Source organism: Phyllobates terribilis, unplaced genomic scaffold, assembly GCF_046119375.1.
Source record: "Phyllobates terribilis strain yellow unplaced genomic scaffold, ASM4611937v1 Scaffold_5__5_contigs__length_657084704, whole genome shotgun sequence".
Taxonomy (NCBI): domain Eukaryota; kingdom Metazoa; phylum Chordata; class Amphibia; order Anura; family Dendrobatidae; genus Phyllobates; species Phyllobates terribilis.
Window position 1 is genome coordinate 138,489,084 of NW_027362765.1, and position 288,358 is coordinate 138,777,441.

At 46.7% G+C, this 288,358-nt stretch overlaps 3 protein-coding genes across 4 annotated transcripts; 2 read left to right on the forward strand and 1 right to left on the reverse strand.

Moving 5' to 3' along the window:
- The first annotated feature begins 57,829 nt into the window (after positions 1-57,829).
- On the forward strand, positions 57,830-64,209 carry FITM2 (fat storage inducing transmembrane protein 2). Its single transcript, XM_073683068.1, has 2 exons — positions 57,830-58,065; positions 59,311-64,209. Exons 1-2 carry the CDS (start codon positions 57,893-57,895, stop codon positions 59,918-59,920), a joined length of 783 nt encoding a protein of 260 aa, XP_073539169.1. The 5' UTR covers positions 57,830-57,892; the 3' UTR covers positions 59,921-64,209.
- A 6,979-nt stretch (positions 64,210-71,188) lies between these two features.
- GDAP1L1 (ganglioside induced differentiation associated protein 1 like 1) lies at positions 71,189-181,458 on the reverse strand. Of its 2 annotated transcripts, none has more exons than XM_073683071.1 (6): positions 181,377-181,458; positions 108,315-108,507; positions 96,721-96,894; positions 92,680-92,774; positions 90,878-90,992; positions 71,189-75,909 (listed from the first exon to the last, which is right to left on the reverse strand). In XM_073683071.1, the coding sequence occupies exons 2-6, from the start codon at positions 108,418-108,420 to the stop codon at positions 75,566-75,568; spliced, it is 834 nt and encodes a 277-aa protein (XP_073539172.1). In that variant the 5' UTR covers positions 108,421-108,507; positions 181,377-181,458; the 3' UTR covers positions 71,189-75,565. The 2 variants fall into 2 exon arrangements, with proteins under 2 accessions (XP_073539172.1, XP_073539171.1); XM_073683070.1 differs by lacking the exon at positions 181,377-181,458 and adding an exon at positions 160,608-161,166.
- A 69,465-nt stretch (positions 181,459-250,923) lies between these two features.
- OSER1 (oxidative stress responsive serine rich 1) lies at positions 250,924-268,433 on the forward strand. The gene is made up of 4 exons (XM_073683072.1): positions 250,924-251,084; positions 263,274-263,397; positions 263,757-263,870; positions 266,918-268,433. The coding sequence occupies exons 2-4, from the start codon at positions 263,321-263,323 to the stop codon at positions 267,594-267,596; spliced, it is 870 nt and encodes a 289-aa protein (XP_073539173.1). The 5' UTR covers positions 250,924-251,084; positions 263,274-263,320; the 3' UTR covers positions 267,597-268,433.
- The last annotated feature ends 19,925 nt before the right edge of the window (positions 268,434-288,358 follow it).

Genomic DNA, 288,358 nt, shown 5'->3' on the forward strand with positions numbered 1-288,358 from the left:
TGTGCCCAAAAAATGTGACATTTGGTAAAAATCGCATTTTATGAATCTAAAACATCTGGTTATTCAAAGTTGTCAAGGGAAAATTAAAAAAAAAGACTTAAAGAACAAAGAAAACTTAAAAGTGGCACAAAACGTATAGAAATTAAAGCGCAAATACTAAAGCCACTAAAAATAGAGCAAATGAATCCAGAAAAGTGGAGAAGCAATGATGAATCACACCTAACATGGGAGAATTTATTGCTGGGTTTAATATAGAAGTTACCAACATGTGATGTGACTTGTAGATTACCATTAATGTCTATGACCTTACTGCTGACTCAATGCCCAGTTTTACTTGTGTTTTATTTGAGTTGGATGTACGATAATTTTAGTAACTATTCTTATCTGCTGTGATAAGAACAGATGATTTGTCTTGGATTACTATGACTATACTATGTATAGAGCATGATTTCATTGTAAAAAATCAGTGATTGTGTCATGTAGCCTTTGTTTAGCGTATGATAGAATAGTATTATGATCGTTTCTGGTGGGAGGTGTAGTATTATATGTATAGAGTACAATAGAATAATACTATGGTCACATCTAGTGATTGGGTCATGTTGGGGGTAGTGTTTAATGTAGGATCGGACACAGACAGAAGAGGGCCCCTGTCCAAGAACAATATATGAGCCCTTTGCAGTCCAGAATAGCTCCACATACTGCACAATTCTTCCTGCTTTGGAGGCTGTGGTTGTCCCCTTACCTCTGGGGCCCCTGTGCACCCATGTTGCACCAATGGTATGTCCGCCCTTGGTTTTATGTATAGATTCTAATAACATTTTATTATGATCATGTTCTTTTTCAGACTTATTAGTGGATCTAGCTCCACCCAACACAATGACAACAAAGTACTTTCAGCATGACGTCATTGCTTTTCCACATTATCCATACATGGTGCTGCAGTTTTATTATATTATTATTATTTATTTATATAGCACCCTTGATTCCATGGTGCTGTACATGAGAAGGGGTTACATACAAAATACATATATAAAATACGGTGAACAAACTAACCATGACAGACTGGTACAGAAGGGAGAGGACCCTGCCCTTGGAGGCTTACATTCTACAGGATGATGGGGGAGTAGACAGCTGGTTGGGGGGTTGCAGCAGCTCCGATGGTGTTGAAGTGGCAGTGTGGTCTTTGCAGGCTGTAAGCTTTCAGGTGGGCTTTCAGGTTCCGTCTGAAGGATCCGAATGTGGTGGATAATCGGACGTGTTGGGGCACAGAATTCCGGAGGATGGGGGGATATTTGGGAGAAGTCTTGGAGGCGATTGGGTGAGGAATGAATAAGTGTGGAGAAGAGAAGGAGGTCTTGGGAGAAATGGGGATTACGTGATGGAAGATATCAGGAGATTAGTTCGGAGATGTACGGAGGAGAAAGGTTATGGATGGATTTGTAGGTCAGTGTTAGTAGTCTGAACTAGATATGCTGGGGAATTGGGAGGCAATGAAGGGATTTGCAAAGGGGAGAATGTTATGCACACTCAAGGACTGATTGGCGTGAGCGTGGTTAGTGATCCCACTGGACCATGAACCGAGGAGTGCCTGGAGGGGCGTGACTAAGTATCAACTCAGTCCGACCAAGGTCGCACGGCGGCTCAGTCGACTCCATGAACCAGGGAGGAACCGGGCAGAGGGACTAGGTGCTACTCCAGGTCAGACCCCAGTCACAACTGTTGACCCACACCGGGGAATGCAGGAACAGGCAGGTTAGGCAGGCATACCGACAGGTGGGTACCGGCAGGAACGGCTGGTATACCGACAGGTGGGTACTAGCAGGCACGGCTGGTATGCAAACAGGTGGGTACTGGCAGGCACGGCTGGTATACAGACAGGTGGGTACTGGCAGGTAGGAACGCAGGCAGGATAGGGACCAGTACAGACTGGGATACAGGAACAGAGCCGCAGGTGCGGCAGACAAGCAAAGCAGAGCAAACCCGCAGATGCTGTAGACAAGCAGAGCAGAGCAAAACCCGCAGGTGCGGTAGACGAGCAGAGCAGAGCAAAACCCGCAGGTGCGGTAGACGAGCAGAGCAGAGCAAAACCCGCAGGTGCAGTAGACGAGCAGAGCAAAACCCGCAGGTGCGGTAGACGAGCAGAGCAGAGCAAAACCCGCAGGTGCGGTAGACGAGCAGAGCAAAACCCGCAGGTGTGGGAGACGAGCAGAGCAGAGCAAAACCCGCAGGTGCGGTAGACGAGCGGAGCAGAGCAAAACAGCAGGTGCGGTAGACAAGCAGAGCAGATACACACAAGGTACTTACAATGAAGTAGCGAGTGGACACTAAGCTCACAAACAGAAGTACAGAGACAACGAGTTGGAGTTAGGTGCAGGTTCAGACACTGCAGGAAAAGGGAAGATACGAACATAGAGACAAACAAGTAATGGGCTAGGACACTGTTCAGACAGGAACTGAACCAGGAACAAGATACAGGAACGAGCCTGGGAACTCAGCCCCCAGGGTGGCGGAAACAGACTAGAAGTCACAGATACAGGTAACAAGCCTGGGTATACAGCCCCCAGGGTGGCGGAACAGACTAGAAGTCACAGATACAGGTAACAAGCCAGGGTATACAGCCCCCAGGGTGGCGGAAACAGACAAGATACAGGACAGGACCTGGCAACTCAGTTAAACAGAACACACTGAAAGAAAGTGTTGCTCAGGCACCTCCTACTGGGTGGAGGGGGTTTAAGTATCCAGTGACTCACAGCAATAGGCTGGGGAGGCATTAGGACTGCGCCCACTGTAACTATAAGAATCAGGCAGTAACCGCGCCGCCGCCCTAAGCAATCAGACAAGAGACATGCACACAGCAGGTACTGGAGCAAAGTGTGCAGCCAGGACTGATAGGTAAGATGGTGGTCTTGCATGGTGGGAGGTGGTAAGCCATGCCAGCACGCCGCCAGGGATGTTACAGAGAAGCGGCGAGTAGTGATGAGAGAGATGGATTAGTCGGGCAGCAGAGTTAAGGACGGACTAGAAAGGTGCGAGAGTGTTAGGAGGGAGGCCACAGAGGAGGATGTTGCAGTAGTTGAGGCGGGAGATGATGAGGGCATGCACAAGCATTTTAGTAGATTGAGGGTTGAGGAAAGGACAGATTCTGGAAATATTTTTAAGCTGGAGGCGACAGGAGGTGGGGAAAGCTTGGATGTGCGGTTTGAAGGGCAGGGCTAAGTCAAGGGTTACTCCGAGGCAGCGAATTTCCGGTACAAGGGAAAGCGGAATGTCATTTATTGTGAAAGATAGATCAGGTAGGGGAGATATGTGGGATGGAGGAAAGATAATGAGTTCAGATTTGTCCACATTGAGCTTGAGGAAGCGAGAGGAGAAGGAGGATATGGCTTAGAGACACTCCAGGATTCTGGATATGTAAGACGATCTGTTGTCTTTCAGAAACCTGGTGGATTTCCACTATGTCTACACCAATACCTTTCTTAAAGACTTTGGAGCATTTTTTGAACTACACAACAAAACTCCCTTCCTAAAAGATACAAATCAGAGAATTTTGTGAGATGCAAATGTGAAATTGAGAGTAGGAAGAAATGCTATAGACATCCATCTGTCAGCAAAGTCTGCAAGACACTAATTGTGCATCACAAATGACAAAACATCTGAGAAAGAGGAGGACTTCACCCAGCTGGAGCAGAGCAAACACCTGACATCTGCAGCCGCAGCTCCGCTCGGGTACAGTACCTCTTTACAGCGCCAGCCTTCCCTTCATGGTGTAATGGAACATTTTTCAAGTCAATGTGATTGCTTTGTTTTTCCAGAAGCGGGGAATTCAGTCATCTTATTTTCTATCTTCAAACAAGCAGTCCGTTTAGTCTGAATAAAACAGCCTTGTCATGGAAAAGATGTGCACAGAAGCATTACACTGTCATAAAACGGTCAGAACATGCTATCATAGCAAATCTTACATACCGGCCCCATACACATAAACCGTCTTAAAGGGAAGCTGCACCAAATTACTAAATCTTTACAGAACCACTGATGTTAAAGGGAACCTGTCAGCAGGAACATACATGTTTAACTAAAGGTATGGGCAAAATAGCGTTGACATACTGATTTAATACACACCTTTAGTGTAAAAATCTGCACCTTGATTTTTGTTAAATCATCATGATTAACTTCGGTTTCCTCAGTGCATTGGGAATCACAGAAAAAAACAATTCCTCAGTACCAACTGTAGACAAGGAGCTCACAGATTTAGTACTTTATTTTTATATTTAAAAATTAACTTTTAATATATGCATCTTAAAATTCTACACCATTAAAACAACAAACCACATTATCAGTGCAAACAAATGAAAGAAGGGGAGTGCCTTTCCTTCATACGGCACTACCTTACCCAACCTTGCCGCGGAGGTTGGCACCCTATATCCTGCGCAATGGTGCCCCCGACAAAAAATAAAGTGCAAGGTGCAGAAAGTTGAAGTAGAAATGTATATGAACCATTAGCAAATGGTAGGGAAAAATATATAACAGCTGCTCTGATCATTCAATTTAGCAGCAGATACAAAAAAGGAGATAGGAAAAATCTATGCTGGAAATCCTTCACATCCCTGGATTGTATATATTGACAATACTTTCATCAGAATGTAAAGTATAGATCATTCTGTGGCGCCCCTGAGGGTTCTACCTCCACAGGGATGCTGCACTTCTCTAATGGAGTGTAGTGTTCCTCCTCTGAGGTAAGAACATTGTGATGGTCAGGACCCTTCCTTCACATTCAACACCACACTACTCCCACTAGAGGGAGCTAGAATTCACTAGGTGCTGCCCCTCCTGGTACTCGGGAGACTGGGGAACCAAGAGATAGGGGGAACCATTTAGTGGGTGAGGGTGGAGGACTCACATTTTAGTGACACTTGATAATTCTTATTTATTTACACAGCCATCTTGGTTCATGGTCCTTTTCGATGGTTCTTTGACTGTTCTTCTATCGTGATCTCCCTCCCTGAGAGTGGATCCTGTGTGGGCCTGCAGAGGATGAAGACACGGCCCTCGTACCCCGGCCTTGGGTCGAGGGGCCGGTTGCAGATAATGGATGTCTCAACCCAGTCAAGTACCATGACCAAGAAGGCCCGGAGCTTAAGAGTGTAGTTCCACCGCAAATGGATCCCAGGGAGGATGCAGACGGTGCGGTATACGCCACCTGTCCTCGCCAACCTGATCTATTCAGAGGGATTCCGGCAGCAAGAGGGGTACCGGCCCCCGACACCCGACCTTGCTACTCCACGTCCTGGTCGGGAAAGCCCGTTGGCCCAGAGGATCCCACCGGGTAACGGAAAGAGCAGAGCTGCCACCCGTACCCTTTTTCTGAGTGAAGTTCAGAGGGAGACCCGGCCTATCTACACACACACAGACAGGAAAGGACCCGGTCTGAAGTCTAGGAACACTCTGGTTCGGGGTCCTGATTGAACACTGGACTTACTCGGAGGTTGTCGGACCCTCGTCTCTGGTGACCGCAGAACTCCGTGAGGAGCAGGGAGAAGCCTTGCAGCTGTACTCTTCAACATGAGTAAAAACCCTGAAAGTTAACCCCTATGGCCTCCAGACTCTTTATTCTGCATTACACCGCACTACGCAGCACTGGACCTCCTAGACTACTACCCCCTCCATCCTGTCCTTCTGCCCCGAGGCCCTACTCCGCCTGTGGGGAGTAGTAACAACGTGGGCTGCCATAACACCATGCCTCGGCGGACTGCAGCAGCGCTGGTGGTCCTCACCAGGTGCCACAGGTGGCGTAGTCGAGATCATCCACTCAACCCGTATAAGCCCGTACCATCTCTTTTTTTAGTGTGACAACTCTGGGCATGGAACGGGTCCGGGCCACGGCTGCAACCCATTTCTACATCACAGGACCCGACTCCGAGTCCCCCATTTCCCAGGGTAGGGCTTCGAGGCGTCACAATTCAATCATGATTTATTCAGCAGATATAATCATTTTTAGATTGATACTGGGCAAATGCATGCTGGCAATTTGAATGCCAATATATAAGGAATTCTAACAATTAATCCCACAGATATAATCAGCTGGACTCAGGTTTTGGTCCATTCAGCCTTATCAGTCTATCTACAAATCAAAATAGATCTCAAGTTGATAGTAACCCATACAATGTGATATCAGATGCAGTTAAGTAAACCCAAGCATGATCTATGTAGCCTAATCAATACAAATATCAACTCGAAGCGTTTCTCCTTTTACAAGGTTCATCAGGAGTAATCAATTAGGCAGACTTCATAATCAAAAACTACTTATCTCACTCCTTTAGTTTCTCACACCTTTAGTTTCTCACACATGGTTCAGTAAGTGTAACGGGTCTGGGAGGCGGAACCTCTGAGCTACAATACAAGGGGGCGGTCCTTGTAAGGGAGCGGGTGGCGACCAGGCAGGCAGTCACAGCAGGTGACCGGGACAGTCTCTGGGTGTACGGGCAGGAGGTCACGGCAAGTGACCGGGACAGTCTCTGGAAGAACGGGCTGGAGGTCACGGCAAGTGACCGGGGCAGTCTCTGGGTGAACGGGCTGGAGGTCACGGCAAGTGACCGGGGCAGTCTCTGGGTGAACGGGCTGGAGATCACGGCAAGTGACCGGGGCAGTCTCTGGGTGAACGGGCTGGAGGTCACGGCAAGTGACCGGGGCAGTCTCTCGGTGAACGGGCTGGAGGTCACGGCAAGTGACCGGGGCAGTCTCTAGGTAAAGGGTAGGTACGACCTGTGATGGCTGAACCTCCAGGTAGGCTAGCAAGGCAGATGGAGGATGTGTGCTCCCAGGTGAGCAAGCGAGAGTCTCTGGAATAGCAGGTGGTCACAGCACGTGATGGCGAAGCCTCCAGGTAGGCAAGCAGGCAGGTAGCGGAGAAGCGCTCCCAGGTGAGCGGGCAAGAGTCTCTGGAATAGCTGGTGGTCACAGCACGTGACGGCGGAGCCTCCGGGCAGGCAAGCAGGCAGGTAGCGGAGAAGCGCTCCCAGGTGAGCGGGCAAGAGTCTCTGGAATAGCTGGTGGTCACAGCACGTGACGGCGGAGCCTCCGGGCAGGCAAGCAAGCAGGTAGCGGAGGAGCGCTCCCAGGTGAGCGGGCAAGCTGGTCCATAGACAGACTGACAGGAGTAGAAAGGCAGACCGTCGGACCTCAGGCTAGCAAGCAGGCAGGTAGCTGATGTGCCCTCCCAGGTGAGCGGGCAAGCTGGTCCTTAGACAGACTGACAGGCGTTGTAAGGCAGACCGTCGGACCTCAGGCTAGCAAGCAGGTAGCAGGAATAACTGGCAGGAAACAGACAGCAAACTGGCAGGACTCTGGCAGGAATCAGGCAGGTAACTGGCAACGGGACCTGAGGGCTGAAGCAGAGTAGAACAGTGCAACAACATTGCTCGGGCACCTCCATTTTGGAGGAGGTGCCTTATATATGGTGAAGTCCTCCGGCCATTGGCCGGGGACTCCTTAGGACGGCGCGCGCGGCCCCTTTAAGAGGGAGGGAGAGCGCGCGCGCGCGCCCTAAGCACAGTGGCCGGGAAGGAGCGCGCGCTGCCAGCAGAGCGGGAGGAGGACGCCGGGCACGGAGCAGGGAGGTGAGGGGAACAGCGTCCCTGCCTAGCAGAGGGCAGGGACGCCGGCGCTACATTAAGGACCCAGCCTCATGATAGGGCGTTTTCTTGTGATCCAAGGAGAATCCCCCTTAGCTCCCATACCCTGATAATGGGGCACTCAGTGCATTGGGCTGGGACTGTGGGTAGGGTCTTCGGTTCAGAGGGCTCAGCCACAGCCCCTCTGCTGCCTCTGTTACATTCATCATCTTGGTCATTTAAATATGGGGCTGGCGCCGTCATAGCTGTAGGCGGCGCTCTTGTAGACTCAGCTGGTGGCGGACTTCTTGAAAACGGCAACGGCGCATGCGCAGATCGACCTCAGCGGTCTTCAGGAGAATGGCGGTGGAGGTGGCGCATGTGTGACACCCCAGGGGTCTGGTTGCCACCGTGATAGAGATATTATGTCTGAGAGCAGGTGGGAGGTCTCTTGGTCAGGGATCCTATGCATGCCACACCTCCTGCCCAGTCCTGGGAGGGGAAGAACTTCCCCTATATAAACCTAGGGCTGAGGCAGGGTTAGGGTGTAGAGAAGAAGAAGAGACAGAGAAGAGAAGCAGATATAGGAAAAGAACATCAGGAGCTCTGTGGGAGCAGTGCTATAAGGAGTCAGGGGCTGGCAGCTGCAGAGCTCGCCCTGACTGAGAAGCTATCACCGGACCCGGAGTCCGAGGCTGTGGGGACTAATCTTTACCCAGCAGCAGAAACCGCCCGGCAGGGGATTTCAGGTCCTCTGGCCAAGAAACCCGAAGGCACGGTCACACGCGTGGGACCAGCACCGCCGTCGTGGAGCGGACGCCACTAGAAGGCCCCGAGTCACCGGCCATACGGGTGAGCACCACACGGTAGACTCAGGGACGTGGGCTACTTATACCCGCCTCTAGCAAGGTAGCCAGAAGAGTACAGTCAGTTTGGGAGGCCTACAACTCCGCCTGGCCAGGGGAGATCCCATCTGCTCAAGGACTGACCAGGCCCCGATCGCTAGCCAGTACTCCGGGAGGGTCTATCTTTATCACCAGTAAAGACCCTGAACTACACCGCATCGTCTCTGAGTGATTCCTGCTACCCCCTTCATCCACGTCGGCTGCCCTGAGGCCATACCCCTCCCGTTGGGGGTGATACTATCACGCTGCACAATCCTACCACCGGCCTCAGCGCTCTGCCCTGCAGCGGCAGCTCCTTCGCTGCATTCAACGGGTGGCGTAGTCGTCCAACATCTACCGCTAATACAACGCCACTTATTCTGACTCCCTGGGCACGGACCGGGTCACCGCCACGAGACTACAACCCTCAACAGATCCGGCTCCGGGTAAGCTCCTGCATGCGCAACGCTGTGCGACACAGGCCCAGGGGTGCGTCAACTTTTGGCGTAGTCGGCAGGATTTCGTGCCCGCAACCACCGGGTACTGCGTGCCTGAAAAAGACTGTTCAAACTTACCAGTGGTGAAGATTCCCGCCATCCGTGGAGGTTTCCCGCCATCCGGCGCCATCTTCTACCTTCTTCCCGCCATCCGCAAAGTTTTCCCGCCATCCGGCGCCATCTTCTGCCTTCTTCCCGCCATCCGTGGAGTTTTCCCGCCGTTGGACACCATCTTGAAGACGCCGCGCGGGAAGAAGAGGGGCGTGGACTCCGAAAGCGCGCGAGAACTGAAGCCCCGCCTCACGTCCGGACGTTGCGTAAGGTCCTGGAAGGAGCCCAACAGACGCCGACGTCACAGGAGCGCGACGGAAGGTCCTCAACCCTGACGATCCACTGCGGAGCCGCGGCCTATGGAAGAGGATCATCGCAAGGTAGGCCACGGTCCACTAGGGGGGAGGAAGATGTCGGATACGGAGGAGAGCTTCACTGCCTCAACCCCCGCCAGCGCCACCGCTGCTGCAGTCATGCCTTTCACCATGCCCTATATCCCGGGAGCGGCCTGGCTACCCCAGTACTCAGGGGAGTCACATACCCTGCATGACTTTAGAGAAAAGCTGGATAGCCTCTTCCAGGTGTATCCCCTCACAGAAGAGCAAAAAGTGAGCATCCTGGTGGCCCAATTAACCGGGGCAGCCCAAAGGGAGGTAAAGTCCTGGCCACCTGGGGGGAGGACTGTTGCAGGGATACTAACCCGGCTGAGGGACACCTTTGATACCCGCACCTCAGCCGAGATCAAGCTTAGATTCTACGGGTGCAAGCAGCGAGCACACGAGAGTATAAGGGACTATGCCCTGAACCTACAAGAGGCCCTGAGAGCCATTAAGCAGACCGACCCTGACGGCGTGGGAGACGAGGACAGGCTGTTGACTGAACAATTTATAGAGGGTTTATATTGCAATGCCCACCGAACCCAGTTGCGGGCAATGGCCTTACAGGACCCTCATCTGGGATTTGCACAGTTCAAGGACAGAGCCATCCGGGTGCTCCGAGAACCGGCACCAGGTGGCGTTGTGACCCACAGACGCCCCACTACCACTTACCACCAGGAGGCGGCGCCCTTGTCGGCAGGGCCTGTGGGAGCTGATGCGCAGGCTTTGAACAATGACCCGGCTCCAGACCTGCACCATCAGGTCCAAGAGCTAGCTAAAAGCGTTGCCGCGCTAACCCGAACTGTGCAGTCTTTACAGGTTTCCACTCCAGGGAAGATCCAGCTGGCATCCGGACCGGAGGACATCCCGTGGCGTCGACCAAGGAGGACCCCACCGGCCAGAGGAAGACCCAGCGACCGATACAACGAGGACGGACAACCCATCTGCCGCCGCTGCAATCAACCCGGACATATGGCAAGGTACTGTCCTTTAAACTGGCACAACCTGGGGTAGAGGGCCAAACCCCAGGAAAAAGATCATCAGGCCCATCGAACTGGCGCGACAAATATGTGGGAGGACGTCCAGTCTTGCCTGTGGTACTGGATGGCATCCCTATGAGTGCCCTACTGGACACCGGGTCACAGGTTACCACTATCCCGTACGTGCTCTTCAAGCAGTACTGGAATGACTCGGATATCACCCGCTACCCTGACGACGATTTGAGTATCATCGCCAGCAATGGTCAGCCCGTGCCACAGATTGGATTTAAAGAGGTGACCATTAAAATCGGTAGAGTTGAACTAGCGGCACAGGGACTGATCATTGTAGACATTGACAAGCACGAGAGTCACCCAAAGATAACTCTAGGAACTAATGTAATTGAAAATTGTCTTGCAGAGGTGATTTTCCTTTTACAGCAGGTTGCCAAGAACGCCAGCTCCGGCCAGCAGCGAGTGCTCCAGAAAGAGATCCGGGCACTGATGCGACGGCAACAGATAGAACTCTCCGGTGGTGAGATTGGTAGCGTAAGAATGTGTGACCCTTTTCCTATTGCCATGCCCCCAAAAAGTGAAATGATGATTTGGTGCCGGGCAGCTATTGGTCTGAGAGGTAGAGATTACCAGGCAATGGTAGAACCAGTTTACTCAGACAGTAGGCCCACCATTTTGACAGCACGGGGGGTGGTCAATGTACGCCATGGGAGGGTGCCCGTTCGCATAATAAATATCGGGAAGAGGGAAGTGTACCTGCCCCGGTATGCCACGCTAGCCAAATTGTATACCATCAATCAAAATTCCATACAGTCCGTAGAACCCTTGCCTCCATCTTCCCCGGAGGAAGGTAACGGCTCTAAGGAAACAATGGAGGACTGGTGTCAGCAACTACATTTGGGTACTGACTCCACTCCCTCACACTAGAGACAGGGAGTCTATCGGGTGGTTCAAGAGTACGAGAGAGTGTTTAGTAAACACCCGTTAGACTTCGGGCGAGTCAAGGGGGTAGAACACCACATCCCCACGGGAGACCATCTTCCCATAAAAGAGAGGTATCGACCCGTACCCCCTGCACACTACCAACACGCCAAGGGGATGCTTAGGGACATGAAGGAGGCTGGGGTGATCAGGGATAGCTGTAGCCCCTGGGCAGCTCCACTAGTCTTAGTCAAAAAGAAAGACAACACCATGAGGATGTGTGTAGATTACCGGAAAATCAACCGTATCACACACAAGGATGCGTACCCCTTACCAAGGATAGAGGAGTCTTTGGCTGCTTTAAGATCTGCTAACTTCTTCTCTACCTTGGATCTCACTAGCGGGTACTGGCAGGTTCCTGTAGCAGAGGCGGACCGGGAGAAGACCGCATTCACCACCCCGATGGGACTTAGCGAGTTTACCTGCATGCCGTTCGGACTCTGTAACGCACCAGGAACCTTTCAACGATTAATGGAGTGCTGTCTGGGCCACAGAAACTTCGAGACGGTCCTGTTGTACCTGGACGATGTCATCGTATATTCCAAGACTTATGAGGACCACCTGAAACACCTGGCGGAAGTGTTCGAAGCTCTGGCAAACTACGGCCTAAAGGTAAAACCCTCCAAGTGTCACCTCCTAAAACCAAAGGTGCAGTACCTGGGACACGTGGTGAGCGCTGACGGAGTGGCTCCCGACCCTGATAAGATCACCGCAATTAAGGAATGGCCAAGTCCCTCCAGTGTAAAGGAAGTGCGGCAGTTCCTCGGGTTGGTAGGCTATTACCGCAGATTCATCCCCGGTTTCACCAAAAAGGCAGCTCCTATGCAGGACCTCCTGATAGGCCAGTCCCGGAAGGCCAGGAACCAGAAGCCACCCTTCAGATGGGAGAAGTTAGAAGAAGAGTCCTTCCGCCAGCTGAAGATGGCCCTCACGGGGGATGAAATCCTGGCGTACCCTGATTACAGCCAGCCCTTTATCCTCTACACCGACGCAAGTAACATCGGGCTAGGAGCCGTACTGTCCCAGATCCAGCAGGGGAAAGAACGAGTAATCGCTTACGCCAGTCGAAAACTGCGACCCACCGAAAGAAACCCTGAGAATTACAGCTCATTTAAGCTAGAGTTCCTGGCAGTGGTGTGGGCAGTCACCGAACGCTTTAAGCACTACCTCGCTTCTTCCCGGTTCACCGTGTACACGGATAACAACCCGTTGACACACCTGGACACGGCAAGACTCGGTGCCCTAGAGCAGAGATGGATGGCCAGTCTGTCCAACTACGAGTTCACAATCAAATACCGGGCAGGACGCTCCAATACCAACGCGGACGCCCTGTCCAGGATGCCAAACCTACCGGACGTAGGAGAAGATCCAGAGGGACTGGAAGAAGTCGAACTCCCCGCGTTCCACCGTCATGGGACTATCCAGTATTCCCATCGGGTAAGGAGTAAGCAAGCCGCTACGGTTAACCCCTTGCCTCACTACAACTGGGAGGAAACGCAAGAGAGTGACCCTGCCGTCCGACTGGTGAAGGAGATGCTGACTCGGCCAGAGGCTCGCCTTGACCCAGACGCTCCGGAGGAAGCCAAACAACTGTGGGCTGAGAAGAGTCGACTGTTCCTTTACAAGGGGAAGTTGTGCCGCAGAATGGTTAACTCCCGGACGCATGAACTAATCTGGCAAGTAGTGGTGCCACGAAGAGACGCAGCCATGGTGATGGAGGCATACCACGACGGGGCTGGACACTTCGGATGGAAGAAGCTGGAGTTCCTGCTGCGCGGGCGGTTCCACTGGGTAGGCATGAGGGGAACCATCGAGAGGTGGTGCAGAGACTGTGGCCCGTGCAACCTAAGAAGGAAGGACCGTGCCAGCCAGAAGACCCCCCTTCAGTCCATCGTCACCAAGCAGCCGTTGGAACTGGTAGCCTTGGATCATGTAAAACTGACCCCAAGCAGAAGTGGCTACGTCTACGCGTTAACCATTGTGGATCATTACTCCCGGTTCTTGGTTGTCGTCCCCGTTAAGGACTTAACAGCTCAAACAGCAGCTAGAGCCTTCCAGCAGCACTTCTGCCGTCCACACGGGTACCCGGACCAAGTGCTGACGGACCATGGACCTGCCTTTGAAGCGGAGGTCTTCCAGGAATTCTGCAATCTGTATGGCTGCCGGAAGATAAGGACGACACCCTATCATCCGCAAACTAATGGACTCTGTGAGAAAATGAACCAGGTGGTAATGGATCTTCTGAAAACGTTGCCCCTGGAAGAACGCAGTCTGTGGCCTGAGAAGCTGCCCGACCTGGTGGACCTGTACAACTACATCCCTGTAGGTTCCACCAACTGTACCCCGGCTTACCTAATGAGGGCAAGGCCTGGTAAGCTACCTGTTGACCTGGAGATGGGAGTCCTGACACCCGAGGACACTTCACCGGAAGCAGACTGGGACACAGAGAGGCAGCAGCAGTACCGGAAAGTACAGGAGAGCGTGGAGCGAAGTCTCTGTCTCGCTAGGGAAAGACAAGAGAAAACTTACAACCAGTATGCTCCCGCTGTTCCCCTGGTACCCGGAGAGCAGGTCTTGAAGAGGAAGAGACGGCTCCACAAGTTGGACGACCAGTGGGAGAAGGACCCGTACACCGTACTGCCCTCAAGCCACGACAACCCAAAGGTCTGTACCATCAGTAAAGACGGAGGGGAAACCACAGCCATTGTATCCCGGGATCACCTGAAGAAGTGTCCCGAACAGCTACGGAACCCAGAAGGAGAGCAAGAAGACCCTCGACCCGTAGAGGAAAGGGAAGATATGGTTAGTACTGTGCTCGGAGACTTCCCTCGGTCCTGGACTCAAGTCAATGGTGCAGTTGTGGTACCCGTCCTCACATTCCTCCAACCAGCATCCCAAGTGCCTACGGAGCAACAGGTAGAGCTGGAAGAGCAGCCGGTCCAGGAGGCAGCAGACTCCACACAAGCAGAACAGGAGGATCAACCCTCTGCTCATAGTGAGCCTGCCGTACCCCTAGTGAGCCAAAGAGCCCGTAGATAGCTGCCCAGTTTACCCTTGACAGCTCCTACACCCTGTAGTTCAGGGCCAGACAGTCAGCTCCGTAGGTCCACTAGGGTCACTAGAGGCCAGTTACCCGCACGTTGGAGGATTTGAAGTGTTTAAATTGTTTTATTTGTGGTCACCTGTCTGTTACTTGTAAATAATTATGTGTTTCTAGTTATTTTTAGGAGTCCTTGGTGGATTTACCGGGAATCCTTGTACAATTGGTTGGAGTGTAACCTAGGAATGGACTAAAGACTGTTAAGGACTCGGGGCAGGACAGACCCCTACCTGGTTACGTCTCCCTGTTTTGGTGAAATGGACACCTTGCTTTTCTTCAAAACTGCACCCGGTTGCGGACACGCCATAACCATCTTTATGTGTTTTTCTTATTGTATTATTATTGTTTATACCTTGTTATGTTTTTCTAAAAAATATGTTTAGTCCCGGAGTACTAAATTTCACTAGGGGGGAATGTGACACCCCAGGGGTCTGGTTGCCACAATGATAGAGATATTACGTCTGAGAGCAGGTGGGAGGTCTCTTGGTCAGGGATCCTATGCATGCCACACCTCCTGCCCAGTCCTGGGAGGGGAAGAACTTCCCCTATATAAACCTAGGGCTGAGGCAGGGTTAGGGTGTAGAGAAGAAGAAGAGACAGAGAAGAGAAGCAGATATAGGAAAAGAACATCAGGAGCTCTGTGGGAGCAGTGCTATAAGGAGTCAGGGGCTGGCAGCTGCAGAGCTCGCCCTGACTGAGAAGCTATCACCGGACCCGGAGTCCGAGGCTGTGGGGACTAATCTTTACCCAGCAGCAGAAACCGCCCGGCAGGGGATTTCAGGTCCTCTGGCCAAGAAACCCGAAGGCACGGTCACACGCGTGGGACCAGCACCGCCGTCGTGGAGCGGACGCCACTAGAAGGCCCCGAGTCACCGGCCATACGGGTGAGCACCACACGGTAGACTCAGGGACGTGGGCTACTTATACCCGCCTCTAGCAAGGTAGCCAGAAGAGTACAGTCAGTTTGGGAGGCCTACAACTCCGCCTGGCCAGGGGAGATCCCATCTGCTCAAGGACTGACCAGGCCCCGATCGCTAGCCAGTACTCCGGGAGGGTCTATCTTTATCACCAGTAAAGACCCTGAACTACACCGCATCGTCTCTGAGTGATTCCTGCTACCCCCTTCATCCACGTCGGCTGCCCTGAGGCCATACCCCTCCCGTTGGGGGTGATACTATCACGCTGCACAATCCTACCACCGGCCTCAGCGCTCTGCCCTGCAGCGGCAGCTCCTTCGCTGCATTCAACGGGTGGCGTAGTCGTCCAACATCTACCGCTAATACAACGCAACTTAGTCTGACTCCCTGGGCACGGACCGGGTCACCGCCACGAGACTACAACCCTCAACAGATCCGGCTCCGGGTAAGCTCCTGCATGCGCAACGCTGTGCCCAGGGGTGCGTCACATGTGCAGAATGAGAGCTCGGCTCCATTTTCATGAAGACCGCCACTAGCTGAATCTGCGAGAGTGCCGCCCTCAGCTAGGACGGTACCAGCCCAAATTTAATCGCCCAAGATGATGAAAGTAACAGAGGCAGTGGATGGGCCGTGGCTGAGTCCTCTGAGCCGAAGACCCTACCCACAGTCCCGCCCGTAAGTCCCACCCTGAAGCATCGAGGAAACCGAAATTTATCATGATAATTTAATGAAAACCAGGCTGCAGATTTTTACACTAAAGGTATGTATTAAATCTGTATGACAGTGCCGTACTGCCCATACCTTTAGTTTAACATGGACATTCCTGTTGACAGGTTCTCTTTAAGGGGATCATCTGGTTTAGAAAACCACTTTTCCAAAAAACTATTAGCTAATTGACCTTCATCACTTAGGTGAAATATAGAACAAGCTACAAAGACCATCTAACACTCTTAAGGACCCAACACGTCCATGACAGTCCGATATAGCACCTTGATTTAATTCGGCAGCATGTAATGCTGCCTTTCTCCTCTAGCGGCACCGCAGGATATTAGTACACTTGATGCCAAATTCCCCATACAATACAGCTGATCGCTAAGGAGCCGAAAAAAGAAAGTTCAGTTCAGACATCACCTTGAAACAAATATTTCAGTCACCATGAATAACTGTAGAGATTCACTCTCTCAGGTAGGCAGTAGATAGCATTCACACAGGCAATGCGGGTTGGTCCAAACGTGCTGTTTTATTGCTTTCATAAAACTCCAAGGGATTTAAAACCTAAAATAGCCTCTTGTGGACACAAAGGTATAACAGCAAATAATCAGTTCATTCAGCAGGCACATATATGTCAGTGCAGGCTCACCCGAACAGATTACAGTTCTTTCTCCCAAAGCAGACTTCATACACAGACAAGGCACGATCCCACCAGTCTTGGTATCACCTTCAGCCTGATCTCCAGCAGCTTCCAGCACCAAATAGTTCATTCCGGGCACAGTTCACACTGAACAGGCTGCAGCTTCCACATGGTTCTCTGCTTTCCTAGCTGACCTATGCAGTCTCCATTTAGAAAGAAATCCCTGCATGTTTCTTTCTCAGCTACAGCTCACATTTTGACTGGTCACTCACCAGCTTCAGCAAACTCGACTCTGCTCCATCCAGCAGACTAACACACCTAGTGAACACAGGCCCTGCCTGGTTCTAGTAAAAAGCTAGGCAGGTGCATCTAATCAAATCATGTAGAGCTAGGACTTAACCCTGTCCTACCTGGCTCTGCTACATAACAAAGAATGAAGAAATATTCCTAAATTATATGAGGAAGGCATTAAAAAAACAATAAAAATACTGCTTTCAGCTGTATTTCCAACATATCAAACCAGCATAATGCTTTAAAGAGGTCTAAATTGGCTTTTTTTTTCTCTTATTTTATTTCAGTTGCTCCCGAGTTTCATTTATTTATTTTTAAATCTGCCATAATGTTCCAGAGATATGGGCCTTTTCATTTAGTGATAATTGTGATGGTCTTTATCAGGGTGTTGTTAACAGGATTCTCTGGGGGTTTGTTTTTTGGCTGATCTGCATAATTACCCTGTGAGCCATGCCACCTTGTTGAAGACCATAAAAATAGCACTAAATGAAACCATATGGTGGATTAAAAAAATTGAAACAAAAAAGCAGAATGCTCAAGAGAGCAGCAGGAATAATATCAGAGAAAAAATTGTCCACTTTTGATCTGGTGACAGGTCTTCTTTTAGATATGGTTTAGACCATTGTTCCCCAACTCCAGTCCTCAAGGCCCACCAACAGATCATGTTTTTAGGATTTCTTACTATTACACAAGTGATAATTACATCACCTGCACAAGCAATAATTACATCCCCTGTGTAATAGTAAGGAAATCCTGAAAACATGATCTGTTGGTGGGCCTTGAGGACTGGAGTTGGGGAACCCTGGTTTAGACCAAAGGTCCCCAACGTGTGGTTCGGGAACCACATGTAGCTCACAGACACTTGATGTGTGGCTCATAGTACATTAGCACCAAGTCTGGCAAACACCTATGAAGAGCAAGTTTCCTGATGGGGACTTTTGTGAGTAGCCCAACACAGAAGAGCAGATCTGGATGCATAAATATTGGCTTTGCGAGAAATGAGAAAAAAATTAAGTAAGTACTAAACTGGACATAGGATGATACTGGCAGTCAGAGAGGAGAGCAGGAGTTGGAAGTCACTACTCAACTCGGTATCTTCTAGACGTGGCTCGCAAACATCTATCAGAGCTGAATATGGCTCTCAAGGTAAGAAAGGTTGGGGACCGCTGGTTTAGACACAATTATCTCATTTAGCATGACCAATGTAACTCAAGTACTAGCTTTAAAAGCACTTGTTAATAAGGTAAAGCCGGTGTTGGGGTAGCCTGTCAATATAACTTGATGTCCCAATAATTTTCTACACAACTCATTGCAATCATATCATTGACAGGTCAGAGGAAAGTTACCTATGGACAGCAATGTACACACTGAATTCCTTAAAGAAGCTTTAATTAGTAAATGTTACATTTCAAACTTTGGGATATTGCCCCTGTTGTAATGGGGGATAGCAATAATTTTATGTTGTAACAGACAAGGAGATCCTTCTTGTTAATATTGTCTTTCACTCAAGGCAGAACAGAGGCTGAAAACTTCCCAGTTGTCCACTTTGGGAAAGGCTTGAATGCCTAAATGGATAACATTACCCTGCTGGTATAGGAGTTCAAATAATCCAAAACCTAGACAAACCACATTGTGAAAATGAACAGTCAGCATTTGGATGAAGGCCAGGAGTATTAATATTTGGAGAATGTACATACTTCTACAAATATGTTTATCTCTCTTACTGACCTAGCATCAATTTTCAGCATGAACTGCTTTCAATTTCCCATGACTGGAGCAATGTGTATTTGCATGTGGATTATTAATTTGTGTGTTTTGGCACTAACCTGGTGATCAAGATTTGGACTGTCTTATTGTAGAAATTTGTCTAGAAATTCAAGAAGAACAAAAGAAGAACCTATATAGACACACGGGCTGCCTCTTGTTCATTAACTATGTATGGTATCTTCTACAATCAAAACCTCTGATTTGTCTCCAATTCTTTGAGTATAAGGCCTTTAGCTTACCCTCTCCAGTTCCACCCATATATCTCAGCCAACGCATACATGCTATACCACACCAGACACTTCAAAAGCCTGCTTGCTGCAGTGTTGTGCCAAGTCCTCTCTTATAATTGCATTTGTTTTAAGTGACAATTTACAGTATGTATGGTGCAAGATTCAGCACTTCTGACCAACTCATGTCCAGCATATTGGTTTTGAAGCACGATGCCCCCTTTGGTTCTGATTCAACTCTCTAGATCTGTCAGCTGGATCACTTGGTATTCTTGTTTTAAAATCTGAATTCATGCCATGGCTTGGTTTCTGTCCTACCAGTCTTAATCTGGATTTCTGGTAGATCTCCAGTCTTGGTTATGAGTTTAACTTTACCTTAAATGGTTATTTCTAACATTAAAAGTTATCACCCATCCATTGGATGGGTGATAAATACAGATGAACAGGTGAGCCCTGCAAATTCGCTCACCCCTAGAGATAACCTGTGGATCAATTAGGGTCCATTTGCTGGGACCTCAACTGATCTTAAGAACAAGGCATTGAAAAGCCATGTTAGACTGGAGTGGTGGCCAAACATGCACCACACCACTCCATTCATTCTCAGTGGGAATGCTGGTAAAAGCAGATCGAAGTGCATGGCTATCTATGGCAGTGCCATTTAAAATGAATGAAACGGTGTATACTCATGGTACCGCTCACCTTTTTTTCTCTGGGCAATCATTCTTCCAGATGTCTGAAGGGGGTTTCATCAGAGAAAATAACCTTGCCCCAGTCCTATATAGTTCAATTTCTGTACTTCCCGCAAAGTTATATTATTTTCTCAAACGAAGCCCCTGAAGACTGTTTGGGACATCAGGAAGGATGACTGTCTGAAGAAGAAAAGGTGATCACTATCGTGAGTCCTGTGTCATGCCAACAGTAAAGTATCCTTGCATAATGCATGAGGGGAGTTGCTTTTCATACAGTGGAGTAGGCGCCCTCACAATTTTGCCTTGGAACACTGCCATAAATTAATAATGGTATCTATACATCTTCCAAGAGCAACAGCAACCACATCACAATGACTTTGGGGGGCCTATATGACAGAAAATACCCGAATGTGACACCATTCTAAAAACTGCACCACTCAAGGTGCTCAAAACCACATTCAAGAAGTCTATTAACCCTTAAGGTGCTTCATGGATTAATGGAATGTGGAAGGAAAAAATAAACATTTTTTTTTCACAAAAATGTTACTTTAGACCCAATTTTTTTACTTTCACAAGGGTAACAGGAGAAAATGGACCCCAAAATGTGTTGTGCAATTTCTACTGAGCACGCTGATACCCCACATGTGGGGGAAAACCATTATTTGGGTGTACAGCAGGGCTCGGGAGGGAAGGAGTGCCATTTGACTTTTTGAATGTAAAATTTGCAGGAATAATTAGCGGACACCATGTTGCATTTGAAGAGCCCCTGATGTGAAATCCCCCACAAGTGACACTATTTTGGAAAGTAGACCCCACAAGGAACTTATCTAAATGTGTGGTGAGCACCTTGAACCCCTGGGTGCTTCACAGAAGTTTATAATGTTGATCCGTGAAAATAAAAAAATCACATTTTTCCCACTAAAAAGGTCTTTTAGTCCCAAATTTTGAAATTTCACAAGGGTAACAGGAGAAATTGCACCGTAAAATGTGTTGTGCAATTTCTCCTGAGTACGCTGATACCCAATATGGGGAGGAAAACTACTGTTTAGGTGCACAGCAGGGCTCGGAAGGGAAGGAGTGCCATTTGACTTTTTGAATGTAAAATTTGCTGGAATAATTAGCAGACGCCATGTCGCATTTGAAGAGCACTTGATGTGCCTAAACAGTGGAAACCCCCCACAAGTGACACCATTCTGGAAACTAGACCCCTCAAGGAATTTATCTAGATGTATTGTGAGCACCTTAAACCCACAGGTGCTTCACAGAATTTTACAATGTTGATCTGTGAAAATAAAAAAAATTATTTTCCCCACAAAAATGTTTTAGCCCACACATTTTTTCATTTCACAAGGATAGCAGGAGAAAATGGACCCCAAAATTTGTTGTGCAAATTCTCCTGAGAACGTCGATATACCCCATATGAGGTCGAAAACTTCTTTTGAGGCACAGTGCAAGGCTCAGAAGGGAAGAAGCGCCATATTGGAGTTCAGATTTTGCTGGACTGGTTTGAGGGTGCCATGTCACATTGGTAGAGCCCCTGAGGTGCCAGAATAGCAGAACCCCTCATAAGAGACCCCATTTTACAGACTACACCTCTCAATGAATTCATCTAGGGGGCAGTGATCATATTGACACTACAGGTTGTAACATACCTGGCGGCGTGCTTGCATAGTGCACCATCTCCCACTATGCAAGATCGCAATCTTAACCTTCAGTCCAGTCTGCTAGTCTTGCTCCTGTTCTTACTGTGTGCTTGCCTCTGGTCTGACTGCTTAGGGCGGTGGCCCGGTAACGTCCTGTTTCTTATAGCTGCTGTGGGCTCACTCCTAATGCGTCCCCAGCCTATTGCTGTGAGTCACTGGATATTTAAACCCACTCCACCCTGTAGGAGATGCCTGAGCAACTCTAACATTCAGTGTGCTCCTTGACTCTGAATGTGCCAGGTCCGTTCCTCCTTGGTCCACGGAGTCGACTAAGCCGCCGTGCGACCTTGGTCTGATCGGGTTGCTACTTAGTTACGCCCCTCCAGGCACTCCACGGTTCATGGTACAGTGGGATCACTAATCACGCACAACCCAACCAGTCCGGGCGTGTGCATAACACAGGTGTCAACAGAATTTTATACCATTGGGCAGTGAAGAAAAAATAATTACATTTTACCACCAAAATTTTGTTTTAGCCCCAGATTTTACATTTTCACACTGGGAAATGAGAAAAAAAAGGCACCAAATTTTGTCCCACAATTTCTGCTGAATGTAGACATACCCCATATGTGGCTGTACAGTACTGCTTAGCAGAGAGAATATTTGCGCAGATTTTTCTAGAATAGTGTGAGGACACCATATACAGAGCCGCTAAGTGCTAGAACAGCAGAATCCACCTCAAGTGAACCACATTTTGAAATTATACTCCTTTGGGAATTTATCTACAGGTGTAGTTACAATTTTGACTCTGTGGGTGTTTTCCAGAAACAAGCAGCAAAAAATTGCAAACTGCTATTGTAGTGACCACTACATTGTAGTGACCAGTACGTTGTATTGTTCAGTACGTTGTGCCCAGCTCATGCTTCTGGAGACATGCACCCATAAATTAGGCGGACTCTCATGGCTACAGAAATGCCAAACATGTGGATGCTAAATGTAGTTTAGGCACACTGGGATTCAGAAGGGTAGGGGACATTTGGATTTGGGAGCACAGAATTCGCTGGATTTTTTTGGGGAGGCAAGGAGCCATTTTGCTTTTCCAGAGCCTTTGTGCTACCAGTAACGTGGAAGCCCCCTATATTTCCAATAACAGATGACGGACCTGAGTGAGGGCTTTTTTTGTGGATTGAGCTGAAGCTTTTATTGGGAACATTTTACATAACATTTTTGATCACATTTATCGTGCGCTCTACGCTGAGCACTTATATTGGGGTTTCCATCTAAATCTCCGAGTGACGTGATTCAGATGAAACACCCGATGGATCCATTCACTATAATGAGGCAGCAGAGTTACTCTGGACTCTATCTGGCCTCTGTTCAGCGGTGTCCTTTTTGTTCAGAGGTTCACAAAACTGTGGCCAACGGTACTTTTATGCACGCCTAAAAAGACAGACACCGCCGGATCACAGGTCAGAAAGCGTCCACGGTGCCTCCAGCTGCTTCATTACAGGGAATCTTCCGCTTGGGGTTCCGTCTGAATCAAGTATTTCGGAGATTTACACGGAAACCCCGGTGTAAGCGCTCAGGGCAGACTACAGGATGAATGTGAGCCGAGCCTTACTGTAATCTTTGTGAGGCAGAATGAACAAATCAACACTAGGTGAAGACTTGATTTTATTTATTTTTTATGCCATTTCTCGTGCGGTATACGTAAGTAATTAAGCATCTTTATTCTTTGGGTCAGTGCGATTACAGCGATATCAGATTCATATCGGGTTTTTATGTTTGGCAGCTGTCACACATTAAAAGACGCTTTTTTTGCAAAAACTAGTTTATGCATAGCCACGTTTTGAGAGCTATAATTTTTCCATAGTTTGGCTGACAGAGTCATGCGAGGGCTTGTTTTTTGTGGGACAAGTTGACATTTTTATTGGTACCATTTTCGGGCACATGACATTTTTTGATCGCTTTCTAGTCTAGGCAGAATGAACAAAAAATAGCAATTCAGGAATTTTTTTTGCTTTTTTATGTTGTTCCGCATGTGGTAAAATTGATAAAACAGCTTTGTTCTTTGCGTCAGTACGAGTACCAGATTTATATATTTTTTTATGTTTTGGTGCTTTTATGCAATAAAAATTATTTTATAGGAAAAATAATTATTTTTGCATCGCTTTATTCTGAGAGCTGTAACTTTTTTATTTTTCCGCTGATTGAGCTGTATGGTGGCTTGTTTTTTGCAGAACAAGATGAAGTTTTCAGCAGTACCATTTTTATTTACATTTGTTTTTTTGATGGCATTTTATTCCACTTTTTGTTCGGCAGTATGATGATAAAGCATTGTTTTTTATTTTATTCTTTTACAGGTTCACTAAAGTGGTTAACTAGTGGGACGGTTTTATAGGTCGGGTCGTTCTGGACTGAGCGATACCAAATATGTGTACTTTTTTGTTTATATTTTTTTTCATAAAAATATTCATTTATGGGTAAAAAATTTTATTATTTTTTGATTTGGATTTTATATTTTTACTTTTTTTCTTTTTCCCACTATGGGACTTTCACTTTTTGCAGGCTGATCGCTTGTATAGCATAGAAATGCAGGGGCATACCTATGCAATACAAACTGTCAGTGCTGCACTGACAGACAAACTTGCTAGATCATGCAATGAGCATGATCTAGTAACTTTGCTAGCACTGGTGACCCGGATGTCGTCATGACGACATGAGGGTCACCATAGCATTGATCAGGCCCCCGCGATGAGGCCGATCCAAGGGCAGAGGGGGCTTCCTCCCTCAGCCTACTCGCTAAATGCTGCGTTCGCAGCATTTAGGGGGTTAAAGTGCCGGAAGTGGTGCGACACTGCTCTTACCACTGACTGCCGGGTGTCAGCTGTCAGAATCAGCTGACACCCAGCAGCGATCGCACGCACAGCCCGTGTGCACAGGCGATCGCCATGACGTATCCATACATCCAAGATTGGTACCAGGCAACCTGGACGTATGAATACTTCAAAGGTTGTGAAGGGGTTAAACAATGAAGCAGCAAACTGTCATGCATCTGGGTTCGAACCTTTGAGCCTGTGCTTTGTGGTCGGCTTCTCTGTCCGCCAAGCCACAGCAGATAAACCTTTTCTCCAGGTGTTTTAGTTTCTGTTATCCTTGTTTCAGTCTTTTTAGGGTAACAGGTGTTTTCATGTCTTCCCTATCACCTTTTGGGTTTGGCTTTATATACTTTACCTCTGCTGGTATTTCCTGCTGGTGATAGTCTCATTTGCATGTCCAGCCATACTGCTGTAGTTTAAGCCACTCAGTATAAGACCAGCTAGGGTTTACCGCTCTGCTGTTTATGTACCCTGTACCTATCTTTTGTTTATTTTTAGGAAGTCGGTGGCATATTCTTTAACAGTACATACTTAATCTTTAATTTTGTATTTTGTTGTTTGTTTTACTCACTCTGAGATCTCTTTCAGCACACTTTCCCTTCTGTGGGTAATTTGCACTCTGCTTTGCCCTCCGGTTCTTTAAGAGGAACGTGAAGCACTCTACAGCCTTTCCGGCAGCATAGGTTAGAGTTGTCTCAGCTCACGCAGGAACCACTAGGGACTGTGGGGTCAGAATCTCTACTCTGTGCAGGAACTGGCATGGTCAGTTGCATTTTTTTTAGTGTGTTTCCTATTTTCCTGAATGAGTTGCCACACTATCATAACACGAACATTCTGAAAACCAAAATTTGTGTCAGTCTTAACTTTTAACCACTGCTATAAATGTATGCAGAGTAGCGCCTTAAGGTACAATAGAATAGCAATATGGGTTGCAGATGACACAATCTGACACCACTTGCTTGTGATGGTCAGTTACCAATAGATGTCGGTCAGTTACTAGTAGTAGATGATTGCTTAGTTACGACTCATAGATGGGAATCAGTTACCACTTCTTCATGATGGTCATTCATCACTAGTATATGGTGGTTAGTCACCAGTATTACATTATGTTCAGTTATCACTAGTAGATAATCGTCAGTCACCACTAGAACATGGTGGTCAATTATCACTAGTAGATGATGGTCAGTCACCACTAGTAAATGATGGTCAGTCACCACTAGTAAATGATGGTCAGTCACAAGTATATGGTGGTCAGTCATCAGTAAGTGATGGTCACTCACCAATTTTACCCTTTTTTGAAGCCAAGGCACTGTCAGTCATCTACACTCATCAGATTTTTAATTTGCTTAGCATCTACCTGCCTGTTAGTTTTTAGGCTCTTAGTAAAAATAAAAAAATGAGTCCTGGAAAACCCTTTAAACTTCCAGCTCTAGAATTTATTGCTAAATCCTAGACACTGATTTTTCACTAACAACTAGGGCAGAATTATGCATTTACCTCATACTACCAGCACCAGTTCCAGCATGCTAAATATACCACTTACCATCAAACTACTAGACAATAACTGCACCACTAATATGACCATTAAATGTTCCTTTTACCAACCTCACTGACAGAATCACTAAATACCAGATCATGGATGCTGAATAGACCACTTACCACCAACTACCAGACATCCTAGATAAGTGGTCCCCAGCCTTTCTTACCTTTAGTGCTGCATTGAGAGAGAGGGTCGTGTATCACATCCAGAGCCCCCTGAATGGTGACATCCATGTGAAGACCCGGGGTCTTCCATGGGTGTAACGCTACTCAAGACAACATTGGGTGAGGGTAAAACATTGTGGCAATACTTTAATGAACCACAAAGCGGACAATAAACACACAGAACAGTCCCAGCAAATACCCAAGGTGGTACAACATTACACAGTCTCACCCTTCCTTCTCCGCCCACCTGGGATAGAACAACTGAGACTTTGGAGACTTCCAGGGCCGACTACCTCAATCAGTGGCCCCCCCGCTTCTGGCAGGCTCCCACAGAGAGGAGGTAGTGGCAAGCTTAGAAAGCTAGCAGTCCATTGAGGTACAAGGCCAGGAGACCCGAGAGTCCCACCCTGGCCTCTCCGAGAGTTTCCATGGGTTGCAGGCGACCAGTGGGTCCCTCCTGGCTACCCCAAACAACATATCCATGGGACCATGTGACTTTGTCCTCTCCTGGTCTCCCCAAAATGTATCCCTGGTCTCTCTGATGGTCAAATGGAGCAGATCCGAATCTTTCCAGTCGGGGCCGGTACCGTTGGGCTAGAATGATATAGAATTCAAATCTGTGTCTCTTTGGGTAATGCCACACAATCCATCTACTTTCCTGAAGGATGTCTCTCATTCTCATTGTCTTTCTCCAATCTCTGTTTCAAGTCTGACTGCTACAAAAACACATGTCCCTTCTGCTGCTCTGGGCTCAGCCCCCTGAACAGCAGAACTGCTCTCACCCTCCTTCCCCAAAACTAAGTGTGCATTAGTGGAGGTATCTTTCTCAGGTGACCTCATCACTTGGGTCTACATGTGAGACTCCCTGTAGTGAAGGCTCCGCCGGACCTTCTTTGAACACTTACACAATGGGTCTAGATGATTTTTGAACAATGATTAGAGGCTCCTGAGATACTAATGAGATTAGTGGAATGCTGGACACTTTACAAGTTAAAGTAGTGTACATAAACTGACGAGCAAGCACAACATTAATAAAACACAGCCAGCAATCTCTAATAAAACACAAGGTATTTCTCTTGGATTAACAAATGTAAATGTCTGGCTTATTCAAATTTTAGGCTGTATCATCACAATCCAGCTCTCACCCTCACAGTAGAGACACCAAGAGCCCTCATTACCGGTATAATGAAAGCCAAAGCTTTCCCAGAAAACTCACAGTGAGGTAATATACTTATATCCAGGGGTTTTCACCTTACCCCCATTTGGTATTCTTACAGCCCTCACATCACATTATTACATCCAGCTTCAAGCACCTCCTCTGACAGATAGGACGATACTATCTCCAGTTTACCATACTAAATTTCTAACCCCCCCAGGGCTAGTCACAAAAAGACAAAAGTCACCATCTGGAGACCTGCTCCTCATAGCTGTTTGCTACACCTGGTGCCAATGCACCAAGCTAGCGTTCACGAGCCACACATCATAGTCCCACAAGTCAGAGGTTGTGGACCACTGCTCTAGATTTATCATTTGTAATAGCACCTCAGAGCTTGAAACTACGTCATCTCTTGGATGGTAAGAAAAAGCAATCCAATACATTCAATTTACCTATGACATGATGAATGCAAAATTTTGTACTCACATAAAAGCAATTTTGAACATTGTGCTTCTTAGAAATTTCTAAATTACATGTCCACCCAAGATCTGAAATTCACTTAGGTAAATGACCCATATAGTCTACATTGCCTAGTAACATCCCGCCTTCAGCTGAATATACGTAGGACTGTACGTCTGTGGTACTATCAGTGTGCATGTTCTATGATCTCTTAATCCTGATTTATATATAACCTTCTTTGTGAGTCATTGACTCACACCTGCTGCAACGAACCATACAACGTTTGTATTTGCACAAGTCAATATGAGCGACATGTGATGATGCTACAAAAGCTACACCTTGGCTTATATTCCATGCTCTATGCTGCTTTCAGCTGGGACTTTGAAAAGGAAGTTCTGTTCTGGCTTTGATAACGATCTTCCATTGCAAATCCAGTGATTGGCAGAAAAAATAAAGTTCTAGAGGAAGAAAGACAGAGTTTGGGGGCTGGGTTGAATTAAATTGGCAGGAGTATTTAAAAGTATTTTCCAAAAGTTTGTACAGTATTTAACTTGATAAGTCCACAAACACGATCACACAAAGCGGATCTGATATGTCCTCACATCAAAAACAGTGTTCAGCTTAATGCTAATATCGGGCCGAGCACCATAATGTTTCCATTTCTTCAGCCTAATCATGGAAAGCCGCTCCAGACAAGGAAGATTTGGGCAGTGTGACATTTGTGTAGGGTTACTTTTAGAACCTGTAAAAACATTTGTGTTAAAGAGACTAGAGGATGTACTGTATTCTGTTACAGTGCTTCTATACAGCTGATTTTTCAAGAAAGCTTAGAGACCTCCAATATGGCCAAGTATATATAACTTTATAGACAGTAGCATGTCAACCACTTCAACCCTCATCTTGGCCAACATCCCACTTTCATCATTATGCTTATGACTGAGAATTTGCTTTTAAAGGCTCATTTGGGATCTACTCTTAAGTCCTTTCGGTGCCAGTACTTTGCATCACAACGTGGTAGAAGTCCAAGCTCAACGGTATAACATCTTCAACTTGATTTGTATATCATTAAATCGTCTACACTTGCATCATTAGTTTACAGAGAGGTATATCTACACATTTCTGGTGCAGTCAGAACCCTTAAAACGTACATTTTAATGAAATACAAATAAAGTTGAAGATTTTATACCATTGAGCTAGACTCCTTCTACCATATTCTGATCTTCGTTAGTGGCAGCGATGTTCATTCCGTGCTCTGGAGGGACTTGGCAATTGCAGTGAGCTGGCTTTTTTCCTTTTTCCAATTTGATATTTTTGTATCACATCTTCCTGGTTTGACTTGACTGTCAGCCCAGACTCTGATAACTTCCCTTCCATTCTAAGAGGTTAAGGGTGAAGAACAAATAATTCAGAAGAGTCTACTGTCTGGTCTAACCTACCGCCAAAGACTTTGGTAACCTACCTGTTAGCTGTGACAAATTTGTCATTCAGTATTCTGCAAAAATCTAAGCAGTGGATGACAAAATGACTTATATTTACTGCCAATGTTTTCATTTTAGAAGAAATGTTCTTTAAAGAGTAAATTCTACCAAAAAGAAGAACTTGACTGTGCTTCTGAGGCCAATTTCACTGTCATAGTCACCCATAGGGTCATAGCCTACCTCTCTAAGCTTCGCCTGGCAATCAATCACAGAGTCAAAATCATTTAGGGAAGAAAGAAGTAGCTAACTTCTCCTCCTGCCTGGGTTTAACAGAAAATATATTTTGTGGTCAGGTCTATAGCTCACCATAAGAAAGCTAAGACATGGAATTTGTAATCAAGAAATGATTGATGAGTTATATGAGGAAAGTTAATTCTTATAAACTGGGGAGACACTAGATCCAGAAAACTATCCTCACATTGTTCTTCTGCTGGGTTAACTCTTTGTAGGTTTTGCTCAGATTTGGCTGAACCATAACTCACCTTCATTATACAAGCATTCTTTCCTCGAAGTGTTTTATATTTTACAGCGACCCTGTTTCTAGACGTCCTGAGCTCAGTGCTTTATTTTGCTGATGCAAGGATATTTTGTGAGGGGTAGACAGCCCCATGACTGCAGCTGAGTAAATGTATTCAGCTGGATGTGCGCTCCTCTGGCAGAGTAGGTCAGAGAGGATTGTCTTAGGTTTATTATAAACATAGTAAGACCATATACATATATACACACCAATGTTCCGGGAAACAATAAGATACCGGGACTCTGGAGGGTTTTATTCTTTTTACAGTCCATTTGTTGAGACTTCACTAAGCTTAAACATCTGTGTCTGGTTCGCGGATTTGGCTGTAGTTTATTCTTCATTACAGATATTTTGCTTAGGTGCCTTAAAGGGTAACTTACTAACTTCATATCAAACAAACATCTCTTGGGGTGTCGTATTATAAACCGGCATCTGCCAAGTCCAAACTGAGTAGGACACATTCATGTTGGGCTTGACAGGCCTACACCAACCCCATTTGCAGGCCCTTCTTCCTGGTACAACCTGTCCTCATACAGTCTTCAGATTATCCCTCCATTAATAGGCTCAATTAGATGGGTGAAATGTGTGTCTCTACACCTTCCCCATCAATAACCACCATAATTGGGGAATGAATAGTCCCATGTAAATTGTGTGTAATTATTTTGTTGCTTAATCAGTGTAGCCCTTAATCAAGAGATGAATTTATCCCAAAAATATATGAATCATTATCACCCAGCTCACACTTCTTCATCTGTCATATCTGTCTTCCACCATGAATGGCACAATCTATTGGAAATTATCTATATACCAAAGAATCTATTGGAAATTATCTATATACCATAGATTCTAAGTGCCAGATATTTCCCACATCATTGCCAGTTTTCTCCACACGGTTATAATGCAGTCTTCTTCAAACACAGTGGTGGTCCACCATGACCATTGTTATGTCTCACATGGTGAAGTGGATCCTTGAAGCCACTGATCTGGATGAGCACTTGTTATGCAACATGGACAGATGATGGTGCAGTGGGGTGGTCCAGATAGAACAACAGAGGCTGTTGGGGCAGAACAGTACAGCAGGGTTACCCAGCAATATAGAAGAGCTGGGTATGCCAAAGTCCAAGTGAGAGCTAATACCGCAATAAGGCAGGGGTTCACAGCGATATTGTAGAGCTGGGTTACTGAAAACAAGGCCGATCTGAATAGTGGTATAGCAGAGTTGCCCAGCACTGTAGCAGATCTAGGTTTGAAAAGGAGTCCAAAGCAGTGCTGGCCGTCAATATAGCAGAGCTGGGTTTGTCACAGAATCCAAGGCACACCTGGCTATTGATATAGTAGTAGTAGTACACACTGATATAGCAGAGCTGGGTTTGTCAAGTGTTTATAGGGCTAAAGAGCTCCATGATAGTGGACACCGATTGCCCTAATACTCAGGTAGTGTGCCGTTGGTTAAGCTGGGCTATATGGTCCAAGAGTGACGTCACAGAAATGCATTGTCATGTAATGACAACCCCAACCGACGTGCAGAGGGACTCAATGGCAGCAGGCGGAGGATGAAAAGCCCAGTGCTAGATTCATGAGAGGTAACAACTAGTGTTGAGCGAACTTGTTCGGCATTTCAAATTCGTGTTCGGGGTTCCGGCTTGTTCGCGCCAAAAAATTGGATCCACCCACGAACATCCCTGATTTGCCACACTGTCATGCAGATAACATCTGCGAGAGAGCGTGGCAAATCAGGGATGTTCATGGGCGGAGCCGACTTTTTGGCGCGAACAAGCTGGAACCCCAAACACGAATTTAAAATGCCGAACAAATTCGCTCAACACTAGTAACAACCATGATGATAATGACCATTGCAGGGACAAGTGTTCAACTTCCCTGGAGTGCTGCCACAGCGAAAAAGTCTCTTTGGAGCTGCTATCTGCTTTGGCTAATATTTTAAGCGTCCCAAACAAGGGATCTTCCTATATTAACACACAGTTGCTTAACTGAGTTTTCTGAAACAAGTCACCGTTTTAATGGCTCATATGCTACATTGGATAAATATTATTTAGTTGTTTTTTTCAGTATGTCACGCTAACATTTTAGCAGGAAAGGACGATAGAGCTGGGGTATCCACCATCAAACCTCACAAGGTTCCACATGTCACTGATATTCAGGAACTTCTGTTAGCTTCCTTTCAAGAAATGTTGATGTAGAACCAGCACAATATTTTGCCCTGGGGTATCCACTTTGATCCAGCTTACCACCACCAGCAACTTTGGCATCTTCTGAAACTGACATGGAGGACAAAGAATATCACGATAGCCAATGGAGAAAGAAGAGAAGAGATGGAGAAAAATTGGATGACTTATGTTACATTCTTACCTTGAGTAGACGTGTCTATTTATGCGCTGTATATTTTAGGCATGCTTTCACAGGAACAATACCTGTGCCAAGAACTGTTTTAACAGCTGCCTTCAACAATGCTCGAGACTATTTTCTCACAGACAGACCCCGGTTTTGGCTTATTTTCTTATTATGGTAGACTGAATATATAATAATGGAGCTATCATGCTCTATAGACATCCTCCTCGAACCCCAACTTTGTGTGCAAGATACTACAGTTACAGTCACTGATATGCTGTGGGTAGATTAAGCCATTGTAGGAACTGTTAAATGTGACATCAAAGTTTTACTTACGGTACTTTATTATTGTGCTTTTCATCAATATAATAATCTTCCTCAAATGTAATGCTTATTTTTCCTTGTGGAGGCGCAGCAGGAAAACTGTAGTTACTCATTTATTAAGGTGTTTACTAGAATTTTCTGGAATAAAAAACCTTAATAAGTTGCAATATTTTTGTGCGAGTATAAAGTTGCCTAAAAAGATTATAATATTTGGCATCTACACGCAAGTCTCAGCAAGCTACTTCAATATGGGCATGACATACGCCTGCCTGTCAAATCCATGAAAAGTTACACCACTAAGGTGGCATAACTTACTCCAGAAGTATATGTTAGTCCCTGAATGAAGTATATTTCCGACGGCTGCACACCTTAGTTAACAGATAAGCCAAATTCATTAAGTGGTGTGGTTTTTTAATAGTTTAGGCACATCATACTCCAGCAAGCCCCTTCATTAGGACTGCATGCCAGTCTTAATGAATCTGTTCCTTATTGCCAGACTCCCCCAGATTATAGCTGATCGCTGAGGTTTCCAATAGGGAAACAATTTGTGATGAGTTTGTGGTCAACTAACAAGGAGAGATTGTTTGAAGTGGAGAACAACTTTAGAGGGAGTCTCTTTATGAAAAAAGGTAATAAAGGCTGAGTCTCTGTAATTAATTTACAACCATATGAATCCCTATAGATCACCACTGTTGATCAAAAGCTTCAGGTAATCCATATACAGCCCCTTGATCCTGGAATCAGTGGAGGTAAGATCACACCTTCGATGAATCGCCACATTTGAAATGTGGTGCTGGAGAAGAATGTTATCAATACCATGGATGGCAAAAAGAACAAATAAATACATTTTGGAACAAATCAAGCCAGACATGTCACTCGAAGGAAGGATCACCAAGCTGCGACTTACCTACTTTGGACACATCATGCAAAGAAAGCCATCACTGAAGAAGGACATCATGGACGGAAATAAATAAGGAACAAGGTAAAGAGGAAGACCAGCAACCCGATGGCTTGATACTATCAAGATAACAGTGGAGAAGACCCTGGTGGACCTATCTACGCTTGCACAAGAACCACCTTCCTACAGATCGTTCATCCATCAAGTCGCCACGGCTCGAGATCAAGCCGAAAACCGTAAAAAAAAAACACCAAATCCACGAATTTAATGGAATGTTTGACTAAATCTTCTTTCTAAAGGAAATCTGAAAAACATCTATATTGGAAGAATTCTAAAAAAAGGGGCCAACTCCTTCTAAGAAATATTAAGGTCTTTTGCCACCTGCATTCCTGCATCACCACTACTGATACAGGGTGAGGATTGCCACCACAAAGGGAATCATAGAGGCAGAGTGAAGAGAGCATCTACAGACAGTGCAAAAATTAGATGTAAAAAATGGTGGACATACCAAAAAAGGGGATATAGACTTATTCATGACATAGTAAAGTGGGTTGAATAAAGACCAAGTCCATCAAGTTCAACTTTCCTCTCCCAATTGTACATTTTGTCTAATTTAGCCGTAACCCACAATGTTATGTGTATCGAGGAAATCGTCCAGCCCTTTTTTGAAAGCTGTTATAGTGTCTGCCATTACTACCTCTTATGGTAGGGCATTCCACAGTCTGACTGCTCTGACTGTAAAGAACCCTTTCCTGTTTAGGTGCCGGAATCGCCTTTCTTCCACCTGTAATGAATGCCCCCTGGTCCTAAGTATGGCCTTTGGAAGGAATAAGTCATGTGCCAGTCCTTTGTACTGACCACACATATATTTATACATGTAAATGAGATCCCTTCTGAGACGTTGTTTTTCTAAGCTACACAAGCTCAACTTTTCCAACCTCTCATCATATGAGAGGCCTTCCATCCCTTGTAATAATCTAGTTGCCCGCCTTTGAACTAACTCTAACTTCTGAATATCCTTTTTAAAATGTGGAGCCTAAAACTGGATCCCATATTCTAGATGTGGCCTCACCAGTGATTTATAAATGGGTAACAGTACATTGGGATCGCGGGATTTTATTTCATAGAATCATAGAATGGTAGAGTTGGAAGGGACCTCCTGGGTCATCTGGTCCAACCCCCTGCTCAAAGCAGGATTCACTAAATCATCTCAGACAGATGTCTGTCCAGCCTCTGTTTGAAGACGCCCATTGAAGGGGAACTCACCACCTCTCGTGGCAGCCTGTTCCACTCATTAATCACCCTAACTGTCAAAAAGTTTTTTCTAATATCTAATCTGTGTCTCCTCCCATTTAGTTTCATCCCATTGCTTCTAGTCTTTCCTTGTGCAAATGAGAATAAAGATGATCCTTCTACAATGTGACAGCCCTTGACATATTTGTAGACAGCTATTAAGTCTCCTCTCAGTCTTCTTTTTTGCAAGCTAAACATTCCCAAATCCTGTAACCGTTCCTCATAGGACATGGTTTGCAGACCAGTCACCATTCTGGTCGCTCTTCTCTGAACTTGCTCCAGTTTGTCTATGTCTTTTTTAAAATGTGGTGCCCAAAACTGTACACAGTATTCCAGATGAGGTCTGACCAAAGGGGAGTAAAGACCGATAATGACTTCACGTGATCTAGACTGTATGCTTCTGTTAATACATCCCAGAATTGTATTTGCCTTTTTTGCTGCTGCATCACACTGTTGACTCATGTTCAGTCTATGATCTATTAGTATACCTAAGTCTTTTTCACATGTACTGTTGCTTAGCTCTATTCCTCCCATTCTGTATATGCTTTTTTCATTTTTATTGCCCAGATGTAGTACTTTGCATTTTTCCCTGTTAAAAACCATTCTGTTGGTTGCTGCCCACTGCTCCAGTTTATTTAGGTCTTTTTGAATCCTCTCTCTCTCTTCTCTAGTATTAGCTATCCCTCCTAGCTTTGTGTCATCAGCAAATTTAATCAGTTTACCCTCAATTCCTTCATCTAAATCATTGATAAAGATGTTGAACAATACAGGTCCCAGGATGGAGCCCTGTGGTACCCCACTTGAGACATTCATCCAGCTGGATGTGAAGCCATTTACAACCACCCTTTGAGTCCGATCACTAAGCCAGTTATGAATCCACCTAACAGTTGCCTGGTCCATTGCATACTTGGTCATTTTTTCAATAAGGATGGTGTGAGATACTTTGTCAAATGCTTTGCTGAAGTCAAGATATACTATATCTACAGCATTTCCCTGATCCACCCAGTCAGTGATTCTGTCATAGAAGGAAATTAAGTTAGTCTGACATGACTTGTTAGTTACAAACCCATGCTGACTCTGGTTAATCACTTCATTCTTATCCATGTACTTACATACATGTTGTTTAATAATTTGTTCAAAGATCTTTCCTGGTATAGAAGTCAGACTCACCGGCCTATAGTTCCCTGGGTCCACCTTCTTCCCCTTTTTGAAGATAGGAACAACATTTGCTCTTCTCCAGTCTTCTGGGACTTCTCCTGTTCTCCAAGAATTTTCAAAGATTATGGAGAGTGGTTCTAAAATTTCTTCTACGATCTCCTTCAGTACTCTGGGGTGTAATTCATCTGGACCTGGAGACTTGAACTCATTTATGCTAGCTAAATATTCCCTCACAATCTTTGTTTACAGATAACTTGGATTCCTCTATTCCTTTAAAAGGACAGTGAAGATCAGTTGATGTTACATTTTCTTTCTGAGAGAAAACAGATGCAAAATAGGAGTTAAAAAGTTCGGCCTTCTCAACATCCTCTCTTACCATTTCTCCATTTTCATCCTGTAAAAATCCTATAGCATCTTTGACTTTTCTTTTACTTTTGACATACCCCCAAAATCCTTTTTTATTGCTTTTGACATCTCTTGCAAGCCTTAATTCATTGTCAGCTTTAGCTAACCTGATACGTGCCCTGCAGGATCTGCAGACTGCATTATAATCTTCTTTAGATATGCCTCCCTCTTTCCATTTAATAAACATTTCTTTCTTTCTTTTTAGCATGTGTTTAAGTTCTGTGTTCATCCATCCTGGTTTCCTTAAATGCTTCCCATTCTTCCTACTTTTCGGGATTGTTAACGATTGTGCTTTGAGAATCTCATTTTTAAAAATTTCCCATCCTTCCTGGACATTTTTGTCCTTAAGGACATCCAGCCATTGGATCCCTCCTATTCTCTTTCTGAGAATCTTAAAATCTGCCTTTCTAAAATCTAACCTTGAAGTTTGAGTCTTCACATGTCTTCCTCCTCTAGTTATCCAAAATTCTATAATAGCATGATCGCTGCCTCCTAGGGTCCCAGCCACCTTTACCTCCTCAACCATTTCCTCCCTGTTTATAAGGATTAGATCCAAAGTAGCAGATCCCCTTGTTTTCTCCCCTACCTTTTGGAAGATAAAGTTGTCAGCAAGAGAGGATAAGAATTTGCTTGACCTGTTAGTTTTACTTGAGAGAGATTCCCAACAAATGTCTGGATAGTTGAAAGCTCCCATGACCACTTCGTCATATTTTTTGGAGAACTTGGTCATTTGATACATAAAGAGTTCATCCATATCTTCAGCTTGCCCAGGTGGCCTGTAGTAAATGCCTACAATGGTGTCCTTTCCGTTGTTCTCTCCTTGTATTCTTACCCAGTTTCCACAGAACTCCCAGTCTCTGAAGCTTCAATCTCTGTGCAGATATACGCTTTTCTAACATACAATGCGACACCTCCTCCTCGTTTATCAAGTCTGTTTCTTGCAAATAAGTTGTATCCTTCTAGCCTTTTATTCCAATCATGTGTATCGTCCCACCAAGTTTCAGTGATTCCAATGACATCATATTCCTTTTCCTGCGTTAGTAGTTCCAATTCTCCTTGTTTGTTCCCCATGCTTTGTGCATTTGTATAAAAACATTTTAGTTTGTGATTGGTTTCTCTTCCTCCCATATTTTTATTATTTAAATTGTTTTGTCTTTGTTCTTCCTTTCCACTTCCAGTAGCAGAGATCTCAATAGTATTTGTCAGCTGTATGGCTTTTTCTGGCCTTTTGCTTCCCTTCCCACATTGTTCTAGTTTAAAGCTCTCCTGATGAGTGCAGCAAGGCGACTTCCAAATACATGTTTTCCAGTCTTCGTAAGGTGCACCCCATCTCTAGCAAGTAGTCCATCGTATAGGTAATTCATTCCGTGATCCAGAAATCCAAATCCTTGTTGACGGCACCATCGACGTAGCCAGTTGTTCACCTGTAGAATCTTATTCCACCTCATTGTTCCATGGCCATCCACTGGGAGGATGGATGAGAAGACCACCTGCGCTCCCAATTCTTTCACTTTCTTGCCTAAGTCTTCAAAGTCACTGCAGATGGTTTCCAGGTCCTTTCTTGCGGTGTCATTTGTCCCCACATGTATTAGCAGGAATGGGTAGTGATCTGTAGGTCTGAAGAGTCTTGATATCCTGTCAGACACATCTTTAAGTTTTGCTCCTGGAAGACAGCACATTTCTCTTTTTATACATCCTAAAATCTTGTTTCCTTTTGTGGCTGCAGCATGACATTGAACGCTGCTCAGCTTACTTGAAACCAGAATACTCAAGTCCTTCTCCTGTTCTGTTGTACCGTGTATACTCCCATTTAATGTGTATGCAGCAATAGGATTACTCCTTCCTAGGTGCATTATTCTAGATTTATCTACAGGGTGGGCCATTTATATGGATACACCTAAATTAAATGGGAATGGTTGGTGATATCAACTTCCTGTTTGTGGCACATTAGTATATGGGAGGGGGGAAACTTTTCCAGATGGGTGGTGACCAACTTTATTTTTTTCTGAAACAAAGGATACTGGAAGCCTGTGTTAGCATTTCTTCTGCAGTGTTGCTATCAGTGTGTCAAGAGTGAGAGAAGAGGGTTGCATTGACAATCCAACACAATGGGCAGCACTTTGAACACATTTTATAAGTGGTCATAAACTTGTAAAAAAACTCATGAAAGAATACAGTTACATTAAAACCAAGCACACCATTGTTTTTCTTATGAAATTCTCAATATGTTTGATGTGTCACATGACCCTCTTCCTATCCAAAATGGCCGACTTTAAAATGGCCGCCATGGTCACCACCCACCTGGCAAAGTTTTCCCCCTTCCATACACTAATGTGCCACAAACAGGAAGTTGATATCACCAACCATTGCCATTTAATTTAGGTGTATCCATATAAATGGCCCATCCTGTACATTAAACTTCATTTGCCAAGTGTTTGCCCATTCAGTCATCTTATCCAGATCGTTCTGCAATATTATGTCAAGATCATATTTTAATATCCTACATAGTTTGGTGTCATCAACAAAGACTGACACTTTACTCTCAATCTCATCCCCAAGGTCATTAATAAAGAGGTTAAAAAGAATCAGTCCAAGCATAGATCCCTGCGGTCCCCACTGCTGACAATATCCCATTTAGAGAACGTATGTAACGGGTCTGGGAGGCGGAACCTCTGAGCTACTATACAAGGGGGCGGTCCTTGTAAGGGAGCGGGTGGCGACCAGGGAAGACGGGCAGGCAGTCACAGCAGGTGACCGGGACAGTCTCTGGGTGAACGGACAGGAGGTCACGGCAAGTGACCGGGGCAGTCTCTGGATGAACGGGCAGGAGGTCACGGCAAGTGACCGGGGCAGTCTCTGGATGAACGGGCAGGAGGTCACGGCAAGTGACCGGGGCAGTCTCTGGGTAAAGGGTTGGTACGACCTGTGACGGCTGAGCCTCCAGGTAGGCTAGCAGGCAGATGGTAGACGTGAGCTCCCAGGTGAGCAGGCGAGAGTCTCTGGACAGGCGGGTGGTCACAGCACGTGACGGCGGAGCCTCCAGGTAGACTAGCAGACAGGCAGCAGATGAGCGCTCCCAGGTGAGCGGGCAGGAGTCTCTGGACAGGCGGGTGGTCACAGCACGTGACGGCGGAGCCTCCAGGTAGGCTAGCAGGCAGGTAGCAGATGTGCGCTCCCAGGTGAGCGGGCAAGCTGGTCCTTTAGACAGACTGACAGGAGTTGGAGGGCAGACCGTCGGACCTCAGGCTAGCAGGCAGGTAGCAGAAGTGCGCTCCCAGGTGAGCGGGCAAGCTGGTCCTTTAGACAGACTGACAGGAGTCGATAGGCAGACCGTCGGACCTCAGGCTAGCAGGCAGGTAAGCGGAATATCAGGCAGGAATTAGACAGCAAACTGGCAGGAATCTGGCAGGTAACTGGCAACGGGACCTGAGGGCTGAAGCAGAGTAGAGAACAGTGCAACAACATTGCTCGGGCACCTCCATTTTGGAGGAGGTGCCTTATATATGGTGAAGTCCTCCGGCCATTGGCCGGGGACTCCTTAGGACGGCGCGCGCGGCCCCTTTAAGAGGGAGGGAGCGCGCGCGCGCGCGCCCTAAGCACAGTGGCCGGGAAGGAGCGCGCGCTGCCAGCAGAGCGGGAGGAGGACGCCGGGCTCGGAGCAGAGGGGTGAGGGGAACAGCGTCCCTGCCTAGCAGAGGGCAGGGACGCCGGCGCTACAGTAACCCCCCCTTTAGGCCCCCCCTTTTTTAGACAAGAGAGAAATTTAGCTAGGATGAGAGGGGCATGGATATTCTCCCGGGGCTCCCACGTTCTCTCTTCAGGACCAAACCCCTTCCAATCTACTAGAAAAAAGGTCTTCCCTCTTACCCTTTTGGTGGTCAGAATGTTCTCTACCTCAAATTCGTTTTCAGCGGAAACCGGAGCAGGAGGCGTACCTGTAGACTTGGAAAAAGAGTTAAGTACCACAGGTTTGAGGAGAGATACATGGAAGGAGTTAGGGATCCGCAAGTTGGCCGGGAGTTTCAATTTATAGGCCACCGGGTTGATCTGACTGATGACCTCCAGAGGACCGATGAACCGAGGCCCTAACTTATAGGAAGGAATCTTGAGCCGGACATACTTGGACGAGAGCCAGACTTTATCCCCTGGACGGAACTTAGGAGGATCCAGACGTTTTTTGTCAGCATGTCTTTTCATACGCTCAGATGACAGAAGGAGTGCGGACCGGGTGCTCTCCCATATGGAGGAAAATTTGTTAACAAGAGATTCCGCAGCCGGATTGTCCACCGAGGTGGAGACGGGAAATGGGATCCGAGGATGCTGACCGAAGACAACAAAAAACGGGGATTTGGAGGAAGATTCGCTCTCGTGATTGTTGTAAGAAAATTCGGCCCATGGCAGGAGATCCACCCAGTCTGAATGGTGGGCATTAATGAAGTGCCGGAGGTAACTGGTCAGGTTCTGATTGATCCGCTCCACTTGACCATTAGACTGTGGGTGGTAAGCGGAGGAGAAGTCCAGGGTGACGTCTAGCAGTTTACAAGTGGCTCTCCAGAAGCGTGAGGTGAACTGTACCCCACGATCCGACACTATGTGGAGGGGAAGTCCATGAAGACGGAAGATGTGGCGGATAAAGTCTTTAGCCAGCTCGGGTGCAGACGGGAGGCCTGGCAGGGGAACGAAATGAGCCATCTTGGAAAAGCGGTCAGCGACCACCCAAATGACCGTACAACCGGCAGAGACGGGGAGATCAGTTATAAAGTCCATTGCTATATGCTGCCAGGGGGCAGCAGGTACTGGGAGCGGAAGGAGGCGACCAGCTGGCAGATGTCTCGGAACCTTGTTGCGGGCGCAGGACACACAGGCAGAAACAAAGTCTATTACGTCCTTGTGCAGGGTAGGCCACCAGTAGTGCCGGGTAATAAGCTGGAGGGTCTTTTTCTGACCGGCGTGGCCAGCTAGTTTAGACGAGTGACCCCAGTGTAGGATCTTCTCCCGATCAGGTACTGACAAGAATGTCTTACCGGGAGGGAGACGATTTAGACTCACGGGAGCCACCTGCATTACTCTGGCGGGATCGATGATGTGTTTCGGTTCCTCCTCGAGATCAGACACCAGAAAGGATCGGGACAAGGCGTCCGCCTTGATGTTTTTGTCAGCCGGGCGAAAATGAAGAATAAAATCAAAGCGAGCAAAAAACAAGGACCACTGAGCTTGGCGCGGGTTAAGTCTCTGGGCATGCTGGAGGTAAGCCAAGTTCTTGTGGTCAGTGTAAATTATTACCGGATGAAGAGCCCCTTCGAGCAGGTAACGCCACTCCTCCAATGCCAGCTTGATGGCCAATAACTCTCGATCTCCTATGGAATAGTTGCGCTCGGAAGAGGAGAAGAGTTTGGAGAAGAAGCCACAAGTTACCATTCTCCCGGAAGATGATTTTTGGGTAAGTACCGCTCCGGCTCCAGAGGAGGAGGCGTCAACCTCCAGGAAGAACTGCTTGTTGCCATCTGGGCGATGCAGCACCGGGGCGGAAGAGAAGGCCTGTTTTAAGGAAAGAAAGGCTTCCTCTGCTGCGGGCGGCCATTCTCTGGGATTAGTGCCCTTACGGGTGAGCGCGGAAATTGGGGCAGTCCGGGAAGAGAAGTGCGGTATGAAGAGGCGGTAGTAGTTGGCGAAGCCCAGGAACCGCTGAATGGCCTTCAACCCCTCCGGTCGGGGCCACTTCTCGATGGCAGACAGTTTCTCTGGATCCATTCGTAGGCCGGTCTGAGAAATAATGTAGCCCAAAAACGGAAGCGAGGTCTGCTCAAAGAGGCACTTCTCATATTTAGCGAAGAGGTGATTCTGCCTGAGCCTGAGCAGGACCTGACGAACATCCCTCCGGTGAGTCTGGAGATCCGGAGAGAAGACCAAGATGTCGTCCAGGTACACCACTACGCAGGAGTAGAGAAGGTCCCGGAAGATGTCATTGACCAACTCTTGAAAGACGGCAGGAGCGTTACAGAGACCAAAGGGCATTACCAGATATTCATAGTGGCCGTCCCGGGTGTTGAATGCAGTCTTCCATTCATCCCCTTGACGGATACGGATCAGGTTGTACGCCCCACGGAGGTCCAGTTTGGTGAAGATTCTAGCCCCCCTCAGACGATCAAATAATTCTGGAATGAGCGGAAGGGGGTACTTATTCTTCACCGTGATCTGGTTAAGGCCTCTATAGTCTATACAGGGACGGAGAGAGCCGTCCTTCTTTTTTACGAAAAAGAAGCCTGCTCCCGCCGGGGAGGTAGATTTCCGGATGAATCCCCTGGCCAAATTCTCCTCAATATATTCGGACATCGACCGGGTCTCAGCAGCGGACAATGGGTAAATACGCCCACGGGGAGGCGTAGTACCGGGTAACAGGTCGATAGGACAGTCGTATGGTCTATGAGGGGGTAATGTCTCTGCCTCCTTTTTATTAAAGACATCAGCAAATGACCAATAGGGAATCGGAAGTCCAGGTAGATTAGTTGGGGTAGGAGAAGGACGGGCGGGATGAACAGGAACCAAACAAGTCTTATGACAGTCCTGTCCCCAGCGAAGGACTTCTCCGGTCTGCCAGTCAAGCACGGGTGCATGTCTCTGGAGCCAAGGTAGACCTAGTAAGAGGGCGTGAGAGAGTCCAGGCAGAACATGAAAAGAGATGCTCTCAGAATGCAGCATTCCCACCTGCAGAGTTATGGATTCGGTGATGAGTTGGATGGGACGTGGTAAGAGGCCCCCATCCACAGCAGCGACAGATAATGGTATAGCCAGAGGTTTGGTGGGAATGCGGTATTTTTCTACCAGGGCCTGTGAAATAAGATTCCCGGCCGCTCCAGAGTCAAGTTGGGCTAGTTCGAAATAACGATTCTCCCGCAGATAATTGAGACTGACAGTAGCAGAGATGGAGAGGATTTATTCTTGTCTAGGTCGACCTCTCTGAGCGAACCTAGACACAGGCGTTTCCCGACCTCTCCGGGCAGGTACGGATCCGATGCTCCTTACTGCCACAGTAGAAGCAGCTCCCCTCGGCACGGCGTAAGTCCTGACGGGTTTTGACCATCTTGGTCTGGTCGACCTGCATAGGCTCAGGAGAGTGTACCTGGGGAGAAACGGAGGGAGTGAGGGGTTTCTGAAAAGTAGGAGCTAGACGTGGAAACCTCCTCTCACGGGTGACTTCTTTGGCACGCTCCTGGAACCGTAGGTCAATCCGGGTGGCAAGAGTTATTAGGTCATCGAGAGTGGTAGGAATGTCTCGACCGGCGAGTTCATCTTTAATACGGCGGGACAGACACTCCCAGAAGACAGATACCAGAGCGTCGTTATCCCAGGCCAGCTCCAAGGCAAGGGTACGGAACCGTATGGCATATTGGCCCACGGTGAGACTTCCCTGACGGAGGCGTAGCAGAGATGATGCGGATGAGGTCTTCCGTCCGGGTTCGTCGAAGACTTTCCGGAAAGCCGTGAGAAAGGCAGGCAAGTCGGACACCAGGGGGTCTCCTCTCTCCCATAGAGGATTTAGCCAGGCCAGGGCCTCCCGGGTGAGATGGGACATGATGAAGGCAATTTTGGCCCGGTCGGAGTTAAACTGGTGGGACAGGAGTTCAAAGTGCAGGGTGCACTGATTTATAAAGCCCCGAGCCTGAGCGGAGTCGCCTCCGAAGCGAGGAGGTGCAGAAAGCCGGGGTCCGGGGTAGGATACCATAGTATTGGTGGGCAGCGGAGCTGCCGGATTGCGAGTCATGGCACGGGCGGTGGTTGCTGGTGGAGCAGTCAGAGTGTCCAGGCGAGAATTGACATTCCGCAGGTGACCCAGGATGGACTCCTGTTGGGACCTCTGACGGGACAGTTCATGACACAGGTCCGAGAGTGAGGGAGCTTGGGTGCCACCGGGTTCCATGGCCCGAGCAAACTGTAACGGGTCTGGGAGGCGGAACCTCTGAGCTACTATACAAGGGGGCGGTCCTTGTAAGGGAGCGCGTGGCGACCAGGGAAGACGGGCAGGCAGTCACAGCAGGTGACCGGGACAGTCTCTGGGTGAACGGACAGGAGGTCACGGCAAGTGACCGGGGCAGTCTCTGGATGAACGGGCAGGAGGTCACGGCAAGTGACCGGGGCAGTCTCTGGATGAACGGGCAGTAGGTCACGGCAAGTGACCGGGGCAGTCTCTGGATGAACGGGCAGGAGGTCACGGCAAGTGACCGGGGCAGTCTCTGGGTAAAGGGTTGGTACGACCTGTGACGGCTGAGCCTCCAGGTAGGCTAGCAGGCAGATGGTAGACGTGAGCTCCCAGGTGAGCAGGCGAGAGTCTCTGGACAGGCGGGTGGTCACAGCACGTGACGGCGGAGCCTCCAGGTAGACTAGCAGACAGGCAGCAGATGAGCGCTCCCAGGTGAGCGGGCAGGAGTCTCTGGACAGGCGGGTGGTCACAGCACGTGACGGCGGAGCCTCCAGGTAGGCTAGCAGGCAGGTAGCAGATGTGCGCTCCCAGGTGAGCGGGCAAGCTGGTCCATAGACAGACTGACAGGAGTTGGAGGGCAGACCGTCGGACCTCAGGCTAGCAGGCAGGTAGCAGAAGTGCGCTCCCAGGTGAGCGGGCAAGCTGGTCCTTTAGACAGACTGACAGGAGTCGATAGGCAGACCGTCGGACCTCAGGCTAGCAGGCAGGTAAGCGGAATATCAGGCAGGAATCAGACAGCAAACTGGCAGGAATCTGGCAGGTAACTGGCAACGGGACCTGAGGGCTGAAGCAGAGTAGAGAACAGTGCAACAACATTGCTCGGGCACCTCCATTTTGGAGGAGGTGCCTTATATATGGTGAAGTTCTCCGGCCATTGGCCGGGGACTCCTTAGGACGGCGCGCGCGGCCCCTTTAAGAGGGAGGGAGCGCGCGCGCGCGCCCTAAGCACAGTGGCCGGGAAGGAGCGCGCGCTGCCAGCAGAGCGAGAGGAGGACGCCGGGCTCGGAGCAGAGGGGTGAGGGGAACAGCGTCCCTGCCTAGCAGAGGGCAGGGACGCTGGCGCTACAACGTACCATTTATGACGACTTAGTTTCCTATCATTTAGCCAATTCCTTACCCATCTGCATATAGTTCTCCCAAGTCCTTGCTTCTGTAGCTTCAGTTTAAGGCTGCTATGTGGTACAGTATCAAAAGCCTTTGCAAAGTCCAGATAAATAACATCAGCCGCATTATCAACATCCAAATTTGCACTTACCTCTTCATAGAAACCCAGCATGTTGGTTACACACGACCTATTTTTCATGAATACATACTGATTATCATTTATTATATTATTCTCTGTGATATAACTCTGCAGGTCATCTCTTATGATGCCCTCAAAAACTTTGCACACTACCGAGGTCACACTTACTGGACGGTAGTTACCTCGATCCATCTTCTTACCTTTCTTAAATATCGGTTCCACGTCGGCCATCCTCCAATCCTGTGGCACTGCCCCTGTTGCCAGAGAGTCTAAGAATATGAGATACAGTCTAAGAATGTAACTGTACAGGTGCATCTCACTAAATTAGAATATCATCAAAAAGTTAATTTACTTCAGTTCTTCAATACTAAAAGTGAAACTCATATGTTATGTAGAGTCATTACAAACAGAGTGATCTATTTCAAGTGTTTATTTCTGTTAATGTTGGTGATTGTTACGGATCCGGGTGGTGGAACCTCTGTGCCGCGGTGCAAGGAGGGACCCAGAGGGGCGTGACTAAGTATCAACTCAGACCGACCCTGGTCGTACGGCGGCTAACGACTCCGTGACTAGGGAGGGACCGAGCAGAGGGACCAGGTGCTACTCTGGGGACGACCTTGTAAGAGAGCAGGTGGCTCCCACGGGTCAGCAGACTGGGACTGACCGGTATAGCTGATGGACACAACAGGCAGGCAGAAGTCTCTGGATAGTTGACGGGTGGTCACTGCACGTGACGGCAGAGCAGGTTGAAGTCTCTAGGTAACAGACAGGTGGTCACGGCAAGTGACAGCAGGAGCCTCCAGGTAGGCTACGGCAAGTGACGGCCAAGCAGGCGGAAGTCTCTAGGTTAGCAGGCGGATGGTCACGGCAAGTGACCGCAGGAGCCTCCAGGTAGGCTATCAGGTAACAGGCAGGTAACAGGCGAGTGCTCCCAGGTGAGCGGGCTAGCAGGCATGGTAGGTAGCAGGCAGGTAATGGGCAGGAACAGGCAGGTAACAGGCGAGTGCTCCCAGGTGAGCGGACTAGCAGGCACGGCAGGTAGCTGGCAGGTAACTGGCAGGTGCTTCCTGGTAAGCAGGTGGACTTGCCCATAGACAGACTGGCGGGTAGAACGGAAGGCAGACTGTCGGGCTGGAGAGTAGTCAGACTGGCGGAACTGGAACAGCAGTCAGGCTGGCAACTGGACCTGAGGGCTGAAGCAGAGGTAAGTATACTGAGCAACAACTTTGCTCGGGCACCTCCATTTTGGAGGAGGTGCCTTATATATGGGAGGACCCTCAGCTATTGGCCAGGGACTCCTTAGGACGGCGCGCGCGGCCCCTTTAAGAGAGAGGTGGCCAGAATATTCTCTACCTCAAACACGTCCTCAGCAGAAACTGGAGCAGGGGAAGAACCTGGATTGTTGGAAAAACAGTTAAAGACAACTGGTTTGAGGAGAGATACGTGGAAGGAGTTGGGAATCCGTAAGGTGGCCGGGAGTTTTAACTTGTAAGCCACTGGATTGATTTGCTTAAGGACTTCAAATGGACCGATGAACTGAGGACCCAACTTATAGGAGGGTATTTTGAGCCGAACATGTTTGGAGGAGAGCCAAACCTTGTCTCCCGGACGGAATTGAGGCGGATCCAGACGTCTCTTGTCAGCATGTCTCTTCATCCACTCGGAGTACTGAAGACATGCGGACCTAGTACTCTCCCAAATGGTGGAAAATTCGCTGACCAGAGACTCCGCGGCAGGGTTGTCCACGGAAGCGGAGACGGGAAACGGAATCCGGGGATGTTGACCATAGACTATAAAGAACGGAGACTTGGAAGATGATTCGCTCTCATGGTTGTAGTAGGAGAATTCGGCCCAAGGCAGGAGATCCACCCAATCAGTATGGTGAGCGCTAACAAAGTGCCGGAGGTAGCTGGTAAGGATCTGGTTGATCCGCTCCACTTGACCATTGGACTGTGGATGATAAGCGGAGGAGAAATCCAGGGTGACATCCAGCAGCTTACACGTAGCTCGCCAGAAACGAGAGGTGAACTGAACCCCTCGATCCAACACGATGTGGAGGGGTAGGCCATAGAGACGGAAGATGTGGAGAAAGAAGTCCTTAGCTAGCACTGATGCAGACGGGAGATCAGGCAGGGGGATGAAGTGAGCCATTTTAGAAAACCGGTCGGCGACCACCCAAATGACTGTACAACCGGCAGAGACGGGGAGATCTGTGATAAAGTCCATAGCAATGTGTTGCCATGGAGCATCAGGTACGGGAAGAGGCAGGAGATGACCGGCTGGTAGATGTCTGGGAACTTTGTTGCGAGCACAGGACGAACAGGCTGAGACGAAGTCTACCACATCCTTGCGCAGGATAGGCCACCAGTAATGCCGGGCGATGAGCAGGAAGGTCTTCTTTTGGCCAGCATGGCCAGCTAGTTTAGATGAATGACCCCAGCGAAGAACCTTCACACGATCTGGTACTGCTAGAAACGTCTTACCGGGTGGAAGACGAGTCAGATCCAAGGGGGCCACATTCATCACTTTGGAGGGGTCGATGATGTGCATAGGCTTCTCCTCTTGATCGGAGGACAGGAAGGATCGGGACAAGGCGTCGGCTTTGACATTCTTGTCCGCCGGGCGGAAGTGTAGGACGAAGTCGAAGCGGGCGAAGAACAAAGACCACCAGGCCTGGCACGGGTTGAGTCTTTGGGCATTCTGGAGATATGCCAGGTTTTTGTGATCCGTATAGATGATCACCGGGTATAGAGCCCCTTCAAGCAGGTAACGCCACTCCTCCAGTGCCAATTTAACGGCTAACAGTTCTCGGTCTCCTATGGAGTAGTTGCGCTCCGAGGAAGAGAAGAGTTTGGAGAAGAAGCCGCAGGTGAAGACTTTTGGGTGAGCACCACTCCGGCTCCGGAGGAGGAAGCATCAACCTCCAGGTAGAACTGTTTGTTGCAATCCGGACGGTGAAGCACTGGGGCCGAGGAGAAGGCTTGCTTTAAGGAAAGGAAGGCCTCCTCAGCTTCGGGTGACCATTCCTTGGGATTTACTCCCTTACGGGTGAGCGCAGATATGGGAGCAGTCCGAGAAGAGAAGTGCGGGATGAAGAGACGATAGTAGTTGGCGAGGCCCAGGAATCGCTGAATCGCCTTCAACCCCTCCGGACGGGGCCACTTTAGGACAGCAGAGAGCTTCTCAGGATTCATTCGTAGGCCTGTCTGGGAGATAACATAGCCCAGGAATGGGTCTGCTCGAAGAGGCATTTCTCGTATTTTGCATAGAGGTGGTTCTACCTGAGCCTAAGCAGGACCTGACGAACATCCCTCCGGTGTGTGGGAAGATCCGGAGAGAAGACCAAGATATCGTCCAGGTATACCACCACGCAGGAGTAAAGAAGATCACGGAAGATGTCGTTGACCAATTCTTGGAAGACAGCGGGAGCATTGCAGAGACCGAAGGGCATCACACGGTACTCATAGTGACCGTCCCGGGTATTGAATGCCGTCTTCCATTCATCTCCTTGACGGATTCGGACCAGGTTATACGCTCCACGTAGATCCAGCTTGGAAAAGATCCTGTAGCCCTTAAGGTGATCAAACAACTTGGAGATGAGCGGCAGGGGATATTTGTTTTTTACCGTGATCTGATTGAGTCCTCTATAATCAATATAGGGGCGTAGCGAACCATCCTTCTTTTTGACAAAGAAGAATCTGGCTCCAGCCGGGGAGGCAGATTTCCGGATGAATCCCCTAGCCAGATTCTCCTCAATGTACTCAGACATGGCCCGGGTTTTGGCCGCCGACAACGGGTAAATACGCCCACGGGGTGGAGTGGCGCCAGGTACCAGGTCGATCGGGCAATCATATGGCCTATGAGGTGGCAGTGTCTCTGCTTCCTTTTTATCGAAGACATCCGCGTAGGGCCAGTAAGGAGCCGGTAGACCGGGTAAATTAGCTGGCCCGGGAAGCTGTGCGCCGCCGGCAGCAGCAAGAAGAGGAGCGCAGGAGGACGCCGCGCGGGGAGCAGGGAGGTGAGAAGGAAGGCGTCTCTGCCTGGTAGTGGGCAGAGACGCTGATGCTACAGTGATTATGGCTTACAGTCAATGAAAACACAAAAGTCATTATCTCAGCAAATGAAAATAATTAACAAAAAACACCTGCAAAGGCTTCCCAAGTGTTTAAAAAGGTCACTTAGTCTGTTTCAGTAGGCTCCACAATCATGGGGAAGACTGCTGACTTGACAGATGTCCAGAAGGCAGTCGTTGACACACTCCACAAGGTCCAAGAGTTCCAATTTGCATTTGGAAATCAAGGTCCCAGAAACTGGAGGAAGAGTGGAGAGGCACACAATCCAAGCTGCTTGAGGTCTAGTGTGAAGTTTCCACAATCAGTGATGGTTTGGGGAGCCATGTCATCTGCTGGTATAGGTCCACTGTGTTTTATCAAGACCAAAGTTAGCGCAGCCGTCTACCCGGAAATTTTCGAGCACTTCTTGCTTCCCTCTGCCGGCAAGCTTTTTGGAGATGGAAATTTTATTCTCCAGCAGGACTTGGCACCTGTCCACACTGCCAAAAGCACCAATACCTGGTTTATAAACAACAGTATCACTGTGCTTGATTGGCCAGCAAACTCGTCTGACCTTAAAGGGGTTATCCACTACTATTCAAAATAGCCCAATGTGTTTTTATGATGAAAAGAAGTTTCTTTCTAATTACCTCCCTCTGCTGTTTCTGCCTGCGAGCGGCGCTATCGCAAGCCGCTTACAGGCATCATGTGACCCCCTGGCTGCAGCCGGCTCTGACATCATGATTCCGGATGCAGCCGGGGGTCTCCTCTTCTGCGTTCCACAGTGGCCGCTGGGTTGTGGGCGGGGTTACCCACCGCGTTAAATTCAGCATCCACCGCGCGCTCTCCCTCTCCCCATTCATCGGGAAAGCGCGACATCAGGGATAACGTGACGTCAGCGGGGGGGGGGGGGGGGGGGGGGGATCACGTGGTGCCTGTGAGCGAAGCGCGATAGCGCCGCTCACAGGCAGAAACAGCAGCGGGAGATATGATGAAAAGAAGCTTCTTTCTAATTAAGAATATATTGGGCTATTTTGAATAGTAGTGGACAACCCTTTTAACTCCATAGAGAATCTATGGAGTAGTGTCAAGAGAACGATGAGAGGCACCAGACCCAACAATGCAGACAAGCTGAAGGCTGCTATCAAAGCAACCTGGGCTTCCATAACCCCTCAGCAGTGCCACAGGCTGATCGCCTCCATGCTACGCCGCATTGATGCAGTAATTGATGCAAAAGGAGCCCTGACCAAGTATTAAGTGCATTATTTACTGAACATACATTTTAGTAGGCCAACATTTCGGATTTTCAAAACATTTCTCAAGCTGTTGTTATAAAGTATTCTAATTTACTGAGATAATGACTTTTGTGTTTTCATTGGTTGTAAGCCATAAACATCAACATTAACAGAAATAAATACTTGAAATAGATCACTCTGTTTGTAATGACTCTATATAATATAGGAGTTTCACTTTTTAGTATTGAAGAACTGAAATAAATTAACTTTTTGATATTCTAATTTAGTGAGATGCACCTGTATCTCATATCATTGAGAAGGCTGCAACGATAAGCAAATTGACAGACAAAGCTACTGCAGATCACTGCTGCCAAGAGAGGTGACCAAAAGGAAGGTCAAACACTGTAACATAGAGACTGTGCGAGAATGAAAGCGGTGCAGAGGAGACTGCCTGCAGCACAAGCACTAGTACAGAGTCACAAGAGTCCATTAAGTCTTGTAAGATTCTGGAACCACAAAGTAGTTGCCTTGTAAAAAGCTCAACAACCATCAAGCTTGTGGCCTCCATGTGAATGAAGTTAACTCTCACCTGTGCATGTCTGCTTTCTTTCTATCATTCCAGAGTGGGGAACCACACTGTTGCCAATGGCCAGTGTATCCACACTTCCAAACTGAAACATGACCAAATTGTCTTTAAAATTATTTTTTTTAACCTCTTCACGACCAAGGGATTTTTTTTGCACTTTCGTTTTTTGCTCCCCTTCTTCTCAGAGCCAAAGCTTTTTTATTTTTCCGTCAATATGGAAGTGTGAAGACTTGTTTCTTGTGGGATGAGTTGTACTTTTGAACGACACCATTGATTTTATCATATTGTGTACTGGATAACGGGAAAAAAATTCCAAGCGCAAAAAAAGTGCAACTCCACAATTTTTTTTTTACCACATTCACTATATGGTAAAACTGACCTGCCAGTATGATTCTCCAGGTCATTACGAGTTTGTATATACCAACCGTGTATAAGTTATTTTTTATTTAAGTGGTGAAAAAAAATTCTAAAAGTTTGTAAAAGAAAAAATGGTGACATTTTCTGAGACCCGTAGCGTCTCTATTTTTCGGGATCTGGGGCTGGATGAGAGCTTATTTATTGATACCATTTTGGGGTAGATACAATGTTTTGATTGCCTATTATTGCATTTTATTGCAATGTTGCAGTGACCAAAAAAACGTAATTCAGGCGTTTTGATTTTTTTTCTCGTTACACTGTTTACCGATCGGCTTATTTTTTAATAGATTGGGTGTTTCTGAACGCGGTGATACCAAATGTATTTTTTTATTGTTTTATTTTGAATGGGGCAAAATGGTGTGATTTGAACTTTTATATATTTTTTAAAAAACATTTTTTTTACACTTTTTACTTGCCTCATTAGGAGACTTGAAGCTGCGATCTTCTGATCGCTTCTGCTACACATAGCAGAGCTTCAACCCTGCTATGCATAGCAAAAATGATCATCTGCTATGAACGCCGGCCACGGGGCGGCACTCATAGCAGATCGGCTATGACAAGTATGGGGTTCTTTTGCAGACACCTGGTTGTCAGGTCAACCCATTGATCTCCCCCGTCACATGATCGCTGAGCGGAGTTAGTGATTCGCATTCCGGCATGATCATATTAAATGCCGCTGTCAGAGATTGAAGCGTCGTTTAACATGTTAACGGCTGTTAGGGGCACATGACAGCTGATCAGATCAGCTGTCATGTGCCTGAAAAGATGCAGGCTCAGCACCGGAGTCCGCAACAAAAGGAGAGTAATGACCTATGACGTACCCATAGGTCATGAAGGGGTTAATGCACCACTTCAGCATTTTTTTTTTATTTTACCACTGGCGTGGTGTCACTAATCTAAGTTTCCTGCCACTAATATTATACTCACCAGCCACCATCTTCAGCTGTTATCGGCGCTGCTATAGTCGGTTTCCAGCAGTTTGTGACCTGCCGGATCACTCCAGTGTTTGCTGGGTGATCAAGAAGTCACTACTCAATGTCAGTCAGAGCCAGAACAAGGCTCCCATAGACTTCCATTTCGAGCTTGTGACCGCTACCTCTGACTTCCAGACAGTCAGAAGTTGCAGTCACAAGATGGTGAAGCGGGAAAGGAGCGGCGCCGGGAAAAACTGAAGATAGTGGCCTAGTATAAGACTAAGGTTAGGGAATTTACATTAGTGGCACCACTCTAGCGCTGAAATAAAAAAAAATGCTGGCCAATCTGATAAAATGTTATGCCCAGTGCAGGGCCTAAGGAGTCTTCTTAAAGAGAATGTGCCATCAGAAAATGACCATTAGTTTAAAACTTGCTTTTATGTTAAACATATATATTTTTTTACTTTCTACTGCCATTCAACTAGAAAAGCACACCATTAAAGAAGCATCCAATCAAGTGCTCTTCTAGCCACCTGACCACTGCAGCCAATCACAAGTTTCAGTGATCTTTTTGATTACCGAATGGACCAGACATCACTTCAAGAGCTGGCACAGACCTCCGGAGCTGCCTGTGCTGGATTCACAGGGATGCTGGAAGGTGACAATAAAAAAATAGGATAAAAAAGTATATGATTCACCATATGGGGGCTGACTGTTTCGAATATTTGATACTCCAGAACCAGTACAGTCTCAAGGATGCAGGATTAGAAACATGTTACTGCTATTCTAGGTTCGGTATTTTGGAAGCAGGGAACCAGTGCCCCACTGACGTGCGTTTAGTATTTATTTCGTTTACAGTACATGGCCCATGTAGTTTGGCTTGGAAAACTCTCATACACATATTCTATATGTTGTAAAGGCAGAAACACGTTTTTCTAGAAACATGATAATTTGGTTTTATGGCTTCTTGGAAAAATGTCAATGTATCCTTCTTTATTATAAGCAGCTTTTATTGTTACTTTCTATTCCCCAGTTAGAGACGTTCCAGAATCTTTGGTTAGAGAGGTCAGACTGATCCTGGCAGTCAGTCCTACCAATTGGTTAATGAGGCTGAGAACAAATTCTTGAAAATTTTGCTGCAGCAACGTATACCGCCAAACACAGAATTATTATTACCATTTCTTGCCAATAATAATAATTTGCACAATACGTAACGGCTGCTGAGCCCAAAAGACTCTCCGCCATAGATGAGGAATGGTTTGATTGGCTCTGTCCAACCACAATTCAACCCTTTATATTTTCCTTATTTTTACGTGTGGCATACTTTCTATTGTAACGGCAATGTGGCCCCTCACATTCCACAATTCTAAAATTCATATCATCTAGTACTTTTCTGAGTATTGCTAGATTTCGCCAAAGGTATAGCGACATCTAGTGGTCATGTAGAAAACTACATCTTCTCAATGGCACATCGGCCCTCGCCAATAGACTAATAGAGAAGCAATGACGCTCTTCTGCCAAATGTAAATTGGCGCAAAAAAAAAATCCCAAGTCGGAATAATAAATTTACTAAAAAGATTGTGACTTTACTTGTTTTACAAAAAATATGAGTGTACTCTCCAAGGAAACGTAAACTATACGGACAAAAGTATTCGTACACCCCTCTTAACCCCTGACCACTTTGGGGCCTTCAGGACAAAACTTTTTTTTTTCTTTATTTTTTTCCATTCAAAGAGCTGTCACGTTTTTTCCTTATTTTTGCGGGATGAGTTGTATTTATCACCCTTTTGGGGGACATATAACTTATTAGCCATCTTTTATTAACTCTTTATAGAAAGGCAAAGAAAAAACAGCAATTCTACTATTGTTTTTTTTTTTCCCATGTACATTTAAAGTTTTACGTCGTTCACCGTGCTGCACATACAAGGTGTAATCTTCATTTTGTGAGACACTACAATTATGGCAGTATCAAATTTATATTGTTTTATTACTTTTATACACTAAATACAATGTTTGAAAATAATTAGTTTTTATGCCTCTTTATTTTGAGAGCCATACATTTAAACGGAATCTGTCAGTAGGATCAACCCTCCAAAGCGGTCTATATGGGCATGTAGGTCATAGGAAGCTGAAAAAAATTATACCTTGATATCTATAATCGAATGTCTTATTTCAGAGAAATCCACGTTCTTCTTATATGAAAATGAGCTGTTAAGATCTATGGGCCGGACATAGATCTCCCTGAGAATCTGCCTCCAGAGCTTATTTTAAATGAAAGGGGGCATTACCAGTGTGAGACATGTAGATCAGGAGAGCAGGCTGTCAGTCACTACATGTCTCACGTTGGTAACACCATAGCGCGCATAGTGCCTACTTCCCTCTATCTCCTCCACACGCTGGGCACAGCGATAAACACCTGGGACGGGTCCAAACGTCTCCCTTTTCTGGTCACCTATGTCAGCACACTATATTTCACTTGTTTAGTGCTTGATATACAAATAAAGACATTTCTATATGAAGCATCGGGCTGAGTGCACCCCAATATTTACTGCCATCTCTCCAGGTCGGGCTGAGTGCACACTAACATTTACTGCCATCTCTCCAGGTCGGGCTGAGTGCACACTAACATTTACTGCCATCTCTCCAGGTCGGGCTGAGTGCACACCAACATTCACTGCCATCTCTCCAGGTCGGGCTGAGTGCACCCCAATATTTACCGCCATCTCTCCAGGTCGGGCTGAGTGCACACTAACATTCACTGTCATCCCTCCAGGTCAGGCTGAGTGCACCCCAATATTCACTGCCATCTCTCCAGGTCGGGCTGAGTGCACCCCAATATTCACCATCTTCTCTCTAGGCCGGGCTGAGTGCACCCCAATATTCACTGCCATCTCTCTAGGTCGGGCTGAGTGCACCCCAATATTCACTGCCATCTCTCTAGGTCAGGTGGAGTGCACCCCAATATTCACTGCCATCTCTTTAGGTCGGGCTGAGTGCACACTAATATTCACTGCCATCTCTCCAGGTCAGGCTGAGAGAACCCCAATATTCACCGCCGTCTCTTCAAGTTGGGCTGAGCGCACACCAACATTCACCGCCTTCTCTCTAGGCCGGGCTGAGTGCACCCCAATATTCACTGCCATCTCTCCAGGTCAGGTGGAGTGCACCCCAATATTCACTGCCATCTCTCCAGGTCGGGCTGAGTGCACCCCAATATTCACTGCCATCTCCCCAGGTCGGGAGGTGTGCCCTCCAATATTCACTGCCATCTCTCCAGGTCGGGTGGAGTGCACCCCAATATTCACTACCATCAATCCAGGTCGGGCTGAGTGCACACCAATATTCACCGCCATCTCTCTAGGTCGGGCTGAGTGCACCCCAATATTCACTGCCATCTCTCCAGGTCGGGTTGAGTGCACACCAACATTCACCACCTTCTCTCTAGGCCGAACTGAGTGCACCCCAATATTCACTGACATCTCTCTAGGTCGGGCTGAGTGCACCCCAATGTTCACTGCCATCTTTCCAGGTCAGATGGAGTGCACCCCAATATTCACTGCCATCTCTGCAGGTCGGGCTGAGTGCACACCAATATTCACTGCCATCCCACTAGGCCGGGCGGAGTGGACCCCAAAAGTCACTGCCATCTCTCCAAGCCGGGCGGTGTGTCCTCCAATATTCACTGCCATCTCTCCAGGTCGGGCTGAGTGCACCCCAATATTCATTGCCATCTCTCCAGGTCGGGCCGATTGCACCCCAATATTCACTGCCTTCTCTCCAGGTACGGTGGAGACTATCAGTGTGGCAGCAGAGGATAAGTTTCAGGGGCATGTAAGCCTTCTTTATTTCTTTTATATCATTAGTAGATTGCAGCACATACCTTTAGTTTCAGTCATAGGGGTGGCACTTTTTACTGGTTCAGTCGCGGTCAGTCATGGTCCTGTTCAAAATTATTCACACCCACCTCATGTGAGTGATTGCAGTGACTGGCCTGACATCACGGCAACGGCCTCATAGATCCCGCCATTGTGCACTGCCAATCCGCTCCTGGGTATGTGCACTGAATCTGGGTGTACGTTCCCAGCTTTTTTTCACATGTGCGAAGCTGGGGACGTACACCCAGAGTCAGTGCGCATGCCCGGGAGCGGATTGGCAGTGCACAATGGTGGGATCTCCGAGGCCGTTGGCATGCAGTCAGGCCAGTCACCGCAATCAATCACATGCGGTGGGTGTGAATAATTTTGAACAGGACCGTGACTAATCACGACTGAAACTGTAAAAAAGCGCCACCCCTATGACTGAAACTAAAGGTATGTGCTACAATCTACTAATGATATAAAGTGTTTTTTACACATATCTACTGGGAGCTTTTCTTTGAGAAAACAATGTTAGGCTGCGTGCCCACGATCCGTAATAGCAGCGTTTTGGATGTAGCTCACCTTCGCTGTGTCCAAAACGTTGCGTTCTACATTAGACGCACAGAGGATGGGATTTATAGAAATCCCACGCCCACTGTGCTTCTATTTGACACCGCGTAAACTCATCCACGGTGCGGGTTTACGAGGTGCAGCGTGTCAATTTCTGTTGCAGTGACACTACAGAAATTTCCACAATAGACTGTATTAGATGTGGTAAATCCGCATGGTTCACTGAACATATGCAGATTTAACTGCGGGATTGAACGCAGTGTTTTGGACGCAGCGAAAATACGCTGCGTCCAAAGCACTGCTATTTCCTGATCGTGGGGACATAGCATCAGGGATGCACATTGAACCACTAACAACAGTTTAAAACACAAAACGGACGTGACAGGTTCCCTTTAAGTTTTAAACAAGAGGAGCAGAAAATCCCTTTAAGATAGGGAAGTCATTAGCTTTGTGGCACAGCACTCACAACTGCTGATGGTATGGTGACCATGGAAAAAATCCCAGTAGCAAATAACCAGAAGATAAGGTACAAGCTGTGCAGCACGAATGTCGGTCAAATGATAGGGTGGCTGCTTCGAGAAATCGGCCACAGCAGTAAAGCGGGCACGGTGAGGGTGAGAGGCCAAGGAAAGGGAGGACCCACGGGCAGGCAGCGGCCCATCACGCTCCATTGGTAATGGATGGCATTTCTGTTGCATCTTATATGTTTATTTAAAAAAAAACGCAACAAAATAAAAAAAATTAAAAATGCTGAAGTTTGGAGGCCGCCTTAGGACAATATTGCTGATCGAGCATACAAGAAAATGTCTTTAGAACACACACCCAAGAAGGAACATTCATGGATTTCGTGCCCGATTAACAGTAACAAGCTCAGTTATACAGTACCACAATGTGAACATAGCAATAAAGTTTAGTGACAGTGGGGAAAAAAAACAGGAGATGACTCAGGAGCCGCCATGTTTGAATATACCAAGCTGCCCGGAGTCAGCTGGATCGTGATTGGTAGAATATGTCACGTGTCTTCTGACAAACGGCGGCCTCGGCCCAGCATGGAGCAGATGGAGGCTTTGTCTTCGTGGTTACGGAGGAGATATTTCACTGAGAATCTCCGCAGACACGCGGCGTGGGGACTGGCGCTCATCTCACTGGTCGGCTCGCTGGTGAAGGAGCAATGGCCGCTGGCGGACTCTTACCTCAGTAACAAGAAGAACGTCCTGAATGTGTGAGTGACGGGGGCGGGGCCTTGGCAGGTCACAGATTTGTCATTGTACTGTGTAATGTGCGGGGCTCCTCCTAGCGTCTGTGGGCAGTTACTACAGGAACTGAGCATGAACCCTGCAGTCCTCTAATTGAAGTCGGTACCCCACAAAGTTTTTAGCCGCAGTCTGTGCCCCCACAAATCCACTAGCCACAGTCTGTGCCTTCATAAATCCTCTAGCCGCAGTCGGTGCCCCCCCATAAATCCTCTAGCCGCAGTCTGTGCCCCTATAAATCCTCTAGCCGCAGTCTGTGCCCCCATAAATCCTCTAGCTGCAGTCTGTGCCCCCATAACGTTTTTAGCCGCAGTCTGTGCCCCCATAAATCCTCTAGCTGCAGTCGGTGCCCCACATAAATCCTCTAGCTGCAGTCGGTGCCCCCCTATAAATCCTCTAGCTGCAGTCTGTGCCCCCATAAATCCTCTAGCCGCAGTCGGTGCCCCACATAAATCCTCTAGCTGCAGTCGGTGCCCCCCATAAATCCTCTAGCTGCAGTTGGTGCCTCCATAACGTTTCTAACCGCAGTTGGTGTCCCTATAAATCCTCTAGCTAAAGTCAGTGCCCCCATCACATTTCCAGCCACAGTCAGTGCTACTGTAATGTTGCCAAACACAGTCGGCTCCCCCATAAAATTTCAAGCTCCATGACATTGCTAGCCACAGCTGGTGACCTCCATGACACATTACTGTTCTGGTGCGGACCAGGGCTGTGGAGTCAGTAAGCCAAACCTCTGACTCCTCAATTTCCATGACTCCGACTCCCTCATACATGGCTCATGTTTAAGTGATAAATTTACTGTAGCACAGATTCATCTCAGCTAAAAGTCTAGACCCTTAGATCAGGAATAGGACAGACATTTATAGGACATTTCACAACTTTCCCAAATTCTTATGAAAAAATATTCCCCACAAACTGCATTGAGCTACTGTACCCAATTTATTATATATTTTAAGAGTTGGAGTCGGTCCATTTTATACCAACTCCACCTAAATGGACTCCGACTCCACAGCCCTGGTGCGGACCGCAGCCAGCGCGGCGCCCCCTGTAGATTGCCGTCCGCAGCCAGCGCGGCGCCCCCTGTAGATTGCCGTCCGCAGCCAGCGCGGCGCCCCCTGTAGATTGCCGTCCGCAGCCACTGCTTCCGTTTTGATCTCCTCCATGCCTGTGACAGTACGCTGTAATGTGCTATTATCCCCCTTTCTTTTCCGCAGGTATTTTGTGAAGGTCTCCTGGGGATGGACGTTCCTCTGCCTTTTGCCGTTCATCGCCTTAACCAGTTATGTGGCTACGAGGAGCCTGAGCGCAGTTTTCCGCAGGCTGAGTGCCCTCCTGGTGGGGACCATGATCTGGTTTACCTGCACCAATATTTTCATGGTGATTGAGAACGCCACGGGCACATGTTATAACTCCTCCGTGGTGCTGGAGGTCAGAGCGGACTACACTGATAAACGCTCGTGTGTCGCCAGCGGAGGCTTCTGGGATGGATTCGACATATCCGGCCACTCGTTCCTGTTGCCGTACTGCGCCCTGATGATTCTGGAAGAAGCCGCTGTCCTCCACTTTGTTCGCTTTGACAAGTCCTGGCAGAAGCATCTTATTAATGTCCTGATTTTATCACTGGCCTTTCTGGTTTCCGTGTGGATTTTTATGTTTGGTTGCACAGCTCTTTATTTTCACAACTTTTTTCAAAAATTCCTTGGAACAAGTTTTGGAATTTTGGCCTGGTACGTGACGTACAGGCGGTGGTACCTGGTGCCATATTCCCCTGGACTCCCGCTGAGGTTTACTACCAAAGAGGGGAAACGAGGCTACAGTAAATAATGCCATCTGTCGGTACATGTGCCCCAGAGTACATGAAGCATTTCCCAAACCAAAAATCACCCGTCAATTAATTAAAGCAACTATCTCTTAATTATATGTATTTCTGGGAAAGCTGGGTGGCTGTCAGTATTACACCTAGTACAGCAGCCCATCGTTGCAGGTCTCTAGGAAAGCTGGGTGGGAGCTGTAATGGTGGAGATATTAGTTGTCACCCAACTTTCCCAGGAAGAGATCTAATGGGCATTTATTTTTTTATATTTGGGTACGACCAGCAATTGGCTGGTGAATTCTTAAAGGAGTGGTCCACTACTAGGACAACCCCTTCTCATTCCCATGTTTGGCCCCTTTAAAATAAAAACTCACCTTCCATGCCGGCGCCATCCCAGCGGTGTTGGCACAGCGCCGGCACGGGAGGTGAGTATAAAAGTTATTTGTTTTTTAAGGGGGTCAAACACTTGACTCTGACATCCCCTTTAAAGGAATTCAGACTATTCCATTAAATGGCAAAACGCACAATAAATAGGAAGTTTTGCCATTCAGGGCTCTAGGAAAGATGGGTGATGACTTCTGTGTACAGAAGAAACAGCAGATACAAGAGGGTGACTGGTGATTTTTTTTTTTGGAGGGGGCCATGCTTGTATGGTTTACAGAGACCAGACTAGAATATTTAATGCTCGTTCTTAACTGGTGCGCACAATGGCCTATGGGGGCGCTCTGCCTCCAGAGCAGTGTTATAATCGTACGTTCCCTTAATCCTATGTCCATTCAATTTATACTTGTCCCAGAGGGGAGGAGGGCAACATTTTAGACCTTTTGAATATTTTTTAATTTAAAATCGCAGAACATGAAAATTTCTAATTTTTCACTTTTAAAATTAGGTGCGATTCCCAGAGTCTCCTGCTGCTGGCTGCCACAGTCATGTGACAGGAAATCTCTGGCTGCAGCGGTGACGTCATCCATTGTGATGTCACAGCAGTGACACGTTTTTATGCAGCGATGACATCAGAGCTGTCGAGATCTTTTTTTTTTTTTTTTTTTTTTGCTGAAGACTTTACAGAAGTGACAGCAAAAAAAAAGAAAAAAAAAGGCAGAAAAGTGACTTGTGACTACATCATAGCAAAAGGAGATTTTTCCATGATAATGTAATAACACTAGACAAAAATCTTACTGCGAGGAGGAATTATTCACTTTTAGGCTGGGGCTATATGATAACACAGGCCGTGCTATGCCACTACTACATGGCAGGTCATATAGAAAGACATAAGGTGCCGCGACGGGCAAGTGCCAAAAAATCCCAACTGGTTCTGACTTATTGCAATATGCTTGTCGTGGTACCATACAGGTCAGAATATGACCCCATTCTTCTACAGTGGGCTGCAATGTAGTGAGAGTGGTCTTTGTCACGGCAAAAGTGGCTTTGTAGCCCCAGCCTTATATTATGTGTGTGTAGTAAAATTCCCTTAATCCGGCATCTGGTAATCCAGCAAATCTGATAATCCTGCACTTCAGTATAGCAGGTTTTATATAGAACTTTATCTTTGTTACTGAAGCCTTTCCTTTAGCCTTTTTAGAAGGTCTTAACAAAAAATGTTTTATTTTAGCATATCTTGTATTCTGGGGCCTACCATGCCGTATTAAAGGAATTTCACTGTACGCAGTGTATAGACGCTACACAGTGGTAATTATTACACATAGGGGTAAAAATGTGGAGCTTCAGGCTAGACATAAAGTATTCAGCTTGTGACTACAGAGTTCCCCCTGAGCCACCGCATATAACCAGGTCTGCAGCTTGTGACTTTCCAGCATGCTGGGAGTTGTAATTCCACATTAGGCACTGGTCTAGAGCAAACGCCTTTTTAATTTATAGAGCCATTACCTTGTACGCCTTTGCATCCAGGAGCAGAGACCTTTGGGAAATCTCAAGGCCACCCTTTAATTCATGACTTTATAGCCTCTCAAAGTCCAGAGCGTGCCACAAGTCAATAATAATGTTATAAATACCTGGTGGTTAAAGCAAGCGGGAGCCATGTCTATAGCACCCCGGGGCCTGTTAAATCTGATAGACGAGCAGCTTTATTAATATAGATTGTTCTCAAAAGGTGTAGTCACTGACTAATCAGCTCCTGTGGATATGTCTTAGCTTCAAGCGTCCAATCAAGCCACCAGGTGAAATGTATATTACCCAGAAATCCCATTTTGTGGTAAGATGGGTCATATTGGTGTGACTGAATCAATGCCACATTCCGAGAACAAAAAAGAAAACTTAAAGGGGTTGTTCAGGATTAGGAAAGTGAGTCCAGAAACAGCGCCTCTCCAGTCCATGGGTTGTATTGCAGCTGATCCACACATTGAAGTTAGTGGGGCTGAACTGCAATACTAAAGAAAAGAGTGGCTCTTTCTTTTTGGGTGCTTCTTTCTGACGTCCATATGCCCTAACCTCAAAAAAATAAGAACAAAACTATTAACATTTTTGGACTAGCAGTTTCAGTTCCTAGATTAAAGGAGCTGTCCACTATTAGATTGGCCCTTATTCTGAGTGGAAGAAACACTGGTATTTGGCTTGGACAAAAATATGAAGACTGCAGCCGATTAGTGGCTGCCGATTGACTGCGGCGGTCATGTGTGTACTTGATTTATGTCAGCAGACAGGGCTGAGAGCGGAGGAGCGGCACCAGTCCAGGAGAAATGAGATATATATCTTAATTTTATTTTTTTTTACTTTATGCAGCACCCTGGGGCTATTAATAAGGAGTTTTTCAATAGTAGACAACCCCTTTAAGGATTTTTAGCTTATATTTTATTTTATAACACTAATATTTTCCAAGAGAAGCTGTCTGGGGTCTTCGGATCCTAACAAAGTAATTGACCCTTACTGACGTTGCTGCTTTTGTAGAGATCTGCCCTATTTTTGACCCTTGTTGCGGATCTAACTTGCCAATGCAAGTCAACAGGCCGTAAAAACAAAAACGTATTTTTCTGTTTAATGTGTAGAAGAAGCTACGTTTTATTTTTGTTTTTTTTCATATATGAGAAACGGATGCAAAAAGGATTATAAAAACTGACAGACCAAAAATGGATCCAGTGCACGGAAAAAAAAAAAGTGAGGATGTGTGAAACCGGCCTAAGGGTTAAACTGGCTTTGTTGTCCACAGCAACCAATCACAGCTGAGCTTTCATTTCAATTACTACTCTGGAAAAATGAAAGCTGTACTCTGATTGGCTACTATGGGCAATGAAGCCAGTTTTACTCTTGACAGTTTTGATCAGATTGAGCCGTTTTCAACTTTGTCATACAGCAGATTTTCCCTTCAAGCGTCTGGAAAAGCTGGGTGATGTTATGGTTGGACTATGAATTTAATTATAAGGAAAATGATGAATATGTATCTATTGTTTAGATGCGGCACCCATTTTGTGAGCGGCAGTATGACTGCGGTTTTGCTCAGCTCCAATGAAATACTGATTCCACTCACAAAATGGCTGCCTTCCATGATTTAATGGATGCAGTGCCTCATGAATGCCACTTAATAAGTGACTTAATAAGGTAAAATGTAATATCCTTGGTACCGTTGCTTAGGCCTATGCTACGTGGGAGACTAGTCTCACAATTGTGCTGCTATCAATGTCCACATATGCTGCTTCGCTGGTTCAATGGAGTAGTTGCCAATAGCAACCAATTAGATTGCTGCTCTCATTTTTAAAAGTGCCTCTGAAAGATAACAACTGAAATCTGATTGGTTGCTACTGACATCTGGTCCACTTTTCTTCTGTATTAGTTTGTGTGAAAATTTGGCCCATAGCAGCCAATCCGATTCCAGCTTTCATTTTGCCCGCCAGGATTTAATAATGGAAGCAGTGATCTGATTGGTCGTCTGTGTCGCATTGCTTTATAATACTCATAACTGGCACAAAAAAAGGGCTAAATATAGCCCAAAGTGGGCATTTTTGTGACATTTTATGGGTATTTCTGAGGCTTGTGGGGGCGTTCTAAATGGTGGGAGATATGCAGATGAGGTGTCCCTTTAATGTTGGAATGGTTTTGTCTATGGGCCATGTGTTATTGCTCCATATGGGATTGTGCTGCTTTATCTTATTTAGTTCATTTAACACAATATTTATGTCAACAACAACACACAGTATTAACCCCTGTGGATCTGGATTGCGCCATGTGACTCACATCAGTTATGGGGTTTCCTGACTCTGCGGGGTCAATGGTTGCAGTTGTGGCTATATGTATACACTATACCTTGTGTACCCAAAGCGTGGAACAAATAAATTCTTCATACGAAAAATCTATCTTTTCATTTAGACACAACATTGTCTACATGTACATCCTGCCGTTTGCATAAGACGAGGGTCACAAGACTTAAAAAAAAATTGGTCTGATTATACTAATCCAGGGTTTCCCATGCTCCGTTCTCAGGGCCCCCAACATGGCATGTTCTCGGGATTTTCTTAGTATTGCACCGGTGACAGATACAGAGGCAATTTCTGATGCCTTAATAATAGTGATGAGCGCAAGTGCTCGTTACTGGAGTTTGCTGGGGTATGCAGCGAGTATCGCGGGCACTCGAGTGACATGTTTGAGTCCCCGTGGCCGCATGTTTCGCAGCTGTTAAACAACCACAAAACATGCGGAGATTGCCTGACAAACATGGGCAACCTCCGCATGTTTTGTGGAGAATAAAAAAACAATTTCTCCATTCTGTCAGTATGTGAAAATCAGTCTACACTCAGTCCGATTTTCTTCACGGACCTGTAGACTTAAAATGGATGAGTGCGACCGGGTAATCGGAGGGAAATTGTGCATGCTGCGATTTTTTTTTTTTTTTTTTTTTTTTTTCCCTCAGACCACTAGGTTCAAGGAAAAAAAATCAGCAGTGCACGCCCTCATTGAATAACATTGGTCAGAGTGTGATCCAATGTTTTGAAAAATGGCATTCGGACCAAAACTATGCACGAGCCCATACAGTGAGTTTTAGGCCACATTCGCACGTTCAGTATTTGGTCAGTATCTTACATCAGTATTTGTAACCCAAAACCAGGAGTGGAACAATCAGAGGAAAAGTATAATAGAAACACGTCACCACTTCTATATTTATCACCCACTCCTGTTTTTGGCTTCCAAATACTGAACGTGTGAACGTGGCCTTACCCTGTGGATTGGAGAACATGTTTCATTATGGAAACTATCAACAAGCAGGTTGTTTTAACTAAGATTTGTATAAATTCCAGAGAAAACGCAAAAATCTCAATAGATCAGGCCTGGGGAACGTGCAGCCCGTGAGCCACATCCAGCCCTGTGGCTTTCCCGGTCCGGCCCGCGGACCGAGACATCTGTGGGCTGAAACCAGTGGCCGCATTGCGCCCTCCCCCGCCTGTCCATCGCCGCCCACTGTCACCGCTATCTGGATCCTCAGGATGCAGACAGCGGTGATTGCATTGGTGGAAGATGGCGTCGCTGGCCCCTTCCACCTATCAGCGAGTAAGACAGCTGACGCAATAACATCAGCTGAGCTGTTCACCGGAGACAGGAGCAGAGGCACAGCTGGGGGAATGGGAGCGAGGTGAGTGGTGTTTTTTTTTGCATGGCTATGGGGGTCAGTTGCAGGACATGGGAAGGCTATGGGAGTCTGTTGCTGGACATGGGGAGGCTCTTATGGTATATAGGGGGCTGTGTGTGCTCAAACAGTATGTAGGGAGATGTCTGCATACTTAATGCTCAATATTAAGTGGTACAATTAATATAAAGTAATTATAATTAATATGTTAATATTAATATTGAGCAGAGTTAATTTCAGCCTATTGGTTCGGCCTCCACAACAGTCACGGTCTCTCATGTGGCCCCTCTAGAAAATTATTTGCCCACACCTGCAATAGATGCTTGTCATATGAACAATTGATCCGTCAACAGCAGCTTGTCTGTGGTTTCTATAGAGTAAAATATTTTTTTTCCCCCAACTACAAAAAAAAAAGACAATGAATATTTATTAGGGCTCGTGCACATGGCCGTAAAAATTCGAACGAATGCTAGCCATCGTTTTGATGGATAACACTCGTCTCTGTTATTCAATGAGGCCGTGCATAGTCTCTGTTATTCATTGAGGCCGTGCACATATTCAAGTTTTTCCTTGGAAAGAACAGTCAGAGGAAAGAAAAATTGCAGCATGCATTATTTGCCTCCGATAATCTGAACGCACTCAGCCATTGAAGTCTAGGGGTCCATTGAAAAAAATGTTCACATACAGACTGAATGGAGAAGATGTAGAAGTCTTTTATTATCCACCATCCGAGGAAAATTGGATCACACTCTGACCGTACTTTGATAAAACTGCGATCACCATCTGATTAGCACAGTGTTTCCCAAACTCCAGTGCTCACGGCCTCCAACACGTCTTGTTTTTGGGATTTTCTTAGTATTGCACAGGTGATGGAATTGTTAAGTAGTTATGAGTGCAAGTGCTCATTACTCGAGTTTGCATCAGGTATGCAGGGTATCGCGGGCGCTCGAGTGACATGTTCAAGTCCTTGTGGCCGCATGTTTCGCTGCTGTTAGCCACAAAACATACGGGGATTGCCTGACAAATATGGCTTCAAATGGGTTTATTTTCTGCTGAGCCTTTGGGGCCCAGTATTGTGTCAACCAGAGGATTTCCTGACATTGCGGTGGTCCGCGCCATTTTTTTTTTTTGCCTTTACTCTACAATACCTTTTAAATCAGTGATGTCCAGCTGTTGCAACACTACAACTCCAAGCATGCCCTGATAACCCCAGGCAGTGGCTTTATATAATGCCAATAAAGTAAGGCAGCTGCTCACAGGATCCCTGTAATAAAAGAAATGAAAAAGCTTTGGAAATAAACTTCTACCATTTTCCCGCCAAAATTTTATTGAAATTCCTCTGCACTTTCTTCTCGCAGAACCTAAGTTTGCTTTCTGATATACAAAAGGCACAAGAAACATTTGAACCCTGTAACATGATGATGATGATGATGATGATGGTGGTGGTTGGACACACAGGTGGAGACCACAGACCTTCACATGAGACGGGTTCATACGTTCTCCAACACAGAATATGACAATGGTGGAAACGTAAAGGACGCTGCTTTTGAAAGGCATCGGAAGGATGAAGGCGAAACCTGGTACATACTATAAAATGGCAGATAAAAAAAATCTGAACAAAACCAACTGACAAAATTCCTAATAACGTAAGAAATACAGAGACAATTTCATTCCTCTGTCTCAAGCTTTTTTTTTTTTTTTTTACGTGAAGGACTTTTTATTTTGTGCTCATCACCTTAAAAAAAGTAGGAAAGAATGAGGTGTTTACAAAGTTAATGGCTTCTTTTTAAAACATTTGATCATAATATTATTTAGTTGGTCGCTTTCAGGACGATTTTTCACTTAAAGTGAACCTGTCGCGCACACACACACTGGAGGCAGCCATTTTGTGGGCTTAGCATGTATGTTGACCTCATAAATCAAAACTGGCTTAGTTATCCATAGAAACCAATCACAGTTTATAGTCTAGGGCAGTATATGAAATAAAAGTTGAGCTTTGATTGATCACTAGAGGTAAAAAGGCCATTTTTGATGCCTATTTTGTCGACTAACAGCGTCATAAGTGACATTACAAAAGTCGGTTCATGCTACTTCAGAGGGAGAAGGTTTTTTTTTCTTATGAAGCGTTCAAAAACAACAAGTTCATTAAGCGGAAACTATTTTAGGAAACACAAAATTTTTAGGTTATGTCTACACGTCTTTTTCAGGTGAGTACACTCCATAGCCCTCCTGAAAAAGCAATAAAGAAACGCTAAAAAGTATGAACATATGCACCACAAAGTAAAAACTACTTGCTATTCATATGTTCAGGCTTGAGCTCCTGTTAACCGCTTCAAGTCTCCAAAGCCGCAAAGTGGTTAAAAGACATGACAGGTCCATTCTTTAGGGCTCATATTAGCGTATAAAAAATACCTCCGATGTTGCTCCGGAAAAGTTGAACCAGTGAAATTCGTATGTTTCAACATGTCATGCAAGTGATATGCGAATGTGCGTTTTGTTTTCCTCGCCTAGCATCTGTATGACATCCATATGCAATCTGTATGCAATGTGTTTTTAACATCTTTTACATACAGTAATCTCTATGGAATCTAAAGCTAGTTTTCTAAGTAATAAAACCATCTTATATACAGACTTACAGGTGCATCTCACTAAATTAGAATATCATCAAAAAGTTTATTTCAGTTCTTCAATACAAAAAGTGAAACTCATATATAGAGTCATTACAGAGTGATCTATTGCAAGTGTTTATTTCTGTTAAGGTTGATGATTATGGCTTACAGCCAATGAAAACACAAAAGTTATTATTTCGGTAAATTAAAATAATTAAAAATCAACTGCAAAGGTTTCCTAAGCATTTAAAAAGGTCCCTTAGTCTGTTTTAGTAGGCTCCACAATCATGGGGAAGACTGCTGACTTGACAGATGTCCAGAAGGCAGTCATTGACACACTCCACAAAGTCCCAGAGCCCCAACTTCATTTGGAAATCAAGGTCCCAGAGTCTGGAAGAAGAGTGGAGAGGCCACAATCCAAGCTGCTTGAGGTGTAGTGTGAAGGCTCCCCAAACCATCACTGATTGTGGAAACATGTCATCTGCTGGTGTAGGTCCACTGTGTTTTATCAAGACCAAAATCAGCGCAGCCGTCTACCAGGAAATTTTAGAGCACTTCATGGTTCCCTCTGCCGACAAGCTTTTTGGAGATGGAAATATCATTCTCCAGCAGGACTTGGCACCTGTCCACACTGCCAAAAGTACCAATACCTGGTTTAAAAACAACAGTATCACAGTGCTTGATTGGCCAGCAAACTCGCCTGACCTTAACCCCATAGAGAACCTATGGGGTATTGTCAAGAGGAAGATGAGAGACACCAGACCCAACAATGCAGACGAGCTGAAGGCTGCTTTCAAAGCAACCTGGGCTTCCATAACACCTGAGCAGTGCCACAGGCTGATCGCCTCCATGCCACGCCGCATTGATGCAAAAGGAACCTCGACCAAGTATTGAGAGCATTTACTGAACATACATTTCAGTAGGCCAACATTTCGGATTTTAAAAACATTTTTCAAGCTGTTATTATATAGTATTCTAATTTACTGAGATAATGACTTTTGTGTTTTCATTGGCAGTAAGCCATAATCATCAACATTAACAGAAATAAACACTTGATATAGATCACTCTGTTTGTAATGACTCTATATAATATGAGTTTCACTTTTTGTATTGAAGAACTGAAATAAATTAACTTTTTGATGATATTCTAATTTAGTGAGATGCACCTGTAGCTAGAGACAGAGATAGATAGCTGTCAGATATTTAATAAGCTCTGTGGAGCTTATCTGGCAGCTTTTTATTAATGAATTTAAAAAAAATGGCGTGGGGTCCCCCTTATTTTTAATAACCCAGCAAAGGCTAAGCAGACAACTACTGGCTGATATTAATAGGCTAGGAAGGTCCATGGATATTAGTCTCTTCCCAGCCTAATAAGACCGCCCTCAGCCACCCCCAGAAATGGCGCTTCCATTAGATGGCCCTTAGCCTCGGCTCTTCCTGATTGCCCTGGTGCTGTAGCAATTGGGGTAATGGTTTTGAGATTGATGTCAGCTGTGTAATGTCCGCTGACATCAAGCCCAGGGGCTTGTAATGGAGAGGTGTCTATCAGACACCCACATTACTAACCTCGTTGACAAAAGAAAGAAACACACACAGAAAAGTCCTTTATTTGTACAAAGCACTCCCCGACAATTACCCTCTTTTACTCATTTATTACCATAAAAAAATAATCCACAGCGTCCGCCATAATCCAAGTGGAGGTCCCATGATGATCCCTGTGTTCTTCGTCCAGTCTATGGAGCCCCCTTCAGAGAACGCAGCTCCATAGACTGGAGCTTCAGCCACTGCCAGTTCTCACGCTGCGTAGCGCGAGAACCCAGCTGCTGTGATGAGCGGTGACATCAGTAAAGGTTACTTCAGTTCACAGCCGCTGAACTGCGGTAACCTTACTTGCATCACAGCTCGCAGTGTGAGAACTTACTGCTGGTTCTCACGCTGCACACTAAGTTCTCACATTGCTAGTGGTGATGTCAGTAAAGTTACCACAGTCCAGCAGCTGTGAACTGCGATAACCTTACTGACATCTACTCGTCACAGCAGCTGGGTTCTCACGCTACGCAGTGTGAGAACTGGCAATGGCTGCAGCTCCAGTCTATGGAGCGGCATTCTCAGAACGGTGCTCCATAGACTGGACAAAGAACACGGGGATCATAGTGGGACCTCCATTTGGATTACGGAGAACCCTGTGGATTATTTTTTATGGTAATAAATGGGTAAAAGAGGGTTCTTGTCAGGGAGTGCTTTGTAAAATTAAAGGACTTTTCTGTGTGTGTTTCTTTTCTTTTGACTATGGGGTGTCTGATAGACACCTCTTTATTACTAACCCCTGGGCTTTATGTCAGCGGACATTCCACAGCTGACATCAACCCCAAAACCATTACTGCGATTGCCAATACATCAGGGCAATTGGGAAGAGTCAAGGCTAAACACCAGAATTGGTGCATCTAATGCATGTGCCATTTCTTGGGAAGCTGAGGGCTGGTCTTATTAGGCTGGGAAGGGGCAAATATCCATGGACCTTCCCAGCCTATTAAAATCAGCCTGTAGCTGTCTGCTTAGCCTTTGCTGGTAATTAAATATAGGAAGGATCCCACGTCATTTTTTTTAGGGTCCCCCCTTTTTAATAACCAGTAAAGGCTGAGCAAACAGCTGTGAGCTGATATTAATAGGCTGGGAAGCTCCATGGTTATTGTCCCCTTCCCAGACTATTAAGACCAGCTCAAAGTTGTCTGCTTCCCTTAGCTGGTTATTAAAAATAAGGGGGACCCCCACACCATTATTTTCATTTATTTAGTTATTCGCTAAATATATGTACAGTAAACTACACACGCAATGCACTAATTATATATCTCACTGACATATTTCTATCTATTCTATTCTGACTGTTCAGGCTGTTAATTTACTGTACTTGGCTGATGAAATTTCCTTGTTCCATTGAGTTGTGTGCGTAAAAATTGGACGGCACACGCATGGTCCATGTGCGGTGCAATTTTTTTCTTGTACTCATTGACTTGCATAGGCGAGTGAGATCCTATTCTCGCAGAAAATCGCAGCATACTGTGATTTTTTTTCTCAGTCCTATTCCAGCTGAGAAAAAACTCTTTTACTAATATTGGTCTGAGTGCAATACATGTAAAAAACAAAACGCAAATACACCAAAAAATACTTTTTGCCTTTTTTTAAAGGGTCTTCTTGGGAATGTATGCCTGCATTTAAAAGGCATCATGTGCGCATAACCTTAGCGAGTATTTCTTTTTTTGAAGTGTTTTTTAAAGAGATTTCAGAGCGTTTTTTCCCCTGAATAATTTTTGCCATTTTTTTTTACTTGAAGTGTCAAATTTTGAGTGGCTCCAGTAGGGATCTGTCTGAAAGATGTAACATGTACTTTTTTTTTTTCAACTAGGGTTTTTTCAAATCTGAAGAGGAAAAAAAATGTTCACAAAAACTGAACATGAAAGTGGATTAACATTAAAACTATTAGGAAGAGTCTTTTAAGCATCCACTAATCTTCAAACTTCTCTGTATTGGCGTAGCCTGAGGATAAACACTTCAGAAAAATAAAAACCTCAAAAAAACTCACCCAAGAAGGAGCGATTTCTAAAGTAGTTTCTGCTTGAAAAACTTATTTTGAACACAGAAAAAAGCTCTCAGTCTGAACATAGCCTAAGAAGTCCTTGTTTGAAAAAAAGAACATGGCCTTGCTGCCACAGCAAGCAAACCAGAATCCATTTTTTATTTTTGCTTATAAATGAAAGCTGATTGGTTGCTAAGAGAAACAAGGTCACTTGTTCTATTAAACAGCTTTAATACTTGACTTAGGAAAACTGGTCTGGACCTAAAAATGTCTGACCCCAGTATGGTGTGTACATGATGAGTGCACTTAAAATGAAATTAAGAGGACCATAGACACAATGATGATTCAGACCAAGGAACATAAAGGATGATCCAAGTGTCTCTGATGTCTAAATAAAATCTGACCTATCTGTCAAAAGGATGTCAGACATCCTAACTGCAAGAAGTCATTGCTCTTTTAAAGGATACGTGCACCTTTTTAATGGGTTGTATAGGATTAGGAAAACATGGCAGCTTTGTAGAAAAATCAGTGCCACACCTTCCCATAGGTTGTGAGAAGTGGTGGTGAACTGGTGACGTGTTTCTATTCGGCCACGGCCCCACTATCAGTATTTGGTCAGTATTCAGTCAGTATTCTTTTTTCAGGAGTGGGAGCCAAAACCAGGAGTGGGCGATAAATGATAGATTGGTGACTTGTTTCTATTATACCTTTTCTCTGATTGTTCCTCACCTGGTTTTGGCTCCCACTCCTGAGAAAAAATACTGACCGAATACTGATAGTGGGGCCATGGCCTTATACTTTTCCTCTGATTGTTCCACTCCTGATTTTGTCTTACAAATACTGAGGTAAAATATTAACCAAAAACTGAACATGTGCACATGGCCTATTAGGCTACGTTCCCACGATGAGATTTTGGTGCGTTTTTGATGTTGCAGAATGTCTGCACCATTTCTGCACCTATTATTTAAATTTGGTTACTTGCAATTGTTCATTGCGTTTTTTTCTACTTTTTTTTTATTTGTTTTTATCATGTTTTTGATGCTGTGTTTATGCCTTAAAGGGGTAATCCCATCTCCAAGATCTTATGCTAATATGTAGTAGGTGTAGTAATAATAATAATAATATTAGAAAATACCTCCAATTAGAAATGTAGTAAAGTTTTTCTCATTCGCTATGTCGCTTACCTCCATGGTTACGACCACCAGCAACTAGCTATCACTATATGAGTGTTCGTAACCATGGATACCTAAGGTCCTGCAATGCCTGCACTTGAGGAATAGAGACATAGCAAATCAAAAAAACTATACTACATTTCTAATTGAAGGTATTTAGTGATGAGCGAGTATGTTCTGTTAACCCTTTCGATGAGCATGCTCGGGCGAACACCAAGTATCAAAGTATCACCAATGCCAAAGAAACAGGCATTCCTCACATGTATTAAAGCTGTCAAACAGTCACAAATCATGCACATGGAGTGATTCAAACATAACACCGAGCACGCTGAAGATACTGGTGTTCGCCCGAGCATGCTCGTAAATCTCGAGTAACGAGCATACTCGATCATCACTAAAGGTATTTGCTAATATTATTATTATTATTACACCTACTACATATACAGTAGGATTGGAATAGGATATTGGAGATGGGAATATACCTTTAAGTAAAGCTGCTTTGTTTTTGATACTTCCTGGTATTTGGCTTTAAAAAAACTTTATTGACATACGTAGGTGCAGATTACATGCGTTTTTAGTGCGTTTCTGCCACAAAAACGCACTAAAAACGTATGTGCATTTTTTACTTGCGGATTTTCCGAATCTAATACAAGTCTATAAGGATAATCCGCACAGAAAACTCAGTGTACCCATGAGAGAAATTGACATGTTGCGGATTTGGAACACGCACTGCAGGTCAGTTTACACTGAGCAAAAAAGAACAGTGGGCAGGAGATGTCTATAAACCCCATCCACTTTGCTGGAACTGTAAGACGCTGAGTTTTTGACGTAAAAATATGCAGCGTCAAAAACGCACCAAAAGCTCATCGTGGGAACATAGCCTTAGAGCTGAGCAGTAATACCAGGCACAATCTGTAAACAGGTGTGGCGCCGTTTTCAGTAGAAAGCAGCCATGTTTTGCTAACCTTGGACAGCACATTTTAGGGTGTGCTCACAAAGCGTTTTTTTTTTTTTTCTGGAGCAGAAACTCTCCAAAAACCATGAGGAGTTTAACCCCTTCCCGACTGGGACATTTTCTGTTTTTGCTCTTTATTTTTTTCCCTCCTCTTCCAATAGCTATAACGTTTTTATTTTTCCATCGACATATGTGAGAGCTTGTTTTTTTGCGGGACAAGTAGTACTTTTGAATAACACCATCCATTTTATCATGTGATGTACTGGAAAGTGGAAAAAAAATCTCAATTGTAGTGAAATAGCAAAAAAAAAGAGCAATTCCGGTGGTCTCACTAATCTAAGTCACTACTGGTGTCTACTAACCAGCCATCTTCATCTGTTATCAGCGACGCTCCGGTCGTCTTCTGCAGTGTTTGCTGGGTGATACGGAAGTTACTACTCAATGTAAGTCTATGAGAGCCAGAATGAGGTCAGAACGAGACTCCCATAGACTTACACTGAGAGCTTGTGACCGTTACCTCTGACTTCTGGTGAATCAGAAGCTGTAGCCGCAATATGGCGGAATAGAGCGGCAACGGAGAGGCATCGGGAAGAGCTGAAGACCCCAGCTGGTGAGTATATTACTAGGGGCAGGAAACTTAAATTAGTGGCATCACTCAAGAGCTGGAATAAAATTAAACGCTGGATTGGTGCTTTAAGTGGTTAAAAAAAAAATCTGAAATCTGTAAGAAAATTTTTTTTATGATTGTGTCGCCATTTTCCGAGAGCCGTAAAGTTTTCAATTTTTGGGTAATGTTTTGATCTCCCCTTTTGAGCACTCAAAAAACTCATATGAACAGTGGATTTCCCATAGAAATAAATAGGAAGAGGGTTACAGATGTTTTTTAAGGTAGATTATGGAGCGGATCTACTCAAAAAAACTCAGTTTGAACATAGCTTTATGGGATTGGGGGGGGTCTCAGGAGATGGTGGTGGATTGATTTAGTATATTGAGGCCACCACATAATGGCAATAATATTAGCTGAAAGTTCAGCCAAAAAGAGCAAGAGAAATTGGGGTTCTCGACTCAGGAATAACATCTTGTATCAAACAAAGAAAATTGTAGGAGTTACCAGAATAAGAAAGACAGTAGCTTTCTTCCAAAAACAGTGCCCCACATTAACACAGACTATGTGTGGTATTGCAGCTCAGACCAGTTTAATTAAAAGGAGCTGAACTGCACAGTTATGGTGTGAATAAAGAAGCCATGTTTTTCTAATTCTGCACACCCTCTTTATAGGTATACGTACCCTATAATAAAAGCGTTCTTAAGCCTGGGCAACCCACCATAAGCTGATTGTGGTGAGATTACTCAATGCAATGAGCCCCCTCATCTCAGCTGTAGGAAATGATTAAGGAAAATTATCATACCTCAGCAGTCCGCCAAGGTCCAGAGCAATTTATTACAATAATAGATCAATATAGGAATGTTGACTGGAGGTTGGGGGACCAGTAATCTTTATGTCTATGGCCGTCTGTAGAGAAAACGTAAATTTAGGAAATTTTAGATTGCATCCTTGATCTATTAATACTGCAACAGTCTATTTTTTTTTTTGTTCTCTACAAAAGTCATTTGCAAATATAGTAGTTGTGTTGCGATATAAGGTCTACGTGTTCTCTTTTATGGAATGTTTACATTAGCGTTAAGGATATTTCATGGCGACGATTGTTCCGGTTCCTGGTACTTGGCTGAATTATAACACATAGCACAGAGACATCAAACTAAGACACGCTAGTCATTAGATGTATTTCTTCTTTAAATACCAGTAGGCAAAATATCCCATCCCCCCTAGTGATCCCATAAGGAAAGATGCCCCGAAGAAAGATGGCGGTTTCCGTTTGACGAGGCGGAATGCGTTGGGTAAAACAGCTGAGAGGAGAGTGGTGTGGATGTCTCCCAGTACTCTCCGGAATGCATAGCGCTTCTGTATTCGCTCAAAGTAGGACTGTAAGTTTGGTCTGCTCCCATCTTCCAAGTGTTTTTTGGAAAGTCCTAGGAACTTGAGTCGATGTAACGTGGCTCCCAGAAGGATGTCGGCTAAGGTGAACGTGTTCCCACAAAGCCACAGCTCACATTTGCGGCCTAGGTAAGAAAGAGAATCATTATTTGTGTTTATAGCTACGAGTTACAGATGTTTTCTTCTCCATTCACATTGAAAGCTAAATTCTGAATTTTGCCAGTTCCCTATTCGCGGTGGGTGGCGATGCGGGATCTCGGATGACACACACAGTTGACCTATTAACTGAGTCTTAGATTCCCATTAGCAACCAGCAGAATTTCTACTTTTGATTTAAAAGGAAAATAATTTTCTCAACATCAGTATAGTGTAAGTATATCTGGCCATACACATTAGATACCTGTCGAATCTGATCATTCATGCAGCAAATAGGTAATTCTCCCAACTTCCCTATACACGAGTGTTCAGCCATGCTTTTTCAAATGGGAGAGAGGAGAAAGCGCCCTTATCTATCATGAAAACACATTGATTGTCCATTGAAACTCCAACGACCTGATCCTTCTATCCCGAGACCACATCTGTCGGGAGGCCCTCAAACATCAGATGGCTGACCAGCACCTACACCGATATTGATGGGTTCAGGTGACTTTCACTTAACATGTATGGGGGTATTAAAAAGTTTTTAAGAAAAGTCTGCTTAAAGAAGCACTCCCATCAACGTTTTTATCTTCTTAATATATTGCAGTAATTGTAGTTCTAATGAGTCATCATTAGAACTACAATTCTACATCACTGCAAAGGGACTTGTAGTTCTAATGCTGACTCATACGGGGAAAAGAGGCTTCCTGTTTCTACATAGAGCGTAGAAGGATTCAGCTAGTCTGCTTTTAAAAACGTGATGTCATTGACCTAAGGAAAAAAAGAAGAATTAATTGGGTAGAAGGGCAATATGAGCAATTGTAAGTACACAGTGCTAAATAATATGATGACTGCAATATAAAACGAGGATAAAAACTGATGGGAGGAGTGCTTCTTTAATGAATGATTTTTTTGAGAATGGATTCACATATATCTGTGGAAATCGGGATGTGTCTCACTCTATAGTAATAGTAAAGCATTTGTTCCACATACAGTGGTGGCCAAAAGTATTGGCACCCCTGCAATTCTGTCAGATAATTCTCAGTTTCTTCCTGAAAATGATTGCAATCACAAATTCTTTGGTATTATTATCTTCATTTAATTTATCTTCAATGAAAAAACACAAAAAGAATTGTCCTAAAGCCAAATTGGATATAATTCCACACCAAACCTAAAAAAGGGGGAGGACAAAAGTATTGGCACTGTTTGAAAAATCATGTGATGCTTCTCTAATTCGTGTAATTAACAGCACCTGTAACTTACCTGTGGCACCTAACAGGTGTTGGCAATAACTAAATCACACTTTAATCCATGTTAACTGGCTGCAAGTTGACTCAACCTCTGTCCTGTGTCCTTGTGTGTACCACATTGAGCATGGAGAAAAGAAAGAAGACCAAAGAACTGTCTGAGGACTTGAGAAACCAAACTGTGAGGAAGCATGAGCAATCTCAAGGCTACAAGTCCATCTCCAAAGACCTGAATGTTCCTGTGTCTTCCGTGCACAGTGTCATCAAGAAGTTTAAAGCCCAAAAGCCCATGGCACTGTGGCTAACCTCCCTATATGTGGACGGAAAAGAAAAATTGACGAGAGATTTCAACGCAAGATTGTGCGGATGGTGGATAAAGAACATCGACTAACATCCAAACAAGTTCAAGCTGCCCTGCAGTCCGAGGGTACAACAGTGTCAACCCGTACTATCCGTCGGCGTCGAATGAAAAGGGACTGTATGGTAGGATACCCAGGAAGACCCCACTTCTTACCCCGAGACATAAAAAAGCCAGGCTGGAGTTTGCCAAAACTTACCTGAGAAAGCCTAAAACATTTTGGAAGAATGTTCTCTGGTCAGATGAGACAAAAGTAGAGCTTTTTGGGAAAAAGCATCAACATAGATTGTACAGGGAAAAAAAGAGGCATTCAAAGAAAAGAACACGGTCCCTACAGTCAAACATGGCGGAGGTTCCCTGATGTTTTGGGGTTGCTTTGCTGCCTCTGGCACTGGACTGCTTGACCGTGTGCATGGCATTATGAAATCTGAAGACTACCAACAAATTTTGCAGCATAATGTAGGGCCCAGTGTGAGAAAGCTGGGTCTCCCTCAGAGGTCATGGGTCTTCCAGCAGGACAATGACCCAAGACACACTTCCAAAAGCACTATAAAATGGTTTGAGAGAAAGCACTGGAGACTTCTAAGGTGGCCAGCAATGAGTCCAGACCTGAATCCCATAGAACACCTGTGGAGAGATCTCAAAATGGCAGTTTGGAGAAGGCACCCTTCGAATATCAGGGACCTGGAGCAGTTTGCCAAAGAAGAATGGTCTACAATTCCAGCAGAGCATTGTAAGAAACTCATTGATGGTTACCGGAAGCGGTTGTTCGCAGTTATTTTGGCTAAAGGTTGTGCAACCAAGTATTAGGCTGAGGGTGCCAATACTTTTGTCTGGCCCATTTTTGGAGTTTTGTGTGAAATGATCAATGATTTGATTTTTGCTTCATTCTCTTTTGTGTTTTTTCCTTTCAAGCAAATTAAATGAAGAGAATAATACCAAAGAATTTGTGATAATACTCAGTTTCTTCCTGAAAATGATTGCAATCTGACAGAATTGCAGGGGTGCCAATACTTTTGGCCACCACTGTAGCTACCAGCATCTATAAAGGAAGGTGGCACATGCCCTCGACACAAGACCATTGCTCAGCTCTTTTAAATAGCAAATGCTGTGTCTCTGTTGAGCTCAATGACAAAAGCTGCCAAATTGGGGTCAGGGGATCCCCTTTCTCCTGCCTTTCCTACTTCTAAGATATTTATAGCATTATTGTGCCAAATGGAAATACTCCTTTTAATAGCATTACATCAGTGGCATAGCATTGAAGGGCACAGGTGCGTTCGCCCTAGTAGCACAATTCTTACATGTGTAAAATTTTAAAAAGAGAAAAAATAAAAAGTCTAACTTTTTAATTTTTCTTTTTAAAATTTATTCACCCAAAAAGTGGCATAGCTAGTGCCCAATATCTGGAGCAGTGCACATGCCCCAGACCTCTGGAAGGGTGCCGCAGAACACCAGGCGAGTACCATTTTGAGCTGTATTCATGTCAACATGACACTGTTAGGTTATGTTCACACATCATGTTTTTTGAGGCTTTTTTTTATGCTAATTTTCAGCTGCGTTTTGCAGTACCAGCTAAGTGTATGAGATTCCAGAATTCTTAGTTCACACATGATGGTTTTTTTTAGTTCAGGATTTTGTGCCTTGCTTGGTTTTTTGGAAAATAGAGTATGTCACTTCTGTCAGCGTTTTTTCACCCATAGGAAGTAATGGGTGATGAAAAAAATGCTGAAAAAACGCATCAAAAACGCAGGTAACTTTTTTCAGCGTTTTTTTGTGCATTAACCAGAATGAGGTTTTTTTTTCACTGAATTTTATATACATGTTTAACAGAGACAAAAGGACAGTAAAAAAAAAAACACTGAAAAAATGCACCAATAACGCACCTACAAAAAAGCAAGAAAACTGCAACAAAAATCCTGAACAATCTCCTGGTAAGAGATCAGGTTTTGCTGCAGAAAATGAGCGCAACAAAAACCATTATGTGTGAACATAGCCTAACAGTTTGATTCCGTGGTACAGCAGGGAGCCATAAACTCCCTACCCCTCCACTCTCCGATCTATAGGCCGCAGTACTACAACTACAAGATGTCACTGTCTCAGCGTTGTCATTGAAATTATATCACTGCCCTCTCTTTATGCAGTGGAGAAGAGGACTCTATCGCTCAAATTAGGTGAGGTTGGGTGGCACAAAGGTGGCGTTATTTCTTATGAAAGAGGCACCCACTACTCCATAAGGGGCACTAAAGGGTCATGAATACTTTCTAAATGATCACTTTAAATGGGGGAGAATTATTTGTTTTAAGGGGCATTAATCAATACTGGGTTGTGGGGGTGCAATACTTGCCTTGCCTTGGGCACTGGCAACCCACTTCATTGCATAAATATGTATCCTGCAGTGTGCGGCATGACAGATTGTACAAATGGGAATGTACATTAATTATACAGGAAGACGATAAAAAAAGAACAGAGTAACAGATATGACCGGCAAGGTCAAAATCTGAGAGGTGAAATACTGTATGCCATTGTGCTTATTTGAGTAGATGTAATGCGGTAAATGTACCAGAAGAGGGAGCCAGAGAGTGCAGTACAAAAACTACATAGCACATTATAATCTAGTGGCCCATGGAGGTGGATTTCAGGTTTTATTGCAGATTGATGCAGTTTTATGATATAATTTTGGTCATAAAGTTGCACGGCTGAAAATTACATTGCAAAGTGATAACAGTTTTTGTAATACTATATGAGGGAAAACTTCAGGGGAGAAGAATTTCTCACGAGTCAATTGTTTTTAAAGGGAATCTGTCAGTAGGATCAACCCTCATAAGCTGTTTATAAGGGCACGTTGGTAATTGGAAGCTGAGTAAAATGACAGCTTTATATATGCAATACGATGTCTTATTCCAGAGAATAAGACATCGTATATGTAAATGAGCTGTTGAGGACTATGGGCAGGACTCTGATCTGCATGAGAATCTGCCTCCAGAGATTATTTTTAATAAAAGGAGGAGTTACCAGTGTGAGACAAGTAACTAACACCAAACAGGAGAACTGAGATTTGTCCCCTTACAAACATGTTAGCAGCTGCAGCTCTCACAGCTCTGCTGTATTGCAACAATATTACAACACTGGCTGCCTGTGAGATGGAAGCTGAAGCAGTGACACCTTCAGATGTGTCAGGTATAATCACACACAGCTCTGCAGTGAGATCAGGAGACCTGAGAACGGCCATTACACATCACACTGGCAACTGCCCCTTTTTTTTAAAACAAGCTCTGGAGGCAGATTCGCATGCAGATCTGTGTCCCGCCCATAGATCATAATCATAACAGCTCATTTACATATAACAAAAACGTAGATTTCTCTGGAATAAGACATCGGATCGTAGATATCAAGGTATTATTTTATTCAACTTTCTATGACTTGCATGCCCATACAGACAGCTTAGTAGGGATGATCCTACTGACAGATTCCCTTTAACTCCAAGGATCTACAAGATCGCCTAAAAACGTTAAGCTAATAGGTGCAGCCACATCCACAAACAGTTCCCAAAAAGTCTACTTACACGGTCTGTAACCCAGTCCAACAAGCAATCTTTCTCATCTACACATGACCCACCAGGGGCGGACATACTAATGGTGCAGCCTGTGCAGTCGCAAAGGGCTCAAGAAGGTAAAGGGGCCCACCTCCAAGAAGCTGGAATTGTGCATTATGACATGCTATTGGACAGCAAAGGGCCCATATATTGTCCCTGTGCAGGGGCCCTCATCTGTATGTGTAAGCCCTTGGAACACACAATGTAAAATGTTTATATACTTTTGAAATCGCTTTTTTTTTATTCACAAAATGAAATCACTTTGTAATAGAATGATCTTTTTCTGTATACAAATCATGAACAGACCAACACTACATGGACAATAGAATTGGAAACGTCTTAATCATTGATTTCAGGTTTGTAATTCAGTCCCATTTACGTAGGTGAACAACACCCAGTCCATCGCCATACCATCTTCTTTAATTAACATTTGGCTCATTTTAAAGAGCTCCTGATGCCAGCATGGTTCTGTAATAGGAGTCACCAGTGTAACAAGGCAGGTCATGACATTTCTTACCTCCTAAATATTCCACCATCACCTGTGAGTGATATTATTGGAAAGTGGAAGTAATTGCAGCAACTCAGCCACGAAGTGGAGACCACGTAAAGTTACAGAGCGGAGTCACAGAGTGCTGAGGAGAAGCGGACAGAAAAGTCACCAACGCTCTGCTGACTCCATAACTGCGGAGTCCAAACTTCCTCTGACATTAAAATTAGCAGTGCTCCGGGAGCCTTATGACTTTGGTTTCATTGCCCAGCAGCTCTATGCAAGCCTTATATCACCAAACACAAGGCCAAGTGTCAGATGGAGTGGTGTAAAGGCACCACCACTGGACTCTGGAGCAGTAGAAATGTGTTCTGTAGAGTGATAACCACACTTCTGTATCTGGCATCTGATGGACAAGTCTGGGTTGGTGAATGCCAGGAAACATTACCTGCCTGACCGCATTGTGCCAAATGTATGGTTTGGTGGATCAGGGATAATGCTATGGGGCTGTTTTTCAGGAGTCGGCCCTGGCCACTGCCGCTTGCTCACGTCTTGATTTCTGTCAGGAAACGGATGCTTTTCCTTGAGTGAGTGATGGTGAGCAGCAGAGCTGTAATATTAGTGGATGTATAAATCTCAGAACAAGGTCTGCTACAGCATATTCCGCCATCAGTGGAGTCTACACTGTTATCAATACATTGTGGTAATGCAACTCACTCAGCTACTCACAGAGGTAGCCACAGGAACGTTTCATCTGCTGGTTGATTTAAATCATGGCATAAACCAGTGCATGGTTCAACAAAATAAACATGGCCTTTCTGGCAAAACTGGGAAACAAAAAAGGTAACATATAGCACAGTCCATATGTCAGCGGGAATCCGCTCAGGGTACAATCAACAGAGTCCAGAACAGTTGCACATAAACACTTCTCTGGAGCTCTCCTGCCTCCAGACACACAGACAGAGAAAAAACTCAGTGGCCGAATGTTTCACTTGCTGAACCACACCCTTGGGGGGGAGATAAGGTGAGTGGCCGTCCCGCCCATCTCTAACACCTACTCACAAAAAAGCACAATTCCGTCATGGCCTATTAACCCCTCTCAGCACATAACATGCTGGAGAGAAACTTTTGGGTTTTCAGATCACGAAAGATGGCAATGTTCGTAATACAAATCTCTCCTCATATACATTGCCAGCGACCCTGTCACAATAATTACACGTAGAAATAACACGGCATTTAAACAAGCGCACAGCATCAGACAGTGAGAGATAAGAGCTGTGATTAGGAGAACTGCTCTGGGAAAAGCCAATGCTGCAGGCTGGTGATTTTCCAAGATTTTTAACAGCAGCTTGTCAGGAGCTGAGAGTGAACGGGTGGGAGGTGATCAGCTAACTGGTGTATAGGAATCAATGGGCTGGAAAAAGGTGGCTGGGAGATTAGGAGTTAACCCACCTCCTGGAATATATCTACTACGCACTCTCAGCCAGGGTCAAGTCAGCCACTAGTGGTCGAGCTCCATGGAAACCAGCTGTACACTATGAAAGATAAAAGCTCTCATTGCAGGAAGATGACAGTAGAAAGAAAAAGCAAGTCAATTGCAAATTTTTCATGCGGTCTAACTAATTAAAGCAATTTAATAACATGAAAACACCCCTTCAATGCTTCAGCACACGAAGAAATTGTGGACAATTGTATGCATCCAACTTTGTGGGAACAGATTGGGGAATGCTCTGTTCCATTTCTTGCCCAACATCAATGTCTGACAAATGTCAGACAAGTGTCTCAAATGCTCTTCTGAATGAATGGGCAAAACTTCCCACAGACACACTGAATAAATCTTAGAGAAATCTGTCCCAGAAGAGTGAAAGGTATTTTATCTGCAAAGTCGGGACCAACTCCTAATAAATAGCTATTGGATTTGAATGAAATGTCATAAATGCTCCTCTTGGTTTCCCAATACTTTTGTGGATCAATACACACAGAGTAGTATGATCCTGCAGTCACGTGTTACTTCCCTCTGTCTGCCCCATCTAACCTACAGACAGGGGGTATAACACAATATCACCTGAAGTCCCACAATCCACTGCTCTCTGGTATCAGGAAATGTGTGGAATTTGGCAAAAAATTATTTTAGATGCGAATAGTGAAGAAAACAAAAATAAAGTACATACAAAATGACGAAATTTGCAGTAATAAAGCAGAAACTTCCAAATTTCTATTCTGGATCAAATATCAAGGAAACTGATTTGGATGATACCACTATAGATTAGAAGTTTGTTTTATTTTATATCTTTCCCAGCTATGTGCTACACCTTTTGTTTTGCTCACACATGCTCAGCCACTATCCCTACAGCCAGTTTTCTGCTTAGTAATACTATGTTCACTTGAGTGCAGCAACTAGAAATTGATCTCTGTCCTTCTTGTTGGGGAAGGAGCAAAACTTGTGCACTTACAGTTATAAGTAGCTGAGAAGATTTTTTTTCTGCATGGGTAACAAGGTACTATATTGTCAGCTGCCAGAGGGGGAAGGAGACTGATTCTGCTCACAGCTTACTCCAACAGCACATATGACCAGCAGTACAATTAGACTCATAGAAGGAGAAATGTTGAAAAGTTATTTTTATTCTAGAAACAAACAGCCATGAACAGCATTTTAGGACTTTTGGTATAAAAATTATTCATAGCCTAACCTTTTTAAGAAGATACATCCCTGTGTATGATTACTAAGCAATACCCAGCAATTATTACACATCCTGATATACAGAATATGTCTGATCATAGTTTGTTTCTCAAGTCATGTATCAATAAAAGGACTCCTTATGTGAAATATCACACATATTCGGCTATTGGGGTAGTGGCAGGATGGGAGGATGAGGGTTGCTTCCACCAAAATAACACCGAGATATGCAGCAGAGTGGGGAGAATGGATCCTAATGAGACTTAGAAAAGGTCACATCAATTATTCATTTTATTTCTAAGCATTAATGTGGGGGAAGGTAAGAGCAAATCAGGTATAAAGAATGAGTCTGGGATGTCTGCCTGCTAGATTACTGATATTTCCCTTAACCTATGTTTTTGCTTACTCCTTTCTCTAAAAGATCTTTATAAAATGTCTTGTTTGCTTGCTCATTTAAAAGGGCATTTTCCTCTTAGACATTTATGGCATATCCGCAGTACCTACTACCAAAGCAATATGCCCGACCTTCCATCCTGCCTGGTTCTGTAGGGGCGGGAAGCAGAGTTTCTGACATTATTTAGAACTTCCATACTGGTCAAATAAGAGAGCACCTTACTGTTCATAGCGGCCTCAGAACCAGACAGAATGGGGGTTAGGGGCACAGATCCTTCAGACATTTATGCCATATTCTGTGAATATGCCATAAATGTCAAAGATGAGAAAATCCCTTTAAGTAAAATCATGACCTGCAGTATCTCTTGATCTAACCACTAAATTTCCATCCTGTCCCCAAACTCCTTCTAGCCATAAGGTGTCACGGGTGTGTCAGAAGTGACAGTCGCCCTGCAGTGGGTTGCAGGAGATCTCTACATTTGGCATTGCAGACACCTTCTTAGAGGCTGTCTCTAGGACTACCTGCTGTGTTCCAGAGGGAGATGCCGGCGCTATTCATTACTCCTTGTGAAGGCTTTAGCAAGAGCAGTACTTCTTCCTCTCTGGTGCCTGAGGATGCGCATTAGTCTAGAGTCATCTAAAGCTAAGCTTGTTCCCTCTGTTTGTCCTCCCTTGTTGTCTTTAGTGTTTAGTGGGGATCACTAGTGCTCATCTCCTCCCTTCCCTAGCCTTAGCAAACACCAGGGAAAGACAGGGCGAGGAACGTGTGCGACGATTGGTGAAGAGCCAATATAGGGACGTTAGGGGAGACAGGGCGATATTCTATCAGCCAGGAGGTCTCCACTCCCCCCTTTTCCTAGAGTCTGGGCTTCCTTTCCCTCTTCCCTTTGTGTTGCACTAAGTCTTTCCCACACCTTGTGTGACAGACGCCCTGCCTCCTGCCTTTCAGGAAGGTTATTTGTACCATCCAATCTGTGCTGTAAGGTAATTAGAGAGCATAATAACTCTGTGCTTGCTGGTCATCCAGGTGGTAAGGCAACCGCGGACCTCCTCTCTCATCGTTTTTGGTGGCCGAGGTTGCATTGGGATGTGATTGAACATGTAACTGCTTGTAGTATTTGCGCACGTTCAAAGGTTTCGCATACTCGTCTGTCTGGTACGCTTCTTCTGCTACCTATCCCTAGTAGGCCATGGACACACTTGTCCATGGATTTTATTTTATAGTGGTAGTAGATAGGTTCAGTAAAATGGTTTACTTTGTCGCATTGCCTGCACTTCCAAATGCCAAGACACTTGCTCAGGTGTTTGTAAATGAGATCGTGAAGCTTCACGGGGTTCCCTCCGATGTGGTGTCAGATTGGGGTACCCAGTTTGTTTCCAAGTTCTGGAAGACATTCTGTTCTCGATTGGGGGTGCAGCTGTTCTTTTATTCTGCCTTCCACCCTCAGTTGAATGGACAGACCGAGCATGTCAATCAGAATTTGGAGACCTACCTCAGGTGTTTCATCTCTGAAAATCAGGAGGATTGGGCATCCTTCTTACCGCTGGCAGAATTTGCCAATAATAATCATCGTCAAAAATCCACTGGCAGGTCACCGTTCTTCGGTGCATACGGTTATCACCCACAGTTTGGTACCTTTAGTGGGGGAGGAGCTTCAGGAGTTCCTGAGGAGGAATGGTTTGCTTCATCGCTCTCCTTGGAATGGCAGGGTGTTCTGAGTAATTTAAAGATCATGGGAGACAGGTATAAACGTATGGCTGACCGAAAACGTTTGCCAGGTCCGCATCTGACTATGAATGAGTTTGTGTGGTTGTCTACCAGGAATATACGATTGAAAGTTCCTTCTTGGAAGCTGGGACCTACATTTATTGGTCCCTATAAAATAACCGCTGTCATTAACCCAGCAGCGTTTCGTCTTGAACTTCCTCAGGCCCTTAAGGTCCGCAACGTGTTACACAGATCCTTGCTCATGAAGTATGTCGAACCTCTTGAGCCCTCACCTCTACCACCACCCCCAGTAATGGTTGATGGTAATCTGGAATTCCAGATTTCGAGGATTGTAGATTCTCTTCTCCAACATCGTTCTCTACAATACTTGGTGCATCGGAAAGGCTATGGTCCAGAAGAGAGGATGTGCATTTCAGCATCAGAGGTAAACGCTTCCTGGCTGGTTCATTCATTCCATACCTCTTATCCTGAGAGGGGGGGGTACTGTCACGGGTGTGTCAGAAATGACAGACGGTCGCCCTGCAGTGGGTTGCAGGAGATCTCTACGTTTGGCATTGCAGACACCGTCTTAGAGGCTGTCTCTAGGACCCAGCGGCTACCTTCCTCTGGCTAATTAACACCCTGGTCTGGGTGTATAAATACCTGCTGTGTTCCAGAGGGAGGTCTAGGTGATATTCATTACTCATTGTGAAGGCTTTAGCAAGAGCAGTAGTTCTTCCTCTCTGGTGCCTGAGGACGTGTGCGCATTTGTCTGGAGTCGTCTAAAGCTAAGCCATTTCCCCCTGTTTGTCCTCCCTTGTTGTCTTTAGTGTTGAGTGGGGATCGACTTGTGCTCATCTCCTCCCTTCCCTAGTCTTAGCCAACGCCAGGGAAAGACAGGGCAAGGAACGCGTGCGGCGATTGGTGAAGAGCCAATATAGGGACGTTAGAATATCACCCTGTCTCCTCTATCAGCCAGGAGGTCTCCACTCCCCTCTTTCCCTAGAGTCTGGGCTTCCTTTACCTCTTCCCTTTGTGTTGCACTAAGTCTTTCCTACACCTTGCGTGACATAAGGGGGCTGTAAAAGTCAATATCATATGTTAAAAGGGTTGTCTAGTGAAGGTAACCCCAAAAACTCAAATACGCTTAAAATAGTAAGTTATTCAGCTTACTAATATGCTTCAATGATCACAGATGTTTGATTGCCCACTGACAGCTCCACATCTGCCAATATGTTCGCCATGTGTTGGCACATCATCTGTGCTATATTTGAAGTGCGTTGGCTGACTTCTCATTTCAATAACTAAGCCAGCCAGTGACAGAAGAGGAGGCTGGCTAAGCTATTGAAATGAGCCAGTCAGCCAGCCCCCTTCATACACAGCACTGATGATGTGCCAACACAGGAAGCTCTCTCCTCCAGAAGTGGTGCTGCCAAATTAGAAACCAGATGAGAATATTGGGGCACCTGTGATAAAGCATATTAGTAAGTTGTATAACATACTCAGGAGCAGACACAGACAGATGAGGGCCCCTGTGCAAGAGCAATATATGGGCCCTTTTCAATCCAATAGCTCATCATAATGCACAATTCCACCTGCTTTGAAGGTAGAAATGGGCCCCCTTGGGCCCCTGTGCAGCTGCAATGATATGTCCATCCCTGAATCTACTATTTTAGGTCCATTTAGGTATAATTTTTATTACCTGCACAATCCCTTTAAAGAAACTCCGTGGGGTAAGTTCATAATATTATGAAAAATAATTAAATAAATATAATAAATAAATAAAATAACAAATAAATAAAATAATAAATAATAAAGCTTAGCACAAAGATGATGGCCAAGAACTAGAAATTAAAATATGGCTAACCCCTTTCTGTTCTTTTAAATGATCAAACCAATTGACTCAAAGGGGTTACGTGACCAGTTTTATGGCATCAGCTCCAGTGGTATGGAATCACCATAGACCCTTTTCTACCACATCATAGCAATCACAGAGCAGGTCTATCCAATTTCTTATGGGCCATTGTACCCTAGTGCGGCCTGGCATCTGTACACATTTGGCTGGTTCTGACCCCAGCCATGGGTGTTATAACTACTAGTCTAGATCACATTATTATTTCACTTTTTGCCTTGAAACGTCATTTTAAATTAACACGTTTGATCATTATGTAGCATATGTAACTTTACGGTTAAAGCGGGTTTCCCATCACCCACATTTACGGCACATAGGATAGAGGTAGAGAGGATCAATTAAATTCACACCTCTCTGATCTGGCGACCAGTCTGGCCCTCCATGGGAGGTGGTCATCAATTCTGTGCCCAACATGCTAGGTGCCTCTTGCGCTTACTATAGACCCTGCAATGTCATGATGCCTGAGCATCACGCCCGTCATGAAGTTGCTTGAGGCCTAATAACTAGGTCTCACTCAATGTTGTGACGTTGCGGGGCCTAGTAAGGGCCTAGTAAGTACCAGAAGAGCCCAAGATGCTGGGCGCAGAAGTGAGTACCAGTTGCCATGAAGAACCAGACTGGATACTGGACTAGTACAGCCTGTATCCAATTACTAATCTCTAGTTAGAGCTATGATTTCAGCCCCAACCTCACTGATCTAGAGTCCGGATACTGTTTCTCCCATAGAGTATAATGGTACTGATGATACTGCTCATGAAAAATTGGGGCCCAAACTGAAGGCCCTTGCTCCGGTGATGGGTAATTTATTTGTGTGTTGCATTCTGGTAGAGCTGACCATGTTTGCAGTGTATTGTGATGGTCTTCCCTTTATTCCCACTGACCGTTCATTCACTTTGTAATAATGAACAGGAAATTAAGGCAATTGATTTTTTTTCTAGGTTAGGTTTGCTAATTAAAATGTTGGTTTTTTTTGTGCTGTTCAATACATTGATTTAAGCTGCGGGCATTTACTTGTTTTTTAATACACTGCACACTAATGCAATAGATCTCAAAATTCAGCATGATACCTCAATAGTCAAAGAAATATTTCTTCACTAGAAAGGGTTGTCCGGTAAAAACTAGTAATCACTTCCATAGGATAGGTTATATCTTACCGATCAGTGGGGGTCCAGCCGCTGGGACCCGCGCTAATCAGCAGAACTGGGAATTTTTATCCCCGTTGGCATGAAGTGGGGATGCGCATGTTCGACCGCTGCTCCATTCATTCTCCATGGGGCTGCCAGAAAAATCAGAGAGCAGCTCTACAACCCTATTGGGAATGAATAAAACTGCCCCGTTCTGCTGATCAGTGTAGGTCCCAGTGGTCAAACCCCATGATGAATGAGTGATCACCGGACAACCCCTTTAAGTTGAAATTAACAGATCATTGTTGTCTGAGGACCTCCAGTTTAATCTATCTTTTACCATGGCCATCTATTAATCCTTTTGGTATTGCATTAATTAATTGTCAAAAGGATATGTTCCAATGCACTCTGATACCAGTGCTAGTAATTTTAAGACCCCCATACACATAAGTAACTTTCGGACAAATGACCATTCAGCCCAACACCTACAGTGTTGTGCAAATTAATTGGGACAAAGCCAAAAAAAAAATATTTTTGAATATTTAATAATAAAATGTTATAATGCACTGTTACATACTAATTTTAGTAAGAAATATGTCCTCCTTTAGCAGATATGAGATTTTCAATGCATTTTGGCATTGATTCTACCAAGTTTTTGCATAAATTCTTCAATTCTTCATCATGGAACTACACTTGTATGGCACTGTTTATCATGCGTTCTTTGGTTGTACAGTCCATTTTGCCAAGACGTCTTTTCACAATGCTCCACAAATTTTCTATAGGATTTAAGTCTGGTGAATTACCAGGCCAGTCCAGCACTTTTACTTTATTTTCTTCCAGGAATTTCTTCACACACTTGGAATTGTGGCATGGGTAAAAAGTACACAGAAACAAGCTCTCAACTGAAGCTGAGGGGGCAGCTAGTTATTATTTTCTGACTAAAACCAGTCAAACCACATTTTGTTACTCACAGTTGTACACTCACACCTGTTCAAAAAAGTTAAAACTGGTTTGAATCACTGACTGGTAACCAGCTTACGATTTTACTTAAAAAATGCTTTGTCCCAATTAATTTGCACAACACTGTATCTCTCCCAACTCCCCAATACACAGGAACTCCTGGCTCGGTCAAGCATCCTTGTGCTGTCAATTGTTCTCTGACTACTCTAGCAGTGGTGAGAACAAAATGATAAGAAGAAATGGAAATCCAGTAGGCCAGATACTTTTCGTCCCCGACAACATCTGTTGTAGGAGAGTAGGGAAGGCCACCATACATTAGACAATTGGCTTGATGTCATGGGTTTGGCCAAGTTTAGTCTAATGTGTATGGGAGCCCTTAGAGCCTAGGTGCCATAGGTGGTGGTATATTCTTAGCACCAAACTGAGTTATGAATACATAAGAAGGTGCAGTCCTAAAGGATGGGATTATGTCTTACAAAGAACAGTTGAATATTTACCTTCATACTCAATCTTCCTTTTTTCTAGCTCAGCTTCCAGCTGGTCTAACACCATGGCTAGCTCAATTAGGATTTTCTTCAGGTTGTTTACATTGTCATGTTCCAGGATTTTCGCCTTAAGAAATTAACAAGAATACCAGTATTAGATATATAGAATATTGGACACCTTCTATTTAATGTGTGTTGGTATCAATAATGATGTTTTTCTATAGACTGATCCATGCAACTCACTATATCACTAGGATCACTGTGAGAGTGTCTAGAATTTCATAGGAATTATGAGGTTTGGCAAAAGACCCAAAAACTTCCTAATACGGTACCCTAAAACAAAGTCCCCTATTGTTGATTCTGGAACTACATGCCCAATCCATTGTTCTCACAAAAGCATCTTATTCCCCTCTACCCAATGAAGTCATGATTGCTCGACTGAGTGAGTCTGAGTACAGAAGGTGGTTGGCATGAAAAGCCCATCCAGTGTTCGGCAGATGGCTATCTAAACTATACGGGCACCTTAGGAATCATATATGAGGTTCATCGCTGAGATATCTGAAGTTAGCTCTCAAGTTAGAAATGGTTTTTGGCTTTTAGGAAGGGAAGCATACTTCAGAGTTGAATTTCTTACAATGGGAAGAAAATTATGTTACTACTCCATGTATGCTAACATGTCTAGCTTGGACACCTCACATAACTATTGTTATAGCAGAAGATGGAGTCCCTCAAGTTTAAAGGCCCCATCTATGCTATATAAGTCTGACAGTTACTTTAGGTGAAAATAACAGCAAGCTGAAATGTTCCTTCTTGTATCAATAGCGTGTCCTTGCTAAGAAGATAACGTGCCTCCCTGGCCAGATGTTTCTTCTTGTAGCAATAATGTGTTCTTGCAAGAAGATAACATGGCCTTGCTAACCAGATACGTCTAATTAGATATTTTAAAGCATACAGAAACTAGCTTTTTTTCGCTTGTTCAGCTAAACTGTATAATCGAACCGTATATGGCAAATCCGTTTCCTGCCTTCAGGGTGTATATTAGCCCTGTGTTTTGTAATAAAGTTTAGAGCATGTTTAGACACAAACATCCTGTCATGTGTCTTCATTCTCTCCGATATCGTAATCCAAAGGATAGAAGACCAAGAATGCAGTGACGACACTATTATAGTGAAGTCCAGAGCTTAGTAATTTATGGACTAAGATCAACTTTTTGGATGTTTTTTTTTGTTTTATGCATTTATATACTAGTTTAGCCAAACACTATCTATGACTTTTTGAGTTACAGATAAAGCATAGTGTTTAAGGAGTAAAGTTTCTTCTTCTGCAGAGAATCAAGTCAGTGTAAGGAGACTTATAAGCCATGAAATGCTCCTCTGGAAATTTACATATGGAAATACCTCTTTGAAGACGACAGGAACTTATTAGAAGCAGCAACCCTAAAATTTAACATCAGACATTTAAAGGCCCTTTCATGGGTTGATATTGACTTTTAGAATTGGTACTTCCAATACGAAAATGTGGCACTAGAGTTGCAAACGTCTTCTTCTCTGAAGAGGCTATTTGCATGAATAAAGCATACGAATAAATACTATAGGGACATAAAGCATTATATGGTGCCCACAGAGATCACATAACACAAGGATGCCCAGAGACTGCCATAGCAAGAGTATCTCTTTTGTAGTATCAGATGGGGTCCCAACTAGCAACCTCCTACTATTTAACTAGCATGGCCCAATAGACTTTATAAAAAGGGGTTGATCACTTAGGTTGCCGAAGATAAGAATGATGCATGACAGGATGATTATACAACTTACCATGAGCTTTTTGTGTTTGGAAAGGTAAGGCTCTGTTAATTGAGGCTCCTCATTGTCAAGTTTCAAGAGTTCGGTGGTGGCATTGGCAAGGTGCCCTAAGGATTTAATGGACAGGAATTTTACAGTTCAATTGAAAGCCATGCACACACACATATATATATATTATATATATATATATATATATATATATATATATATATATATATATATATATATATATATATATATATATATATATATATATATATATATATATATATACACACACACACATATACACTGCTCATAAAAATAAAGGGAACACTCAAATAACACATCCTAGATCTGAATGAATGAAATATTCTCATTGAATACTTTGTTCTGTACAAAGTTGAATGTGCTGACAACAAAATCACACAAAAATCATCAATGGAAATCAAATTTATTAACCAATGGAGGCCTGGATTTGGAGTCACCCCCAAAATTAAAGTGGAAAAACACACTACAGGCTGATCCAACTTTGATGTAATGTCCTTAAAACAAGTCAAAATGATGGTCAGTATTGTGTGTGGCCTCCACGTGCCTGTATGACCTCCCTACAATGCCTGGGCATGCTCCTGATGAGGTTGCGGATGGTCTCCTGTGGGATCTCCTCCCAGACCTGGACTAAAGCATCCGCCAACTCCTGGACAGTCTGTGGTGCAATGTGACGTTGTTGGATGGAGCTAGACATGATGTCCCAGATGTGCTCAATCGGATTCAGGTCTGGGGAACGGGCGGGCCAGTCCATAGCTTCAATGCCTTCATCTTGCAGGAACTGCTGACACACTCCAGCCACATGAGGTCTGGCATTGTCCTGCATTAGGAGGAACCCAGGGCCAACCGCACCAGCATATGGTCTCACAAGGGGTTTGAGGATCTCGTCTCGGTACCTAATGACAGTCAGGCTACCCCTGGCGAGCACATGGAGGGCTGTGCGGCCCTCCAAAGAAATGCCACCCCACACCATTACTGACCCACTGCCAAACCGGTCATGCTGAAGGATGTTGCAGGCAGCAGATCGCTCTCCACGGCGTCTCCAGACTCGGTCACGTCTGTCACATGTGCTCAGTGTGAACCTGCTTTCATCTGTGAAGAGCACAGGGCGCCAGTGGCGACTTTGCCAATCCTGGTGTTCTGTGGCAAATGCCAAGCATCCTGCACGGTGTTGGGCTGTGAGCACAACCCCCATCTGTGGACATCAGGCCTTCATACCACCCTCATGGAGTCGGTTTCTAACTGTTTGTGCAGACACATGCACATTTGTGGCCTGCTGGAGGTCATTTTGCAGGGCTCTGGCAGTGCTCCTCCTGTTCCTCCTTGCACAAAGGCAGAGGTAGCGGTCCTGCTGCTGGGTTGTTGCCCTCCTACGGCCCCCTCCACGTCTCCTGGTGTACTGGCCTGTCTCCTGGTAGCGCCTCCAGCCTCTGGACACTGCACTGACAGACACAGCAAACCTTCTTGCCACAGCTCGCATTGATGTGCCATCCTGGATGAGCTGCACTACCTGAGCAACTTCTGTGGGTTGTAGAGTCCGTCTGATGCTACCACGGGTGTAAAAGCACAGCCAACATTCAAAAGTGACCAAAACATCAGCCAGAAAGCATTGGTACTGAGATGTGGTCTGTGGTCCACACCTGCAGAACCACTCCTTTATTGAGGGTGTCTTGATAATTGCCAATAATTTCCATCTATTGTCTATTCCATTTGCACAACAGCATGTGAAATTGATTGACAATCAGTGTTGCTTCTTAAGTGGACAGTTTGATTTCACAGAAGTTTGACTTACTTGGAGTTATATTCTGTTGTTTAAGTGTTCCCTTTATTTTTTTTGAGCAGTGTATATATATATATATATATATATATATATATATATATATATATATATATATATATATATACAGTACAGACCAAAAGTTTGGACACACCTTCTCATTTAAAGATTTTTCTGTATTTTCATGCCTATGAAAATTGTACATTCACACTGAAGGCATCAAAACTATGAATTAACACATGTGGAATTATATACTTAACAAAAAAGTGTGAAACAATTGAAAATATGTCTTATATTCTAGGTTCTTCAAAGTAGCCACCTTTTGCTTTGATGACTGCTTTGCACACTCTTGGCATTCTCTTGATGAGCTTCAAGAGGTAGTCACCGGAAATGGTTTTCACTTCACAGGTGTGCCCTGTCAGGCTTAATAAATGGGATTTCTTGCCTTATAAATGGGGTTGGGACCATCAGTTGTGTTGTGCAGAATTCTGGTGGATACACAGCTGATAGTCCTACTGAATAGACTGTTAGAATTTATATTATGGCAAGAAAAAAGCAGCTAAATAAAGAAAAACGAGTGGCCATCATTACTTTAAGAAATGAAGGTCAGTCAGTGCGAAAAATTGGAAAAACTTTGAAAGTGTCCCCAAGTGCAATTGCAAAAACCATCAAGCTCTACAAAGAAACTGGCTCACATGAGGACCGCCCCAGGAAAGGAAGACCAAGAGTCACCTATGCTTCTGAGGATAAGTTTATCCGAGTCACCAGCCTCAGAAATCGCAGGTTAACAGCAGCTCAGATTAGAGACCAGGTCAATACCACACAGAGTTCTAGCAGCAGACACATCTCTTCAACAACTGTTAAGAGGAGACTTTGTGCAGCAGGCCTTCATGGTAAAATAGCTGCTAGGAAACCACTGCTAAGGACAGGCAATAAGCAGAAGAGACTTGTTTGGGCTAAAGAACACAAGGAATGGACATTAGACCAATGGAAATCTGTACTTTTGTCTGATGAGTCCAAATTTGAGATCTTTGGTTCCAACCACCGTGTCTTTGTGCGACGCAGAAAAGGTGAACAGATGGACTCTACATGTCTGGTTCCCACCGTGAAGCATGGAGGAGGAGGTGTGATGGTGTGGGGGTGCTTTGCTGGTGACACTGTTGGGGATTTATTCAAAATTGAAGGCATACTGAATCAGCATGGCTACCACAGCATCTTGCAGCGGCATGCTATTCCATCCGGTTTGCGTTTATTTGGACCATCATTTATTTTTCAACAGGACAATGATTCCAAACACACCTCCCGGCTGTGTAAGGGCTATTTGACCAAGAACGAGAGTGATGGGGTGCTACGCCACATGACCTGGCCTCCACAGTCACCAGACTTGAACCCAATCGAGATGGTTTGGGGTGAGCTGGACCGCAGAGTGAAGGCAAAAGGACCAACAAGTGTTAAGCATCTCTGGGAACTCCTTCAAGATTGTTGGAAGACCATTTCCGGTGACTACCTCTTGAAGCTCATCAAGAGAATGCCAAGAGTGTGCAAAGCAGTCATCAAAGCAAAAGGTGGCTACTTTGAAGAACCTAGAATATAAGACATATTTTCAGTTGTTTCACACTTTTTTGTTAAGTATATAATTCATAGTTTTGAAGCCTTCAGTGTGAATGTACAATATTCATAGTCATGAAAATACAGAAAAATCTTTAAAAGAGAAGGTGTGTCCAAACTTTTGGTCTGTACTGTATATATATATATATATATATATATATACATATACATACACACGCCAAATTCCTAAATTGAACCTACAGTGTACTAACTACTTAGCTAGTGTTTGTTGGACAATCAAGGCTTCTTCACGGTGGTTATCTGAGAGAAAATTAAAATCAATAAATGCGCGTCCATTACTGTCTTTGTTCTCAGTAATCGAAAGTCAAAATTTATGTTACTCTTGGCTTAATTGAACAGTAGGAGATCACTTCACTACTACATAGAAATGCCCTACCTGGTCACATGAAAGGATAGTTGTCTGTGTACTGACCCGTTATATTTGATATTTCCATGTTTTTAGAGGACAGGGCCAATCAAATCATCTGACAGGTCACCTGTTAGTCACTTATATGGCATTTTTAGATCTCATTAAAGGCCTGTCTAGTGAATATCATACGACAGGTCTTCTTCTATTGATACCTTCCTTGAGTAACTTCTAAATGTCTTCCTAAAGGCAGCCAGTTAACATGGCCACTTACGGCGAATCTCAGCGGTGGCGTACTTTGGGATCATAGAATCTATGGTGAGCTCTGGGTGAAGAATACATCCATGAGTGTAGACATCCATTGGCAGGCTCTCTAGAGTTTCTCTGTACTGAAGAACCCTGGAGTGGAGGAGGCTTCCAGCTTCTGGTATTAACTGTGGAATAAGTTCTGGAATACAAACACAACATGAAATATATCATAAGTCACGAACCATCAGACTCCAGTCCAGCAGGTACTCCTAAAGGAACTCTTTTGCTAGGCCATACCCTTTTAAATTGAAGCTAGTCGAAGGACCCAAAAACATAGTACCTAGACAGCAGCCCATTTACTGATAGAACCAAGTGTTAGGCAGTGCACATGCTGAAACCATTATTTGGCCGACTGGGGATTCAAATTTTGCCTCCCAGAATTAATTAAGACAGTGGGCAATATCTTATCAATATAGTAACACTGGTGGCTTGCAATGTGATAAAACAAATTAGCTACAAACATTGGAAGGGTGTCTCACAGTCAGGTCCTGTCCTGCTCTGCTCTTATTCACATTGACGCTGTTTGACATATGGTAAGGTTTTAATACTGGAGACAGCTAGGACCATCTCGATAGGTACACCTTGTCGCAGCGGGATGGCTTTTATGCTTTAAATAAGTACCCTATGTTATTTATATGTACCATTACTATTTAATGGCTGTAGGGTATATGGTCACTTTGTTTTTTTTCCTTGGGTTTTGTATGTGAAATGGCCGCAGTGTGAACGTGCGCTTACATTTTGCACGTATAATACCTTATAGTTCGGCTTAATACTTAGGTTTAGATACATTGAAAGACCCTTTCTAGCAAATTTGTTGTGTTGATTAGGAAATTTTTTAAAGGACTGTATAAGATCTTGTAGAAACTCTGCTACGCTTTCTCAAGGGTTTGTCTGGAATTGCAACATTCATAGGACTGGAGCTGGGCTGCAATACTACATACAGCCTGTGGACAACGGTGGTGCTGTTTGTGACGGTTTTGGAAACAGTCATGTTCTCTAAACCCTTTTAACCCCTTTAAGGAAATACATCATCGGCACAATGAGAGGGGTCACTACACCAAGCAACACGTTAACATATACAGCAATATTCCATCAGGTGTCATATATATATTCTTTTACAATATCTTCTAACCTTCAGCTCGCCCCCAGCATGTTCATTTACAAGTCACAAGGCTCAGTGAAGCCGACAAGCAGCAATAATTTAGGCCTTTACCAGTGTTAACAGCTGGCTGCTCCCAGATGGCATTTTAAGAAGGAAATTAAAGTGTGATCAGAGAGTCGGGCAATGCAGAAAATGCACATAAAAGAATGGCTGCGTCTTCTTTCTCCTGTTCATTGCACTAAGTGAAGGCGTTTACCATAAATTACAGCCAGTGCCAGAAGAAAAGGAAAGGTGCGGAGAATTTATAGATGCAGAAGTCTCACTTTGCAGATACAAATATTAGCTGCTACATATATCCTGATTAGTGTTGAGCATTCCGATACTGAAATATCGGGTATCGGCCGATATTCGCGGTATCGGAATTCCGATACTTAATTCCGATACTTTTACAATATCGAATACCGGAATCGGAAGTTCCCATAATGTCTGCGCTCTGCAGTGTCTCTGAAGGATGACAAGCTGGATGGCAGCGCTCAGCTGAGATCCAGCCTGTCATCAGAATGCCATCCCAGCGTGGGAGAATTCTCCTGATCGTTTAAAAGCCGGCGGGCGGTAAAAAGCCACCGGCTTTTAAACAATCACACAGCCCCATACTGCTTCCCCGCAGCCTCCCACCCCGATCCTCCGCTCCCCTCGCCACCTCCCATCCCGATCGTAAGTTAGGACCGGGCGGGGAGCGCAGCACCAAGGAGCGGGGAGCGAAGGACCCGGGCGGGGAAGCCGGCAGTGAAAAGACTTCACCGCCGGCTTTCCCGTTCTGTGCTGCGCTTTCCCGCCGGTTATTTCAAATGAACAGCTGAGGTATCAGGTGATGCTGATCAGCTGTTCATTTGAAGTCGCCGCGGTGCCCTCAGAGGGTTCACGTGAGTTCATGCTTGACTGCATTGCATGAACTCACATGAACTTTCCCACGGCCGCACAGGTCAGCCTCACCTCCCAGACGATCAGCCCGTCATGATTGGTGTGTGTGGGTGTCTGTGCGCGGTGTCTGCGAGTGTGTGCGGGGTGTCTGTGCGTGTGTCTGCGAGTGTGTGCGGTGTCTGTGCGATGTCCGCGGGTGTGTGCGTGCAGGCAGACATAGGCCGATGTGACACTACTACTCCCATCGGCCTATGTCTGTCCCCTGTCCACTCGTGCCAGCAGGATCAGCTCGATGGGAGCAGTAGTTCCCATCAGCCTGATCCTGCTATTTAAATTGCCCTACTGTGTCCCCAATAAATTTTAAATACATGTCATTGGTGGCCAGTGGTTACCTAAAATAAATTAGTTTATACATTACCTGTCCCCGCCGATCGCCACCTAAAATAAAGTAAAAAATAAAAAACTACACCTATACTCACCTAGACACCTAATTCCCCGAAGCCATCGATCTCCTGTAATAAAATATAAAATAATAAACCACAACCTTATCCTTACCCCTCCGAAGTAGTCCACGAGTGTCCCACGATGATCTCCTGTTTAGAGCAGCCACATAGAATGTGACCGCTCTGAACCGCTGCCGCCGCTAGAATGATGGGGCCGTAAAGCAGCCCCGTCATTGCATAAGCGGGTTCGCCGGAGTTCAGGCAGCGCTGCTCCGGTTAGCTCCTTTACGGCCCTGCTGTATCGTGAGAAATTCCCACGGTACAGCAGTGCCGTAAAGGAGGTCTCCGGAGCTGCGCTGCCTGAATGCACTCCGGTGACCTCAGTCAGTGGCTCCTGCTGCCGGGAGCGGACGTGTTCCCGGCAGTGTGAGCTTACAGCAGCAATGACAGCTGTCACATCTCCAGATGTGACAGCTGTGCATGGGAGATCAGCGCAGGAACGTGGACAGGTAACTATTTTTTTTTAGTAAACTAAGAATTAAATAAAATTGTGTGTTTTATTTCAAATAAATTATTTTTTTCTGGGTGTAGTGTGTTTTTTCTTTTTAACACTTTGTAGGTTAGTAATGGGGGTGTCTTATAGACGCCCATCATTACTAACCTGGGCTTCATGGCAGCTGGCGCTGACATGAACCCCACCACTATTACCCCCTGCCACCGCACCAGGGCAGCGTGGAAGAGCGAGGCTAAGTGCCAGAGTTGGCGCATCCTATGGATGCGCCATTTCTGGAGCGGCTGACGGCTGGTGTTTCTAGCCTGGGAGGGGGCCAATATTCATGGCACCCTTCCTGGGCTATTAATATCAGCCCCCAGCTGTCCGCCTAGCCTTTGCTAGCTATTAAATAGGGGGTACCCCACGTCATTTTTTGGGGGGGTCCCCCATTTTAATAGCTATTAAAGGCTAGGTATTCAGCTGGGGGCTGATATTAGTAGCCTGGGAAGCTCCGTGGGTATTACCCACTTCCCAGGCTTCAAACATCTGCCCCAGCCGTCTGCTTAACCTCCGCTAGAGACTAAAATTATGGGGGATCCCACGCCAATTTTTTTTAAATAAATCCTTTATTTTAACACTAAATGACATTTGAGGAGTTAATAAAGATGCAGTCCCTAAATTATTATTTATTTTTTAATTAATTTTTCCCAAAAATTTTGACGTGGGCTTTGCCATATTTTTGTATGCCAGCCAGGTACAGCATCCAGCTTCTATGAACGCCTCATTTTCCGGGGTGGCTGCGGACTGCAATTTGCACCGGGGGGGCGGGCAGAAAGCTTGGGCCTCCCTGAGCTGCAGATTCCAGCCCCCAGCTGCCTAGTTGTACCTGGCTGGACACACAAATAGGGAGAAGCCCCACGTATTTTTTTTTTTAATTATTTCATGAAATTCATGAAATAATAAAGAAAAAAAGGGCTTCCCTATATTGTTGTGTCCGGCCAGGTACAAATAGGCAGCTGGTGGTTGGGCGCAGCCCGTTCCTGCCTGCTGTACCTGGCTGGACACAAATATAGTGCGAAGCCCCACGTCAATTTTTTTTTAATTATTTCAGGAAATTCATGAAATAATTTAAAAAAAATTGACGTGGGGCTTCGCACTATATTTGTGTCCAGCCAGGTACAGCAGGCAGGAACGGGCAGCCCCCAACCACCAGCTGCCTATTTGTACCTGGTTGGACACAACAATATAGGGAAGCCCTTTTTTTCTTAATTATTTCATGAATTTCATGAAATAATTAAAAAAAAAATACGTGGGGCTTCGCCCTATTTTTGTGTCCAGCCAGGTACAACTAGGCAGATGGGGGCTGGAATCCGCAGCGCAGGGAGGCCCAAGCTTTCTGGGCCCCACCCGCTGCAAATTGCAGTCCGCAGCCACCCCGGAAAATGGCGCGTTCATAGAAGCGCCATCTTCTGGCGCTGTACCCAACTCATCCAGGGCCCTGGTGCGCTGGCTCACTGGGTAATAAAGGGGTTAAGGCCAGCTTGGCATTATCAGCTGGCCCTAAGCCCGAAATTCATGGCGTCACGCCAATATTAGACATGACCACCATGAATTTCTAGTAAAGTATTTAAAAAAAACACAACACCCAGAAAAAAGTCCTTTAATTGAAATAAACACACAATTCGTTATTGCTCTAAATTAAACTCTACTTACCATCACGCCCATTCCAGCTGAAGCCAACAATCTCCTGCAATAAAAGTAAAATAATAAACCAACCTCATCCTTACCTTTCCATGGTTCCCACGACAGCTTCAGCTCTGCTACATCGAGATGACAGGCTGGACCACAGCAGAACGCTGCCATCCAGCCTGTCATCCCGCAGACACTGAGAAGCGCAGGCATGCTTGCGCTCCTCAGTGTCTCTCTGTGACGGCATAAAGATGAGCCGAGGTCATGTCCAATGAACTCGGCTCACCTCATGCACGTCACTGACAGCGTGGGAAAATTCTCCTGCACTCAGCGCTTCGGCGTGAGAATTTTCCCACGCTGTCAGTGACGTGAATGAGGTGAGGTCATGTCCAATGAACTCAGCTCACCTCATGCACGTCACTGACAGCGTGGGAAAATTCTCACGCTGAAGCGCTGAGTGCAGGAGAATTCTCCCACGCTGTCAGTGACGTACATGAGGTGAGCTGAGTTCATTGGACATGAACTTGACTCATCTGGATGCCGTCACAGAGAGACACTGAGGAGCGCAAGCATGCCTGCGCTTCTCAGTGTCTGCGGGATGACAGGCTGGATGGCAGCGTTCTGCTGCGGTCCAGCCTGTCATCTCGATGTAGCAGAGCTGAAGCTGTCCTGGGAACCATGGAAAGGTAAGGATGAGGTTGCTTTATTATTTTTCTTTTATTGCAGGAGATCGTTGGCTTCAGCTGGAATGGGCGTGATGGTAAGTAGAGTTTAATTTAGAACAATAAAGAATTGTGTGTTATTTCAATTAAAGGACTTTATTCTGGGTGTTTGTGTTTTTTTTTTAACTTTGACTATGGGGTTAGTAATGGGGGTGTCTTATAGACGCCTCTCCATTACTAACCTGGGCTTGATGTCAGCTGGCATTATAAGCTGACATCAACCCCAGCCCTATTACCCCACTGCCACCGCTACAGGGCAGTGGGAAGAGCAAGGCTAAGTGCCAGAATTGGCGCATCCTATGGATGCGCCATTTCTGGGGCGGCTGACGGCTGGTGTTTCTAGCCTGGGAGGGGGCCAATATTCATGGCACCCTTCCTGGGCTATTAATGTCAGCCCCCAGCTGTCTGCCTAGCCTTTGCTAGCTATTAAATTAGGGGGGACCCCACGTCATTTTTTTGAGGGGGTCCCCCATTTTAATAGCTAGTAAAGGCTAGGTATTCAGCTGGGGGCTGATATTAGTAGCCTGGGAAGCTCCGTGGGTATTACCCCCTTCCCAGGCTTCAAACATCTGCCCCAGCCGTCTGCTTAACCTCCGCTAGAGACTAAAATTAAGGGGAACCCCACGCCAATTTTTTTTTAAATAAATCCTTTATTTTAACACTAAATGACAAGTACAGTAAGCAACACTGTCACTGTACTACATATATATGTGACTGACATGTTTCTATCTATCTAATCTATGTGTGAAGCTCTATTTTGTCTGTTATAAATTGTCGGGTACCGCTGCTGAATTGCCGGCCGGCTTTTTTAAAGAGACACTGCATGAAAACACTATTATTTTTTGAAATAAATCCTTTACACTAAATGACAAGTACAGTAAGCAACACTGTCACTGTACTTCATATATATGTGACTGACATGTTTCTATCTATCTAATCTATGTGTGAAGCTCTATTCTTTCTGTTCTAAATTGTCGGGTACCGGTGTATGCCGCTGATGAATTGCCAGCTTTTCATGTAATACATTCTACATTATTCTTACTTGTTTTACTTCATGTAGAATTAACCTACAAGGAAAGAAAGGGTTTATTTTCATTCCGATATTTGTGTCCCATTGACTTGCATTGGTTTCCGGTATCGGAATCGGCGATATCCGATACTTTTTGGGTATCGGTCCGATCCAATCCGATACGATATTTCCTGATATCGGAAGGTATCGCTCAACACTAATCCTGATAGAAGGACGGTTACCATATACAGTCATCAATCATCCACCCTGTCTAAAGCAGGTAATAGAAGCATAACTATCATAGATTAGTGAATCTCGCCCTTGTTACTATAGTGGAATTATTGACTTTTTTCTTCTTCGAGAGAACCACTATTCACACTCCTACATTTTAAGAATACCAAAAAAACACGATGAATGCAAGTCCTGTAATGATAAAGTCACGATTTTGTTGGTCAACTAGTAAACAAAGAAACAAACACCATAATATGATAAAAACATATTATGTATACATCAGGTACACACAGTAAGAGGAAAAAGAGGAAAACAAAAAATTCCGAAGAATAAAAAAAGAGAAAATATAGAGTATCTACATAAGGAGGGTAATAGGGAGGGGGTTGTACAGACAAACTATATTAAAATTATGTCTTGGTGTCAATAAAACACATCACACAATAGTAATGGACCTCTAACGAGTATCCCCAGTACAATATATAATTCAGATGTAGCAAACATCAAGAGAGACAAAACAATAATATTACCATGAAGATGCCTGTTATACAGACAGCCATCTTCGCCCGACACGCATTTCGCATTCATTCTTTCACACCCCCAGATGAAGCGGTAAATGCGAAACGCACATCAGGCTAGGGTAGCTGCCTGCATAATACAAATCTTCTTGGTAATATTATTGTTTTGTCTCTCTTGATATCTGTTACACTTGCGTTATGACTCGCCCCCTGGGCCGTGGGGCACTCGGGACCGGACTTCAGGGCAGTGCTGGGGGGGTAGTAGTGGCGACCCGGTCCCGTGGCTAAGGGTGGTCAGACCAGTGGCAGTCTATGATGTGCTGTAGGTAATGTCCGACTACGCCACCCGTGGATTGCGGTCAGGGCTAACCGCCGCTGCAGTGCAGACCGCTGAGGCTGATGGTGTTTGCAGCTGAGGTAGTGTTACTCCCCACGGGAAGAGTGCAGCCCCAGGGCAGTGTAGAGGATGGTGGGGGTGATGGTGCTGAGAGTCCCAGTGCCGTTAGTGCTGGAGGAGCAAGGAGTACACAGACAACGTACTGCAGTCCAATAGCTTTTACTCACAGTTCATATGCTCCGGGTCACTTCAGCGCAAGCAGTGACCACCCAAGCCATGCGGTGTCCACCAGGTGAGGGACTCGGTCAACCCCCAGGCACTTCAGGAGTATGGTTCAAAGCTCCTTCCTATCCTTCCTTTGGCTCATGTCCCACCAGTGACCAAGCTTTTGTCTAGCTCCCGCGGGTCTATGCAGGCAAACGTGGGCCCCGTTTCCCGCTACCCTATATGGTATGCCTTCCTAGCAAGGTTTAGCAAGGGGTCGCACCAAGTGATGGTCGCGACCTCCGGTACTTGGCTGAAGATTATTAGCTTCCACCAAATTGGGATCCAGTACCCTCTTCTTGCCTGACCCGTCACCCGATTCACATTGGTCCTTAGGGTCCCTTCCACCTTCTTGTTCCTGAGCCCTTCTGTTTCTTGGCCACTTCTTTCCCTTTCCTGTTCCTTCTCTTCTCCTCCGTTCCTTCTCCTCTCAGGCCCCGGCCTTTTCTCTAGGCCTGCCTCTGAGCAGAGTTCCTACAGAGCCTCTGCTCCCTGTCTTCTCCTCTCTCTGTACTTCGCTGAACAGACTGACCCTGAACTAAGATGGTGCCCACCTTTTATACCTCCCTCTAGAACTTGAGCCCAGATGACCAGCAACCAATGGGCTCCTACCTACGCTCAAGAACCGTCCCCTCCTGCTCCTACATCACCGGGTTTTCCTCCCCCCTCCCCACTCCAGCCAGGGACAGATTCTGTCGTGCCTGCATTACTGTCTAATGGGAGCACCGTTGAGCTGTCCCCCGGAAATGGGGTGTGTGTGATGCATGCAGCCTACCGAGCACTGGTCCATACTCCATCCTTACCCGGGAGTGGAATATCACACCTCTGGCAGAGGTGCAATACCTCTGTAGCGACCGAGTCCTCGGGGCGCTACACGTTACATATTGTACTATGGATACTCTTTAGAGGTCTATTACCATCATATTTTGCCAACATCAAGACACTTACCTTAATATAATTTGTCACAACAATACCCTCCCTCTTTTTTCTCTTCTGTTTTTTTCTGATATTACTTTTTGTTTATCTGCTATATCCATACAATATATATCTTTTAGCATCTTGATATATATATTTTTTAAACTGACCAATAAAATCATGATTTTGTCAGTACACTCCTGTATTTTGGTATTTTTGTTGTTCTTTTGGTGCTCGCTAGCATTGATCGAGTATGTGTCATTAACCCTTTCCGGCAAGCACTCTCGGGTGCTCGCCGAGTATTTTGGCGTGCTTGGCGTTTCATTCACTGTCGCCGTGCCTGCAAGTGTCACGGCTGTTAGACAGCTGTGACACATTCAGAGATTGCCTGTCTGATCAATTTGATCAACACTAATGCTAGCTAAAGACTTTATACAGTGGACAGTTTGTCTGAGTTGTGTTTTCCTATATTTTAGAAGCTTAGCATAGGAACAAGTAATGCATTAAAGGGTTATCCCGTGAAGACTCTCATCTATAGGAGAGGAGATAACTTATCAATCGATGAGAGTCCAACACTTGGACTGGCAGAGAACATCGGAATGGGGCACCTTTATCCCCATTATAAAGGAGCAGCAGTGCACACACTCGACAACTGCCCCATTCTTTCCCTATGGGGCTGCCAAGCGCTGTGCTTTGGTCTTTCCAGCAGCCCCATGGAGAATGAATGGACTGACGGTCGAGTATCCGACCTGTTGCTAGATTCTAACTGGGATAAAAGTACCTCTGTTGGGGATAAAAAGGTGTGAATAATAGGACCCCAAGTGAACAATGAGTTATCACCTATAAATTAACTATAGTCTGGATAACATTTGTTGTCTGTTTAGCCTGTGCCATGTCAAACATTTTTGGCAGGCTGCAATCAGTTTGCTTAAGCTATCAGGGCTTACAGGGAGTTACCATTTCACATTGTGGAGACCACAAGCTGCAGTATGGAGATTTATAGCTCAGGCAATTGTAAAAGACTACGCAAATTAACTCTCTACAAGGAGGAGGAAAGTTATCTTTCTAGTGCCACTCATTGAAGTCAATATATATAAATACCTGAAACTATAGTGAATGTGGATACTGCCACATATAGTGGTCAGAGGATTTTTCCACATAAACGGTATATACAGCTCCAAAGATGCATATTATATGACAAGGAGAACAAATTGGAGTTTAACAGTAAAAAAGGTAATTTTATTAGTTACAAAAATTCATTAAAAATAGAAAAGGGTGTATACAAAAGACAGAGTCAGGTACCAAACATTGGTGAATTCAGTATTACCTAAATATATAGTGCCATGTTCTTGGGCATAGATTCCCAGGTAATTGACAGAGTGGTCAGTGGATAAATGTCACATAAGTGTGATCCAATCTAAGGAACCATCTTACCCATAATTACAGTCACCCAGGTCTGCTACCAGGAAGAAGAAATTGGACAGGTGGACACCAGAGGACCATTAAGGGGATAGGAGGGAATGATTGTCCATTTGACAGCTGTCATGCTGAACTTCAGTGACTAATCGTGGTTGTGTAACCACTGCACCAATAGACCGTGACTTACTTCTGCCTAGCTTGAGGCAAACATCAATACCTACTATTCCAGACAGGGAGAAGTAATGGTATGGACCAGAATGAGGGGCCTAATTAAATCTTTTAGGTTCCCCTATCTGGTTCCAGCTCATTTATCCATGAATAAGAACTGAATGACTCTGAAATACATAGGAAAAAGGTCAATCAACATTTTAGATGCACTTGGTTATGTCAATGTTTTAACTTTATTGGAATACAACTTGCATTTATTATCTGGAATATGGCTGGAGGACTCTTTACCTTAACCAGTTCATGCCACCATATTGCTCCCCATTTGGGACAGTAGGTTTTGCTGAATACCTTAATCATGGAGAAAAAAAAACCCTGAGTAAGCTCTCAGCCCTCATAAGAAAAAGAAATGTAGCCAACCTGGACTATTACCCCTGTCCACCATGTCCCCATACAAGCCACTCTGTACACATGGCTTTGCCAGCTGTTGATTCTTGGCTACTCCATCAGCTAATATTACCTAGTGGGCATGGTAATATCATTTATGTTGCGGGCATGGTAATATCATTTATGTTGCGGGCATGGTAATATATTTTATGCTGTGGGCATGGTAATATATAATTTATGCTGTGGGCATGGTAATATATAATTTATGCTTTGGGCATGGTAATATCATTTATGCTGTGGGCATGGTTATATATCATTTATGCTGTGGCCATGGTAATATAATTTATACTGTGGGCATGGTAATATAATTTATATTGTGGGCATGGTAATATAATTTATATTGTGGGCATGGTTATATAATTTATGCTGTGGGCATGGTTATATAATTTATGCTGTGGGAATGGTGAAGTCATTTATGCTGTGGGCATGGTGAAATAATTTATGCTGTGGGCATGGTGAAGTCATTTATGCTGTGGGCATGGTGAAGTCATTTATGCTGTGGGCATGGTGAAGTCATTTATGCTGTGGGCATGGTGAAGTCATTTAGGCTGTGGGCATGGTTCTATATAATTTATGCTGTGGGCATGGTTATATATCATTTATGCTGTGGGCATGGTGAAGTCATTTATGCTGTGGGCATGGTGAAGTCATTTATGCTGTGGGCATGGTGAAGTCATTTAGGCTGTGGGCATGGTTCTATATAATTTATGCTGTGGGCATGGTTATATATCATTTATGCTGTGGGCATGGTGAAGTCATTTATGCTGTGGGCATGGTGAAGTCATTTATGCTGTGGGCATGGTGAAGTCATTTATGCTGTGGGCATGGTTAGTTCAGTCCAATGAAATAATATTTTCACATTTCTGATAAACAAGACAATACTTTACCACCCACGAAATTGTTCTCAACGTAGTCTATGATCTGGTTATAATCACTTATGATGTTATCTCCATGGATTACTACTGGCACTTCCTCCCCAAGATTGAGTCTCATGAACCATGGCTCTTTCTGTTCTGCTAGGGGCAGGCTGACGTCTCGCTCGTCACATGGCAAACCTTTCTCTGAAATCACCAAACGTATCTGCAACAGGAGAAGAAGAAACTCTTTTTATAGACAGAAAACATTTCCACTATGACAGTGATTAAAATGGTGCAATGTGGATGAGGCTCATCTAGTACCAAACGCCTCTTTAACCTCTATTCCAGGCAGTGATCTTTCTGTTAATGACAAACACAGGAAAATGGATGCCCAAAACCTTCTAGCGATACCCAAAAAACATTGCCTTAATACCAAGTTTACAAATTAAATTTGCTGTCGTTCCACTTTGGACAAGTCCACTTTGTGAAAAGAATCAGCTGTGATCAGTAGTAATCTATAAGGTAAAGCAGCAGTAAGTGTCTTATTTCTCTGCAGTGCCCCCACAGGGGAAATTAAGTATTACACACTGAAATCAATTTTACCTATTCATCATATTTGGCCTTCCAGAGTGACAGATGCTCTTTGTATTTGATCTCCACTTTGGCTGAATGGGAATCATGGTGGACACCCCCATTTCCTTTCCATATAGGATATCTGAAAATGTTTTTTTTAAAACAAAACAAAACAGAAAACCCCTTTAACTTGTTCTGACTGACTGAATACATTGTTAGGGCTCGTTCAGATGAACGTGTAATCTTTCTGTGTTTGCCACAGAGCGTATTGACCCATCATATTTAGTGTATCAGTGCACATGGCCTATTTTCCACTGAGACCGTTGCTCAGTGTTGAAAAAGTCGCAGTATGCACTACTAGGTAATCTGTACGGACCAAAATAATGCATGCAAAGTAAAGACAGCTCCGACATCCGTCCGCAATGTGATACTGCGTTAGGAGCTGAACACAGAACCAGTAATGTTTGTGACTGGCCCGATTTCCAGTAATGCCATCAGAACCCGGCTTAGCACTATTTCACAAGTCCATTTTTTTTTATTGTATGTGAAAAACAAGGATCAATTTTTTGGATTCGATTTTCATTGTTAGCTTTACCATCAGTTTTATCAGTTTTTCTCATATAGAAAAACGTGACGGAGCTTCTCAAGCTTGATCTAGCAAACAGGAAGTGAAAAATGGACAGAACATGGATGCAAGTAGGGTGCCATCAGTGTGCTGTCTGAGTTTTTCATGGACACATAAACATGTCCGATTTTGATCCAAGCCAAGGATGTAAATCACTATTAAAGGTGATTTCTATTCTTGACTCAGGTCAAAATCGAACTTGTCCACAAAAAAAAAGCTGTGTGGACAGCCCCATAGACTAATCGGTACATGTTCTATCCTTGAGAAAACACAGGTAGAACAAATAGCTTAAACACTAGATAAGGCCTAAGACCAAGTATGATAATGCCCTCTGCACAAAAGCACTTAGGGCCTCCGTAGCACTTTACAGCTCCAGTCAAGGTGATTAGGTGACATCTATGCAGAAAGGTTTGTCAGGTGCATTATTCGCATCCGTCCCTGATAATGCATTATAACTGAGCATTCGCTGTGGCTTCAGAAATAACCATGACTGAGCAGAACAGTATAATGTTCCCTATGCTTTAATGCACAACAACAGCTGACTCAGGAATACATAGTAGACTAGTAGACAGATGCAGCAGAGCTTTGTGTGTCAAACAATACTTTCACACTAGGATTAAATCTATCTACAGTATGCATCTTTTTTCCATAGTAAACTAAAGACCCATTAACAAATAACAAAACTTGAACACCACTCACTCGCGACACATGTGCCTCAGATGCTACTGTAAAGGGGGGACTCTGCCTCCCACTCACTCGCGACACATGTGCCTCAGATGCTACTGTAAAGGGGGGACTCTGCCTCCCACTCACTCGCGACACATGTGCCTCAGATGCTACTGTAAAGGGGGGACTCTGCCTCCCACTTACTCGCGACACATGTGCCTCAGATGCTACTGTAAAGGGGGGACTCTGCCTCCCACTCACTCGCGACACATGTGCCTCAGATGCTACTGTAAAGGGGGGACTCTGCCTCCCACTCACTCGCGACACATGTGCCTCAGATGCTACTGTAAAGGGGGGACTCTGCCTCCCACTCACTCGCGACACATGTGCCTCAGATGCTACTGTAAAGGGGGGACTCTGCCTCCCACTCACTCGTGACACCTGTGCCTCAGATGCTACTGTAAAGGGGGGACTCTGCCTCCCACTCACTCGCGATACATGTGCCTCTGATGCTACTGTAAAGGGGGGACTCTGCCTCCCACTCACTCGTGACACCTGTGCCTCAGATGCTACTGTAAAGGGGGGGCTCTGCCTCCCACTCACTCGCGACACATGTGCCTCAGATGCTACTGTAAATGGGGGGCTCTGCCTCCCACTCACTCGTGACACATGTGCCTCAGATGCTACTGTAAAGGGGGGACTCTGCCTCCCACTCACTCGTCCACTCACCTATCTCAATAGGCTGTCAATGAGCTAAGAGCACAGCCAGTTCTTACATCCACACCACATTTTTGGCTGCCACCACTCGCCATTTTGACTCTTGCACTGGGTCATACTCTAGAACACACGACACCCAGCTTTCCAGAGCACCTGATGGGTACTCTTCTTACACTCTGGCATACACAGAGTAACACAACCAAGCTAGTCTAGCCCTCTTCCAGGTGTGTGGTTGGTTACGTTTAGAGCAGCGAGGAACAACTTATTGCATTTTAGATTTAATATACAAAAATAAGTATAGTGCTTAAAAAAGGTTACAAAAGATGGAATCATAAAAAGACATACATACAGGAAAAACAGTATAAAATAAAAGGGATAAAATACAGATACGTCTTACAAATTGGATCCGTGAGAGCTTCTGGAGGAGGAGAATGACACAGGAATTATGGACAGATCTGCAATACTGGTTGCTTCTTCTGGAGTCTTACACTGATTGGTAGATGAGATGTTATAAAGGGGTCGACAAGACCCATCACTCCTCTCTCAGCTGAGGTAAGAGGGGGACAGCTGATTAGAATCGATTCTAATCCAGTTTTAGCCCATATTTCTGCTGGCGGTCATTTATTCACCACAAACCTCCTAGAGAAATAATATGTCCGTGATCTTACCGAACACCCTTCAAGCATTCTATACATACCATACATGAATATGATATATCCATAATTCAGGATGATATTAGGCTCCTGTGGGTTGCGAGCTACCAAAACTTTTGCAATTTCACCCAAAGATGCGAATATGTTCCCTGATCATGGATATATCCATGGATTGTGTAAAACTGATTTTTTAGATCGGGCATGGAAAATATTGTATTTCCATTGCCATATGAGAGCTCTGATATGGAGCCGGCTGTCTGCCTTAGGCTGTGTGCCCTCTATGCATTTAATAGTTTCCGCCGCAGCAATTCCGCTGCAGAAACGCTTAAAAAACGCTTGGTAGAAGGTCTGCCATGTTCCCCTATGATAATCCGCGGCAATTCCGCTGCAGATTATCATTGCAGAAAAATCCGCAGCACTACCAATTATTTTGCGGAATCGCGGAGTTTTCGTTGCCATTGACTTGCATTGGAACGCATGGAATCCGCATCACTGCATCTGTACATGCGGATTCCATGCGTTTCAATGTGCGGATGGTACTCGGGTTTGGAGAAGAGGAGACTCTCCTCCGGACCCGGGTACCATAGTGCCTGTAAAAAAAAGAATAAAATAAAAAATATACATTATACTTACCTTCTGATGGCCCCTGGTGACCTTAGTGATGCGTCCTGGCTTGCCGGCAGCTCGCGATGGTCTAAAAAGGACCTGCCATGACGTCATTTAGTCATGTGACGGGTCACGCGACCGCTGACGTCGGCGGTCGTGTGACCCGTCACGTGACTAAATGGCATCATAGCAGGTCCTTTTAGTTCACCTCAAACTGCCGGCAAGCCAAGGCGCATCGGATAAGGACACCGGGGGCCATCACAAAGTAATGATAATGTATATTTTTTATTTTACTCTTTTTTTTACATGTACTATGGTACCCGGGTCCGGAGGAGAGTCTCCTCTTCTCCAAACCCGGGTACCATTCTTTTACGGTCACACTATATAAATCCATGCCGGTTGCATGGATTTATATAGTGTGACCAAGTTGTCAAGCACTTTCCAAGTGATGCTAAAATCTCTTGGAAAGCGCTTGACAACCCACATGCGGAAATGCATGTGAAAAACGCTTCACTTCCGCTTGTCCCTGGCAGAAAAAAACGCATGTACAATCAGCATGCGTTTTTTCTGCCAGGGAGATGCAGAAATGCTCAGGAAAAATCCGGAGCATTTCTGCATCGTGGGCACATAGCCTTAAGGGTAGTATTTTTCACCTTGGATTGATTAGCACCTCATTGGTAATCAGACTATACACAGTCAAAGTTTGCCCTTCCAACAACTGTCAGCTACTTATTAATTACTCTGTATACACACTCCATGACTGCTCTCCATGAGATAACCTGCTTCAACTACTTGTTCACAAGGTGTGGGTTGGGAGTGCAGACAGTGATCCAATGCACCCAGCCTTTGATCTGAACTCATAACTCCATTTATGTGCCACACTAAGCATGGAGAACAGAAAGAGGAGAAAAGAACTGTCTGTCTGAGGACTTGAGAAGCAAAATTGTTGAAAAATATGAACAATCTCAAGGTTACAAGTCGATCTCCAGAGATCTTGATGTTCCTTTGTCCACGGTGAGCAACATAATCAAGAAGTTTACAACCCATAGCACTGTAGCTAATCTCCCTGGACTTGGACGGCAAGAGAAAAATTGATGAAAGATTGCAACGATAGTTTGTATGGTGAATAAGTAACCCCAATCAAGTTCCAAAGAAATTCAAGCTGTCTTGCAGGCTCAGGGTGCATCAATGTCAACGCGAACTATCCATCGACATTTGAATGAAATTAAACGCTCTGGTATGAGACACAGGAGGACCCCCAATGCTGACACAGACATAAAAAATCTAGACTGCAATTTGCCAAAATATACGTGAGTAAGCCAAAATCCTTCAGCGAAAGAGTCTTGTGGACCGCTGAGACCAAGATAGAGCTTTTTGGTAAAGCACATCAATCTACTGTATACCGAAAATGGAATGAGGCCTACAAAGAGAAGAACACAGTACCTACAATCAAATATGGTGGAGATTCAAGGATGTTTTGGGGTTGTTTTGCTGCCTCTTACACTGGGTGCCTTGACTGTATGCAAGGCATCATGAAATCTGAAGATTACTAAAGGATTTTGGGTCGCAATGTAGTGCCCAGTGTCAGAAAGCTGGGTTTGAGCCCTAGGTCATCAGCCTTCTAGCATGACAATAACTCCAAACATACTTCAAGAAGCACCTAGAAATGGATGGAAACAAAGTGCTGGAGAGTTTTGAAGAGGCCAGCAATGAGTGGAATAATTTCAAGGGTGCCAACATTTTCAGCCATGACTGCATACAGCTTATTACTACTTAGCACAGTACACTGCTAACAGTACGCAACAGATATAACAGAGAAAAACATTATACTTTGTGCAGAGTCATTAGATGTATTTTGATCATATCATCATTTGTATGCAGATTTTTCATCTCCAGACTGTACAAACTTGAATGTTTATTGGATGAAGCAGATCAGGTGATTTGTACATGTGTAAAGAAGAAGGTGAGACCTAAGGATACAACACCCTTTATCGACGTGTGCAGAATTATTAGGCAGCCTGTTTACTTCAGGCAAACAAAAATAAACCGTGTTGAGAGAAAAAAGACATCCATTAACTGCCAAAAGTTTGAGAAGAATCCAACGTGAAGCGACCAGGAAGCCATTATCCTCTAGTGCTGTCATATTCCAGGACTGCAACCTCCCTGGAGTGTCCACAAGTACAAGGTGTTCAGTGCTCAGAGACATGACTGAGGTAGAAAGGCTGAAACCCGATCACCACTGAACAAGACACAGAAAGGAAACGTCAAGGGCCAAGAAATATCTGAAGACCGATTTTTCAAAGGTTTTATAGACTGAGGAGATGAGAGTGACTCTTGACCAGATGGATGGACCCGTGGCTGGATCAGACCTCTACTTAGACTCAGATGCCAGCAAGGTGGAGGTGGGGTGCTGCTATGGGCTGCCGAGCCCTGCACTCATCTTCTTCTGGCAGCTCCCTAGAGATGGAATGGAGTGTCGGTTGGGTATCCGAGCTAGTGCTCCATTTTGTGTAGGGGATAAAAGTGCCCTATTGTGGATTAAAATTTCCCCGATTGGTGCGGATCCCAGCGGTTGCACACCCACCAATCAGCAAGTTATCACTTATCTCAAGCATAGGTGATAAAGGGTTAATCCAGTAAAAACAAGTTAACCCCTTTCCCATTTTTGTGTTTTCGTTTTTTTCTTTTCTTCTTCCAAGAGCCATAACTTATTTATTTTTCCATCCAAATAGCCACATGACTTGTTGTTTTGTAGGACAAGTTGTACTTTTGAATGACACCATTCATTTTATCATGTGATGCACTAGAAAGTTAGAAAGTAGGGAAAAAAATTCCAAGTGTGGCAAAATTGTGAAAAGACAATTCTTTTTTGTTATTTTATTTACCATGTTCACTATATGGTAAAAATGACCTGGCAATATGATTCTGCAGGTCACTACGAATAGGCAGATACCAAACATGTATATATATTTTTTATTTAAGTGGAAAAATAAATTAGGAAAAATTTTGCTTGTGTTACTATTTTCCGAGAACCGTAACGTTTTCAATATTTGGGATATGGGGATGCATGATGACTCATTTTTTGCAGCCTGGGCTGACGTTTTTACTAATACCCTTTTGGGGTAGATATGATGTTTTAATAGCATTGCATTTTTTTTGCAGTGTTGCGGCATCCGAAAAATCATAACTCTGGCGTTTAGATTTGTTTTCTGATTACACTACTTACAGATCAGGTTAATTAATTTTATATTTTTATAGATTGGACTTTTATGGATATAGTAACACCAAATGTGTATTTTTTTTTCATGTCTTCATTTTTAATGGGGGAAATGGGATTGGTTTGAACTTTTATATTTTTAATTAAAAAAAGTTTTTTTTCACTTTCTACTGTATTTATTAGTCTTCTTATGAGACTTGAACCTGCAATCATTGCTTGTGCTATACACAGCAATGCTATAGTACTGCTGTGCATACCAAAAATCTCCTATGAATGCTACAGGATGGCTTTTACAGGAGTATAATCATGACAGGCACAGGGGTCTTCAGCAGACCCCCGGCTGTCATGTTAACCCACTGGAGCCCCCTTATCGCATCAGAGGTGTCGATAGGCACATAGAATGATGCGCCCTCCTGCCGATGCGCAGTAAATGCCGCGGTCAGAGATTGACAGCGGCATTTAACAGATTAACTTTCAGAAGCAGATGATAGCTGAATATCACAGCCATCATTTGCCGGGAAAGATGCAGGCTCAGCTTGTGAGCCCGCGTCAAAGTCAGGGAACTGGCATATGTCGTAAGGGTACGTCATATGTTAAGTCCAGTTTTAATGGAGTGTTCATAGAACCTGAAGTACTTAGTTTGAAATACTGCATCACTCACCTCCCTAGACAGGATCTATAGCAATGAATATTCTGATGTTCCTGGTTCAAAAGGTTGGACCCTCACTTATCACACATCCTAAGATTATGAGTTCAAAACTAAAGGAGCTTCCCTTTAGCATATATGGATTGCATAGAGAGCCGTCTCCTGCTCATGCCCCGCCACCTTTATACCCTTAGTGACTAAGCTAAATTTTTCAAATCTGATAAGTGTAACTTTATGGGACTTTATGTTTCATCATATACTACTTATTTTGAAATTGTTTTTTCATGACACATTATACACTGTAGTGCCGGCGTCCCTGCCCTCTGCTAGGCAGGGACGCTGCTCCTCTCACCGCTCTGCTCCGTGCCCGGCTTCCTCCCCCCGCTCTGCTGTCAGCGCGCGCTCCGTCCCGGCGTCCTCCTCCTGCTCTGCTCTCAGCGCGCGCTCCTTCCCGGCCCCTGTGCTTAGGGCGCGCGCGCGCGCGCTCCCCTCCTCTTAAAGGGGCCGCGCGCGCCGCCCTAAAGAGTCCCCGGCCAATGGCCGGAGGACTTCATCATATATAAGGCACCTCCTCCAAAATGGAGGTGCCCGAGCAATGTTGTTTGCACCTGTGTCTCACCTGTGCTTCAGCCCTCAGGTCCCGTTGCCAGTTACCTGCCAGTTACCTGCCAGTTACCTGCCAGTTTCCTGCCAGTTTCCTGCTAGTTACCTGCCTGATTCCTGCCTGAATACTTGTTACCTGCCTGCCTGCCTGAGGTCCGACGGTCTGCCTTACAACTCCGGTCAGTCTGTCTAAGGACCAACTTGTCCGCTCACCTGGGAGCGCACATCAGCTACCTGCCTGCTTGCCTGAGGTCCGACGGTCTGCCTTACAACTCCGGTCAGTCTGTCTATGGACCAGCTTGCCCGCTCACCTGGGAGCGCTTCTCCGTTACCTGCCTGCTTGCCAGCCCGGAGGCTCCGTTGTCACGTGCTGTGACCACCAGCTATCTCAGAGACTCTTGCCCGCTCACCTGGGAGCGCATCTCCGTTACCTGCCTGCTTGCCAGCCCGGAGGTCCCGTTGTCACGTGCGGTGACCACCAGCTATTCCAGAGACTCTTGCCCGCTCACCTGGGAGCGCTTCTCCGTTACCTACCTGCCTGCCAGCCCGGAGGTTCCGCCGTCACGTGCCGTGACCACCTGCTATTCCAGAGACTCTCGCTTGCTCACCTGGGAGCACACATCTACCATCTGCCTGCTAGCCTACCCGGAGGCTCCGCCATCACAGGTCGTACCTACCCCTTACCCAGAGACTGCCCTGATCACTTGCCGTAACTCCCTGTCCGTTCACCCAGAGACTGCCACCCGCTCCCTTACAAGGGCCGCCCCCTTGTATAGTAGCTCAGAGGTTCCGCCTCCCGGACCCGTTACAGTTTGCTCGGGCCGGGCCAAAATTGCCTTCATCATGTCCCATCTCACCGGGGAGGCCCTGGCCTGGCTGAATCCTCTATGGGAGAGAGGAGACCCCCTGGTGTCCAACTTGCCTGCTTTTCTCACGGCTTTCCGGAAAGTCTTCGACGAACCCGGACGGAAGACCTCATCTGCATCATCGTTGCTACGCCTCCGTCAGGGGAGTCTCACCGTGGGCCAATATGCCATACGGTTCCGTACCCTTGCCTTGGAGCTGGCCTGGGATAACGACGCTCTGGTTTCCGTCTTCTGGGAGGGTCTGTCCGGCCGTATTAAAGATGAACTTGCCGGTCGGGACATTCCTACCACTCTCGATGACTTAATAACTCTTGCCACCCGAATTGACCTACGGTTTCAGGAGCGTGCCAAAGAGGTCACCCGTGAGAGAAGGATTCCACGTTTAGCTCCTACTTTCCAGAAACCCGTCATTCCCTCCATCTCTCCCCAGGTACACTCTCCTGAGCCTATGCAGGTCGACCAGACCAAGATGGTCAAAACCCGTCAGGACTCACGCCGTGCCGAGGGGAGCTGCTTCTACTGTGGCAGTAAGGAGCACCGGATCCGTGCCTGCCCGGAGAGGTCGGGAAACGCCTGTGTCTAGGTTCGCTCAGAGAGGTCCACCTAGACAAGAATAAATCCTCTCCATCCCTGCTGTTGTCAGTTTCGATCATCTACGGGGAGAACCGTTATTTCGAACTAGCCCAACTTGACTCTGGAGCAGCCGGGAACCTTATTTCACAGTCCCTGGTTGAGAAATACCGCATCCCCACCAAACCTCTGGCTGTACCCTTGTCTGTCGCTGCCGTGGATGGGGGCCTCTTACCTCGCCCCATTCAACTCATCACCGAATCCATTACCCTGCAGGTGGGAATGCTGCATTCTGAAAGTATCTCCTTTCATGTTCTGCCTGGACTCTCTCACGCCCTCTTGCTAGGTCTGCCCTGGCTCCAGAGACATGCACCAGTGCTAGACTGGCAAACCGGAGAGGTCCTTCGCTGGGGACAAGACTGTCATAAAACCTGCCTGGTTCCCGTCCATCCCGTTCGTCCCTCTCCTACCCCAGCTAATCTACCTGGACTTCCGATTCCTTATTGGTCTTATGCAGATGTCTTTAATAAAAAGGAGGCAGAGACATTACCACCACATAGACCATACGACTGTCCCATCGATCTGCTACCCGGTACTACTCCTCCCCGTGGGCGTATCTATCCTTTATCCGCTGCTGAGACCCGGTCAATGTCCGAATATATTGAGGAGAATCTGGCCAGAGGATTCATCCGGAAATCTACCTCCCCGGCGGGAGCAGGCTTCTTTTTCGTCAAAAAGAAGGACGGCTCTCTCCGTCCCTGTATAGACTATAGAGGCCTAAACCTGATCACGGTGAAGAATAAGTACCCCCTTCCGCTCATTCCAGAATTATTTGATCGTCTGAGGGGGGCTAGGATCTTCACCAAACTGGACCTTCGTGGGGCGTACAACCTGGTTCGTATTCGTCAGGGGGATGAATGGAAGACGGCATTCAACACCCGGGACGGCCACTATGAATACCTGGTAATGCCCTTTGGTCTCTGTAACGCTCCTGCCGTCTTTCAAGAGTTGGTCAATGACATCTTCCGGGACCTTCTCTACTCCTGCGTAGTGGTGTACCTGGACGACATCTTGGTCTTCTCTCCGGATCTCCAGACTCACCGGAGGGACGTTCGTCAGGTCCTGCTCAGGCTAAGGCAGAACCATCTCTACGCTAAATTTGAGAAGTGCCTCTTTGAGCAGACCTCGCTTCCGTTTCTGGGCTACATTATCTCTCAGACCGGCCTTCAAATGGATCCTGAGAAACTGTCTGCCATCGAGAAATGGCCCCGACCGGAGGGGTTGAAGGCCATTCAGCGTTTCCTGGGCTTCGCCAACTACTACCGCCTCTTCATACCACACTTCTCTTCCGCCCCGGTGCTGCATCGCCCAGATGGCAACAAGCAGTTCTTCCTGGAAGTTGACGCCTCCTCCTCTGGAGCCGGAGCGGTACTTACTCAAAAATCATCTTCCGGGAGGATGGTAACTTGTGGCTTCTTCTCTAAACTCTTCTCCTCCTCTGAGCGCAACTATTCCATAGGAGACCGAGAGTTATTGGCCATCAAACTGGCATTGGAGGAGTGGCGTTACCTGCTCGAGGGGGCTCTTCACCCGGTAATAATTTACACTGACCACAAGAACTTGGCTTACCTCCAGCATGCCCAGAGACTTAACCCGCGCCAAGCCCGGTGGTCCTTGTTTTTTGCTCGTTTTGATTTTGTCCTTCATTTTCGCCCGGCTGACAAAAACGTCAAGGCGGATGCCTTGTCTCGATCCTTTCTGGTGTCTGATCTCGAAGAGGATCCGAAACATATCATCGATCCCGCCAGAGTAATGCAGGTGGCTCCCGTGAGTCTAAATCGTCTTCCTCCTGGTAAGACGTTCGTACCAGTACCTGATCGGGAGAAGATTCTACACTGGGGTCATTCGTCTAAACTAGCTGGCCACGCCGGTCAGAAAAAGACCCTCCAGCTTATTGCCCGGCACTACTGGTGGCCTAACCTGCACAAGGATGTAATAGACTTTGTTTCTGCCTGTGTGTCCTGCGCCCGCAACAAAGTTCCGAGACACCTGCCGGCCGGCCGCCTCCTACCTCTGCCAGTACCTGCTGCCCCCTGGCAGCATATAGCGATGGACTTCATTACTGATCTGCCCGTCTCTGCCGGTTGTACGGTCATTTGGGTGGTCGCTGACCGCTTCTCCAAGATGGCTCACTTCATTCCACTGCTAGGTCTTCCGTCTGCACCCGAGCTGGCTAAAGACTTTATCCGCCACATCTTCCGTCTTCATGGCCTGCCCCGTCACATCGTGTCGGATCGTGGGGTACAGTTCACTTCCCGTTTCTGGAGAGCCACTTGTAAATTGCTGGACGTCACCCTGGACTTCTCCTCCGCTTACCACCCACAGTCTAATGGTCAAGTGGAGCGGATCAATCAGAACCTGACCAGTTACCTTCGGCACTTCGTTAATGCCCACCATTCTGACTGGGTGGATCTCCTGCCATGGGCCGAATTCTCGTACAACAATCACGAGAGCGAGTCTTCCTCCAAATCCCCGTTTTTTGTAGTCTACGGTCAGCATCCTCGGATCCCGTTTCCCGTCTCCACCTCGGCGGACAATCCGGCTGCGGAATCTCTTGTTAACAAATTTTCCTCCATATGGGAGAGTACCCGGTCCGCACTCCTTCTGTCATCCGAGCGTATGAAAAGACACGCTGACAAAAAACGTCTGGACCCTCCTCAATTCCGCCCTGGGGATAAAGTCTGGCTCTCGTCCAAATATGTCCGGCTCAAGATCCCTTCCTATAAGTTAGGGCCTCGGTTCATCGGCCCACTGGAGGTCATCAGTCAGATCAACCCGGTGGCCTATAAATTGAAACTCCCGGCCAACTTACGGATCCCTAACTCCTTCCATGTGTCTCTCCTCAAACCTGTGGTACTTAACTCTTTTTCCAAGTCTACAGGTACGCCTCCTGCTCCGGTTTCTGCTGAGGACGAGTTTGAGGTAGAGAACATTCTTGCCACCAAAAGGGTAAGAGGAAAGACCTTTTTCCTGGTAGATTGGAAGGGGTTTGGTCCTGAGGAGAGAACGTGGGAGCCCCGGGAGAACATCCATGCCCCTCTCATCCTAGCTAAATTTCTGTCTGGCCTAAAAAAGGGGGGGCCTAAAGGGGGGGGTACTGTAGTGCCGGCGTCCCTGCCCTCTGCTAGGCAGGGACGCTGCTCCTCTCACCGCTCTGCTCCGTGCCCGGCTTCCTCCCCCCGCTCTGCTGTCAGCGCGCGCTCCGTCCCGGCGTCCTCCTCCTGCTCTGCTCTCAGCGCGCGCTCCTTCCCGGCCCCTGTGCTTAGGGCGCGCGCGCGCGCGCTCCCCTCCTCTTAAAGGGGCCGCGCGCGCCGCCCTAAAGAGTCCCCGGCCAATGGCCGGAGGACTTCATCATATATAAGGCACCTCCTCCAAAATGGAGGTGCCCGAGCAATGTTGTTTGCACCTGTGTCTCACCTGTGCTTCAGCCCTCAGGTCCCGTTGCCAGTTACCTGCCAGTTACCTGCCAGTTACCTGCCAGTTTCCTGCCAGTTTCCTGCTAGTTACCTGCCTGATTCCTGCCTGAATACTTGTTACCTGCCTGCCTGCCTGAGGTCCGACGGTCTGCCTTACAACTCCGGTCAGTCTGTCTAAGGACCAACTTGTCCGCTCACCTGGGAGCGCACATCAGCTACCTGCCTGCTTGCCTGAGGTCCGACGGTCTGCCTTACAACTCCGGTCAGTCTGTCTATGGACCAGCTTGCCCGCTCACCTGGGAGCGCTTCTCCGTTACCTGCCTGCTTGCCAGCCCGGAGGCTCCGTTGTCACGTGCTGTGACCACCAGCTATCTCAGAGACTCTTGCCCGCTCACCTGGGAGCGCATCTCCGTTACCTGCCTGCTTGCCAGCCCGGAGGTCCCGTTGTCACGTGCGGTGACCACCAGCTATTCCAGAGACTCTTGCCCGCTCACCTGGGAGCGCTTCTCCGTTACCTACCTGCCTGCCAGCCCGGAGGTTCCGCCGTCACGTGCCGTGACCACCTGCTATTCCAGAGACTCTCGCTTGCTCACCTGGGAGCACACATCTACCATCTGCCTGCTAGCCTACCCGGAGGCTCCGCCATCACAGGTCGTACCTACCCCTTACCCAGAGACTGCCCTGATCACTTGCCGTAACTCCCTGTCCGTTCACCCAGAGACTGCCACCCGCTCCCTTACAAGGGCCGCCCCCTTGTATAGTAGCTCAGAGGTTCCGCCTCCCGGACCCGTTACATACTTTAAGTTAGTGGTAAATTTAGGTTGATATGTTTTTTATTTATAAAAACATCAGTCATTTGATAAAATTTGCAAAAAAATTAGTAATTTTCAAACTTTGAATTGTTATACCTTTAAACAAGATAAGTCATAGCGCACAAGGTAGCTAATAAATAACATTCACCTTATGTAGACCTTACCTCAGCACCATTTGTAAAATGTTTTATTTTGTTAGAATTTTAGAAGGTTTAAACATTTAGCAGTAATTTTTATTTTTTGTTCAAGGAAAACCTATTTTTTGTGACCTATTCAGTTTGAAGTGATTTTGGGGGACCTATATATTGAACACCCCCCCCCCTCCAAAGTGATACCATTTTAAAAGAAATACCCCTCAACATATTCAAAACTGCTGTCAAGTATTTTGTTAACCCCTTTGGTGCTTTTTAGGAATTAATGCAAATCTTAATGATAGGAGTGAAAAAATTTTAAAAAATTGTTAACTTCTGAACAGGCCACTATAGCTGACAGACTCGGAGGCCATTACTTGGCCATGGCAACCTTCAGGACCACACAATTGCGATCTCAGGGTAACGATGAGGGAGTTCCCACGCGCTGTTAACCATCTAGATGCCTTAGTCACTATAGACAGCTGCATCTAAAGCCGGGGTCACACGAACATATAAACAAATTGGTCCGATTTTCATCAAAAAAAATGTCCCATTTTTCTGAATTTTTTATTTATCTGTGTGCTGTCCCTGTGAAATTTGTTTTTCTTTTACTCAGCAGTAGTGATGAGCGAGCATACTCGCAAGTACTCGGTACTCCCCCGAGCATCTCAGTACTCGAAATGCTCGGCGCTCGCCGAGTACTTGCGAGATGCTCGGGCGGATGCTCGGGTCCCCTCCCTGCATGTTTGGCGTTCTTTAGAGTGCCAATCAACATGCAGGGATTGCCTGCCACTCATTGTAATGCCGCAGCCATGGTGGTTGTGGCATTACAGTGATTGGCTGGTCGCACAGCGTCATCAGGTCTATATCAGACCTGGCGCCGCTGTGCTCGTCAGTCTACTCCGCAATCAGGCAGAGTAGGGAAAGGTGCTGCTGAGTTAGGGAGAGATTTGCTTGTGTATTAGGTAGTGTAGGGAGAAAACACTTTCATTACACATATCCATCTCAACAAACAGTCCTTCTGAGGACTAATCCATCTGCAGAGATATCAGGCAGGCAGTGTATATAGGCAGGCAGGCAGTGTATATAGGCAGGCAGTGTGTATAGCTGATTGCAGTGCATATAGCACAAGAGGTTCCATTCCAGTTCTGCCTTCTGTTGCTGTTAGATATTTCTAGACAAAGGCCCAGGTCTCAGGGGCCAGGAATAATTTTTTTTGGATCTTAATCCTCATTATTTGCTTAAAAAGCTATCCAGAGAACACCGTTTTTTTTGCGCCATTTGCTTGTTGGCACTGCAGAATACAGCCAGGTCCTTTCCATATTACAGCGCTAAAAATCCAGCTTAAAACTATGTTTTCTCCGTCACACGGATCACATATACGTTTTCAGAAAATACTGCCATTTCTATCCTCCATTAAAAATTTGTTTCAGTGTGTCAGTGAAGCAATTGACACCGGTTTGCTATTCAAAATAGTTACATACAAGCAGGGACGGCTCCAGGTTTTTCTAGGCCCCGGGCAAAAGAGTCTCAGTGGGCCCTTTTAACACATACACGATTCATGATGCACAGATATGGCGGAAAAATATATATATAGTACACAGGGCCCAGCCTGCCACCTCATCCTTCACATATGCAGACATGCGCACACACACGGTACGCAGACACGCGCACGCACGCACACACGGTACGCAGACACGTGCACACACACACGGTACGCAGACATGCGCACGTGCACAAAGTACGCAGACATGCACACGCACACACGGTACGCAGACAAGCGCACGCACACACGGTACGCAGACATGCGCACGCACACACGGTACGCAGACATGCGCACGCACACACGGTACGCAGACATGCGCACGCACACACGGTACGCAGACATGCGCACGCACACACGGTACGCAGACATGCGCACGCACACACGGTACGCAGACACGCGCACGCACACACGGTACGCAGACACGTACACATACAGACATACACACATTTTTACACAAATTCTTAAAAACATATATAAAACAGACAAATATATATACACACTCATACACACTGACATTCACATACATGCACTCACACAGACCCATTACAAATATTTTTAATATGGGAATTGGGGAAGCCTCACTCACCTGTCCCCGGTCCAGTGTGCTGTCCAGCAGCTCCTCAGGTATGGGGCAGTGCAGGGCCCCGGCGTGTCACAGACATCATGGCCCTGGACCATCAGAGGGGCCCACTTGTGGTCGGGTCCGGGCCGCTCCCCCCCATCTGTGCAGGACCTCCGACGGTGTTTGATTGCCGGCACTCCCCCAGACATGGCCGCGCGCTGTGCCTGATAGTAATGACGCGGCAGGGGCGACACACAAGCACAGTTAAAGGTGCAGTGCCGTCGACCCTGCCGTGTCATTACTAGCAGACACAGCCGCACAGCGCGCGGCCATGTCTGGGGCAGTGCCGGCAATCAAGCAGCGCCTGCGTCACTGAACAGGTGCCGAGGAAGCAGCCAGGGCCCCGACAGTGAGTGGGCGGTGGGCCCCGACAGTGAGTGGGCGGTGGGCCCCTCTGATTTTCCAGGGCCCCGGCACTTGCCCGGGTACGCCGGGTGCTGACGCCGGCCCTGCCTACAAGCCAGGTATTTAAAACTGTGTTTTCTCCGTCACACGGATCACATATAACTTCGCTCCAAATTCAGTCATTTGTAGTGAGCATGGAAGAAATTGTCCTCCATTTAAAATGGGCAAGGCACGTGGCAAGGGATGGGAAACTGGACATGATGGTGATGGTGCATGCAGAGGCCGAGGCCGTGGGCAAGCTGAAATTGTGCCACAACAAACACCAACATCTTCTCGCCTGACCTTCCTGTCCCAATTAATAGGGGCCCGCAGCACACCACTTTTGAACCCAGAGCAGTGTCAAAAGGTTGTTGGTTGGATAGCGGATAATGCTTCCAGTCACTTAGCCACCACCACCACCACCCTGTCTTCCACACGGTCAAGTCTCAGTAGCCGTGAGTCTGGACTGCATATTTCTCACCCTGATCCTCCTTCCTCCCACCATGCCGAGTGGCTGGAGACAAATGATCCCACACTTGGACACTCTGAAGAGCTGCTCACTTTTCCATTTATAGATTCGGGCCTCTCGCCTGGTCCACTTGAAGCGAGGCAAGAGGAGATCGCATGTAGAGATGCCCAAATATTTGAGCAGCCACAGTCACACGAAGGCGACGGTGGGAAAGTGTCACAAGAGGTGGATGATGATGAGACAATTGCCAGAAAGTCAGGAGGAGGACCAGGGTGCGGAAGTGGAAGATGAGGTGGTGGATGATATAGTAACTGACCCAACCTGGCAGGAGGACATGCAGAGCGAGGACAGCAGCACACAGGGGGAGGGAGGCAGAGCACCCCAGCAGGCAGGAAGAAGCAGTGTTGTGGCCGCAGACAGAAGGCAGGTAACCGTTCCCCGTAACACCAAACACGAAGGAAGTTGCCAGTACAACGGTTATGTCTTCCCGAGTCTGGTTGTTTTTTAAAGAATCTGACGATAACCCCAAAAAGGCCATTTGCACCACCTGCCAGGCCAGCATCAGCAGGGGTGGCAAAACTTGCAGCCTGACCACCACCAGCATGATCAGGCACATGGCAGCAAAGCACCCGACTTTGTGGGCTGAACTCCAGGGTCCAGGAACAGTGTCTGCGGGTGGCACCATTGTGCATGCAAGCCAATCCCCTGTCCATGGTGCATTCCAAGATGCCTCCTGCCTGCACCTGTCATTGCACACTCTCAAGTAGCAGCATCAGGAAGCACGTCCACGTCCTTGTCCCAGCGCAGCATTCAGTTGTCCATACCCCAGTCCTTGGAACGCAAGCGCAAATACGCAGCCAACGCCCCACAGGCCACACTACTAAATTCTCACATTTCACGACTGCTTGCGCTCAAAATGTTGCCTTTTAGGCTTGTGGAGACGGAAGCATTCCGCAACCTGATGGCGGCGGCCGGCCCTCGTTACTCGGTCCCCAGCCACCACTATTTCTCCCGATGTGCCGTCCCCGCATTACACAAGCACGTGTCCCAAAACATTAGCTGTGCCCTCAACAACGCAGTTACCGGTAAAGTCCACCTAACCACGAACACGTGGACAAGTGCTTGTGGGCAGGGACGGTACATCTCGCTGACGACACACTGGGTTAACATAGTGGAAGCTGGGACCCAGTCGGACCTTGGGACAGAACACGTCCTCCCGACGCCAAGGATTGCAGGCCCTAGGTCAATCAGGGTTGCCCCCACGGTCTACAGCTCCTGCACCTCATCCTCCTCAGCCTCCTCTTCAGCCTCCATCTTCGAAATGACCACATCAGTCACAAGCTGGAAGCACTGCAGCACTGCCTCGGCCAAGCGGCAACAGGCTGTGCTGAAGCTAATATGCTTATGTGACAAACCACACAATGCTTAAGAGTTGTGGACAGCTCTGAAAGAGCAGGCAGATCTGTGGCTCACACCGCTGAACCTACAGCCAGGCATGGTCGTGTGTGACAATGGCCAGAACCTGGTGGCGGCTCTGAAGTGAGGCGAGGCGAGTTCACACACGTACCATGCCTGGCCCATGTGCTTAACCTCGTGGTTCAGCAGTTTCTCAAATCCTACCCGAAGCTGCCGGATCTGCTTGTTAAAGTACGCCGTCTGTGTGCCCATTTTAGGAAGTCACCTACAGCTTCCGCTGCCCTTGCCGTGTTTCAGCAGCGTTTGCAGCTTCCGGCTCACAGACTGATGTGTGATGTCCCCACGCATTGGAACTCTACACTGCAGATGTTGGGACGGATTTGTGATCAGAGGAGGGCAGTTGTTGAGTACCAGCATCAACAAGGCCGTCGGTATTCAGTTCAGACTCCACACATAAGACCTCAGGAGTGGACATGGATGTCAGACATATGTACCATCCTCCAAAACTTTGAGGACTCCACCAAGATGGTGAGCGGTGATGACGCCATAGTTAGCGTGACCATCCCGCTTCTCTGTCTTCTGAAATGCTCTCTGCTCACAATCAAAGAGGATGCATTGCAGGCGGAGCAATGCAAGGAACCATACAGGGTGATTACACACAGCCCAACAGCCCATCCTCATCTCATCCCAACATGGATTGGGGGACAATGAGGAAGAGGAGGAGGAGGAAGAACAGGAGCTAGTTTCATGCGCTATAGACGGTACTACCTGCACAGCTGTCATACCATCTGTTCAGCATGGATGGCCAGAGGACAGAGAGGAGGAGGAGGAGGAGAGCATGGTCAGTCATCCTCTTGGTGAGGACACGAAAGTCTTGCCTGTTAGTAGTCTGGCACGCATGGCTGAGTTTATGTTATGCTGCCTTTCTCATGATCCTCGCGTTCTCAAAATTTTGGGTGACAATCATTACTGGTTGGTGATACTTCTGGACCCACGCTACAAGGAGAACTTTATCTCTTATTCCTGAGGCGGACAGGTCTACAAAAATGGGGCTGTACCAGAAGGCCCTTGTTGCGGAACTATAAAAAAAAAATTCCCATCTGAAAACGCTGGTGGCAGAGGTCACACTTCGTTGGACAGCCAAGGAGTACAGGCGAGAGAGACACAACTTCAATCCAAAAGAGGCAGGGGAACACTGTCAAAGTTCTGGGAGAATTTTCTCAGCCCCTCCCATCGCACAAGCCCTGAGGCGCGGGGTACTCTCACAAGGAGTGCAAAGTTTAGGAAGATGCTGAGGGAGTACCTTGCCGACCGTACCAACGTCCTCCGTGATTGCTCTGTGCCTTATAATTATTGGGTATCCAAGCTGGATACGTGGAACGAACTGTCTCTCTATGCCTTGGAGGTCCTGGCCTGCCCTGCCGCCAGCGTTTTATCAGAGCGGGTTTTTAGTGCCGCTGGTGGAATTATAACTGATAAGCGCATCTGCCTGTCAACTGAAAATGCTGACAGGCTGATGACGCGCCCCCTGGGACATATTCCTTTTTGAGGGGAATACCCGGCACCGGATCAGATGGGGGGGTTGTAGTCTCCGAGCGGCTGTGACCCGGCCCGTGCCCAGGGCGTCAAACTCAGTGTTATGTGGCAGTCCTACAGATGTTGTTAAGAGTTCTTTTGTGTCGACTACGCCACCCGTTGTGATGCGGTCACTGTGGCCGCCGCTGCAGCAGGGTCCGCTGAGGCTGATGGTGGGTGCGCAGCTTGGTGGGATAACCCCCAACGGGAGGGGTATAGCCTCAGGGGGGACAGGTGCAGAGGATGGGGGTTGTGGTGGTGCAGTGCAGACGGCAATGAAGACAGGGTCGGGTTGTGCAGTTAAGGGTGTTTACTTACTGCAGATGTTGTACTGGTCACTCCAGCTTCGAGTGACCACCAGAGCCGTGCTGCGTCCACCAGGTCCTGGATCCAGCCAACCCCCAAACAAGTCCGGAGCGTGGCCCTGAGCTCTCCTTCTGTCCCGTTCTCTGGCCGTCCCCACCAGTGATCCACCTAGGTCCAGCTCCCTCGGGCCTTCTGTTGGGACGCCCTTGGCCTTGGGTTCCCTGACCCTTCATGTGGTGTGCCTTCGGGGTGGATGTGGTGGGTGACCGTGGCAAACGCTGCCCACGGTCTCCGGTCTCTGGCTGGGGAATGTTTTTACCCCCACCAGCTTGGGTTCCGGTACCCTGATGCCGACTCTTCACCCGGGGATTTAAGTTGGGATCTTGGAGTCCTTTTCTGCTGTTTCCCCCTCTGGGTCTCTCTCTCTCTTCTCCTCTCTCACTCTGGGTCTCTCTTCTCCTCTGCTCCTGACTTGTTCTCTGCATCTGACCCTGTTCTTAGTTGGTGCCCACCTTATATACACCCTCTATGTGTGAGCTCAGGTGACCAGCACCCAATGAGCTCCTATCTTTACCCAGGCTGCTCCCCCTATCTGCCCCTACACTACTTGGGATGTACCACCCCCCTCCCACTCCAGCCAGGAACAGACTCGGTTGTACCTGCACATTTCTAAGTGGGAGTACCGTCGGCCTGTTCCCCGGAAATGGGATGTGTGTAGTGCATGCAGCCTACCGAGCTCAGTTCCACACTCCTTCCTTACCCGGGAGTGGAATATCACACCTCTGGGTTGAGGTGCAATACCCCTGTAGCAGCCGAATCCTCAGGGTGCTACATTCCCCCCTGGTAAATCACAGCACGTCCTCGGGCTGTAAGACATAAACAACACCAAAACATACAAATTTTTGCATAAACATATAAAACATTATATATATATATATCAATAAAACTTTTCATATAAAACTTTCTCGTAGTCTCAGGCTCCTCCTCCGGTCACTGCGCAACGTGTGATCGGGTAAAGTGCGACAGTTTCTCTGGAAAACTGGTTTTCCTGTAAAACCAGTAGGGGGCGCTTTAGGAAGCGCAACTATATACAGGGGAAGTTGGCCGCTCTCAGTCCTCGGCCAGGTAAAGGGAAGGGAATGGCTGCTCACAGTCCTCAGCCTGGTATGGATACGGAATAACGGGTGAACAGTTCACTCATGCTGGTCCCAACGGGGACTATATATATGTAGCAACAGTTTCTTTGGTACCCGGTCGGGTAACTATTTACATCTACTGCTCTGCCGCACTCAACGGCGTCTTCCTCCTGCTCTTTGCTTGTAGCTGGTTGTAACTTCAGACCCGTCCGGGTCCTCTTGCTCCTCCTCCTCGCACCGCAACTCCTCCTCCGTCAGGCGGTGTACGTGGAGGGCGTAAGGTCCTTTGGCACACTTGTGCCGGGTGAAGGTGACCTCGTCTCCGATGTAGAGGTCACGACCTCTGTGACCCTCCGGCAGATGGGACTCCACATCTCTGCGCATGACAAAGACGTCGCCGGGGGTGTTGTTGTCTCTGATGAAGCCCCACCCATGCTGCTGGTTGAACTTGATCACTGTCCCGATGGTGCGGGGACAATGCGCTGCACGGGGGTCCCTCCTGGTCCGGCTCTTCTGCTCGGCGCTCCTTATTTGGGCCTGTTGTTCCCGGACCCGCCTCTCTCTCCGCTCCCTCGCAAACTCTTCGAGCTGCTGTCGGCAACACTCAGCACGCTCCGCTGCAGCTGCCCTGGTTTCCTGAGTGAACCCCATTAGGTCTTCTCCGGTGGGGTCTCACTCAAATTGGGCTTCTTCCAGAGGAGGCGAGACCCGTGCCACGGGCTTCGGAGCCGGAATCAGGGGCTCACACAAGGGCCCTAGTCTCTGCTGCCGTTCCAGCTCATGGAATTCTTCGGGCCAGATGAAGGGCCGCCCGTCCGGCCATGTGAGCTGGCTGAACAAGTCCTCCCCCAGGTGTGGCACCCTTGGTTTTACGGGCGCGGGCGCGGTGGTGGTGGCGCCCGGGTTGCCCAGGCCTTGCGGCCAGGCCTGGGGCACCTGGAAGGTGAAGGGCACCGTTAGGACGGCGGCGCCCTGGCCTACCTGGCCTTGCGGCCAGGCCGGAGGCTCCGCGGAGGTAGGGGGCGCTGTTGGTGGTGCGGCGCCCGGGGGTACTAGGCCTTGCGACCAGGCTGGTGGTATTTCCTGCTTTGTCACGCTCCGGGTCGAGGCGCGTGACGTCACAGGGGTCGCTGCGGCGGCTTCCGGTCGGGGCCTAGTCCATAGCGGTGACATGGCGGCTACGGGCACAGCAGGGGGACTTTCGGGCTCTGCGACGGGGAGCTGGGGCAGGTGGGCGGTTTCCCGGCTTGGGGTATAGACGTCCCTTTTACCTGCCTCCATGCGTTCGGCTCCCTTCCCGGCGCCGTCTCCGGCCTTGGGTCCTCCCGCGCCGTCCTCAGAGGCGGTCTGTCTCCTCATCTTGGCTGGCGTGCTCCGGGTCTTGGTTTGCTGGGCCATCTCTCGGCTCCATTCTGCCAATATCTCGCGCTGTACCCGGGCCATCCTCCGTGCGAGGCCCTCCAGGGCAGTCTGTGCACACTCCCGGTCTCGGGGGAGCTGTGCAAGTACCTCCACTAGGCCTAGTGGGGTCGTGGTGTCTAGCAGGCTCCTGACCAACGGGTCGGTGCTGCTCTGCTCTTCTTCCAGCAGGCTCCTGGCCAGCGGGCCGGTGCTGCTCTGCTCTCCTTCCTCGGTCTCTAGCAGACTCCTGGCCAGCGGGCTGGTGCTGTTCTGCTTTCTCTCCATCTCCGGGTGCGCTCGCTCCAGACTCCTCGTTAGACTTCTTGTCTCCGGGTGCGCTCGCTCCAGACTGCTCCAGGCGGCACCCATCTTCGTTCTTTTCTTTCGTCTCCTCCCACTTCGAGGGCGGTCCCGGGGCAACTCGGTGACTGTCAGCTCCAGGGGCAGTTCTTTCACGCTGACAGACACCTCCAGCATCACAGTCTCTGTTGGTGGGGGCGGTTTCCACTTTTGGCGCCATTTTCTGTCCTGGCCCACGATGGGAGGCGGCCTCTTGCCCTCCTTTGGCACGCCCATAATGGCGTCCGCTGCTCTTCCAAGGCGGGAAATCTTCGGATTTGGCGGGAAGCGTCGCCCAGTGGCGGGAAACTCTGCAGATGGCGGGAACAAGCTGGAAATGGCGGACAATCGGCGGGAAACGACCTGTGATGGGGTCCGATGGCGTGGACCCTCCGGAACCGGCGGGAGACTTCTTTCTGAGGTAAACTTGCACTTTTCTTCAGGCACGCAGTACCCGGGTGTTGCGGGCACGTAATCCTGCCGACTACGCCAAAGTTGACGCGCCCCCTGGGACATATTCCTTTTTGAGGGGAATACCCGGCACCGGATCAGATGGGGGGGTTGTAGTCTCCGAGCGGCTGTGACCCGGCCCGTGCCCAGGGCGTCAAACTCAGTGTTATGTGGCAGTCCTACAGATGTTGTTAAGAGTTCTTTTGTGTCGACTACGCCACCCGTTGTGATGCGGTCACTGTGGCCGCCGCTGCAGCAGGGTCCGCTGAGGCTGATGGTGGGTGCGCAGCTTGGTGGGATAACCCCCAACGGGAGGGGTATAGCCTCAGGGGGGACAGGTGCAGAGGATGGGGGTTGTGGTGGTGCAGTGCAGACGGCAATGAAGACAGAGTCGGGTTGTGCAGTTAAGGGTGTTTACTTACTGCAGATGTTGTACTGGTCACTCCAGCTTCGAGTGACCACCCGAGCCGTGCTGCGTCCACCAGGTCCTGGATCCAGCCAACCCCCAAACAAGTCCGGAGCGTGGCCCTGAGCTCTCCTTCTGTCCCGTTCTCTGGCCGTCCCCACCAGTGATCCACCTAGGTCCAGCTCCCTCGGGCCTTCTGTTGGGACGCCCTTGGCCTTGGGTTCCCTGACCCTTCATGTGGTGTGCCTTCGGGGTGGATGTGGTGGGTGACCGTGGCAAACGCTGCCCACGGTCTCCGGTCTCTGGCTGGGGAATGTTTTTACCCCCACCAGCTTGGGTTCCGGTACCCTGATGCCGACTCTTCACCCGGGGATTTAAGTTGGGATCTTGGAGTCCTTTTCTGCTGTTTCCCCCTCTGGGTCTCTCTCTCTCTTCTCCTCTCTCACTCTGGGTCTCTCTTCTCCTCTGCTCCTGACTTGTTCTCTGCATCTGACCCTGTTCTTAGTTGGTGCCCACCTTATATACACCCTCTATGTGTGAGCTCAGGTGACCAGCACCCAATGAGCTCCTATCTTTACCCAGGCTGCTCCCCCTATCTGCCCCTACACTACTTGGGATGTACCACCCCCCTCCCACTCCAGCCAGGAACAGACTCGGTTGTACCTGCACATTTCTAAGTGGGAGTACCGTCGGCCTGTTCCCCGGAAATGGGATGTGTGTAGTGCATGCAGCCTACCGAGCTCAGTTCCACACTCCTTCCTTACCCGGGAGTGGAATATCACACCTCTGGGTTGAGGTGCAATACCCCTGTAGCAGCCGAATCCTCAGGGTGCTACACTGACTCTTATAAAAATGAACAAGGGCTGGTTTGGGCCAGACTTCTCAACACCACCGAATGATAGCAGCGTAACATAAACTCAAATCCAGTGTCTTTTCTTGGGAGGTGTATTCCCATGCACCTTTTCACACCCAGACATGGGTATATGCTTCCTGATTTTGTCTATTTGCTCTTGTCCTCCTCCTTCTCCTCATCCTCCACCACCATATCATCAGGGTGACCGTGGTCCATGATGCAACACCCACATAATTTTTTTAAAGGGTTTTTATGATGCCCGTAAAAAAAATAATTATACACTATGTATACCCCCCAGGGGTAAATGTTTGTCAGCCCATATACTTAGTGCATGGGCATTACAAATATAGGAGGCCTGCTCCTTTCTAATGGGAACATTTTTTTATGAGGCCCTCCTCCACGTCTCTTCCAAGGGGCAGTGGAGTGCCTCCCAATTTTTGGCAGCCCTTGCATTCACGGCATAGGTCAACACTATGGGAGACCCACTTCCTAATAATGGGAACATTGTTTTCAGGAGGCCCTCTGACCTCCATGTCTCTTCCAAGGGGCATTGGAGTGCCTCCAAATTTTTGTCAACCCTTGCATTCACTGCATAGGCAAACACAATGGGAGACCCACTTCCTAATAATGGGAACATTGTTTTCAGGAGGCACTTTGACCTCCACGTCTCTTCCAAGGGGCATTGGAGTGCCTCCAAATTTTTGGCAACCCTTGCATTCACTGCATAGGCAAACACAATGGAAGACCCACTTCCTAATAATGGGAACAATGTTTTCAGGAGCCCCTCCTCTAAGTCTCTTCAAAGGGGTATTGGGGAGCATCCAAATTTCGGGCAGCCCTGCCACTCACTGCATACGCAATAACAGTATAGGAGACCCACTCTGTAGTAATGGGAACAATAAAACATAGCCGGCTGATGGCTCTCTAAGAATAGTGAGGGCCGACTGCTGGCACTATAAAAATAGGCTTTGTGACTTTTAGAGTCCCTCCTTCATAAATGAAACACGATGTGTCTGATGATGTGTCACACACCACACGGCCAGATAAGGTTGTAGAATGATAAAATGACATTTCCCAGTGAATGCATTTGTCACGGTTGAAAGCAATGCAAAAGTGAAAAAAATGCATCAAAAACACTACGTCTGAACATAGCCCAAGGTGTGGAGGAGCATTTTTGTTTTTGGTTATTTATTTTGCTTTATATACAAGTCATTACCCTGGAAAGGGTGTTCCTTAACATATTTCCCAGGAAAATCCATTATGATTTTGTTTTGGTATGTTTTATTGTGAGTCCGTAAAAGTGGTGTAATACCTCTGACAACGTTGTTGACAGCAGTGACCTGTGAGTCAGAAATGCTTCCAGGGGTCTTCCCCATGCTGCCCCCCTGTCATTTGAGCACTGTTCCCATCGATTTGGGCAATTTTTAGGCCCTCTGCAGACCGCCGGGGGGGCAGCCTGAAAAATGCTCGAGTTTCCCATAGACTTACATTGGGCTCATTGCTCGGGTCGAGCACCCGAGTATTCCAATGCATTTTAGTGCTCGCCCATCACTACTCAGCAGTTATTAATCATTTACAGAACCATTTACAGGTTTCCATCTTACAGAATTGTAATGTATCGGTAAAAATTGGATGCCACTCTGATTTTTTTCTTGCACCCTTCCGATTTCGGAGTGAAATCGATTTTTTTGTCACACCAAATACAGCTAAGAAAAAAAAACACAGATATGCACGGCCTCATTGAATAACATTGGTCCGAGTGCAGTCCATTTTTTTTAGCTGATTGAACTCTTCAGATGTATACGCTCATGTGAGCGAGCCCTAAGAGGTTATATGGCCAAGGTCAGTACCAACATCGATTGTGGCTGATGAAGCAGAGTGTACAGTACTATTGTGTACAGCTGCTGCATTTTCCCCCATTGGGGTATGCTATTCTCTTAGATCTCAGGTCAGTATAAAGAAGTATTGGCGATCGCTAAGGGGTTAACAGGCATAGGGGCACCTTGTCTGGAGGCGAGGCTCGCTTTGTGTATACAGCTCTTGGCAGATTCAGGGACACATAATATTCCTTACACCTGTCCGTTTCATAGAAGCCACCCTGTAATCTGTAGGGTCATCTGTCTGCACAGTGTACGGCTCTGGATGCACTGAGTATGTTGTACAATATACTTTGGCTTTAATACGTTTCCTGTTCTGATTTTATTACACTTTATCTAATGCTCTTAAGCGCAGCTTTATTGGATTTACAATTTATTACTTACAACAGATCGCTTGGCAATCAGGCATGAGGCTGATCTGCCTGTGTGATTTTTGGGCATGGTGAACGTTATGCACCTCCTTCAAAATAGCAAAAAAAAATCATATTCACGGCCAGGTTACAAGAAGTCCTGATCTATTAGATGCCACAAATGCATGCATAGGACATACACACAAACATATGCATACACACTCCTCAACATTGAAATTACAACAAGAAGGAAAAGTCATGGACTTACTGAAATCACAGGATGGATAGACATGGTAATGAACGGCAAATCATGAAAAAAATAGAAACAACATTTTCAAAATATCTAATTTTATTCAGTATCGAGTATGAGCACCACATGCATAAATACACACATTTACATGCCTTGGCCCTGATTCCAGCAATGTGTCACTTACTAGGCTGTGTTTTCCTGTTTCAATATAATCAGTGTTTTATCAGCAGGAGATTATCACTAGAGGACTAGGTGTCTCGTGCCTCCTAGTCCAACCACTTCCCCAGCACTGATTAGCAGTTTTCTGTCAATATACAGTACAGACCAAAAGTTTGGACACACCTTCTCATTTAAAGATTGTTCTGTATTTTCATTACTATGAAAATTGTACATTCACACTGAAGGCATCAAAACTATGAATTAACACATGTGGAATTATATACTTAAAAAAGTGTGAAACAACTGAAAATATGTCTTATATTCTAGGTTCTTCAAAGTAGCCACCTTTTGCTTTGATGACTGCTTTGCACACTCTTGGCATTCTCTTGATGAGCTTCAAGAGGTAGTCACCGGAAATGGTTTTCACTTCACAGGTGTGCCTTGTCAGGTTTAATAAGTGGGATTTCTTGCCTTATAAATGGGGTTGGGACCATCAGTTGTGTTGTGCAGTAGTCAGGTGGATACACAGCTGATAGTCCTACTGAATAGACTGTTAGCTACTTTTTTCTTGCCATAATACAAATTCTAAGTAAAGAAAAACGAGTGGCCATCATTACTTTAAGAAATGAAGGTCAGTCAGTCTGAAAAATTGGGCAAACTTTGAAAGTGTCCCCAAGTGCAGTTGCAAAAACCATCAAGCGCTACAAAGAAACTGGCTCACATGAGGACCGCCCCAGGAAAGGAAGACCAAGAGTCACCTCTGCTTCTAAGGATAAGATTATCCGAGTCACCAGCCTCAGAAATTGCAGGTTAACAGCAGCTCAGATTAGAGACCAGGTCAATGCCACACAGAGTTCTAGAAGTAGACACATCTCTACAACAACTGTTAAGAGGAGACTTTGTGCAGCAGGCCTTCATGGTAAAATAGCTGCTAGGAAACCACTGCTAAGGACAGGCAACAAGCAGAAGAGACTTGTTTGGGCTAAAGAACACAAGGAACGGACATTAGACCAGTGGAAATCTGTGCTTTGGTCTGATGAGTCCAAATTTGAGATCTTTGGTTCCAACCACCATGTCTTTGTGCGACGCAGAAAAGGTGAACGGATGGACTCTACATGCCTGGTTCCCACCGTGAAGCATGGAGGAGGAGGTGTGATGGTGTGGGGGTGCTTTGCTGGTGACACTGTTGGGGATTTATTCAAAATTGAAGGCATACTGAACCAGCATGGCTGCCACAGCATCTTGCAGCGGCATGCTATTCCATCCGGTTTGCTGGACCATCATTTATTTTTCAACAGGACAATGACCCCAAACACACCTCCAGGCTGTGTAAGGGCTATTTGACCAAGAACGAGAGTGATGGGGTGCTACGCCAGATGACCTGGCCTCCACAGTCTACAGACCTGAACCCAATCGAGATGGTTTGGGGTGAGCTGGACTGCGGAGTGAAGGCAAAAGGGCCAACAAGTGCGAAGCATCTCTGGGAACTCCTTCAAGATTGTTGGAAGACCATTTCCGGTGACTACCTCTTGAAGCTCATCAAGAGAATGCCAAGACTGTGCAAAGCAGTCATCAAAGCAAAAGGTGGCTACTTTGAAGAACCTAGAATATAAGACATATTTTCAGTTGTTTCACACTTTTTTGTTAAGTATATAATTCCACATGTGTTAATTCATAGTTTTGATGCCTTCAGTGTGAATGTACAATTTTCATAGTCATGAAAATACAGAAAAATCTTTAAATGAGAAGGTGTGTCCAAACTTTTGCTCTGTACTGTACATTGTATACAAAAAGCTGCCAATCAGTGGTGTGGGCAGGATTATACATCAGCATTCAGAGAACTGCTAGAACTGCAGCAGAGAAAACTGTGATTCTATCACAACTAATGCATCCATAAACTAAGTCATACATTGCTGGAATCAAAGTCTCTGTCCCTACTGCATGCTGCTGACAGACTTCCTTTAATGGTTGTCTTAGGAATGTTATGCCGCACTGAATGCACTTGAGCAAATCATTAAGGTCCGCTGTTGGCAGCTCCCTTTGAAATTGTCGACCAATGACGTCCAAGAGGTGCTCGATGGGAGGCAATTCTGGAGACCCTGTAGGTCATGGTATTATGTTTAGATTACGCAGGTTTCTCACAGTAGGACAAGCAACATGAGGCATGGTATTGTTGTGTTGTGGGACACTTTGGAGAAATGGCCGTATCACTGGTTCTACCACCAAATCAATGTACAGCCGAGCTGTTAGTAATAGGATGCCACCGTTATAACAAGTCAGTTCCTGAAATTGCTTCCCTCCTAAATATTCTAGTTTGAGTGGTATTATTAAAAAGTAAAATAATTCAGGAACCGCAGCAACTCAGCGATGATGTGGAAACCACCTAAAGTTATAGATCAAAAAAGACGAGAGCTGAGGGGCAGAGGGCATAAAAAAGTCACTAATGCACTGCTGACTCCATAACTGCAGAGCCCAAACCTCCTCTGGCATTAAAATTAGTACAAAAACAGTGCTCCGGACATGGGTTTCCATGGCCGAACAGCTGCAAGCAAGCCTTACATCACCAAGCGCGATGCCAAGTGTTTCCTGGAGTGGCGCAAAACAGCCATTAACAGACTTTAGAGCAGTAGAAACATGTTCTGTGCTGTGACAAATCACACTTCTCTATCTAGCGTCTAATGGACCAGTTTGGGCTTGGCAAATGCCAGGAAGACGTCACCTTCCTGACTGCATTGTGCCAGCTGTAAAGCTTGGCAAAGAAGGGATAATGCTATGGGACTGTTTTTTCATAGATTGGCCTGGGCCCTTAGTTCCAATTAAGGGAAATCTTAACGCTCTAGTATACATAGACAGTTTGGACAAGAGACATGGTTAGGGGAGTTTGGTGTGGAAGAACATAACTGGCCACAGAGCCTTGACTTCAGCCCCATCCAACACCTTTGGGATAAACTAGACCAGAGATTGTGAGTCCGGCCTTCTCATCCAACATCAGTGTTTGACCTCACAAATGTTCTTCTGGATGAATAGGAAAAAATTTCCAGACACCATTCAAAATCTTGCAGAAGAGTGGAAGCTGTTATAACTCTAAAGAGGGGACCACCTCCATATAAATGACTATGGGTTTAGAATGGTATGTCATAAAAGCTCCTATAGTTGTAATGTGTTGGGGGTCCAATACTTTTGTACATATAGTGTACTTTATTTATGGCACTGGAGCTCAGGGAATGGTGACTGGCAGCATATGCGATATTGTATGTATTACTATATTACATTTAGGGGCCCTCAGATAACATTGCTGAACAAATGTTGATATCATTACGATGACCTTGGTTATCTTATACCCGGTTCCAATGCAATGGATAAAGATATGATGCCACCCAGACACTGCATGCTGCCACTACCAACCTTTAGTATTAAAGTGGTTTTCCACTACTCTGATAACACCTTCTTAAATACTATAATCCCTCCCGTACTGGCACCATTTCAGCAATTTGAATGTCGGGTCTCCCGAGGTTCGCAATGGCATTGTTCTGCGCCCTACAGCCAATAAGCGGTATCTATTTGGCTGCTGCGTCTGACATGCAGAAGTAGTGCTGTTGCTTCAAAAGCATCCAGCAACTATAAGAGTTAACACAGTCACAAGAGACAGGAAGTGTTGTGCTTCAGAGGCATCCAGCAACTAGAGGGGTTAACACAGTCACAGGAGACAGGGAGTGTTTAGCAGAGCCCCAGGGGGATTGTGGGGAACTTGTTGATTAGTCTGGCTGGAGCCTAAGAGAAAGGTGGTGTGTGATCTGTATCTCACAGAAGGCAAGTGAACAGAATTCAGGTTAGGAGGGAAGCTAAACACGGGTCAGATAGACTCCCTGAACTAACAGTGCAGAGTATTATTGGGCAGAAAGATAAGGACTGGAAGGAATCGTGTCACAGGGATCCCTCATTAAACCCTCCCCCACTCCATCTCCATGCAGGATAAAGAATGCTGTGCACTATTGTGTCCTTGTGAAGGAAAAACCTGTGGTTGTGTATGCATAGAAGTGTGCTGCTAAGAGATCTAATCTGTGCTGAATTATGCTACTGAAGAGACTGACATTACTGTGCCTGCTTTAATAGACTGTACTGTGGTGAAGCCTGTTGCTTCAAAGAGTTAAATGGTACTGGCCGTACTTGATTAAACTCCACTGTTCAACTGTTTATGAGGACTCTTGTCAGATTGTCAACAATTGAATCTGTCATGGGCCTGAGAGAAGCTGCAGCACATAGTCTATGGTCGCCCTGGGTAACGGTTCCCCCAGGATTCCAACAAATTCATAAAACTGTCTCGACCTATCTGAACCTAGCGGCGTGCGTGTAACATGCGCTCTTATTTCCTTTGGACATCAGAGGTTTGTCCAAAGTCAGAGAGACCACTGCAGCTCAATAGCGACCGCTGATTGGGAGCAGTGCCCACAAGGCATAACAATGTCACAAGCGTCTGTAACGGCGGCAGGTGAGTATAGGGTATTTTTGTTTGTGTCTGACCATGTACGAAACATAGTCTGATCATATCAACGCTCCTGGGCCGGGGAGGAAGCAAAAGAGTATACAGACATTACAGCACGGGATCACAGCTGATTCTTTTTGTGAGGTAAAATAGTTCACTGCCTGTTTTTATCTCACAGAAAGAATCAGTTGTGATCCCGTGCTGTCCTGCCTGTATACTCTTTTGCTTCCTCCCCGGCCCAGCAGATGTGCTATGATCAGACCATGTTCCGTACACGGTCAGACACATACATTACACAGGGGCACATTTATAAGATTATCTCAGCACAGGAACATTTTATTTAAACACATCCAATTGTGGAACTTATTATTATTCAAAGATCTATTGATTAAAATTAACTTTCGTTCGTGGGAAAACCCCTTTAAGTAATAAATCAAGATTTTCTTTTTACCAGTCTGCAGAGCATCCCCACTCTAGAATTTTTTTAAATTGAAGGTATCATTTTTTTATGACTTAAAGGCTTAAAAGGATTATATATTGAGCCTCCCCGGCTCCCCTCATTCTATACAATGCAGCAGCTACGGCCCTTTGCATATCGTAAACCCATATATTTCAATAGGCTAATATCTCCCACCTATTGCAGTTATTCCGATAATTCTAATTGATGAAGTCATCAATGCTAATTACTCATTATAGAAATCTTTTTTTTTTTCAATCAGTTTCCAATAACTGCCTGCCTATGTTAATAATAGTCTCAATAACCAGATGTCCCCTATAATTTCTCACTACAGTACTGTATATAGGCTATCCAGAAATAGATGTGGCACTGCATACTGACAATTATTTAAAAAAAAATACTAAATTATCCACACTTCAACTGAATGCACTGAACTCACATACTAGACGTCATTTGCCAGAATTGATAGATGGCTACATGTTGAGGAGAAGAAGGTCCGTATCACTTTTTTTTTTAATTAATAAACTGGTGTAAACTGAGAAAGTGTGAGTGTTTTCTCAAATAAAGTATTTTGTGTTTTTATTTTTGATTACTGGGTTAGTAATAGGAGTTTCTGACAGACACATCTCCATTACTAACACCAGGGCTTGATGCTAGCTGTGATTTTGGACAAATCACAGCTGACATCAACCCCAATTGCCAACGCACCAGTGCAATCGAGGAAGGGCGAGGCAAAGCTCCAGAACTAGTGCATCACATGTGATGCGCCACTTCTGGGGTGACTGCTGGCGGGTATTTTTAGACTGGGAAGGGCCCAATTACCAAGGACCTTTCCAGCCTGATAATATCAGCTCAAAGGTGTCTGCTTTACCTTGGCTGGTTATGAAAAATAGAGGGACCCTACATAATTTTTTTTTAATTTATTAGGTTAAACAAGGCTAAACACCCTTTAGTGCCACATGAATGGCACTAAAGGGTGCAAGTTTATTATATGTAGAGGTTGTGAAATGATCTATCTATTCTATTTATATATATTTTATCTATTTAATCTATCTATCGGGTTCTGGCTGTGAATTTACTGTACTTGGCTGATGAAATTTCTTTTTCCTTTGAGAAAAATCGGACAGCAGACGGATAGTCCGTGTGCCGTCCAATTTTTTTCTCGCACCCATTGACTTGCATTGGCGAGTCTCGGCGGTTTTATGTGGCCATACGCAGCATGCTGCAATTTCTTCCTTAGCCCCATTTCAGCTAAGGAAAAACTCGCAGATGAACGCTGTCTCATTGAATACCATTGGTGCGAGTGAAATGCGATTTTATTATCGCATTGCACTCATCATATTTATATGCAAGTGGGGGCGAGGCCTAAAAGGTATGAAATGTCAGCGGCTCCCCTCTCTGCCGCACGCTCTGGTGCGCCACAAAGGGGACATATTTCCTCTGTGACAACAGAGCACTATTACCATATGGATGCATAATAGGGGCATTATTGCTATGTGAAGTCAAAGTGAGAACTGCTATTGCTACAGTGTGCATTATTATTAGGCAATTTGTATTTTTGATTATTAATTTTATTACTGAACAACTACAGTTCTCTAGGTCACTCCAAAAGCATAATAAACCTGAATATTTAAGAAAAGTAAAAGTGAGGTTTTGTCTTTCTTAGGAGAATTATCAGGACTAAATATAAATATATTGAAGCGCGAATGTGTCTATATTCAAGCAGACCTATATATATGACACATCAGCTATGTTGTTAAAAAATAACATTTATTGAAGAAATATAATAAAATACATGCTAAGATAAAATGAGGGAAAGGGGAACACAATGAAAAGGGTTACTGGGTAGGACAATGCTAAAGTTATAAGAAATACATAGTGAGTTCAGTTTCTATATATCAGATGAAGTAGTATATATACGATCAATGTATTGAATAAGGACCACAATAAAGTGCATAGTGCTATAGGTGGACCAAAATAATAAAGGGTGCTACATTATAAAAGAATCATCTGTAGAGATAGAGACAAAAAGTGCATAGATAATAGAGCATGTACTAACCCAGATAACCAGATCCGACGCGCGTTTCGCCAGGGGGAGGCTTTGACGAGGATGAAACGCGCGTCGGATCTGGTTATCTGGGTTAGTACATGCTCTATTATCTATGCACTTTTTGTCTCTATCTCTACAGATGATTCTTTTATAATGTAGCACCCTTTATTATTTTGGTCCACCTATAGCACTATGCACTTTATTGTGGTCCTTATTCAATACATTGATCGTATATATACTACTTCATCTGATATATAGAAACTGAACTCACTATGTATTTCTTATAACTTTAGCATTGTCCTACCCAGTAACCCTTTTCATTGTGTTCCCCTTTCCCTCATTTTATCTTAGCATGTATTTTATTATATTTCTTCAATAAATGTTATTTTTTAACAACATAGCTGATGCTTTCTTAGGAGAATGTCCATGTGTGCAGAATTATTGGTGCGTCGAATTATTATGCAACTACGGTAAGGCTGAGTTCACACGATGCGTTTTTAATGGGTTTCCGCGGCGTTTTTGCAGTTGCGGAAACGCCGCGGAAACGCATTAAAAACGCATGGTAGAAGGGCAGCAATGTTCCCCAATTGAAATCCGCATGTGCTGTGCCCATAATGCGGATTTTTCCGCAGCGTAAACGCTGCGCTCAAAAATCAGCAGCATGTCAATTAATTTAGCGTAAACGCGGCGTTTTCGCCGCCATTGACTTGCATTAGAACGCGCCAATTCCGCAAGACTGCATTTGTACTTGCGCTATTGGCGCGTTCTAATGTGCGGATGGTACCCGGGTGTGGAGGAGAGGAGAGTCTCATCCACACCCAGGTACCATTAAAAAAGCTGTAAAACAAGAATAAAATAAAAAATAAATGTATATTTACCTTCTGTCGGCCCGCGCAGCGCTCCTGCTTGGTTCCCGGCACTTTGCAGTGAGTTGAAGGACCTGCGCTGACGTCAGAGTCATGTGACGGGTCACGTGACGCTGACGTCGGCAGGTCTTTCAATTCAAAGTTGTCGGCGAGGGAGAACGGATTGAGCAGGACAGGACAGCAGGACAGCGCGGGCCATCAGAGGGTAAAGTATACATTTATTTTTTATTCTCTCGGGTCACACTATATAAATCCATGCTGGTTGCATGGATTTATATAGTGTGACCTAGTTGTCAAGCACTTTCCAAGTGATGCTATCGCCTGGAAAGCGCTTGTCAATCTGCATGCGGAAACGCATGTGAATCCGCATGTGGATCCGCATGTATTCTGCAGGAAAAACGCATGCACAATCTGCATGCGTTTTTTCTGCCAGGGAGATGCAGAAATGATGCAGAAATTTTCTGCTTCATTTCTGCATTGTGTGCACATACCCTAAATGAAAAACGTAAATTTCCCATCTCAATTATTTATTTTCATCTGTTAAATTGAGAATAATAACCAAACACCTCAAAATATACAAAATTACATTTCTGACATTTAACCCCTTTACCCCCGAGGGTGGTTTGCACGTTAATGACCAGGCCAATTTTTACAATTCTGACCACTGTCACTTTATGAGGTAATTACTCAGGAACGCTTCAACGGATCCCCCTGATTCTGAGATTGTTTTTTTCGTGACATATTGTAATTCATGAGTGTGGTAAAATTTCTTCGATATGACTTGCGTTTATTTGTGAAAAAAACGGAAATTTGGCAAAAATTTTGAAAATTTTGCAATTTTGAAAATTTGAATTTTTATGCCCCTAAATCAGAGAGATATGTCACACAAAATAGTTAATAAATAACATTTCCCACATGTCTACTTTACATCAGCACAATTTTGGAACCAAATTTTTTTTTTGTTAGGGAGCTATAAGGGTTAAAAGTTGACCAGCGATTTCTCATTTTTCCAACAAAATTTACAAAACCATTTTTTTTAGGTACCACATCACATTTGAAGTCACTTTGAGAGGTCTTTATGACAGAAAATACCCAAAAGTGACACCATTCTATAAACTGCACCCCTCAAGGTGCTCAAAACCACATTCAAGAACTTTATTAACCCTTCAGGTGCTTCACAGGAATTTTTGGAATGTGGAAGAAAAAAATGAACATTTAACTTTTTTCACAAAAATGTTACTTTAGACCCAATTTTTTTTATTCTCACAGGGGTAACAAGAAAAAATGGACCCCAAAATTTGTTGTGCAATTTACACTGGGCACGCATATACCCCATATGTAGGGAAAAAACACTGTTTGGGCGCACGGCAGGGCTCGGAAGGGAAGGAGCGCCATTTGACTTTTTGATTGTAAAATTTGCTTGAATAATTAGAGGACGCCATGTTGCGTTTGGAGAGCCCCTGATGTGCCTAAACAGTGGAAACCCCCCATAAGTGACCCCATTTTGGAAACTAGACCCCCCACTTTCCACTTTTTCATTTTTACGAATCAATTTGTGAAGCACCTGGGGGTTCTAAGTGCTCACTATGCATCTAGATAGGTGCCTTGGGGGGTCTAGTTTCCAAAATGGGGTCACTTGTGGGGGAGCTCCAATGTTTAGGCACACAGGGGCTCTCCAAACGCAACATGGTGTCAGCTAACAAATTGAATGGAAAATCGGCTTAAATTGTTAGCGGAAACCATGTTGCATTTGGAGAGCCCCTGTATGCCTAAACATTGGAGCTCCCCCACAAGTGACCCCATTTTGACCCCCCAAGGCACCTATCTAGATGCATAGTGAGCACTTGGAACCCCCAGGTGCATCAACCGGGAAGCCACGGCAGACAGCGCTGGAGGCCGGAAGAGGAGGTGAGTATTGCGATCACCTCCCCTTGCCTCCGCAATGCTGCGATCGACTTCGATCGCAGCATTGCGGGGGTTGATGTGCCGGGAGCGGTGCGGGACCGCTCCCTGCACATAGTACCGGGTGTCAGCTGTGACAATCAGCTGACACCCGGCGGCGATCGCGCCCGCACAGCCTGTGTGCGCGCGCGATCGCGATGACGTACTAATACGGGTCAGGCTCCTAAAGCCCAGGACACTGACGCGTATTAATACGTCATGGGCTGTAAAGGGGTTAAAAAAATATATCAGTGACCAATATAGCCGCTCTTCTTTTCATTGACAGTCATTATCCTTCCATCCATTGAGTCTGTCAGTTTCTTGATATGTTGATGTTTGGGGCAGCACTGCCCACAGCCTCCCAGACATTGATCAGAGAGGTGACTGTTTACCTTCACCATAAATCCCCCACTTAAGATGGAACCACAAGTTCTCAATAGGGTTTAGATCAGGTGAGGAAGGGGGCATGTCATTATTCTGTCATCTTTAAGTCTTTTACTGGCAGCCAAGCAGTGGAGACTTTGATGCTGTGATGGAGCATTGTCCTGCAGAAAAATCATGGTTTTCTTTATAGATGCAGACTCTTTCCTATACCACTTCTTGAATAAAGGGTCTTCTAAAAACTTACTGTAGGATTGGGAGTTGATTATGAGTCCATCTTCAACCCAAAAAGGTCCAACTAGGTCATACCAGCCCATAGCAGTATCCCACCTCCACCTAGCTGGCATTTGAATTGACGTGGAAGTCTGCACCCGTTACTGATCCTATTAAGGCCCCATCCATCTGGTTCATCAAGAGTCACTCTTATCTCATCAGTCCATAAAAGCTTTGAAAAATTGCTCTTCAGATATTTCTTGGCCCAGTATTGATGTTTCCACTTCTGTGTCTTGGTCAGTGGTGGTTGGGTTTCAGTCTTCCTTACCTCGGCCTTGTCTGAGCACTGAACACCTTGTTCTTCCGGGCTCTCCAGGGAGGTTGCAGTTCTGGAATATGACAGCACTGGAGGATAATGCCTTCCTGGTCGCTTCACGTTGGATTCTTCTCAAATCTTGGGCAGTTGATGGACGTCTTTTTTATCACCACGTTTTTGTGACTCTGTTGACTATTTACAACAAAACTTTTGATGGTTCTGTGATCGTGCCCCAATATCTTAGCAATTTCAAGAGTGCTGCCTCCCTCTGTAAGACTTGTAGTTATTTTTGACTTTTCAGAGTAAGTTAAATCTATTTTTTGGCTCATTTTGCCTGAGGAAAACAAGCTGCCTAATAATTCTGCACACCTTGATAAAGGGTGTTGTATCCTTAGGCGTCACCCTCCTCATTACACAAATTCACATCACCTGATCTGCTTCATCCATTAAGTATTCAAGCTGATACAGCTTGGAGTCGTAAAATCTGCATAAAAATGATGATATGGTCTAATACACCTACTTATTGTGCACACAGTGTATGTACAGGCACAGTGGGGGCATTGTTACTATGTGGAGGCACAGTGAGGACACTATTACTTTGGGGGCACAAAATGAGGAAAGGAGATTACTATTACTGTGCAGACACCAGGGAGAGCACATTGCCTACTGGAGAGGGCACTATGGCGGGTTATAGCACTACATACTGTAGTTTGTGTAGAGGACGGGAAATAAACGAGCAATAGAATGAAAAAGTTTTCATAGAACTCTGGGCTGAATGAGGAAAAAATGGTGAAATGAACAACTCTAATTAGAGAGATGTTACCTATCTTAGGCTACATTCCCACGATGAGTTTTTGGTGAGTTTTTTACGCTTCACATTTTTGAAAAATGTAAGTAACCTATTTTACTGAATAGCTTCAGAAATGGTACAGAAAATCAGCAACATCAAAAACTCACCAAAAGTTCATTGTGGGAACATAGCCATGGCCGAAAGTGATAGCACCCTTGACATTGTCCCAGAAAATGAAGTATTTCTCCCAGAAAATTATTGCAGTTTTGTTATACACGCTTATTTTCTTTGTGTGTATTGGAACAACACAAAAAAAAAATGAAAAAAGGCAAATTGGACATAATTTCACATTAAACTCTGACAATGGGCCGGAGAAAACTGTTGACACCCTCAACTTAATATTTGGTTGCACCCCTTTGGAATAAATAACTGCAATCAATCGCTTCCTATAACCATCAACAAGCTTCTTACACCTCTCAACAGGAATTTTGGACCACTCTTCTTCTGCAAACTGCTCCAGCTCTCTCATATTTGAAGGGAGACTTCACCCAACAATGATTTCTGGAACAGTTTCAAGGGTGCCAACACTTTCGGGCATGACTCATATATATATATATATATATATATATATATATATATATATATATATATATACACAGTACAGACCAAAAGTTTGGACACACCTTCTCATTTAAAGATTTTTCTGTAATTTCATGACTATGAAAATTGTACATTCACACTGAAGGCATCAAAACTATGAATTAACACATGTGGAATTATATACTTAACAAAAAAGTGTGAAACAACTGAAAATATGTCTTATATTCTAGGTTCTTCAAAGTAGCCACCTTTTCCTTTGATGACTGCTTTGCACACTCTTGGCATTCTCTTGATGAGCTTCAAGTGGTAGTCACCGGAAATGGTCTTCCAACAATCTTGAAGGAGTTCCCAGAGATGCTTAGCACTTGTTGGCCCTTTTGCCTTCACTCCGCGGTCCAGCTCACCCCAAACCATCTCGATTGGGTTCAGGTCTGGTGACTGGGGAGGCCAGGTCATCTGGCGTAGCACCCCATCACTCTCCTTCTTGGTCAAATAGCCCTTACACAGCCTGGAGGTGTGTTTGGGGTCATTGTGCTGTTGAAAAATAAATGATGGTCCAACTAAACGCAAACCGGATGGAATAGCATGCCGCTGCAAGATGCTGTGGTAGCCATGCTGGTTCAGTATGCCTTCAATTTTGAATTAATCCCTAACAGTGTCACCAGCAAAGCACCCCCAAACCATCACACCTCCTCCTCCATGCTTCACGGTGGGAACCAGGCATATAGAGTCCATCCGTTCACCTTTTCTGCGTCGCACAAATACACGGTGGTTGGAACCAAAGATCTCAAATTTGGACTCATCAGACCAAAGCACAGATTTCCACTGGTCTAATGTCCATTCCTTGTGTTCTTTAGCCCAAACAAGTCTCTTCTGCTTGTTGCCTGTCTTTAACAGTGGTTTCCTAGCAGCTATTTTACCATGAAGGCCTGCTGCACAAAGTCTCCTCTTAACAGTTGTTGAAGAAATGTGTCTGCTGCTAGAACTCTGTGTGGCATTGACCTGGTCTCTAATCTGAGCTGCTGTTAACCTGCAATTTCTGACGCTGGTGACTCGGATAAACTTATCCTCAGAAGCAGAGGTGACTTAAAGTCTTCCTTTCCTGGGGCGGTCCTCATGTGAGCCAGTTTCTTGGTAGCGCTTGATGGGTTTTGCAACTGCACTTGGGGACACTTTCAAAGTTTTCCCAATTTTTCGGACTGACTGACCTTCATTTCTTAAAGTAATGATGGCCACTCGTTTTTCTTTACTTAGCTGCTTTTTTCTTGCCATAATACAAATTCTAGCAGTCTATTCAGTAGGACTATCAGCTGTGCATCCACCTTACTTCTGCACAACACAACTGATGGTCACAACCCCATTTATAAGGCAAGAAATCCCACTTATTAAACCTGACAGGGCACACCTGTGAAGTGAAAACCATTTCCGGTGACTACCTCTTGAAGCTCATCAAGAGAATGCCAAGAGTGTGCAAAGCAGTCATCAAAGCAAAAGGTGGCTACTTTGAAGAACCTAGAATATAAGACATATTTTCAGTTGTTTCACACTTTTTTGTTAAGTATATAATTCCACATGTGTTAATTCATAGTTTTGATGCCTTCAGTGTGAATGTACAATTTTCATAGTCATGAAAATACAGAAAAATCGTTAAATGAGAAGGTGTGTCCAAACTTTTGGTCTGTACTGTATATATATATATGCATATGTATATATCAAAGATAAAATAGCTATAAGATCATTTTCTTTGTATGATACTAGACTAATAATAATGCCAGACAGTTAAAAAATAATAGCACAATAATCAGCACACTGTATAATCACTGTTACTGAACTAAACAAAGTATATAAAGGCCAGTATCAACATAAATAATGCAATTTAAGCACATATAATACCGCCACACCATCATCAAATCTTACCACCACATAGTGACTAAATAATGACTGATCATCTGATCATTAACAACAACCATTGCACCAATATTGCAGCCATACAGTGAGATAGATAGATATATAGATAGATATATATATAGATATATATCTATCTATATATATGTACATATATATATATATATATATATGTACATATACATATAATATATATATATTTTATATACTGCACTATTGCATCATATAGATAAAAGTATATTCTCTTGGGCTTCACAGGAGGACAAAGATGGCAGGCATAGGGGCCTTCAGCAGACCTCCAGCTATCATGAGAATCTATCAGCACCCAGTATGCACACTTGCAATTGTGTCATTAATATGCCGCTGCATTCTCATGCCTAAGATCTATTTAATAATGTTTTCAGTTTGTAATATGAAATCTGGTGATGGATCCACCTTGAATGTTAAAAACCTATCTTCCTGCAGCCGTTAGTGTGACCACAGAAGCTTACTGGAAATTATGTTATTATTGAGTTCAATGTAAAAAGAGTATGCACTAAGCTCCCTCTAGTGGTGACTACAGGTAGCCAGAATTGTATCTTGTACAGTTTGATCACTATAAGAGATATATTAAGATTAGTGATGATCGAGTATGTTCTATTAACTCTTTTGTCGAGCATGCTCGGGTGCTCGACAAGCATTTTGGCGTGCTCGGTGTTTCTGCCTGTTAGGCAGCTGTGACACATGCAGAGATAGCCAGTCAAACAGCCGTGACACTTGCAAGTGTAATTTCCATAAAGCCTTCCTGAATGAAGAGTAGCATGTTTCCACTGCTGTGTCTCTCTGGCTCCATATTTTGTGGTTCTGATTAAACCGCTCACGTGTAATTTAATATGCTGTAAATGTAATTAATAATTTAATTACTCCTGCTTGTATGAAAGGTAACATTTATATGCTCTACTTCCCACAACTTTGATTGCTATCTAGAATTTGTTAAAGGGAATCTGTCACCAGATTTTTGCTCTCCCATCTGAGAGCAGCATAATATAGGGACAAAGACACTGATTCCAAAGATGCATCACTTACTGAGCTGGCTGCTGTCATGTTGATAAAATCCCTGTTTCATCTGCTGCAGATCTAGCAGTGCTCTGAATGTTCTCTGTGAGCTCTGTATAACCCCGCCCACACCACTGATTGGCAGCTTTCTACCCATGTGCACAGTGTACACAGAAAGCTGCCATTGAGTGGTGGGGAGGGGTTATATAGAGATCATGGATATGGAGGACTACATGGCAGCAGGTTTACTAGTCCTCTAGTGATAATCTCCTGCTGATAAAACAGTGATTTTATCAAAACTACAGCAAGCAGCCCAGTAAATGATACAGTGGGTACAGAAAGTATTCAGACCCCTTTAAATTTTTCACTCTTTGTTTCATTGCAGCCATTTGGTAAATTCTAAAAATGTAATTTTTTTTCTCATTAAAGTACACTCTGCACCCCATCTTGAATGAAAAAAAAAATCAGAAATGTAGTAATTTTTGCAAATTTATTAAAAAAGAAAAACTGAAATATCACATGGTCATAAGTATTCAGACCCTTTGCTTAGGCACTCATATACAACCCCTGGCAAAAATTATGGAATCACCGGGCTCGGAGGATGTTCATTCAGTTGTTTAATGTTGTTGAAAAAAAGATCACAGACATGCACAAACCTAAAGTCATTTCAAATGGCAACTTTAGGGCTTTAAGAAACACTAAAAGAAATCAGGATTAAAAATGTGGTACTCAGTGAGGGTAATTTTTTGCAGACCAAGCAGGGGAAAAAAATTGTGGAATCACTCAATTCTGAGGAAAAAATTATGGAATCATGAAAAACAAACATACAAAAGAACACTCCAATACATCACTAGTATTTTGTTGCACCACCTCTAGCTTTAATAACAGCTTGCAGTCTCTGAGGCATGGACTTAATGAGTGACAAACAGTACTCTTCATCAATCTGGCTCCAACTTTCTCTGATTGCTGTTGCCAGATCAGCTTTGCAGGTTGGAGCCTTGTCATCGACCATTTTCTTCAACTTCCACCAAAGATTTTTAATTGGATTGAGATCCGGACTATTTGCAGGCCATGACATTGACCTTATGTGTCGTCTTTCAAGGAATGTTTTCACAGTTTTTGCTCTATGGCAGGATGCATTATCATCTTGAAAAATTATGTCATCATCCCCAAACATCCTTTCAATTGATGGGATAAGAAAACTGTCCAAAATATCAATGTAAACTTGGGCATTTATTGAAGATGTAATGACAGCCATCTCACCAGTGCCTTTACCTGACATGCAGCCCCATATCATCAATGACTGTGGAAATGTGCATGTTCTCTTCATGCAGTCATCTTTATAAATCTCATTGGAACGGCACCAAACAAAAGTTGCAGCATCATCACCTTGCCCAATGCAGATTCGCGATTCATCACTGAATATGACTTTCATCCAGTCATCCACAGTCCACAATTGCTTTTCCATAGCCCATTGTAACCTTGTTTTTTTCTGTTTAGGTGTTAATGATGGCTTATGTTTAGCTTTTCTGTATGTAAATCCCATTTCCTTTAGGCGGTTTCTTACAGTTCGGTCACAGACATTGACTCCAGTTTCCTCCCATTCGTTCCTCATTTGTTTTGTTGTGCATTTCCTGTTTTGGAGACATATTGCTTTAAGTTTCCGGTCTTGACGCTTTGATGTCTTCCTTGGTCTACCAGTATGTTTGCCTTTAACAACCTTCCCATGTTGTTTGTATTTGGTCCAGATTTTAGACACAGCTGACTGTGAACAACCAACATGTTTTGCAACATTGCGTGATGATTTACCTTCTTTTAAGAGTTTGATAATCCTCTCCTTTGTTTCTATTGACATCTCTAGTGTTGGAGCGATGATTCATGTCAGTCCACTTAGTGAAACAGCTCTCCAAGGTGTGATCACTCCTTTTTAGATGCAGACTAACGAGCAGATCTAATTTGATGCAGATGTTAGTTTTGGAAATGAAAATTTACAGGGTGATTCCATAATTTGTTCCTCAGAATTGAGTGATTCCATAATTTTTTCCCTCTGCTTGGTCTGCAAAAAATTACCCTTACTGAGTACCACATTTTTAATCTTGATTTCTTTTAGTGTTTCTTAAAGCCCTAAAGTTGCCATTTGAAATGACTTTAGTTTTGCACCATGTCTGTGATCTGCTTTTTTCCAACAACATTAAACAACTGAATGAACATCCTCCGAGCCCGGTGATTCCATATTTTATGACAGTTGTTTTATAAGTCTCATGCTGTCCATTTCCTTGTAATGCTCCTTGAGATAGTTCTACTCCTTCATTGGAGTCCAGCTGTGTTTAATTAAATGGATAGGACTTGATTTGGAAAGGCACACGCCCGTCTATATAAGACCTCACAGCTCACAGTTCATGTCAGACCAAATGAGAATCATGAGCTTAAAGAAACTGCTCAAGGAGCTCAGAGACAGAATTGTGGCAAGGCACAGATCTGGCCAAGGTTATAAAAGAATTTCTGCAGTAATCAAGGTTCCTAAGAGCACTGTGGCGTCTATAATCCTTAAATGGAAGAAGTTTGGGACCACCAGAAGTCTTCCTAGACCTGGCCGTCCAGCCAAACTGAGCAATCGTGGGAGAAGAGCCTTGGTGAGAGAGGTAAAGAAGAACCCCAAGATCACTGTGGCTGAGCTCCAGAGATGCTGTAGGCAGATGGGAGAAAGTTCCACAAAGTCAACTATCACTGCAGCCCTCCACCAGTCGGGCCTTTATGGCAGAGTCACCCGACGGAAGCCTCTCCTCAGTGAAAGACATATGAAAGCCTGCATAGAGTTTGCTCAAAAACACATGAAGGACTCCAAGACTATGAAAAATAAGATTCTGTGGTCTGATGAGACGAAGATAGAACTTTTTGGTAATAATTCTAAGCGGTATATGTGGAGAAAACCAGGCACTGCTCATCACCTTCCCAATACAATCCCAACAGTAAAACATGGTGGTGGCAGCATCATGCTATGGGGGTATTTTTCAGCTGCAGGGACAGGATGACTGGTTGCAATTGAAGGAAACATGAATGCGGCCAAGTACAGAGATATCCTGGATGAAAACCTCTTCCAGAGTGCTCTGGACCTCAGACTTGGCCGAAGGTTCACCTTCCAACAAGACAATGACCCTAAGCACACAGCTAAAATAACAAAGGAGTGGCTTCAGAACAACTCTGTGACCATTCTTGACTGACCCAGCCAGAGCCCTGACCTAAACCCAATTGAGCATCTCTGGAGAGACCTCAAAATGGCTGTCCACCAACTTTCACCATCCAGCCTGACGGAACTGGAGAGAATCTGCAAGGAAGAATGGCAGAGGATCCCCATATCCAGGTGTGAAAAAACTTGTTGCATCATTCCCAAGAAGTCTCATGGCTGTACTAGCTCAAAAGGGTGCTTCTACTCAATACTGAGCAAAGGTTCTGAATACTTATGACCATGGGATATTTAAATTTTTCTTTTTTAATAAATTTTGCAAAAATTTCTACATTTCTGTTTTTTTCAGTCAAGATGGGGTGCAGAGTTTTCTTTAATGAGAAAAAAATGAACTTTTTAGAATTTACCAAATGGCTGCAATGAAACAAAGAGTGAAAAATTTAAAGGGGTCTGAATACTTTCCGTACCCACTGTACATCGGGGTCTCTCACATTAGGTGGCAAAAACCTGGTGACAGATTCCCTTTAAGTCATCCTTATAATTGTAGACAAATGTAAGCGACAAAAAAAGATCAGACCAGCATGTATCATATATACACTGCTCAAAAAAATAAAGGGAACACTCAAATAACACATCCTAGATCTGAATGAATGAAATATTCTCATTGAATACTTTGTTCTGTACAAAGTTGAATGTGCTGACAACAAAATCACACAAAAATCATCAATGGAAATCAAATTTATTAACCAATGGAGGCCTGGATTTGGAGTCACCCCCAAAATTAAAGTGGAAAAACATACTACAGACTGATCCAACTTTGATGTAATGTCCTTAAAACAAGTCAAAATGAGGCTCAGTATTGTGTGTGGCCTCCACGTGCCTGTATGAACTCCCTACAACGCCTGGGTATGCTCCTGATGAGGTTGCGGATGGTCTCCTGTGGGATCTCCTCCCAGACCTGGACTAAAGCATCCGCCAACTCCTGGACAGTCTGTGTTGCAACGTGACGTTGGTGGATGGAGCGAGACATGATGTCCCAGATGTGCTCAATCGGATTCAGGTCTGGAGAACGGGCGGGCCAGTCCATAGCTTCAATGCCTTCATCTTGCATGAACTGCTGACACACTCCAGCCACATGAGGTCTGGCATTGTCCTGCATTAGGAGGAACCCAGGGCCAACCGCATCAGCATATGGTCTCACAAGAGGTCTGAGGATCTTATCTCGATACCTAATGGCAGTCAGGCTACCTCTGGCGAGCACATGGAGGACTGTGCGGCCCTCCAAAGAAATGCCACCCCACACCATTACTGACCCACTGCCAAACCGGTCATGCTGAAGGATGTTGCAGGCCGCAGATCGCTCTCCACAGCGTCTCCAGACTCGGTCACGTCTGTCACATGTGCTCAGTGTGAACCTGCTTTAATCTGTGAAGAGCACAGGGCGCCAGTGGCGACTTTGGTGTTCTGTGGCAAATGCCAAGCGTCCTGCACGGTGTTGGGCTGTGAGCACAACCCCCATCTGTAGACGTTGTGCCCTCAAACCACCCTCATGGAGTCGGTTTCTAACCGTTTGTGCAGACACATGCACATTTGTGGCCCGCTGGAGGTCATTTTGCAGGGCTCTGGCAGTGCTCCTCCTGTTCCTCCTTGCACAAAGTCGGAGGTAGCGGTCCTGCTGCTGGGTTGTTGACCTCCTACGGCCCCCTCCACGTCTCCTGGTGTACTGGCCTGTCTCCTGGTAGCACCTCCAGCCTCTGGACATTACGCTGACAGACACAGCAAACCTTCTTGCCACAGCTCGCATTGATGTGCCATCCAGGATGAGCTGCACTACCTGAGCAACTTCTGTGGGTTGTAGAGTCCGTTTCATGCTACCTCGAGTGTGAAAGCACAACCAACATTCAAAAGTGACCAAAACATCAGCCAGAAAGCATTGTTACTGAGGTTTGGTCTGTGGTCCCCACCTGCAGAACCACTCCTTTATTGAGGGTGTCTTGATAATTGCCAATAATTTCCATCTATTGTCTATTCCATTTGCACAACAGCATGTGAAATTGATTGCCAATCAGTGTTGCTTCCTAAGTGGACAGTTTGATTTCACAGAAGTTTTATTTACTTGGAGTTATATTCTGTTATTTAAGTGTTCCCTTTATTTTTTTGAGCAGTGTATATAGCAATAATTAAAGTTTTTTTTTTCATTAAAAAAATATACATAAATGAGTTGTAGATAGTAAATGTCAGGTGCCCTGATCATCTGGTAGCCGTGTCGTCCAGATCCTTGCAGCTTGGCTTACAGTTACGTATTTTTCACAGGACAGTGTTTCTTGTGTCGACATGTGATCAGAGCACTGTGAGCCGCTTAATTCTACAGTATAGCTAAGTCAGGCACCTTTCTCTATCGCATATATAGACAGAAGAGGGGGCTGGATTAGTTACTGAAGTGAGCAGTCAGCCAGCCCCTTTCAGTCACGAGCTAAAATAGGAAATAATATCCCGTGCTGAGCACAGGATTGAAAGCTGGAAGCTACTCTGCCTAGACTGGGGATGGAGCTACCGGAGGATCTAGGCACCTGGCCTAGTAGAACTATATTAATGAGTTATATAACTTATTATGTGTCCTATCTGTGAGTGGCCCGTGTGTGGCCCGAGTCCTGTGTGTGAGTGGCCCGTGTGTGGCACGAGTCCTGCGTGTGAGTGGCCCGTGTGTGGCCCCAGTCCTGTGTGTGAGTGGCCCGTGTGTGGCCCGAGTCCTGTGTGTGAGTGGCCCGTGTGTGGCCCGAGTCCTGTGTGTGAGTGGCCCAAGTCCTGTGTGTGAGCGGCATGTGAGTGTCCCGTGTGTGGCCCAAGTCCTGTGTGTGAGTGTCCTGTGTGTGGCCCGAGTCCTGTGTGAGTGGCCCGCGTGTGGCCAGAGTCCTGTGTGTGAGTGGCCCGTGTGTGGCCCGAGTCCTGTGTGTGAGTGGCCCGTGTGTGGCCCGAGTCCTGTGTGTGAGTGGCCCGTGTGTGGGCCGAGTCCTGTGTGTGAGTGGCCCGTGTGTGGCCCGAGTCCTGTGTGTGAGTGGCCCGTGTGTGGCCCGAGTCCTGTGTGTGAGTGGCCCGTGTGTGGCCCGAGTCCTGTGTGTGAGTGGCCCGTGTGTGGCCCGAGTCCTGTGTGTGAGTGGCCCGTGTGTGGCCCGAGTCCTGTGTGTGAGTGGCCCGTGTGTGGCCCGAGTCCTGTGTGTGAGTGGCCCGTGTGTGGCCCGAGTCCTGTGTGTGAGTGGCCCGTGTGTGGCCCGAGTCCTGTGTGTGAGTGGCCCGTGTGTGGCCCGAGTCCTGTGTGTGAGTGGCCCGTGTGTGGCCCGAGTCCTGTGTGAGTGGCCCTTGTGTGGCCCGAGTCCTGTGTGTGAGTGGCCCGTGTGTGGCCCGAGTCCTGTGTGTGAGTGGCCCGTGTGTGGCACGAGTCCTATCTGTGATTTGCCCATGTGTGGGACGTGTCCTGTGTGTGAGTGGCATGTGTCCTATTTATCATTGACCCATGTGTGGCATGTGCCCTATGTGTCAGTGGCTGACATGTCACTGGTGGGTGACTGGTGGGTAATTAGCATGTGAGCAGAGTGCAAGTGGTGGATGAGGGGGTCCACATACACCTTTTGCAACAAGTCCTCCTGCGGTAAACATCTACCCCTTGTATCATGGAAGTTATATTGATGGATGAAAGCCTTGGGGGAGATCTGCTATTAACGTCATTAAATGAAGTTACTTTATTGATTTTCTTGGAAAATAAAAGGAAGCTTCTAAAACACACAGCTTTTAGGAAATTTTCAAGGGGATAAGTCAGCATGAAATACAAAACCACATACACATAACAAGGGCTAACAAGGCAGTAATTAAGAGATCCTTTTATCTGTCAATTAAATTATCAACGAGAGAGAGAGAAGACATGACAGTAATGTGAGCATGGCACATAAGGTTGGCATGCAGAAAATTTAATGAGCCATTCGCAGTTCCACTGCACTCACACGTGCACGGCTTAATCCTTGGGACAATCCATGTCTGACAGTACATAGTCATAGTGACTGTAGTGCCCTATAACACTGATGACGAACAACATGGCTACAGAGGCCTTATAGCAAGGACAACAGTGCCTAAATGACAATAACAGCTACAGCCACAACAGTGATGGCTTCTGTCTTCTTAACAATAGTAGCCACAGAGCCACCATAACCCTCATGGCTATAGTGCCCTATAGTCACAGTGCCCCAATAACCCTCACAGCTATAGTGTCCCCATAACACTATAGTCACAGTGCCCCATAATCCTCATTGTCAAAGTGCCAACATAACTCTCATAGCTATAGTACCCCCATAATCCTCATAGTCACAGTGCTCATATAACCCTCATAGTCACAGTGCCCCCATAACCCTCACAACTATAGTGTCCCCATAACACTATAGTCACAGTGACCCCATAATCCTCATTGTCAAAGTGCCAACATAACCCTCAGAGCTATAGTACCCCCATAATCCTCATAGTCACAGTGCCCATATAACCCTCATAGCTATAGTACCCCCATAATCCTTATAGTCACAGGGCCCATATGTCCCTCATAGCTACAATGCCCCCATAAGAATGGGAATCACAGAACTGCTCTAAACCCTGATTGCCACAATTCCCCAATAATAAAGGCCTCACAGTGCCGCCATAACAAGGTCACCCATGGCCCACAGTGTTCCCCATAATAATGATAGATATAGGCGCTCTATTTATCAAGGTGTTTCCACAAGTTTTCTAGTGTAATAAACCTTCAAATGTTGCAACTCGGAAATTGTGCCAAAGTTTTGAGACTTTGTGCGTTTTTACGCTAAAATAGACAAGGCCTAGGCGGGACTGGGCTGATCCCACTCCTCTAATTCATGAAAAGTCTCCAGCTGGAGTAGATTTCTGGCGGCAGCGCATGGCACTTGTAAGATGCGCCTTATTCCTTAGGCGACATGCACCTCTTAATGAATGAGTTGCATCTTACTCCTGCGCCCCAGTCATTAAGACTTGTGTGCACAACGTCAGTCTTCATGAACTGAGGCCATAGTGTTTGAATAAAAGTGAAATCCCCATTATGCTGATAAGAGTGTACATCCAGCTCCCCCATAACAGTGTCAATCACAGTAGTGGTGACTGCAGCATCCACTACAGGGGAAGTGTGGTATTACACTCTGGCCATTCAAAATATAATCAGCCATGATACAAATGGATAGGCCTGCTCCACCTCTGTTAGCACCCCTCCGCTCAGAATCATATAGAGGCGGCACAAACAGGGAACCCCCCTCTAAAATGTCCAACTGCCCTAATAGGACACATGGAAAGACAACATCTTTAAAACTGTAATAAGGAGATCTGAAACTTCATCTTAATGTACATATTTTTCTGAAGGACCAGATTGGCCATCAGGGACATCTATATATAACATCATGTGGAAAACAATATAATACAGTGTACTGTGACATGTTCAGTCAATACTAAGAATGAGGTCAAAAAGGTCACCCGCTTATATCCAGCCCCGAGAAGCCCCTGTCATTACCTATGGTTTATGAGTCCTGCAATTCTCTATTAGTAGGCAAAACTGCAACTAAAGTGAGAATATAGCAGGCAGAAAAAATAGATTTATGTATTTATTATAAAAACACAGATAGATAGATAGATAGATAGATAGATAGATAGATAGATAGATAGATAGATAGATAGATAGATAGATAGATAGATGTGAATAGATGGATGTTTGGTTATATATAGATAAAAGGTAGTGGATGCATAGCTATAGACAGGCAGACACCTAGACAGCTGAATAGATGACATAGGACAGATAAATGATTGGTTGATAAATAGATAGAATGTATGAAATAGAAATATAGATAGTTGGTGATATATAAAAAGAAGAAATGCAGTAGAAAGGAAAATAGATAATACGATTAGAAAAAAAATATAGTATTATACATATATATAAGGTATAATATCGAAAAATAGGTACATTATTAGATGGATAGGGTGCATAGATAAATATAAATAAATACATAGATATAAGATAGAGACTGATAATGGTTGATATATAGATAGAAATTATGCAATAACTAGAAAATAAATACATAATAGATATTTGATGATCTACAGACAGTAGACATGTGATAGGTACTGTAGATAAGATGTCCTTACATTCTGGCTGTGACTGATCTTACAGCCATCATCCCTCTTATTTTTGCAGGGGCTGGCTTATAGACAGGCCCCTGTATGATAGAAGACATAGGATGGTTCCCTGGTGATGAGTACATGCCATCTGCAGCCTGTCACCCCATCTAGGACTCCTCCAGCCTCCAGTGCTGGGGATGCTGCTGGTAGTAATGGAGGTGCATACAATGAATCATGCCCCCTCCTCACCTTCTGGGAGCTGAATGACTGTGTCCAGTGATATAAAACCAGCTTGTCCTTGGCTTTGAGGTCGGGGTTTGAGACTTCAGCATCTTCTTTCCCTTCATTAGTTTTCCCTGCATCGTTTTCTATTGCAGAAATAGGCCACCAGCTGCAATTTGTGGGAGTCAGATTGCTGGCAGTAGCCATGACAGCCTGAAACAGAAGAAAGGAGGCTGCTCCTGAGCTGCTGCTCCAGCAATAGCATCATCACATGGTTCTGTGGCCACCACCAGTAGCAGGGGGCCTCCTATTCCTCCTCATCATCATCATCACCCTGCACTGCCATCAGCACCAGGAATCTCTCTGAATGCCAGCCTCACTGATGTCTATGTGCATCAGTAGAAATCATCACTGACCTCATTACTAGTCCCTCTGCCTCCCCCAAGGTGACTCCTTGCCTGCTGTGTAATTATCAGGCTGCAGGAATCAAGGATTATTAATGGAATTATCTATGGAAATTAATCAGGGTGTAAGGATGTCATGTGAGCCGGTATACAAGGCAGCCCCAGATCTCCAGTGATAGTTGGGATATTGACATGGATATGTATCAGGCTGGGATTGGTGAAGTTTTGTGACGTGTAATCTGGAATAACGAGATTACATGACAATGATGTGGTAGATTATTAGACTGATGATAATTGGGGGCAGAGCTGCTGGATGGGGTGAGGGCAGTACCGCCGGATGGGTCGGGTTTGTGCTTCTTTAAACCCATATAGCCCTAATAATACTCAGAGCAGAGGGTTCGTTACAGTTGTATCCAGCCTAGACAATTTCACATTGGCGGCTGAAGTCTTGGACTTTTTACAGTATGGTGTCCAGCACGAAGACCGTGTGATGCACTTTGCCCTGTGACCCTCCACATTTGTGATGCATTTAAAAAAAATCCAAGCAAGTCGCGGAAATGTTTTTGGTCGCACTTGTCGGAGAACTGCAGAGTCGCCATGTTATCTTTAGGCTAAATCTCTGTACTGTCCAAATACTTTGCTACAATATATCAGTGCATGTAGAATGTATCCGTCCAGAGTCCATGCTGTTCTGCTTACAGAGGATTGTCTAGAATGGAAAGCAATTTTGGCAAAACCAGTTAGGCAAACATGGAAAATCTCTCACTATGAGCTCTTGCACACAACCGATTATTTCAGATGCGTGTTATCCATGTTTTTCACGGATAGCACTCGTACCCATGATATTCTAGGAGGTTGTGCACATGTCTGATTTATTCCTCGGACTGAGTGACCCCAGTGAAAAATCGAATACATGTACGATTTTGATCCGAGTGTTAGCTCTAAATCGGCAATACAGGTCTATGGGTCTGTGAAAAACATCGGACCGCACTTGGATGACATCTGAGTGCAGTCCGATTTTCACAGACTGAGAATAGAGAAGATGGAGAAACTTTTTTTTTCTCCACCTCCAAGAAAAACTGATGCCACTCTGATCAATGTCTGATCAGAATAATCGGACCGTTTTTCTCGGAAGGAAACGGTCGTGTGAACCTACCTTGTGGTTGAGAATCTTCCCAGTCACTGACAACAAGCACAGATCTTGGAAACAGTGAAGATCTGAAACTAAATGTAAAGTGGAAATTTGCAGAGCTGTTGCTCATACAATACTGGCTTCAGTCTGTCTGTTCTATTTAGAACAAACGGAACAGATAACTGGTAATAGCATCCTACACAGTTCTGATACAGACAGAAGCAGTGGGCCCATTGATGTATATGGGGTCCGTCTGGTTTCTGATTATTTTTAGAACAGGCACATACTGGACGCTAGTACATATACCTCAGTGGGCCCCACTGCTTCTGTTTGTAGCAGGAGTGGATAGGATAATATCTGTTCTAAACGACGTGATATTACGGTGTTGGCATAAAACATTGGTGGCCATATGTAGACATGGAGTTCCAGTTGTCCCATCATTTTATATGAGGTCGTGTTCATCAATCACATAATTAAAATGTCTCATGGTTCAGGACCAGCATGTTTTCTATTGAACCTGCATACAAAAAGCAGGATAGGGGTGTAACTATAGGGAGTGCAGGGGTTTAAGTTGCACATGGGCCCTGGAGCTTAGGGGTGCCAAAAAGGTCCCATATAAGAAGACCAATACTATTAAAGACCCATAATAGATTGGGGCCCTGTTGGAGATTTTGGATTGAGACCCAAGAACTGCTGCTATGTTACTTAGCTTAGTCAGCTCTGCCAAGTAATATATGGACAGCGATGGACACCACCAGTAGCCCCAGCAACAGGTGGTCGGCCTCCCTAAGTCACCGAAAAGTGGTCCCCTTCTTCCCACTTACATGACTGATGCTCTCCTCTAATATTGCCATCAGTTGTGTGCCATTTAGAGGGATCTCCACTCATGGACAGCCATGTAATAAAAGGGAAAAAAATAATATTCACCTCCCAGGCCAGTGCCACTCTTCCGTACTCAGCGCTGCGTCCCCTGTATCCGAACTAGGTCACTGATTGGCTTCACCGCTTCTTCAGCTTGGGCAAATTGTGAGCACTGCAGTCTGACAGCAGCTACTGATTGGCTGCAGTGCTCCCGTAGCGCTCCAGATAGATGATGATCTCAGTGGACTTGCATAGGGCACAGTGCTGAGTACAGAGGAGCGGCACTACTGCGGGAGCGGAGTATCGTTTTAGTGTTTTTAAATTTCTTTTGCAACCTTCAATCCTTTCAACCATCTTTTTAGTATGGATGACAGTGGTTCCTTGATAATAGAAAAGTAGCCTTTTAACCAAAAAAACGGGCTATAAGAACAATTTTTCAAATGGCTTACTCTATTAAAATGACATGCTAAGCCACATTCTGTTTGTGGTGGCACCTTTTCTCCTGTATGCCCCACATCGGGTTATTAATCTCAGCCTTTTAGCTTGTGCACGTCACACATGCTCAGTGAGCCGACCATTAGATTACTGGTTAAACGGCACATGCACTCAACCGGGCATACAGCTAGGGGCATTATGGGATTTGTAGTTCTCAGAAGCTATTTATATATCCCACTCCCAGAAGTCTTGAAGCTACAGAATAGCACACGGCATGGACTTCAAGCATCGTTTCTGAGCAGATAATCTGAGATATCTCCTGCTGGTCTATTATAGCAACTAAAAATATGTAAAATCGGACTACAAAAAAAGTAAAATCTGCAAAATCTATTACAATTTGTCACTTTCCATTTCCAGTAAACATGCAAACTGTGAAGATTTATTCTTCGGTTAGATGGTGCCATCTTGTGGAGAAACTTGACATAAATAGACTAGTAAATCATTAAAGGGATTGTCCAGCACATAAATAATTATGACCTATTCTTAGTCCCTTAAAGGGGAAAACATTAATAACTAAAAGAAATTCTATTATAAAAAGCTCCTGAATACTTTTAATTAGCAAGTCACAATCGTTTTATCTAGGTAGGGAATCACTATAAAATGAAAATGTCGGCCAACTTGTTACACTGATAGAAACCTATTCTAGAATGTTATTAGGACAGATGTGAGTATGTGCAGGAGAAGCTCCTCTCTCCTTTGTGTGTAGGAAGATGTGCTCCCAATGGATATTAGGATGTAATACTGGAGATACCAGAGGTGCTGAGGTAAGAAGAGGCTGCTCACACTGCTGTCCACCCTCTATATCTGATCTAATACTGGAGATACCAGAGGTGCTGAGGTAAGAAGGGGCTGCTCACACTGCTGTCCACCATGTCTATCTGATCTAATACTGGAGATACCAGAGGTGCTGAGGTAAGAAGGGGCTGCTCACACTGCTGTCTACCCTCTATATCTGATCTAATACTAGAGATACCATGGATGCTGAGGTAAGACGAGGCCGCTCACACTCCTGTCCACCCTGTCTATCTGATGTAATACTGGAGATACCATGGATGCTGAGGTAAGAAGAGGCTGCTCATACTGCTGTCTACCCTCTATCTGATCTAATACTGGAGATACCAGAGGTGCTGAGGTAAGAAGAGGGTGCTCACACTGCTGTCCACCCTCTATATCTGATCAAATACTGGAGATACCAGAGGTGCTGAGGTAAGAAGAGGCTGCTCACACTGCTGTCCACCCTCTATATCTGATCTAATACTGGAGATACCACAGGTGCTGAGGTAAGAAGAGGCCACTCACACTGCTGTCCACCTTGTATATCTGATCAAATACTGGAGATACCAGAGGTGCCGAGGTAAGAAGAGGCCGCTCATACTGCTGTCCACTCTGTATATCTGATCTAATACTAGAGATACCATGGATGCTGAGGTAAGACGAGGCCGTTCACACTCCTGTCCACCCTGTCTATCTGATGTAATACTGGAGATACCATGGATGCTGAGGTAAGAAGAGGCTGCTCATACTGCTGTCTACCCTGTCTACCTGATCTAATACTGGAGATAACAGGGATGCTGAGATAAGAAGAGGCTGCTCCCACTGCTGTCCACGCAGTCTATCTGATCTAACAATGAAGATACCAGGGGTGCTGAGGTAAGAAGAGGCAGCTCAGACTGCTGTCCACCCTGGATGTCTTTATATAATACTGGAAATACAAGGGGTAGGTACTGAAGAAAGAGGCTACTAACACTGCTGTCCACCATATCTGATCTAATACTGAAGATACCAGGAGTGCTGAGGTAAGAAGAGGCAGCTCACATTGATGTCCATCCAGTCTATATGAACTAATACTAGAGAAACCAGGAGTGCAGAGGTAAGAAGAGGCTGCTCACACTACTGTCCACCCTGTGTATCTGACCTAATTGTGACGCTGAGTCACTTTTCACGGCCACGCCGTGAGACAGGATAGTCAAGGAGTCTGAAGTCAAAGCCAGGAGGGTACGTCAGAGGGAAGAGGCAAAGGCGTAGTCAGGTAACGTTACGTAGATCAGAATACCAGGAGGAAAGCAGATCAGAGCAGAAGGGGTTAAACAGACGGATGGACAGAACAAGGTCCAAGGTCAGGCAACAGAAGATCAATAAACAGAACTCAAGGCACAGAGAACAAACCTCACACTAACCTTCTTGACCAAATTCCTGGATAATGGTGTTTTGTCAAGGGCGAAGACTTGCAAGGGTCTTTCTAAACTAACTGTCCCTAACCCTAACTTCCGAACCAGTACTGAATCAATAAAGTTAGCAGCAGACCCACAGTCGATGAACGCCAATGTTGATAACACCTGGTTCTCGAAGGATAACACAGTATTTATCAGTACCCTGGAGGAGGAAGAAAAAGGTACCTGGGAGTCTGGGTGACCTCCACGGCCATCACCCAGACTCAGACATTCTCCTGATGGTTTGGTAGCCTGAGGACGAGTAGGGCAATCCTTGAGAAAATGTCCAGAGAGACCACAGTACAGAGAGTCCGAGATCTTGTTTGCGTCTTCTCTCCACAACACCAAGACTAGCAACTCTGATCTCCAATGGTTCCACCTCAGGTAAATATCCTTGCTCCAGGGAAATGTAAGGGGCAGCCTGCCATTCATCACGTCTCTCACGGTCCATTCGTATGGCCTGGGTCATGGCCTCCACCAGAGAACAAGGAGCATCATGGAGGACCAGGGCGTCTTTAAGGGTTTCAGAAAGACCTTTGCGGAACAGGCACCTGAGAGCTGCATCGTTCCACAGAACTGCAGTGGACCACTGCAGGAACTCGGTACAGTAGTCCTCAGCTGTGCGACCCCCTTGTGCCAGGTTCGTGATCTTAGCTTCAGCGACCTGGATCCTGTCGGGTTCATCATATATCAGTCCTAAACTGTCAAAGAAGGCGTTAACAAAACCGTTCTGGGGCCTGTGGGGACAAGGAAAATGCCCAGGTCTGAGGGCCCCCTCGTAGTAGGTGACATGATTATTCCCACCAGCTGGAACGCCTCCCCTGACGATCGGGGGCGCAGGGTAAAGAATAACCTACAGCTCTCCCTGAAGACCGTAAACTGGTCTCTCTCCAGAAAATTTATCAGGGAGGTCTATTACAAGTTCTGGAGAGACCAACTGTACATCAGTGGGTACTGACGTCACAGCAACTGCCGGCAGTGAAGAGCTACCTGAGGTTTTCATTATATTAGTTATCGGACCCTGCAGCTGACATTGTGATGACTCCAGACTCTGGCATTCCTTTGCCAGATCCTGAGTCATCAGCTTCAAATTCACCATCTGGTCACAGAGCGTGAGAACAGTCTCCATACAGGCGGAAAAGAAAAACGTATGGGCCAGACGTAATGTGACGCTGAGTCACTTTTCATGGCCAGGCCGTGAGACGGGATAGTCAAGGAGTCCGAAGTCAAAGCCAGGAGGGTACGTCATAAACAGAGGGAAGAGGCAAAGGCGTAGTCAGGTAACGGTCCGTAGATCAGAATACCAGGAGGAAAGCAGATTAGAGCAGAAGGGGTTAAACAGACGGATGGTCAGAACAAGGTCCAAGGTCAGGCAACAGAAGATCAATAAACAGAATTCAAGGCACAGAGCACAAACCTCACACTAACTGAATGTACGTCTGGCAGAGATCTGGGGAAACAACTCAGTTAAGTAGCCAGGCATTCAATTGGAATAATGAACACCTGAAGATAGCCACTTCCTCCCAGTCTCAGGTTGGACAGCCGAGCTGTCAATCACCACACTGACAGCTATTGCATGCCCCTGTACCAGATTGGATGGTCAAGCTGTCAATCACAGTACTGACAGCTCCAGCACACCCCTGTACAAGATTGGATGGCTGAGCTGTCAGTAACTGCATCCCAGACACAGTGACAGTACCCCCTCTTCTAAGGGGGAGCCACCGGACCCCAGGCTTCCCAGGAAACTTTAGATGGAAGGCCCTAGCTAACCGATCGGCTTCACATCTCGAGCATGGACCCATGATCTCTCCTCCGGTCCGTATCTGCTGCAGTGGATGAGGTATTGGAGGGAATTACGGACCCTACGAGAATCCACCACTCTCTGAACCTCATACTCTAAGCCACCATCGACTGAAACTGGAGGAGGCGGGGATGAGGGAGACAATACCGAGGGAACAAACTTCTTTAGTAAGGATTTATGGAAGACGTTAGGGATGCGAAGGGATGGAGGAAGCTTTAATCTGAATGCCACTGGATTGACCACCTCAAGAATCTCATAAGGACCAATAAACTTTGAACCCAACTTTGCCAACTGCACTTTAAGTTTAATGTTCCTGGATGACAACCAAACCTTATCCCCAATCTTAAAAACAGGACCCACCGAACGTCTTCTATCGGCCTTCAGTTTTTGGCGAATCTGAGCAGTCCCAATATTCTTTTGAACCTCCTTCCAAACATCCCCAAGTCTTTGTACGGTGAGCTCCACCCCAGGACATTCATAACTAATCTTAGAAAATTCACCAAAATGGGGATGAAACCCATAATTACAGAAAAATGGAGAGGTTCCAGTAGACTGATTCACTCGACTGTTAAAGGCAAACTTAGCGAGAAGTAAAAACAAAGACCAGTCCTCTTGCTGAGCCACCACTGTGGCACCCCGAGGTCTGGTTGCCACAGTGGCAGCAATGTCATGTCTGAGAGCAGGTGGGAGGTTCCCTGGTTGGGGACAATTAGCATGCAGCACCTTCTGTCTCAATCCAGGGAGGGGAGAAATCTGCCCTTTATAAACTGGATCTGGGGCGAGGTTAGAGAGACCAGCCAGAGAACAGTCAGAGGCCAGCCAGAGACAAGTTCCAGACAAGTTGCAGCAGGCTGAGGAGTCCCTGTAGGCAAAGGAGGAACACGAGGCCAGGAGGGGAGCTAGAAGAGCTCATCCTGGCTAGAGACTTGTAAAGCCGGACACTGGAGTCCGAGGCTGTGAGGGTTATAAGCCCAGCAGCAGAAAACCACCACGCAGGGGGCTTCAAGTCCTCTTGCCCAAGGAAGCCCGGAGGCTCAGCCACACGAGAGGGACCACTACTACCCCGGAGGGGTGAGAAGTACGGAAGGCCCGAGTCGCCAGTCATACGGGTGAGAACAACACGGTACACTCAGAGACGTGGGCTACCACTACACTACAGCAGGATAGCCAAGAAAGAGTGAAGTCAGCACGGTAGGCCTACAAACTCCCCCTGACCAGCGGGATTTCCCAGTTGCTCTCAGACTGACCAGGCCTCCATTGTTAACCTGTATTCCGGACGGGTCCCTTAATACCACCAACAGTAAAGACCCTGAACTGCATTACAGAGAATCTGAGTCATTATTCCCGCGCACCATCACCCCCATCATCTGCACTCACTGCCCTGAGGCTATACTCCTCCCGTGGGGAGTTATACTACGCTCAGCTGCACCCACAACACCAGCCTCAGCGGTCTGCCCTGCAGCGGAGGTTCACTCTGACCGCAATCCACGGGTGGCGTAGTCGGACATTCAGTTTATAGACTGCCATTTAGTTTGACCACCCTGAGCCATGGACCAGGTCACCGCCACGCGGAGACTACAACCCCCAGAATCGCACAAAAGGCCCGGTTCTGGGTTCCCCACACGGCCCAGGGGGCGCGTCAACTTTGGCGTAGTCGGCAGGATTTCGTGCCCGCCACCAACGGGTACTGCGTGCCTGAGGAAAGACTGTTAAACTTACCTTGGTGGAGTTTCCCGCCATCCGCAGCCATTTTCCCGCCATCGGGCGCCATCTTCGGGACGCCGCGCGGGAAGAAGAGGGCCGTGGACGACGAAAGCACGTGAGAACGGACGCTGCGCAAGGTCCTGAAAGGAGCCGAGCGGACGCTGACGTCACCAGGACGCGACGCAAGGTCCTCAACCCCGACGATCGCCTGCGGATCCGCGGCCTACCTAAGAAAAGCAATGGAAGGTAGGCCACGGTTGACTAGGGGGGAAGAGGATGACGGAAGCGGAGGGAACTGTCACCGCCAGCGTGGCCGCTGCTGCAGTAATGCCGTTCACGATGCCTTACATCCCCGGAGCGGCCTGGTTGCCTCAGTACTCAGGGGAGTCGCATACCCTGAGCGACTTTAAAGAGAGACTATATAGCCTATTTAAAGTATACCCCCTGACGGAGGAACAAAAAGTGACCATACTGATAGGCCAGTTAATCGGCGCGGCCCAACGAGAAGTAAAGTCCTGGTCAGTCAGGGACAAGGGGACCGTGAAGGAGATTTTAGCCTGTCTAAAGGACACTTTTGATACCCGCACCTCAGCAGAGATCAAAATGAGATTTTATGGGTGCAAGCAGCGGGCCCAAGACAGTATCAGAGACTATGCTTTGAATTTGCAAGAGGCCCTGAGAGCCATCAAGCAGGCAGACCCTGACAGTGTGAGGAATGCAGATGAACTGCTGACTGAACAATTCATTGAGGGTCTGCTGTCCAGCGCACACCGAACCCAGTTACGCCTGAAGGCCCTGCAGAACCCTGGGTTAGACTTTGTACAGTTTAAGGACAGAGCCATCCGGGCATTCCGAGAACCCGCACCCGGTGGCGTTGCGGCCTCCAGGCGCCCTGCTATCACTTATCACCAAGAGGCGGCGCCCCAGTCTACAGAATCTGCAGAAGCAAACGTACAGAATAGTACCCCGTCTACAGACCTGCACCATCAGGTCCAAGAACTGACTAAAAGCGTTGCCGCACTAACCAGGACTGTGCAGTCGTTACAGGTATCTTCAGGAAAGATCCAGCTGGCTACCAGTCCGGAGGACGTCCCGTGGCGCCGACAGAAGAGGATCCCACAATTCAGAGGGAAGCCAACGGACCGCTACGACCAGGATGGACAGCCCATCTGCCGCCGCTGCAGCCAGCCAGGACATATTGCGAGGTACTGTAATTTAAACGGGCCCAACCTGGGGCAGAGGGCCAACCCCCAGGTGTAAGATCATCAGGCCCGTCAAACCGGCGTGACAAGTATGTGGGGGGGCGACCGGTCTTGCCTGTGGTACTGGATGGCATTCCCATGAGTGCACTGTTGGACACCGGGTCGCAGGTAACCTCCATCCCCTATGTACTTTTCAAGCGGTACTGGGATGACACGGATATTACCCGCTACCCAGATAATGACTTGAGCATCATCGCCAGCAATGGTCAGCCCATGCCGCAGGTGGGGTTCAAGGAGGTGACCATCAAGATTGGTAAAGTTGAACTGCCGGCGCAAGGACTGATTATTGTGGATATTGACCGTTGTGAAAGTCACCCTAAAATAACCTTGGGTACTAACGTAATTGAAAATTGTCTTTCAGAGATAATTGTTATATTACAGCAGGTCGCAATGAATGCCAGCTCCAGCCAGCAGCGTGTCTTACAAAAAGAGATCAGAGCCCTGATGAAGCGGCAACAGGTAGAACTGTCTGGTGGTGAGATTGGAAGCGTTAGGATGAGTGACCCATTCCCTATCGCCATGCCCCCAAAAAGTGAAGTGATGATCTGGTGCCGGTCTGCAATCGGGTTAAGAGGTAGAGACTACCAAGCTATGGTAGAACCCGTTTACTCAGACAGTAGGCCCACCATTTTGATAGCACGGGGGGTGGTTGATGTCCGCCATGGGAGGGTACCAGTCCGCATCCTAAATATTGGGGAAAGAGAAGTACACTTGCCCCGGTATGCCACTCTAGCCAAATTGTTCACCATTAACCAGAACTCTGTAAAGGCCGTGGAACCCTAGCCTCCATCTAAACCAGAGGAGGGTAACGGCTCCAAGAAACAAATGGAGGACTGGTGTCAGAAACTGCATGTGGGCACCGACTCCACTCCCTCACACCAAAAACAGGGAGTCTACCGGGTGGTTCAGGAGTACGAAAGAGTCTTTAGTAAACACCCGCTAGACTTTGGGCAAGTAAAGGGGGGTAGAACACCAAATCCCCACAGGAGACCATCCACCCATAAAAGAGAGATACCGGCCTGTACCCCCTGCACACTATCAGAATGCCAAGGGTATGTTACGAGAAATGAAGGAGGCTGGGGTGATCAGGGATAGCTGTAGCCCCTGGGCAGCTCCTCTAGTTCTTGTAAAAAAGAAAGATGGCACGATGAGGATGTGTGTAGATTATAGAAAGGTCAACAGAATAACACACAAAGATGCGTACCCGTTACCTAGGATAGAGGAGTCTTTGGCTGCATTAAAATCTACTAACTTCTTCTCTACTTTGGATCTCACTAGCGGGTACTGGCAGGTTCCTGTAGCAGAGTCGGACAAGGAAAAGACCGCCTTCACCACCCCGATGGGTCTCAGTGAATTCAACTGTATGCCATTCGGACTCTGCAATGCACCAGGGACCTTCCAGAGGCTGATGGAGTGTTGTCTGGGGCACAGAAATTTCGAGACGGTCCTACTCTACCTGGACGATGTCATCGTATATTCTAAGACCTATGAGGACCATCTAAAGCACCTGGCAGAGGTGTTCGATGCCCTGGCGGGCTTCGGCCTAAAGGTGAAACCCTCCAAGTGTCATCTACTGAAGCCAAAGTACAGTACTTGGGACACGTGGTGAGTGCTGATGGAGTAGCCCCAGACCCTGACAAGGTCACGGTGATTAAGGACTGGCCAAGACCCTCCAGCATAAAGGAAGTGCGGCAGTTCCTCGGGTTGGTAGGCTACTACCGAAGGTTCATCTCCAGGTTCACCAAAATGGCAGCCCCTATGCAGGACCTCCTGTTAGGTCAGTCAAAGACTAAAAGTCAGAAGCCGCCCTTTAAGTGGGACAAGCTGGAGGAGGAGTCTTTCCACCAGCTGAAGATGGCCCTCACGGGGAATGAGATCCTGGCCTACCCTGATTACGGCCAGCCTTTTATCCTCCACACCGATGCCAGTAACGTGGGGCTAGGAGCCATACTATCCCAGATCCAGCAGGACAGAGAATGGGTAATTGCTTATGCTAGCAGAAAACTGAGACCCACAGAGAGAAACCCTGAGAATTATAGCTTCTTTAAGCTAGAGTTCCTGGCAGTGGTGTGGGCAGTCACCGAACGCTTCAAGCATTACCTGGCTTCTGTAAGGCAGCGCTCGTCATCATACTGGGGGTAACTCGCTTCGCTGCGTCAATCAATGCACACGTGCAATGTCTTTACGTTTTTCACACAGTGTTGCAGTTTATTATGGCACTTCATAAACCGCTGTTCACACACAGTTCATCTTAGTCCGCCACCGGCAGGTTTACACACATAAACAATTCATGAGCCAAGTGGCACACCGGCCCACTTGCTCCAGGGTACAGCTTACGGCAAGGTAATAAAGTAGCAATGTTCATATCACAATGTCCATATAGCACCGGGTATTACCTTTGCCGGGTATAGCTGTCTCAGTCCGTTACTCTGCCACCACTGTGGCTCTGCGGCTTCCCAGGTAGGGGTCTCCAGCCGTCGTTCCGTCTAAGGCTACTGGTATGTCTCCACTCACATCCAGCCTGCGCCTTTCAGGACTCTTCCACAAGCCGGCTTTCCCTCAAAGGCCACTGACATCCATGCATCGGATCCAGGTTTGGCCTTTCAGGCTGCCAGGCTTCACTCTCGGCCTCACTAGGCCTCTCACAAACGGTATCACGGTATCCCACACACATGGGGAACAGGCCTCACGCCTCTCACACCGAACACACCTGTCTCAAATTAAGCAGGTTTATATATGCTGTGCACAGACAGCCACATACCGACAGGACCTTGCTGATGTCACAGTCATGTGATCAGTCAGCTGTGTGTATAGGTCCTGTGTGCTGTCCCAGTCATGTATACAGAGCTTTACTGTGCATGCAGGACCTGGGTGATGTCACAGTCATGTGACCAGTCAGATAAAGGGGAAGGTACATGGTCCGGTAAGCACATCCTGGACCATTTACAGTAATGCTAGCAACCTGCTGCATTACAGCTTCTTCTAAGTTCACTGTGTACACGGACAACAACCCGCTGACACACCTGGACACTGCAAGACTTGGTGCCCTAGAGCAGAGATGGATGGCCCGGCTGTCCAATTATGAATTTACCATCAAATACCGGACAGGGCGCGCAAATGCCAACGCAGATGCATTGTCCAGAATGCCTCACTTGCAGGACGGGGGAGAGGATCCAGAAGAACTGGAAGAAATTGAACTCCCTGCATTCCACCGTCATGGGGTCACCCAGTGTTCCCACTGCGTAAAGGAGAGGTGCTCTGCCACCGCTACGTTCAATCCCTTACCCCACCACGGCTGGGCCGAGACGCAAGATAGTGACCCCGCAGTCCGCCTGGTGACAGAGATGCTGACCCAGGCTGATGCCCACCTTGATCCGGATGCTCCGGAAGAGGCCAAACAGCTGTGGAAGGAGAGGAGCAAGCTGTTTCTCTACGAGGGGAGGCTGTGCCGCAGAACCGTCAACTCTCGAACACATGAGCTGATCTGGCAGGTAGTGGTCCCAAGGCGGGATGCAGCTATGGTCCTGGAAGCATACCATGACGGCGCAGGGCACTTTGGATGGAAGAAGCTGGAGTTCCTGTTGCGGGAGCGGTTCTTCTGGGTAGGCATGAGAGGGGCCATAGAGAGGTGGTGCAGAGACTGCGGCCCGTGCAACCTAAGGATAAAGGACCGCGCCAGCCAGAAGACTCCCCTGCAGCCTATTATCACAAGGCAGCCCCTTGAGCTCGTGGCCCTGGACCATGTAAAGCTGGCTCCAAGCAGGTCGGGATACGTCTACGCCCTCACAATCGTAGATCACTACTCCTGGTTTCTAGTGGTGGTCCCTGTCAAGGACTTAACAGCTCAGACGGCCGCCAGAGCCTTTTAGCAGCATTTCTGCCGTCCACACGGGTATCCGGAGCAAGTGTTGACTGATCAAGGTCCAGCCTTCGAGGCTGAAGTCTTCCAGGAATTCTGCAACCTGTATGGCTGCAAGAAGATAAGGACAACGCCTTACCACCCCCAAACCAATGGGATGTGTGAGAAAATGAATCAGGTAGTAATAGACCTGCTCAAGACGTTGCCCCTGGAGGAACGCAGCCTGTGGCCTGAGAAACTGCCGGATCTGGTGGACTTGTATAATCATATCCCAGTGGGTTCTACCAACTGCACCCCTGCTTACCTAATGAGAGCAAGACCTGGTAAGCTGCCAATTGACCTGGAGATGGGAGTCCTGACACCCGAGGACACCTCACCAGAAGCAGACTGGGACACAGAACGACAGCAGCAGTACCGGAAAGTACAGGAGAGCGTGGAGCGAAGTCTGTCTCAAGCCAGAGAGAGGCAAGAGAGGGATTACAACCAGCATGCTCCTGCTGATCCCCTGGCACCTGGAGAGCAGGTCTTGAAGCGGAAGAGACGGCTCCACAAGTTGAACGATGAGTGGGAGAAAGACCCGTACACCGTACTGCCGTCAAGCCAGGAGAACCCAAAAGTGTGTGTTATCAGTAAGGATGGAGGAGAGACCACAGCCACTGTCTCTAGAGACCACCTGAAGAAGTGTCCCGAACAGCTGCAAAGCGCTGATGAAGACCAAGATAGCCCTCAACCCGCAGAGGAAAGGGAAGAAATGGTCAGTACAGTGCTTGGAGACTTTCCCCGGTCCTGGACACAAATCAACAACGCTATAGTGGTACCCGTCCTTACCTTTCTCCAGCCAGCCCCTCAAGCGCCTGAAGAAGAGCAAGCAGTGTTGGTAGAGCCAGTGGCCCCGGAAGCAGAAGAGTCCATACCAGCAGCTCAGGAGAATCAACCCTCTGCTAGTAGTGAACCTGCCATGCCCGTGGTGAGCCAAAGAGTACGCAGAAAGCTGCCCAGCCTACCCGGAACATCTGCAAGTACCTCTAATGCATCCACTAGCACACCCAGTACACAGGGGGTGGAAACAGGGGACCCAAATAGAGTACCACCAGACAGTGGGTTACGTAGGTCCACCAGTGAGCACTAAAGGTCAGGTACCCGCTCGCTGGAGAATCTAATATGTCATATTTACCTGTATATTGCCAATGTCGAAAATGTTTAATGTTTGTGTTACCTGAACAGTAATAATGTTTTTCCAGTTTTTCCTAGTTCAATGGACTGACAGGTCATGGACACTGAATGGCCGGAACTGTCTTGTAGATAGTTGCACCTGGTGCCCTCTTGCGAAGATGGCCACAGAAGAAAAACCTGCCCCCCTTGTGGCCCAAAGTAGATAGCTCAGCCTTGTCGCCATGCCCAAGGCCAGGAACTTGGGGTTTATGGAGACAGGTCCCCGCACCGTTCAAGACTTCACCTTGTTGGGTGATATGGACACCCGGTCACGGAAGCCCCGTGACCTTAAGGACAAAATGTACTTGTATATATGTTTATGTTATTGCTTTTACCCTGTATTTGTGTTTCCTAAATATGTGCTTAGTCCCGGAGTACTAAATTTCACTAGGGGGGAATGTGGCACCCCGAGATCTGGTTGCCACAGTGGCAGCAATGTCATGTCTGAGAGCAGGTGGGAGGTTCCCTGGTTGGGGACAATTAGCATGCAGCACCTCCTGTCTCAATCCAGGGAGGGGAGAAATCTGCCCTTTATAAACTGGATCTGGGGCGGGGTTAGAGAGACCAGCCAGAGAACAGTCAGAGTCCAGTCAGAGACAAGTTCCAGACAAGTTGCAGCAGGCTGAGGAGTCCCTGTAGGCAAAGGAGGAACACGAGGCCAGGAGGGGAGCTAGAAGAGCTCATCCTGGCTAGAGACTTGTAAAGCCGGACACTTTGAGTCCGAGGCTGTGAGGGTTATAAGCCCAGCAGCAGAAAACCACCACGCAGGGGACTTCAAGTCCTCTGGCCCAAGGAAGCCCGGAGGCTCAGCCACACGAGAGGGACCACTACTACTCCGGAGGGGTGAGAAGTACGGAAGGCCCGAGTCGCCAGTCATACGGGTGAGAACAACACGGTACACTCAGAGACGTGGGCTACCACTACACTACAGCAGGATAGCCAAGAAAGAGTGAAGTCAGCACGGTAGGCCTACAAACTCCCCCTGACCTGCGGGATTTCCCAGTTGCTCTCAGACTGACCAGGCCTCCATTGTTAACCTGTATTCCAGACGGGTCCCTTAATACCACCAACAGTAAAGACCCTGAAGTGCATTACAGAGAATCTGAGTCATTATTCCCGCGCACCATCACCCCCATCATCTGCACTCACTGCCCTGAGGCTATACTCCTCCCGTGGGGAGTTATACTACGCTCAGCTGCACCCACAACACCAGCCTCAGTGGTCTGCCCTGCAGCGGCGGTTCACTTTGATCGCAATCCACGGGTGGCGTAGTCGGACATTCAGTTTATAGACTGCCATTTAGTTTGACCACCCTGAGCCACGGACCGGGTCACCGCCACGTGGAGACTACAACCCCCAGCATCCCACAAAAGGCCTGGTTCTGGGTTCCCCACACGGCCCAGGGGGCGCGTCACCACAAAGCACCTTAAAATTTGTTCCAAAGATTGACTTGTCCCCTCAATCTGACCGTTGGTCTCAGGGTGGTAGGCAAATGAAAATGACAAGTCAATCCAGAGTTTACTACAAAAAGCTCTCCAGAATTTAGAGAGAAATTGTACTCCCCTATCGGAAACAATGTTAAGAGGGATACCATGTAACTTTACAATATGAGAACAACCTGGAGAGTGTCTCTGCATTAGGTAATCAGTACAAGGGAACCAAATGAGCTTGTTTGTTGAATCGGTCCACTACCACCCAGATAGCAGTTTTCCCATCAGACAGAGACAAATCCGTGATGAAATCCATGGACAAATGAGTCCATTGTCTTTCTGAAATTGGCAAAGTCAGTCTATGACTGACTTTAGCGCGTGCGCAGGCTTCACAAGCAGATACAAAATCTTTGATATCATTAAGCATGGATGGCCACCAAAAAAGTCTGGCAATGGCTTTCCGTATAGCAATAACCCCAGGATGACCACTCAAGACGGAATCATGAAATTCCTGTAACACACGCAATCTTAGGTACACAGGTACAAATAATTTAGACCCAGGAGTAGCAGGAGGAGCCAATGACTGGCCATTACGGATCTCCTCCTCCAATTTTGAGGTTACCATAGAAACCACAATACCCTGAGGAATAATGGTTCTGGAGGAGAAACTGGATCGAGACTACTAGACAATGCGTCAGCTTTCACATTCTTAGACCCCGTCTGATTGTAATCTAAAAATTAAACCTTGAGAAAAACAAGGACCATCTGGCTTGTCTAGGAGTTAACCTTTTAGATGACTCAATATAGGCTAGATTCCTGTGATCAGTGACCACAGTAAACTGGATGAACCGCCCCCTCCAAAAATGCCTCCATTCCTCAAATGCTAATTTTACAGCAAGTAACTCACGATTCTCAACATCATAATTTCTTTCCGCCAGCGAAAATTTCTTAGACAAAAAAGCACACGGACGCAAGTTAATCAGAGTTTTGGGCCCCTGTGACAAAACCGCCCCTACTCCGGCCTCCGAAGCATCCACCTCTACAATGAATGGTTCTTGGAGATCCGGTTGGCTCAGAATGGGGGCAGACATGAAACACTCTTAATTTTTCGAAAGCCTTGATAACACTTAGCGACCATATCTTGAGATTTGCCCCCTTACGTGTAAGGTCAGTAAGAGGTTTAGCAATCTGAGAAAACCCCTTGATAAAGGGGGTACTGACAAGCACGGCTGGCGTGCAGACTGGATAGGGTCCAGTACAGACTGAGACTCAGGAACAGAACCGCAGATGCAGTAGACAAACAGAGCAGAGAGGAACCGCTGGAGCGGTGGGCAAGACAGAGCAGAGAGATACCGCCGGAGCGGTGAGCAAGCAGAGCAGGGCGAAACCACCGGAGCGGTGAGCAAGGCAGAGCAGAGAGGAACCGCCGGAGCGGTGAGCAAGGCAGAGCAGAGAGGGACCGCCGGAGCGGTGAGTAAGGCAGAGCAGAGCGAAACCGCCGGAGTGGTGAGCAAGGCAGAGCAGGCAGGAACCGCCGGAGCGGTGAGCAAGGCAGAGCAGGCAGGAACCGCCGGAGCGGTGAGCAAGGCAGAGCAGGCAGGAACCGCTGGAGCGGTGAGCAAGGTAGAGCAGAGAGAAACCGCCGGAGCGGTGAGCAAGGCAAAGCAGGCAGGAACCGCCGGAGCGGTGAGCAAGGCAGAGCAGAGAGAAGCCGCCGGAGCGGTGAGCAAGGGAGAGCAGAGTGAAACCGCCGGAGCGGTGAGCAAGGGAGAGCAGGCAGGAACCGCCGGAGCGGTGAGCAAGGCAGAGCAGAGAGAAGCCGTCGGAGCGGTGAGCAAGGCAGAGCAGGCAGAAACCCCCGGAGCGGTGAACAAGGCAAAGCAGGCAGGAACCACCGGAGCGGTGAGCAAGGCAGAGCAGAGAGAAGCCGCCGGAGCGGTGAGCAAGGCAGAGCAGAGCGAAACCGCCGGAGCGGTGAGCTAGGCAGAGCAGAGAGAAGCCGCCGGAGCGGTGAGCAAGGCAGAGCGGGCAGAAACCGCCGGAGCGGTGAACAAGGCAGAGCGGGCAGGAACCGCCAGAGCGGTGAGTAAGGCAGAGCAGAGATAAACCGCTGGAGCGGTGAGCAAAGGCAGAGCAGAGATAAACCGCCGGAGCGGTGAGCAAAGGCAGAGCAGAGGGGACAGGGCTCTGTTCACACGGAACAGACGGGAAGGGAAAGGCAGAACCAGATACACACAAGATACTTGCAATGAAGTAGCGAGTGGACTCTAAACTCACAAACGGAAGTACAGCGACAACGAGTAGGAGTTAGGTGCAGGTTCAGACTCTGCAGAAAAAGGGAAGGTACGGACATAAAGAAAAACAGGTAAAAGGCTAGGAGAGTGTTCAGACAGGAACTGAGTGTTCAGACAGGAACTGACACTGCAGCGAGATACAGGAGCGGGTCTGGGTATGCGGCCCCCAGAATGGCGGACAAACAGGCTAGAAGACACAGATAACAGGTCAGGGTATGCGGCCCCCAGAAGGCGGGACGAACAGGCTAGGAGAGTGTTCAGACAGGCCTGGGAATACAGCCTCCAGGAAGGCGGACAGGCAGGAAAAACAGAACGGGACCTGGCACATCAGAGGCTAGGAGCTCTCTGAGGGTAAGAGTTGCTCAGGCACCAGCTTCAAGGTGGAGCTGGTTTAAATATCAAGTGACAGACAGCAATAGGCTGAGGACGCATTATGGGTGTGCCCACAGCAGCTACAAGAAACAGGAAGTAACCGGGCCGCCGCCCTAAGCAGTCAGAACAGAGGTAAGCAGACAGCATGAATAGAAGCCAGGCTAGCAGACTGGACTGAAGATCAAGTTTGCGATCTTGCATAGTGGGAGATGGTGCACTATGCAAGCCCGCCACCAGGTATGTTACAAGAAGGATTCAGAGTGGAGAGCTCCTACTTGAAGCGTGGAATCCACCGTAACCTTCTTGACCAAATTCCTGGATAATGGTGTTTTGTCAAGGGCGAAGACTTGCAAGGGTCTTTCTAAACTAACTGTCCCTAACCCTAACTTCCGAACCAGTCCTGAATCAATAAAGTTAGCAGCAGATCCACAGTCGATGAACGTCAATGTTGATAACACCAGGTTCTCGAAGGATAATACAGTATTTATCAGTACCCTGGAGGAGGAAGAAAAAAGTACCTGGGAGTCTGGGTGACCTCCACAGCCGTCACCCAGACTCAGACGTTCTCCTGATGGTTTGGTAGCCTGAGGACGAGTAGGGCAATCCTTGAGAAAATGTCCAGAGAGACCACAGTACAGACAGTGTCTGAGATCTTGTCCGCGTCTTCTCTCCACAACACTAAGACTGGCAACTCTGATCTCCAATAGTTCCACCTCAGGTAAATATCCTTGCTCCAGGGAAATGTAACGGGCAGCCTGCCGTTCATCACGTCTCTCACGGATTCTACGGTCCATTCGTATGGCCTGGGTCATGGCCTCCACCAGAGAACAAGGAGCGTCATGGAGCACCAGGGCATCTTTAAGGGTTTCAGAAAGACCTTTGCGGAACAGGCACCTGAGAGCTGCATCGTTCCACAGAACTGCAGTGGACCACTGCAGGAACTCGGTACAGTAGTCCTCAGCTGTGCGACCCCCTTGTGCCAGGTTCGTGATCTTAGCTTCAGCGACCTGGATCCTGTCGGGTTCGTCATATATCAGTCCTAAACTGTCAAAGAAGGCGTTAACAAAACCGTTCTGGGGCCTGTGGGGACAAGGAAAATGCCCAGGTCTGAGGGCCCCATCGTAGTAGGGACATGATTATTCCCACCCGCTGGAACTCCTCCCCTGACGATCGGGGGCGCAGGGTAAAGAATAACCTACAGCTCTCCCTGAAGACCCTAAACTGGTCTCTCTCTCCAGAAAATTTATCAGGGAGGTCTATTACAAGTTCTGGAGAGACCAACTGAACATCAGTGGGTACTGACGTCACAGCGGCTGCCGGCAGTGAAGGGCTATCTGAGGTTTTCATTATATTAGTTATCTGATCCTGCAGCTGATATTGTGATGACTCCAGACTCTGGCATTCCTTAGCCAGATCCTGAGTCATCAGCTTCAAATTCGCCATCTGGTCAAGAGCGTGAGAACAGTCTCCATACAGGCGGAAAAGAAAAGCGTATGGGCCAGACGTAATGTGACGCTGAGTCACTTTTCACGGCCAGGCCGTGAGATGGGATAGTCAAGGAGTCCGAAGTCAAAGCGAGGAGGGTATGTCATAAACAGAGGGAAGAGGCAAAGGCGTACTCAGGTAACGTTCCGTAGATCAGAATACCAGGAGGAAAGCAGATCAGAGCAGAAGGGGTTAAACAGACAGATGGTCAGAACAAGGTCCATGGTCAGGCAACAGAAGATCAATAAACAGAATTCAAGGCACAGAGCACAAACCTCACACTAGCTGAATGTACGTCTGGCAGAGATCTGGGGAAACAACTCAGTTAAGTAGCCAGGCATTCAATTGGAATAATGAACACCTGAAGATAGCCACTTCCTCCCAGTCTCAGGTTGGACAGCCGAGCTGTCAATCTCCACACTGACAGCTATTGCACACCCCTGTACCAGATTGGACAGCTGAGCTGTCAGTAACTGCATCCCAGACACAGTGAGGGGTGGAACCGTGACACTAATACTGAAGAAACCAGGGGTGCTGAGGTAAGAAGAGTCTGCTCAAAGTGATGTCCACCCAGTCTATCTGAACCAATACTGGAAAAAACAGGAGTGCTGTGGTAAGAAGAGGCTGCTCACACTGCTGCCCACCCTATCTGATTTAATACATAAGGTACTAGGGGTGCTGAGTTAATAAGAGACCAGTCACACTGCTGGCTACTGTGTTTGTCTCATATAATACAGGAATGAAGATGTAAAAAGAGGCTGAGGCTGCTCACACTGCTATCTACCCTGTCTATCTGATATTATACTGGAGATACCAGGGGTGCTGAGGTAAGAAGAGACTGTTCACACTGCTGTCCACCATTTCTTTATGAATGACTACTGCACATACTCACAGGCACCGGTCCTATTAACATTCTAGGACAGGTTTCTGTAAGTGTAGCAAGGCAGCAGTCGTTTTAATTCTATAGTAATTAGTTCTCTAGACAAAATAATTGTGGTTTGCTAATCAAAATAATTTTTTTGCTGGATGAGTTGTAGTTTTTAATGACACGATATATTTTCCAATATATTATATGGAAAAATGGGAAGAAGTTCCAAGTGAAGTGAAATAGTGAAAAAAAACACATTATTCTGCCATTGATTTGGGTTTTGTTTCTATGGCTTTCATTGTGTGGTAAAAAACTGACCCATAAGTATAATTACAGCACTACAAAACTTGTATATTTTTTATTTATTTATTTTAGTGGCGTAAAAAAATTGTAAAAAAAATTGGTTTCTGTATCCATTTTAAGTGGTCCATAACTTTCTTTTTCTGTCGAGGGAGATGTGTGAGAGCTTGTTTTCTCATGTCGAGCTTTGGTTTTTAATGGCACCATTTTGGGGTATATACAACACTTGGATTGCTTTTGGTTACATTTCTTTAGGGGGATGTGTAGCGACCAAAAAGATGGCAATTTTGTTTCGACTTTTTTTTTCTTTCCGACGTCTACCAAATTGGTTACAAAAAATGATACATGCTTATATTTTTAAATTGTGTTTTAACTGGGGAAAATTTATATGATTTGTATTTTTACATTCATTTTTTTTTTATTTTTACTTGAGTCCATGAGTCCATGCCTCAGAGACTGCAAGCTGTTATTAAAGCCAGAGGTGGTGCAACAAAATACTAGTGATGTATTGGAGTGTTCTTTTGTGTGTTTGTTTTTCATGATTCCATAATTTTTTCCTCAGAATTGAGTGATTCCATATTTTTTTCCCCTCTGCTTGGTCTGAAGAAAATTACCCTTACGGAGTATCACATGTTTTTTCTTGATTTCTTTTAGTGTTTCTTAAAGCCCTAAAGTTCCCATTTGAAATGACTTTAGTTTTGTGCCATGTCTGTGATCTGCTTTTTTTCAACAACATTAAACAACTGAATGAACATCCTCCGAGCCCGGTGATTCCATAATTTTTGCCAGGGGTTGTACTTTTCCTCTGATTGTTCCACTCCTGGTTTTGGCTTACAAATACTGATGTAAAATACAGACCAAATATTGAACATGTGAACGTGGCTTAACACGTCAGTTTTTTTTATGCATATGTGAGCAGCCTAACAATTTTCATCAGTGTTTGGTCAGTGTGTTCGTTTTTACCATCAGTTTTATCAGTTTTTCTAGTAAGCAAAGTTTCTCAAGTTTATCCTATCAGTGAAAAATGGGCAACACACGCATACAACTAGATAGACATCGGTGCTCAGTTTTTCACGGACCCATAGTCTTGCATTGGTAAGCTTGATCAGCCATGTCTCTCCTTTTTTTGCAAACACTTGTTCCGCAAGAGAGTGGAGATATTGTAGCACCCTGAGGATTCGGCTGCTGCAGGGGTATTGCACCTCAACCCAGAGGTGTGATATTCCACTCCCGGGTAAGGATGGAGTGTGGATCTGAGCTCGGTAGGCTGCATGCACTACATACATCCCATTTCCGAGGAGCAGACCGACGGTACTCCCACTTAGAAATGTGCAGGTACGACCGAGTCTGTTCCTGGCTGGAGTGGGAGGGGGGTGGAACATCCCAAGTAGTGTAGGGGCAGATAGGGGGAGCAGCCTGGGTAAAGATAGGAGCTCATTGGGTGCTGGTCACCTGAGCTCACACATAGAGGGTGTATATAAGGTGGGCACCAACTAAGAACAGGGTCAGTTGCAGAGAGAAAGTCAGCGAGCGGAGGAGAAGAGAGACCCAGAGTGAGAGAGGAGAGAGAGAGACCCAGAGGGGGGGACAGAAGAAAAGGACTCCAAGAACCCAACTTAAATCCCCGGGTGAAGAGTCGGCACAGGGTACCGGAACCCAAGCTGGTGGGGGCAAAAACACACCCCAGCCAGAGACCGGAGACCGTGGGCAGCGTTTGCCACGGTCACCCACCACATCCACCACGAAGGCATACCACGAGGAGGGTCAGGGAACCCAAGGCCAAGGGTCTCCCAACAGAAGGCCCGAGGGAGCTGGACCTGGGTGGATCAATAGTGGGGACGGCCAGAGAAAGGACAGAAGGAGAGCTCAGGGTCACGCTCCGGACTTATTTGGGGGTTGGCTGGATCCAGAACCTGGTGGACGCAGCACGGCTCGGGAGGTCACTCGAAGCTGGAGTGACCAGAACATCAGCAGTGAGTAAACATCCTAAACTGCATAACCCGACTCTGTCTCTGATTGCCGTCTACACTGCATCACCACAACCCCCATCCTCTGCACCTGATCCCCCTGAGGCTATACCCTACCCGTTGGGGGTTATATCACCAAAGCTGCACCTGCACCATCAGCCTCAGCGGACCCTGCTGCAGCGGCGGCCATAGTGACCGCAACACAACGGGTGGCGTAGTCGACAATAAAGAACTTAATAACATCTGTAGGACTGCCACATACAACTCAGTTTGACACCCTGGGCACGGACCGGGTCACAGCCACTCGGAAGACTACAACCCCCATCTGATCCGGCTCCGGATATTCCCCCTAAAAGAATATGGCCCAGGGGGCGCGTCAATATAAACAACCCCACAGACTATAAAGTGTTTGTGTACTATCCATGAAAAACGGATAGAACATATACGAGGAAATTGGAAGATTGAAATTAGACTGGGCTGTAATACCAGACATAGACTAAGACCATGCTCAAACGATCAGTATTTGGTCAGTATTTTACATCAGTATGTGTAAGCCAAAACCAGGAATGGAACAATCAGAGGAAAAGTATAACAGAAACACGTCACCACTTCTGTATTTATCACCCACTCCTGGTTTTATCTTACAAATACTGAGGTAAAATACTGACCAAATACTGAACGTGTGAACGTGGCCTAAGAACAAGGGTGGAAACAAAAACACAGACCCTGGCTTGAATACTGTAATCGTGATACGGGTCCAGACATTTTTCCCCCCTACTTGCTGCTGACTCAGTTTTAATGAGCCTATCAGGATGCTGTTTTCTTGTGAGACGGTTCCTTTTGCTTCCACATTTACTATATGGATCTTTTCTTTTTGCTGTATGTTTAGTTCATTTTCAATCGTAGTTTTCCTTACTTGTGGAGGTCAGTGCTTCTCGCAGTCTTGTGTGGTATAGGATCATATATCACGCAGACTCTTGAGAAGGTCTATATATCAGTGGCAGATGGGTAGTTGCCTGTGCCCCTTAAGTCTTCTAATCCTTAATGGAAAAATGAATGTGCTGTAACAGGGCACTGGTCTCTACTAAGGAATCTTTGCCAAATTGATCGGCTGCCTGGAAAATCGGAACCGAGTCTCAAAAATGTGACAGGTGCAAGATGGATGGAGCTGGACCTGCAAGACAAATCGTCCTGCCTACACTTCAGGGACGACAGTTCCTCAGGAGGGGGCAGTGCATGTCTAGGTAGAATTTTCAAAAGTGTGAATTCATAGGGACCGCAATTTTACGCTGCCGACAAATCCACTATAAAATCAATCAACCCTAAGGAAGCTTAAAGGGGTTGTGCACTTTTAGAACAACCCCTTCTTAACCACCATTTCACCGATGTGGGGTCTTCTAAGGCTTGAGTGACATTGTTATGCCACGTGAGACTGAGGCTGCAGATCATGAGTGGTTGTTGACTGGCTGCAGGGCTCACGTGGTAACACAAGGTCACGAGAGACCCAACGACGACTTCGCTGGAACGGCACCGATGCAGGAGGTGACTGTTAATTTTATTTTATACTAGCTGTACCCGGCCACGCATCGCTGTGGCTCAGTCTGGTTAAATGGAAAAGGAAGAAAGAGAAAGCGCACGTTTCTAAAATATTTAATTTCACAATGCTTGTGGGTATACAATATTTTTTGTTGTTCCATTGTCTGTGTAGTGTAAATGAAAATAAATTGAAATCTATGAACATTCAATTTAACAATGCAATGGGAAACATTGAAATGGAATTGTAAAATTGGAAGTTTGTAAATCGTAAATGGATCGTAAATCGGAAACATTGAAATGGAATCGTAAAATATTTAGTATAGCGTGTGTTGCTTTTACGTCCAACAGATATATATATCTATATAAATAAAAATGTAAGTATATCAGATGGGACAATGCTGGCGCTGTGCCCATCAGGCAGGCATGGTGGCGGCCTGTACCCTGTGACCCCTGCAGGATTGTACTCTGTAAATGTGGCGCCCCTGAGGGTTCAGTCGCCACAGAGGTACTGCACCTCACCCAGAGGTGTGGTGTCTCCTTCTCTCAGGTAAGGAGGGAGCGCTGCCCGGAACCCCAACACCCACATTCAACACTACACTGCTCCAGGCCGGCTGAAAGGGCAAGATGCAATGTGGTTCCTGCTGAGCCCTGACCCTGGCTGGAGTGAGGGGAACCCAAAGGTAGGGGGAACCAGTAGTGGGTGTGGGTGGAGGAAGTAGTTTAGGGGAGCACTTTGAAAGTATGTATATAAAGGGAAGCCATTTTAGGGTGGCAGGTTCAGTTCAGAAGAACAGTTCAGGAAGACAGTCAGGGAGCAGAGTCTCATTAGGAGCTCTGCTCCACAAGTAGGGCCTAGTCCTAGAGGCCCAGGAGGGGAGCAGAGGAGTAGGCTCCGATCTAAAGAAGGGATCCCAGGGGGTACTGTGAGTGCGGGACAGCACCCGTACGCCCCGAATCTGTCGTAGGCCGCAAGAAGGGGACCGGCCCCGGGACCAGTCGTGTAACTTCAAGTCTTGGCTAGAAAAACCGGAGGCTTCTGGCTTTCAGAGTCCAGTTGCCGAAGCCCTATCCTAATCTCTGTGAGGGTCAAGAAGGTCTGGGAACTCCAGTAAGACAGGAGGGACCTCAGAGCACCCGAGCGGGATTGAGAGTGGGGAAGCGCAGGGCAGGAGGGAGAAAGACCCAGCATGAAGACGGTCTAGAGAGGAATACAAGAAAGCGGGGTTCCGTCAGGTGCTCCTAATCTGCCTGAGGAACAGCTGAACCCCTGCCTGGTGAACGCAGCGCGACGTGGGAGGCTAGCACCCGTACAGTGCACCAGTGGAACGGTCATAAGAATTGAGAGTAAAGACTCGGATGACTGCACCGTACTGCCTCCGTCCATTCTTTCATCTGCGCCCTCTTGCTTCCCAGCACTACAACGCCCAGCGCAACCCACCCTATTCACACTGCCCTGCGGCCCGCTCCACCTGTGGGGAGCCGTTCCACCGTAAGCTGCCCTAACATCTGCCTCAGAGGACTGCTCCGCAGCAGCGGCTCCCTTTGGCCGCATTCCACAGGTGGCGTCACGAACACTTTACAAAATCCCCTATAAATAACACCCCCCCCCCTTTTTGGTGACCGCCCTGGGCCACGGACCGGGACAGCCACCGTGATATCCCCCACCGGCATCCATAGGCACGGCTGCCGAATACCCCACGGCCCTGGGGGCGCGTCATAAAGGTCACTAAAGAGGTCGGTACTTGCTGTCAGGTGTCACAATGGAGGCGGTCATGTCAGGGATTGCTAGTTATGCACAGAGGGAATGTGACAGGAGGGGGCGCAGAGATGAAGGCAGGCGGCGGCAGAGGAGGAGGGGGTGATCCGCTTGACATGTCCCGGGCCGGTACCGGCCAGATCACAGCGCCGCTCCCGCTGGTGGCGCAGTGGTATTTGCACTCGCTCGCTATCCGCCTACTGCTGCGAGGCTCGGGCCCAGCTCAGCGCTCAGAGCGGAGGCCGCAGCCGGCGCCTCTCTGTGCAGCCTCCCTCTCTCCTTCTGTGGTGGTGATAAGCAGCAGCGTCTTTCGGCCTTGAACAGACAGTCTCGTCATTCCCCTTCCCCCAACTCCCACGGGGGGCACAAAAGGAGAGCACAGGCAGCGGCTGGAGCGAATGAAGGAGAGGGAGAGGGGTTTATCAATGAGATGTCACTAAGGGGGGGGATGCTGGGCGGCCGGGAAGAGTCAGCCTGGAACTGAAATTGTAGCAATACGATGCGCACACTATCATAATCTCTCTGTATTTCCCTGTGCAGGTGGGAGATCACGCGATGTATGAAATTTACATAGTTGCCGTCACGTGCCAACTAGATTCTCATCTGGCTTCTCTCAATGTTCTATTAAGAGAACAAGAGGAGTGTCGGCCCGTGACCACACATATGTAAATCGCATATGACTCGCCCCCTGGGCCGTGGGGCACTCGGAACCGGGCTTTAGGGCAACGCTGGGAGTAGTAGTGGCGACCCGGTCCCGTGGCTCAGGGTGGTCAGACCAGCGGCAGTCTTTTATATGTTTTAGGTAATGTCCGACTACGCCACCCGTGGATTGCGGCTATCATGAGCCGCCGCTGCAAGGCAGTCCCCTGAGGCTGATGGTGTGTGCAGCTGAGTTAGTGTAACTCCCCACGGGAAGAGTGTAGCCTCAGGGCAATGTAGTAGATGGTGGGGGTGATGGTGCAGGGAGTCCCAGTACCGTTAGTGCTGGCGAAGTAAGAAGCACAAAGACAACGTATTGCAGTGCAGGGTCTTTTACTCACAGTTCGTATACTCCAAGCCACTTCTGTACAGGTAGCGACTGCCCAAGCCGTGCTGCATCCACCAGGTGAGGGGCTCGGTCAACCCCCAGGCAATTCCGGAGTATGGCACAGGACTCCCTTCTATCCTTCCTCTGGCTCGTGCCCCACCAGTGACCAAGCTTTTGTCCAGCTGCCGCGGATCTATGTGGGTAAACGTGGGCCCCGTTTCCCGCTATCCTATATCGTGCCTTCTTAGCAAGGTTTAGCAGGGGGTCGCACCAAGTGATGATCACGACCTCCGGTTCTTGGCTGAGGGATTATTTCCCTCCACCAAATTGGGATCTGGTACCCTTTTCTTGCCTGACCCGTCACCCGTAATCTCCTGGGTCCTTAGGGTCCCTTCTGCCTTCTTGTTTCTGAGCCCTTCTACACTTTGGGGTACTTCTCTTCCTTTTTCGTTCCTTTCTGCTTCTGTTCCTTTCTGTTTCGTTCCTTTCTCCTGGCTCCGGCCTTCACCCTAGGCCTGCCTTTGAGCAGAGCTCCTACAGAGCCTCCGCTCCCTGTCTTCTCCTCTCACTGACTGAACTTCTCCTCTCTGACTGAACTGACTCCTAAGATGGTGCCCACCTTTTATGCCTTCCCCCAGAGTGTGAGCTCAGGTGACCAGCAACCAATGAGCTCCTACCTATGCTACAGAAACCGTCCCCTTCTGCTCCTACATCACTGGTTATTCCTCCCCCTCCCCACTCCAGCCAGGGACATGGTCTGTCGTGCCTGCATTACTTTTTAAATGGGAGCACCGTTGAGCTGTCCCCTGGAAATGGGGTGTGTGTGATGCATGCAGCTAACTGAGTCCCGGTCCATACTCCATCCTTACCCGGGAGTGGAATATCACACCTCTAGCAGAGGTGCAATACCCCTGTAGCGGCCGAACCCTCGGGGCGCTACATTCCCCCCCGGTAAACCACAGCACGTCCTCGGGCTGGAAAAGAGCAAAGACATTTGATTACAAGACTTGCAAAACTTTTTCAAAACTTTTACATTTAGAAAACGGACGACATTGTTCAATTCCCTTTTTCAACATTTTTCTTTCACTAGATATTGTTAATACTACCGGAACTCTTTTGTCATATAAAACATCATATAAAACATTTGCATTATCACCTAGCAGCATATAAAACTCTTCATATAAAACTTTTTCAAGTAGAACGTATTCTTGTGCCCTGGCCGCGGTGCAACTTGCGACCAGGTGTCCATTCTTCTCAAAGGTGCAGCACTTGAGCAAACTTGTCTTGAGGTAGACATTGTAGTCTTTTTATAAAACCAGTAGGGGGCGGTTTAGGAAGCGCCACTATTTACAGGGACGGCCGTTCTCAGTCCTCGGCCAGTTTTGGGAAGGGGAATGGCTGCTCTCAGTCCTCAGCCAGGTAACTTAGGAAAGGGGGCAACTTCTACCAGTTCTATATCAGTCCCAACGGGGACCACACTCTAATCTGGAAACAGTCCCAAGACAGTTCTCTGTACCCTGACGGGTAACTATGTACAGTCACACTCTACCGTTTACTGGTAACGGTGTCCTCCTGATGCACCTTGCTCCTCGTAATCTTCAGGCCCATCCGGGCCCTCTTGGTACTTGGGGTCCGAGTGGTACTGCTCCTCCTCCTCTACCACTCTGTGGACGTGGAGGGCGTACCATCCCTTCACGCCTTGGTGTCGGGTGTAGGCATAGGCGGATTATAATGAGGGCAATCCGGGCTACTGCCTGGGGCCCTGAGCCTGCAGGGGGCCCGCGGCTCCGGGCGGGGTGTCTAATGCCGGATTGCCCTCATTATATGTGCGGGCCGCCACGGCACATACTGGTAGCAGTGGCGGGAGGGGGGCCCCGGACCGCTCCCCCAGCAGCGGCCGCCGCTACTTCTTCATCGGCCGGGCCAGCACTGCAGCAGTTAACTTCCCTGTGCTGGCCCGGCCGCGTCATTGCTAGGAGACACGGCCCTGTGCGCGGCCCTGTCTCCTAGCTCTGACGTCAAGCAGTGCGTGCCCGGCCTGCAGTGCTGCAACGGAGAAGTCAGAGCAGGCAGGAGGAATGGAGCCGGGGGATGGTGAGTGTGTATGTGTGTGTGTGTGTGTGTGTGTGTGTGTGTGCGCATGTGTGTGTGTGTGTGTGGGCAGGTGTGTGTGTGTGTGTGTGGGCAAGTGTGTGTGTATGTGGGCAGGTGTGTGTGTGGGGGCAGGTGTGTGTGTCTGTGTGGGCAGGTGTGTGTGTGGGCAGATGTGCATGTGTGTGTGTGTGTGTGTGGGCAGGTGTGTTTGTGTGTGTGGGCAGGTGTGTGTGTGTGGGCAGGTGTGTGTGTGTGTGTGTGTGGGCAGAGGTGTGTGTGTGTGTGGGCAAGTGTGTGTGTGTGGGCAGGTGTGTGTGTGTGTGTGTGTGTGTGTGTGGGTAGGTGTGTGTGTGGGCAGGTGTGTGTGTGTGTGGGCAGGTGTGTGTGTGTGTGGGCAGGTGTGTGTGTGGGCAGGTGTGTGTGTGTGTGTGGGCAGGTGTGTGTGTGTGTGTGGGCAGGTGTGTGTGTGTGTCTGTGTGCGCAGGTGTGTGTGTGGGCAGGTGTGTGTGTGTGTGTCTGTGTGGGCAGGTGTGTGTGTGGGCAGATGTGTGTGTATATGTGTGTATGTGCATGTTTGTGTGTGTGGGCAGGTGTGTGTGGACAGATGTGTGTGCATGTGTGTGTGGGCATGTGTGTGTGGGCAGGTGTGTGTGTGTGTGGGCAGATGTGTGTGTGTGCATGTGTGTGTGTGTGGGCAGGTGTGTGTGTGTGGGCAGGTGTGTGTGTGTGGGCAGGTGTGTGTGTGTGTGTGTGGGCAGATGTGTGTGTATGTGGGCAGATGTGTGTGTGTGTGATATCTGTGTGTGTGGGCAGATGTGTGTGATGTCTGTCTGTTTGTGTGTGTGTCTGTGTGTGGGCAGATGTCATTGTGTGATGTCTGTTTGTATGTATTTTTGTGTTTCAAATGTGTTTATGCGTGTGTGGGCAGATGTCATTGTGTGATGTCTGTTTGTATGTATTTTTGTGTTTCAAATGTGTTTATGCGTGTCTGTATATGTTTGTGTGTGTGCGTGACTGCATGCGGCCTCCTGCTGAGTATAGTTGACGCCGTGCGGCCTCCTGCTGTCTCTGGGGAGGGGGGCGTCGTGCGGCCTCCCGCTGTGTATAGATGGCTACGTGCGGCCCCCGCTGTGTATAGATGGCGCCGTGCGGCCCCCCACTGTGTATAGATGGCGCCGTGCGGCCCCCCGCTGTGTATAGATGGCGCCGTGCGCCCCCCCGCTGTGTATTGATGGCGCCTTGCGGCCCCCCGCTGTGTATTGATGGCGCCGTGCGGCCCCCCGCTGTGTATAGATGGCTACGTGCGCCCCCCGCTGTGTATAGATGGCTATGTGCGGCCCCCCGCTGAGTATAGAGGGCGCCGTGCGGCCTCCTGCTGTCTCTGGGGGGGCGCCGTGCAGCCTCCCGCTGTGTATAGATGGCTACGTGCGGCCTCCCGCTGAGTATAGATGGCGCTGTGCGGCCTCCTGCTGTCTCTGGGGGGGGCGCCGTGCAGCATCTATACTCAGCAGGAGGCCGCACGTAGCCATCTATACACGTATACTCAGCAGGAGGCCGCACGTAGCCATCTATACGGTGCCATCTATACACAGCGGGAGGCCACACGTAGCCATCTATGCACAGCGGGAGGCCGCACGTAGCCATCTATACACGTATACTCAGCAGGAGGCCGCACGTAGCCATCTATACGGTGCCATCTATACACAGCGGGAGGCCACACGTAGCCATCTATGCACAGCGGGAGGCCGCACGTAGCCATCTATACACGTATACTCAGCAGGAGGCCGCACGTAGCCATCTATACGGTGCCATCTATACACAGCGGGAGGCCACACGTAGCCATCTATGCACAGCGGGAGGCCGCACGTAGCCATCTATACATAGCGGGAGGCCGCACGTAGCCATCTATACACAGCGGGAGGCCACACGTAGCCATCTATACACAGCGGGAGGCCGCACGTAGCCATCTATACACAGCGGGAGGCCGCACGTAGCCATCTATACACAGCGGGAGGCCGCACGGCGCCATCTATACACAGTGGGAGGCCGCACGGCGCCATCTATACACAGCGGGAGGCCGCACGGCGCCATCTATACACAGCGGGAGGCCGCACGGCGCCATCTATACACAGCGGGAGGCCACACGGCGCCATCTATACACAGCGGGAGTCTCAGTGCTTTGCAAGAGCAGTCAATAAATTCTGCTTGACTAATTCTGAGCACCATAAAGTCTGGTTCGCTTCTAACCTGCTGTCTTCATTTTCAGCTTGCTGAATTCTAACTCATTTACTGTCATTCGAGACGATGCCTTTGCTGGTCTCTTTCACCTTGAATACCTGTAAGTGCTCCACTTAATGTCATATTTTTGATTCTGTTCTTCTTCATCTTTTGGCATGTGCAATTGTATGAGCAAGTATTCATATGAATTTATGACCTACTTAAACCTTCGAGGACCTTAAATTTTATTTAATCAAATTTTTTTCCAGTTTAAAACTATGGGACATATATGTGCCTTGGTCCTCAAAGGGTTTTTAAAGGGGCTGCAAACATAAATACGAAAAAAATAATTCAATTAGTGCTTTTTGTGTTCATTTAATTTTTATTTGAAGTCCATTTTTTTATATACCTTGAAATTAAGCCCTACCCCATGGAATGAAGCCCTACCTACATGACATCTGAGAGCTACATGGATCCCGCTTGTGAGGTGCCTGTCCGTCACTACTATTCAGTCTTAGGGTCCACTCACTAAGCCATATATTCTCTCATGCAAGAGAATAGGGCCAATTATGCTAATGACACTCGGCTCAAACTCTGTCAGAGCTTCAACTGAGTGTGATCCGATTCTCTCGCAGCACAGATATGGAGAAGATGGAGAACTTAATTTCTCCATCTTCTCCATAGTCTCTGTGAGTGTTCATCGGACTGCACTTGGATGACATCCGAGTGCAGTCCAATGTTTTACGTGCACCCATAGACTTCTATGGGTGCACATGGTCCGAATATCCAATGAGATTATTTTCTCAAGCCAATAATCGCAGATCTGCACTGTCCCATAGTATAACATAGGGCCGAGTCCTATCCGATAAAACGTCACATAGCATTCGGCTGTGTTATACGACAGTGTGAGCGAGCCCTTAGAGTCAAGGAATATTTACATGCAGATGATGATATTACTCTCCAAGTGTATATTTTTTTAGGCGAGTTCATAGTAAATGCTTTGCCTTTTTGACATGTGATCAACTAAAGAACAAGAAAGATTTAGGACCTCCCCTATAGAGAAACGGAAAATAGTTTGGAGGACTTGCATGTCCTTTTTTATTTATTATGAGAAAATCATAAAAGATCCCGTTTTTTAACCATGCTGTGACTTTCTGCTGAGGGAGAGGGAGAGAGCAGCCCTATTCAGAGTCTGTAATAAGACCTGCTGACAAAAGTGTTGAAGATACAGTCTAATGTGAATTAACAATGAAAAAAAGTTAATTTCACAAATGGCTTGTATTTTTTTTAATACAAACTTTTTTGTGTTTACAGCTCCTTTAAAGGGAATCTGTCATCAGGTTTTTCCACCTAATCTGAGAGCAGCATAATGTAGGGTTAGAGGCACTGATTCCAGTAATGTGTCACTTACTGGGCTGCTTAGTGTTGTTTTGATAAAATCATTGATTTGTCAGAAGGTAATTATCACTAGATGACTAGTAAGTTCTGTAGGACCCCAGCCCCATCACTGATCAGTAGATTTCTGTGTACACTGAGCATGGGCAGAAAGCTGCCAATCAGTGGTGTGGGTGGGGCTATACAGAGCGCAGCATTCAGAGAGCTGCTAGATCTGCAGCAGATAAAACGGTGATTTTCTCAAAATGACAACAAGCAGCTGAAAAAGTGACACATCACTGGAATCAGGGTATCTGCCCCTATATTGTGCTGCTCTCAGATGAGGCAGCACAATTAATATTGTGCCAAATTAATTTCCCGTGAACTATCACATGATCTATCACAGGGGATCATGTGACATGTCACATGATAAATCAGGTGTGTGTGGGGGGGCCCGCGCCTTCTAAACTGCCCGGGGCCCTTGCTACTCTTAATCCACCCCTGGGTGTAGGACACCACGTCTCCTGGATATAGATCCCGCCTTCGATGACCTTCTGGCAGGTGGCTCTCTACATCCCTTCGGGTCACAAATACGTCGCTGATGGTGTCCGGGTCTCTGATGAAACCCCAGCCGTGCTCCATCTGAAATTTTACGACAGTCCCGGTGACTCGGGGACCGTGGGCAGCTTGGGGATCTCGCCGGGTGCGCATTTTCTGCTCTGCGCTCTGAACCTGCAGTCGTTCTTGTTTGACACGCCGCTCCCGCTGCTCCCTCTCGAATGTCACCAACTGATGGCGGCAGGACTCCCGTCGGCGGGCTGCGGCCGCCCGCGTTTCCTGGACGAATCCGATCAGGTCCTCTCTGGTCGGGTCCCACTCTTACTGGGCGTCTTCCATCGGGGACTGGGAGACTTCCAGAGGCTCCGGAGCAGGTATCAGGGGTTCAGGTCGGGCTCCGGCCTCCGCGGACAGGCTTCTCTGGAGGCGGGGGTTGACATACTCGGGCGGCCAGATGAAGGGCTGCCCGTCCGGACCGGTGTGCTGGACGAACAAGTCCGCGCCCAGGGGCTGTATGGCAGGGGGCACTGGTGGGGGAGCGGTGCCCGGGGGCACTCGGCCTTGCGACCAGACCAGTGGTCGTCTTCCGGTCGTGCCCGGGAGTGGCACAGCCGAGGCAAGGGGCGCTGGCGGGATAGTGGCGCCCGGAAGTACTAGGCCTTGCGACCCGGCCTGTGACGTCCATTTCTTTATCGCGCCCGGGGTTAAAGGGCACGGCGCGGGGCTTAACCGCAGCGCTTGCAGCCTGAGGCCTAGCTGGTAGCGGCGGAGGCGTGGTGACATGTACGGTTCCCGGGGCTTCGGGCCTCGCAACGGGAGGCCGAGGCAGGCTCGTGGCTTCATGGCTGGGGGTGGTGACGTCCCCGTTACCTGCCTCGGTCGTTGCAGCCTCCTCCGCGGCGTCGTCCCCGGACTCCGGTCCACCTTCACCGCCCTCGGAGGCAGGCGTGCTGCTGGGCGGTGGTAGCGCCTCCTGCGGTCGGGTCACGGCCTGCCGGGCCAACTCCTCCTTCCACCCGGCGATCACATCCCGCTGCGCCCGGACCATCCTCCGGTCCAGATCTTCTAACGCAGCTCGCGCACGCTCCGGGTTCTTGGGGAGCTGTGCTAGCAGCTCCGCGAAGCTGCAGGGTGGCTCGGCCTGCATCAGGCCACGCGCCAGGGTACTGGTGCTGTTCTCTTCCTCCATTCCAGGGTGCGGTCCGTACAGACTGAACCAAACCACACCCGGCCCCGCAGTTTTCTTCTCTTTCCGCCCCCATTGGGGGTGGTCTTGGGGCAATCTGCTGACAATCACTTTCAGGGGCAGCCCCCCCACCTTGATAGACATTTCCACAGCCGCACTCATGGCTGTTGGGGGTGGGCTCCTTCCTTGGCGCCATTCTGGGACCTGGCCCACGATGGGAGGGCACATTATGGCGCTCGTTCTTCTGGGGTGGGCGCCATTTTTAATACAGTGAAACAGTCTCTTTTCAGGCGCGCAATACCCGTTTGTGGCGGATTGGTCACGATCCTGCCGACTACGCCAAATCTGACTCGCCCCCTGGGCTGTGGGGCACTCGGAACCGGGCTTCAGGGCAACGCTGGGAGTAGTAGTGGCGACCCGGTCCCGTGGCTCAGGGTGGTCAGACCAGCGGCAGTCTTTTATATGTTTTAGGTAATGTCCGACTACGCTAACCCGTGGATTGCGGCTATCATGAGGCGCCGCTGCAAGGCAGTCCCCTGAGGCTGATGGTGTGTGCAGCTGAGTTAGTGTAACTCCCCACGGGAAGAGTGTAGCCTCAGGGCAATGTAGTAGATGGTGGGGGTGATGGTGCAGGGAGTCCCAGTACCGTTAGTGCTGGCGAAGTAAGAAGCACAAAGACAACGTATTGCAGTCCAGGGTCTTTTACTCACAGTTCGTATACTCCAAGCCACTTCTGTACAGGTAGCGACTGCCGTGCTGCGTCCACCAGGTGAGGGGCTACATCCACTACACCACATTTCTGGCGGACAGGGCGAGATTGCTCCTACGGGAGAGCACGGTCCCTGATCCCTGGCTGGAGTGGGAAGGAACCACTTAGAGAGGGGGAACTATGTAGTGGATGGGTGGAGGACGTAGATCCTGGGAGCACTGGAGTAGGAGTATAAGAGGGAGGAACCATCTTAGTGCAGTGTGGAGGAGTAGTTCAGTTCAGGCTGAGCAGAAGTGACAGGGAGCAGAGGCTCTGCATGAGCTCTGCTCCACAGGCGGGCCTAGTCAGGAGGCCTGAGCCTGAAAGGAGAAGAGAGGAGAGGGAGCAGGAAAGCTCCAGGAACCGAAGGGACCCTAGGGGTACGGGCCGTGCAGCAAGCCACCGATACGCCCGCCGCTACTAGAAGAGTAGGGGGGTCAGGCCAGAAAAGGGGAACCGGTCCCTCAACTAGCACAGAGCTACAAGGCCCAACTAGGAAACCGGAGGCTGCAGCATTTCAAGTACTGCAGGCCACAAGTCCACACCAGTACACTAAGAAGGTGGCCGCATAGGACCCAGGGGACGGAACATACGTCGCTAGCCAAGGCCCGAGGATACCGGATAGAAGTGCTACTGGGTGTGAGGTGCAGGGTGCAGGCCAGAGAGAGGACACACAGAAGGGGGTCCTGTAATATGCTCCGCAGTTACCTGAGGGTCGATTGAGCCCCTCACTGCGTGAACACAGGACACCGTGGGCTCCTACACTGGCCCTGTATCTGGAACTGCTACAATCGTGAGTAAAAGACCTGGGACTGCACTATCTGACTCCGTGTCATTACTGACTACCTGCACCATAACCACCATCATCCATACACGCTGCCCTGAAGCTCCACTCTTCCTGTGGGGATTTACATCACCTTGCTGCACATACCACCAGCTTCAGCGGACTGCTCCGCAGCGGCGGTTCCCAATAACCGCATCCCACAGGTGGCATAGTCGGACTATATATAACAGAGATACATAGACTACCCTGATTTGACCGCCCTGGGTCACGGACCGGATCACCGCCACGGTGACTACAACCCCAGCGTCTACAGGCCCGGCTCCGGGTACCGCACGGCCCAGGGGGCGCGTCAACTACCTCATATACACAAGTGCTTGGCGCGAACAGGTGAAAGCATTCATGTGTTCGTCCATTTAAATTCCAAGTGGTGGACTCTTTTTTCCCCCTACAGAGTCTACATCATCTGTCAGGAGGCCCTCATACACATATACAGATGAGTGGCAGTTTCAGCCGACTTTCATCCAATGTGTATGGGGGCCCTTATGTATGGGGTGGTTCAGCCCTGTAATTTGTATGCCCCCTAGTGGTCTGAATGATACACTGCACACACAGATTTGCAGTTAATATTACAGAGTACTGCACATTATTTCTTCGGCCGTTTACACGGCCATAAATATCTGGTAGGAACATTTTCCATGACGTGTCACCCTGAAGGGACCTTAGGACCGGGAGCCTGTATTACCCAGCTGGCACACACACTGCTGAGGCAAGCTGAACATGAGAAACTGACTTTCCATTAAGTAACAGCAGTTGTGACTGAGCAGCAGGTAATGAGGTGACTGGCGATCATCTTCCTGTTATAGAAACGTGACATGCCATTACAGTCATCTTGGCATGACACCTTGTGTAACTGGAAGTCGAGCCCTAAGTAATAACGTGTAGATTATGTATGAAGTATAACAGGTCCAATTGTGATTTGATGAGAATTGACAAATGTCTTGTGCTGGGCATGCGGGGGCTGGCACGAGACAGGAAATTAGAGCAAACAAAAGAGAGAATCTCTATGTCATGCCAGCCCCCTCAGACCCTGAACACTGGGTATACAATCTATACAAGCAGTGTTCCCTCCATCGACAGGGAGGCACTGACTACTCTGAATGAACACGTGGCATCCATGCCCGCTTCCTTGCCAGCATTGATGCCTAGACTTTATATTGAGCACCTGCTGAATGAATTGAGTGGGTTCTGTCATTAGAAGTTTTTCCTTTGAATTAATTGAGTTGTCTTTGCCTATCTTGGGGGCAAATGCTCTCTGTGGGACGGCAGCTGGATACTTAGTTTTATTAATAAAATATTATGATAAAAGTAGATACATAAGGCAAAACTTGAGATGAGGACAAGTATAGACAGTTTTTTAGGTGCCCTTTTAACAGTGATAGCTACTCTATCCCATAACAATGGCATCCACAAAGTTCCCTTACCAGTGACAGCCACAATTCATCAGTGACAGCTTCAGATCCCTCATCAGGTTAGGGCTACACTTCGACTTTGGCCACGTCAGCCGTCGCTCTGTGCCACTGCTACCTCAAGTAGCTATAGAAGTGAACGGGGTCTCATTGCGACACTTACACTACTGTGTACAAGCAAATTGTAAGAAATCAGACCGAGTTGGAAAGCGCCATGATGTGACACCAAGCGATCTTCGGGAACGCGACAGCTGTTGCGGCCAAAGTAGCCTTAGGGCTCGGTCACACAAGCGTATTTTCAATCCGAGCGCTGTCTGTAAAAAAAAAAATGGACAGCGCTCAGACCAATATTATTCAATGGGGCAGTGCAGATGAGCGTTTTATTTCCACTGACCGAATCTGCATGTCAAAAAAATAGCAGCATGTGCTAGTTTCTTCTGTCGGATCGGATGAGACTTGGCTATTCAAATCTATGGGTAAGCAACAACAAAAGAAAGAAAATCGGATGCCATACGGAGCCACAGTACAGCCTCCATTTTTTACGGATACATTGCATTTCTGTAATATAGGAAACTGTAAATGGTCCTGTAAATGATTAATAGCTGCTGATGCAAAAAAAACCTAATTGTACACGGATAACAATTGAGAAAAAAAATTGTCCGATTTTTCTGGATGAAACGTTGAACAATTTTTTATACCCATGTGTGATCCAAACCATGCCAGCCTCAGTGCCCTCATCACAGCAATTGCTTCTAATGCATTATTAAACCGACAGTCTCCGAGCGCCCATAACCATGACAGTGTCCCAATGAGGCCTTGTTCACACATTCAGTATTTGGTCAGTATTTTACATCAGTATTTGGAAGCCAAAACCAGGAGTGGGTGATAAATACAGAAGTGGTGACGTGTTTCTATTATACTTTTCCTCTGAATGTTCCTCACCTGATTTTGGCTTACAAATACTGATGTAAAATACTGAGCAAATACTGAACGTGTGAACGTTGCCTTATAGTGACTGCTTCTAATAATTTATTACTCTTACAGCTTCTGAGCCCCCACAACCATGACATCAAGAGTGCCACCATAACAGTAACACCCTCATCACAATTGTAAGAAATACAGTTTTTATGAATAATGGAAACCATATGATATTATATACAGTACCGTATTTCTTAGAAGACATTTCATTAGATTACAATTGTTGATAGACTAAAGGTGGGTGACAGTCTAATGTGTGTGTATGGGGGCCTAATGACAGACTAATATGGAAGGCTCTCTCATAGAGAACACAGGAGCGTTCGGCCGGGCGCTCCTGTGTATGAGCGAGTCAGGACAGATAGCAGGTAGCTGTCAGCTGAATGATCATTCGGCCAACAGTGAAGAGTAGCAAATTTGTTCTAGGTGAATTGAATTTAACTCAAACTCTGCAAAAAATTCTGATTCTCTTGAATTAGAATTTTTTGCAGTTGACTGCGAATTCAGCAAAATGGCAACCAGCAGTAACAGACCACCGTCCGGTCCTCCACCCAACATAGAGTGAAGATGCCCAAAGAGAGAGTAAGAAGGAAAGAAGAGGCTCAGACAGAGTGGAGGACCAGACACTGAGACAGGTGACCAGTAAGTTGAGTATAAATTATTTTTTACACCCTACGTTTATTATGTTCTGGGGTCTAGAGAGACCTCATCACAGAATAAGAAATATTTGATTTGCATTGAATTAATTTAATGTAAATCGAATTTGCTTGCCAAATTCAAGCGATCTGCTAAATGCGAATCTCAGGAGATTTAAGCCCCCGTCTCACATAGTGAGATCGCTAGCGAGATCACTGCTGTGTCACGGTTTTGGTGACGCAACAGCGACCTCACCAGCGATGTCGCTATGTGTGACACTTTGCAATGATCAGGCCCCTGCTGTGAGGTCGCTGATCGCTGCAAAGTGTCCTGGACCATTTTTTGGTCGTTGCCCTCCCGCTGGTCAGCACACATCGCTGTGTGTGACCAGCGGGAGCAACGATCAGGCTGGTAACCATGGTAAACATCGGGTTACTAGGGGCACACGCGCTCCTAGTAACCCGTTGTTTATCATGGTTACCACTCTGCTACAGTGAGCGGTAACCTCCCGCTCACTGTAGCAGAGTGGTAACCATGATAAACAACGGGTTACTAGGTGCGCGTGAGCCCCTAGTAACCCGATGTTTACCATGGTTACCAGCCTGCTCCTGCTTCAGCAGGCTCGTAACCAGGAGCAGGACATCGTGGAAAGATTCTTTCCACGATGTCGCTGCTCCCCTGATCGCTGGTGAGCCTGCCTGTTTGACAGCTCACCAGCGACAACATGGCGACGCAGCAACGATCCCTGACAGGTCGTATCGTTGTCGGGATCGTTGCAGCGTCGCTAAGTGTGACGGGGCCTTTACTCATCTCTAGCTGACAGCTATCTAATGGGTATGGGGGCTTAATGGGTTTTGGTTGCATTGTGAATGGATTGCATTTTATTAGTATGCAAAGTTCTCATTGTTTACTCCGATTCTCAGGTCAAAAAGGTCTTTGGGTAGAACAGGTATTTGTTTATGGTGCTAAATAGGAGTGAGAACAATATGTTTCTACCTTGCAGATACCATGTGTAGAACAAGTGGTTGATTGGAAGTACCACAACCATTCTTTTGCAAAATTGTATAAGCCAGAAAGTCCCATAAGGACATCAAAAAGTCTTTGATAAGGAAGATCAGACTGTGTCAAGGCTAGAAGAGAACAAAATACTCTAGCCATCAGGGCTATAAAAGATCCAAGCATGGCCAAGAAAAGAGAGCATTCCAAGGAGGGAATGAACCAAGGACCATTCTTGAAGGAGGTGTTAAGGGGCATTCTAAAATAACCATTTCAAGGAGAGACACCTGGGGTGTAACAAGGGGAACAGAAGGAGCTAGCTTAATCCTGGGTCTGGTGCATCCCTGGCACTCCCGAGTTCAGGCACAGTGTGCCTGACAGGTACAGGTTGGAAAACCGCCTATAATATCTAATTATCTCAGTTTCTGGGCTCTAAAAGTAATCAGTGACCTTTATAGGGATGTATTAAGAGACTACACAAAATCAGATGCAAAAAAAACATTTAATAACCATAAATGTAATAAAGCAAAAATTATCCAAATTTCACAACTACCACCAAATAGCCTCCAGCTTTCAGGACATAACTATTACTAAACATTAAAATTAGGAAAATAAACGTAATTATAAAGCACTTAGATGCTACTGGAGTCATATTCACTCAGATTCAGACGTTAAAAGTTCAGCAGAAGAAACACATTGGCAGAGAGAAAAGCTAGGTTGGCCGATCATATTATCATATCATTTCAGATATTATTATTATGTGTTCGGGCGCAATGTGCCTGGGAGGACATTTCCAATAAAAACCCTCTTATTGTAAGAAAACCCTACTTATTTCTACGAAATATCCACAAACTATGCATTATTCATTAATAAAACTAGCAAAATAAACAATTATGATGAAAAAAAAACAAAAGTACAAATCTTGAAAAGTGAGAACCTTCAGGCACAATGAGCCTACGGCTATGTGCCCACGATGCAGAAATGCTATGGATTTTTTCCTGAGCGTTTCTGCATCTCCCTGGCAGAAAAAACGCATGCGGATTGTACATGCATTTTTCCTGCCAGGGACAAGCGGAAGTGAAGCGTTCTTCACATGCATTTCTGCATGCGGGTTGTCAAACGCTTTCCAAGCGATTGACAACTTGGTCACACTATATAAATCCATGCAAACGGCTGGCTTGCCGGCACCTCGAGGTAGACTAAAGGACCTGCCTACGTCAGCGGTCGCGTGACCCGTCACATGACTAAATGACGTCATGGCAGGTCCTTGAGTCCACCGCGAGCTGCCAGCAAGCCAGGACGCATCGGATAAAGACACCGGGGGCCATCAGAAGGTAAGTATAATATACTGTATATTTTTTATTTTATTCTTTTTTTTTACTGGTACTATGGTACCTGGGTCTGGAGGAGAGTCTCCTCTTCTCCAAACCCGGGTACCATCCGCACATTGAAATGCATGGAATCCGCATGTACAGATGCAGTGATGCGGATTCCATGCGTTCCAATGCAAGTCAATGGCGGCGAAAACGCCGCGCTTCCGCACAATAATTGTGTAGTGCCAGCGTCCCTGCCCTCTGCTAGGTAGGGACGCTGTTCCCCTCACCGCTCTGCTCCGTGCCCGGCGTCCCTCTCCCGCTCTGCTGGCAGCGCGCGCTCCTTCCCGGCCACTGTGCTTAGGGCGCGCGCGCGCGCCCTCCCTCCCTCTTAAAGGGGCCGCGCGCGCCGTCCTAAGGAGTCCCCGGCCAATGGCCGGAGGACTTTACCATATATAAGGCACCTCCTCCAAAATGGAGGTGCCCGAGCAATGTTGTTGCACTGTTCACTACTCTGCTTCAGCCCTCAGGTCCCGTTGCCAGTTACCTGCCAGTTACCTGCCAGATTCCTGCCTGATTATCTGCTACCTGCCTGCTAGTCTGAGGTCCGACGGTCTGCCTTGCTACTCCTGTCAGTCTGTCTAAGGACCAGCCTGCCCGCTCACCTGGGAGCGCACACCAGCCACCTGCCTGCTTGCCTGAGGTCCGACGGTCTGCCTTCCTACTCCCGTCAGTCTGTCTATGGACCAGCTTGCCCGCTCACCTGGGAGCGCTCACCTGCTACCTGCCTGCTAGTCTACCTGGAGGCTCCGCCGTCACATGCTGTGACCACCTGCCTGTCCAGTGACTCCTGCTCGCTCACCTGGGAGCGCTCATCTGCTGCCTGTCTGCTAGCCTACCTGGAGGCTCTGCCGTCACGTGCTGTGACCACCCGCCTGTCCAGAGACTTCTGCCCGCTCTCCTGGGAGCGCTCATCTGCCGCCTGTCTGTTGGTCTTCCTGGAGGCTCCGCCGTCACATGGTGTGACCACCCGTTTATCCAGAGACTCTCGCCTGCTCACCTGGGAGCTCAAGTCTACCATCAGCCGCCACAGGTCGTACCAACCCTTTACCCAGAGACTGCCCCGGTCACTTGCCGTGACCACCTGCCCGTTCACCCAGAGACTGCCCCAGTCACTTGCCGTGATCTCCTGCCCGTTCTTCCAGAGACTGTCCCGGTCACTTGCCGTGACCCTCTGCCCGTTCACCCATAGACTGCCCCAGTCACTTGTCGTGATCTCCTGCCCGTTCTTCCAGAGACTGTCCCGGTCACCTGCTGTGACTGCCTGCCTGGTCGCCACCCGCTCCCTTACAAAGACTGCCCCCTTGTATAGTAGCTCAGAGGTTCCGCCTCCCAGACCCGTTACAGTTTGCTCGGGCCCTGGAACCCGGTGGCACCCAAGCTCCCTCGCTCTCGGACCTCTGTCATGAACTGTCCCGTCAGAGGTCCCAACAGGAGTCCATCCTGGGTCACCTGCGGAATGTCAATTCTCGCCTGGACACTCTGACTGCTCCACCAGCAACCACCGCCAGTGCCATGACTCGCAACCCGGCAGCTCCGCTGCCCACCAATACCATGGTATCCTACCCCGGACCCCGGCTTTCTGCACCTCCTCGCTTCGGAGGCGACCCCGCCCAGGCTCGGGGCTTCATTAATCAGTGCACCCTGCACTTTGAACTATTGTCCCACCAGTTTAACTCCGACCGGGCCAAAATTGCCTTCATCATGTCCCATCTCACCGGGGAGGCCCTGGCCTGGCTAAATCCTCTATGGGAGAGAGGAGACCCCCTGGTGTCCGACCTGCCTGCCTTCCTCACGGCTTTCCGGAAAGTCTTCGATGAACCCGGACGGAAGACCTCATCCGCATCGTCTCTGCTACGCCTCCGTCAGGGAAGTCTCACCGTGGGCCAATATGCCATACAGTTCCGTACCCTTGCCTCGGAGCTGGCCTGGGATAACGACGCTCTGGTATCCGTCTTCTGGGAGGGTCTGTCCGGCCGTATTAAAGATGAACTTGCCGGTCGGGACGTTCCTACCACTCTCGATGACCTAATAACTCTTGCCACCCGGATTGACCTACGGTTCCAGGAGCGTGCCAAAGAGGTCACCCGTGAGAGGAGGTTTCCACGTCTAGCTCCTACTTTTCAGAAACCCGTCACTCCCTCCGTCTCTCCCCAGGTACACTCTCCTGAGCCTATGCAGGTCGACCAGACCAAGATGGTCAAAACCCGTCAGGACTTACGCCGTGCCGAGGGGAGCTGCTTCTACTGTGGCAGTAAGGAGCACCGGATCCGTGCCTGCCCAGAGAGGTCGGGAAACGCCTGTGTCTAGGTTCGCTCAGAGAGGTCGACCTAGACAAGAATAAATCCTCTCCATCTCTGCTGCTGTCAGTTTCAATCGTCTGCGGGGAGAACCGTTATTTCGAACTAGCCCAACTGGACTCTGGAGCAGCCGGGAATCTTATTTCACAGTCCCTGGTAGAGAAGTACCGCATCCCCACCAAACCTCTGGCTGTACACTTGTCTGTTGCTGCCGTGGATGGGGGTCTCTTACCACGCCCCATCCAACTCATCACCGAATCCATTACTCTGCAAGTGGGAATGCTGCATTCTGAGAGTATCTCCTTTCATGTTCTGCCTGGACTCTCTCACGCCCTCCTGCTAGGTCTACCTTGGCTCCAGAGACATGCACCCGTGCTTGACTGGCAGACCGGAGAAGTCCTTCGCTGGGGACAGGACTGCCATAAGACCTGTCTGGTTCCCGTCCATCCCGTCCGTCCTTCTCCTACCCCAGCTAATCTACCTGGACTTCCGATTCCTTATTGGTCTTATGCTGATGTCTTTAATAAAAAGGAAGCAGAGACACTACCCCCTCATAGACCATACGACTGCCCTATCGACTTGTTACCCGGTACTACTCCTCCCTGTGGGCGTATTTATCCATTATCCGCTGCTGAGACCCGGTCGATGTCCGAATATATTGAGGAGAATCTGGCCAGGGGATTCATCCGGAAGTCTACCTCCCCGGCGGGAGCAGGCTTCTTCTTCGTAAAAAAGAAGGACGGCTCTCTCCGTCCCTGTATAGACTATAGAGGCCTTAACCAGATCACGGTGAAAAATAAGTACCCCCTTCCGCTCATTCCGGAGTTATTTGATCGTCTGAGAGGGGCTAGAATCTTCACCAAACTGGACCTCCGTGGGGCTTACAACCTGGTTCGTATCCGTCAGGGGGATCAATGGAAGACGGCATTCAACACCCGGGACGGCCACTATGAATATCTGGTAATGCCCTTTGGCCTCTGTAACGCTCCTGCCGTCTTTCAAGAGTTGGTCAATGACATCTTCCGGGACCTTCTCTACTCCTGCGTAGTGGTGTACCTGGACGACATCTTGGTCTTCTCTCCGGATCTCCAGACTCACCGGAGGGATGTTCGTCAGGTCCTGCTCAGGCTCAGGCAGAACCATCTCTACGCTAAATATGAGAAGTGCCTCTTTGAGCAGACCTCGCTTCCGTTTCTGGGCTACATTATCTCTCAGACCGGCCTACAAATGGATCCTGAGAAACTGTCTGCCATCGAGAAATGGCCCCGACCAGAGGGGTTGAAGGCTATTCAACGGTTCCTGGGCTTCGCCAACTATTACCGCCTCTTCATCCCGCACTTCTCTTCCCGGACTGCCCCAATTTCCGCGCTCACCCGTAAGGGTACTAATCCCAAAGAGTGGCCGCCCGAAGCAGAGGAGGCCTTTCTTTCCCTAAAACAGGCCTTCTCTTCCGCCCCGGTGCTGCATCGCCCGGACGGCAACAAGCAGTTCTTCCTGGAAGTTGACGCCTCCTCCTCTGGAGCCGGAGCGGTACTTACTCAAAAATCATCTTCCGGGAGAATGGTAACTTGTGGCTTCTTCTCCAAACTCTTCTCCTCTTCTGAGCGCAACTATTCCATAGGAGACCGAGAGTTATTGGCCATCAAGCTGGCGTTGGAGGAGTGGCGTTACCTACTCGAGGGGGCTCTTCATCCGGTAATAATTTACACTGACCACAAGAACTTGGCTTACCTCCAGCATGCCCAGAGACTTAACCCGCGCCAAGCCCGGTGGTCCTTGTTTTTTGCTCGCTTTGATTTTGTTCTTCATTTTCGCCCGGCTGACAAAAACGTCAAAGCAGACGCCTTGTCCCGATCCTTTCTGGTGTCCGATCTCGAGGAAGAACCTAAACATATCATCGATCCCGCCAGAGTAATGCAGGTGGCTCCCGTGAGTCTAAATCGTCTCCCTCCCGGTAAGACGTTTGTTTCAGTACCTGATCGGGAGAAGATCCTACACTGGGGCCATTCGTCTAAACTAGCTGGCCACGCCGGTCAGAAAAAGACCCTCCAGCTTATTGCCCGGCACTATTGGTGGCCTACCCTGCACAAGGACATAATAGACTTTGTTTCTGCCTGCGTGTCCTGCGCCCGCAACAAAGTCCCGAGACATCTGCCAGCCGGACGCCTCCTTCCGCTTCCTGTACCTGCTGCCCCCTGGCAGCATATAGCAATGGACTTTATAACAGATCTTCCCGTCTCTGCCGGTTGTACGGTCATTTGGGTGGTCGCTGACCGCTTTTCCAAGATGGCTCACTTTATTCCCCTGCCAGGCCTTCCGTCTGCACCCGAGCTGGCTAAAGACTTTATCCGCCACATCTTCCGTCTTCATGGCCTGCCCCTCCACATCGTGTCGGATCATGGGGTACAGTTCACCTCACGTTTCTGGAGAGCCACTTGTAAACTACTAGACGTCACCCTGGACTTCTCTTCCGCTTACCACCCACAGTCCAATGGTCAAGTGGAGCGGATCAATCAGAACCTGACCAGTTACCTCCGGCACTTCGTTAATGCCCACCATTCTGACTGGGTGGATCTCCTACCATGGGCCGAGTTCTCTTATAATAATCACGAGAGCGAATCCTCCTCCAAATCCCCGTTTTTTGTAGTCTTTGGTCAGCATCCTCGGATTCCTTTTCCTGTCTCCACCTCTGTGGACAACCCGGCTGCGGAATCTCTCGTTAGCAAATTTTCCTCCATATGGGAGAGTACCCGGTCCGCACTCCTTCTGTCATCCGAGCGTATGAAAAGACACGCTGACAAAAAACGCCTGGATCCTCCACAATTTCGTCCAGGAGATAAAGTCTGGCTCTCATCTAAATATGTTCGACTCAAGATACCTTCTTACAAGTTAGGGCCTCGGTTCATCGGTCCTCTGGAGGTCATCAGTCAGATCAACCCGGTGGCCTATAAATTGAAACTCCCGGCCAACTTACGGATCCCTAACTCCTTCCATGTATCTCTCCTCAAACCCGTGGTGCTTAACTCTTTTTCCAAGTCTACAGGTACGCCTCCTGCTCCGGTTTCTGCTGAGGACGAGTTTGAGGTAGAGAACATTCTTGCCACCAAAAGGGTAAGAGGAAAGACCTTTTTTCTGGTAGATTGGAAGGGGTTTGGTCCTGAGGAGAGAACGTGGGAGCCCCGGGAGAACATCCATGCCCCTCTCATCCTAGCTAAATTTCTATCTGGCCTAAAAAAGGGGGGGCCTAAAGGGGGGGGTACTGTAGTGCCGGCGTCCCTGCCCTCTGCTAGGCAGGGACGCTGTTCCCCTCACCGCTCTGCTCCGTGCCCGGCGTCCCTCTCCCGCTCTGCTGGCAGCGCGCGCTCCTTCCCGGCCACTGTGCTTAGGGCACGCGCGCGCGCCCTCCCTCCCTCTTAAAGGGGCCGCGCGCGCCGTCCTAAGGAGTCCCCGGCCAATGGCCGGAGGACTTTACCATATATAAGGCACCTCCTCCAAAATGGAGGTGCCCGAGCAATGTTGTTGCACTGTTCACTACTCTGCTTCAGCCCTCAGGTCCCGTTGCCAGTTACCTGCCAGTTACCTGCCAGATTCCTGCCTGATTATCTGCTACCTGCCTGCTAGTCTGAGGTCCGACGGTCTGCCTTGCTACTCCTGTCAGTCTGTCTAAGGACCAGCCTGCCCGCTCACCTGGGAGCGCACACCAGCCACCTGCCTGCTTGCCTGAGGTCCGATGGTCTGCCTTCCTACTCCCGTCAGTCTGTCTATGGACAAGCTTGCCCGCTCACCTGGGAGCGCTCACCTGCTACCTGCCTGCTAGTCTACCTGGAGGCTCCGCCGTCACATGCTGTGACCACCTGCCTGTCCAGTGACTCCTGCTCGCTCACCTGGGAGCGCTCATCTGCTGCCTGTCTGCTAGCCTACCTGGAGGCTCTGCCGTCACGTGCTGTGACCACCCGCCTGTCCAGAGACTTCTGCCCGCTCTCCTGGGAGCGCTCATCTGCCGCCTGTCTGTTGGTCTTCCTGGAGGCTCCGCCGTCACATGCTGTGACCACCCGTTTATCCAGAGACTCTCGCTTGCTCACCTGGGAGCTCAAGTCTACCATCAGCCGCCACAGGTCGTACCAACCCTTTACCCAGAGACTGCCCCGGTCACTTGCCGTGACCACCTGCCCGTTCACCCAGAGACTGCCCCAGTCACTTGCCGTGATCTCCTGCCCGTTCTTCCAGAGACTGTCCCGGTCACTTGCCGTGACCATCTGCCCGTTCACCCAGAGACTGCCCCAGTCACTTGTCGTGATCTCCTGCCCGTTCTTCCAGAGACTGTCCCGGTCACCTGCTGTGACTGCCTGCCTGGTCGCCACCCGCTCCCTTACAAGGACTGCCCCCTTGTATAGTAGCTCAGAGGTTCCGCCTCCCAGACCCGTTACAAATTGGTAGTGCTGCGTATTTTTCCACAATGATAATCCGCAGCAGAAATTTCCGCAGCATGTGCACAGCACATGCGGATTATAGGTCATACCTGCGGTCATGCGCCTGCAGCTCCTGGCGCTGGCACCGGAGAATCCTCACAGCGCGCAGTGCATGTGATGTGAGTATTCACAAGTCTGCAGTCTTGTGACTGAAGACTTGTAGCCTAAGGCCAGACAACCCCTTTAAGAGTATATGAGGCACCCCAGGGGGTTTGGTTGCCACAGTGGTAGAAATACCATGTCTGAGAGCGAGCATGGGTTTTCCTGGTCAGGAGCATTATTGCATGCAACGCCTCCTGCCCCAGTCCAGGGAGGGGAGGAACCTGCCCTTTATAAACTGGATCTGGGGCGGGGTTAGTTAGTCCAGAGGAAGGGACAGAGGAGCAGCATGGAGCTCTGTAGGAGACAGGAGCTGAAGGCCAAGGATTGGAGCTGATAGACGCAGAGAACCGGACACCGGAGTCCGAGGCTGTGAGAATATCCACATCCAGCAGCAGAAACCACCTGGCAGGGGATTTCAGGTCCTCTGGCCATAGGAAGCCCGGAGGCTCAGTCACACGCAAGGGACCGGCACTGCCATCGAGGAGCGGAAGGTACCAAAGACCCCAAGTCACCAGCCATACGGGTGAGCACCACACGGTACACTCAGGGACGTAGGCTACTACACGACTACAGCAAGGTAGCCAGGAAGAGTGCAGTCAGACAGGAAGGTCTACACCTCCACCTGGCCAGGAGGACTCTTGTTCGCTCACAGACTGACCAGGCCTCTAATGTTAGCCAGTACTCCCGGCAGGGTCATCTCCATTACCAACAGTAAAGACCCTGAACTGCACTGCACGGACTCTGAGTCATTTCTGCTGCGCCCATGCACCACAACCCTCACCATCTACACACGCTGCCCTGAGGCTATACTCCTCCCGTGTGGAGTTATACTACCCTCTGCTGCGCACACAACATCAGCCTCAGCGGTCTGCCCCGCAGCGACGGTTCTCAGTGACCGCAATCCACGGGTGGCGTAGTCGGACATTTAAACATTAAAAAACAAGTAAACAGATCCGCCACTGGTTTGACCATCCTGAGCCACGGGACCGGGTCGCCGCCACAGAGACTACAACCCCTGACATTACACAGAGACCCGGCTCCGGGTATTCCCCCACATACGGCCCAGGGGGCGCATCAACTTTGGCGTAGTCGGCAGGATTTCGTGCCCGCAACCACCGGGTACTGCGTGCCTGAAGAAAGACTGTGATACTTACCATGGTGAAGTTTCCCGCCATCCGCAGCCATTTTCCCGCCATCCGCAGCCATTTTCCCGCCATTGGGCGCCATTTTTGGGACGCCGCGCGGGAAGAAGACGGGCGTGGACGCCAAAAGCGTGCGAGAGCTGAAGCCCCGCCTTACATACTGACGCTGCGCAAGGTCCTGGAAGGAGCCCAGCGGACGCCGACGTCACCAGCGCGCGACGCAAGGTCCTTGACCCCGATGATCGCCTGCGGAGCCGCAGCCTACGGAGAAGAAGCAACGGAAGGTAGGCCTCGGTTAACTAGGGGGGAGGAAGACACCTGGAATGGAGGGAGCTCCCACCGCCAGCGCGGCTGCTGCCGCAGTGATGCCGTTCATGATGCCGTATATCCCTGGAGCGGCGACTTTAAAGAAAGACTGTATAGCCTATTCAAAGTATACCCCCTGTCTGTGGAACAAAAAGTGAGCATCCTCATAGGCCAGTTAATCGGAGCAGCCCAAAGAGAAGTGAAGTCCTGGTCAGCCAGGGTAAAGGGGACTGTAAAGGAAATACTGGCCCGTCTAAAGGACACTTTTGATACCTGCACCTCAGCAGAGATCAAGTTAAAATTTTATGGATGCAAACAGCGGGCACAAGACCGTATACGAGACTATGCTTTGAATTTGCAGGAGTGAAAAGAAAAGAAAGGGCGCATGTGTAGACTCACAGGGCTATTTAATTAATTTAAAAAGTGCCAGTACACTCACCTGTGATGGTTGTGTACGTCTACACAACCAAGATTAAGCGTGTGATTAATGAGGCTCCGGGTCGCCTCTATTTGTAGTACCGTCCTGTCGGTGTTTGCCTCGCAACTCCGTGCTCCTCAAGTGGTCACACGATCCTGCTGGACCAGATACTACGTCACCGCAGGTCCTCAGTAGTTTAACCCTTTGGCTGGATAACCGCAGGTTCTCAAACATCCAAATAGACCAGGCTGCTCCTGCCGCTTTGGCTCCGTATGGAGATATTTCACAAGTAAACAATGGTGCAGCGGTCTCAGGGAGCGCCAAAGGAATACTGGACAATTTAATAGATGGCAACCGACTTTTATTCTTCCTCCAATACCACTGCCACAACGCGTTTCAACGGTCTAAGCCGTCTTCATCAGGTGGGGTAAAGGGGAATGTTACAATGACAGCTTTATAAAGGGGTGGTATTTTACATAATTTAGACCACGTGTTGTAATCAATTAACCCTTTCATTGAAAAACTCCATATAATGCATTCTTAACCAATTAACCTCTTATTTCCCCTGGAAACAGCATTGTGCACTAAAAAATCCCTACATGGATTCTTAAAATCACAATTCTTAGTAAAAACTTCCTATTTGTGTTTAAAAAAATAAATAACTTTTTTTTTTTTTTTTTTTAAATATATTTATTACCAACTATTAAAAATTATTAAAATCATCCTGGGGACCTTCTTGGGGTGTCTTGACAGTGCTATACTGCAGTTTCCAGCCCCCAATTCAAAAGTTGAATTTCTTAAAGAGACAGTACACTTTCATATAAAATGGCCGAAAATAACCTTGTACCATTACCCACTGCGATTATAAACCCCATAAATGTTTAAAAACACCCTGGGAACCTTACCAGAGTGTCCTGACAATGCTATACTACGATTACCAACCCCCAATTCAAAAGTTAAGTTTCTTAAAGAGACAGTACACTTTCATATAAAATAGCCGAAAATAACCTTGTACAATTGCCCACTACTATTATAAAACTCATAAAACCCAATGCTATCCATTATCATGATCGGAACCTATGCTTCCAGTAAACTAAGTAACTGACGACAATAGGAAAAATGAACTAAATACCAGCCCGAAAGGGCAAGCAAATCTCCTGCTATGCTACGTCATACCATACCTTTAATCCTGTGCAGGTAGCCCCGCAAGCCATCATTAAACGGCTGATGACAACCCGGGAAAGATATGAGAGGGACAACATTAAACCTTCTCAGATTTAATGGTTTGATGTGTTTTCAATCGTAAGGTTCAAACCCTCAGGGTACAAAGTACCCATTTTGTATATCCAAAAACTTTCTTTCTTTATAAGTGTACTCAATCGTTCTGGTCCATTATCCACAATGTGGTCAATAATGGTTATTTTCATCTTACTCGGGTCTTTGTGGTGATGGTTTGCATAGTGTCTGGAGACCCTATGTAATTGATATCCTGCCCTTATATTAGATCTGGGTTTATTTAATCGGGCATGGGCAGTCTGAATTGTCCGGCCGATGTATTGCAAGCCACAAGGGCACTCCAGCAGGTACACTACATAGGTGGATTGGCATGTTAATCTCTGTTTGATCTGGAAAACCTCATTAGTGGTATTAGATTTAAAGGTTTTTGCATTATTGGTTATAACGCCGCAGCACATACATTTAGGTGTATTGCATGTGAAACAGCCTCCTGTGTTAGGATTAGTCGTCACATCCCTTATTTTTTTCTTTTTTCTATTCGTGTTGCTGGGAGCAAGCAAGGTTTTTAAACTTCTATTCTTCCTGAAGATAATATTTGGATTCTCTGGAATACTTTTGGAGAGAATGGGGTCACCTTTTAAAATAAACCAATGTTTCTGTAATAACTCCCGTACTACTGACCTGGATTGGCAAAATGTAGTAATTAAACTCCACTTTGTCTTTTCCTCTGTCCTTACAGAAGCCCTATCCGGATTCTCCCTTCTGTCCAAGCACGAGTCCTGTGATAGAGTGCATGTTCTTTTATATGCATCTTTTAAAAGTTTTTTTGGATAGCCTTTTTCCAAAAATCTCTTTTTGAGAATCTTGGATTCCACCTTAAAGTCAGAATCCAGAGTACAATTTTTCCTGACTCTCCAATACTGCCCATAAGGCACATTTTTGATCCATCCAGGAAGGTGTCCACTGTTGAATTTGAGGTAGCTATTCACATCCACTGGTTTAAAAAACGTGGATGTGAATATTCTCCCCAGGTGGTCGAACTGCACCCATAGATCTAAGAATTGGAGAGAAGTGGATGATGCTGTGGCCGTGAATTTTAACCCCCAATCATTGTGATTTAGTTTATCCGCAAAGCTCAATGCCTCCTCCATTGATCCATGCCATATAATGAATAAATCATCTATAAAGCGCCTATAGAAAAGTACTCCACTTGTGGATGATCCTGGCTGCGCGATGAGGACGGATTCCACCGCACCCATAAAAAGGTTAGCATAGCTTGGTGCGAATCTCGTCCCCATCGTGCAGCCCTTGATCTGTTTATATAACCCATCCTCAAAGGAAAACACATTGTTCTCCAATATGAACGCTATTGCGTTCAGAATGAATTCTCTTTGGTCTATAGGCATATTAGTGTCTCCAGTTAAAACCTCTTTGATGACCTTTATTCCCAATGTATGTGAAATATTATTGTAGAGGGCCACTACATCCAGAGAGAGAAAAACGCATCCCTCCATGGGTGGTAGAGCCCTTAATTCTTTAATTGTGACGAGTCCTTTAGATATGATGTTAATCTCAGAACATATGTCTGCAAAAATAAATCTACATAATGCGATAGATTACTTGTAATGGATTGGATCCCTGATATTATTGGGCGTCCAGGAGGATTTTTTGGATCTTTATGCAGTTTGGGCAGAAAATAGAAAAAAGGTATTCTATATTGTGCAATATCTAAAAAGTTCTTTTCTTTTTTATTGAGTATTCCCTTTTCATAAGCTTTCTTAATTAGAAGATTATACTTTATAAAGATACTGATATTAGGATCATCCTCCAACTTCTCATAAAATTCCATATCACTCAATATTCTCATGCCCTCTTCCACATACCAAGATCTATCCATGAGGACAATTCCTCCTCCCTTATCTGCATTACGAATGATAATATCATTATTTTCTCTTATAGATTCAATGGCTGCTCTCTCTTCTTTTTTCAAATTATCTCTCATTTTCATGCGGGGAATTGATCTTACTTCCTTTAATATTAATTGTTGGAATGCCTCAATATGTGACCCCTTATGGTGTAGAGGATAAAATTTTTTTTTATTTCGGTGTTTGATGTCTACATGTATCATTTCATCTATTGTGGTTCTATCCTTTTCTGTCTCTTGTTCATCATGGGGGGGTTTTCTCTTAACATTTTTACCATTTTTTTCTTCAAGTAAAAAATGTCTTTGTACAGTGAGTTTCCTAAAAAACTCATTAAAGTCAAGGTAATATGAAAAACACGGGTGAAAATGAGTATAGTAATATGAAAAACACGGGTGAAAATGAGTATATAGATAAAGTATAATCTTCTAATTAAGAAAGCTTATGAAAAGGGAATACTCAATAAAAAAGAAAAGAACTTTTTAGATATTGCACAATATAGAATACCTTTTTTCTATTTTCTGCCCAAACTGCATAAAGATCCAAAAAATCCTCCTGGACGCCCAATAATATCAGGGATCCAATCCATTACAAGTAATCTATCGCATTATGTAGATTTATTTTTGCAGACATATGTTCTGAGATTAACATCATATCTAAAGGACTCGTCACAATTAAAGAATTAAGGGCTCTACCACCCATGGAGGGATGCGTTTTTCTCTCTCTGGATGTAGTGGCCCTCTACAATAATATTTCACATACATTGGGAATAAAGGTCATCAAAGAGGTTTTAACTGGAGACACTAATATGCCTATAGACCAAAGAGAATTCATTCTGAACGCAATAGCGTTCATATTGGAGAACAATGTGTTTTCCTTTGAGGATGGGTTATATAAACAGATCAAGGGCTGCACGATGGGGACGAGATTCGCACCAAGCTATGCTAACCTTTTTATGGGTGCGGTGGAATCCGTCCTCATCGCGCAGCCAGGATCATCCACAAGTGGAGTACTTTTCTATAGGCGCTTTATAGATGATTTATTCATTATATGGCATGGATCAATGGAGGAGGCATTGAGCTTTGCGGATAAACTAAATCACAATGATTGGGGGTTAAAATTCACGGCCACAGCATCATCCACTTCTCTCCAATTCTTAGATCTATGGGTGCAGTTCGACCACCTGGGGAGAATATTCACATCCACGTTTTTTAAACCAGTGGATGTGAATAGCTACCTCAAATTCAACAGTGGACACCTTCCTGGATGGATCAAAAATGTGCCTTATGGGCAGTATTGGAGAGTCAGGAAAAATTGTACTCTGGATTCTGACTTTAAGGTGGAATCCAAGATTCTCAAAAAGAGATTTTTGGAAAAAGGCTATCCAAAAAAACTTTTAAAAGATGCATATAAAAGAACATGCACTCTATCACAGGACTCGTGCTTGGACAGAAGGGAGAATCCGGATAGGGCTTCTGTAAGGACAGAGGAAAAGACAAAGTGGAGTTTAATTACTACATTTTGCCAATCCAGGTCAGTAGTACGGGAGTTATTACAGAAACATTGGTTTATTTTAAAAGGTGACCCCATTCTCTCCAAAAGTATTCCAGAGAATCCAAATATTATCTTCAGGAAGAATAGAAGTTTAAAAACCTTGCTTGCTCCCAGCAACACGAATAGAAAAAAGAAAAAAATAAGGGATGTGACGACTAATCCTAACACAGGAGGCTGTTTCACATGCAATACACCTAAATGTATGTGTTGTGGCGTTATAACCAATAATGCAAAAACCTTTAAATCTAATACCACTAATGAGGTTTTCCAGATCAAACAGAGATTAACATGCCAATCCACCTATGTAGTGTACCTGCTGGAGTGCCCTTGTGGCTTGCAATACATCGGCCGGACAATTCAGACCGCCCATGCCCGATTAAATAAACCCAGATCTAATATAAGGGCAGGATATCAATTACATAGTGTCTCTAGACACTATGCAAACCATCACCACAAAGACCCGAGTAAGATGAAAATAACCATTATTGACCACATTGTGGATAATGGACCAGAACGATTGAGTACACTTATAAAGAAAGAAAGTTTTTGGATATACAAAATGGGTACTTTGTACCCTGAGGGTTTGAACCTTACGATTGAAAACACATCAAACCATTAAATCTGAGAAGGTTTAATGTTGTCCCTCTCATATCTTTCCCGGGTTGTCATCAGCCGTTTAATGATGGCTTGCGGGGCTACCTGCACAGGATTAAAGGTATGGTATGACGTAGCATAGCAGGAGATTTGCTTGCCCTTTCGGGCTGGTATTTAGTTCATTTTTCCTATTGTCGTCAGTTACTTAGTTTACTGGAAGCATAGGTTCCGATCATGATAATGGATAGCATTGGGTTTTATGAGTTTTATAATAGTAGTGGGCAATTGTACAAGGTTATTTTCGGCTATTTTATATGAAAGTGTACTGTCTCTTTAAGAAACTTAACTTTTGAATTGGGGGTTGGTAATCGTAGTATAGCATTGTCAGGACACTCTGGTAAGGTTCCCAGGGTGTTTTTAAACATTTATGGGGTTTATAATCGCAGTGGGTAATGGTACAAGGTTATTTTCGGCCATTTTATATGAAAGTGTACTGTCTCTTTAAGAAATTCAACTTTTGAATTGGGGGCTGGAAACTGCAGTATAGCACTGTCAAGACACCCCAAGAAGGTCCCCAGGATGATTTTAATAATTTTTAATAGTTGGTAATAAATATATTTAAAAAAAAAAAAAAAAAAAGTTATTTATTTTTTTAAACACAAATAGGAAGTTTTTACTAAGAATTGTGATTTTAAGAATCCATGTAGGGATTTTTTAGTGCACAATGCTGTTTCCAGGGGAAATAAGAGGTTAATTGGTTAAGAATGCATTATATGGAGTTTTTCAATGAAAGGGTTAATTGATTACAACACGTGGTCTAAATTATGTAAAATACCACCCCTTTATAAAGCTGTCATTGTAACATTCCCCTTTACCCCACCTGATGAAGACAGCTTAGACCGTTGAAACGCGTTGTGGCAGTGGTATTGGAGGAAGAATAAAAGTCGGTTGCCATCTATTAAATTGTCCAGTATTCCTTTGGCGCTCCCTGAGACCGCTGCACCATTGTTTACTTGAATTTGCAGGAGGCCCTGAGAGCCATGAAGCAGGCAGACCCTGACAACGTGCGGAATGAGGATAAGCTGTTGACTGAACAGTTCATTGAGGGTCTACAGTCCAGCACCCACCGAACCCAGTTGCGTGTAATGGCCTTGCAGAACCCTGATTTGGACTTTGCACAGTTTAAAGACAGGGCCATCCGGGTGCTCGGAGAACCGGCACCAGGTGGCGCTGTAACCCACAGGCACCCCGCTATCACCTATCACCAGGAGGCGGCGCCCTTGTCTGCAGAGCCTGTGGGAGCTGATGCACAGGCTTTGGACAAAGCCCCGGCTGCAGACCTGCACCATCAGGTCCAAGAGCTGACCAAAAGCGTTGCCGCGCTAACCCGAACTGTGCAGTCTTTACAGGTGTCCCCTCCAGGAAAGATCCAGCTGGCTTCCAGTCCGGAGGACGTCCCTTGGCGCCGACAGAGGAGGATCACATCGTCCAGAGGAAGGCCCAGCGACCGCTACGACCAGGACGGACAACCCATCTGCCGCCACTGCAACCAACCAGGACATATGGCAAGGTACTGTCATTTAAACGGGCCCAACCTGGGGCAGAGGGCAGACCCCCAGGCATAAGACCATCAGGCCCATCGAGCTGGCGTGATAAGTACGTAGGGGGACGACCGGTCTTGCCTGTGGTGCTGGATGGCATTCCTATGAGTGCACTACTGGACACCGGGTCACAGGTAACCACCATCCTCTATGTGCTTTTTAAGCGGTACTGTAATGACTCAGATATTATCCGCTACCCAGATGACGATTTGAGCATCATCGCAAGCAATGGTCAGCCCGTGCCGCAGGTGGGATTCAAGGAGGTGACCATAAAAATTGGTAAAGTTGAACTGCCAGCGCAAGGACTGATTATTGTGGACATTGACCGTCGTGAAAGCCATCCTAAGATAACCTTGGGTACTAATGTTATTGAAAATTGTCTTGCAGAGATAATATTATAGCAGGTTGCGGTGAACGCCAGCTCCAGCCAGCAGCGTGTCCTACAAAAAGAGATCAGAGCCCTGATGAAAAGGCAACAGGTAGAACTGTCTGGTGGTGAGATTGTTAGTGTTAGGATGAGTGACCCGTTCCCTATCGCCATGCCCCCAAAAAGTGAGATGATGATCTGGTGCCGGACTGCAATCGGGTTAAGAGGAAGGGACTACCAAGCCATGGTAGAACCCGTCTACTCAGACAGTAGGCCCACCATTTTGACAGCACTGGGGGTGATCGATGTACGCCATGGGAGGGTACCTGTCCGCATCCTAAACATTGGGGAAAGAGAAGTATACTTGCCCCGGTATGCCACTCTAGCCAAATTGTTCACCATTAACCAAAACTCTGTAAAGGCCGTGGAACCCTTGCCTCCATCTCAACCAGAGGAGGGTAACGGCTCCAAGAAACAAATGGAGGACTGGTGTCAGAAGCTGCATGTGGGCACCGACTCCACTCCCTCACACCAAAAACAGGGAGTCTACCGGGTGGTGCAGGAGTACGAAAGAGTCTTTAGCAAACACCCGCTAGACTTTGGGCAAGTAAAGCGGGTAGAACACCACATCCCCACAGGAGACCATCCACCCATAAAGGAAAGATACCGACCTGTACCCCCTGCACACTATCAGAATGCCAAGGGAATGTTGCGAGAAATGAAGGAGGCTGGGGTAAACAGGGACAGCTGTAGCCCCTGGGCAGCTCCACTAGTTCTTGTGAAAAAGAAAGATGGCACCATAAGAATGTGTGTAGATTACAGAAAGGTCAACCGTATCACACACAAAGATGCGTACCCGTTACCTAGGATAGAGGAATCTTTAGCTGCATTAAAGTCTGCTAACTTCTTCTCCACTTTGGATCTTACTAGTGGGTACTGGCAGGTTCCTGTAGCAGAGGCAGACAAGGAGAAGACCGCGTTCACCACCCCGATGGGTCTCAGCGAATTCAACTGTATGCCGTTTGGGCTCTGCAATGCACCAGGAACCTTCCAGCGGTTGATGGAGTGCTGCCTGGGGCACAGAAATTTCGAGACCCTGATAATATCACAGTGATTAAGGACTGGCCAAGACCCTCCAGCATAAAGGAAGTGCGGCAGTTCCTCGGGTTGGTAAGCTACTACCCAAGATTCATCCCCGGGTTCACCAAAATGGCAGCCCCTATGCAAGACCTCCTGTTAGGTCAGTCAAAGACCAAGAATCAGAAGCCGCCCTTCAGGTGGGACAAGCTGGAAGAGAAGTCTTTCCGCCAGCTGAAGATGGCCCTCACGGGGGATGAGATCCTGGTTTACCCTGATTACGGCCAGCCTTTCATCCTCCACACAGACGCCAGTAACGTGGGGCTGGGAGCCGTATTATCCCAGATCCAGCAGGGCAGAGAGCGGGTAATTGCTTACGCCTGCCGAAAACTACGGCCCACAGAGAGAAACCCTGAGAATAGCCCCTTCAAGCTAGAGTTCCTGGCAGTGGTGTGGGCAGTGACGGAACGTTTCAAACATTACCTTGCCTCTGCCAAGTTCACTGCGTACACGGACAACAATCCGTTGACACACCTGGACACTGCAAGACTTGGTGCCCTGGAGCAAAGATGGATGGCCCGGCTGTCCAACTATGAGTTTACCATCAAATACCGGGCGGGACGCACAAATGCCAACGCAGACGCCCTGTCCAGTATGCCGAATTTGCCGGACGGAGGGGAAGATCCAGAAGAGCTGGAAGAGATTGAACTCCCTGCGTTCCACCGTCATGGGATTACCCAGTGTTCCCACTGTGTAAGGGACAAGCACTCTGCCACGTTCAATCCCTTACCCCACTACAGCTGGGTGGAGACGCAAGACAGTGACCCAGCAGTCTGCCTGGTAAAAGAGATGCTGACACAGGCTGATGCCCGCCTTGACCCAGACGCTCCGGAAGAGACCAAACAGCTGTGGAAGGAGAAGAGTAAACTGTTTCTCTACAAGGGGAAGCTGTGCCGGAGAATTGTCAACTCCCGGACACATGAGCTGACCTGGCAGGTAGTGGTCCCGAGACGAGACGCGGCTATGGTGCTGGAGGCATACCACGACGGAGCAAGGCACTTTGGATGGAAGAAGTTGGAGTTCCTGTTGCGTGAACGGTTCTTCTGGGTAGGCATGAGAGGGGCCATTGAGAGATGGTGCAGAGACAGCGGCCCGTGCAACCTGAGAAGAAAGGACCGTGCCAGCCAGAAGACTCCCCTGCAGCCCATCATCACCAAGCAGCCACTAAAACTGGTAGCCCTGGACCATGTGAAGCTGGTTCCAAGTAGGTCCGGGTACGTCTACGCCCTCACCATCGTAGACCACTACTCCCGGTTCCTGGTGGTGGTCCCTGTCAAGGACTTAACAGCTCAGACAGCAGCTAGAGCCCTCCAGCAGCACTTCTGCCATCCACACGGGTATCCGGAGCAAGTGTTGACTGACCAAGGTCCAGTCTTCGAAGCGGAGGTCTTCCAAGAGTTCTGCAACCTGTATGGCTGCAAGAAGATAAGGACAACGCCCTATCACCCCCAAACCAACGGATTGTGCGAGAAGATGAACCAGGTGGTGATAGACTTGCTGAAAACGTTGCCCCTGGAAGAATGCAGTCTGTGGCCTGAAAAACTGCCTGATCTGGTGGACTTGTATAACCACATCCCAGTAAATTTCACCAACTGCACCCCGGCTTACCTAATGAGAGCAAGACCTGGTAAGCTGCCTATTGACCTGGATATGTGAGTCCTGACACCCGAGGACACCTCGCCAGAGGCAGACTGGGATACAGAACGGCAGCAGCAGTACCGGAAAGTGCAGGAGAGTGTTGAGAGAAGTCTGTCTCAAGCAAAAGAAAGGCAAGAGAGGACTTACAACCAGCATGCTCCCGCTGTTCCCCTGGCACCTGGAGAGCAGGTCTTGAAGAGGAAGAGGTGGCTCCATAAGTTGGATGACCAGTGGGAGAAATACCCGTACACAGTACTGCCCTCAAGTCATGAAAATCCGAAAGTATGCATTATCAGTAAGGATGGAGGAGAGACCACAGCCACTGTCTCCAGAGACCACCTGAAGAAGTGTCCCGAGCAGCTGCAAAGCACTGATGAAGACCAAGATGGCCCTCAACCCGCAGAGGAAAGGGAAGAAATGGTCAGTACAGTACTCGGAGAATTTCCCCGGTCCTGGACACAAATTAACAACGCTATTGTGGTACCCATCCTTACCTTTCTCCAGCCAGCCCCTCAAGGGCCTACAGAAGAGCAAGTAGTGTTGGGAGAGCAACCGGCCCCGGAGGCAGAAGATTCCATACCAGCAGCCCAGGAGAATCAACCCTCTGCTAGTAGTGAGCCTGCCGTGCCCGTGGTAAGCCAAAGAGTACGCAGAAAGCTGCCCAACCTACCCGTAACATCTCCAAACACCTGTAGTGCAGACACTAGCGAGCCCACTACACAAGGGGTGGAAACAGGGGACCCAGAAAGAACACCACCAGATAGTGTGTTACGTAGGTCCACCAGGAGCACTAGAGGTCAGAAGCTCGCTCGCTGGAAAATCTAGGATATATACCTGTATATTGCAAATGTTGAAATGTTTTATGCTTGTTGCATGAATAATAATTATGTTTCTCAAGTTACCCGACAGGGTCTATGGACTGACAGGTTATGGACAATGAATATCCGGAACTGTACCTTGTAAATAGTTGCACCTGTAAAGTGCCCCTTCTCAGCAGACCACAGAACTAAAACCCGTGGAGGTGGCTGAAGACGTGGTCCAACGCCGGATCATCGATGCCCTGTAGCCACCCCAGGGCCTACGTGGAGGGTTTGGGACGGGTCCCTCAAAATACATCTTGGGTGACATGGACACCTGGTTACGGAAGCGCCGTGACCTATAAAGACTGGACTCCTTGTACATATGTTGATGTGTTATTGCTTATACCCTGTTATGTATGTTTTCATAAAATGTGTTTAGTCCCGGAGTACTAAAATTTACCAGGGGGGAATGTGGCACCCCAGGGGGTCTGGTTGCCACAGTGGTAGAAATACCATGTCTGAGAGCGAGCATGGGTTTTCCTGGTCAGGAGCATTATTGCATGCAACGCCTCCTGCCCCAGTCCAGGGAGGGGAGGAACCTGCCCTTTATAAACTGTATCTGGGGCGGGGTTAGTTAGTCCAGAGGAAGGGACAGAGGAGCAGCAAGGAGCTCTGCAGGAGACAGGAGCTGAAGGCCAGGGATTGGAGCTGATAGAGCTCATCCTGGCAGAAGACGCAGAGAACCGGACACCGGAGTCCGAGGCTGTGAGGATATCCACATCCAGCAGCAGAAACCACCTGGCAGGGGATTTCAGGTCCTCTGGCCATAGAAAGCCCGGAGGCTCAGTCACACGCAAGGGACCGGCACCGCCATCGAGGAGCGGAAGGTACCAAAGGCCCCAAGTCACCAACCATACGGGTGAACACCACACGGTACACTCAGGGACGTGGGCTACTACACGACTACAGCAAAGTAGCCAGGAAGAGTGCAGTCAGACGGGAAGGTATACACCTCCACCTGGCCAGGGGGACTCTTGTTCGCTCACAGACTGACCAGGCCTCTAATGTTAGCCAGTACTCCCGGCAGGGTCTTCTCCATTACCAACAGTAAAGACCCTAAACTGCACTGCACGGACTCTGAGTCATTTCTGCTGCGCCCATGCACCACAACCCTCACCATCTACACACGCTGCCCTGAGGCTATACTCCTCCCGTGGGGAGTTATACTACCCTCTGCTGCACACACAGCATCAGCCTCAGCGGTCTGCCCCACAGCGGCGGTTCTCAGTGACCGCAATCCACGGGTGGCGTAGTCGGACATTTAAACATTAAAAACCAAGTAAACAGATCCGCCACTGGTTTGACCACCCTGAGCCACGGGACGGGGTCGCCGCCACAGAGACTAAAACCCCTGACATTACACAGAGACCCGGCACCGGGTATTCCCCCACACATGGCCCAGGGGGCGCGTCATATATATAACCTATAAATGCTTGGAGTCTTAAACCCAAACAAAGAGTAGTATAACCAATGAATAATAAGTATAAATTTTATTGTAAATTCATTAAAAGAAACAAACAAGTGAATAAGTATCAATTAGGTATGAGGTGAGTATACAAAGAATAGCAAACGGAAGCAGCAATCATGGTATATCACAAAATTGTCCAGTGACAATGATAGAAATACATATGCAACAATCATATATTAAGCCATGTCCAACCACTGGACAGAACTCTCACTCAAGCAAAAGAATGGTCAAATAGTGTTAAGTCTACACTATAGTAAAGAAACTGTGGGTCCACTAAAGGGATACGGTAAACACTCAGTCCCTCTCTCTGATTGTCTATATAGAGTAAATCTATCCGATGCCCAACTCAGGAAGTGTTGAGTTTAGATCTAACCTTTGTTCCTGATAATAATTTCAGTTCTTTTTAGCAATAAAAGACTTACAACTATTTTTGAGGAAACTGATCTTGCGGAAACTTCATACCAGTCCGGTGAGTGACCACGATTTAAATACTGTGGAAGAACAGGAGGCACTATCCATATTGGAAGAACTAGCAAGAAAAAGTGCTTCTAATGCCACAGGCACTTTTCCTACCTCTGATCTACCCAGCTCTACCAATATCCAACAAGCTAGTTATGGAAGACTTTAAAACTATTCCAAATGGGAAGGAAAAAGACAATATAAATGGGGGACAATGCAGAGCTCTTAACGAATTGAAAGGTATGAAGGATGTTGTCATTAAGCCAGCGGACAAAGGGGGGAATGTGGTCATCTGGCCAACCTTGAGGTATGAGAAGGAATCCTTTAGGCAGTTGAAGGATTAAAAAGCATATACTCCTCTCCCACACAATGCTTGAGTGCTTTCTCCCAAACGCTCTTTGACATCTTGGAGAGGGCCTTCATATAAGGCATAATACCCAAAAAGATTTTTGATGGTCTGGTGGTAAAGAGTCCAGTAGTCCTTACCTTCTACCTGTTACTGAAAATTCATAAAAACCCATTGAAACCCCAGGGATGTCTGATAGCCTCTGGCATAGGAGGGCTGTGTGATCCTACATGTAAATTAATTGAATACTATCTACATCCTATTGTTGAGAATCTGCCCTCCTATGTCAGGGACACCACGGACGTTCTGAGTAAAATCGATGGCCTATTTTTGGAACCAGACATGATCCTTGTCACTGCTGATATTGAGTCTCTGAACACCAGCATGGACCATACGGATGAATTGTGGAGGTGGAATTTTTCCTTGGTATGAGTAACTTGGATCCGGCACTGTGGCACCTCATTTTGGAACTATTGCAGTTCATATTAACTCATAACTTCTTTACATTTATAGACTGGTTCTTTTTACAAAAAATAGGCACTGCGATGGGCATGCCATGCGCACCGTCGTACGCAAACCTCTTTCTCGGATATTGGGAGAGGAAAGTTCTCGGGGACGGCACGTGCACTGCCTCCCAGGCGCAGTGCTGGTATAGATATAAAGATGACCTAGTCATTATCTGGTAGGGTCCTGAGCCTGGGCTTCGAGATTTCATCTGTGAGCTTAATAAAAACAACCATAATATTAAACTCACATACAAACACTCGAAGAGTGAAATTGACTTTTTGGATATCAAAATTATGGTACATACTGATGGTGCTATTCAAATGGATGTCTTCCGCAAAGAAAGCAGAGCGAGACTGCCGGAGCAGCGAGCAAAGGGTCAGAGCAGAGCGAGACTGCCGGAGCAGCGAGCAAAGGGTCAGAGCAGAGCGAGACTGCCGGAGCAGCGAGCAAAGGGTCAGAGCAGAGAGAGACTGCCGGAGCAGCGAGCAAAGGGTCAGAGCACAGCGAGACTGCCGAAGCAGCGAGCAAAGGGTCAGAACAGAGCGAGACTGCCGGAGCAGCGAGCAAAGGGTCAGAACAGAGCGAGACTGCCGGAGCAGCGAGCAAAGGGTCAGAGCAGAGCGAGACTGCCGGAGCAGCGAGCAAAGGGTCAGAGCAGAGAGAGACTGCCGGAGCAGCAAGCAAAGGGTCAGAGCAGAGCGAGACTGGCAGAGCATCGAGCAAAGGGTCAGAGCAGAGCGAGACTGCCGGAGCAGCGAGCAAAGGGTCAGAGCAGAGCGAGACTGCCGGAGCAGCGAGCAAAGGGTCAGAGCAGAGCGAGACTGCCGGAGCAGCGAGCAAAGGGTCAGAGCAGAGCGGAAACCGAAGGAGCGGTGAGCAAGGCAGAGCAGAGCGGAACAGGGCTCTGTTCACACGGAACAGACTGGAAGGGAAAGGCAGAACCAGGTACACACAGGATACTTGCAATGAAGTAGCGAGTGGACTCTAAACTCACAAATGGGAGTACAGGGACAACGAGTAGGAGTTAGGTACGGGATCAGATTCTGCAGGAAAAGGGAAGGTACAGACATAGAGAAAAACAGGTAACAGGCTAGGAGAGTATTCAGACAAGAACAGACACAGCAGCAAGATACAGGAGCGGGTCTAGGTATGCGGCCCCTAGAAGGCGGAACGAAAAGGCTAGGAGCGTGTTCAGACAGGAACAGGCAAGATACAGGAACGGGTCTAGGTATGCGGCCCCTAGAAGGCGGAAAGAACAGGCTAGGAGCGTGTTCACACTGGCCTGGAAATACAGCCTCCAGGATAGGCAGAAGACAACAGGCTAGAAGATAGTTCAGACAGGACACAGTTCAGACACGGGAACTGATACCGCAAGGCAGGAAGCAAAGACCGGACCTGGCACATCAGTGACTGGAAGCCAACTGACAGAACACAATGCTCAGGCATGGATTCCAGGGAGGAGCTGGGTTAAATACCAGGTGACAGACAGCAATAGGCTGATGACGCATTAGGGGTGTGTCAGCCGCAGCTACAAGAAGCAGGAAGTGATCGAGCGCCGCCCTAAAGCAGCAGAAACAGAGGCAAGCAGACAGCATGGAGGGAAGCCAGGCTAGCAGACTGGACTGGAGATCAAGTGCGCGCTCTTGCACAGTGGGAGATGGACCACTATGCAAGGACGCCGCCAGGTATGTTACACTGCTTTCACTTGAAATGTGGCCTTTTAGGCTTGTGGAGGCGGAAGCTTTTCATAACCTCATGCCGGCGGCGGCCGGGTGTCCATACTTGGTCCCCAGCCGCCACTATTTCTCCCGGTATCGTCTCCGCCTTCCACAAGCACGGGTCCCACAACATTACCCATGCCCTCCCCAGTGCACTTACTGGGAAGAACCGCCTAACCACAAACACGTGGACAGGTGAATGTGGCCAGGGACGGTACAGAGCCAGTCCACAGCTTTTTTTGATGAGATTGTATTTAGCTCGGTGAAAGGACTGGCATAGAGGGAAACCGTATCTACAGTCATGGCCAAAAGTTTTGAGAATGACACCAAAATGATATTTTCACATGATCTGCTGGCCTCTGGTTTTTATTAGTGTTTGTCTGATGTTTATATCACATACAGAAATATAATTGCAATCATATTATGAGTACCAATAGGTTATATTGACAGTTAGAATGAGTTAATGCAGCAAGTCAATATTTGCAGTGTTGCCCCTTCTTCTTCAAGACCTCTGTAATTCTCCCTGGCATGCTCTCAATCAACTTTTGGACCAAATCCTGACTGATAGCAGTCCATTCTTGCATAATCAATGCTTGCATTTTGTCAGAATTTGTTGGTTTTTGTTTGTCCACCCGTCTCTTGATGATTGACCACAAGTTCTCAATGGGATTAAGATCTGGGGAGTTTCCAGGCCATGGACCCAAAATCTCTATGTTTTGTTCCATGAGCCATTTAGTTATCACCTTTGCTTTATGGCAAGGTGCTCCATCATGCTGGAAAAGGCATTGTTGGGCGCCAAACTGCTCTTGGACGGTTGGGAGAAGTTGCTCTTGGAGGACATTCTGGTACCATTCTTTATTCATGGCTGTGTTTTTAGGCAAGACTGTGAGTGAGCCGATTCCCTTGGCTGAGAAGCAACCCCACACATGAATGGTTTCAGGATGCTTTACAGTTGGCATGAGACAAGACTGGTGGTAGCGCTCACCTCTTCTTCTCCGAATAAGCTGTTTTCCAGATGTCCCAAACAATCGAAAAAGGGATTCATCAGAGAAAATTACTTTGCCCCAGTCCTCAGCAGTCCACTCCCTGTACCTTTTGCAGAATATCAGTCGGTCCCTGATGTTTTTTCTGAAGAGAAGTGGCGTCTTTGCTGCCCTCCTTGAAACCAGCCCTTGCTCAAAGAGTCTCCGCCTCACAGTGCGTGCAGAAGCACTCACACCAGCCTGCTGCCATTCCTGAGCAAGCTCGGCACTGCTGGTAGTCCGATCCCGCAGCTGAAACAGTTTTAAGATACGGTCCTGGCGCTTGCTGGTCTTTCTTGGGCGCCCTGGAGCCTTTTTGACAACAATGGAAGCTCTCTCCTTGAAGTTCTTGATGATGCGATAGATTGTTGACTGAGGTGCAATCTTTGTAGCTGCGATACTCTTCCCTGTTAGGCCATTTTTGTGCAGTGCAATGATGGCTGCACGTGTTTCTTTAGAGATAACCATGGTTAACTGAAGAGAAACAATGATACCAAGAACCAGCCTCCTTTTAAAGTGTCCAGTGATGTCATTCTTACTTAATCATGACTGATTGATCGCCAGCCCTGTCCTCATCAACACCCACACCTATGTTAATGGATCAATCACTAAAACGATGTTAGCTGCTCCTTTTAAGGCAGGACTGCAATGATGTTGAAATGTGTTTTGGGGGTTAAAGTTCATTTTCTGGGCAAGTATTGACTTTGCAGGTACAGTAATTGCTGTTAAGCTGATCACTCTTTGACATTCAGGAGTATATGCAAATTGCCATTACAAAAAATGAAGCAGTAAACTTTGGAAAAATTACTATTTGTCTCATTCTCAATACTTTTGGCCATGACTGTACTCTGGGTGTCATTTCTCCGTCACCAGGTTCCGCACACACGACCATGCCTGACTGTATGTTCAGCGGTGAGAGTCACAGATCAGGCTGCTGTGTTGCAGCTTTCAACAACTCTGCAGCACTGGGCGGTAAGCGGTGAGAGTCACAGATCAGGCTGCTGTGTTGCAGCTTTCAACAACTCTGCAGCACTGGGCGGTTTGTCAATTAAGCATTAAGCATGTTATCTTCAGCACAGCCTGTTGCCGCTTGGCCAAGGCAGTGCTGCAGTGCTGTCAGCTTGTGACTGATGTGGTCATTTCGGAGATGGAGGAGGAGGTGCAGGAGCTGAACAATGTGATTACATTGAGGTTAAATTGGTGACGCTGTTTTTTATACTAAAGAAAGATCCTATTGTTTTGGGGTTTTTTGACGTTATTTTTTAAGACAAATGCATTCACCGGGAAATGTAATTTTAATATTTTACAACCTTATCTGGCAATGTGGTGTGTGACACATCATCAGACACATCCTGTTTTATTTATGATGGAGGGACTCTGAAAGTCATAAAGCATATTTTTATAGGGCCATCAGACGGCCCTTACTATTCTTAAAAGGCCAGCAGTCGGCCCTCGCTATTGTTAGAGAGCCATCAGCCGGCCATGCTTTGTTGTTCCTATTATTAACAAGTGAGTCTCCTATACTGTTATTGTGTATCCAGTGACTGCAAGGGCTGCCAAAAATTTGGACGCAACCCAATACCCCTTTGAAGAGACATAGAGGAGGGTCTCAGTAAAAAAAATGTTTCCATTATAAAGGAGCGGGTCTCCTATAGTGGTAATGCCCATGCTGTGACTGCAAGGGCTGCCAATATTTGGGAAAAACCCCACTAAGAATTTAAAGACACACAGAGCAGGGCCACAGTAACAAGGTACGACATGTTCCCATTAGAAAGGAAAGAGTCTGCTATACAGTTATAGGGTATGCTGTGAGTCCAACGGCTGACCAAATTTAGGAAAAACCCCACTAAGAATTTAAAGACAAACAGAGCAGGGCAACAGTAACAAGTATGACATGTTCCCATTAGAAAGGAGAGGGTCTGCTATACAGTAATAGGGTATGCAGTGAGTCCAACGGCTGACCAATTTTAGGAAAAACCCCACTAAGAATTTAAAGACACATAGAGCAGGGCCACAGTAACGACAAATTCCCATTAGAAAGGAGAGAGTCTGCTATACAGTTATAGGGTATGCAGTGAGTCCAATGGCTGACCAATTTTAGGAAAAGCCCCACTAAGAATTTAAAGACACATAGAGCAGGGCCACAGTAACGACAAATTCCCATTAGAAAGGAGAGAGTCTGCTATACAGTTATAGGGTATACAGTGAGTCCAATGGCTGACCAATTTTAGGAAAAGCCCCACTAAGAATTTAAAGACACATAGAGCAGGGCCACAGTAACGACAAATTCCCATTAGAAAGGAGAGAGTCTGCTATACAGTTAAAGGGCATGCAGTGAGTCCAACGGCTGACCAATTTTAGGAAAAACCCCGCTAAGAATTTAAAGACACATAGAGCAGGGCCACAGTAACGACAAATTCCCATTAGAAAGGAGAGAGTCTGCTAAACAGTTATAGGGTATGCAGTGAGTCCAACTGCTGACTAATTTTAGGAAAAACCCGACTAAGAATTTAAAGACACACAGAGCAGGGCCACAGTAACAAGCACGACATGTTCCCATTAGAAAGGAGAGGGTCTGCTATACAGTTATAGGGTATGCAGTGAGTCCAACGGCTGACCAATTTTAGGAAAAACCCCACTAAGAATTTAAAGACACATAGAGCAGGGCCACAGTAACGACAAATTCCCATTAGAAAGGAGAGAGTCTGCTATACAGTTATAGGGTATGCAGTGAGTCCAACTGCTGACCAATTTTAGAAAAAACCCCACTAAAAATTTAAAGACACATAGAGCAGGGCCACATTAACGAAAAATTCCCATTAGAAAGGAGAGAGTCTGCTATACAGTTATAGGGTATGCAGTGAGTCCAACGGCTGACAAATTTTAGGAAAGACCCCAATAAAAATTTAAAGACACATAGAGCAGGGCCACAGTAACGACAAATTCCCATTAGAAAGGAGAGAGTCTCCCATAGTGTTGGCCTATGCAGTGAATGCAAGGGCTGCCAAAAATTTGGAGGCACTTCAATGCCCCGTGGAAGAGACATGGAGGAGGGTCTGATAAAAAAATGTTCCCATTAGAAAGGAGCGGGCCTCCTATACTTGTAATGCTCAGGCACAAGTGTATAGGCTGACGAACATTTACCCCTGGGGGGTATACATGAACATACTGTATAAAAAATTTTTTTACGGGATTATAAACACCCTTTAAAAAATTATGTGGGTGTTGCATCATGAACCACGGTCACCCTGGTGATATGGTGGTGGAGGATGAGGAGAAGGAGGAGGACAAGAGCAAATAGCCAAAATCAGGAAGCGTATACCCATGTGTTGGTGTGAAAAGGTGCATGGGAATATACCTCCCAAGAAAAGACACTGGATTTGAGTTTATGTTACGCTGCTATCATTCGGTGGTGTTGAGAAGTGCAGCATTGGTGTCTCTGCCCCCTGCCAGACAGAGACGCCGTCCCCCTTACCGCCGCAGTCCTGCTCCGGCGTCTTCCAGCCTCCCTGCAGCTGCTGCTGGTGCACGCAGCTTCCGTGGCTCTGTGCCTAGGGGGCGCGCGCGCTCCCTCCATCTTAAAGGGGTTGCGAGCGCCATCCTAAAAAGTCCCCGGCCAATGGCCGGAGGACTTTCCCAATATAAGGCACCTCCTCCAATATGGAGGTGCCCGTGCAAGGTTGTTGCTCTGTGATACTTACTTTGCTTCAGCCCTTAGGTCCTCTGCAAGTCAGTCCTGTCCGCCAGTCTGATCTTCAGTCCAGTCCGCCAGTCTGACTACTTTCCAGCCCGTCAGTCAGTTCTGGCCTTCTGACCAGTGGGAGTCACCTGCTCTCATACAAGGTCGGTCCCAGAGTGGCACCTGGTCCCTCTGCTCAGACCCTCCCTGGTTCACGGAGTCGACTGAGCCGCCGTGCGACCTTGGTCAGGCCGAGTAGATACTTAGTCACGCCTCTCTGGTCCCTCCTTGCACCGCAGCACAGAGGTTTCACCACTCGGATCCATAATTGTTTGCACGGGCCATGGAACCTGGTGCTTCCCAGGCTCCTTCGCTTTCTGACCTGTACCAGGAGGTTTCTCGTCAGAGATTCCAACCGGAAACTATCCTGACCTGCCTGCGGTCTGTCAACTCCCGCCTAGACACGCTGTCCATCCCACCTGTGTCCGTCTCGAGCCAAGCAGTACCCGCTCCAGCGGCGCCTCAGCCTACTAGTGTCATGGCATCCAGCTCTGGACCCCGGCTCTCTGCGCCTCCACGTTTTGGTGGTGACCCCATCTTATGTCTGGGTTTTCTAAACCAGTGCACGCTGCACTTTGAACTCCTAGCACATCAGTTTCCCTCAGACTGGGCCAAGGTAGTGTTCATCATGTCTCACCTCACCGGGGAAGAATTGGCATGGCTAAACCCCCTATGGGAGAGAGGGGATCCCCTGGTGTCCGATCTTCCAGCTTTCCTCACTGCCTTCCGGAAGGTCTTCGATGAGCCCGGATGGAGACTTCTACTGCCTCCTCACGGCTCCGTCTCCGCAAAGGGAGTCTCACCGTGGGCCAGTATGCCATACTGTTTCCGTACCCTCGCATCTGAGCTTGCCTGGAACAACGAAGCCCAGGTGTCCACCTTCTGGGAGGGTCTTTCCAGGCGAATCAAGGATGAGCTGGCCGGTCATGACATCCATTCCACCCTGGACGACCTGGTGTCACTAGCTACCCGGATTGACATGGAGCGAGTTAAGGAGACTACCCGGGAGAGAAGATTTCCTCGTCTTGCTCCTGTTTTCCAGAAACCTGCCTTCCAACCCGCAATTCCACGGGCAAGCTCGCCCGAACCCATGCAGATTGACCAGACCGAGATGGTCAAGTCTCGCCAAGAAACGCGCCAAGCTGAGGGGAGCTGTTTCTACTGTGGCAGTAAGGAGCATCTCATCCGTTCCTGTCCGGTGAAGCCGGGAAACTCCAGTGTCTAGGACTGCTCGGAAAGGTCGTCCTAGGCAAGAGTAAATCCTCTCCGTCCTTGGCTCTGTCCGTTTCTATCTCCAGTGGTGTGACCCACTTCTTTGAGACCGCCCACCTGGATTCCGGAGCCGCTGGGAATCTCATTTCTCAGTCCCTTGTGGAGCAGTGTCAGATTCCCACCAAACGTCTGGCCGAACCATTGGCAATCGCTTCCGTGGATGGGAGACTCCTTCCAGTGACCATCTTACTCGTCACAGAGCCTGTAACCCTTCAGGTGGGAATGCTGCACTCAGAGAGGATCTCCTTCCATGTGCTATCCGGACTCTCTCACTCTCTTTTGCTAGGTCTACCCTGGCTACAGAAACTTCTACTCCGGCTAATCTACCTGGTCTGCCGGCACCCTACTGGTCCTATGCGGACGTCTTCGACAAGAAGGAAGCTGAGACACTACCACCTCATAGGCCGTATGATTGCCCCATCGACCTGGTACCTGGCGCTTCACCTCCCCGCGGGCGTATCTACCCCTTGTCTCTGGCTAAGACCTGGGCCATATCTGACTACATCGAGGAGAATCTTGCTAGGGGATTCATTCAGAAATCCACTTCCCCGGCTGGAGCAGGATTCTTCTTCGTTAAAAAGAAAGACGGCTCGCTACGGCCGTGTATCGATTACAGGGGGCTTAACCAAATTACCATCAAGAATAAGTACCCCCTGCCTCTCATCTCGGAGCTGTTCGACCGCCTCAAAGGCGCGAGGGTCTTCACCAAGCTCGATCTACGTGGGGCGTACAATTTGGTCCGGATCCGCCAGGGAGACGAGTGGAAGACAGCATTCAACACGCTGGACGGTCACTATGAATACCGCGTGACGCCCTTTGGTCTCTGTAATGCCCCAGCCGTCTTCCAGGAGCTAGTTAACAACATTTTCCGTGACCTTTTGTATTCTTGCGTAGTGGTGTACCTGGACGATATCTTGGTCTTCTCTCCGGATCTGCTCTCACACCGGAGGAATGTTCGTCAGGTTCTGCTAAGGCTCCGGCAGAATCGTCTCTACGCAAAATTTGAAAAATGTCTCTTCGGGCAGACTTCCCTTCCGTTCCTGGGATATATTATCTCCGAGACTGGTCTTCGGATGGATCCCGAGAAGGTTTCTGCCGTCTTAAAATGGCCCCGACCCGAGGGGTTGAAGGCAATTCAGCGATCCCTGGGTTTCGCAAATTATTACCGCCTCTTCATTCCTCATTTCTCCTCCCAGACCGCTCCCATCTCGGCGCTCACCCGTAAGGGAGCAAATCCCAAGGAATGGAATCCCGAAGCGTAGGAGGCCTTCGTCTCCCTAAAACAAGCCTTCTCTTCCACCCCTGTGCTGCACCGCCCGGATTGCAACAAGCAGTTCTTCCGGGAGGTTGATGATTCCTCCTCCGGAGCCGGAGCGGTGCTCACCCATAAATCCCCGTCCGGGAGAATGGTAACCTGCGGCTTCTTCTCCAGAGCTCTTCTCCTCGTCCGAGCGCAACTACTCCATAGGAGATCGTGAACTGCTTGCCATCAAATTGGTGCTGGAGGAGTGGCACTACCAGCTAGAAGGAGCTCTGCACCCGGTGATCATCTACACAAATCACAAAAACCTGGCCTACCTCCAAAACACCTAGAGACTCAATCCGCGTCAGGCCCGGTGGTCTCTGTTGTTTGCCCGATTCTGCATTTCTCTACATTACCGCTTTGTGGACAAGAACGTTAAGGTTGACGCTCTATCCCGCTCATTCCTGTCCTCCGACCAAGAGGAAGAGCCTCTGCATATCATCGACCCCTCCAGAGTAATGACTGTGGCCCTGTTTGACCTGTCTCGTCTTCCACCCGGTAAGACTTTTGTAGCTGTTCCGGATCGTAAGAAGGTTCTTCTCTGGGGCCATTCATCCAAACTAGCCGGCCATGCTGGCCAGAGGAAGACCTTCCTGCTCATCGCCCGGCATTACTGGTGGCCTTCGCTACGCAAGGATGTTGCGAATTTCGTCTCCGCTTGTTCCTCCTGTGCCCATAACAAAGTTCCCAGGCATCTTCCCGATGGCCGTCTCCTGCCTCTACCCATACCTTCCACTCCGTGGCAACACATTGCTACGGACTTTATTACGGATCTCCCTGTTTCTGCCAGTTGTACTGTCATTTGGGTGGTCGCTGACCGCTTTTCTAAAATGGCCCACTTAATCCCTCTGCCTGGTCTCCCGTCCGCATCTGTGCTGGCTAAGGACTTCATCCTTCACATCTTTCGTTTCCACGGCCTACCCCTCCACATTGTGTCTGATCGCGGGGTCCAGTTCACTTTGCGCTTCTGGAGAGCTACGTGTAAGCTGCTGGATGTCACCCTGGATTTCTCCTCTGCTTATCATCCTCAGTCCAATGGTCAAGTGGAACGTATCAACCAGGTCCTTACCAGCTTTCTCCGGCATTTCATCAATGCTCACCATAACGATTGGGTTGAGCTCCAACCATGGACTGAGTTCTCCTATAACAACCATGAGAGTGAGTCTTCTTCCAAATCCCCGTTCTTTGTGGTCTACGGTCAATACCCCTGGATCCCGTTTCCCGTCTCCGTTTCTGTGGACAATCCTGCCACAGAGTCTCTGGTCAGCGAATTTTCTACTATTTGGGAAGACACTAGATCTGCACTTTTTCAGTCCTCTGAACGGATAAAGAAACATGCCGATAAGAGACGTCTGGATCCGCCTCTATTCCATCCGGGAGACAGGGTCTGGCTCTCCTCCAAACATGTTCTGCTCAAAATACCATCGTATAAGTTGCGTCCGCGGTTCATCAGCCTGTTTGAGGTTCTCAAGCAAATCAATCCCGTGGCTTACAAGCTAAAACTCCCGGCCACCTTACGGATTCCCAACTCCTTCCACGTATCTCTCCTCAAACCAGTTGTTCTTAATTCTTTTTCTGACGATCCAGGTACCACTCCAGCTCCAGTCTCCGCTGAGGACGTCTATGAGGTACAGAACATTTTGGCCACCAAAAGGGTAAGAGGAAAAACATTTTTCTGGTGCATGGAAGGGGTTTGGCCCGGAGGAGAGGTCTTGGGAACCCAGGGAGAACATCCATGCCCCTCTTCTCCTTAAAGAATTTCTTGCTGGCCTGAAAAATGGGGGGGCATAAAGGGGGGTACTGTAGCATCGGCGTCTCTTCCCCCTGCCAGACAGAGACGCCGTCCCCCTTACCGCCGCAGTCCTGCTCCGGCGTCTTCCGGCCTCCCTGCAGCTGCTGCTGGTGCACGCAGCTTCCCTGGCTCTGTTCTTAAGGTGCACACTCGCGTGCGCTCCCTCCCTCTTAAAGGGGCCGCGCGCGCCGTCCTAAAAAGTCCCCGGCCAATGGCCGGAGGACTTTCCCTATATAAGGCACCTCCTCCAATATGGAGGTGCTTGTGCAAGGTTGTTGCTCTGTGATACTTACTTTGCTTCAGCCCTTAGGTCCTCTGCAAGTCAGACCTGTCCGCCAGTCTGATCTTCAGTCCAGTCCGCCAGTCTGACTACTTTCCAGCCCGACAGTCTGCCTACAGTCCAGTCCGTCAGTCTGTCCATGGGCTCTGCCCGCCTGCTTACTTGGAAGCACCTGCCTGTTACCTGCCGTTCCCGCCAGCCTGCTTACCTGGAAGCACCTGCCTGTTTCCTGCCGTGCCTGCTTACCTGGAAGCACCTGCCGGTTATCTGTTGTGCCCACCAGCTTGCCTACCCAGAGCACCCGTCTGGCTATCAGCCGAATCAGCCTGCCAGACTACCTGGACCACCCAAAAGTCAATAATAACTCCGGCACTCAATAATTTTTGATTTGCAAAATTTTCAATTTAGAATTTTTTATTCATATTTCTCTCTAATGTAATGGCAAGAGGTGATAACACCGAGTTAGTAGATGCAACGATAGGTCTACCTGGGGGTCTTTGTAAATTTTTATGCACCTTAGGTAGAGTATAAAACATAGTGTTCGACCAAATTAGCTATAGATCTCGCTATTTCGAATGTAGGATTATATGCAACCGGAGTATATGTGTTCCTATCATTTAATTGGGAATAGATTTCTGCCATATAATAGGTGCGGTCCATCACCACAATGGCACCCCCTTTATCGGCCGGTTTTATAATTAAATCTTTCTTCTCACTGAGTGTTCTAAGTGCCTGACTCTCCTCTGTTGTCAGATTATTTTTAATACGTAAATGACCTTTTTCAATTTCCTGTATCGTTTTGGAAATATCTTTACGAACCAAATTAATATAAGTCTCCACTGGGTGGTGGGAGTGGGGAGGATTAAAATTACTAGGAGTACGTATCTGTAATTTATGGAGTGAAAAGCATCTAATACCGACGGCCTTGTTGATGCTGGTACTCAACAACTGCCCTCTTCTGCTCACAAATCCTTCCCAACATCTGCAGTGTAGAGTTCCAACGCGTGGGGACATCACACACCAGTCTGTGAGCCGGAAGCTGCAAACGCTGCTGAAACACGGCAAGGGCGGCGGAAGCTGTAGCTGACTTTCTAAAATGGGCACACAGGCGGCGTACTTTAACAAGCAGGTCCGGCAGCTCCGGGTAGGATTTGAGAAACTGCTGAACCACGAGGTTAGCACATGGACCAGGCATGGTACGTGTGTGAGCTCGCCTCGCCTCAGAGCCGCCACCAGGTTCCGGCTATTGTCACACACAACCATGCCTGGCGCCTGGCTGTAGGTTCAGCGGTTTGAGCCACAGATCTGCCTGCTCTTTCAGAGCTGTCCATAACTATTCAGCATTGTGCGGTTTGTCACCTAAGCATATTAGCTTCAGCACAGCCTGTTGCCGCTTGGCCGAGGCCGTGCTGCAGTGCTTCCAGCTTGTGACTGATGTGGTCATTTCGGAGATGGAGGCTGAGGAGGATGAGGTGCAGGAGCTGTAGACCATGGGGGCAACCCTGATTGACATACGGCCCGCAATCCTTGGCGTTGGGAGGACGTGTTCTGTCCCAAGGTCCGACTGGGTCCCAGCTTCCACTATGTTAACCCAGTGTGCCGTCAGCGAGATGTACCGTCCCTGCCCACAAGCACTTGTCCACGTGTCCATGGTTAGGTGGACTTTCCCGGTAACTGCGTTGTTGAGGGCATGGCTAATGTTTTGGGACACGTGCTTGAGTAATGCGGGGACGGCACACTGAGAGAAATAGTGGCAGCTGGGGACCGAGTACGGAGGGACGGCTGCCGCCATCAGGTTGCGGAATACTTCCGTCTCCACGAGCCTAAAAGGCAGGATTTCGAGCGCAAGTGTGGCACCCCAAGGGTCTGGTTGCCACAGTGGCATTGCTTCCCTCAAAAGACGTAATGCCATACCTGGAAGCAAGCAGGAGTTCTTTTAGGCAGGTACACAATACAATCAACACTTCCTGGCTCTAGACCAGCAAGGGGAGGACCCTCCCCTTGGCAACTGAATCTGGAGGCGGGGTTAGTTTAGCTTAGTGCAGGGAGTTGAGTTTAGGACATCGAAGAGAGAGGAGCTAGGGACTGGAGCGGGAGATAGCTCGTCCTAGCTGGAGCACACAAAGAACCGAACACCGGAGTCCAAGGCTGTGGGACCCTTCAGGCCCAGCAGCAGATACCACAGGGCAGGAGATTGCAGGTCTCCTGGCCCCCATCAGACGCCTGGAGGCTCAGTAGCACAGAGGGACCAGTACCGCCACGGAGGAGCGAAGCATCCACAAGGCCCGCGCAACCAGCCATACGGGTGAGCACCGCACGTTACACTCAGGGACGTGGGCTACAACGCAGCTACAAGCAGGGAAGCCAAAGAGTATAGTAAGAACGGCAGGCCTACAACTCCACCTGGCAAGGAGGACTCTATGCTTGCTTCCAGGCTGACCGGACTCTTATCACTAGCCAGTACTCCAGTCCAGGCCTGTCTAAAGTGTCATCAGTAAAGACCCTGGGACTGCATCGCACTGACTCCGTGTTTATTATTGACTTCCTGCACAATAACCACCATCATCCACACACACTGCCCTGAAGCTACACTCTTCCTGTGGGGAGTTATACCACCCTTGCTGCCAAACCATCAGCTTCAGAGGACTGTTCCGCAGCGGCGGCCTCATTAGCCGCACTCCACAGGTGGCATAGTCGGACATTATATCACCTACATATATATATTACCCTTGGATTGACCGCCCTGGGTCACGGACCGAGTCACTGCCACTGTGACTACAACCCCCAGAATCTACCTGCCCGGCTCCGGGTACCCCACGGCCCAGGGGGCGCGTCAACTTTGGCGTAGTTGGCAGGATTGTGTGCCCGTTGTCACCGGGTACTGTGCGCCTTAAAGAACTGTGTCGCATACCGTTGTGAAGTTTCGCGCCAATTGCCGCTGTTTCCCGCCATTTCCGGGTCACCGCGCGGGAAGAAGATGGGCGTAACCGCTGGAAGCGCGCGAAGCCCAAGCTCCGCCTCACGCACTGACGCAGCGCCAGGTCCTGGAAGGAGCCCCAGTGAGCGCTTACGTCAGACGCGTGCGACGCCAGGTCCTGAAGGAGACCGTCACCGGCGGAACTGCGGCCCACCAGGAGCAAGGTTAAAGGAGGTAGGCCACGGTTCACTAGGGGGGAGGAAGACGCCCAACATGCGAGGGAGCATGAAGGGTAAATCCCTATTTACCCTTCATGCTCCCTCGCATCTCTTCATACCCCCCTTCCTTTCATATTTTTGTTTTTGTCACATATCCATATTTTCATTTTTACCTTTACATTTTTTTCATCATAATTTTTTATTTGGGTCTCAAGTGCGCTCTAGGGGCCGGGCCATAGCTTCACTGTGCAGTTCTGGACCTATGAAGTATTTTCAGCCTTTTTACCACTGGGGCAGAATGGACGCGGTTATATATACCGCGGTACATATGGTATGTGCCTGGATGAGTGTCGGCTACTATATGCTCTGGACACTTGCCCCGGTCTGGGGTACTTATGGATGGGAGTTTTCTATGGTGCCATCCAATGTAGGATGTCAATTGGCGATCCTGCGTGCCCCCTGGCCGTCGCTCCGTTGTGTGCGATTTCATCATGTCTATGACGCGCACACCGGAAGTGACGCTTGCGTGTCACGGCCGGCATCTGCGTTCCACATACCGGATGTCAGGTGACCGGAACCGGAAGTGACACGATTATGAACAGAGCGCGACTAGGATTTAAAACAGGATCTATTAGAACGTTAAGTAGCGCTGTCTGGTGAATGAGCTGCGCGATTTTGGGCAGCGTGCATACCGCATGTCCTCTTCCCTTTTCCCCTGATGAATAGCTAAGGCTAAGAAACGCGTCGGGAGCGGCATCTGGGGAGCGGTATTTGGTTGGTGACCTCATGAGTTTCGGTTCACCTCCATCATATGGAGCCCCCTCTGAAGTCTGAGAGCAGGAACAGATATCAAAATTGGTGAGGATGTTCCATTTCTATACATAACAAAGTTAAATGGTCACCACTGGTAGGGCGAGTGTTTTCATGTTCCCATATCTCAGGGCAAGTGTTTTCATGTTCTCCTTTTTTTTGGGGTACAATAAGTTGATATAGTGTACCGCGGGCTCCACTATTTCTTATTTGCCATTTTTTCCTTGGTTTGTGTTAGAGATACAATATGCTTATATGACATATATTTATATCTCTGGAAGCAACAATATATGGAAGTTCTTTTGGCTATTCTATATCACAGACAGTCAAACTGTGTGTTTTTAGGTCCTTGCATTTTGCACATATTTTATTTAATGGTAATAAACGTTAAGTTTTAAGTTCCTATAGCACTACACCTGCTTGTATTTATATTTACTTTTGTGTAGTTATTTCTACAATCCCCGTTGCTGTATATTGATTTTTAAGTGTCAAAGGTGTAGCACCAGACCCTGAAAAAGTCACTGTGATCAAGGACTGGACAAGACCTTCCACTATCAAGGAAGTGCGGCAGTTCCTCGGGCTAGTAGGCTACTAGAGGAGATTAATCAAGGGTTTCACCAAGATAGCGGCACCCATGCAGGACTTCTTAGCGGGCCAGTCCAAGAAAGCCAAGAACCCGAAACCTCCGTTCAAATGGGGTAAACCAGAAGACGAATCTTTCACTCGACTGAAAATGGCTCTTACTGGAGACGAAGTCCTGGCCTATGGCCAACCCTTTGTACTCCATAAGGATGCCAGCAACGTGATTGCCTACGCCAGCAGGAAGCTCCGTCCTACGGAAAGGAACCCCGACAACTATAGTTCCTTTAAGTTGGAGTTTTTAGCCATAGTCTGGGCTGTAACAGAGCGCTTCAAACATTATATGTGAGGCAGCCTTGCAGCGCTGGAGTCCTGGGTTCATATCCCACCAAGGACAACATCTGCAAGGAGTTTGTATGTTCTCCCCGTGTTTGCGTGGGTTTCCTCCGGGTTATCCGGTTTCCTCCCACACTCCAAAGATCTACTGATAGGGAATCTAGATTGTGAGCGCCGATGGGAACAGCAACGATAATGTATGTAAAGCGCTGCGGAATATGTTAGCGCTATATAAAAATAAAGATTATTATTATCATTATTACCTCGCCTCCTCCAGATTTACAGTCTTCACGGATAACAATAACTCCACCAACTGTACACCCGCTTACCTGATGAGAGCAAGACTTGGCAAGTTACCCATTGACTTAGACATGGGAGTCTTAACACCAGTGACGACATCACCAGATGCAGATTGGGATACAGAGCGGCAGCAACAATACCGCAAGGTGCAAGAATGTGTGGAGAGAAGTTTGTCCCAGGCGAGACAGAAGCAGGAGAAAACTTACAATCAGCACGCGCCTGCAGTTCCCTTATCACCTGGAGAACAGGTACTCAAAAGGAAGAGACGAGTCCACAAATTAAATGACCAGTGGGAGGTGGAGCCATACACCGTCCTACCCTCGAATTACGATAATACCAAAGTGTGCCTCATCAGTAAAGATGGAGGGGAAACTTCCTGACCTTTCTCCAAGCGGCCTCACCGGAAGCTGCAGAGGCTCAAGAACATCTGGAAGGCCAGTCGACCCCAGAGACAGATGCTTCATCAGCAGCAGATCAGGAGAATCTACCCTCTGCTAGCAGTGAACCTGTCGTCCCCAGGGTGAGTCAAAGAAATCGTAGGAGATTACCCAGCCTACCGGTGTTACCTCAGACTACCCGTAGTGTAGTTCACACTGAACCCATCACACCAGGGGTAGACACTAGGGACCAGGGTAGATCAGTGACAACAAATGTACTACGTAGATCGACCCGGAGTGCTAAAGGTCAGCTCCCTGCCCACTGAAGGAACTAAAGTGTATGTTATATATGGTTGTAACCGTTAAATAATCCTGGATATATATATATATTTGTTAAATTTATGGACAATTGGACCACAGGACTAGGTGTGGTCAGGACAATATTGAAAATAGTTAATAAGTGGCCTTGAAAATAAACCGCAGGCGTGGCCGAAGACCAGGCCCAACGACAGAGTGCCCTGAAGCCACGTTCAGGGACGATACACAAAGTGGGTTGATGCGGTTCCCACCAGCCAAATTTCAGTTATCCGGATTGTGGCGTAAAGACTAAGCGCCGCAGTGACTGCTATACATTTTTGGTTTGTTTTTTTGTAATTTTTGAGTTTGTAAACTATTTGTAATGTGAATTGTTATTGGTAATTGTTAATTCAAAAAGGTATCCTCAGTCCGGGAGTACTGAAGTTAACTAGGGGGGAATGTGGCACCCCAGGAGTCCGGTTGCCACAGTGGCATTGCCTCCCTCACAAGGGGTGATGCCATGCCTGGAAGCAAGCAGGGGTCCCCTAGTCAGGTATTCTAGCATGCAACACTTTCCTGGCTCCAGACCAGCAAGGGGAGCTCCTCCCTTAGCAACTGGACTCTGGAGGCGGGGTTAGTTAGTGTTAGAGGAGTTGAAAACAGGACAGTGAAAAGGAAAGACCTGGGGAGTGGAGCTGCATGGCAGCTCACCCCAGAGAGGAGCGTAGAAGAACCAGACACCGGAGTCCGAGGTTATGGGGCACTGAAGGCCCAGCAGCAGAAACCGGAGGGCAGGAGACTGCAGGTATCCTGGCCCCATTAGACGCCCGGCGACACAGGAGCACATAGGGCCCAGCACCACCACGTGGGAGCGACACTCCAGGAAGGCCCGAGCTGCCTGCCATACGGGTGAGCACAAAGACGTTTTACTCAGGGACGAGGGACACAGCACAGCTATAAGCAGCAGGGCCAAAGAGATTAGTGCAAAGGGAAGGCCTTCAACTTCACCTGGCGAGGTGGATTCCCAACTTGCTTCCAGGCCGCCCAGACCTCTACTACCAGCTAGCCCCGGTCTGCCTAACCACCGCAAGTAAAGATAAGAGGAAACCGCCATTAAGTTGTGGACTGATTATTAACTGCGCCATCCCCTGCACTACACTACACAGCAACATCTATAATGTCACCATTTCCTGCCCTGGAGCTAAGCTCTGCCTGTGGAGAGCTGAACCAACTCTGCTGTGTCACCATCAGCTCCAGAGGATCTGCACTGCAGCGGCGGCTCCATATAGCCGCATACCACAGGTGGCGTCACGAACATTATATAAAAACTACAATTAACAATAACAATTCACATTACAAACTATATTCACTTTTCTTTATTCCCCTTTTATTGACTGCCCTGGGTCACAGACCTGGTCAACGCCACTGTGACATCCCCCAGCATCGACCGGCCCGGCTACCGAGTACCCCACGGCCCAGGGGGCACGTCAGCAGTATTTTCTGACAACGTATATGACGAGCCCCCTGGGCCGTGTGTGTGTGGGGATACCCGGAACCGGACCCGTTGCGGATGCTGGGGGTTCTAGTCCTTGCGTGGCGGGGACCCTATCCCATGGCTCAGGGTGGTCAACTGAAATGGCAGTCTATTTGTGTGGTTTTATGATATTTAAATGTCCGACTACGCCACCCGTGGATTGCGGTCAGAGAGTACCGCCGCTGCAGGGCAGACCGCTGAGGCTGGTATTGGGAATGCAGCGGAGAATAGTATAACTCCCCACGGGAGGAGTATAGCCTCAAAGCAGAAAGTAGGGATGTTGGTGGTGATGGGGCGCGGGAGCAGCAGTAACCACACGGAGTCTGTCATGCAAGTCAGGGTCTTTACTGTTGGTGGTATTAAAGGACCCGTCCGGAATACAGGTTAAAAATGGAGGCCTGGTCAGTCTGAGAGCAACAGGGAAATCCCGCTGGTCAGGGGGAGTTTGTAGGCCTACCGTGCTGACTTCACTCTTTCTTGGCTATCCTGCTGCAGTGTAGTGGTAGCCCACGTCTCTGAGTGTACCGTGTTGTTCTCACCCGTATGACTGGCGACTCGGGCCTTCCGTACTTCTCACCCCTCCAGGACAGTAGTGGTCCCTCTCGTGTGGCTGAGCCTCAGGGCTTCCTTGGGCCAGAGGACTTGAAGTCCCCTACGTGGTGGTTTTCTGCTGCTGGGCTTATAACCCTCACAGCCTCGGACTCCAGTGTCCGGCTTTGTAAGTCTCTAGGCCGGACGAGCTCTTCTAGCTCCCCTCCTGGCCTCGTGTTCCTCCTCTGCCTACAGGGACTCCTCAGCCTGCTGCTGACCTGTCCCTATCTGCGACTTGTCTGGAACTTCTCTCTGGCTGGACTCACTAACCCCGCCCCAGATCCAGTTTATAAAGGGCAGGTTTATCCCCTCCCTGGACTGAGGCAGGAGGTGCTGCATGCTAATTGTCCCCAACCAGGGAACCTCCCACCTGCTCTCAGACATGACATTGCTGCCACTGTGGCGACCAGACCTGGGGTGCCACATATATGTGATCCGTGTGACGGAGAAAACAGAGTTTTAAATACCTGGCCTGTAGGTAAGTAGTTTGAACAGCAAACTGCTGTGAATTGCTTCACTGACACACTAAAGGAAATTTTTAATGGAGGCCAGAAATGGCAGTATTTTCTGACAACGTATATGTGATCCGTTTGACGGAGAAAACACAGTTTTAAATAGCTGGATTTCTAGCGCTGTAATATGGAAAGGACCTGGCTGTATTCTGCCGTGCCAACAAGCAAATGGTGCATAAAAACGGTGTTCTCTGGATTGCTTTTTAAGAAAATAATGAGGATTAAGATCCAAAGAAAAGTATTCCTGGCCCCTGAGACCTTGGCCTTTGTATAGAAATATCTAACAGCAGCAGAAGGCAGAACTGGAATGGAGCCTCTTGTGCTATATGCACTGCAGTCCGCTATATACCCTGCCTGCCTGCCTATACACCCTGCCTGCCTGATATCTCTGCAGATGGATTAGTTAGTCCTCAAAAGGACTGTACAGAGATGAGGTTGTTACCCATGTAGGTCATGTCTGGCATGTAGGAACATCATACGGGCCACCAACTTTACTTCAGCAAGCGGAGGTAGGGACTACCAGATTACCCACTATATGTCCTGCAGTACTAGCTACATAATTTATTATGCCACCTGCATGTGTAACCTCCATTATGTGGGGCTCACCTCACGGGAGGTCCGCATAAGAATTAGGGAGCACATAAGATTTATAAGGGCTGCAAGGGAGGTTGAAGATATCTCTACTATAAGAACTATCCCTCGACATTTTAGACTATATCACAATTGTAATCCGGATGAGATCAAATTCAAGGGAATAGACAGGATACATTGTGGTATAAGGGGTGGTGACAAAAAGAAGATTTTGGCACAATGGGAGTGCCATTGGATTTTCTCCTTGGGAACCATGTCCCCCTCTGGACTAAATGAAAAATTGTGCTTTCTTCCTTTTCTATAGGAATGTGTGAATCATACTGTACCTCTTCTATTTTAGTTATGCGTTGTCTTTTTTAATAGTTTTTAAGATTTAACATTCATATTTTATACAGTAGTACCTGGACGAGCTATAAAGATCTCTTATGCCCTTCCTCCCTACACGATGGGACCTTTCAGAGTTTTTGGTTCCTAGATGTAATTCGCTATGGGAAGAACAGAATTTTGGTGGAGTGTGGATGTAACTTCTAACTGGCATTCTATCTACATACGGTCATTGTGGATTATATTGACTGTACCTTGTGATATATACCCCCCATTACATTAGAGTCCCACTCTCTTTCTTTCTGTTTTTCATCTTACCTTATTGTTCAAGATTGCCGCTGCAGCGCGCGCATGCACACTGGATCTCTGCTCCGTTCGCATTGCTAAAGGCATCCATGTGATGCAGTGCGGGTCGCTGACGTCACAGAAAACATTTCCTCGACCCGCACTGTCATCAGGATGGCTGGAAGAGAGGCATTCACGGATGAGAATGCACTGTGCATGTGCCGAATACCTGCGGGCGGCTTATCAGTTACACCTGGGGTAGGGGCATATAAGGGTTCAGGACACTTATTCCACACCGCCCCCCCAACCCCGAGGAATCTAAATACACGAAACGTGTGTTGGGGCGACGATCACGGACAGACACTTACTATCCTGCAGCCATGGGCAAGCTTTACTCTATATAGACAATCAGATAGAGGGACTGAGTGTTTACCGTATCCCTTTAGTGGACCCACAGTTTCTTTACTAAAGTGTAGACTTAATACTATATGACCACTCTTTTGCTTGACTGTGAGTTCAGTCCAGTGATTGGACATGGATATATATATATTATTGTTGCATATGTATTTCTATTATTGTCACTGGACAATTTTGTGATATATCATGATTGCTGCTTCCGTTTGCGATTCTTTGTATCCTCACCTCATACCTAATTGATACTTATTCACTTGTTTGTTTCTTTTAATGAATTTACAATAAAATGTATACTTTTTATCATTGGTTATACTACTCTTTGTTGGGGTTTAAGATGCCAAGCATTTATAGGTTATATGTACACAGGGAGTAAAACCCCTCTTTTTCCTTATGGGATTATGAGATTTATTAGTACCCATAGCGTTGGTATCGTTTATATAACCCCTTTAAGAGTGCCGTCATTACATTGACAGCCTCAGTTCCCTTATAATAGTGTCAGCCACAGAGCTGATATAAGAATGACTCCCACCAGAGCCATAAGCAGTGACAGGCAGCCTTACTGCCCTTATTACAGTGACTGCTTTCAATGCCTTTTTATTGTGACAGTCTCATAGCCCACATAACCATGACATCATGAATGCCCCTATTACATTGACAGCCTCAATTTCTTGTACCAGTTACAGGCACAGAGCCCTTAACACAAGGGAATGTATTCACAAACTTTACACCATATTTACGAGCATTAAAGGGTTGTATGGCGCCGCTCACTTTTGCTTTAGATGAGTTACGCTGACGGCACTGAGTCAGCAGTTACTTGCAGAGACGAGTTTATGATTGCCAGTTATTTGCAACATCATCGGTGCCGCTCTTTTTCTGATGTGGGACAACCTTTTTCAATTGGATAATGCCTAAATGTGAAAACAATCCCAATCATAGTGCAGAAATGAGTTTCCTTTAGGCTAAGGCTACATGGCGACTTTAGCTGCGACACAGATTGTTCTCAACTACTACATCACGGCATACTGAAGGTGAATGGGGTCCCATTGCGACCTGCTGGGTACTGCGACCATGACAAACAAGCCGCAAAACATTGCAACTGGTTTAGACTTTTTGCGACTTGCATGTTGCAGTACATTGCAGGTCCGCGGGGTAAATGTGAACCCATTCACATGCATTACGCTGCAATGTAGCAGAGATCTCTTTAAAAGTGTTGTTGCATCTTCATTCTTCCAGTAGAGGAAAAGAGAGCAGAGGGCACCACCTGAACCGATATACTATGATGCTCAACCCGTCACATACAGAAACCCATGATCAAAATATATAAGCAGAAAAAGCAGTATGTATAAATGGGGATCACCAAACCATATAAATTCAGAATAAATTTTATTAGACACTGAACTAGACAAACATGAGTTAAAAACATTTAAAAAGCATAATGCTCAAACCAAATAACCAGCCGAAACATGGATTTGTATTGGCTGAACCTCAAAAAATGTCACCACCAAGAGAAAAAATACAAAATGGCTTAAACACTCAAAAAAGATACAGCATGGAACATCTTATCCATGTCAAGCATTAACAGTGCAAACAGAATCATACTCACACCATTGATCCCAATAGTTTCTATGCTCTGTCCACTAGAAAGTGACCTGTGGTATACATCAGAAAACAAGTTATTGCACTTATATCCCCATAGAAATAACAGGGTAAGCAATAGGTGACCATGTGCAAATACACACCCTGTTATTTCTATGGGGATATAAGTGCAATAACTTGTTTTCTGACGTTACCCACACAGCACACAGCAGCGACCAGTTGTTACAGCATAGTGGATGGGATTTATACAAATCCCATGTCCACTATGCGTCTCCGTGCTCCTGCGGATCACCCACGGACACGGACATGCGGTGCGTCTTTCCAGACTGCAGCATAAATTTCTCTTGGGGAGATGCTAGTCTCCGCAAGAGAAATTCCCTCAGTGCAGTGTATAGGATGCGGTGAATCCTCATGGTTCAATGAACACATGCGGATTCACCTGCGTGCAGCGCTTTGGACACAGCATAAAGTATACTGTGTTCAAAAAGCTGCCAATACCGACCGTGTGCACATACCCTCAGATGTGATGATGCACAAAGCCCCGAAATGACTCACAAAACATGTCAGCGTGTAACCCTGGCATTAGTCTTCCAAATCAGCACAGCCACTGGTGGAGACAACCAGAAAAGAGCACCTATGCAAGAGCAATATATGGGCCCCTTGCAGTCCAATAGATCACAATCCCAGCTGTTTTGGAAGTGGTCTTGGGCCTCCTTACCTCTTTGTCCTTGTGCGGATGCACAGGTTGCACCATTGGTATGTCCATCCCTGAGTACAGCAAAGTTTCCTCCTTCTATGTGTTTTTCAAGCATCTATTAAAAGGAACTTGTCACTAGATTCATGATAGCCTTACCACAGGCAGCTTGAATCAGAGTCTGGTTGTGCAATTGCAGCCAGGTATGTTTTTCTTTGAAATGCCTCGCATAGTTTGAGAACCCATCCAGTGACCATAGGAAGAGAAGTGACTAGTCCTGTCAGTCATCTGGAGCGTAGAGAAGCTGTCAGGGGACAGCGTCGGAATAGTCAGGCATCTTCCTAAGGTCTCCGGCTGGGTTTTCAAACGATGTTTTCTCTGAAGCGGTGTGGCACTTCAGAAAAAGACATACCTGGCAGATTCCAGCGACTACATGTTTTCATTTAAGGTGTTGTTACACCTTCAGGGTGGGGAAGGCGCCATTGTGTGATACTGATTATTCAGAAAAGAGGTATGGTTGAGCCGCTGGCCCGAGCTGTGCGTTGGCCCAGCTTTGCCTCTGCAGCATTGGATAAGCACAGGGGCACTGATGCTGGTGGGATCCAGCAATTTAGCTACCACAGGGCTCATGCACACCACTGTATTTTCAGTGTGAGTGCTGTCCATTAAAAAAAAAACACGGATCGCACATGCACCAATGTTATTCAATGGGGCAGTGCAGTTGAACGATTTTATTTTTACTGACTGAATCTTCATGAGAACAAAAATCACAGCATGCACGATTTTCCCCTGAAAATCGGATGAGACTTACCTATACAAGTCTATGGGTGCGCAAAATAATAATTGGACGCCATACGGAGGCACAGTATAACATCCGATTTTTACAGATACATTGTAATTAACTGTAAATGACTAATAGCTGCTGTAAAAATCAGATTGTATATGGACTGCACACGGATGACATGTGAGAGGAAAATTGTGCCCCTTTCTGGATGCAAACTCTGAACGATTTTTTATACTGTCTTGTGACCCCAGGCTAAAGTGCAGCACTTACAAGGTGTATAGCAACCAGCTTGTAAGCGCACACTCCATGCTTGGAGACTGGCCACTGCTGACAGACTGGAGCGGAGGCCAGTAACCTAGGCAACGAGTAGTAAACTATAAAATCCGTCCATTCTGAGAACTAAGAGGATTTTCAATAAGATGTAAATTGCGAAGCTGCTTTTACTCCACAAGCACTTTTGCCTATTCAAGATGAGACGACCCCTTTGTCGAAATTAATGAACCTGTCATAAAAAAAGTGTTGCCTAGCAACCAAAAATTTTAGTTTGTATTCAGGTGGCACGGTGGCGCATTGGTTAGCACTGCAGCCTTGCAGCGCTGGGTCCTGGATTCAAATACCACCAAGGACAACATCTGCAAGGAGTTTGTATGTTCTCCCTGTGTTTGTGTGGGTTTCCCCTGGGTTCTCCAGTTTCCTCCCACACTCCAAAGACATACTGATAGGGAATCTAGATTGTGAGCCCCGATGGGGACAGCAACAATAATGTATGTAAAGCACTGCAGAATATGTTAGCACTATATAAAATTATTATTATTCTGCTTATTACTGCAGTTATTGGTTGTTATGGGCAACAAAGTCATTTTTTTAGCCATTTTTCCCTAAATCCATCCCAATGTAGTATAAAATAGGCCTGATTAGCAATTAACAATATTATAACGCAAGTCCTCGTGTGATTTGTCATTGTAAAACACGATGTATAATGGACAACAGCCTGAGATTCGTCAACTTTACAGTCACCAAAAATATCCTAGACACAACATTGATACGTCACACGGAGCAACATCTTGCAGAAAATAACCGAATACTATGCTGTCAAATCTTAAAAATGGCCACTTTCCAATGTAAATAACAGCAATATGGCGCATACTCCATGCGTTCCACCGAAGATCGAGGCCTGACACGCAAGCCAGTCACATGACCTGATACGCGAGTAACTCCACCGCTCGGCGCTCTAGCCTGTGTTTTGTCACGTCTCTATGGCCGCAGGCTGATGACGTCATTGGCAGTAGTGTTGCAGAGTCACCGCCGGGTGTTCTGCGCAAACAAGGAGTCTCCGACGAGGTCGGTGCTCGGTGTTTGCCTCACGGTCACCGGAGAGAACGTGGACGGATAGAGGCAGCAGGCCCTCATGGTAAGTGGGGTGGCTGATAAAAGCGCGGGAAGACTGGCCATTTCTAAGGGCCTGGGGTCGGGGGTTAGTGTGGGTGTGCCTGAGGGGAGTTCAGGGGTCCTGCTCTCTCGGGCCCCTGAGTCTGGTGCCGCATAGGGTCACTGCTTCTCGTGGGGGCAGGATATTGCTGCTGGCTTTTTATTAGAAATCCATTATGATTATACCCTTAACCCTTCGCAGCCAGTTTGTTTTTTTGCTCTCGTGCTGTCCTCCCCTTCTTCCAGGAGCCATAACTTTTTTATTTTTCCGTCCATATAGCCGTATGAGGGCTTGTTTTCGCGGGACGAGTTGTACACACTATGTACTGGAAAATGGGGGGAGGGTGAATCCAAATGGGATGAAACTGTGAAAAAGTGCAGTTAGCTCATGCTGATTGTTGGGGTTTGCTTTTACCCATTTTATGGTAAAAATAACTCTGACTCCTGATTCTCCAGGTCAGTCCAATTTAGGAGATGCCACACTTATATAGATCTTTTTTGTCATTAAAGCGGTGATAAAAAATTCAGAAAGTTATGAAAAATATTTTTGTTTTGTCGCCATATTCTGAGACCCGGATCGGGTTGATTGAGCTGGGAGAGGGGCTGCTTGTTTGCGTGACTAGCAGACTGTTTTATTGATAAGACAGTTTGATCTGTTTTTTTTTTTTTTTTTTTTTTATAGGGAGGAGCAGTGACCAAAATTTTGACGTTTTTAACTTTATTTTTCTCGTTATGGCGTTTACCAATCGTGTTAATTGATTTTATATTTTGATAAGACTTTTACAGATGTGGCGATACAATTTTTTTTTTCCTATATTTTTATGGTTGGTAATTTGAACATGTATATTTTGAAAAACTTTATTTTTTACATTTTTTTTTCACTTTTTTTTTTTAGTCTGCGATTGCATATACTATATTTTGCCGCAGTATAAGGTGTAAATCACGGTCTCCTTTGAAGCCCTGCACATAGCTGAGCTTCAGAGGAGTAGCAAGATGGCAGCAATGGGGGCCTTCAGTCTAGTAGCCTGCCCATCGGCATTCTGCGATTGCATCAGGGGACACCAATGGGAGCTGGTATACCTGAGCACTGGCGCGCGCTCCATTTAAACACCGTTGTCAGAAATTGACAGCCCAGCTCAGTTTTTATCCTCTTTATTATATTGCAGTCATCATATTATATAGCACTGTCATTTTGCCTTTCTACACAGTAAATTCTTCTTCTGACAGCACGTGATTAAAAACACTCTAGCTAAATCTTTCTAAGATCTGTAAAAACAGGAAGTCTCTTTTCCCTGCATGAGTCATCATTACAACTACAATTCTACATCACTGCAAAGTGTGGCAGCCCAGTTCCACCCCCCTCTTCAACTTCTGACCCAGCTGTTCTGCTCCCCCCCCCTGCCAGGAACTAATTATAACCACTAAAATAGCCACTACTTTATCGATGGTCTATACTCAAGGGGAGATTAAATAATTCACACAACCTTAGTGTAAGTATAGGTATATATTAGGCTGAGAGTTTGGGTCCTGAGACTTGCAGATAAAAAATGGCCACTTGAATTAGTGTGAATTAGCCCTTGGGGAAACCTCAGTAAAACTGGAACCTGTCAGATTTAGTAATGATTGATCCCTTAGGCCTGCTGCTTAGCTACAGAGTACACGGCCTGTGGGTGACAACCCCGGATCTGCACTCCATGGTTATATAGAGATTAGTAACTTTCTGTTCCGGTGCACTACCGGTCACTTGTCCTGTGGTGTAAGCGAGAAGTAGATTGTGACCATGACCAGTCAATGGATCGCTGCCCTCTGGAGGGTATAGCCTGCTGGCCATGTCCGGCTCGCGAATCGAGACAGCCAAAGGGCTGAAACAGTGGCCCATTGGCTGCACCATGCCCTCCCCCGCTTTCTGTCACTGCTATATGCATCCTCAGGATGTAGACAGCAGTGAATACATTGGTGGAGGACATGGCCGTCGGCGCCATCTTCCACCTATCAGTGTGTGAGACATTTCATCATATAGTAAGGCTATGTTGGGCTCATACTGTATATAGTGGGGCTCATGCTATTGGAGCAGGGCTGTGGATTCGGAGTTGGTATAAAATGGACTGACTCCGACTCCTAAAATATATAATAAATTGGGTTCATTAGTACAATGCAGTTTGTGCTGTAATTTTTTTTTCATAAGAATTTGGGAAAGTTATGAAATGTCCTATAAATGTCTGTTCTGTTCCTGATGTAAGGATCTCGGCTGTTAGTTGAGATGAATCTGTGCTACACTTTATGTACATGCTCAGTAGTGAGGCTGAGTCGGAGGTTTGGCTTACCGACTCCACAGCCCTGAAATACATACGACCAGCCCCCGCATTCTCATATATCCAAAAAGGCATGGACATGTACGACCAGCTCCCGTCATCTCATATATCAAAAAAGGCATGGACATGTACGACCAGCCCCCGTCATCTCATATATCCAAAAAGGCATGGACATGTACGACCAGCTCCCGTCATCTCATATATCCAAAAAGGCATGGACATGTACGACCAGCCCCCGTCATCTCATATATCCAAAAAGGCATGGACATGTACGACCAGCCCCCGTCATCTCATATATCCAAAAAGGCATGGACATGTACGACCAGCCCCCGTCATCTCATATATCCAAAAAGGCATGGACATGTACGACCAGCCCCCGTCATCTCATATATCCAAAAAGGCATGGACATGTACGACCAGCCCCCGTCATCTCATACATCCAAAAAGGCAGGGCTGTGGAGTCGGTAAGCCAAACCTCTGATTCCTCACTTTCCATGACTCCACGACGCCCTCATCCATGGCTCATGTTTAAGTGATAAATTTACTGTAGCACAGATTAATCTCAGCTAAAAGTCTAGACCCTTAGATCAGGAATATGTCAGATCTTTATAGGACATTTCATAACTTTCCAAAATTCTTATGAAAAAATATTCCCCATAAACTGCATTGAACTACTGTACCCAATTTATTATATATTTTAGGAGTCGGAGTTCTTCTATTTTATACCAATTCCGACTCCACCAAAATGGGCTCTGACTCCGACTCCACAGCCCTGCTGCAAGGCACATGTCCGTGCATATGAGATGTGGGCTTTATTTATTTACTTTACTCACTTATATAGCACCATTAAGTCCACAGTGCTTTACAGACATTATTGGCACTGTCCCTATTGGGGCTCACAATCTACATTTCCTATCAGTATGTCTTTGCAGTGTGAGAGGAAACCCACGTATGTGGAACATACAAACTCCTTACAGATATTGTCCTTGGTGGGATTTGAACCCAGGACCCCAGCGCTTCAGTGCTAACCACTGATCCACCGTGCTGCCCTTTCTGTGCATATGAGATGATGGGAGCTGGCCGTATGTGACTTTTGGGCATGATTCAGCTTCCGCGTCACTCCTGCAGGCACTAAAGGGCCATAGACCTCACTATGTGGTACCATCAGTCTTGAGGTCGTCTAATATACATATGGTATAGGCTTTTAGTTAAAGGTCCGTTCTTTCTCCTGTAAGGAACTCATTTACATCATCTACAGCCAAACAACGGTAATACCAAGCGGGACTCTTCGGGTGACGTCTTGTGCAGCTGTAGCCAGAGATGGTGCTGCAAACTTTGCAGGTACTAACACAATATGTATCCCTTGCAGGCTCACTTGTTTATTGGGAATGGGTAGATCCCTGTAAATTCAGTAGACCATGTATGCAGCGGACAATCGTATTCCAGTTAGGGCCATTGGAAAAAATCTGTTAGTTTTCTGTCATCTTCAATATAGCTGTATGCAGGAGTCTGATGTATGTGAGAGTCCACCACGTTTGTTCAGTGATCTTGTAACCCAGGACTGAACTTTGGATTCTCTTTCTGCTTTCCTAATAAATATGAGTAAGCAGCTATCCACATTTCAGGGTTATGTCTTAAAGTGTGAGTGAGGCCTTACTAGTAAAGTAAATGAAACTGGAAGCTTACTGGGGCGTGTGAATTCAGCATGGCCACTAATGATCAGTCTGCACAGCGCAGGGTTTTTGGCTGCCTTGGAAGCCACTCCTTGTGGCCTTTACCCTTAAAGATCTGTGGAGCACGTGATCAGGACAGGTTTTTAGTCCTTGCATGTACATAATTAGTGTTCACATTCAATGACTGCAAGCACAGTAAGGAGAGTAGAGTTTAAATGTATTTAAAGATTGGGGTGATGCTTTAGCCGTAGGCAGTTATCTTTCCACTGGGGAGTTCATAAATACTAATTTGGTGGGAGGTCACCAGCCCTCCCCGCTGCAATATGGCTGCCAAGCATGCTTTCTAAATGACTATTCAAAGTGTATGGCGCTTATGGAGGTAGCAGAGTGCCCTGCTGATTTATGTGGGATCTTTAGCATTCATTTGCTATTCAGAGGATAGGCAATAACTTCTTATGGTTGGAGTACCTTCTAAAGTTTGATGCCAAAATCAGTTTTTGATTTTTTTTATTATTTATGTGTGTAATATATATAAAATGCGGATTTGCCTGACTTGTCCTTGCATTTTGAAAAGTACAAGAAAGCAATAAACTCAATAAAAACTTGTATATAAGAAGAAGTGAGGTATACTGCCCTCTCCTGGATAACTTGTGTGTATGGACACATGACAGGATGAGCGTACGGCCGACTCACCTGATTAGTTTGTGGCAACAGATGACTCTGACTCCTCAGCTGAATTAAGCTACGCGGTCCCCAACAAAAGCTGCAATTACACTCACTAAAACTGCCCTCACTGACGTGTTAATGAATACTGCGGGCAAATACTGTCGTTGTTCCAAGACTTATTATACGGGTAATTGCACAGTACTATCTCAATGTCCCTGATCTGGACACCTGAATTTTCAGGCCACCCCAAAAAAAATAGAAATCTTAGCACTGGCACTAGGATGTTTGCCAGGCACTGCCCAGTGTCCCTAATGCACCAGGCTCTGCAAACTCTGAATGTGCAGGTTGATTCTAGAGGAATTGTCCATAAATTGAGTTGAGTTGTCCATTTTGGGGCAACTGCTTAAACAGTCTGATTGCGAGATGGACGTGGCAGCTGTGATAGAAATGTGCTTCTCCACTTTGTCCAAAATTGATTGTTCTGATTCAGTGTGGCTACATAGAAAAAGCTAGAACATCCATTAAGACAGTGGTCTCCAGCCTTATCTTAAGAGCAACATTCAACTCTGAGAAATGGTCATGAACCACATACAGAGCCCCCTGACAAGTTACATCCAGTACTCTCCCCCACCTAGATGAACCCATAGCTCCATGTTACCGGTATAATGACAGCCAAAGCTTCACCACAGAAAGTACACTAAGACCTTGTATCCCCCCTTGATTATCAGCAGTATACATCTAGTGGTTCCTTTCCCTCATTATTCCCCCAGCTTTAAGCATCCCTTTAACTGGCAGTATCACTCTATCCAGCTTACCATATACATATATTCCTGCCAGTATTTGCACATCCCAATCTGTTCCTCTGCACGGGGTTACTCGCAAAGGACACCATCTGGAGACTTTTTTTTGTTTTTTTTGTAGCTGTTTGCTCCCAGCTGGCAGACATGCGCAAGCCACACACCATGGGCCACTAGCCACATGTTGGGGACTCCTGCATTAGGAGATAGCAGGGCATCTCCCTAGTGCCTTGATCTAGTGGTTGTACCCCCGCTGGTCAGACACTGATACATATGCTACTGGTATGTGTCCAATGTTTATAATGAGAAAGCCCGTCAATAAGCAGGTGCTCACTATGTGGAGATGTAAATGTGTCTGATGAAGCGTTCGGCTTTGTCATGGATGAATCGGCGAGGAGTATTTCTAGTTACATAACCATAATGAGGATTACCTAATGAAAGCTGTACATTTACAGCCGTGACTCACTGACTTTCCTGCTATTTCAGAAAAAAGCAAGTGGTGCATAGTAGTGTAGGAATGTGTACTGCCGATGCCGTGTGCGTCAGTGATCTGTATAAAGAGGTCTTCCGATTTTATGTAAATATTGTAAGCTGAAAAGACTTACTTTTTGCAACTGTAGGGTGAATTTATCAGTTGGTGGCAAAAAGCCTTTTGTTAAATTTTTGCTACTTTTGATATTTTTACCCACAGCCTACCAATTTTTTTTTTTTTTGTTTTACTTTATCCTAACGTCTGCTATTTATGTAAGGCGCAAGTAGGATCAGGATCGGAGCCTGCACCTTACCGAGTTAGCATCTGCATTTAACTGCAGTGATCGGACTTTGGTTCTGATTGCTGCTGTTAACGACTTGCATGCCTCTTTTAGACAGCAGCGTTTAAAGCGTCCAATACAATGGTCTTGGCTTCATAGGAGACCGTAATTTTAGCTATATACTGTGTAATACATTGTATAGAACACCTGATCACAGGTTCAAGTCCCCTAAAAGGCTACTAGGAAAAAAAAAAGTTTATGGAAAAAAACACCCTATTTGAATTGCTGCCGCCCCAGTAGAAACAGTGACATTAGAAAAGAAACACATCCGTCAGACCAACTGCAATATGAAATTATTTAACCTGTATATTAAGTTCCATTAAGAAAAAAATATCAGAATTGTCTTTTTTTTTTTTTTTTTTTTTTGTCATACCACTAAAATAAAAAAAAAATGGAATGAAAAGCTATCCAAATATTTTATGTACCCAAAACGTCAGATTGCAACACATAAAAATTAGCCAGTGTACTGCTCAATCGAACAAAATAAGAAATAGTTATAGCTCCCAGGAGAAGAGAAGGAAAAAAACTAAGGCTGAGTGCCCACGTAGCGTTTTTCAAGCGTTTATGCTGCGGAATTTCCGCAGCATAAACGCTTGTGAAACGCTAGGTAATCCGCCCCCAAGGGGATTCCGCATGTTCTATGCACATGCTGCGGATTTTTCCGCAGCTTTTATGCTGCGTACAAAAATCCGCAGCATGTCATTTAATTTTGCGGAAGCGCAGCGGAACTCCCGCCATTGACTTGCATTGAGACGCATAGAAACCACGACTGTAAATTTTTACAAGCGGCTTCTATGCGTCTCTATGTGCGGATGGTACCCAGTTCTGGAGGAGAGGAGACTCTCATCCAGACCTGGGTACCATTCTACCTGTAAATAAAGAATAAAATAACAAATAAAGTTTATATTCACCTGTCCGGCGGCTTCTCTCTGAATGCCGGCATCGCTTGAGGACCTGCGGTGACGTCACAGTCATGTGACCGCAGGCCCTTCACCGCTCTGTCTCGCGATATGCCGGCAGCCAGGAAGCAGCGCTGCAGCCACGCCGGGGCCTCGGGGGTGAGTATAGCTTTATTTTTTTTAATTTTTACGGTTCACACTGTATAAATCCATGCTGTTTGCATGGATTTATACAGTGTGACCTAGTTGTCAAGCACTTTCCAAGTGATGCTATCGCCTGGAAAGTGCTTGTCAATCTGCATGCGGAAACGCAAGTGAATCCGCATGTGGATCCGCATGTATTCTGCAGGAAAAACGCATGCACAATCTGCATGCGTTTTTTCTGCCAGGGAGATGCAGAAATGCTGCAGAAATTTTCTGCTTCATTTCTGCATCGTGGGCACATAGCCTAAAGCTCAAAAAATTAAAATTGGCTTAGGCGGTAAAGGGATAAAAGTAGACAGAGCTAAACGAGGGGGTAGGCGTCAATGAGCGTGGCCCAACAAATGCATCATAATTTACGCCTCAAAAATGTCATGTTTTTTTATGCACAGATTTGTCACAAAACCTAAGTGCCAGCAAAGTGAATGAGAAGTCTCATGCACATGTTTTGAAGCCGTTTCATATCTGCAGCATGTAAATTCTTTAAGCATTTTTTGCGGTGTTTTCCACCTATCCTAAAGAATGGGAAAAACGTTGCAAAAAACCCCACGTCAGAACCTTGCGTATTTTATGCTCCATTTTCTCCTGCCAACACATCAGTATTTGAAGCATATTTTTCTGATGCCAAAACTGAACATGTACACGTACCCGAATACCTACAACCCCTGGCAAAAATTATGGAATCACCGGGCTCGGAGGATGTTCATTCAGTTGCTTAATGTTGTTGGAAAAAAAAGCAGATCACAGGCATGGCACAAAACTAAAGTAATTTCAAATGGCAACTTTAGGGCTTTAAGAAACACTAAAAGAAATCAAGATAAAAAATGTGGTACTGAGTAAGGGTAATTTTTTTTCAGACCAAGCAGAGGGAAAAAAATTATGGAATCACTCAATTCTGAGGAAAAAATTATGGAATCATGAAAAACAAACACACAAAAGAACACTCCAATACATCACTAGTATTTTGTTGCACCACCTCTGGCTTTAATAACAGCTTGCAGTCTCTGAGGCATGGACTTAATGAGTGACAAACAGTACTCTTCATCAATCTGGCTCCAACTTTCTCTGATTGCTGTTGCCAGATCAGCTTTGCAGGTTGGAGCCTTGTCATGGACCATTTTCTTCAACTTCCACCAAAGATTTTCAATTGGATTGAGATCCGGACTATTTGCAGGCCATGAAATTGACCTTATGTGTCTTCTTTCAAGGAATGTTTTCACAGTTTTTGCTCTATGGCAGGATGCATTATCATCTTGAAAAATGATGTCATCATCCCCAAACATCCTTTCAATTGATGGGATAAGAAAACTGTCCAAAATATCAATGTAAACTTGGGCATTTATTGAAGATGTAATGACAGCCATCTCCCCAGTGCCTTTACCTGACATGCAGCCCCATATCATCAATGACTGTGGAAATTTGCATGTTCTCTTCATGCAGTCATCTTTATAAATCTCATTGGAACGGCACCAAACAAAGTTCCAGATTCATCACTGAATATGACTTTCATCCAGTCATCCACAGTCCACGATTGCTTTTCCTTAGCCCATTGTAACCTTCTTTTTTTCTGTTTAGGTGTTAATGATGGCTTATGTTTAGCTTTTCTGTATGTAAATCCCATTTCCTTTAGGCGGTTTCTTACAGTTCGGTCACAGACATTGACTCCAGTTTCCTCCCATTCGTTCCTCATTTGTTTTGTTGTGCATTTCCTGTTTTGGAGACATATTGCTTTAAGTTTTCGGTCTTGACGCTTTGATGTCTTCCTTGGTCTACCAGTATGTTTTGCCTTTAACAACTTTCCCATGTTGTTTGTATTTGGTCCAGATTTTAGACACGGCTGACTGTGAACAACCAACATCTTTTGCTACATTGCGTGATGATTTACCTTCTTTTAAGAGTTTGATAATCCTCTCCTTTGTTTCAATTGACATCTCTCATGTTGGAGCCATGATTCATGTCAGTCCACTTGGTGCAACAGCTCTCCAAGGTGTGATCACTCCTTTTTAGATGCAGACTAAGAGCAGATCTAATTTGATGTAGGTGTTAGTTTTGGAAATGAAAATTTAAAGGGTGATTCCATATTTTTTTCCCTCTGCTTGGTCTGAAAAAAAATTACTGAGTACCACATTTTTTTCTTGATTTATTTTAATGTTTCTTAAAGCCATAAAGTTGCCATTTGAAATGACTTTAGTTTTGTGCCATGCATGTGATCTGCTTTTTTTCAACATTGAACAACTGAATGAACATCCTCCGAGCCCGGTAATTCCATAATTTTTGCCAGGGGTTGTAATACATCTCACAGCTGAAGGTTTGATACCATTGTATGTAGTCTGGACAATCTCCTGTGAGCTGTACACATGGACTGCACCAATCTCTGAGCTGAGGAGTTGTTGCAATGTATCAGTGTAGGTAAAATGTAGACGATAGGATGGTCTCTAGACTCTAGTAGAGGAGGTTCCTTCGCTACATACCCCCCTTTTAAGCTAGGCATTGCGACAGTATTTGAAAGTCTTACTCTTAGGCTATGTGCCCACGATGCAGAAATGCTCAGGATTTTTTCCTGAGCGTTTCTGCATCTCCCTGGCAGAAAAAAACGCATGCAGATTGTACATGCGTTTTCCTGCCAGAAACATGTGGAAATGAAGCTTTCTTCACTGGCATTTCCGCATGCGGGTTGACAAGCTCTTTCCAAGCGATTAGCATCACTTGGAAAGTGCTTGTGACAACTAGGTCACACTATATAAATCCATGCAAACGGCATGGATTTATATAGTGTGACCCGAGAGAGTGGTTAAAAATAAACCTAATACTTACCTTCCGATGGCCCCCGAGACTTGCTGCGCTCCTGTGCTGGCTGCCGGCAGATCGCGGTACTCTGTACTGAAAAGACCTGTCGTCACATGACTGTGACGTCAGCGCAGGTCCTTCAGTCCTGTGCGATCTGTCGGCAAGCGAAGAGGAGGAGTCCGGGGGCCGTCGGAAGGTGAATATAATCTTTATTTTTTATTTTATTCTTTTTTTTTTTTTATGGTACCTGGGTGTGGAGGGAGACTCTCCTCTCCTCCACACCCGGGTACCATCCGCACATTAGAACGCGCCAATTACGCAAGTACAGATGCAGTCTTGCGGAATTGGCGCGTTCTAATTCAAGTCAATGGCGGCGAAAACGCAGCGCTTCCGCAAAATTAATGGACATTCTGCGGATTTTTGAGCGCAGCATAAACGCTGCGGAAAAATCCGCAGCATGGGCCTTGAAAGTGCTTAATTGCATTGGAGACCATGGAGGAAGGTTTACCAAGCATTTCCCAAGCGTTTACGCTGCGGAAATTCCGCAGCGTAAACGTTTGAAAAACGCATCGTGGGCACATAGCCTTACAGATCAGGTCTGTCCATGTCAGGGCTGTGGAGTCGGCTAGCCAAACCTCTGACTCCTCAATTTCCCTGACTCCCGACTCCACAGCACTGCCTCTAGTGCAGCACAGATTTGTGTCAACTACAAGCCTAGATCCTTAGATCAGGAACAGAGCAGACATATATAGGACATTTCATAACTTTCCCAAATTCTTATGAAAAAATTTACAGCACATCCTGCATTGTACTACTTCAACCAATTTATAAGGGTTTTTGCCCACGATCAGGAAATGCTGTGGGTTTGACGCTGTGTTTATGCAGCTTCAAACCCGCAGTGGCCAGATGTTATAGCATAGTGGATGGGATCTCTAGAAATCCCATGTCCACTATACGTGTATCTGAGTCTGCGGATCACCCATGAACACTGACATGCAGCGCGTCTTTCAGGACCGCAGCATGTCCAATTCTCTTGTGGAGTCGCTAGTCTCAGCAACATAAATTTGACCACTAGAAAGTATTGAATGTGGTAAATCCACATGGTTCAGTGAACAAATGCGGATTTATCGGTGTTCAATAAAGCGCATTGTTTTGGATGCATTAAAAACATGCAACAAGCAACACCTCCTTTAATTTTAATAGAGGTGGTCTTCATGTAACGCATGTGATGATGAATTACATGTCCCCCTATTTATTTGCCACTGCTAATGCAGCGTACTAAACTTCCACAAATAATATCAGCTAATTCTAATGGGTCCTAAATACATATGTGATTAATACAAAGGACTGGAATATGACCTATTCCAAGGGATATTCATTAAATGTAGAGGAAAGACTATTCTGATGTCAAAATAGGAAAGGGTTCTTTACAGTTAAAGCATTCAGACTGTGGAATGCCCAATCACAACATTTCTAAAAGGTCTGGATGTTTTTCTCACAATAAATGGCATTGTGGGGTATAAATAATGTAGCACCATAGAACTGGTGGAGAAAGGTGGAACTTGATGGACCAGAGTCATTTTTCAACCTATGTAGCTTAAGTGAAGGTGACAGCTCCCTTGGACAGGGGAGGAGATATACCAGCTGTCACTTCTATCCACTTGGATGGCGGCAGCTATTTGGATGGCACTGTTCCTTCTGGGTTGTTAATGGGATGATTGGATTTATCGGTCCCCGTATGATCATTTAGAGATTGATTTGTCCTAATGTTCTGGGTAACAGGCAGTCAATAAGAGAACGCTTTCCTGCCGCTGGTTTAAACTAGAAGGGTTCATCTCACGAGACCGCCAGCATCTGTCATGTCCTAGACCTGAACACAGAGACATGTTCATCTCATGCAGCGGCTGCTTCGAATCTGTGTATGCCGCAGGACAAGATGTGGCATTGTTTTAATAATTTTATAGCAGATACTGTACGAAATAGAGACTTCTTTGTCTCACCGCCCTCCCTGCTGTTATATTCTAGATCTCGACTGCGGTTCTTGCCTTCACATCTGCCTGCGAGAGTCAGTGATGGAGTCAGAAGCCAAAGACGGCGACGAGGACAACCTTCAGAGTGCGTTTAAAAAGCTGCGAGTCGACGCTGAAGGGTACGTCATTCCACCGCTCTACAGCTTTCTTCCCCGTTGTGGGCAGAGCGGAGTCCCTTTTGCCCTGGAGGCATCACAGCGCAGCTAAATATACCAAGCTGTGTCATACCGCCATACAGATGGTTTAAAGATGTGGCTGAACAGCACAGAGGAGCTCTGCACAGATAGTGCAGCATAATAAATTGATACTGACATTTGTAAAAGATCAGAAGTCCCCACCTTGCAGAACTACAACTCCCAGAATGCACTGCATCCTGGATGATGTTATTCTGCAAGTGCTCCAAAACTTGCCCTTCTCTAAATCTGTTTTAGCTGTAGCGGAGAATCCAAACATTAACCTAAGGCTTTTTGTATTGCAGATGCACAACATCACTGTGTGGAGCAGATGGCTCTGTTTCAAGATCAGGCGGGAGAACAATCCTTGAAGACGTCAAACCGAAAGTGTTGGGTTCTTTGAAGGAAAGTTGGCATGGGTAAGACTGCGCTAAAGCGGAGTGACAGCTGGTAACAGGCTGTACAGCTTCTGTTATATGTTACTGTCAGGCCTTATGTGCGCCCTCATGTGGAGAAATGGGGTAATGTCTCTGTAGCACCACCTCTACATGCGTAACTCAGACTGGTGCAAAGTCCATCCACCATGATGAATTATTTTGGTCATTTTCAACTAGAATTTTGTATGCAACGTTGCCTGTCATGAGTTTTAACGGCTGTCAGATTTATGTGGATTCTGACAACTTTGTGTGATGTCAGCGAGCATAAGAAGGGACATGCACGTATATCTGTGGGCGCCCTATAAATACGGCTGAGAGCACATGTCCTTACACACCTATTCTCCTGGATCCAAACCTCAAATATTAACTCTTTGTGTTAGTAAGCGAATACCTGAGCATTGTTTTTCACGTGTTACCTGAAAGGCTATGCAGAACCCGTGCTTAGTACTAAATACAATTGAGGTATTATCAAGTGTATTAGCTAAATAGTGTAAGTGTTTTACTATAATCCAGTCTGGCCGACGTGTGTGCTGTGATAAGGACACAGAGCTTGTGTAACTTGTTGGTGTTGCTGGCACATAGTCTGAATAGCTGCAGATTGAATAATCCAGAGATGATGAAGTACAATGAGGTCACTTTACTATTTGTGAAATCTCTGCAACCCTTTCATTGCCGAGGATGTTATTGTTAGGCTATGTTCACAAATGTCGGGTTTTTCAGACTTTTTTGTGCAGATTTTTATGCAAATTTTCAGCCGTGTTTTGCAGTACCAACAAAGTCAATGAGAAACCAGAATTCTCTTCACACACTTTTTTTTTGCTGTGTAATTTGTGACTTGCTTGCGTATTTGGAGAATACAGCATGTCACTTCTTTCAGCTTTTTTTCACCCATAGGAAGTAATGGGTGGTGAAAAAAACGCTGCAAAAGCGCATCAAAAACGCACCAAAATTTGCATCAGCGTTTTTGATGGCAAAATAGAATGGGGTTCTTTTTTTTTCACAGAACTTTATGTACATGCATAAATAGAGACAGAAGGACAGTGGAAGAAAAGCAGCAAAATCAGCGTTTTTGACGCAGCTGATTTCCCGCCACACTTCAGTTTTGCTGCAGATTTGTGACGTAAAAAAAAACCAACATGTGTGAACATAGTCTTACAGTCTAAGCCATGCCATTTATTTTCCAGTTTTGTATTTGGTAGTCAAGACCCTGATCATACATAGCGAATAGGTAGGCTTATCTGATTGCTATTTACATGGTGGGGATGTGAGATCTCCTTCACTCCCTGTACGAAGTTAACTTGATGATGCCCTATCTAGTGGTAGACCTGTGCATATCTGATTTAGTACTAGACCTTCCTGAAATAAAAAAAACCTCATGCCCAATTTACCTTATGAAAAACTAAAATACAATTTTGTTTCCCATTCAACCTGCTCCCCCTCTCCCCACTAATAAATGGTGAGAAAATGAATGCTCCTAAAAACAAGCTTCTTTGATGGTAGAATGAAAAAGATAAAACACTTGCAAAAATTAGACAAAAATAGCTGTTTAACCCTCTTTCCAACATAGGACATCCAGTTATGTCCTATGGTGGGTCCCCCTGTATAGTGCGAGCTCAGGAGTTGAGCCTGACACATGCCCAGCATTTGTTACACAGCTGGCATCTGCTTGTAACTGCAGCGACCAGAGCTTGTTCTGATTGCTGCACTTTAACCATTTTAATGCTGCGGTCAGTCACTAATGGTGGCACTTAACCCGTAATCGCGTCCTTTATCGATGAGTTGTCATGGCAGCCTTGGGTTGCAGTTTTCCCTGTCTGCCATGGCAGCCTTGGGTTGCAGTTTCCCCTGTCTGTCCTTATGATGAGCGTCATGGGAGAACATTAATTTATCATTATACTGCAATACAGGTATAGTGCAGTAGATAGAACAAGCAATCAAACAATCTCAGGTTCAAGTCCCCTAACTCCCCCCCCCCCCCCCCCCCAAAAAAAAAAATGTTTTCTGAAAATAATAGTATAAAATATTTTATTTTGTATTTTTAATATAAAAGTTTAAAACAGTCCCCTTTCTCCCTATTAAGTTATGAAAAGAAAATAAGCACATATGTCCTAAAGAGGTTGGCCACTACTTTTTTTTTGATGACCTAGCCTTAGGATAGGCCATCAATATCTGTTTGGTGGGGCTGCGCCAGCCGGAAGTTTTTGGATGCTGCCAGAACACAGCAGCTCCGTCACTTCTATAGTGGCCACGGCCGGATGGTTCTGTAGTTCCTGGCCGTGGCAACTATATTTTTGACACAGCTGCTGTTTTCAGGTAGCATTTGAGAATTTATGACACAGCCGATGTCGGTAACAGCAGATCGGCGGGGGTGCCAGATGTTGCTCCTTCACCAAACAGATATTGATGGCCTATCCCAAGAACCAGCCATCAATAGAAAAATTAGTGACCATACTCTGTAAAAGTCTGGTCTATCAAAATCTAAAATTAATCCAAATTGTAAATCCTGTAAAGATAAATAAATACCGAAATGCCAGAATTTCTTAATTTGGCGCACATTCCTAAGCAAAAAAAAAGCAATAAAAGGCAATCAAAATGTTATATGTACCCCATATTAGTATTAATATAAACTTTGACTCGCCACTCAAAAATCAAGCCACCGTTATACAGCTCCATCAACGGAAAAATAATGTCACGAATCGCGGAATACGACAACATAAATCAATTTTCTTTTCATTGCTTATGTAAAAATAAACTATAAAGGTTTGATAACACCGTAATCATAGCGACCTGAAGATTTGTGCTGCCATATCATACATCAATGTTGATGGGGAAAAATAAAAAAAGTGGCTCTTGGAAGAAGAGGAGGAAAAAAAATTCAAACGCAAAAAAGAAAACTGGCTTCTGGGAAAGGATTAAAAGTGGCCATATGATGTATATAAGTGATCTGCAGAGCGAGGAGGGTGTTCAGGTATTTTTATACGATGGCCGACTATTTTTATTTATAACTTTTTATTTTTATTTTTTTGTAGATCATCAAGAAAAACCACTAGGGGAGCAGGAAGAACACCACGAAGACGACGCTCAAAATCCCCAGTCCTTCACCCCGCAAAGTTTACACACTGCAGCACAAAGACCACGTGCAGCTCCCAACTAAAGCACAAGAGCCTTTGTGACGCCGTGGAAGGAGGAGCTGCCGGCAGCCGTCTAGCTGTCGGCGATCCTTCCAGCACTACCATCAGTGGCTATAAAAGATTTGGCCTGGAGCCTTCAGGGGTGTCATCATCAGAGACTACATCTCAAATAGGCAAGTCTGATTCCTCCATTCTTCTGGAACCCACTTTAAACACAAAGGCCAGCCTCCCTACAGATTTCCACTCTGTTTCTAAGCTCAGCACAGCTGCAAAATGTACTTGCAAAGGTAGTGATTGCCAGTGTGACAACTGGCAAACCATGGAAGTGTATTCCTTTTCTGGCTTGCGGGACATGCTTACAGAATGCGAGAAGACGGTGAAGGAGGACTACTCTCAGACTTTACAAAACAGAACTCAAACGTCCGGAAACAGCACCTCCGGGTCACCCCGCTCCTGCTCCGAACAGGCCAGAGCGTCGGTTGATGATGTAACTATAGAAGACCTCGCTGGTTACATGGAATATTACCTGTATATTCCAAAGAAGATGTCGCACATGGCGGAGATGATGTATACCTGATGGCTGACCTTGATGCATGGGAGAAAAGTAACGCATGTGGGTCACCTCTGAGGGATCTCCTTGTGACGCTCTAAACCTCCACTCTTCACTATTTTGTGGACAATAAATCTCATCATTGAATTATGTACATGTTTTGCTTACGTCCAAGACCCATCAAAAAATAACCAGCCACTTAAAGGGGTTATCCAGCTCTCATCACTTCCGCTCGGGGAAGTGTCAGGTGCTGCAGACCTGGCATCTGTCTGCACCTTACCAGGTCTAGAACAGGATGTATTCATGATACCTGACCATCAAGCACCACATCAGCAGCGCCTCTCACCTTTTGATGCGGAAGTGAAATCAGCTGGATAATTCCCTTTAAATGATATTCTAGCTTTTTGCCATACCATAATGTCTCTGTTAGCCATACTCCTGCGCCAGTGGCCACACTTGATGTCACCAGCTGAGTAGTTGCATGGAAGCAGCTATATCCACATATTGCTAAATTCTAGTGGAGGGAGAGGGGTATTTCCAGCGCTGATTCTGAAATTCTTAAAATACGATTGTGGTGGGCGGGGGTGGGTAGATTGAAAGAAAACCTTTTCATGCAGTATCATGGGAAATCCTTATGTTCATCGCAGTGTTACATGAATGTCGGTCACGTTAGGTAACATTTTGTGTGTTTGACAATAGGAGAAGTAGGCTCAGGATTGTGAAGTGAGAACGGCTTCTATTTAAAGTAAGGCAAAGCGATGCCCCTGTTGCAGTGATCGTTCCAGCCAATGTATTGAATTGTTTTTGAGCTTGCAGTTACGGCTCAGTAGATTATTGTTGGCTAATAAACATTCATTGAAATTATGTCCGTGTCTTGAATGGTGTCATTCACTCATTTTCTTTGAAGACATGATAAAATGAATAGTGCATGGAAAATGGTTAAAGTTTGTGCCCCCCTTTTCTGTTTTACAACAGTTGTTTTTTTGTTTTTTTTCACATCTTCATCAGGGTTGTGTTCTCGTGCATGTTTCCTTTCTTTTTTGTTTTTTACCCGTATTCTAAAAACCTATCAATAGTTTAGGGGTCTAGACAGTGTCTGAGAGGAGAAAACTGAGCTGCATAGGCCAAAGGGAGTGGTGAGACCTCCATATACAGCTCTGTATTGGCCTCTATTCACACTTGTTAGACTTGCTATGAAAAATACCTAAAACCCAAGGGAAACATGGCAGACCCCATTATAGACTCCTCAACAGTGAAACTGTAAAACCAAAAAAGAAAAGTTGTGGAAATCACAGGATGGATAGATTTGTCACTGATATGCAAATTATTAAAAAGGGAAACTAAATATTAAAAACATCTCAATTTATTCAGTATAGAGCATGAGTGCCACCTTTGCCGGTATCTGTGAAGTTAGCAATGAGGAATATTCTGCCACGCTGAATGCACTTAGGTACGGAAGTCATCAAGATCCGCTGCTGGCAGCTCCCTTTGCAATTGCCGACCAATGACTTCCCAGATGTGCTCAATGGGAGACGATGCAAGCCATGGTAGCATGGTCAGGCCTCAGTAGCATGAGCAACATGTGGCTTGGTGTTGTGTCAGAAAGACTATTCCTGCGACACTTTCACGTTCCCTTGTGAAGGCCTTTTCATGGAGTTGCCCATGTTGTCTGCAGACCAAGCTATGGCTATCTTTGTGTCCTAGGCTCATAGCCCAATGTTATGCCAACACCTTCTGATAGTTTGTGTAGATGCTGTTTGATGCTTTAAGTTTGGTTTGTGATGTGTACACTGTGTGCCGAATTTTTAGGCAAATGCGTATTTTGATCACATGATACTTTTTATACATGTTGTCCTACTCCAAGCTGCATAGGCTTGAGAGCCAACTACCAATTAAGTAAATCTGGTGATGTGCATCTCTGTAATGAGGAGGGGTGTTGACCAATGACATCAACGCCCTATATAAGGTGTGCTTAATTATTAGGCGACTTCCTTTCCTTTGGCAAAATGGGTCAGAAGAGAGATTTGACAGGCTCTGAAAAGGCCAAAATTGTGAGATGTCTTGCAGAGGGATGCAGCAGTCTTGAAATTTCCAAACTTTTGAAGCGTGATCACCGAACAATCAAGCGTTTCATGGCAAATAGCCAACAGGGTCGTAAGAAGCGTGTTGGCCAAAAAAGGCGCAAAATAACTGCCACCAGTTTTGCCATGTTTCAGAGCTGCAACATTACTGGTGTATCAAAAAGCACAAGGTGTGCGATACTCAGAGACATGGCCAAGGTAAGGAAGGCTGAAAAACGACCACCTTTGAACAAGAAACATAAGATAAAACATCAAGAATGGGCCAAGAAATATCTTAAGACTGATTTTTCAAAGGTTTTATGGCCTGATGAAATGAGAGTGACTCTTGATGGGCCAGAGGCTGGATCAATAAAGGGCAGAGAGCTCCACTCCGACTCAGACACCAGCAAGGTGGAGGTGGGGTACTGGTATGTGCTGGTATCATCAAAGATGAACTTGTGGGACCTTTTTGGGTTGAGGATGGAGTGAAGCTCAACTCCCAGACCCACTGCCAGTTTCTGGAAGACAACTTCAAGCAGTGGTACATGAAGAAGTAGGTATCGTTCAAGAAAAACATGATTTTCATGCAGGACAATGCTCCATCACATGCATCCAACTACTCCACAGCGTGGCTGGCCAGTAAAGGTCTAAAAGAAGAAAAAATAACATGGCCTCCTTGTTCACCTGATCTGAACCCCATAGAGAACCTGTGGTCCATCATAAAATGTGAGATCTACAGGGAGGGAAAACAGTACACCTCTCGGAACAGTGTCTGGGAGGCTGTGGTGGCTGCTGCACGCAATGTTGAAAACAGATCAAGCAACTGACAGAATCTATGGATGGAAGGCTGTTGAGTGTCATCCTAAAGAAAGGTGGCTATACTGATCACTAATTTTTTTGGTTTTTGCATGTCAGAAATGTTTATTTCTAAATTTTGTGCACTGACATTGGTTTACCTGGTGAAAATAAACAAGTGAGATGAGATTATATTTGGTTTTTATTAAGTTGCCTAATAATTCGGCACAGTAATAGTTACCTGCACAAACAGATATCCTCCTAAGATAGCCAAATCTAAAAAAAAAAACCACTTCAACTTCCAAAAATATTAAGCTTGGATATTTGAGTCTTTTGGGTTGATGGAGAATACAGAATAGATTACTATGCTCCATTGTTTGAATATGAAGAGACCTCGTGAGTAACGCCATGAATGTGACACCATCATACCTATTCTACTTCTGGGATAATGGTGTAGGGTGGTATAATTGACAGTATCTGGGCCCCTCTATTCTTCATTCCAGCCACACTTACAGCTTGCCGTTACACTGACTTGGTCGTGGAGCCAGTCATGCTGCCATTTCTCCAAAGTATACCAGATGCTGTTTTTCAACACAAGAACGCCAGGCCACATGTTGGTAATGCTACTGTGAGCAGCCTGTGTGGCCAAAACCTGCCACCATGGCCTGCAGCGTCTCCAGACTTGCTTCCCATCAAGCATATCTAGGACACCATTGGTCGGCAACTGCTCAGGAGCTGCCAGCAGCGGATCTTGATGATCTTCCCAAGTGCATTCAGTGAGGCAGAACATTCCTCAGACATCCATTATGGCGCTCACACCCTACTGAATAAATCCAGATGTTCTGAAAATGATGATTCTATTTTTTTCATCATTTGCCTATAGTACAATGTCTGTCCATTCTCTTTACTCCATGACTTTTCCTACTTGGTGTTGCAATTTACTTCTCTGTCCAAAGCTGTGGACTATGGAAGTTGCACAGCACTAAGCCGAGTTGTGTGGACCCTTTTTGTTTTAACAGTCAGTCTCAACACTTGGACCATTTAAAACTTTTGCCCTATAACTGATCTGTTTTTTTATGTAAAGAGGTTATATGGTGCTGCTTACGTCATTAAAGGTGAACGGTGCCAATTATGTTACTACCCCCACATGGCAGACGAGACGCATGATCAGCAGATATTGTGCACGTGTACTATTTTAATGATCAGGACATGTGCCAATACCTGCTGGATGTCCACATGTTACGGCAGCTATCTGGGTCATAACATTTGTCGGCAGTGCAGAAATGAACGGCACCAGGGAACTCCTTTTAAAATGATAGGTACCTTAAAAAAAATGTACTCTGGAGGCCTTCCTAAAAGAATAGTCATACATTAACACATTTGTTGGCAGATCCTTCGGATTTCATGCACCAGCCAACTGGGTCCTGCCCTATGTATGACTACAAATATCAAATGAGCCATCTCGTCTGCTGAGCTGAGGTAGTGACTACTACAGATGCTGTCTAAACATGTGTCACACTTACTGCCTGATGTCACATGCCGCTTTCCAGAAGACGTGTGGATGGCACCAGGTGACAGATGCAGCACCAGGCATATGTAAAGCTTTATGTTACTCCTTTAACCGTTTCAGGGTTTGGACACGGCAAAATAGCGGGCTCATTCTGCTGCAAAAACAGTGGCAAGACCGCCATTTAAGCCTCTTCAGGAAAAAGACTGCTTTTTGCTGAAGCAGCTTCACCTAGGGACTCCTTGGCTGTGGCTCTGCCGTAGGAATTAAAGGCTTGTTCTTACATTGTGTTTTTCCGAGGGGTGTTGCCACGGGAAAAAAATTGCTGTACCAGCAAAGTGAATGAGATTTCTGAAATCTGCACATGCTGCTTATTTTTCCCTTGTAGACTTGATGCAGTTTCAAATCTGCAGCGTGTCCATTCTTTCAGCGGTTCTGTAACTTTTTTTCATCTATTCAAATAAATGGAAGAGAAAAAAGTACATTAAAAATATGTAAGAAAGTATATATTTTATGCAGCATTTTTCCTGCACGAGACACTTTTTTTGGTGCTGAAATTTATGCTGCAAAAACGTCTGTTTTGGAAAAATGCTACATAAAAAAACTTTTTTTTAATGCTTTTTTCCCCCATTGATTAGAATGGGTGAAAAAACGCTGAAAGAAATAACATGCTGCAGATATGAAATTGCTTTGAATATGCAAGGAAAAAATAAACAGCATGTGCATGAGATTTCAGAAATCTCATTCACTTTGTGGAGACTGTAAAATGCAAAAACGTGCAGAAACACATGGCAAAAACGTGTCTGCAAATACACTAACCATGGGACCCAATTTGGCATTAATGAATAACCAATTTTTTTTTTTCCCCAGGAGCTACATTTTTATTTTTTATTATTTTGGGCGATGTTGCTGCATAAAGCCATGTTTTTTGCGGGAGAAGTTGTATTTGTCTGTGGCACAATTTTGGAATACATGTAACTTATTACCTAACATTTAAGTGTTAAGGTGAGGGATTGGGATAAAAAAAACAGCAATCCTGCACTTATTTTTTTTATTTTTTTTTATTTGTAATTTTATTTTATTCAGGTGCAGTACAAATAAAGTGTTAGGCTAGTGTCACATCCGATGCGATATGCTAATGACACTTGGCTCCTGCTCTGCTGTGAGAGTGAGCCGAGTGTCAGTGCTCTGTGCTCCGAACCTCTTGCATGAGAGAATCACAGCACAGCTGTGGCGAAGACTTGAGAAATTACCATATTTTTCAGACTATAAAACGCACTTTTTTCCTTCAAAATTTTGGAGGAAAATGGGGGGTGCGTCTTATAGTCCAAATGTTGCGGGGGAGGGATATATATAGATATACAGTACAGACCAAAAGTTTGGACACACCTCATTTAAAGATTTTTCTGTATTTTCATGACTTTGAAAATTGTACATTCACACTGAAGGCATCAAAACTATGAATTAACACATGTGGAATTATATACTTAACAAAAAAGTGTGAAACAACTGAAAATATGTCTTATATTCTAGGTTCTTCAAAGTAGCCACCTTTTGCTTTGATGACTGCTTTGCACACTCTTGGCATTCTCTTGATGAGCTTCAAGTGGTAGTCACCGGAAATGGTTTTCACTTCACAGGTGTGCCCTGTCAGGTTTAATAAGTGGTATTTCTTCCCTTATAAATGGGGATGGGACCATCAGTTGTGTTGTGCAGAAGTCTGGTGGATACACAGCTGATAGTCCTACTGAATAGACTGTTAGCTGCTTTTTTCTTGCCATAATACAAATTCTAAGTAAAGAAAAACGAGTGGCCATCAATACTTTAAAAAATTAAGGTCAGTCAGTCCGAAAAATTGGGTAAACTTTGAAAGTGTCGCCAAGTGCAGTTGCAAAAACCATCAAGCGCTACAAAGAAACTGGCAAACATGAGGACCGCCCCAGGAAAGGAAGACCAAGAGTCACCTCTGCTTCTGAGGATGTTTATCCGAGTCACCAGCCTCAGAAATCGCAGGTTAACAGCAGCTCAGATTAGAGACCAGGTCAATGCCACACAGCATTCTAGCAGCAGACACATCTCTTCAACAACTGTTAAGAGGAGACTTTGTGCAGCAGGCCTTCATGGTAAAATAGCTGCTAGGAAACCACTGCTAAGGGCAGGCAACAAGCAGAAGAGACTTGTTTGGGCTAAAGAACATAAGGAATGGACATTAGACCAGTGGAGATCTGTGCTTTGGTCTGATGAGTCCAAATTTGAGATCTTTGGTTCCGACCACCGTGTCTTTGTGCGACGCAGAAAAGGTGAACGGATGGACTCTACATGCCTGGTTCCCACCGTGAAGCATAGAGGAGGAGGTGTGATGGTGTGGGGGTGCTTTGCTGGTGACACTGTTGGGGATTTATTCAAAATTGAAGGCATACTGAACCAGCATGGCTACCACAGCATCTTGCAGCGGCATGCTATTCCATCCGGTTTGCTTTTAGTTGGACCATCATTTATTTTTCAACAGGACAATGACCCCAAACACACCTCCAGGCTGTGCAAGGGCTATTTGACCAAGAAGGAGAGTGATGGGGTGCTACGCCAGATGACCTGGCCTCCACAGTCACCAGACCTGAACCCAATCGAGATGGTTTGGGGTGAGCTGGACCGCAGAGTGAAGGCAAAAGGGCCAACAAGTGCTAAGCATCTCTGGGAACACCTTCAAAATTGTTGGAAGACCATTTCTGGTGACTACCTCTTGAAGCTCATCAAGAGAATGCCAAGAGTGTGCAAAGCAGTCATCAAAGCAAAAGGTGGCTACTTTGAAGAACCTAGAATATAAAACATATTTTCAGTTGTTTCACACTTTTTTGTTAAGTATATAATTCCACATGTGTTAATTCATAGTTTTGATGCCTTCAGTGTGAATGTACAATTTTAATAGTCTTGAAAATATAGAAAAATCTTTAAATGAGAAGGTGTGTCCAAACTTTTGGTCTGTACTGTAGATATACACATACACACAGTGTGGAGGGAGCAGTAGCGGTGGAGGAGCGGGGCACAGGAGGCAGCAGCCGCCTGCTGCAGCCTACACTGTCCCCGCTTCTAAAGAAAATGAATATTCACTGCTCCCCACCCACATGGGGCGTGGGGAGCGCTGAATATTCATGCTCCTTAATAGCGGCACACAGTGTAGCCGCAGCGCGGCTCCTGCTGCTGCCGGAATCTCCTATGCCCGCTGTTAAAGGGTATGAATATTCAACCTCTCTCCACGCCCTTGAGTCTGGGGAGGGGTGAATATTCATGGCCTTTAATAACGGGCACACGCGATCGCCCGGCAGCAGCAGCAGGAGCCGCGTTGCTGATACACTGTGTGCTGCTATTCAGGAGCATGAAGGCACTGCTCCCCGCGCACACAGTCCCGGCGCGTGGAGCAGTGGCTTCCGGCAGCTGATCTCTCCTTGTGAGCCGCGCATGGCAGTGATGCCATGTGCGGCTCCCATGGCGAGATCAGTGCGGGCAGTCAGGACGCAGCGCTGGAGGAGAGAAGAAAGGTGAGTAGGAGTGTTTATTTTTTTTATGTGCAGCATGATGGGGATTAGGGGGACCATGCATACCAGGATAAGGATGGGGGGTGCCATGCATACCAGGATAGGTATGAGGGGTGCCATGCATACCAGGATGGGGGCCACGTATAAAAGGAAGGGGGGACATATATACCAGGATGGGGAATATTGTCAGAATTGGGGGGACATTACAACATTTTTTGCTTAATTTTTTTTCTATTTTCTTCCTCTAAAACCTAGGTGCGTCTTATAGTCCGAAAAATACGGTAATCTCTTCATCTCCTCAGTTGCCGGCATCGGCGGGAATTGCACTGCACTCGGGTGATATCACAGTGCAGTGCAATGTTGCACACGCATCCATAGACTTACATGTGTGCTTGAGATCCGAATCCAGCATGCAATCGCAGCATGCTGCTGTTTTTTTTTCAGTCCGATCGGAGCTGAAAAAAAACCCCGCATATGAGCACACACTCATACACTGGACCGAATGCAATCCAATTTTTTAACGGATTGCATTCTTCCGATTTAATCGCAAGTGAGAGTGAACCCTTAAAGAGTTATCCCCATCTCCTCCAAGATCCTATCCCAATATGTAGTCGGCGTAATAATAATTTTAGAGACATGGCAAATCAGAAAAACTATACTAGATTTCTAATTGGAGGTGAAAATGTCCCTTTAAATTTATTCTGTGGTTCAGCACAATTATGGTGAGACCAAATTTATATAGTGTGTATGTATGTATGTATGTATGTATGTATGTATGTATACACACTGCTCAAAAACATAAAGGAAACACTTAACAGAATATAACTCCAAGTAGTTCAAACTTCTGTGAAATCAAACTGTCCACTTAGGAAGCAACACTGATTGACAATCAATTTCACATGCTGTTGTGCAAATGGAATAGACAATAGATGGAAATTATTGGCAATTATCAAGACACCCTCAATAAAGGAGTGTTTCTGCAGGTGGCGACCACAGACCACATCTCAGTACCAATGCTTTCTGGCCGATGTTTTGGTCACTTTTGAATGTTGGTTGTGCTTTCACACTCGTGGTAGCATGAGACGGACTGTACAACCCACAGAAGTTGCTCAGGTAGTGCAGCTCATCCAGGATGGCACATCAATGCGAGCTGTGGCAAGAAGGTTTGCTGTGTCTGTCAGCGTAGTGTCCAGAGGCTGGAGGCGCTACCAGGAGACAGGCCAGTACACCAGGAGATGTGGACGGGGCTGTAGGAGGGCAACAACCCAGCAGCAGGACCACTACCTCCGCCTTTGTACAAGGACGAACAGGAGGAGCACTGCCAGACTCCTGCAAAATAACCTCCAGCAGGCCACGAATGTGCATGTGTTTCCACAAACGGTTAGAAACCGACTCCATGAGGGTGGTATGAGGGCCCGACGTCAACAGATGGGGGTTGTGCTCACAGCCCAACACCGTGCAGGACGCTTGGCATTTGCCACAGAACACCAGTATTGGCAAAGTCGCCACTGGCTCCATGTGCTCTTCACAAATGAAAGCAGGTTCACACTGAGCACATGTGACAGATGTGACAGAGTCTGGAGACGCCGTGGAGAGCGATCTGCTGCCTGCAACATCCTTCAGCATGACCGCTTGGCAGTGGGTCAGTAATGGTGTGGGGTCGCATTTCTTTGGAGGGCCGTACAGCCATCCATGTGCTCGCCAGACTTCCATTAGGTACAAAGGTGAGATCCTCAGACCCTTTGTGAGACCATATGCTGGTGCGGTTGGCCCTGGGTTCTTCCTAATGCAGGACAATGCCAGACCTCATGTGGCTGGAGTGTGTCAGCAGTTCCTGCAAGATGAAGGCATTGAAGCTATGGACTGGCCCGTCCGTTCCCCAGACCTGAATCCGATTGAGCACATCTGGGACATCATGTCTCGCTCCATCCATCAACGTCACGTTGCACCGCAGCCTGTCCAGGCGTTGGCGGATGCTTTAGTCCAGGTCTGGGACGAGATCCCACAGGAGACCATCCGCAACCTTATCAGGAGCATGCCCAGGCATTGTAGGGAGGTCATACAGGCACGTGGAGGCCACCCACACAATACTGAGCCTCATTTTGACTTGTTTTAAGGACATTACATCAAAGTTGGATCAGCCTGTAGTGTGTTTTTCCTCTTTAATTTTGGGGGTGACTCCAAATCCAGGCCTCCATTGGTTAATAAATTTGATTTCCATTGATGATTTGTGTGTGATTTTGTTGTCAGCACATTCAACTTTGTACAGAACAAAGTATTCAATGAGAATATTTAATTCATTCAGATCTAGGATGGGTTATTTGAGTGTTCCCTTTATTTTTTTGAGCAGTGTGTGTGTGTATGTATATATATATATATATATATATATATATATATATATATATATATATATAATTTCTTTTAGATTTTACTGCTTTTGCCAAAAAAATACAAAAATTGTCATTCCTAGGCCTATATCTTTTTAATTTTTTTCTTCATAAACGGATGTGAGGCTTATTTTCTGGCAAACTGTAATTTTTGCTGGTGCTTTTTTTGGGTATGTACTATATGTTTTTTTTTAATAATTTTTTATTCACTTTATTTGTGGGGCAAAATGAAGAAAAAACAGCAATTCTGACATTTTTTATTTTGACATTTGTCTTGGGGGATAAATACTGATCAAAATAACGCTATGGGGTTGTTTTTCTGGGGTTAAGTCCCAGCTTAATCTAATAGGCATTGGGTATAAGGCAGACATGGAGGATGTTGTTGGACCTTTGGTTGCCATAGCAACCCATTAGCACACAGTGAATGTGCTACAGGGGGCTTATGGTCCGACAAACAGAGACCTGGCCTTCTGTCAAACTCTAGTATTCGCAGCGGCATACGAGGGTCAAACTGGTGAGAACACTGATCCTAGCAGTCACGCCAGGAGGCCATTGTGTATATCAGCCCAGCTACTACAGCTGATTGCACAGATACAGAAGCAGTACTTGTGCGATCACCATGATGTATTCATCTGTTATGGAGCTCACTAAGTTAGAAGTACTGATAACGGATTATATATAGTGTCGGATAGCATTAAGGGGTTAATCATTGAATTCAGTTCTGTCATTCATTCTCATTGCCCCCAGTATATATAAACCAGCCCTCTCCATGTCATCTGCCTTTACTAACATCTGTGACAGGCTCGTTCTATACAGCTCACTGATACCAGCGCGGTGCTGTAATAGGACCTCACAAGTCAGGTCATGACATTTCTTCCCTCCTAAATATTCCACCATCACCTGTGAGTGATATTACTGGAAAGTGGAAGGAATTCGGACACAAAGTGGAGATCACGAAAAGTTACAGAGCAGCGTCACCGAGTGCTGAGGAGCAGCGGGCAGGAAAGTCACCAACGCTCTTCTGACTCCATAACTGCAGAATCCAACCCCTGGTATTAACATCAACAAAAAAAAATGTTCCCCGGGAGCTTCATTCAAGCCTTACGTCATCAAGCACAATGCCAAGTGTCGGATGGAGTGGTGTAATGCAGCCGTTACTGGACTCTGGAGCAGCGGAAACTTGTGGAGTGATGGATCCCACTTCCCTTCCAGAGAAGGGAAATTCAGTTGTTTCAGCATATAAGAAGTTTCTGACAATTGTAGCTTCCAACTTTTTGGGAACAGTTTGGTGAAGGCCCTTTTCTGTTCCCCAGTGCATAAAGCAAGGTCCATGAAGGCATGGTTGGGGGAGTTTGGTGTTGAAGAACATGACAATCCGCACATTTGGAATGCATTAAATAGAGATTGTGAGCCCGGCCCTCTCCACCAACATCAGTGTCTGACCTCACATGTTCTTCTGGATGGATGGGCCAAAATTCCCACAGACACCTCCAAAATCTTGTAGAAAGTCTTCCCAAAAGAGTGGAAGCTGTTATAGCTTCAAAGTGGGGACCAACTCCATATTAGCCCCTTCCTGACATCTACTGTACATGTACGGCACAAGTCAGGAGCTGAGCGGGCGCATGGAGGCTGAACCCGCAGCATACCCGGCAGATAATGGCGGAGCTGAGCTCCTCCCCGCAGCTGTTAACTTGTTAAATACAGTACCTCTGTCAATCTGTGACAGACACATTTACAGCACGAGGGCGAGAGGGGACATGAGTTGTCATGACAACTGGGGGTCTGCTTAAAACCCCCTTGTCTGGCATCATGGCGCTCTGCTGAAACCTAGCTTGTGGCTGGGCTTCAAAGGAGACCAAAGCATTCCGGTATATAGTATAAACAATCAGACAAACACTGGTTCTAACAAAGTAATAAAAAAATAAATAAAATAAAAAATTCAAATCACCACCATTTTCCCGTATTAAAAATAATGATATTAAAAAATGCATATTTGTGGTATTGCAGCATCCATAGAGGTTTGATATATCAAAAAACTAAATTCATTAACCCGATTGGTGAATAGTACATAAAAATAAGCCAATGTGTTATTGCACCAGCGCAGTGGATGATATTTTATGACATCTCATCCATACACTGAGAAAATCCACGACGTGAATTTACCGACGCTGCAGATTTCACATGAACAATGTGCTGCGGATATTCACCACCAATTTCATCCTTTGCAATAGAAAACATGAGGTCAGTGATAAAGGTACACCATTGCGTAGTAGTAAATACAGCAATATCTGCACAATATTTTTGTGGATTTTTGCCCTGTCAATTTACTGTGGGATTTCCGTTGTAGAAATTCTGCAGCAAACACATTGTGAATATACCCTCTATTAGTGAAGGGGGGCCCTAAATTAGCTATGTATGACACTGGAGTGATATAAAAAGAGAACTTTCCCCTCCCCACACACACACACATACACACACACACTTTTTATGGAAATCTCTTCCACCTATAAGGTCACAACTTTTTATGAAGTGCCTCATTTTGTTACTGGTGTGGGAAGAAAACTTTTAGTCTGTTGGAGGGGTAAAGGGGAAGGGGGCTCAGACAGTCAGGGGTAATACAGGGGGAGGGGGCTCAGTCAGTCAGGGGCAACACAAGGGGAGGGGACTCAGTCAGTCAGGGGTGATAAAGCAGGAGAGGACTCAGTCAGTCAGGGGTGATACAGGGAGGGGGTGCAGTCAGTCAGTGGTGATACAAGGGGAGGGGGCTCAGTCAGTCAGGGGTGATACAGGGAGAAGGGGCTCACTCAGGGGTGATAAAGGGAGAGGGGGCTCAGTCAGGGTTGTTACAGGGAGAGGAGGCTCACTCAGGGGTGATACAGGGAGAGGGGTCTCAGTCAGTCAGGGGTAATACCGGGAGAGAGGGTGCATTAAGTTAGGGGTGATACAAAGATTGGGGTACAGTCAGTCAGGGGTGATACAGGAAGAGGGGGCTCACTCAGTCAGGGGTGATACAGGGAAAGGGGGGCTCACTCAGTCAGGGGTGATACAGGGAGAGGGGGCACATAAAGTCAGGGGTGATGCAAAGAGTGGGGCATAGTCAGTCAGGGGGGGAGAGGGGGCTCAGTCAGGCCAGGATGATACAGGGGGAGTGGGGCGATACAGGGATAAGGAGCATAGTCAGTCAGGGGTGATGCAAAGGGAGGGGATGCAGTCGATCAGGGGTGATACAGGGGGAGGGGGCTCAGTCAGTCAGTAGTGATAGAGGGGGAAGGGGCAAAGTCAGTCAGGGATGATACAGGGGGAGGGGGCATAGTCAGTCAGGGGTCTTACCCTGCACATACGGCTGTGTGGATGGAGAAATAAAAAAGTTATGGCTTATGTAAGAAGGGCAGGAAAAAATAAAACTCAAAAATGAAAATTGTCCGTGGCTGGAAGGGGACAATGCCTATAGATTTAGAATGGGATGTCATAAAATCCCCTGTAAAATGTGTAGGAGTCACAAAACTTTGATCAATATAGTGTATATACAGCTTAAAGGAGTTGTCCACTACTCAAACAACCCATTCTCAATCATTATATTTCCTTTATGTAAAATAATAACAGTTATACTCACCTCCAATGCCGGCACCTGCACCGGAGATGAGTATAACTGTTATTATTTTACATGGAGGAAATGTAATGATCGAGAAGGGGTTGTCTGAGGAGAGGAAAACCTCTTTAAGGCAAGGAATACTGTGGGTTTTCTTTTTATCAGAATTTTTTTTTTAAATCTTTTACATTTTTTATATGTTTTCCAAGCTCTCAGATATAATTGTGCCAGATACATAGTAAACTGTGACACATTTTTCTCCCTTTGTGCTCTATGCTTTGAATGTGCACCATGTATATATGCTGCGTATTACAGGAAATGAACTAGTTAAATAAAGAAGAGATTAATTAAAACAGTCACCATGTTATTATATTATATTTACTTGTTAAGTAGCAGATATCAAAATGGGTTAGGTCCAGTTGATTCCTAACCTACAACCTCATTACCTTCACAGTCTGCGACCAGGCTCGTCTGCTGACTCTACATTAAATTTAAAAGGAATCTGTCACCCGGTTTTTGCTACGCAATTAGAGAGCAGCATAATGTAGGGGCATAGAGCTTGAATACAGCAATGTGTTACTTACTGTACTGCTTGCTGTAGTTTTTATAAAATCACTGTTTTACTAGCAGGAGATTATCACTAGCAGACTACTTGTCCTGCTGCCACGTAGTCCAAACACGCCTCCCCACAGTTTCTGCCTATACCCAGTGTATACAGAAAGCTGACAATCAGTTATGTGAGCGGGGTTATACAAAGCTCAGCATTCAGAGAACTGGTAGATCTGCAGCACCAAGTAAAGTAAGTGATACAACACTGGAATCGGGGTATCTGCGCAGTGGCGTAACTAGAGTCCTTGCTAAAGAAGCTGGCTGTTCACAGAGTGTTGTATCCAAGCATATTAATGGAAAGTTGAGTGGAAGGAATAAGTGTGGTAGAAAAAGGTGCACAAGCAACCGGTATAACTGCAATCTTGAAAGGATTGTTAAAAAAAGGCCATTCAAAAATTTGTGGGAGATTGACAAGTAGTGGACTGCTGCTGGAGTCATTGCTTCAAGAGCCACCACACACAGATGTATCCAGGACATGGGCTACAAGTGTTGCGTTCCTTATACACAAAAGATTCCAGGGCTTCTTCTTTAGTTTATCATTTCAAGAGCTAGTGCTCCAAGATATAGCAACTCTCTCAATCATTATAAAACAGAGGACATAGAGTTAAAGCTAAAAAATATTGTTTTATTCAGTTTCATAAAAAATTATATTGCATGATTTAATTAACATATAACAGAATTTGTGCAAGTGAAACAGTATGTAGAGCCCAATAGGAGGGCTAGAAGAGCCAACCTCAATTGCAATTAGTCAGGGGGTAAGAGGTCTAGTGTGAAGTGTCCACAATCAGTGATGGTTTGGGGAGCCATGTCATCTGCTGGTGTAGGTCCACTGTGTTTTATCAAGACCAAAGTCAGCACAGCCATCTACCAGGAAATTTTACAGCACTTCATGCTTCTCCCTGCCGACAAGCTTTTTGGAGATGGAAATTTCATTCTCCAGCAGGACTTGGCACCTGTCCACACTGCCAAAAGTACCAATACCTGGTTTATAAACAACAGTATCACTGTGCTTGATTGGCCAGCAAACTCGTCTGACCTTAACTCCATAGAGAATCTATGGGGTATTGTCAAGAGGAAGATGAGAGACCCCAGACCCAACAATGCAGACGAGCTGAAGGCTGCTATCAAAGCAACCTGGGCTTCCATAACACCTCAGCAGTGCCACAGGCTGATCGCCTCCATGCCACGCCGCACTGATGCAGTAATTGATGCAAAAGGAGCCCTGACCAAGTATTGAGTGCATTTACTGAACGTACATTTCAGTAGGCCAACATTTCGGATTTTAAAAACAGTTTTCAAGCTGTTGTTATAAAGTATTCTAATTTTCTGAGATAATGACTGTGTGTTTTCATTGACTGTAAGCCATAATCATCAACATTAACAGAAATAAACACTTGAAATAGATCACTGTGTAATGACTCTATATAACATATGAGTTTCACTTTTTGTATTGAAGAACTGAAATAAATTAACTTTTTGATGATATTCTAATTTAGTGAGAAGCACTTGTATGTGTTCACCCTCCATGTAATAATATCCCCATCCAGGCACCTTCCTGTAATAATGTCCCCTGTCTTCGCCCCATCCTGTAATAATGTCACTTATCCTAGGCTTCTTCCTAGTATAATGTCCCCAATCCTGTGGCCCTCCCTCTTATAATGTCCCCTGTCCTGGGTCTCTTCCTAGTATAATGTCCCCCTTCGTGGTATAATGTCTCCCTTTATGGGCCCCCACCTGGTATAATATCCCCCATCCTGAACCCTTTCCAGTAATAATGTCCTACATCCTGGACCTCTTCCTGGTATAATATCTCCTGTACTGGGCCACTTACTGTAATAATGCCCCCCAGGGCCGTATTTGGTGTTTCTGCTGCCCTAGGCACTGTCAGTGGTCACCCCCCCCGGTCACGCCCACCCTCACCCCCCATCACGTCCCCCCCACGTCGTGCCCCCCTCGCATCCAATATCTTCCCCCCCGTCGCGGCCTTTTCCCCAAGTTTCATGTAGCTTCTTCCCCCCCATTCCATGTAGCACATATAAAAGTTTGGGATGGGGGGGGGGTGGCGGCCCACACAGACCACAGGGCTGCAGCATTGCATATGGGGTGGGGGGGATGGGAGCGGCCCACACAGACCACAGGGCTGTAGCATTGCATATGGGGGTGGGGGGGATGGGAGCGGCCCACACAGACCACAAGGCTGTAGCATTGCATATGGGGGTGGGGGGGATGGGAGCGGCCCACACAGACCACAGGGCTGCAGCATTGCATATGGGGGTGGGGGGGAATGGGAGCGGCCCACACAGACCACAGGGCTGCAGCATTGTATATGGGGGTGGGGGGGATGGGAGCGGCCCACACAGACCACAGGGCTGCAGCATTGCATATGGGGGTGGGGGGGAATGGGAGCGGCCCACACAGACCACAGGGCTGCAGCATTGTATATGGGGGTGTGGGGGGATGGGAGCGGCCCACACAGACCGCAGGGCTGCAGCATTGTATATGGGGGTGGGGGGGGTGGGAGCGGCCCACACAGAACTGGGCTGCAGCAGGCACTGCAGCATTGCATATGGCCCATATGCAATGCTGCAGTGCCTGATGCAGCCCATGTCTGGGATTCAGACCCCACTGTGTCTCTCCCTGCTGCAGCCTGCCATCATGTCTGACCAGTGACAACAGTCACAGACTAGTCAGACTCCTCAGAGTCTGAGACTAGTCAGAGACTCAGGCAGTCTGGGCTCTGCTGCCCGCTGGCTCTACTGTCTGTGCACAGCACAGAACACAGTACCGGTGGCAGCTGACTGCGCGTCTCTGCCTAAACTATGATCCCGCCGCCCGCCTCGCCGCCTGCCGCCCGCCGTCATCAATTAAGCTGCAGAGCAGACTGTCTGCAGAAGCGGCAGCTCCTCAGCCAGCATCATGCACCGGCACCATGGCCCGGGTGGCAGTGTCGGCGCAATGGCACATCACAACAGGACACAATTACCGGCGCTGCCTGCTGAGATGAGCCGCCGCCAGCGATGTGCTGCCCGGGCCTCGGCGGGAACTTCAAGTGCCCGGGCTCCTCCTCTTCTTTCCAGATCGCAGCAGCAGAGCAGACTAGAGAGGTGAGGTGGGTGGGCGTGACCGGAGGGCGAGAGGGCGCGATCAGGGGTGGATTAAGAGTAGCAAGGGCCCCGGGCAGATTAGAAGGCGTGGGCCCCCACACACACACACACCTGATGTATCACATGTCACATGATCCCCTGTGATAGATCATGTGATAGTTCACGTGAAATTAATTTGTCACAATATTAATTATAATAATTTTTTTTAGGCTGTGTGCCCACTATGCGTTTTTTAAGCAATTCCGCTGCAGAAACGCTTAAAAAACGCTTGGTAGAAGGCCTGCCATGTTCCCCAATGATAATCCGCATGTGCTGTGCACATGCTGCGGAAATTTCCGCTGCAGATTATCATTGTGGAAAAATCCACAGCACTACCAATTATTTTGTGGAAGCGCAGCGTTTTCGCCGCCATTGACTTGCATTGGAACGCATGTAATCCGCATCACTGGATCTGTACATGCAGAATCCATGCGTTTCAATGTGCGGATGGTACCCGGGTTTGGAGAAGAGGAGACTCTCCTCCAGACCTGGGTACCATAGTACCTGTAAAAAAAAAAGAATAAAATAAAAAATAAATATCATACTTACCTTCTGATGACCCCGGTGTCTTTATCCGATGCGTCCTGGCTTGCCGGCAGCTCACGATGGTCTGAAAAGGATCTGCTGTGACTCATTTAGTCATGTGACGGGTCACGCGACCGCTGACGTCGGCAGGCCATCAGAAGGTAAGTATATATTTATTTTTTACCATTCTTTTACGGTCACACTATATAAATCCATGCCGGTTGCATGGATTTATATAGTGTGACCAGGTTGTCAAGCACTTTCCAAGTGATGCTAAAATCGCTTGTCAACCCACATGCGGAAATGCAAGTGAAGAACGCTTCACATCCGCATGTCCCTGGCAGGAAAAACGCATGTACAATCTGCATGTACAATCCGCATGCGTTTTTTCTGCCAGGGAGATGCAGAAACGCTCAAAAAAAATCTGAAGCATTTCTGCATCGTGGGCACATACAGTGGTGGCCAAAAGTATTGGCACTCCTGCAATTTTGTCAGATAATATTCAGTTTCTTCCTGAAAATGATTGCAATCACAAATTCTTTGGTATTATTATCTTCATTTAATTTGCTTGCAAGGAAAAAACACAAAAGAGAATGAAGCAAAAATCAAATCATTGATCATTTCACACAAAACTCCAAAAATGAGCCAGACAAAAGTATTGGCACCATCAGCCTAATACTTGGTTGCACAACCTTTAGCCGAAATAACTGCGAACAACCGCTTCCGGTAACCATCAATGAGTTTCTTACAATGCTCTGCTGGAATTGTAGACCATTCTTCTTTGGCAAACTGCTCCAGGTCCCTGATATTTGAAGGGTGCCTTCTCCAAACTGCCATTTTGAGATCTCTCCACAGGTGTTCTATGGGATTCAGGTCTGGACTCATTGCTGGCCACCTTAGAAGTCTCCAGTGCTTTCTCTCAAACCATTTTATAGTGCTTTTGGAAGTGTGTTTTGGGTCATTGTCCTGCTGGAAGACCCATGACCTCTGAGGGAGACCCAGCTTTCTCACACTGGGCCCTACATTATGCTGCAAAATTTGTTGGTAGTCTTCAGACTTCATAATGCCATGCACACGGTCAAGCAGTCCAGTGCCAGAGGCAGCAAAGCAACCCCAAAACATCAGGGAACCTCCGCCATGTTTGACTGTAGGGACCGTGTTCTTTTCTTTGAATGCCCCTTTTTTTTCCTGTACACTCTATGTTGATGCTTTTTCCCAAAAAGCTCTACTTTTGTCTCATCTGACCAGAGAACATTCTTCCAAAACGTTTTAGGCTTTCTCAGGTAAGTTTTGGCAAACTCCAGCCTGGCTTTTTTATGTCTCGGGGTAAGAAGTGAGGTCTTCCTGGGTATCCTACCATACAGTCCCTTTTCATTCAGAAGCCGACGGATAGTATGGGTTGACACTGTTGTACCCTCTGACTGCAGGGCAGCTTGAACTTGTTTGGATGTTAGTCGAGGTTCTTTATCCACCATCCGCATGTAACATACCTGGCGGCGCCCTTGCATGGTGGTCCATCTCCCACTGTGCAAGAGCGCGCACTTGATCTCCAGTCCAGAATGTCTCTCTGGCTTCCCTCCATGCTGTCTGTTTGTGTCTGTTTCTGCTGCTTAAGGGCGGCGCCCGATCACTTCCTGCTTTTTGTACCTGCTGTGGGTCACACCCCTTGTGCGTCCTCAGCCTATTGCTGTCTGTCACCTGGTATATAACTCAGCTGCTCCAATCAATCCCTGCCTGAGCATTGTGCTTCATTCAGTGTGTGCTTGCACTCTGAAGGTGCCAGGTCCCTTTCTGTGTTTCTCTTGTCTGCCTATCCTGGAGGCTGTATTTCCAGGCCTGTCTGAACACGCTCCTAGCCTGTTCCTCCCGCCTTCTAGGGGCCGATTACCTAGACCCGCTCCTGTATCTTGTCTGTCCTGTCTGAACACGCTCCTAGCCTGTTCCTCCTGCCTTCTAGTGGCCGATTACCTAGACCCGCTCCTGTATCTTGTCTGTCCTGTCTGAACACGCTCCTAGCCTGTTCCTCCCGCCTTCTAGGGGCCGATTACCTAGACCCGCTCCTGTATCTTGTCTGTCCTGTCTGAACACGCTCCTAGCCTGTTCCTCCCGCCTTCTAGGGGCCGATTACCTAGACCCGCTCCTGTATCTTGTCTGTCCTGTCTGAACACCTCCCGCCTTCTAGGGGCCGATTACCTAGACCCGCTCCTGTATCTTGTCTGTCCTGTCTGAACACGCTCCTTGCCTGTTCGTCCCGCCTCTCTGGGGGCCGTATTCCCAGACCCGCTCCTGTATCCCGCTGTAGTGTCGGTCTCTTCCGTACACTCAGTTCCAGTCTGAACTCTCTACTATCCTTTACCTGTTTTGCCTCTATGTCCGTTCCTTTCCTTTTTCTGCAGAGTCTGAACTCGTACCTAACTCCTGCTTGTTGTCTCTGTACTCCCGTTTGTGTGTTTGTGGTCCACTCGCTACTTCACTGCAAGTTCCTTGTGGGTATCTGGCTCTGCCTTTCCCTTCCTGTCTGTTCCGTGTGAACAGAGGCCTGTTCCCACTGCTCCGGCAGTCTCGCTCCGCTCTGACTCCTTTGCTCACTGCACCGGCAGTCTCGCTCCGCTCTGACTCCCTTGCTCACTGCTCCGGCAGT

Excerpts from the sequence above, each read along its gene's own strand:
- OSER1 (XM_073683072.1), top strand. The coding sequence starts at position 263,321 with ATGGAGTCAGAAGCCAAAGACGGCGACGAGGACAACCTTCAGAGTGCG. Across the intron at positions 263,398-263,756 it reads CTGCGAGTCGACGCTGAAGG|ATGCACAACATCACTGTGTG; the intron begins GTACGTCATTCC and ends TTTGTATTGCAG. Across the intron at positions 263,871-266,917 it reads TTGAAGGAAAGTTGGCATGG|ATCATCAAGAAAAACCACTA; the intron begins GTAAGACTGCGC and ends ATTTTTTTGTAG.
- FITM2 (XM_073683068.1), top strand. The coding sequence starts at position 57,893 with ATGGAGCAGATGGAGGCTTTGTCTTCGTGGTTACGGAGGAGATATTTC. Across the intron at positions 58,066-59,310 it reads AAGAAGAACGTCCTGAATGT|GTATTTTGTGAAGGTCTCCT; the intron begins GTGAGTGACGGG and ends TCTTTTCCGCAG.
- GDAP1L1 (XM_073683070.1), bottom strand. The coding sequence starts at position 160,787 with ATGGCTACTGCCAGCAATCTGACTCCCACAAATTGCAGCTGGTGGCCT. Across the intron at positions 96,895-108,314 it reads TGAGAACAATTTCGTGGGTG|AACTTATTCCACAGTTAATA; the intron begins GTAAAGTATTGT and ends TTTGTATTCCAG. Across the intron at positions 75,910-90,877 it reads AAGGAAGATTGAGTATGAAG|GCCGCAAATGTGAGCTGTGG; the intron begins GTAAATATTCAA and ends TTTCTTACCTAG.